At 36.5% G+C, this 243721-nt stretch overlaps 5 protein-coding genes and 1 long non-coding RNA gene across 12 annotated transcripts in view; 2 read left to right on the top strand and 4 right to left on the bottom strand.

Moving 5' to 3' along the window:
• Positions 1–18854, bottom strand: part of KIAA0391 (KIAA0391 ortholog) — a 77077-nt gene extending 58223 nt beyond the window's left edge. For both annotated transcript variants that reach the window (XM_027847431.1, XM_027847430.1), the window contains exon 1: positions 17511–18854. In XM_027847431.1, the coding sequence (XP_027703232.1) occupies positions 17511–18505 (995 nt within the window). In that variant the 5' untranslated portion in view covers positions 18506–18854. The remainder of the gene's footprint in view (positions 1–17510) is intronic.
• Positions 18855–23635: 4781 nt separating this feature from the next.
• PPP2R3C (protein phosphatase 2 regulatory subunit B''gamma) lies at positions 23636–49218 on the top strand. Of its 3 annotated transcripts, XM_027847432.1 has the most exons (13): positions 23639–23724; positions 28770–28897; positions 35749–35853; positions 36116–36228; positions 36987–37084; positions 40006–40076; positions 42192–42324; positions 43138–43193; positions 43281–43356; positions 44064–44200; positions 46595–46732; positions 47482–47541; positions 48930–49218. In XM_027847432.1, exons 1-13 carry the CDS (start codon positions 23679–23681, stop codon positions 49116–49118), a joined length of 1350 nt encoding a protein of 449 aa, XP_027703233.1. In that variant the 5' UTR covers positions 23639–23678; the 3' UTR covers positions 49119–49218. The 3 variants fall into 3 exon arrangements, with proteins under 3 accessions (XP_027703235.1, XP_027703233.1, XP_027703234.1); XM_027847434.1 differs by lacking the exon at positions 28770–28897 and having other exon boundaries at positions 23636–23724; XM_027847433.1 differs by lacking the exon at positions 47482–47541.
• Positions 49219–53397: 4179 nt separating this feature from the next.
• FAM177A1 (family with sequence similarity 177 member A1) lies at positions 53398–101918 on the bottom strand. The gene is given in 8 exon segments (XM_027847449.1): positions 53398–53640; positions 67229–67326; positions 72110–72176; positions 90641–90820; positions 101161–101253; positions 101256–101473; positions 101476–101609; positions 101887–101918. Coding segments are annotated over 8 exon segments (1044 nt in total). The 3' UTR covers positions 53398–53418.
• LOC114032182 lies at positions 79801–83729 on the bottom strand. Its single transcript, XR_003567813.1, has 3 exons — positions 83623–83729; positions 82803–82913; positions 79801–80031 (listed from the first exon to the last, which is right to left on the bottom strand). It is a non-coding gene; the product is annotated as an uncharacterized LOC114032182 (long non-coding RNA).
• Positions 101919–107996: 6078 nt separating the features above from the next.
• On the bottom strand, positions 107997–165481 carry SRP54 (signal recognition particle 54). 3 transcript variants are annotated; one of them, XM_027847426.1, is made up of 16 exons: positions 165396–165481; positions 145688–145784; positions 139008–139099; positions 137570–137654; positions 132874–132978; positions 130433–130499; positions 130294–130351; positions 125769–125919; positions 122191–122339; positions 120929–121029; positions 120515–120601; positions 115295–115368; positions 114934–115042; positions 113760–113930; positions 112949–113044; positions 107997–108519 (listed from the first exon to the last, which is right to left on the bottom strand). In XM_027847426.1, exons 2-16 carry the CDS (start codon positions 145763–145765, stop codon positions 108428–108430), a joined length of 1515 nt encoding a protein of 504 aa, XP_027703227.1. In that variant the 5' UTR covers positions 145766–145784; positions 165396–165481; the 3' UTR covers positions 107997–108427. The 3 variants fall into 3 exon arrangements, with proteins under 3 accessions (XP_027703227.1, XP_027703226.1, XP_027703228.1); XM_027847425.1 differs by lacking the exon at positions 165396–165481 and adding an exon at positions 165059–165273; XM_027847427.1 differs by lacking the exon at positions 165396–165481 and adding an exon at positions 146868–146908.
• Positions 165482–165706: 225 nt separating this feature from the next.
• LOC114032181 lies at positions 165707–213928 on the top strand. 2 transcript variants are annotated; one of them, XM_027847428.1, is made up of 8 exons: positions 165707–165896; positions 173437–173558; positions 176524–176662; positions 186899–187020; positions 189254–189364; positions 193440–193546; positions 211499–211589; positions 213548–213927. In XM_027847428.1, exons 1-8 carry the CDS (start codon positions 165800–165802, stop codon positions 213662–213664), a joined length of 906 nt encoding a protein of 301 aa, XP_027703229.1. In that variant the 5' UTR covers positions 165707–165799; the 3' UTR covers positions 213665–213927. The 2 variants fall into 2 exon arrangements, with proteins under 2 accessions (XP_027703229.1, XP_027703230.1); XM_027847429.1 differs by lacking the exon at positions 165707–165896 and adding an exon at positions 166056–166374 and having other exon boundaries at positions 213548–213928.
• The last annotated feature ends 29793 nt before the right edge of the window (positions 213929–243721 follow it).

Raw genomic sequence — 243721 nt, forward strand, 5'->3', positions numbered from 1 at the left:
ATATAGAGTTAGAAAAAAATAGTAACAAGATTCATTTGGAATAACAAAAGGTCCAGAATATCAAGGGAACTAATGAAAAGAAATGCAGGGGAAGGTGACCTAGCCATTCCAGATCTTAAATTGTATTATAAAGCAGCAATCATCAAAACTGCTTGGTACTGGCTAAGAAATAGAGTGGTAGATCAGTGGAATAGGTTAAGTATGCAAGACACAGTAGTGAATGACTACAGTAATCTATTACTTGATAAGGATAAGAACTCACTCTTGGACAAAAACTGCTGGAAAAACTGGAAAAGAGTATGGCAGAAACTAGGCATAGATTAAAATCTCACACCATATACCAAAATAAAGTCAAAATGGGTTCATGATTTAGATATGTAGGCTGATAATGTAAGCAAACTGGGAGAGCAAGGAATAGTTTATCTATCAGATTTATGGAGAACAGAAGAATTCATGACCAAACAGGAGATAGAGAACATTATGAAAAGCAAAATGGATAACTCTGATTACATTAAATTGAAAAGTTTTTGCACAAAGCCAATGCAACCAAGATTAGAAAGAAAGTAGAAAATTGGGAAAGAATTTTTACAACCAGTCTCTCTGATAAGGGCCTCATTTCTAAAATATATAGAGAATTAAGTCAAATTTATAAGAATACAAGTCATTCCCCAATTGATAAATGGTCAAAGGATATGAACAGGCAGTTCTCAGATGAAGAAATTAAAGCCATCTATAGTCATATGAAAAAATGCTCTAAATCACTATTGATTAGAGAAATGCAAATCAAAACAATTCTGAGCTACCACATCACAACTATCAGATTGGCCAACATGATAATACAGGACAATGATAAATGTTGGAGAAGATGTGGGAAAATTGGAACACTAATGCACTGTTGGTGGAATTGTGAACTGATCCAACCATTCTGAAGAACAATTTGGAACTATAGCCAAAGAGCTATAAAAATGTGCATACTCTTTGACCCAACAATAGCACTTCTAGGGCTATGTCCCAGAGAGATCATACAAATGAGAAAAATGACCCACATGTACAAAAATATTTATAGTAGCTCTTTTTGTGGTGGCAAAGAATTGGAAATTGAGAGGATGCCCATCAATTGGGGAATGATTGAACAAGTTGTGGTATATGAATGTAATGGAATACTAACCTGGAAAGACTTGGATGGTCTGATGCTGAGTAAAATGAGCAGAACCAAGAAAACGTTGTACACAATAACAGCCATGTTGTGCGATGACTAATATTGATAAATTTAACCCTTTTCTGTAATACAAGGATCTAAGACATCTCCAAAGGTCTCACGATGGAAAATGCTATCCACAAAGAAAGAACTATGGAGTTTGAATGCATATCGAAGCATACTATTTGCTATTTTTTCTTGTGTTTTGTTTCTTCTTTCTGGTGGTTCCTCCTATTGGTTCTAATTCTTCCTTACAACATCACTAATGTGAAAATATGTTTAATAGGAATGTATATGTATAGCCTATATCAGACTGCACTCCGTCTTGGGGAGGAAGGTGGAGAAAAATTTAAAACTCAAAAGCTTATGGAAATGATTGTTCATAATTCAAAATAAAGTAATAAAAAAAATAAATTTGTATCAATATTCATTAGGAAAATTGTTCTATAGTTTTTTTCCTCTGCTTTGGCTTCTCCTGATTTAGCTATCAGCACCATATTTGTATCATAAAAGGCATTTGACAGGATTCCTTTGCATGTTTTTCCAAATAGTTTATATAGTACTGGAATTAATTGTTCTTTAAATGTTTGGTAGAATTCACTTCTGAATCCATCTGGTCCTGGAAATTTTTCCTTAGGGAGTTCATTTATGGCTTATTTAATTTCTTTTTCTAAGATAGGGTTATTTAAGTATTCTATTTCCTCTTCTGTTAATCTAGGCAATTTATATTTTTGTAAATATTCATCCATTTCACTTAGATTATCAGATTTATTGGCATATAATTGGGCAAAATGGCCCAATTACTTTAATTTCCTCTTCATTGGTGATGAATTCACCCATTTAATTTTTGATACTGGTGATTTGGTTTTCCTCTTTTTTTTTTTTTTAAATCAAATAAACAATGGTTTACCTATTTTCTTGTTGTTTTTTCCCCATAAAACTGGCCCCTAGTTTTATTAGTTTAATTAGTTCAATGCTTTTCTTACTTTCAATTTTATTCATCTCTCCTTTGATTTTAAGGATTTCATTTTGGTGTTTAATTGAGGATTTTTAATTTGTTCTTAACGAAACAATACTTTTCCAACTATTTAAATGTGACTTTATTTGTATAAAAAGTGTTTTATAATTATATTCATGTAGTTCCTGGGTCTGTTTTGGCAGGCATATTCCCAGGTATTTTGTCCCATCTATAGTTATTTTAAATGGGGTATCTATTACTATCTCTTCCTGCAGGATTTTGTTGGTAATATATAAAAATACTGATGATTTATGTGGGTTTATTTTATATACTACTACTTGGCTAAAATGATTAATTGTTTCAACTAACTTTTTTAGTTGAATCTTGGGTGTTTCTAAATATATCATCACATTGTCAAAAGAGAAAGTTTATTACCTCATTTCCCATTTTAATTCCTTCAATTTTTTTCTTCTAGCATTTCTAAAACAATATTGAATAATACTGGTGATACATTGTGTAGTTTCCCTGTTTATCTCTTTTAATTAAATCTATTTTAGCTTTAACTTTGTCTGAGACCATTTTTGCTACCCCTTACATCAACTGAAGTATAATAAATTCTACTCCAACTCTTTATTTTAATTCTCTTTATAGCTTTCATTTTTAATTATGTTACTCACAAACAATATATTGTCCAATTCTGATTTTTAATCCATTTTATTATTCCATTTCCATTTTATGGGTGAGTTCTTCCCATATCAAAACTATCTGTACTGGCTAAGAAATAGAAAGGTAGATCAATGGAATAGAGTAGACATAGAATACAAAGCAGTTACTGTTGCTGTTTGTCTTTCATTCCAGAAGAGGATCATGACCTCAGGGAGATGAAGCCATGACATGCAAATGAATTAAGTGAGGGAGGGCTGTGCAAAGTCACCAGCCTAATTTTCTCCTCCGAAGCCATCTGGGTCCAGTGGCCAGGTATGGATCAGGCCAACTGGAGATGGCCCAGGATGCAGTGGGGGACCTTGGCCTTTTCAAGCTAATGTCTTTAACATGTCTCAGTTTTACTGAGGCAGTGCCTATTCAGCGATTAAGGGTTAATAACAAAAGAAGCAAAGAATGGTGTCTTAAAAAAAAAAAAAGATTTGGGAGGGGACAGCCCTCAAGGTTTCTGGTCAAAACAGACATAATTGTTATTTACATTCACTCTGAACCAATGCGGGGTGGGGGTGGAGGCCCAAAACAGTGACCAAGCAGGACTTGGTCTGGGACCATAGTGATTTGGGATATTTTAAGAGAAAAAATTAAAACAAAAAAAAATTTCAGCGATTAAAATTTATATTTCCTTTGGGCAGAGCACCCGTTCAGCAGAAATTGGGCAGAGAGCAATTATACTGGCCGCACGCCGACCTTCTGCCAGCCGTATGCCGGTACCCACTCCTTCTATAAGGAGCACACTACCAGAGTCTTACTCACACTCGAGTCTTTGGTCCTCTGCCGGATAACCACACAGAGACGAGCCATCGGGAGGTGCCAACACCAGAGCTTTATTCAGAGGCCAACACAGCAAGCCATCATAGCAAGCCCAAGCAGCAAGGCCAGAGCAACAGGGCAGGATCCAGGAGAGAGCTCGTGTGTGATCTGACCACGCTTGTTCTAAGTACCTACCTAGCCCCTCCTCCCCAGCCCGCTTACTAGCCAATGATTGTAGGGTCAGATACCGGAAGGGGCTGTCTGAGTTTAGCACACCAAGGGGGAGGGAGTGACGTAGGAGGCTAGGACCGGATACGGGGAGGAGGCATCTGGGATTGACGCATAGACAAGAGTACGTGACCTAGGAAGTCAGACTCAGGAGGGGTCTGGGGTCAGTGCTGCACAAAGGGACCCAGGAAGTCAGGAAGGTCACAAGAGGCGTCTGGGGATGACGTTGCATATAGGGAGGGGACTAGGCAAAGGGAACTCAGTCCTCTGCCGTCCCACTCCCACGTGGCACCGCCCCTTGCCTCAGGAGCTCAAGTTCCAGCTACTTCCTTGTACCCAGCTTATCTCATAGCACTGTCCATTGCCTCAGGGCTTCTCCGTATCCAGCCCATCCCAGTTCACCACGACTCTGCCTACCACAGCCCCTGCCTCGACTTCCAAAATACCCAGATCTTACCCTACCCTTGCCACAGCGCCCAACCTGGTAGCTGCCAACATCAGACAGTCCCTCACAAGCAATACCTTAAACCATTTACCAAGACAACGTCAAAATGGATGATCTGGATATAAAGGGAAACATCATAGGAGAACAATTTGTGAATAAACAAAGGATAAAGAGCATTGTGAGGTATCAAATAGATAATTTTGATTGCATTAAATTAAAAAGGCTTTGCATAAACAAATCCAAGATTAGAAGGAAAGCAGGAAATTGGGAAAAACAATTTTTTACAGCAAATTTTTCTGATAATGGCCTCATTTCTCAAAACATAGAGAACTGAGCAGAATCTATAAGAATATGAATCATTCCTCAGTTGATAAATCATTGAAGGATATAAATAGGTAGTTTTCAGATGAAGAAATCAAAGCCATCTAATAGTCACTATGAAAAAAATGCTCTAAAACAATACTTATTAGAAAAATGCAAATTAAAACAACTTCAAGTACCACCTCACAGCTATCTGACTGGTTAATAAGGCAGAAAAGGAAAATGACAAGTGTTGAAGGGGATGTGGAAAAATTGGACAGTAAGGCACTGTTTTCCAAGCTGTGAACTGATCTAACCATTCTGGAGAATAATTTGGAACTATGCCCAAAGGGCTATAAAACTGCATATACCCTTTGACCCAGAATACTACTACTAGCTCTGTAGCCCAAAGAGATCAAAGAAAAAAAGAAAAGGACCTACATGTACAAAAATATTTACAGTAGCTCTTTTCATGGTGACAAAGAATTGGAAATTGAAGGGATGTCCATCAACTGGGAATGACTGAACAAACTGTGGCATATGATTTTGATGGGCTACTATTGTGTTAGGAGAAATGATGCGCAGGATGGTTTCAGAAAAAAATCTGGGAAGACTTTTATGAAACTTACGCAAAGTTAAGTGAGTAGAACCAGGAGAACACTGTATACATTAATAGCAATACTGTAAGATGATTAACTATAAATAACTTTTTTATATTTTAATATTTTATTATTTTTTCCCAATTGCACTTGAAAACAATTCCCAACACTTGCCCTTAAAAATTCTGAGTTCAAAATTCTCTCCATTCCTCTCTCCCTTTTCCACTTCCCTGAGACAGAAAGTAACTTGACATAGGGTATACATGTGCAGTCATGCAAAACATATCTCCATATCAGTCATGTTGTGAAAGAAAACCACAGAAGAAACCCCTCCCAAAAATCCACACCAGGAAAAAAATAAATAAAGTGACAAATAGTATGCTTCCATCTGTTTTCAGACTCCATCACTTCTTTCTCTGGACGTGGATAGCATTTTTCATCATGAGTCCTTTGGAATTGTTTGAGATCACTGTACTGCTGAGAATAGCTAAATCACTCACAGGTGATCATCATACAATATTACTGTTACTGTGTACAATGTTCTCCTGGTTCTGCTCACTTCACTTTGCCTCATTGATCCAAGACAATCCCAAAAGACTTATGATGAAAAATAATGCCATTCACCTTGAGAAAGAACTAATGGTAGTCTAAATGTGAAACAAAGCATCCTTTTTTAATTTATTTTTCTTATGGTTTTATTTTTGGTCTGTGTATTTTTTTTGCAACATTGTTAATATGGAAATATGTTTTGCATATGTATAATCTATATCAAACTGCATGACTTTTTGGGGGAGAAGGAGGAGAGGGTGAGAATTTGAAATTCAAAATTTTTCAAAATGAATGTCAAAAAGTTTTTTATATGTAACTGAAAAAATAAGAGTGAAAAAATTCTTTTCAAAGAAATGAGAAAACATATTAAAACTTTGGGGATACAAACAAAATTGCCCTTATGGGTAAATTTTCATCTCTAAACACTTTTAACAATAAAAGAAAGAGAAGATAAATGAACTGAGCATATAACTAAAAAAATTGGAAAACTAAAAATCAAAAACCCTGACTTAAACACTAAAGTAGAAATCTTGAAAATCAAAGAGATTAAACAAAGTTGAAAGCAAAGAAACTACTAAATTAATAAATAAAGCAAGGAACTTAAAAATGAAAAAAGGTAAATTCACAGCCAATGGAAAAAAAACAAAAGAAATTTCTAGGAGCTATTTTGCCCAACTATATGTCAATATAGCTGACAATCTAAATGAAATGTACGAATATTTTACAAGATATAAAATGCCCAGATTAAAAAAAAAGAAGAAATAGAGGACTTAAATAAATCAGTCTCAGAAAAATAAATTGAACAAGCCACAAATGAATTCCCAAAGGAAAAAAAAAACCCAGGACCAGAAATATTTGCAAATTAATATTTAATTCCAATATTACATAAATTGTTTGAAGAAATAGGAGAAGGGGTCCTATAAAATTCTTTCTGATACAAAAAATTCCCAAAACAAGAACAAAAACATGTTCTTGATACATAAAGCAGGGAGAGTGAAAACTGAAAGAAAACTGCAGACCAATATTCCTAATGAATATTCATACAAAAATTTTAAAATAAAATATTAGCAAGGACACTACAGCAATGTATCACAAAAATTTTTTAGGATTTTATTTGATTTATGTAAAAATGCAGAGCTGGTTCAATATTATGAAAACTATAAACAGAACTGATCATATTAATAACAAGAACAACAAAAATCTTATTTTATCAGTAGATGCAGAAAAAGCTTTTTAACATGATTCAATACTTATTTGTGTTAAAAACAGCAGAAAAAATAGGAATAAATGGATTTTTACATAATGTGGTAAGCAACATCTATCTAAAACCAAAAGCCAAAATTTTCTGTAATGAGGAAAAACTAGTAGCCTCTCTAGTAAGATCATAGGTAAAGCAAGAATGTCCTTTATCACCATTACTATTCAATATGGTGTTAGAAATGCTAGCTATAGAAATAAGACAAGAAAAATAAATTGAGAAATAAGCTTAGTTAACAAACATGATTACTGGTTTTTGTATTGGATAGTTTACTTAAAGAACCAAAGAGTCAACTAAAAAAGTGACTGATAAAATTAACAACTGTAGCAAAGCTGTAAGGTATAAAATAAGTCCTCACAAATCATTAGCATTTCTGTATTATGATGAGAATATGGAATTCCATTGAAAATACCTATAGAAAATATGAAATATGGGGGTCTACCCATTAAGACACACATTGGTACTTTATGAACACAGTTACAAAACACTCTTTGTACAAATGAAGGTAGATCTAAACAACTGGAGAAATATTAATTGTTCATGGGCAGGTCAAGCAATATAATAAAAATAATAATATAACCTAAATACTTATTCCGTGCCATACCAAACTACCAATGGATGACTTTATAGAGCCAGAAAAAATAACAAAATTCATCTAGAGGAACAAAAGTTAAAAATCTCAAGGGAATTAATAATAATAATAAAAAAGAGCTGGTAAACAAAGAGGTCTAGCAGTAGCAGTTCTCAAACTATCCTAGAGAGGAGTAATTATCAAAACAATTTGGTACTAGGTAAGAAATAGAGATGTTGATCAATGGAACAGTTTAGGTACATGGTAAGTACACAGTGGCCTAGTGTTTGGTAAAACCAAAGATCCTAGCTATTGAACTAAGATCTCATTAGCCTTTGGGAAAACCGGCAAGCAACTAAGCAGGAATTAGGTATAAACCAACATCTTATATCATATATTAAGATAAGCTCCAAATGAATACATAACTTAGGATGTAAAGTGTCACATCACAAATAAATTATTAGAGCAAGGAAGAAATTACCTTATCTGATATGGATAGGGAAGAATTCAGGACACAAAATAGAGGTTTGCAGAAGGTAAAATGGACAATAGTGATCACAAAAATATACAAATAAAACAAATGCAACTAAAATTAGAAGAGAAGCAGGTAAATGGGGAAATCTTTGAAATGTTTATTTGATAAACATTTTATTTAGAATTTAAAAGATTCATTTCCCCAAAGTTCAAAGGATACAAATAGGTAGTTTTTGAAGGAAGAAATCCAAACTACTAATGGTCATTATTTTGAAAGAATTTTCAAATCACTAGTAAGTAGAGTATTGAGAAAACTACGTTTAGGTTCCACATCATACCCATCAGGTTGACAAAACTGAAGGAAAAGGAAAATGACGAATACTGGAGGAACTCTGGGAAAACAGGTGTATTGTTAGTGGAGCTGGGAACTGGTCCTGTATTGCTGGAAAATAATTTGGAACTATGTCCCAAAAGCTATTAAAATGTGCATACCCTTTCTCCAGCAACACTATTATTGATCAATACCCCAAAAAGAGAAAATAAAGAGAAAAAAGAATTCATAGATAGAAAAATATTTATTGTGGCTCTGCTTGTAGTCACAAAGAATTGGAAATTGAAGGGGGTCCATCAATTGGGGAATGGCTAAACAAATTATGGTATATGGATATGATGGAATAGTATTGTGCACTAAGAAATGATGAAAGAAATGATTTCAGAGAAGCCTAGGATGATATGTATGAAATGATAAAGAGTGAAGTGAAAAGAACCAGAAGAATAATTTAGATAATCATAAAAGTATTATAAAGACAATCAACTTTGAAAGTCAAATGAACATAATCATCAAATAAAACTCCAGAGGACTTATAATGAAACTGTCTATCTACTTCCTCATGGAGAGGTAGACAGATTCAGTGCAGGCTGATATTTCATATTAGAGGGCCTAAACTACCAGGTGACTAGCTTGAGTCAGGATGAGTCCAAAACATTTTTCCTCCGCAAAACTCTTCATACCTCCTCTTCATGCCCCTTCAACTCAGGTCTTGCCTCTTAATATATGGGGGAAAAAAAAGGGAGGCCATTAGACATAAGCTCCCATTCTCTTTATTTCAAAACTACCTGAAATCATCTCCTATTCCTATGTGGCCTTTCTCCCCATCAACTGGTTCATTCTTTTGTAGGCAGCTAGGTGGCAAATTAGATAAAGTGCTAGGCCTGGAGCAGGGGTGGGGAACCTGTGGCCTTAGGCCACCGGTGGCTCTCTAGGTCCTCAAGTTTGGCCCTTTGACTGAATCCTCACTCTCTCTTACTCCAGGTTCCCCACCCCTGGCCTGGAGTTAGAAAAGACCTAAGGTCAAATTTGACCTCAGACATTTACTAGCCATGTGGCCCTGGGCAAGTCACTTGACCTTTACTTATCTCAGTTTCCTCAACTGTAAAATGAAGATAATAACAGCATGGACCTCACAGGGATTGTTATGAGGATTAAATGAGATAACATATGTAAAGCACCTAGCACAGTGCCTGGCACATAGTTTGTTGTTATTCAGTCGTTTCAGTTGTGTCTGACTCTATGTGACCCCATTTGGGGTCTTCTTAGCAGAGATACTAGAGTGTCTTAGCAAAGATACTAGAGTGGGTTGCCATTTCCTTTTCCAGCTCATTTTACAGACGAGGAAACTGAGGCAAAGAGGGTTAAGTAACTTGCCCAGGGTCACATGGCTAGTAAGTGTGTGCAGCCAGATTTGAACTCAGGGAAATAGAGGCCTGGCACTCTATGCACTGTACCACCTTGCTGCCCTTTGGCACATAGTAGACATTATATAAATGCTTATTTGCTTCCCTTCTTCCAATTCTTCTACCCTTATAAAACCTTCACTAGACCTTACTATCTCCAAGCAATTACTGTCCTATATCTTCCCTCTCTTTCTCTGACAAATTCCTTGAAAAAAATGGCACACGTGTTGTCTCCACTTCCTCTTCTCTAACAGTCAGTCCTAAACTTTTGTAGTCTGGCTTTTGATTTCATCACTAAATTGAAACTGTTGTCTCCAAAGTTTCTAATGGTTTCCTTTCCAAATTTGATGGTCTTTTCTCAGTCCTAATCTTTTTCAACTTATCTGTTTCATTTGACACTGCTGACTGCCCCTTTTCTTCCTGAATACTCTCTTCTCTTTGATTTTTCATGTCACCACTCTCCTATCTGGCTCCTCCTTAATCTCCTGTATTGGCTTATTACCCATAGGTTTTTCACAAGGGTTTGGTCCTGGGCCTTTCCCCCTTCTTCCTCTATATTCTTTCAGCATCCTCCTTAGTTCACACAGATATAACTATCATCTTTATGCAGATGACTCTAGTCTTCTCTTTCAATTTCATTTTTGCATTATCTATCGGATTTCCCAGTGATACCTTAAACTTATTCCCCCTTCCTGTCAAAGGCACCACCATCTTTACCATCTCCTAGGTTTATAACCTGGGTATTATCCTTGATTCCACACTCTCACTCCATATATCCAATCAAATCTTGCTGGTTCAACTTCACAGCATTTCTCTAATCTGATCCTTTCTCTCTATAGTCACAGGGCTATCAACTGGGTTCAGGCCCTCATCCACTCTCACCTAGATTATTCTACTAGCCTCTTAACTGGTTTCCCTGTTTCAATTCTCTCACCGCTCTGGTTTATACTATATGATGTCGCCAAAGGAATTTCTCTTAAAGAAGTATCTAACCATCCCATTCAGCCTCTACTAGTGGTTTCTTATTCTCTCTAGAACAAATACAAAAACCTCTGTTTAGCTTTTAAAGCCTTACAGAACCTGGACATAACTCATCTTTCCAGACTCAATGAACACATTATTCTCACTTCTACCCTCTACAGGTAAACTGGCTTTCTTTCTCTTCCTCAAAGACAGTGCTTCATCTCCTGTGCTTTAGTACTGGCCATGCCCAATGCCTAGAATGTGTAATACTCACCTCTTAAGAAATATTTAGAATGCACTCTTTCTTTCCTTACCCCTACCTTCTCTTCCTTGAACACACAGCTTAAGCACCATGTTCTGCATAAAGAGTTCCCCCTAAGTGCTAGTGGCCTCCCTCCTAAATTACATTGTACTTAACTATTTTGTGCACATTTGTATTTATTATTTATATTTATTCTGTATTTTTATATATACTTGTCTATCTCATTAGAATGTAAGGTCTTTGTGACTAGGGTGTATTTATATTTGCTATATATATTGCTACTGCTTGGCACATTCAGTGCCTGGGACATAGCAGACATTTAATACTTGTTGATTAATTGATTATCATGTGAGAAAATATGTCAGGATGGCTTTATTGTATAAAGATATCCATATATTTATTTTGTCATGAAAACCCTGTGGTAACAATTATACTGCATTGATTAGAGTTGTGTTTTTATACTTTGACTAACACTCAAAAAAACCCCCATTTCACCTGATTCTGCTAGTCCTTCAAAATGTTGTCCTGTATTTTTTCCCTTTTACGGCCAAACTACTAGAACTGATTTCTGCACTTGTTGCCACTATTTCCTTACCAGTTTTCTTCAGTTTTTAATCCCCTGCAACATGGCTGATTCCTACTCCACCCTCTGCTCTCTTGAAGGTTGCCAACAATCTGTCTCTTCTTTTTTTTAAAGTTCATTTTTAAAAATTTACTTTTAGTTTTCAACATTCACTTTCACAATATTTCGAGTTCCAAATTTCTCCCTATCTTATCCCTTTCCCCACCCCAAAATGGCATGCATTCTGAAATACCCGTTCCCCTAATCTGCCCTCCTTTTATCTCTGCCCCCCCCTTCTCTTATCCCCTTCCCCTTCTATTTTCCTGTAGGGCAGGATAGATTTCTATACCCCATTGCCTTTATATCTTATTTCCCAGTTGCATGTGAAAACAATTTTTTTAAACATTTGTTTTTAAAACACTGGGTTCCAAATTTTCTCCCTCTCCACTTACCCTCCTTGAGAAGGTAAGCAATTTAATATAGGTTATACATGTGCAGTCATGCAAAACACTTCCACAGTAGTCATGCTGTAGAAAACTAACTATATTTCCCTTCATCCTATCCTGCCCCCTATTTATTCTATTCTCTCTTTTGACCCCGTCCCTCCTTAGAAGTGTTTGCTTCTGATTACCCCCTCCCCCAATCTGCCCTTCCCTCTATCATCCCCCTGCTCTCCTGTCCCTTTCTCCCACTATTTTCCTGTAGGGCAGGATAGATTTCCATATTCAATTGAGGGTGTATGGTATTCCCTCCTTAAGCCAAATCCAATGAGAATAAGATTCACTCATTCCCTCTTACCTTCCCCCCCCTTCCCCTCCACTATAAAAGCCTTTCCTTGTCTGTTTCATGTGAGATAATTTACCCCATTCTACCTCTCCCTTTCTCCTCCCAGTATAATCCTCTCTCACCCTTTAATTTTATTCTCCAGATATCACCCATTCATCTTCAACTCACCATGTGCCCTCTATCTACCTATCTATCTATCTATCTACATACATACATACATACATATAATTTTTCCCTCCAACTACCCTAATATTGACAAAGGTCTCATGAGTTACAAATATCATCTTTCTATGCAGGAATGTAAACAGCTCAACCTTAATAATTCCCTTATGATTTCTCTTTCCTGTTTACCTCTTCATGTTTCTCTTGAGTCTTGTATTTGAAAGTCAAATTTTCTATTCAGCTCTGGTTTTTTCATCAAGAATGCTTGAAAGTCCTTTATTTCACTGAATGTCCATTTTTCCCCCTGAAGGATTATACTCAGTTTTGCTGGGTAGGTGATTCTTGGTTGTAATCCTAGCTTCTTTGCCCTGTGGAATATCATATTCCAAGCCCTCTGGTCCCTTAATGTAGAAGCTGTTAAATCGTGTGTTATCCTGATTGTGTTTCCACAATACTTGAATTCTTTCTTTCTGGCTGCTTGCAATATTTTCTCCTTGACCTGGGAACTCTGGAATTTGGCTACAATATTCCTAGGAGTTTTCCTTTGGGGATCTCTTTCAGGAGGTGATCAGTGGATTCTTTCCAGTTCTATTTTATTCTCTGGTTCTAGAATATCAGGGCAGTTTTCCTGGATAATTTCTTGAAAGATGATGTCTAGGCTCTTTTTTTGATCGTGGTTTTCAAACAGTCCAATAATTTTTAAGTTATCTCTCCTGGATCTATTTTTCAGGTCAGTTGTTTTTCCAATGAAATATTTCACATTGTCTTCTATTTTTTCATTCTTCTGATTTTGTTTTACAATGTCTTGATTTCTCATAAAGTCACTAGCTTCTAATTGCTCCATCCTAATTTTTAAGAAGTATTTTCTTCAGTGAGCTTTTGGACTTCCTTTTCCATTTGGCCAATTCTGCTTTTTAAGGCATTCTTCTCCTCACTGGCTTTTTGGATGTCTTTTGCCATTTGGGGTAGCTTATTTTTTAAGGTGTTATTTTCTTCAGCATTTTTTGAGATCTCCTTCAGCAAGCTGTTGACTAGTTTTTCATGATTTTGCATCACTCTCATTTGTCTTTCCAGTTTTTCCTCTACTTCTCTTACTTGCTTCTCAAAATCCTTTTTGAGCCCTTCCATTACCTAGAACTGATAGATATTTTTCTTGGAGGCTTTGGATGTAGGACTTTGTTGACTTTGTTGTCTTCTTCTGGTCGTATGTTTTGATCTTCTTTGTCACCAAAATAAGATTCTATAGTCTGAGTTTTTTTTCCCCCTCACTTTCCTCATGATCGCAGCCAATTACTCAAGTTATAAACTCTTTGTTAAGGAAGGGGTCTGCTTCAAATGTGGAGAATGTACTGTCCCAAACTTCAGGGGTTTTGTGCAGCTGTTTTCAGAGATACTTCTAGGGAGCTGTAAGTTTTCAGTTCTCCCAAGGTGGTATGATCAAGGGTGAGCTGTTTACTCCTTTCCTGGCCTTTGCTCTGGTCTATGAGTGACCACAAGCACTCTTTTCTGCCTTGGAACTGTGAGGAGGATTCCCTCTCCACTGCCACTATAAGCTCCACCACACCACACTCCCCCTCGCCCTAGGACCGCCACCCAGAACTGTGATCCAGATCCAACCACAGGCAAAGCAAGAGAATCCTGCCTCAGCACCAGCAAAAGATGCCTGCAATCTCCCTTTGATTAACCACTCGAGATTCCCTCTCAGTCTGTGGGCCAGAAACTCTGAAAGCAGTTGCTGTCCTGGGGCTGCAGCCTGAGCTGGAACTGGGACCACGCTTCTCTCTCACTGCAGTCACAAACTTTTCCTACTGACCTTCTAAGTTGTCTTTGGTGTTTGTGGGTTTAAGTCTGGAAACCACCACAGCTGCCCATGATTCAGTCTGCTGAGGCCCGCTCCAGGTTCTCTAAGGCCTATTTTGCCTGCGTGCCCACCCCGAACCGCGTTCCTCTCCCAACTAGGCAAGATAGACCTTTTTAATTATCCATCCAGGTTGTCTTGGGATGGAAATTTGTTTCACTCTGTCTTTTTGTGGGTTCTGCTGCTGTAGAATTTGTTTAGAGCCATTTTTTTTCCAGGTATTTAGAGAGATTTGGGGGAGAGCTCTAGCAAGCCACTGTTTTCACTCTGCCATCTTGGCTCCGTCCCCGAACAATCTCTTAACTGCCAGATCCAATAGTCTTTTCTCATTTCTCATTCTACTTGATCCCTGTCCCCCACTCTCTATTCTTTATCTACCCATGTAAGCACTCTTTTTCAGTTTCCTTTGCTAGAACATCTGCTATGTGCAGGTGATTCAAAGGCTCCCTACTAGACTCTTGTCTTTCTACTCTCTCCCCTTTTGATCTCATGAGCTCGGATAGGTTCAAGTATCTTCTCTATAGATTTTGGCTATAAAAATCTATAAATCCAGTCATAACTTCTCTCCTGAACTCCAGTCATCTATTACTAACTACCCACTGGACATCTCCAATTTCCTCTCTCACAGGAAGCTAGAATTTGTCATTTTCAAAATCAAATTCATCTAACTGCTCCCCAAATCATTCTTCTAATCACCCAGTTTTAGCACCTTGGAGTCTAACATTCCATCTCTTGTCTCCACGTCTTTGCACAAGTGGTCCCCCATATTTAGAATGTACCCTTTCCTCATCTCTGTCTCATATAATCACTAGCATTTTTCAAAGCTCAATTTAGGTACTGAATGCCACATCAGGCCTTTTCTGATCTTTCTAGATATTAGCACCTTGTCTTTGACATTACCTTGCATTACTGAATATATTCCTCAAGTGTAGGGACTATTTCACTTTTTCTTTATCTCTATATCTCTATATTTTATCACAATGTAAGCAATTAGTCAATCTTTAATCAAAATGAATTGGAGAATTGCCCACAAAGATTAAATTACAGTTCCAAATCTCCTTGAAAGAGAAAATACTAATGATATCTATCTTACAAAGTTATTAAAGTTTTGAGTTATGAAACTCAAATGAGATAATTTATGCATAGTGCTTCTGAAACCTTAAGATAAGAGATGAATGTTAACTATTACTACTATTATTCCCTGACCCTCTCCACATCTTTCTCTGTAGTATTGTGTTGGAAGAAGTTAAACAGAGTTGTCTATACTGAGTTGTCTCATAATCTGAATTTCAAAACTGTCCCAGATCACTCCATTCCAGAGTAATCTCTCCTTTATCAGAAACATTTTTTACTGGTACCAATCGGCAACTGTACATAACAATTAATCCTCTCATACTACCTTATTAATTCTCTCATCCTGTTTAACTTTCATGTGCTTCTTTCCAATAAGCATGTATGTGCCATGAAAAAGAAACTGTCTTACCCTTCTGGTACTCAACCAATATACCTAAGAACTGCTTTGAATGTAGTAAACTCACTTATTATTTGTTACTACTTCAAAGGTCTGCCTCAGGCTACCCTACCCAAATGACAGACAGACAGAGAGACAGACAGACACACACAGAGATATAATTCCCATTTCCTGAGCTAAAACATGGAACATAATTGAAAAATCTACAGAACAGGGGCAGCTTGGTGGTACAGTGGATAGAGCACTGGCCCTGGAATCAGGAGGACCTGAGTTCAAATCCAGCCTCAGACCAGATACTTCACACTTACTAGTTGCGTGACCCTGGGGAAGTCACTTAACCCCATTGCCTAGCAAAAACAAAACAAAACAAAACAAAACAACAAAAAAAGAAAATCTACAGAACAGAGAAGGCAGTGGGATACAATATAAATCCTTCAATCAGGCATCTAAGGACCTCCACAACCTAGTTCTTACGTACTCTTCCAGCTTTAACTCATGCTGGTACATACCATGAAATCTAGTCTAGCCAAACAGAAATATTAGCACCTTTCTAGCCTATTACTAAATTGATCTTCCATCTCCCCTGATTCCCATTCCTTGAATATACTTCCTCTTCATTTCTGAGAATCCTTGAATTACCTCAAGATTCAACTTAGGTACCATCTCCTTTGAAAAGTCTTTAGTGACTCCACCAGTTTGTCCTCTCTCCCTCAATTTAACTTTTATTATACATGGACGCATATTGCATGCAGAGAGTAGAAAGTAGGCACCATGAAGGCAAGGACAGTTATTTTTCTCATTGTACAATCAGAGCCTACCATTATGAATTGCACATAGCAAACAATTATTGAATTAAAAATGATGATTTCTTTTTCAGAAGGAAATAAATTAGATAGTCAGACAAAGTAAACAAAAAAGATATGAACAGATTTTTTAAAAAACATTTTTTTCAAAGGCTCCATCAACAGCCTTTAAAAAGCCTCCTTCATTCCACGCCCTCATCTCCCTTGATGCCTCAACTCTGCACCTTATTAAAGCCAGTAAAAGCAACAGAAAAAAAAAGGGGGGTGAGGACATGCAAAAAAGAGGGGAAGGGAGCCATGAAGATGGGAAAATTCAAGAAAAAATCTCTAGTTGCAGATTCCTAAATGGCTTAACTCTAAATATTCTACTCCTTGTCCAGTTCAAAGCTGTTCCAACAAAACACACTGAAATTATAACACATAATTATGTAACTGTGAAGTGTTGAGAATAAAGATACAATGGTAGGTTATCCTAGCCACTGAAACCTTTGAGGAACCTGAGAAACTCTGGAAAAAGTTCCAGCCAAATTCTACTTTCCTTTCCTCTCACTCACTCCAAGCACCTGAGCTTAAAAATAAATAAAATAAAACAAAAATTAACTACCTTTAAACTCAAAGTTGGATGAACTGGATGAAGACAAAGGAGAAAAAGGTACAAAATAAATACTTTTGTCTCTTATTTGGAAGCTAGAAACTGGCATAGTTTAGGTTTGTTACTATTGCTTAAAACAATTAGGAGATACAAGAAATGTGAAATCTAAATGCTATAGATGATTACAATCAACAACTATCAAAAGCACTACTTAGTCTAGGGTATAAATGTTTCATAAGTATTTTTTTTTAAATCACAACTTACCTCTCAAACCATGCTTTTATACTCTGGGCAAACGGTTCAGTGGGATACATTTGGTTGTGTTTTAGATATAAAAGGATGTCTAAGAGTCTTCCTTCAAATTGATTATTCTTTACACCTTTTGCAAAGTCAAAGAAAGCTTGAAAAGTTTCCCAATTAGGAATTATTCTATGATTAAGCATTTCAAGATACAGATTCCAAGCTAAGTTCACTTCTTGGTGAAGAAGGGCTCCTTTGATACAGTCACCATAATTCTTTTTTGAAGGAGACATGATTTTTTTGATGTCTTTTAACAGGATTAGGGTCTCTCTCCACTGATCTGAATGGATTAATCCCCGGATGAGAAGAGTATAACCTTCAGGTTCTAGAGTTCTGTACCTGGTCTTCATAATTTCATAGACATCAATAACCTCTGTTGTCTGTCTCTGAGAAACACACAAAGTCAAGTACCCAATAAGTAGCTTATATCCCACATTACCATTATTTTTTCTGGCTATCCAAGACAGCAGGGATTTTGCGATATCTATAGAGGAATTATATTTGACCATCTGTGCCATCATCCAATTTTCAAAAATGTCTTTTTGTTCAAAATTTTCCTTTACTTTGTCCCATTCTTCTGAATTCAAAGGTTTTGTTGGGAGTAACACAGGGCTGCTAAAGGGAAAAGAGTGTTGTTGATCTTTCTTATATCCAAGCACCTCTGATTTCTTCTTAGCAGTTCCAGCTGAAAACAAGGGATGAGGAGAAACAGAAGACTCTTGCTTACTTTTATTCTTACCACTCTTACTACTAGATATGGCCTTGGAAATCAGCAATTTAGTTGCTTTGTTATTTTGTAGAAATGGTAAAGTAAGAGAAAAATATCTTTGCTCTTTCTTACTAAAGTGGAAGTAGGAATATAAAACAGAGAATGTTTGGTTCCTGGGACATGATCCCTGATACAGTCTGTTCTTCCAAAGCATCTGCAAACTCCGACAGAAAGACAAAAGGAGAGTCATTATCCAGGATGGAGAGAGAGAGACCCAGGGACTGACTGAACACAAGAAAACGAGGATGTTAAGAGGATCGTGAGGGGATAAAAACAGGTCAATTTTGAGAAGAGAAATGTTCAGTTTCTCAGGTTAAAGTCCTTTCTTTGTAAACAGAACCTAATATTTAACTGCAGGTGAGGGTGATTTCTCTCTAAGCACAAAAAGGCAGTTAGATCCAGTATCTAGGGCAGAGGACTCTGCTTAAAGCTAAGGTTCTTCTAGGTTCTAGAGTTCAGAGGTTCATAGGATTGTAGATTTAGTGCTGCAAGTGGCCTCAGAAGTCATCTAGTCCAACTCCTTCATTTTACAGCTGAGGAAACTGAGGTCCAGAAAGGTTAAATGACTTTCTGAAGGTCACACAATAAGTAGCAGACCACGATTTGAACTTAGGTCTCCAAATAAGAACTATTTCCTCATAAGCCAGTCAGAGAACCTAAAAATAAGAAACACATAGTAGAATATTAGCACCCCATCCAGAATCACAAATGGTATTTAAGCCAGGTAAATGACAGTAATCTTACAAAAGGCTCAAGTCAAGCACTGTAATTATACTCCTCATTTCTCTCTTGGCTGAACTACTTTCAGACTTCTCCACCAGTCCCAGGAAATTCATTACTGTGATAATCACCTTATGAGATCTCATCAACCTTGGAACTCCACCTCACCACTAATCTCAACTTTTGATTGGGGGATGGAGCCATGAATCCCAATCCTCCATTTAAGTAGAGACCTCAGCCCAGGCATCTCTGCATTCCTTATCTTTGGGACTTGTCTGACCAATTTCTCCAGTATGTACCTCCATAGGCCTCCACCCTCCATCCCTGTTTTCAGCTTCCTTTTATGTGTTGTCTTTCCCCATTAGACTGTAAGCTCCTTGAGGGTAGTGATTGTCTTCTTTGAATTTGTATCCCCAGTCCAATGCCTGGCACATAAGTGCTTAAAAAATGTTTATTGTTTATTTAAAGCTGGGGAAGCAATACAAAGTTTAGATAACAGACCTTATTTGAGAGCTTGGAGTTCAGTCTGTTGGGGGAAAAGATACATACAGAAACAATAACTAATGTTCACATAGTGCTGTAAGGTTTGCAAAGCACTTACATATATTACCTCATCTGATCCTTATAATAATCAATGCACTGAAGGAGTGTCACCTAGGGGCCCACTGGGTTGACTTTCAGACTAAAAAAAGCTATCACTTGCTGGAAATATGAGACCAGACAGGGGTTCCCCACAGTCAATCAATCAACCAGTATTTATAAAGTACCTACTACATACCAGGAACTAAGCTAAGTGCTGAAAATACAAAAAGATTTAAATAATTCCTATTTGCAAGGAAATTACATACTAAAAGGTGGGGGAGGGAGGAAAACAACACAAAAAAGGGGAAAGGGAGATAACAAGTACATGTATATGTGTATATAGGATAAATATAAAGGGAATAAACACAAAGTGTAACTACAAGATTGTTTGGGAGAGGGAATACTAGCAGTTGGATAATCAGGAAAGACTTCATAAAAAAGGTGGTTCAGGCTCCACCTTGAAGAGGAAGTATATGAGGTAGCAGTAAAGAGAGAGTACATTCCAGGTATGGGGGAAAGTAAGTACAAAGACAGAGATGGGAGATTGAGTGCTGTGTATGATGAATCGAGTGCCAGTTTGCCTGGATTGCAGAGTGCAAGAAGGGGAGTAATGTCCAATGAGGCTGGAAAGATAAGCTGGGTCAAAGCTGTAAAGGGCTCTGAAAGCTAAACAGAGTTTCTATTTGATCCTAGAGACAATAGAGAGCTAAAGGATTTTACTGGGTAGGAGTGTGATGGTCAAATAGCTTTGGTAGCAGAGTTGGAGGATGCACGGGAGCATTAAAGAGGCAGGGAGACTAGTTAGGAAGGAAGAAAACAAGCATTTAGTAAGTGCTTTACTATGTGCCAGGCACCGTGCAAAACACTTTATAAATATTATCTTATCTGATCCTTATGATAACCCTGCATTATTATCCCAATTTTACAGCTGAGGAAACTGAGACAAACAAAGGTTAAGTGAATTGCCCAGGTTCACACAGTGAGTAAGTATCTGAAGCCAGATCTGAAGTCAGGTCTACCTTACTTCAGGCCCAGTGCTCTATCCTTTGTACCATCTAGCTGTCTCAAGGCAGAAGGCCATTGGAATGAATAGCCTAGGTATGAAGGTATGAGTGGCTGAATTAAGTTAGGGACTGTTTAAGTAGAAAGAGTCAAATATGAGAAATGCTGTAGAGATAGAAATGGCAAGATTTGGCATCTGATTGGATAAATGAAGTGAGGGTGAATTAGAAGTAAAGGTTGTATTAATAACTAATTATTGAATCAGAACCAAGGTTTTTCCCTTTTTCCACTTCCTTATCCTGAAAACAACCACGGTGGGAAATCTTGCTTAAAGATTTACCCAGGCCAAGATCTACTCAAAGACAGTAAAGAGAAATCCGAAGTTTAGGCTAATGGGTGCATTCCTGTTCACTGCATTCATTCAGACAGATTTGGGAAAACACTAATTCTCCCTTCTGTCAGAGTTGATATGGAAACTGATGTCTCTGACCAAGATTTGGGTTATCCAAGTCCCATACCCAAAGACCCTCACTGTAACATGGCCCAGCCTCTCATTGTAATATTCATTCTCTCATTAATTGTTGCTAACTTTAAGGAATATCTACTCTTCCAAGGGCATATAAACTGTGAGCCTACTGCCATAAGCTTTTGGTCTAAGAGAGATGGATAAACAGACAGAGCATTATTAATAGAATAATTAAATTACCCAGAAATTATGCCACGAACTATTTTTTAAATTTTTTTTTAAATTTTTAGGCAATTGGGGTTAAGTGACTTGCCCACGGTCACACAGCTAGTGAGTGTCAAGTGTTTGGTCTGAGGCCGCATTTGAACTCAGGTCCTCCTGACCTCAGGGCTGCTGCTCTATCCACTGCACCATCTAACTGCCCCCCCCTTGAACTTTTTAAATGTTACAATAGCCATAAGAAAGTTTGGAAGAACAGGTTTAGAGGAGGAAGACAATAATGGGTTCTCTTTTGGACACACTGAATTTGAGATGTTTCCAGGATATCCAGTTTGAGATCTAATAAACCTTGGTGATATGAGACAGAAGCTGAGGGAAGAGTTTAGAACTGGAGATAGAGATCTATAAGTCATTTCCTCAGACATGCAAATCTGTTAGGGTTGATGTGGTCACCAGGGGAGAAGAGAGCCTAGGATAAAGCCTTGGGGAACACACACTAAGGGACCGTGATATTGATTATGAACCAGCAAAGACTGAGAAGTGGTTAGACAAGTGGAGGCAAACCAGGTAGCGTCATGAAAATTCACAGAAGAAAGACTATCTGCGAGTGTCAAATGAAGCAGAAAGATGAATACTGAAAAATAGACTATCAGATATAGCAATTAAGGGATCATAAGTAAGTCAAGAAAGTTAAAGTATCTAATGCATGTGTTGCCCAGCTCTGGTCACCAAAACACCCCCAAAACATTGAGACCTGAAGTACAACCAAAGAATGATAAATTTTGTTGTTGTTCTTCAGTTGTGTCCAACTTTTCATGCCCCTATTTGGGGTTTTCTTGACAAAGATATTGGAATGGTCTGCCATTTCCTTCTCCAGCTCATTTTACAGATGAGGAAACAGAGGTAAATAGGGTTAAGTGACTTGCTCAGGTTAATACAGTTAGTGTTTGAGTCCACATTTGAACTCAGGTCTTCCTGACTCTAGGCCGGGTGCTCCATGCACTTCCACATCTAGCTAAAAACTTAAAAAAGTGGCGTCAGAATTTAGGAAAAAGAGGATAGATATTCATTCATCTCATTAAATTCAGTTTTAATCACAGCTGTACCACTTACTGCAAGGTGACCTTGTAGATATCATTTCTCTTTCTTTATCTCCAAAATAAGAGGCTTGGACTAAATCTTTAGGAAGTACATCAGATTTAAAGCTGGAGGGGACTTCAAGGGTCATTTAATTCCAACACACTCCCTCACCCACCACTCCTATTTTACAGATGAGAAAAGAGGCCTAGAAAGGTTAAGGGACTTGCTTACAGTGATACATCAGATCTGGGATATGAACTAGAGTTCCAATATAAATTTATATCTCACAGTGAGAACCTATGTACCCGCTAAAGCACTCTTTCCAAAAGGAAAAGGAAAAAAAAGGCCAAACCACCACAACCCGAGGGGACTTACAATTGTTGACACCATTGGCAGACGAAGAGTGTACGCAGATGGTTACAATTTTCTATTTTCTGGCCAATTAGGTGATTTGTTTTACTTGACTATATGTACTTGTAAAAAGGCCTTTTTCTTAATTTCTTAATGGGCGCTTGGGGAGGGGAGGGAGAAGGGGGAATCTTCGTTTGAAAATAAAATAAAATTTAATTTAAAGAAAAAAAGTCAGAAACGCAGAAACTACCTTTCCCAACATGCCTTGCAATCCAATCTCAGGGCAGATGGGGTAGATCGTGGGAATTGTGGGTCACCAGGACGAAAAGAGAAACGAAAAAAATCAACTGTGTGCCATCAAGCAGCTTCAGACCCTCTTACTCCACTTCCCTAGCGAGCAGAGGCGGATAGCTGAGTCCTTCGCGTCCCCTTTCGTCCCGGCGACCCACAGTTCGCACAACCTACTTCCAACCCCAGAGAAGAGAAACTCACGGTTGAGGGGCAGGCGGCGGCGAAAACACAGCTCCCTTTGCGGAAGTTGCCGTGCGGCACGCACTCATCCCGTGGGACCTCACGTGACGATTATGGAGCTATATAGCACGAAAAAGAAAAGAGACGTCTACTCTTTAGGAGGAAATTGCGATGAGAATAGCTGACGTTCACTGCGTCGGGTTAAGAAAAAATCCATCCGCCTTCTATACTTTCTGCCTTAGAACTTGGGGAATAATGGTCTTCTCCGTTCCCTCCCCGGTCAGGCTTCCGCCCGTACCTAAGATGGACGCCGAGCGTCAACCTCCTTCTCGGCGTCTCCCTCCTTTCCCCGCCCCGCCCCGCCTCCCTGCCAAATGACTACGGTGGCCTGCGTCTGGGGCTCTGGAGACGGAGTGGCTGCGCAACCGTTAATGAAGAGCCACGGTCTGAGGCACCACGCAAGGATACATCTATGGACTGGAGAGAGATGCTTCGCAGACGGTTAGCAGCCCCACATTGTGAGTACGAGAAGTTAGGTGGACAGGGGAAGTCGGGGAGGCGGGGGGCGAGCCTGGCCGGGCCGGCCGAGGCAGCCCTGTTCTGATGGCCCTCGGTTTCCCGGAGCCGCCGGGGAAGGAAGGTGCACGGCTTGGACCCCTCGGCGCCTGCGGGTCGCGGGCTTTGGGGGACAGATTCTTTTTTGGGGAGGACCGGTGCCTCAGCTGCTGGGTGGCCGGGTGCTCGCCAGTGTCAGTAATAGGTGTACCTTGACCTTTTTCTGCCTTTCCACGACCACCTGGATAAAAACCAGTTAATTTCTACCCAGAGTCTTATGTTCCTATCCCAATGTGCCCTTTAAGCACTGCGAGCTTATGCAGAGACAGCCCGGGGAGACGTGCTCCCTTTTTTCAGGGCAGCATCCAAGGCTTGGAATACTTTGGGCACTTTTGTCGGTGCAGCTTTTTAGTACTCCTAAATGCTAGGGCCTGTAGAAAATATTAAACAGACACAGTCACCCAGGTTCACCACCCAAGTTGTCGTCCTTGGCTCCTCACTCTTTCCCTCCCTGCCAAAATCCAGTCATTTTTTAAGTCCTGTCATTTCAACTTTAATAATACTTCTAATACATACCCCTCTTCTCTCTGCTGACACTGCAACCACCCAGGTACAGGCCCTCGTTACCTCAAGTCTAGATTGCAATAGCAATCTTCTCCCTGTCTCAAGTCTCTTCCCTTATCCATTCCATCCTCCACTCAGCTGTCAAATTGATTTTACTAAATGGAAGTCTGACCCTTTTTAAAAAACTCTAAGGACTGCCTATTACTTCCAGTATTAAATTCTAAAGTTTTCTATTTAACTCTTAAAGCCCTTTATTATCTTGCCTTTTCCTACCTTTGTAGTCTTCTTACACCTTTTCTGCCTTTCATGTACTCTGCAATTCAGTGACACTGGCCTTCATAATGTTTCTTGTATATGACACTCCATCTCTCAATTCTTGAGTGTTTTTGTCCCCCTCATGCCTGGAATTCTCTCCCTTCTCTTTACTGCCCCCTGGCTTTCAGTCCTCTGCAATCTTAGTGCCTTCCTTCTGAGACTACTACCTATTTTTCCCGCTTATATATTTTTTGTATATAGTTATTTATATGTTATCTGCTTTGAAATTCCTTAGTGGTCACATATCATAGTCTATACCCTCCCCCCCACCACACTGTACCTCACCAGTTACCCTCTGAGTGTAATTAATTTTTAATATTTGGAAATTATAATATCCCAGGTGTCACTGTCACCTAGCAACACTGGTTTATGAAAGAGATTGGCTTTTGTTTCTGTGGAAAGCTTGGGGTCAAAGGAGTCCTGCAGTTTCCCAAAGGAAGTCCAACTCACTGTTCTCCCCCTTTTCAACTCTGATATGAACCTTCTTGTCCATCAGTTTGCATTTCAGGAATGGGTCTATATATTCAGTCCATCCAAATTCATGTCCTGTCCAGTCGATATTCATAAAGTGTAGGTCAGACCATGTCAGTTTGATCTGTCAAGAAGCTTCAGTGGCATCTGATTGCATTTAGAATAAAATACAATCTCCTCTTTTCTGTTTTATCTACCATGTCTCAGGAATTATTAGGAGAATCTTATCCTGTAAGATCCTATTTGGTGTTCTACTTCATCACCATCTTCTGATTGGAAGGTAGAGCCATGAACTCCAAAATCTCTGTTTAAGGAGGGAACTCAGTTCAGAATCTCGCCTCATTTCTCACATGGCTGTACAACTTTGGAACTTATCTGATTTTTCGGGTACCTTCCACAGCTCCTTCCTCCTCTTGCTTTTCAGTTTCTTTTGACATTTAAGTTCCTTTACAATCTGAATCCAAAACCTACCATTTCAGACTTTCCCATTTTTTTGTTTACCTTGCTATATACATTATGCATGTGTTTTGTTGATTCTGTCAGGTACTAGAAATGTACCTTTTTTTTAAGGCAGTTGGGATTAAGTGACTTGCCCAGGGTCACACAGCTAGTAAGTGTCAAATGTCTGGTCTGAGGTCATATTTGAACTCAGGTCCTCCTGACTCCAGGGCCGGTGCTTTATCCACTGTGTCACCTAGCTGCCCCTGAAATGTACTTTTGTTTTTATTTTATTTTATTTTTTATATATTTTTTATTTTATTTTGATTTATCAACAATCACTTCCATAAGCTTTTGACTTAAAAATTTTTCTCCCCCTTCCTCCCCAAGACGGCAGGCAATCTGATATAGGCTATGCATATACATTCCTATTAAACATAGTTTTACATTAGTAATGTTGTAAGGAAGAATTGGAACCAATAGAAAGAACCACAAGAAAGAGGAAACAAAACAGAAGAAAAAACAGGCCAAATAGTATACTTCAATCTGCATTCAAGCTCCATAGTTCTTTCTTTGGATGTGGCATTTTCCATCATGAGACCTTTGGAGATGTCTTAGATCCTTGCATTTCTGAGAACGGCTAAGTCTGTCAATGTTAGTCATCGTACAACATGGCTGTTGCTGTGTACAACATTCTTCTGGTTCTGCAGCATCAGTCCACACAAGTCTTTTCAGGTTTTTCTGACGTCTGCCTGTTCATCATTTCTTATAGCACAAAAATATTCCATTACATTCATATACCACAACTTACTCAACCACTCCCCAGTTGATGAACATCCCCTCAATTTCCAATTCTTTGCCACCACAAAAAGAGCTGCTATAAATATTTTTGTACATGTGGGTCCTTTTCCCATTTGTATGATCTCTTTTGGGATATAGCCCTAGAAGTGCTAGGGTCAAAGGGTATGCACATTTTTGTAGCCCTTTGGGCATAGTTCCAAATTGCTCTTCAGAATAGTTAGATCATTTCACAACTCCACCAGTCAATGCATTAGTGTTCCAATTTTTCTACATCTTCTCCAACATTTATCATTATCCTGTTTTGTCATGTTGACCAATCTGATAGGTGTGATGTGGTGGCTCAAAGTTGTTTTGATTTGCACGAAATGTACTTTTGATTACTCAAAAGAGATTAACTTAATCCACGTATGAAAAACTAAATGGATGAAAAATACTTGTTTTCTGGACACATAGTGGAAAGGCTACTCTATGGAATTTGTATAACAGTACAGATTCAGAGATAGGACAATGTCTAATGAGCTAGATCCAAAAATGAATTGCAAGAGGAGAGAGAAGTCTAGATTGTATTTAATATTAATAACTGATGTTTATATAGAGCTTTAAGATTTGCAGAATGTTTTATATACATTATCTGATCCTCAAAACAACCTTATTGGTTAGATAATATTAATAGGACCTAGACAAAAAATCTTGGAATGGAGGGAGCTCTGTTTAGACCACAGTTTGATTGAAATGTTTTTTGAATGAAACAAGTAAACCATTGAGATGCTATGTCATCCATGAATGAATGAATAAGGGCTTACCATGTTCAAAGCACTGCGCTTAGTACTGGAGATACAAATAGAAAAGACAGTCAAAGAGCTCACATTCTAATGGGAAGACAGAAAGTTTCAGCAGCAAATCAGATGAGAAAGTCTCATGGTTCTTAGAGTACAATGGCAAAGCATATGGTAACGGCTTTTTTTTTGTTTTAACATCCTTTCCACTGATGAAATGATATCAGTTTCTGATGTTGAACTATCTGATAGTGCCAAGGACTATAGTGGCAAGAACTCTAACCATAGCACCAGTAGGAGCAGTTGCCAGGCTTCCTTCCCCCAGGAGTTAATTCCCAGGATGATGCCTGAGACCATGGGCTTGGAGGCATTGCTATTTCCAGGGCTCGTGGGTTCAGAGTCCTGAGCTGTTTCTATCAGAATCTAAGGGGTGGTTTGACTTGCCTGGCACAAAATACCTCTGGTCTCTCCCTCAAGGTGCCTTGTTCTGTTAGCTAGACTGGCTTATCTGCTCTGTTTGTGTCAGTTGGTTGGCAGTTGGTGGGCATATTGACCCCTTCTCCACAGGAATTATCTCTCCAGATGTTGGCCAGAAGCAGGATTGATGGTTTGGGAGATGCTGCCACTCCTAGAGCTCCTGTATTTATCTGACTATTGGAAGCGGTTGGTCAGCAGTTATTCCTGGTAGTTATAAGGAAGAACGGCCCTTCTCCCCTTTCTCCACATAATGTTAATAATAGCTATCATTTATACAGTGCTTGCTAAGTGCTTTACAGTTATTATCTCATTTGATCCTTGCAACAACCCTGGGAGGTAGGTGCTATTATTCATTTCATTTTACAGTTGAGGAAACTGAGGCAAACAGGTTAAGTTACTTGCCTAGGGTCAAACAACTAATAAATGTCAGAGGTAGGATTTAAATTCAGGTATTTCTGACTCAGGTCTAATAGGCAGTCTATCACTATCCTGGTCTGAGGGGAAATGGTGTTCAAGGTGCTGGGGCTGTGAAGGAGCAAAGAAAGGAAAGGGAGCGAGCATCTATACCTACTATACCTACTATATGACAGGCATTGTTCGGTGCTGTTATTATCTCCATTTTATAATTGAGGAAACTGGGGTTAAGTGACTTGCCCAGGATCACACAGCTAGAAAGTATCTGAAGCTGGATTTGAATTCAATTCTTCTTGACTGCAGGTCCAGAGCTCTATCTAGCCACCTAGCTTCTTGATGATTGGTGGTGATGGTGATTTGACTTGCTTGGCATGTACTGCTTCCTGTTTCTCCTTCTCCATGTCTTGCTGCTTCAGATATGTTGCTTGTTTCTCCTGTGTGTAGCAGTTGGTGGCAATGTCTGGCTTTTTCTCCACAGGAGTTGCTTCCTCAGATGTTACCAGTATGGGCTGCTCTGGAAGCAGGACTAGGGGTCTGGGAGGTGCTGACATTACCAGAGCTTTTGTGTCCTATACATGAATGTCTTTTATCCAAATGACATATTAAAAATTTACTGTCCTACAAAAAGATTTTTTTTCTGGCAGGCTATATAATAAGAAAGGAGAAGGTGCATATGGCACACCAATGACTATATAATATATCTTTCATATTAAATACATCTGTATGTCTGTGTTCATCTCTTCTGTTATCAGCAAGAAAAAGTGAAAAAGAACTTAAAGATGAAGAAATGGATCTGTTTACAAAATACTACACAGAATGGAAAGGAGGTAGAAAAAATGCAAATGCATTCTACAAATCTATTCCACGGTTTTATTACAGGGTAAGTAATAGAGTTAAGTAGCAAAAAAGCCTGGAATCTTTATAAGTGTTATTTAAGTCTTTAATGTACATAGGGTCAGGATATTTTATTTAATATCAGTTAATTGAGGTACATTTAATGTAGTAACTATTTTTGTACTTTTGTTCCCGTAGAACCTATAATTGTCATGAAACAGAATTGAGCATAGAAGATCTGACTTTTTTTTTCAACCCCCTCATTTTATTTGTTAATTAAATTTTCTTTTTTACAATCAGTGAAAATCTGCCTTCTCACTTTTACAAATGTGATAGTCAAGCAAAATAGCTTTCTGCATTGGACATGTTCTCTCTCTCTCTCTCTCTCTCTCTCTCTCTCTCCCCCCCCCTCCCTCCCCCTCCCCCTCCCTCTCCCTCTCCCTCCCTCCCTCTCTTTTTTTCTCTCTTTCTCTCTCTCTCTCTCGCCCGCCCCCCTCTATATGTATTTACAATCTGTTTGTATGTCGACATATGCACTCTGAGAACATCATCTCTCTGTCAGGAGACAGGTAGTGTGCTTCATCATGAGCCCTCTGGGATTTTTGTTGGTCATTGCATTGATCAGAGTTTCCAAGTCTTTTGAAGTTGTTTGTCCTTATAATATTGTTGTTATCATATAAATTTGTTCTGCTCACTTCACCCTGTATCAATTCATATAAGTGTTTCCAGTTTTCTTTTTTCATCCCTTTAGGAGATATTAGTAGTGGTATTTCTGGGTCAAAGGTTATACAAAGTTTAATACCTTTTTGAATACAATTCCAAATTGCTTTCCAGAAAGCTACATCAGTTCACAGCTCTAATGTGCATAAAAGCATTTATTAAGTACCTCCTGTGTGCCAGGGAGTGATAAGTGCCCAGGATATAAAGAAAGGAAAAAAGAAAACCCCACCAGACCCTAAAAAAAAAAAACTGTCCCTGCTCTCAAAGAGCTTACAGTTTAATGGGGAAGGCAACTTGCATGCATTATACAAAGAAGATATATGTAGGATAAATTGGAAATAATCTTAAAAGGAAGGCACTAAGATTAAGGAAGAATGAGAAAGTCTCCTTGCAGTAGGACTGAGACTTGAAGAAAACCAGGAGAGAAGATGAGGAGGTAGAGCATGGGGAATAGTCAATCACAATGACTGGAGTTAGGCAGTGCCTTGTTTGTACTCCGCAAGATGTGTGGCGGTATAAGAAGACAAGGAAAGGTAGGAAGGTTATGAAGACCCTTAAAAGCCAAATATAGGATTTTATATTTGATTCTGGAAGTAATAAGGAGCTACTGGAGCTTATTGAATGAGGAAGTAGGGGTGGCCAATCTGATGGATGTGGGCTAGAACTTCAGAGTTGTTTTAATTTGTATTTCTCTGTTAGTGATTTGGAAAATTTTTTCATATGGCTACTTCTAGCTTGAGTTTCTTTCTCTGAAAGCAAGTTTGATCATTTATCAATTTGGGAATGGCTCCCCAATTTGAATTATTTCCCTAAATATCTTAGAAATAAAACCTTTGTCAGAGAAACTTGCTGTCAAGATATTTTCCCACATACCTGTGGTGCTCATCTAATTTTAACTGCATTAGTTTTCTTATGCAAAAACTTTTTATGTAATCAAAATTTGATCAATTGATAAACATTTATCATGTTTACAGTGTGCTAAACTCTGGGGATACAAAGAGCGGCAAAAGATAGTCTCTGCCTTCAAGGAGCTTGCAATCCAGTGGGGCAGACAACTTGCAAACAAATATATACAAAGCAAGGTACATACAGAATAAATAGGAAATTATTAATAGAGGGAAGGCAGTGGAATTAAGAGGGGCTGGGAAAGACTTTCTAGTAAAAGAAGGGATTTTAGTTAGGAAAAGAAGCCAGGGAGGTCTGTAGGTGGAGTGGAGGAGGGAGGAATGTTCCTGACATGGGAGACAGAGAAAATGATCAGAACTGAGAGATGGAACAACCAGAATGTCAGTGTCTCAGGATCAAAGGAGTTTGTGGCAAGGAGTAAGGTGTAACAAGACTGGAAAAGTACAAGGCAGCTTTGATGAAGGGCTTTGGATGCCAAACAGAGCTTTTGTGTTGGATCCTGAAAACAGGAGGAAGCCACTAGAGTTTATTGAAAAGGAGGGTAAGATGGTCTAACCTGTGCTTCAGACAAGTGGATTGGAGGGGGCAGAGAATTGGAGCAGCAGGGTATTATAATAGTCCAGTCATGAGGAAATGAGTGCCTGCCCTAGCATAGTAGCTAGTCAGAGGAAAGACGGGGGCATATTTGAGAGATGTTGCAAAGGTGAAATTGACAATCCTTAGCAACAGATTGGATATGAAGGGTGAGAGACAGTGAGGAGCCCAGGGTTACTCCTAGGTTGCAAACCTGAGGGACTGGGAGGATAGTGTTGCCCTCTATAGGTCTAACAGGTAATTTTTTTTGTGCTCCTCTGATTTTTTTTTTATGTCCACCCTTCATGTCTTAAGTCATGTGCCCATTTTGTAGCTTGACTTGGTAATGTAGTATAAAATGTTAGTCTGTATCTAGTTTCTACCATTCTTCTTTCCAGTTCAGCTGTTGTCAAATAATGAGTTCTTAGTAATAATAGTGAGTATTAACTGTTCTCTTTGGGGAGTGCAGTTTTCAGTTCAGTGATGAGATTGGAGGTCAGGCTGCAAAGGATTGGGGAATGAATGAGAGAAATGGAAGCAAGGAGTTTAGAAAGCCTTTGTCTGGGAAAGGGAGGAACGATAGAGGATGATAGCTTTAAGGGATGGTGTGATATGGTGAAGGTTTTATTTATTTGTTGTAGGAAGGAAGTAGTAGATAAGGAGATGTTAAAGATGAGAGTGATCCCAGTAGCAGGCATCTTTGGATTTGTTGGACCCTACACCTTTGTGTTTATTTACTTCTGTAAGAAGTTTAATTGTTGTAAGTTTCCATGTAAATTGCCCTAAGTACAGAATTGTCATTTACCTTTCATTTGAGATATATGACTTTCTCATTTCGCAGTGCTAGTCTTGAAATGATTAGTTGTTTAATATAATAAATACATAATATAAAAAATGTTTTATACATGTGATTCCTATGTGACTAGAGAGTCTCTTTTTTTATGCTAAGATACTTTGGGAAAAAATAAGGGACTATACAAATGTTACGAACTTGATTAGCCTGAATATGTGACACCTCTAGATGAGATTAAAGGAAAAAAAACATAAGTGTATTAAAAAAAAAAAAGCTGTCCTCAGATTTGATTCAGGCCATATTAGTGAGAAAAAAGTGTAGCTAATATTTATTATGTAACCACAAAGTTGGAAAGGAACTCAGAAGCTATATGTTCAAGCCATATGTTGGAAAGGTAACAGGATAGAGAGGAGGATCACGAAGGAAGTGCTGAGGAACTGAGAAGAGACATGGCAAACAGGTAGAACAGGAAAAAGAAGGAAGAACCTCACCAATCAAGTTTGCAGCAATCTTTAGATGTCCTGGTGTACACATAAGAAGTTTATGAGATAGCAAACTCCAGTTTTATAGTTTGGAAAATAACATTTTACAGCCCTATTCCTGGCATAGTGCCTGGAACATAAAGAGTACTTATCGATTGAACAATGCTAGCAGAAGCTCTGCAATAAGAGACAGAATTATCAACATTTTCTTGGTTTTTGTCTAACAAGGTCTGTTCTAAATAATCCTCAAAAGGCTATCCTTCAGATATTTGAAGATTGCTATTATATTCTTCCTCAGTCTTCTTTTCCCCAGGCTAAACACACCCTATTTCTTCAACCATCTTCATGTCATAGTCTCTAAGCCCTTCACAAAAGCATCTTGGGTGCCCTTCTCTTTACATACTCCAATTGAGCAGTATCTTTAAATTGTGGTGCCTAGAACTGAACATAGTATTCCAGATAAGATCTAACATGGTCAGAATGCAGTGGGATTATGTCCTCCCTATTCCTGAAAGCTGTATCTCTCTTAATGAAACTTTATTGTTATTATTTATTTTTATATTTTATTTATTTATATTATTTTTATTATATTTATTATTAGCTTTATTTTTGCCTGCCACATCACACTATTGACTCATTCAGCTTGTAGTCCACCAAAATCCTCAGATTTTTTTCAGAACAATTATTATCTATCTTTGCCTTTCTTACCTTGTACTTGTGAAGTTGTTTTATTTAAACCAAGTGCAAGACTTTATCTCTATTGAATCAAGATTCTTTTGGATTCTAACTCTGTCATCCATTGTGTTAGCTATTCCTCCTAGTTCTCTGTCATTTGCAAATATGAAGTGCAAATTATCTATGGTTTAATCTATAAAATGGATAAAAATGTTAAATAACACAAGGCCAAGTATATTTCTCTGGGATAGTCCACTGGAGACTTCTGCCACATTGACATTAAACAGTTAGTAGGTTATCCAACCAGTTCTGAATCTGTATGATTGCACTGTTATCCAATCTGTATCACTCCCATCTTCTTCCTAAGATAGTATGAAATACTATCTCACAAACTTTGGTAAAACTAGGTAAACCTATCTCCAACATCCTCCCATTTACTTAGTTTAGTAATCCTGTGAGAAAAAGAAATGGGCTTAGTCTGGCATAACCTGTTCTTGATGAAGCCATGTTGGCTTTGAATCACTTCTTTTCTTTCTAGAATTTTCCCAGGTATCAGTCAAGATCATCATGTCATACCTTCTATTCCTCCTACCCCCTACCTGGGGCCATTGCTTTATCCTTTACTAAGAAAATAGAGGCTTTTCAGATTACAACTTCAGTCATCCCCTCTTCTATAAACTTCAGTTCTCTCTTTTTTCTTTCTCTCCCTCTCCCCCTCTCCTAGTTTCTTCCCTACACTCTTCAAACATGCCCAGCTTTCCATGATCCTTTAAAAATATTCACTAGATCATAGGATCCCTTCAAGCAATCATATGGTATGTCTTTCTCAGCCAGACTCTTAGAAAAAGCTTTCCAAATTTATTGCTTCCACTTCTCTCTCATTCCATAACTAAACTGAAATTGCTGTCTCCAGAGTTATCTGTGATCTCTTAATTGCCAAATTTGATGCCCTTAACATCCTTTCAATCCTCTTCACAGCATTTGACATTGGTAACAACCCATTCTTCCTGGATTCTCTCTCTCCAGTAGGTTTCCATGATGTAACTGTCTCCTGATTTTTCTCCTATCTGTATGATATTTCTTAAGTTTCCTTTCCTGGCTCTTCATGCATATCATGCTTCCTATCTGTGTATGTACCTTAAAATTGTATTTTTTTAGGCTCTCTTCTTTTAATATTCTCTTACTTGGTGACAGTTTAATTATCTCAATGCAGATTAATCCCAGATCTGTCTATCCAGGCCTAGTCTCTTTCCTGAAGTCCTGTTCCTTATTATCAGCTACCTATTGGACATTTCAAACTGAATAGCTGAGGATTCTCCCAAACTAAAACAAAACTCATTATTTTTTCCTCTCCTGACTCCAACTACGTCTTTTCCAAATGATTTCTTTTGATGATATCATGATTCTCCCAGTCTCCTGGGTTCTCAGGCTCTCAACATCTCTCTTCCTTACCCCACATATCCAGTCATTTGTGAAATATTGCTCTTTCTGTCTCCACAACATCTCTTACATCTGTCAATTACTACCTTAGTTCAGGTCTTCATCAGCTCTCACTTGGATCATTGCATTTGCCTCTTAATTGGTCTTCCTGCCTCAATTCTCTCTTTCTCCAATTTATCCTCTACATAGCTACTTCCTAAACCTCACGTCTAAACACGTCAGTCCCATATTTGGTACATTACAGTACTTTCCAGTTGCCATTAGGATAAAATACATGTTTCTCTGTTTGGTTATTAAAGCCCTTCATAATCTGACCTCCCTTTCCAGACTCCTACATTACTCCACTTATACTCTGCTGTTTAGATAAACTGGCATTCTTGCTGTTCCTCACACATGATACATCTCCTTGTCTGAGTACCTTTGCAGTAGTTGTCCTGGCTTGTAGGGCTGGAGCAGGAAGGGACTTAAGAAATCATTTAATTCAACCCTCTCATTTTACAGGTGAGGAACTGAGGCCCAGGGAAATTAAATGACTTCCCCAAAGTTACACAGGCAGTAAGCATCAAAGTCAAAATTTTAACCCAGGTCCTCTGACTCCAGAGGCAGTGCTCTTTACGTTTTTCTATAGAATTTTCTCATTCTGTCCCTCAACATCATAGAATCTCTTACTTCCTTCAAGACTCAGCTCAAGAATTAATTTTTTTGTGAAGCCTTTGCTGACTTACTCCCTCCACATAAATGCTGATGCCCTCTTTACCTAAAGTACCTTGTATTTATTCTTTATATGCTTATATGTGTAATGTATCTCCCAAGAAGATGTAAGCTCCTTGGCGGGGCAGCAGCTATTTCATTTTGTGTTTGTATTATTATCAGGACCTAGCACCATGCCTGGTACATAGTACTTAATAAATGCTTGATTGAGTTTGGTATAGCTGGCACAAATATTATTTACTTTGAAGATGAGGAAACTGAAGATCATAGAGTTAAGATGGCCTGCCCGTATTTACAGTACTAGAATTCAAATCATCTGATTACAAGTTCAGTATGCTTTCTGTTACATCACACTGGTTCTTCTACATGAACCTAAAGCTGTAATAAGAGCATTCCTCTAGGGGTCCAAAAATAGTATGACAAACTGAAACTAAGAACAATCAAAATATAAGCCAGGAAGAAATCTGATGGTTTTTTTTCTTCTGGCTATTTAATGTATGAAAATGATTGTTTTAGGCCCAAAATAAGCACTTCTAGTCAGTATGCCTGAAATTTATCTGCAAAATTTTTGTTAATTCTTTTCTTTATATGTTTTAGCTACCAGCAGAAGATGAAGTCTTACTACAGAAATTAAGAGAAGAGTCTAGAGCTGTTTTCCTGCAAAGGAAAAGTAGAGAACTGTTAGATAATGAAGAATTGCAGGTGAGAGGAGAAAAAAGAATTACTTTAAATGTTAATAAGTGTATATTGATAGGGCTTAAACCATGAATGTTTGCCTTAGAATCATTGTTTAATGAGATAAAGGGCTAAGGAAGTGCTCTTAAACTAGTGGTGGGAAGATTAAAAAATTAAATATTAAGCCTTTTTTAAAGGGAGTTAACTCATTTTGTCAAAATCTGTGAGGTTTTTTTTTTTGTTGTTGTTTTGTCTTACAATTTATTTGTCCTTCTGTGTCATTTTTAAGAATTTATGGTTTTTACTGGACAAACATCAGACACCACCTATGATCGGGGAGGAAGCAATGATAAATTATGAAAACTTTTTGAAAGTTGGAGAAAAAGCTGGACCAAAGTGCAAGTATGAATTATTTAAATTAGTATTTGTGCTTATGTTAAACATTTCAAACCTTCAGATGAAAAATATTACAAATTGTTAAAAATTAGCTTAAAACTCTCTGATTGAAAAAAAAATTATTAGTCATGGAGTCTTAGAATTTGGGAGCTAGAAGGGACCTTAAAAATGTAGACTGTAATTTCCTGGCTAATACTCAAAGGGTAAAGCAACCCACATTTTGTATGGTTTTAAAATTTTAAATTTCTGAAGAATAAATAGCTCCTTGGCAGTGATGGAGATACTAAAAAGTATAGTTGTGTGCATAAGGTGGGGTGGGAAAAGGGAAGTGGTTTGAAGAAAAGAGCATCAATAAAATAGTTTTTAAAATACAGAGAAGAAATTTATTTGAGTCAGTACATCTTAAAGTACTCTGCAATAGTATGTTGCTAATATACATGAGTAATTTTATTAGTACTGTGTTAAATTTAATGTAATTAAAAAAACAAACAAAAGAACAGAGCAGTTCGTGTTTCGTGCACAATTCTGTTGAGAGAAGGTACTGTGTTTTTTTTTTTTTCCCTGTCTTTCTATCCCCAGAGCCTGGCACAATGCTGTACTTAGCAGGCTCTTAAATGCTTGCTGTTTATTCAATGTTTGTGGATGATTAAATTCATAATAAAAGTATTTTTTAAAAGAAATAAATATTTCCTATGGTTTTTTTAACTTTAATCTCTTAAGTAATTTATGTCATGTTTGCAAATTATTTAATTTCTCTTTCTTAGGCAATTCTTTATGGCAAAAGTCTTTGCTAAGCTTATTCATACAGATCCCTATGGAAGAATCTCTATTATGCAGTTCTTTAATTATGTTATGAGAAAAGGTAGGTATGAGGGTGATATAATACCTTTTTCTCTCTAAGTCATAGAAAAATAATCATATGATTAGATTATGGCTATGTCTTTATTTATTAAACAACAATAACTTCTATTTGCATAGTACTTTAAAGTTTATAAATCCCTCATAAATTTTGTAAAGTAGGTAATACAAGTATCCCCATTTTATAGATTAGAAAATTGAAGCTCACGGAGGTTGAGGGAACATTAGAAAGGACATTTGACTTAGTTAAGAGAGACCTAGGTTCCATCCATTTCTACCTCTTGCATTGACTGATCTTGTGATCATGAGCAAGTCAGTTAAACCACTCAGTGCCTTACTTTCCTCATATAAAAAGCAGCTAAGGTAAGAGCTATAGTACTTAACTTCACAGAGTGGTTGTGAGGAATCTTTGAACAGCTGCCTGACCTTGATGAATTGAGTATGTTGTAGTGGGTATACCTTTTTAGCTGGGGAAAAAGTACTGGAGTGGAGTAGCTGACCATTGAGCTGTAAAATTCTGAAATACTGTGTATTTGTGAATTGAAATAATATCTACAAAGAACTTAGTAAACTCTAAAGTGTAACATAAATATCAGTTAAAATTGGATTTGACCACAACATTACAGCTAGTAAATTGTGAACTTAGGTCTTTTGACTTCAGATTAAGTGCTTTTCATATTGTTTTTTTCTACATTACCGCTTCTAAAATAGCTCCACTATTTAAGCATTTCAAAGTGCCTTAGAAACATATAGTAATTCAGATCAATTTAAGAGGTGGCTTAGTGAAGATGTCTGGGTTTGGAATGAGAAGACCTTGGTTCAAAATCTGCTCTGACCATCTTACCCTTGTAACCTTGTACAAGTCACTTAATCTTTCTGGGCTTCAGTTTCCTCCTCTTTAAAAATGAGGGGATTATACTGGGTGTTATCTAGGTCCCTTCCAGGTCTAAATTTATGATCTTTTTACCTTGACAACATGAGCCATAGAGAGAGCATTTTTCCTCACTTAGGATCATTTATAACTTGAGGAGACTAGCTAAAAAATAATTTAAATACTTTGTTAAGGTAATGACTAAATAGAATAGGTCATGAACATGTGATTAAGAATTTAAATATATAACATTGAGCGTAAAGATGCGAATTGTGCTAAAGAATGAAAAGTTTAATTCATTCTGGCTCCAGAGTTTTAATATGTGGGCATTTTGAAGAGTTTAAAGTTAACCCAGGTTCACAGACTCAGTTTTCCAGGACTTCTTATTCTCCTTTATCCCACAACATGGTTGTCAAATCCTGCTGATTCAACCTTCATAGCATCTCTCAAATACATCTTCCCTTTTTACTTATATGGCCAATACCTTAGTTTAAGTCCACAGTACCTTTCTCTTTTTATTTTATTTATTTATTTTGGCAAGGCAGTTGGGGTTAAGTGACTTGTTCAGGATCACACAGCTAGTAAGTGTCAAGTGTATGAGGCCAGATTTGAACTTGGGTCTTCCTAACTCCAGGGCTGGTGCTCTATCCACTTCACCATCTAGCTGCCCCACCACATTGGCCTTTCACATGGACTGTTTTGATATTTTCCTGTTTGGTCTCTTTGCTTCTAGTCTTTTCCTCCTCCAGTTCATCCTCTGTACTGTTGCCAAATTAATATTTCTAAAGCACTGAACATTTTGCTCCCTTGTTCAAAAATCATCTGTGGCTCCCAGTTTTATCCCAATAGGATAAAATACAAACTCTTTTTCTGGAGGTCCCTTGCCAATCTGGCTCCAGCCTACTTTTCCAGGATTAATGCACATTGTGTCCTTTCTCTCCTTTTGCAGTCCAGCCAAGGTGGCCTACTTAACTTTTCTTGGCAAATGAGCATCTATTTATTTATTTATTTTCTGGGTGAGGCAATTAGGGTTAAGTGACTTGCCCAGGGTCACACAGCTAGTAAGTGTCAAGTGTCTGGTCTGAGACTGGATTTGAACTCAGGTCCTCCTGAATCCAGGGCTGGTGCTCTATCCACTGTGCCACCTAGCTGCCCCAAAACAATCATTTATAAAACACCTACTATGTGCCATGCCCTGTGCTAAGATGCTGGGGATACAAAGAAAGGCAAAAGATAGTCCCTGTTCTCAAGGAGCTCACATTCCAGTTGGGGAGACAACATGCAAACAACTGTGTACAGACAGACTATATGCAGCGTAAATTGGAAATGATCAGTGGAGGGAAGATGCTAGAATTGAGAGGGATAAGGAAAGGCTTCCTGTAGAAGATGGGATTTTAGCTGGGCCTTGAGGGAAGCCAGGAGAAGGGAGAGCATTCTTTGGCATTGGGACTGCCAGTGAAAATGCTTAAGAGTTAGGAGAGCAAGTGATTTGTTTGAGGAACCAAAAAAAAAAAAAAAGGCTAGGAAGCCAGTGTCACTTGATTACAGAGTTAGTGGGCACAATAAGTTCCATCTTCTCACCTCATGTTTGGAATATATTCTCTTCACCTTTTAAGATTCAACTTTATGCTTCCTCCTGCATGAAACCGATTCTGATTTATCCATATATTTATTTTGTACATAGTTGGTATTTTCTTAACTGTCTTTATATTGTTACCCCCTGGTAAAAGGGACTATTTTAATTTTGGCTTTGTATTCATAACAACAGACAGCATATGAACTTAATAAATGCTTGCTGAATGAATGATCTTATTTAGAATTAAAGCAGTTAATGTATTAATTTATAACACCAGCCTGCCATCTGCCTTATGGTTTACTGTTTTGGGCTTTATTTTAGTTGGAAATATCCTGCAGCTAAAAGCCAGTTAATATGTGTGTAAATTGTATTCTTGGGTTTGGAAGTTTGCATCTATTACTAAGCACTTTACATTCATTATGTGTGCTCAAGTTTATTGAAGGATTAATTTCACATATTTCTGAATTTTCTTTTATAGTGTGGCTCCACCAAACAAGAATAGGGCTTAGTTTATATGATGTGGCTGGCCAAGGTTACCTTCGGGAATCAGTAAGTATGTTTACTAACAGCACTCTAAATGTTTTATTTTAAATAAATCTTTAAAAAAGATTTACTTGTCCTTTGCTCCTGCCTAGGGGTAAGGCATAAGTAAAAATTAGGAAATATTATTTAGACATTAAAAATGTTCAGTTCATACTAGCAATAGGTTTTTTTTTTAAATAATAAAAAAAGGAAAAACATGGAAAAAATTTTAAGTATTTCCTATGTGCTAAATACTCTACAGATGTCTGATTTGATCCTCAGAACAACCTTTGGAGGTAGGTGCTATTATTCCCATTTTACAGTTGAGGAAACTGAGGCAGATTAAATGACTTGCCAGGGGCACAGTAAGTACCTGAGGCTAGATTTGAACTCAAATGATCCCGACTCCAGGCCCAGCACTCTATTTGTTGTACCATCTAACTACCTCAATACCTTCTTGTGGAACATAAGTAGTAATTTTAAAAAATTAAAGTTTTGGCAGTCTATTTGCAGTGCTGATGTGTGAAATTTTAAAATATTTTGATAAAATTTTTAGGTGTCTAAAAGATAAAAAAAAGATTAATAATGTGACATTTACTGTCACTATATAGGTTTGCAAATTCAGCCATCAAGAGGCTTATTTATTTTCTTTTGCCACTTGGACTGTGTTTAGTATAAATTGCAACAACTTGGGGGTAGTATTGTTATTTTGTTGTTGTTATGGCCTCAAGTTCTAAACATGAAAATTTCTAGTTAATGTATCAGATTCTTTCAGTCATGTGCTTTTTTTTTTAAAAGAAACCTAGAACTTTATTAATATAGGTAAGCATAAACATTAATTAGTATTATAAATTACTGTTTTAAGAAGATAAGGATTTAGTTTTAAAACATTAAAGTACCTCACTCAATAATCATTTACTATCATCATTTGGGCAAGCATGACTCTTTTCTTAAGCCTTGGATTTGAATAAAGCATATCTTTCAGGTCTTGTTTATACTTGGCTTCAAAATCCCTTGCTTAAGTTTCTTCAAGACTTCAGCCCAGTTGAACAAAAGAAGCTTTTGCTTTTGTTTATCTCTCTCTTTCTCTCCCCTCCCCTCTCGTTCTCTCCCTCTCTTCCTTCCCCTCCTAAAGAGAATTATCTACTTGCTTGTGCTTTATCATAATGTAGGTGTTAACTGTGCTGCAGAGTGTGAGAAATAACTCATTCGGACTCAGGAAGGATGAAATTAAAAGTCCTGTTTATTATGCAGTTGCAAAAGCAGGTGTACTTAGTTACTTTTCTAGCAGTTGTTTCAATTTTATGGAAACAAACATTTTCCTTGTCTCTCAGGAGCCATTAGGGAGGGCCTCAATTCCAGGTTTGTTGCCTGTGCCCTACATTAATCTGTCTTTTAAATCTAAATCTGCTCATGACCCTAGTTTTTTTTAATCGCTGTCACCACCTTTTCTTTCTGGAGTCCTCTAACTTATTTCAATAGACATTTATTAAATATTTACTGGCTGCAAGGACCTTACATTCTAATGGGAGGAGACAACATACACATCAGTAAATAAGTATAAGACAACTTTCGAAGGGAGAGAGCATTATTCAGGAAATGCTTCTTGTGGGAGATGACATCTGAATTGAACTTGAGGGAAGCAAAGGATACTAAGAAATGGAGATGATGAAAAGAGGAGGGAAAGAAGGAGTTGGGGAGAGAGGTGAGGAAGGGGTAGAGAAAGAGAGGGAAGTTGGAGGGGAGTAGATAGAGGGAAAAAGACCGAGTTAGAGAGAGAGCTTTCTCAACTTTAGCTTAGTCCACTTTAAAACCAGGTCTCATTTTATTCCTAATTTTAAGAAGTGGGTCTCTTTGGTCATTTTCTCTAAAGCTCAGAATTAATTACAAATTAGTGCCCTGCAATAAGTAACAAAATTCTTTGCTACACCAGAATATAATATTTTAAACAATTCTTTGCTACCCCAGAATATGATATTTTAAACAATTTAAGTAGTTTCCTCAAAATGGTTGTGAACTTATTTCAGTAATTAAAGAGATCAATGCAGAGGATTTTTATCATGGAAAATTGTGTACCATTGTTTGAATAGGAATCAGGAGTGGGAAGATTGTATATTGAAGATTTTAAAACTTTTTTTTCAGGATTTAGAAAACTACATATTAGAACTTATCCCTACTCTGCCACAGTTAGACGGCCTAGAAAAATCCTTTTACTCCTTTTATGTCTGCACTGCAGTTAGGAAGTTCTTCTTCTTCTTAGATCCTCTGAGAACAGGTAAAAACAAACTTTAGAAATGTTGTGGTAATGTTTGCTTATAAATTGTGATAAGTAGAAATATCATGTCTTGAAAATGTTTCTCTGAAATGCTGCTGTAGGGAGTAAATTTCAAAAGGTAGAAGAGCAGGAATAGCAGCAGTGATTTAGGAGCTGTCTTTGAATACTAACTGCTACTAACTGCCACTGTGAATTTCAATAAGTAACTCAACCTCAGGGCCTCAGTTTTATCATTTGAAAAATGGAATTGGAGATGACCGATTCCTTAGCATATTCTTTTGTGCTCTAAAAAATTCTTTTGCTTTTAAAATAATGTGCTTTGTACTTGGTTATGATGAAGATACTTATCTGTCACACAATTGCTCTAAGTTAGAGTACTACTGAATTTAAATATATCCACTCTATATATTCTCACCCAGTCCCTACTGTGATCAAAATGATCCTATATACATTTGTAAAATAGTTGCCCATAAAGCATAATTATTTTTTCCTCCATAAAGTTAATTATTCCATGCAAGCAGAAATTAGGTTAGCAGTTTTGGTCTCATTAGTAATACCATACCTTACTCAAGTGACTTCACCTCCCCAGACTTGGAAATCCAGTGGGTTATCTATTGCCTCAGAGTTACAGTGATATTTTTATCTCCATGTGGAAAGATTCTGAGGGTCATGTATGAAATGATTTATCCTCTTATAAATCTGTTCTTATTTTAGAAATAAATGAAATATATTCTGGGTTTTTAGAATGTCAGTTCTTTACATGAGTATGTACTGAGATTTAAGATGAAACTAATTGTATTGATATTATTTTAGGAAAGATAAAAATACAAGATATTTTAGCTTGCAGCTTCTTAGATGATTTATTAGAGGTAAGTAAATTATTTTTACAATATTATATTTGTGATTCTAACTTACAGTTATAATATTCTTATTATGTATCTGTCATGTATATTTAGCTTAGGGATGAAGAACTTTCCAAGGAAAGTCAAGAAACAAATTGGTTTTCTGCTCCTTCTGCTTTGCGGGTTTATGGTATGTTGCTAAATTATGCTACAGTTTGTGTAATTCTGAATGACTTACTCTTAATATTGTATCACTTCAATGATTCTGAATGTTCTGGGTTGGAAGGATATCCAAGATTTACTAAAGTACCTTTTTAGCACCAAAAATTGATTAAAAAAAAAAAAACTTTCCAAAATGTGTGACTTTTCAAGTTTCTTAAGTAGGTTATAGTGAATAATCCTAGGAATATAATTTAACTATTTTCTTACTCAGGGTTATTATTAATATGAATTTTTACAATGCTATAACATAATGAAGCCCATGAGAACAATTGAATAGTATAGGGGTTAGCTCAATCCTCCACTGAATTTCTCCAGATCATTGTACTCTTCTAGATGATGTTCATGCTGTCTTCCCATTGGTAATATCAGAACGAACATTATTTATAAAACTTTTAGCCCCTACACCCAAAAACCAAACTACTGTGTTAGTCTAATCAGTCATTCACCAAGCATTTATTAAGCATGTCATGAGCTAGGCACTGATGATATTATGCACTGTATGTCAGTTATTAGTATTGTTACTGTAACTATAACATCATTTGAAAATGTAAAATGTTAAATAATTAAAATAATTACTGATGGCTGTTAATAGAAACATTTACGTTTCTATAATAATGGTTTCTAACCCACTAGTGATACTGGAGCATTTTGTTTGTTTCCATTTCTGTCCTGTAGGCCAATATTTGAATCTTGATAAGGACCACAATGGAATGCTCAGTAAGGAAGAACTCTCCCGATATGGAACAGCAACTATGACCAATGTGTTCTTGGATCGTGTCTTCCAAGAGTGCCTTACTTATGATGGAGAAATGGTACTAGATGAATTTTAATAAGTTCATTTCCAAAAGTTCTTAGCATCCTTTCTCTTAAATCCTAATATCCTGTCAGTCACAGTGATTTCCTGAATATAGCCAATTTTTTTTGGGTACTCAAAATTTCTTTGAGGTTCAGAGCCTTTCATCGTACTGGTTGCTTACTTGTTGTACAGGCTAGGAAATAGCTGTTAACTCAGGTCAGGTAAAAATTTATGACTTAATTATGGAGGCTGTTGGAATAGTTCAGATTAGAGGTAATGAGACCTAGAACTAGAATGATGGCCCCTTGAGTAGAGAAAAAGGGACTGTGAAGAGGAATCAGTAAAACATATTGACTTATTAGCTATGGGGATGGGAATGAGAGAAACTACAGATTTGAGGATGCTTACATGACTGGAAAGATGGAGGTATCTCAACAAAAGTAGAAGAGTTTGGAGGAAGCATAGATTTAGGTGGGGAGATAAAAAATTTGATTTTATATATGTTGAATTTGAGGTTTCTGTGATACATCCAGATAGAAATGTATGGTATTCAGTGGGCAGTGCAGGAGTGGAACTCAGGAAAGAGATGAAGATTAGATGTATAGATTTAGGAGTCATCTCTGCAAGGTTATTGAATCTGGTTAATGAGACCACTAAGACAGAATGTGTTAGAGAATAAGGCGTAGGAAAGAGTAAAACAGGGTTAAAACATGGATGGTAATCCCACAAAAGAAATTCACAAGGAGTGGTCAAACTATTAGAGAATATTGTCACTAAACAGGAGAACATATCCTCGAAGAGAGGTTCTGCCATGTCAGAAGCAGCGGAGAGCTCACGAAAGAGTGAGAAAAGACCATTGATTGGATTTACCTATCAGAATCAGATGTCAGGTGTCAGAGCAGTGAGTGGGGAAATATACAGAAAATGGCTTTTTTAGGAGTTGCACTGTGAAAGAGAGAAGAGATATAGGACAACATAGTTTGAGAGAATGACCATCATTCAGACAAAGAAAATTAAATAGAATAACTCATTTAGTACTCTTGATATTGTTAAATGGTAAGCGGTTGGGACTATGAAGGCTGTGCATTTAGCGCAGTCAAGAGATTTCAGGCATGTTAAAAATGAAAACTCTAATTGTGTAAAAAAAATGAACTCACATTCCTTAGGGCAAGAACTGGAGGGGTCTGAAAAATATTCCAATTTAGTAATAGTTGAGGAACAACATGAACATTTTGCAAAAGCAAGGGAATGAGGCCTTATCTTACAACTGAAATAGCTCTTGGCTAAATAATAGGCTTCAGTGTGGGTGACTGCAAAGGGATGAGGGAAAAGGCAGTGATAGATTTTGCTGTGTAAATCCCACAACCGTAACAATTGACAGTATAGAGTTTATAGTTTACTGATAATTCAGAGTGAATAAACCAAACCAGAGACCTTGGTTGAGTTAGATAGTAATGATAGACTATTTTGACTCCTGTGATTATAAAGGTCTGAATTCTTAATGGTTTGTTTTATTTTTCAAAAACTTTTGCATATAGAATTCTTTATTTAGTTTTGCTTTCACTAAGGAGCTCTCATGTATTTCATCTTCCTTTACCATGCCAAGACAATATTCTAATAATCACTCTTTAAAAAGGAGAATTCAGGTCCTACTATTATATCTGTACTTTTTTGGGGGGCGGGGTGTGGGAAATAAGTACTTGCTGGGATCAGGAAAGGTTTAGTTCTCACCATGGAAAATTTCATAGGTTCTGTATGGTGATTTAGCAGATTGTAAGTTTTCAGACTGTTCAAAGGGATTAATTCAAGTTTTCTGGTGTGTTTTTTCAGCTTGAACACTTCATAATATTCTAAAAACAGCTTACTGTAACAAACTTTCTAGTTATTTTTTTAAAAATTTTTTTATCTTTTTTTTTAAGGCAGTTGGGGTTAAGTGACTTGCCCAGAGTCACACAGCCAGTAAGTGTCAAATGTTTGGTCTGAGGCTGGATTTGAACTCAGGTCCTCCTGATAACAAGGCCAGAGCTCTATCTGCTGCACCACCTAGCTGCCCCTCAGACTTTCTAGTTAGACCAGTCTGATTGGGAAGTTAAGTTCCCCATCAGCTATCCAGTATTGACTAATAATATGTATTCAAAGTTAGAATTAAATGTACAACTATAATAGTTATTATTTCTCACTGACTTTAAAATAATGTTAAAACTCTTAACTTCACTGATTGCAAAATATTTTCAGTGTGAATTCACTTGGGATATCAGTCCTGAATTCAATCACTCTTATATTTATTAAGCACCAGTTATGTGCAAAGCCTTCAGTTAGGCACTGGGTGAGCAAAGACAAACTAAATAGTCTTTGAGGTACTTAAATTCTACTGTGCATCCTACTTTAATATTATTTCCTTTTCTCATAGGATTATAAGACCTATCTAGACTTTGTGCTTGCATTAGAAAACCGAAAAGAACCTGCAGCACTGCAATATATTTTCAAGTTGCTTGATATAGAGAACAGAGGATATCTGAATGTCTTTTCTCTTAATTATTTCTTCAGGGTAAGTCTCTCTTGTAGAGGTGTATCGTGAATATATGTCAGCTTAGATTGTAATTTTATAAATGTTTATAGCAGTACTTGGCTGTTTAACATTTTATGTTTAGTTTAATTTGTTAACCAATGTAATTTTGGTCAAAGTTGTGATTTTTTAAAATTTAAGGTAAAGAATCCATATAAACTGAGGTGGACACTCCAGTCCTGGTGGTGAGTGTCAGCTTTGGTAGACATTGATCAGCCCACATGCCCACACTACTTTTTGTTCTCTAGGCAACCTCCAAATAAAGGAATATGTAGAAATATTGTGATCAGTTGGGATTCATTACTATACAGGACTAAGCCTTGTAACTATCTTTGGATATTAATTAAAGCATTTTTATCACTGATGCTTTTTCAATATGATTTTTCCATTGGTTCTGATTCTCAGTAGTTAGGATATTATTTTCCAGACGCATTAACTATGAGCTCATACATAACCTCTTCAGAGAACCCTTAGCCAGCATTCCATCACAGTCTTTGTGAGCATGAGTACTTTCCCACTTCTGCCATGAGGACCATACTCATTCCACAGCTAGAGTAGTAGACAATATGACCTGTGGAGTGAGTGTTCAGGCATTCTCTTTATATTTTAAAATGAAAGGCACATTGAATCAGATTATACATTATGTTAATTTTTCTTTTTTTTTTTTTAGTCAGGTTAGTTTTTAATTTATATTTTTAAAAATTTTTGCTCATTTATTTCCTCTAATGCAGGCTATTCAGGAATTAATGAAAATCCATGGACAAGATCCTGTTTCATTTCAAGATGTCAAGGTTATTTTTTCTTTTCAATTTATGTAGTGCCAGATTATGAAAGTGAATTGATCATCATATATGAATCCCACAGAAAGAGTAAAAATATTTGAATTGAGGTTAAATTTCATTTGGATAGGATATTTTTAATGGTGTATTTTTTGGAAGCTAAATTGTGTTATGTGGGAGCTGCTCAGACAAGGAATTTTTGCTGTTGGTAATGATAGCAAATATAGATGGATCTGCCTACCATGCTACCAGATTTACTCAGACCTCAGTAGCTTAAGAACTAAGTATCTAAAATAAACTGAGTTTCCCTCTGTTGTATTATCACTTTATTCATCAGATTTTCAGTAACTATCAAAAATAAGTATCTTTTTAATGAAATATGGAGCAAAATCACAGGATACTTTCAACTGACTTTAATGACTGAACTAAAGGGTCTTCTTGTTGTTGGTTCTTATTTTCAGTAATTGATATATTTTTTTTTCCAGAATAATTTAGCTATATGGACTACACAATATTTTCAGAACATTACTTTTCAGAACAGTATTCTCAACAAACCAGATTATTTTCTGGGTCAAAATCTAGTTTAACCACTACAAATTTGAAGTTTTGTTACAAGTACATTAAGATCTGGCAATTTTTTTTTGAAACTGTAGCAGTCCAAAACTAGGGATATGGTTTCATATACCCAAAATTAAAAAGTAATACATTGGACTTGTCTAAATCCAATACCAACCTTTTGTAAGTTTAAGGTTCTACTTTCTTCTATGATGCTGCTGAGATTCTTTAACTGCTTTTGATTTGTAAAAGTTACTGATGTATACTTATGAAGCATATATTTAAATTTTTTGAAAATATAGTGTTACCTTTTACCCCATTTAATCTAAATAATGAAGTTTGATTACCACTTAGGGTTTAGTCCCATGTCTTTCTTATAACTTGTGGAAGGATAAAGCTAATACTTTAATATTAATCTTGTCCTCTTTTCCATTCAGATTAAATGATTGTCATTTGTTGAAAACCATGTTTTGTAATGATCTTTATTGGGTCAAATGTATATTAATTTTTTGGTGAGCTGAGCTTTTAATCTGCTAATGGAATCTCAAACCAAAAAGCTTCACAATTCACTAGTTGCTTTTCTAGTAGACTAGAATTTTGACCTGAAATCTAGTCTTGGCTTTGCTAGTCACTTAACTATAATGGTCCTCAATCATAGGTTTCTTCTCCCTCCTTCCCCAAGTTAACTGGATTATCTGTTAAATGAAGTAAAATAAGCAGAAGAAATCGTGAAGGGCAAAGATGATTTAAAACCCAAAGTAATACCATTTTTTATTTATTAGTCACACAAATTGAGTGAAATTAATCCAGTGGCTGTGTTTTATTGTATCTTTCTACATTTACAGGATGAAATCTTTGACATGGTGAAACCTAAGGATCCTTTGAAAATATCCCTTCAGGATTTAATCAACAGTAATCAAGGAGACACAGTCACTACCATTCTAATTGATCTGAATGGCTTCTGGACTTATGAGAACAGAGAGGCTCTTGTAGCAAATGATAACGAAAACACTGCAGACCTAGAGGACACATGATCTTTAACAAACTCAACTATCTCCTTTGAGACATGCTTGAATGCTGTATGATCATACAAGAATGAATAAATTGTAAGGGTGCAGTTAAAATATTCACGTACCTGTAGAAATTTGCAAGAGCCTGATTTATTGGGATTTTCAGGTTAACTAAATCCGAAACCAGTGGGGTCAAATACTGTTTTTTAGGAGGTAAAATATTATCCGGTTATTTTTAGCACATATATGGCAGACAGTCATGTGTCATGTCATAATGTTTTGCTGACTGTGCAAAATGCCGATTTTTAATTTCTATAATAATTTGTAATGGGTATTCTCATGACAAAATAGGACTTAATAATTTGAAATTTTATATTTGTGAAGTTCAGTTTTACTATAAATCAGTCACATAATGAGAGTTTATACTAACAACTGATAATTAATGGCAATTCATAAAGTATTTTATGTATTGTCATTTGACCCTCATAAAAACCCTGTATGGTATTAGAAAAATTATCCCCAGTTTTACAGATGAGGAAACTGAGGCTCAGAGTAGTTATGTGGCATGCCCAAGACCAATCTGTTAGTGGTAGAGTCTCAGTGTAGATCTTCTAATCCCAAAGCCAAACTCATTTATATTATACTACCTCCTACAAAGGGGCAAATTAATATTCAAGGATTTTTTTTCCATAATTTCAAGTGAAAAAAAAAAACTAAATGAAACTTGTTCTAGCTACTGGTTCCCTATAGTTTCAACGGAAACTACAAATATTTGGATACAAGCTTTATTCGAGATGACTTGGGTTGGGCTTTTTATGTAGCTGAAGGAACCAAGCAATATCTAATATTTATCTTGTTGCTTAATAGAACCACTTGAGTTGTACTTCAGGGATTACTACAAGTGTGTGAGTGGTAACAGCACTATGTTTGTACTCAAAACTTATTAGCTGTGTGGGCAAATCATTTTCCTCTTTTACAAAATAGGGATAATAATGGTTGCAACTAGCATTACCTTACTTCAACAGGGGTTTTTGTTTTTTGAGGCAGAAGCTCTGGGTATGTTTCTGGGCACCACAAAATGGAGTCAATGGATAAGAAGAGATTTCAGATGAGAGAGGAGGTAATTGAAGGGGCATGCTCCCAAAGAGAGTAAATGGGAATGAAATCAAGGGCAGAATTAGGAGATCTAGATTGGAACAGAAGAGAGAATGGGGGAAAACAGTGAGGGTATTGAAGGTTGTTTTTAGGGAAAAGATGGTGAGGCAAAGTTCTTTGCCCAGTAGGGGAAGAGGAGTGGAACAGAGTCTGTAGTGCATCTATATAATAAGCAATAAATACTTTATTCACTCAGAAGTCAGTTTGTGGGGCATGCAATAGTCAGGGAAGTATAAAAAGATTGAGGTACAGCACTGAGCACCCTGTGGAGATTAGAAAAAAATGTTTAGTGGACCAAGTCAGCATAACTGTGAATCTTTCAGGGACTTTAAACAGCAGGATAATCTAGATTTGGGGTTAGAAAAGGGGGAAGGGATTCAAGGGTATGGGACAGTTTAAAATCAAACTGGTTTAAGATTTCAAAGGGAGGAAAATCAGGCCAGAGCATGAGTGAGTGCCTGGGAAAATGGAGCGGAGCATCAAGTTGTAGGGAGAATGGAGAAGAGATTTAGGAGGGAGAGAGAGAAAGATAGGAAAGTGTGGTCAGAGTGGGACTTTGGAGTTTCAGATCATGCAAGTGGAGAATACGTGGATAATACAGCTAAAGGGTATGTGTGTGGCTTATGTGGAGTAAAAGTACAAATTAGGGGAGTTCAGTAAGGCTAATGAACTGAGAAGAGTGTTTGAGGGGACATGGGCATTTAATTGACATCTTTGAGGTAAGGGATGGAAGTAGAGACTGTTAGCCCCCAGAGCTAAACTTTTTCAGAAGGGGGAGGGGATAACCTGGGGGCTACAGATAGCTGCCACCAGGATCTGGATAGGGTTATACATAATTTGAAGAAGGTGATGGTGGTAGGAAGGTCTGGAAGTGGCAGTGAAGAACATAAAAATATTCTGAGTATACTTTTATTTTGTACCAGTTAAGGAAAAGAATGAATGCTTTAAGATTGAAGAGTGATAGAGCACCAATAAGGTATTGTAAAAAAGGAGATGAATTGAATGGGAACAAATGAGAAGCTTCAGATGATCATGTAAAGCAAATAATTTAATGAATTAACAGGTAATCATTTTAACCATTTTATATAATTTGCATGAACTAAGTATTACATATTAAGGCACAGTAAATACAAAGTATTAAGTACACAAAGTTAGGACAAAGGTCTGCCTGATCATGGAAAAGGTAGTACAAAAAGACAGTTCTGGACATTTCAAATCTTGACATTAAAAGCTAACAAATACATAATTTTAAAGTCATAGTTCAGTTGCTAGCTTTAGCCAATGGGGAAACACTTGAGTTATGGTATAAAGTCTAAGTTTAGGGGGTAGGGAAAATGGGAGACGCTAAATGAAACGCAGAAATGACTAAAATGAAACAGGTAGGTTATGTGGTACTTTAGAAGAAATCACTACCCTACAACCAGGACTTCAATGGAAAATTTATTTTTGAAAGAAAGGAACTGTTAAATATAAAGTTAATGCTTCAAGCAGTGAACTATCAACTGGAAGAGAAAGTACCACTTATCTGCTATCAGCATGCTTTTGGAAAATTATTTTGCCTACAATCGAAGCTTTTTAGAGGTTTATAAATTATAAAATGGTAAAAGGCTTGGGGGAAAGGGTTTAGATATCAAATCTTGATTTCTCCATATTTATTCCATTAAAAAAAACCTACTTTAAAAAGATGCAAACTGAGGACAATTTGAAAATAGGGATTAAAAATTTGATTCCTTCTTCAGATTTCTTTTTTAAATTGTAACTCAAGCGTATGCTTTGTGCCAACACATCAGGAAAGAGGGGCAGCTAGGTGGTTGGAGTGGATAGAGTCAGAATCCTCTTCCTGAATTCAAATCTGGCCTCAGACACTACCACTACCTGTGTGACCCTGGGCAGGTCACTTGATTTTGTTTGCCTCAGTTTCCTCAACTGAAAAATGAGCTGGAGAAGGAAATGGTAAACCAGTATCTTTGCCAAGAAAACTCCAAATGGGGTCAAAAAGAGTTGGACACAACTAAAAAGGACCAAACAACAACGAACAGCAGGTTTTCACAGCAGATTTAAGAGATCTACATTAAAGTTGTTTTGAATGTACACACTTACTGAAATCGAAGATTGAATGTTCAGTTAATTTTGTTTAGATATCTTCTTAACAATTATCCCTCCTTTCTGAAAGCTTTGGTCATTTTTTTTTGTGTGTGATCTTAACTGGTTTTTAAATGCAGTCTTCTAAAACATACCACTTGTGTTCTTTCCTACCCTTGTAATGCTTGAAGTTACAAAGACCACCACTTTACCACCATACCCATACTGATTTATGTACATTTGAGCACATTTTCAAAAGTGACGTATGCCCATAAGGTTTGCAAATAACATGGTGGGTGATGGGTATTGATCACTTCATTTTATCTACTAGAAAATGAAGAATGATAAAGGCAAAAAAAAAAGGCAAAAGTAGGAATCTTTCTGAGCAATTTTTATATGCTTTTAATTTGAGCATATGCTCATTGTAAATTATTCAGTTAAAACTGAAAATGAGTCAAAATTTGATTTAGTCCCTAATTCCACTATTAAGAAAAAGTCAAGATTAAGGAGGTTTAAACAAGCTGAAATTACTCTTATCTTAAAAGCTAATTTGGGAAGAATGGAAACGAACAGTTTCACTCTAACCAAAACATTATTTTCCATGACTAATGAATATGAATTTTTCTAAACTAACAAGAAAAAAATGGTTTCCATCTTGTTCTAAGATCAAATTTTAGGTGCTGAGGAAATTCACTCTAATAGTATATAGCCAGAGTTAATATAAACATGGATATAATATTTTAAAAAATCCTGTTTTGTTTCAAAAATTTAGAAATATTAGTTTAATGCACCATACCTTGCCCAGTGTCAGACATAAAATGACATGTTTTCATTCTGACATTTAGACAAAAGATCTTTTACTGCTTATATAGGAGATTTAAGCTTCAGCCTAGTTTTCTTATGCCTGTAGTCTGTTTGAAAGAAAACTGCTGTTTACTAGGATAGACTTTGGATTCTTTAAGAGACACTCTAGAGCTATTGAAGGGTAATTGCCCCTTTCAACAAAATTTTAAATATAAGTAAGTTTACCTTAAGTTTCCTTAAGTTAAAAAAAAAAACCCTGGAGTTTGAATTTTACCAAGTCATTTTATTCTAAGTTACGGCTAACAGGGGTTAGACTTTGTTTATTTTCCATAGTTACTTTACAGTCTCCATCCATTTCAAAATTGAGGTTAACAAAAGAATTTGATGCCACGGCTTCTGGCTGGTCTGTCTGAACAACGGAGTCACTCTGGAGCTGCTTCTGCTGCTCCTGATACTGTTTTTCTGCCTCTTCAGATAATCGATTTTCTTCTTCTTCCTCTTCCTCCTAAAAAGAGATAAAATTAAATGCATGGAAATTTAATGGTGAGATGTTTTCTCTTAACCAAGTAGGTCATGAATAAAAACTGTCACATGGATTAGAAAGAGAAATTACTTCAGCTGTTATCTAGAAAGGTACTTTAGAGCAGGGAATATTTAAGCTGGGCCTTGGAGAATTCATTTAGCAATCCTACATGCAAAGCATTGGGCCAGGCAACATAGACACTACCCTCATGGAATAGTCTTAGTCCAGGGGATATGACACAAACATTCATGTAGTCACATTTGTGTAAGAAAGATAAAAAATGTTATGTGAGGTTAAAGGACCTCCCAAGATTTTAGCTGTGTGACCCTGGGCAAGTCATTCACTTTTCTCAGTTTCCCTCAACCATAAAACATGGATAATAATAGCAACTACCTTCAGGATTGTTGTCAGGATCAAATGAGATAATATTTGTAAAGCGTTTAGCACAGTGCTAGGCACATAGTAATTGATTAATAAATGTTTGTTCCTTTCCTACAAATGGAAATTCCCAGCTTGGTTCAGGGCAAGTTTCAATCCACTCCACAGACTCCCTATTGCTTCTAGTTTCAAATATAAATTTCTGTTTAGCTTTTAAAACTTTTTCACAACCTTGGCCCAACCTCCTTAGACATTATTCCACACTCTTTAATCTGGCCAAACTGGCCTCTGTTTTTCTAACAGAGGACTGTAAATACCTTTCTTCCTCACTTCTGCCTTACAGTATTCCTTTCTTCAAGACAGTCCAAGTACTATCCTACATGAAGCCTTTCTGATTCTCACTTTTGGCTGCTACTGTCCTCCCTCCCAAACTACTTTGTAGTTAACCACTTTCTATTTTTTTGTGATTATTCTGTGTATACTTCTATATATACCTATCTCTCCATGAGCATGTAAGAGAATGACATGAACAAATATGAAAAACAATGTTTGATGGAATCTAGGATGTCTGGAGCATGGTGAATATGAACGGTAGGAGGAGGAGAAATGACTAGAAAGACAGGTTTGTTTCTAGATAGTGAAGAGTACTGAAAGCTAGGCTACGGACACTGGACTTCATCTGGTATGTGAGAGAGTACTAATGATACATGGGAGTAAAATAATCGGACTTATACACAAGGAAGAATAATCTAGCAGTAACTGAAGAGGACACATATGTACTCTAGGACAGCAATATGAAGTAGGAAGGGGACATATTCCAGAGATTATAAAAAGCAATTGATAGCATTTGGTAAATAGCTGGATAAGAGGGGTAAGGGAGAGAAACGAATAATTTGGAGACATTAAAAAAACAAAAAAAACCCCAAAGACCAAGGAATCTTGGGTATAGTGTCCTGTGACAAGTTACATGTCAGGAACTGGAATCAAAGGGGATTCAGTTTTGTAGGGAAAATTCTGAACATACTTTTCTCATGTGAGTGGCAGTAGCAACACTCTTGTAAACAAATGATAATAAAAGACTAGAGCTAGGAAGAAGCTAGGAAAAGACTAGCTAGGAAGAGCTAGTCAGCAGCAATGGCAATACAGAATAAGGAACCATCAATTGTCAGGTTAGGGTGATTTCATAGGAATGAGATTGTAAAATTAAGAATATAGAGATGAGAGAAGGCCAAGGAGAGAACCTAGTGAAACACTTGCCTTAAAGGACAAGAAGTTAAGGAGACTGAAAGAGCAGTTAGAGAAGGAGAAAAAGAACTAGGACCAAATGAAGGGGGGGGTTTGGGGTGCTCCTAGATGCACAGAGGCACCTCAAGGTCACGGGAAAAAGCCCAGATTGCAGCGCAGATCTGCCTGAAAGAATTCGACCCAGATCTTCTTCCAGCCACAGAAAAAGTTTGTTTAAGATAAAGCATATAGGCCAGACTCCAAAGGAACCCAAACATCAGTGATCTAAATGGGAGGTTAAGGTGGTCAGGTGAGGCTCGTAAGGACGAGCAGCATGAGGCAGTCTCAGCCTCTTGGGCATGAAGAAAGCTCAGCATCTGAGTGGGGGCTGGGGGCTAAGGTGGTCAGGCCAGGTGATGCCTGTGAGGACGAGCTGGCATGAGGGTCTCAGCCTCTAGGGGCATGACAAATTCCCAGCGTCTGAATGGGGGCTGGGGTGAAACTTAATACTAGGGGAGGGGTCTAGGAGTGGCCAAGCAGTTTGGAGTGAGGGGAGGCAGGGCCTAGGGAGATCTGGATGGGAGTGGCTAGTAAGCTGGGGTGAACAGAACTCCTGGGTCCTGGACTGCGTGGCGCCTAGCTAGGATTAAGGGTGGCCAGAGGAAGGGGGGGTTGGTTGGGTCTGTTTGGAAGGTAATAAACAATGAGAATAGATAATGAAGGGAGCTGAAAGAGGGGGAAGTTTGCTTTCAAATGGAGATAAAGAGAGAAAACAGAAGCCAGGTTCTTTTTGGGGTCAGGAAGGAAAGTGCATTTCAATAAGCTTAAAAGGTAAGGCTAAGGCTTTCAAAGAGAGAAAAAGAGACAAACAAGAGTCAGGTTCTTTTCAGGGCCAGGGAGGAAAGATGTCAAAGAGAGATAAGTGAGTCTACAAGGAATCTAAAAGTTTTAAGGTTTTTCTGGGAATTGTAAACAAGGAGCCAAATTCCTTTTGAAAAGGGGCAAAATGGAAAAAGGGCAAAGGTAAACCTCTTCACAAATATATCACAGAAATCAAGGGAGGACAGAATATGAATGAGGAGAAAGTGATCAACTTAAATACTACATATGATTGATTGAGAAGTGCTGGGAAAAGGCAAGTCATTTTTGTAGAATGGTGGGGATGTTTGTAAGTCATTAGGTGAATAATTTGTAAGAAGAATTAAATGTAATTTTTTTTGAAGAAGTTTGGTGGAGAGTGCTAAGAATAAATCAATAATAATTTATTAAGCATTTATAGGCACTGTGTGAAGCACTGGGGATAGACAGAAAAATTAAAAAGTCTCTACCTTCAATGTGTGTGTATACATAACCAGTAAATAAAAGGTAAACGGAGTAGATGGAAAGTGTCCCTAATAGAATGTTCAATGGTGTATCAAATGTGTTTTGAGGTTTTTTTTTTTTTTTTGGAAAATGAATGGGAAGGCTTATAGACAGATGGAAAAGAACTAGTGAAAAGAAAGAGATTACTGGTGAAGAGGTTTACCTACCCAGAAAAACCTTAAAACTTTTAGACTCACTTATCTCTCTTTGACATCTTTTCCTCCCCGGCCCCTAAAAAGAACGTGGCTTCAGTATCCTTTACCGGTCCCACAAAACCCTTAAAGTTTTAGAAACTGCCTTATTTCCCTTTAAAAGCCCTTTGAAAGCCCTTTGAAAGCAAACTTCCCCTTCCAGCTCCCTTCATTACCTATTCTCATTGTCTGTGGAAATTCTCACCTGGACCCTTTTCCAAATGGCTCACCTCCCCCCTTCAACTGGGCTTTCCCATTGTTTCACCTTCCTGTCGCCTTTGGCCATTCTCACCCTTAATCCTAGCTAGGTGCCAGTGTTCCCTTTGCCCCAGCTTGCTGCCCACCCCCATCCAGATCTCCCTAGACCCCTCCTCCTGTCACTCCAAACTGCATGGCCCCTCCCCCAGTCTGTACTTAAGACTCACCTTTCCCCCCATTCTGATTCTGAGCTGTTCTCAAGCCTAGAAGCTGAGACCCCTCATGCCCGCCTGTCCTCACGGGCATCACGTGGCCTATCCGCCCCAGCCCCCACTCAGATGCTGGGAATTTCTCATGCCCCTAGAGGATGAGACCCCATGCCCGCTGGTAACAGGTGTCACCTGGCCTGACCACCTTAGCTCCAGCCCCGACTCAGACGCTGAGCTTTCTAGACTGCCTCACCTGACCACCTTAAACCCCATTTAGATCACTGATGTCTGGGTTCCTTTGGAGTCTGGCCTATATGCTATATTTTTAATAAACTTTTTCTCTGGTTGGAAGGAGATCTGAGTTGAATTCATTCAGGCAGATTTGCGCCGTGATTTGGGCTTTTCCCCACGATCTTGGGGTGCCTCTGTGCATCTAAGAGCACCCCAAAAACCCCCACCCTCTTCACTGGAACCATGGGTTCAAGGAACCAAGGTAAGATAATAGGGAGATGAAAATAGGGGGGTATGATACCCATCTTCAAGTATTAGAAAGGCTGCCATATGGAAGAGTATTAGACTTCTACTTGGCCCCAGGAAGCAGAACTTTGGCGCAACAGGTGGAGATTACAAAGAAGCAAAGTTAGGCATAAGATAAGGAACAAAATCCCAATAAACAATTAACCAAAGGTGGAATAGGCTGGCTCTGGAGATGTGGGCTCCTTTACTTTGGAAGTCTTCAAACAAAAACGAAGGTAATCAAAACATTTAATTAAGTACCTGCTAACAATAACAATAGCTAGCATTTAAAGAGTGCTTTAAGACTCTTTAAGTCTTTAAGTTATCTCATTTGATCCTCACAACAGCCCAGTGCAGTAGGTGCTATTATCATCATCTTTTTTTGGTGGTTGTTCAGTACTTTTTCAGTCTTGTCCAACTCTTTGTGACCCCATTTGGGGTTTTCTTGGCAAAGATTTGCAAAAGATAGGCAAACAGTGATTTGCCATTTCCTTCTCTAGTTCATTTTACAGTTACAGAAACTGAGGGTTAAGTGACTTGCCTAAGGTCATACAGCTAGTGTCTGAGACCAGATTTTAACTCAGAGAGATGAGACTTCCTGACCCCAGGCTTGGCACTCTATCCATTGCCCCACTTTGCTGTCCCATCTTCATTTTATACTTTTTTAAAAAAGGAATTGCATTAATCTTTCATTTATATTTTTATGTGATAAGGAGAATTTGGGGGCTCTATGGTGATGTTCCCTAGCAGCCTCTTCTTCTTCTTCTTCTTCTTCTTTTTTTTTTAGGCAATTGGGATTAAGTGACTTGCCCAGGGTCATACGGCTAGTAAGTGTCAAGTGTTTGGTCCGAGGCTGGATTTGAGCTGTCCCCAGCCTCTTCATTATCATCATTTCTCTGACAAGCTATTCTCTCTGCTTCTTGGCACATTTCCTCATGTTTTTGTCTCCTAAGTTCTGCAGGCTGATCAAAATCATTCATGGTGTACATTCAGGTTTGGGGAGGCCAGATAAGGAAATTGAAGAAAATTAGGTTAAGTGATGTGCCCTGGGTGAAAGAGGTAGTAGTAAGCATCTGAAATAGAATTGAATCCTCCTGATTCCAAATCCAACACTTAGCAGCCATTATATTCAAAGACAAAAGTAAAACAGTACCTTTCTTCAAGTGCTTATCAAGGAAAGAAACAATGTAAAATGAAAGAAAGAACGTAAAATACAACAGGCCAACTTGCTACTCCTGCCCTTCAGCCAAAGCCAATAGGCAAGATCAGACCACAGTGAGAACACCGTACCCACTAGCCTTCATTATCAAAGCTCCTCTCATCCATTGATAATGTGTGGAGTCATTCCTGAATGTTAACGATCTCTCTACTTCCTACTCTACCAATTTCTGCTGAGGAACAAACTCCTGCTCTCTAAGCTCTGCAGCTCTTGCTCTCATACCCATCTACCTCACACCTACTGCACTGTCACCATATCTGAGCTGCCCCTTCCACTGGGACCTTTGGAATTCACAATTAAGAGATTTCCCTTGATTTTTTTTTTTTTTTACCTCTTTCATGCTCCTTCCATCTTCTGCATCTCACTGCATTCCTGTTGGTTCCAGAAGGGGAGCTAGAATAAACTTTGTTCTCCATTGCCACTTCCAGACTCTCTCAACAAATATTATTCAGTAGTCTCTCCTTTCCTTTAAAATTCACTCTCTCCAAATTTATTACCCAATGTTATATGCTTGGTGCCTGGCTCAGTCTCCCTTTTTCCACTGTAACTCCGCCCTCATGGACTCCTTCACCATTACCCGAAAATGTTCCACTTTCTTCCATTATCACCCAACCGTAACTCCTATGCCTTACTACCTCTGTTTTAAAGTTACCTCATTGTGACTTTCAACCTTCTACTCTCCAGTACTTGGTTAGGCCACAGCCTAACTTGGCCCTCTTCCTAATCTTGACCTCTTAGTGAACCAGTTCAACTTGAAACTATCCTCCACTCTGGAATCCCTTGCACCCTTGTCTTATACCTTGACAAACTTCAACCCTGGGTTATACCCACCATCTACCTCCTCTGTTCTTCATCACATGCTGCTGAAGTGGAGGATGTCAAATACACAATTATTTGGACTGGGTTCATTACAAATGTGTCCATCCTAATCAGGTCCTCACTGTAGCAATCCTTTTACTCTTTCCACCTTCCACAACAGATGTTTCCAAATTCTGTCTTCCCTCCTTGTGCCTTCCACAACACTCCCTCCCCTCCCCTTCTCAACTGTGGAACTCAAATATTTCACCAAAAAAAAAATGGAAACTCTTCTTCTATGCCTAATCTCACAAACCCTTGAGGGCATCCCCAATTTTCCTCCTTTAGTCTGATGAAGAGGTGACCCTTCTCATCAAGGTCAAACACTCCACATGTGCCTTGGATCCCTCCCTCCACCCTGGCCCCAACCTCTCTAATCTTCAGTCTTTCCCTTCTATTGAATTTTTTCATGCTACCTACAAATTCACAGTCTCCTCTTCCTTAAAAAACCCTGACCATTATACCTGATTGAGATATACCATCCTTTATCTCCTTTTCTTAGTCAAATTCTGAGAGAAAGAGAGAGAAAAAAAAGAAGAGATGAAGAGTTTTGGTGGGGGAAAGGTATAGGAAAAGGAGAAGGAAATGAGAGGAAACAAGAACTCTATAAATGAACATGTTGAATTTAAAGCGTCTCCAGTTTATCTAGTCAGAAATGTTCAACAGACAACTGTGATGCAATAGAGAATTTGGGAGAAAGACTAGGGCAGGATATATAATCTGGGAGTAATCTGCACAGAGGTGATTAAATCCAAGGAATTTAGAGAGGTCACCAATAAAGAAAGTGTAAAGAAGGAAGAGGGCCCAAGACAGCTTTGGGGGAATGTCCACAATTATGGTGTAATATGAAATGATAAGCCAACAACAACAAAAGATCTGAAAAAGAACAAGTAGGAGAACCAGGAGAGAGCAGCATCACTGAAACACAGAAAGGAGAGAGTATCCAATTCAACAAACATTTGTGTACTGGGATTTGTGAAAGAGATACAAAAAAAGGCAAAAACAGTCCCTGCCTTCAAAAACCTCACAATCTAATGACAAAGACAACGTGAAAACAACAATGTACAAACAAGTTACATAAAGGATAATTTGGAGGTAATCTCAGCAGGCACAAGCATTAACAAGGACCAAGAAAGTCTTCCTACAGAAGGTGATATTTTAGCCGAGATTTCAAGGAAGCCAGGAGGTCAAAGGGGACAACCAGTAAAGATGCATAAAATTGGGAGATCGAATGTCATATTTCTTTGAGAAAGTGCAAGGAGGCCAGTGTCATCAGAGGGGAGTAAAGTGTAAGAAGACTGGAAAGGTAAAGCCCCATTATGAAGGGCTCTAAAAGCAAAACAGAGAATTTTATATTTGATCGTGGAGGTGACAGACAGCCACTGGAGTTTACTGAGGAAAAGGGAAGTAATACGGTCAGACCTGCAGTATAAGAAAATCAGACTGGTAGGTAAGAGGAGGATCTAAGAGAAGAAAGCAGTCAGAAATGACAAAGGTGTCAAGAAAGATAAAGACTGAGAAAAGATCATCAGATTTGGCAGTTATTTGGTAATTTCTTTTGTTTGAAGAGGTTGGAAATCAGATTACAGAAGATTTAGAAGAGAGTGAGAGAAGTGGAAGCAATGAGTCGAGACACAGGACAATAGCTTGAGGGGATGGTCTTGAGGGTCTAGAAAATTTATGTAAGGATAGGGAGATTTCAACATTTTTGATAGCAGTAGGGAAGGAACCATAAGATAGGTAAAGATTAACAGTGAGGGTTGGGTGGGAGGGAAGAATGACAGAAAGAATTCTCTTGAAGAAAGCAAGAGAAGGGGGCAGCTAGCTGATGATAGAGCACAGGGCTTGGAGTCAGGAGGACCTGAGTTCAATTGACCAGACTTGACACTTACTAGCTGTGTGACCTTGGGCAACTCACTTAACCCCAACTGCCTCAAAAAAAAAAAGAAAAAAGAAAAGAAAGCAAGGGGAGGGATCCAAAGGAACATGCAGAAGGTTTGGCCTCCTTCCCATGTAGAGGGAAGGAGAAGAATCATCATTAACACAGACTGGAGGAAAGAAGGAAGAAATCAAGCATTTATTAAGTACATACTAAGTGCCTGGCACTGTGCTAAGCACTTTATAATTATCATCTCATTTGATCATCACAGCAACAAGATAATTTTGAGGAGAAAGGATTAACAGTCAGGGGGATCAAGGTAATGTTTGAATGGGGTTGTGAAGGAAACAGAAAAGTATAAGAAGTGGAAGTGAGAAAGGAGTATATTTCAGGCATTAGGGATAGCTAGTGCAGAGAGACAGATGGTGGATGAAATGTCATATAAGAAGAAATGTAATAAAGCTAGTTGTGCATTAAAAGGATTAATCTATTTTAATTTAATTAATAAATCTAGAAAGGTTATGAAGGACTGTATATGCCCAAATGCAGGAGTTTATAATTGATCCTACAGGTATTAGAAAATATTGGAATTTATTAGGTAATATGGTCAGATCTGTACTTTAGAAAAATCATTTTGGCACGGTGTTAACGATGGATTGGAAAGAAAAGAGTTCTGAGGCAGGAAAACTAATTAGGGAGGCTAATGGAGATGAGAGATGATGATGGCCTTTTTGACTGCATGAGTATGAAGAAACAGAAAGATACAATAGATACTGAGTGATAAGATCTGGCAACTGATTGGAAATGGGTAGTGACAGAAAACAAATCATCAAGGATGACACCAAGATTGAGAACTAAAACTAATGGTAATGCTTTCCCTAAAAATAGAAAAATATGAAACTGTGGGACACTGTGGGAAAAAATCATGAGGATATGTTAAATGATAATATGAGGAATTTGGATATGTTGAGCTTGAGATGTCTAAGAAATATCCAGTTCAAAATGTACAAAAGGTTTTTCACAATGTAGTACTGGAGCTTAGATAGGTATTCATTTTCAGTAATTTTCAGAAGGATGTTAGACAAAATAGATCTCTGAGATTCCTTCCAACTCTGTAATTCTGATTGATATTGTAAAGAGTTTAATGCTGAAGTATGAAGTTAAGAAATCTTACAACAAAGTTCCTTGATCTTCTCTTAGTAAAGCAGAAGACAAGGAAATCAATTTTGAGTGTAAAAAGAGGAACTGCTGGTACGTAAAGGGAAAGGAAAAGATTTGGATGAATTATTGTAGGTACTGACATAAGATATCAATAAGAGTTGACTAAAAGGCAATAGGAAGAGCCTAGTTGAGGTTAAACTACATTACATTTATTGTAAATGAAATGAAATTTATTTCATGGATTTCTCCTGAAACATTCACCAATATAGAACCATGTAGTGAAGGGTAAAGAGGGAGAGGGGGCAGGGCAGTTATCCAGGGCTGAGAATAGGCAGATGAAAGGCAGAGCAGAAGAATTTTAGACTAGCAATAACATTTTTAGGGGGGCAGCTAGGTGGCGCAGTGGATTGAGTGCCAGGCCTGGAGTCAGGAACACTGGAATTCAAATCCGGAATCAAAAACTTACTGTGTAACCTTGAGAAAATCACTTAGCTCTGTCTGCTTCGGTTTCCTTATCTGTAAATGAACTGGAGAAGAAAATGGCAAAACAACAACAAAAGCATTGTCCTTATAATACTTCTACAAGGTATGTAGAAAAAAGTACTATGCTTTCAATTTTTATATATTTCAGATATTGTTCAGTTGTTCTGTCATGTTCGATTCCATGAATCCATTTGGGGTTTTCTTGACAAAGACACTGTAGTGGTCCTTCTCCGGTTCATCTTACAAATGAGAAAACCGAGGCAAAAAGGGTTAAGTGACTTGCCCAGGATCACACAACCAGTAAGTGTGTGATGCTGTATCTGAACTCAGGAAGATAAGTCTTCCTGACTCCAGGCCCAGCACTCTATCCACTGAGCCACCTGGCTGCCCCAATTTTATATAGAGAGAAACTTAAACTTAAAGAACCTACTTGCCACAGCAAAAAACACTAGAGCTAAAGACAGATTAGAAGAATAGAAAGGTTCAAATTCTCAATATGGATGAAGAATAAGTTTGTCAGTGAATGACAAAACAGAAGAAATATAAAAGCAGGGATGTAATTATGGCTGAAGAATTCAAAATTTGAGAGGGGGAGCAATTTTAAACAATAATGGGATCGAAGGAGTCCATGTCAACTTCTAGATCTAATAGGAAAAAGACAGAGGTGCTAGGAACACAAAACTCCCTTCTCCTCCCAAAAAAAGCATGCTCTACTCTCAAACTGGTTAAGATAAGAGGTTGTTTGTAAGGTCAGCAACATGAAAACTGCAGTCCCTGAAGATGATAGCAGGGGCGAGGTGGGTAGAAAAGAACTGAAAAAATTAGTTAGTATTTTGAAAAAAGAAAGGTGTGAGAAGGAAGAAAACATCTCATGAGAAAAGAATATCACTCACAAAGGGAAAAGAGAATAAAGCATTTTTAGGAAACGAAAAGTAGTCCAATTTGAATACAGCAGTGTATTATTAAAGAATTAAGTAAGACTAGAGAACATTATGGAAATGCAAAATGGGTAATTTTAATTATTATTAAATTGCAAAGTTTTTGCACAAAGCCAATGCAACCAAGATTAGGAGGGAAGCAGAAAATGGGGAAAGAATTTTTATAATCAGTGTCTCTGATAAAGGCCTCATTTCTAAAATATACAGAGAACTGAGTCAAATTTATAAGAATACAAGTCATTCCCCAATTGATAAATGGTCAAAGAATACGAACAGGCAGTTTTAAGATGTACAAATTAAAGCTATCTATAGTCATATGAAAAAATGCTCTAAATCACTATTGATTAGAGAAATGTAAATCAAAACAACTCTGAGGTACCATTACACCTAAAACAGGAAAACAATGAATGCTAGAGAAGATGTGGGAAAACTGGAACACTAATGCATTGTTGGTGGTGTTGTGAACTGATCCAACCATTCTGGAGAGTAATTTGGAACTATGCCCAAAGGGTTATAAAACTGGGCATACCCTTTGACCCAGCAATACCACTTCTAGGGTTGTATCCCAAAGAGATCATACAAATGGGAAAAGGACCCACATGTACAAAAATATTTATAGCAGCTCTTTTTGTGGTGGCCAAGAATAGGAAACTGAGGGGATGCCTATCAACTGAGGAATGGCTGACCAAGTTCTGGTATATGAATGTAATGAATCCAAACTTCACAGAACAAATTCTCTTAATAAAAGGATTTGTTCTGTAAAACTTGGACTCGGTCAAAAGGCCTAGATACAAAGAACCTAAAAGGCCACATGTGACCTCAAGGCTGCAGATTCCCCACACCTGAGTCCTATCTCATAATTTCTAAACCCTAAGGTGCAATATAAATGTGAGCAGTTATAGGGCGGTTAGCTAGGTGTTGAAGTAGACAGAGAAGTCAGGAAGACCTGAGTTCAAATCTGGACTTAGTTACTTACTAGCTAGGTGACCCCAGGCAATTCACTTAACTTTCTTTGCCTCAGTTTCCTCATCTGTAAAATGAGGTGGAGAAGGAAATGGCAAATCACTCCAGTATCTTGTCAAGAAAACCCCAAATGGGTCATGAAGAGTCAGTCACGACTGAAACTACTGAACAACAAGTTATAGGGCAAGTATAGGTCCAAATCTGAATTTTTATGTAGAAAATTTCTACTTTTATATCAATTAAACTCAAATGTCATAATATATAACAATTATTACCATAAAATCTGTCCTTATCCTAGTGAAATAAAGATAAGTCAAAAAGATTGATATTTTATGGATGAAGATAACAGATGGACCAATCTTAGTATCATTGATTTCCATTCCATTTCCAATGTATTTAAGCACTCTATGGATTTGCAGACATAAACAAGAACTAGGGAAGGAGGAGGAAGAACAGAAGGATATAAAGCTGGTATTTATATAGTGCTTTACGGTTTGCAAAGCCTTGTATATGTTATCTCACTTTTATTTATCAACTTGTTTCCTCAACTGTAAAATGGGGATAATAATAGCACCTATCTCACAGGATTATTGAGAGAATAAAGTTGATAAATGGCTTGCCCAGAGTCACACAATTGGTAAGTGTCTGATGCTGGATTTAAAGTATGGTCTTCCTTAATCCAAGTCCAGCTGTTTATCCCCTGTGTCACCTAGCTGCCTATAAGCTGGATAAGAAGGCCCAGAAAGTTTGCTATCTCCATGATATCATAGATTCAAAGTATTAAAGAATGGAGAAACTGAGTCAGAAAAATTTAAATAACTTGATCATGACTGGATTCACTGCTGGAGCTAGCTTCCCTGACTCTCAATTAAGTGTTCCCTATCTTATAGTATCTCATAAGCAAAACTACTAACTCTTTTGAAATGATAGCATTTTTGTGCTAGTGGTACAGTATTTCAGACTTTCATTGAATAATAAAAATATTCTGATTCCTTCATAAAGTTTATATATAAAGTAAACTAATAACAATTGGCATTAATATAACACTTTAAGGTTTGCAAAGCACTTTGCATTAATTAATTTATTTAAGCCTCACAACAATCCTGTGAGGTAAATATTATAGATATTTTTATCCCTATTTTACAGATGAAGAGAATGAGCTTCAGAGAGGTCAATCAACAAAGTACTTACCATGTACTAGGAACCACGACAGGTGCTAATGATACAAACATAAAAATGAAGCAGTCTCTCCCCTAAAATAGCTTACATTTCATCAGAGGAGACAATATATACACATATAATTATATACAATATAAATACAAAGTAATTGGGAGGGACACTAGCAGCTTGGGAACAGGGATCAGAAAAGGCTTCATATATAAGATGACATTTAAGCTCAGTTTGAAAGAAGCAAGGAATGCAAAAAGCACAGGTGAGGAAAAAGTGCATTCCAGGCTGGGGGGTGGGGGTGTAGAGGAGACAGCCTGTACAAATACGTAGTACCATATGTAAGAAACAGCAAGAAGAAAAGCATAGAGCGTGGCAAAGTCAAGTGACTTGTCTCTGGTTACATAACTAGTAAGTATCAAAGGCAGAATTCAAGGCCATGTCTTTCATTTCAATGACAACGCTCTTCTCTTCTATATTATGCTGCTTCCTTACATGTATATCAGAGAAGGGCAAACTTTAGACCATTCAGAGGCCAGTTCAAGAGAGGAAATGGTGCCTAGTAAGCTTAGAGCTTTATGTAAATATCCTCCAAGCTCCTGTGATGGCTATAAATCACAGAATAGATTCTGAATAGTTCAGAGTGAAATTCTGGTCAAAGCATGAAAACATAGGTCTGGGTCTGAAAAAGAAATCAATAACTTTAGGATAAAGTTCCTAGTGCAAGTGAGATGCCTTTTGGTAAAATATAGGTTAAATAGGTAAGTTAATTTATGTTCATATAAACCTTGGGTAAAAAAAAATATAACCAGTAAAGAGAGACACACCTCTTTCTTCATCCGGTAATATTCATCAATGGCATACTGGTACTTAGGGGTGCTGATACCCAGAAGTGATGCAATCTTCTCTCCAAGAAAGTCACACACTGAGGGTACAAAGTTAAAATAATAAAGAATTCTAAATAAAAACTTGAACTTACAGTACTTAATTTTTAATTCAACAAACATTTACTAATTATTGACTGCACACAGAGTAGCAAATTAGGTGGGAAGAAAAGTAAAAAGCTTAAATAGGACAACTCTACCCACATGGAATTTATTTTCTAATATGAATAACCTTAATACAAGGTAATTGGAAGAGGTAGCACTTGAGTTTTTATTTAGAGGATGGGTAGGGATTCAGTAAGTGGAGGGACGAGGAAGGAATACTAGGTAGGAGAAAATGTTTTTCCAGGGATAACTAGCAATCCATTTTGGCTGCAATGTTCCCTAAGTAATAGGGAACACGTTTGAGCAGAGAAATAGCATGGATCACATGACTTCAAGCTAAAAGAAACCTTTGATCATTTAGCTTAGCACCTTTATTTTATAGATTAGGAGACTAAGGCCCAGGCAAGATTAGATTTATATTTAAGGAAAATTTGTTTGGCAGCAGTGTGAAAGATGGGTGGAATGGGGAGAGTATAGGCAGGAAATTATATTAAGGGGCTGTTGCTATACAGTCTAGTTGGGTGGTAATAAGGACCTATACTAGACTGCTGTCAGTACCAAACAGAAAGGAGGGAGTAGATGGGGATTAAATCCTTAGGACTTTATAACTAGAAATGAGAGGTGGAAGAAGAAATAAAGATAAGAGGAGTTTTGAATATTGGTGACCAGGTAGCACCATTGATTAAGTAAGAAGGAAAAGTAGGTTTAAGGTATGTTGAAGTTGCGATGTTAATGTGACATCCAGGGGGACATGTTGTGGAGGGAGTGGGAAATGTAAACCTCCATGAAGCTTGGGAGAGAGATTACTGCTAGATATTTAGGAGTCATCTGCATGGAAGTGATACTACATGAAGTCATTAGAATGAATGAGATTACTAAGGGAGAAAATATAGTGAGTGTTATAGAAAAGGGCCAGAATAGAACCTTGGAAAAACCTTACCTTAAGGAGTAGCAAGAGGCTGAAGAATCAGTGAAAGAAAAAAAAAAAGGAACAGTTGGGGAAATATGAATAGAACCAGAAGAATGTATTGTCATGGAAGTCAAGAGAAAAGGCAACATCCAAAAGGAAGGGGTAGTCATCAGTTGTCAAATGCAGAGAAATCAAAGAAAGTTTTTCAAAATGATCACTTTTCTAACCTTATCTTGATTTAAATGTAATGTCAATGAAATATAATAGCTGTTAAGCAAGTATAAAGTGAATATAATTTGAATCCAGGAAGAGAAAAACATAATAAGAAGAGCAATAGGGTCAAAATCCAATAAAAAGCAGGTAAGGTTCATAAATGGAATGCCACATGGATATTACAGTACTTTATCAATTCTATAGGCCAATTTAAAAAAAAATACAATAAAACAAGCACTTATTAAATACATTCTATATGCAAGGCAAGAAGGAGGTAGGGAACGCTAACAGCCAAATTAAGTCTGTAGCATATTAAGATCCTTATATGAGGAAAAAGTTATGTTCCTGGCATGGAGACCAGATCATGCAAAGGCTCCAAGATCAAAGATGGATTTCTGTATGTGGGAAGAGTGAGGAGGCCAAGATAGTTAGAATGTAGATTGCTTGAAGGAGAGCTTGATGAAGAGATAGCTTTTTAAAAAAAAAAGTTTGGAAAAAAAGGCTGGAGCCAGACTGTGAAGGGCTTTAAATGCTAAGCTGGGCATTTCTTATTTTACTCTAGTGGAAATGGAAGTCACTGAAGGTTCTTTGGGAGGAGCAGGTTTTAGGAAAATCAGTTGGCCATTGTGTGCATGATGGACTAGAGAGAGAAGAGATCAGAACCAGGGAAACCAATAAATCAATAAACATTTATTAATCACCTACTGTGTGCCAAGCACTGGGCTAGATGCTGGAAATACAAATACAAAAGTGAAAATAGTCTCTGCCCTCAAGAACTTACATTCTACTGAACCAATTAGAAGGAATACTCCAGCTGAGATCAAAAAACAGAAAAATAGATCAACAGGTCAGCCTAGATAAGCAAAAAACAGAAATTATATAGAACAGAAGCCTAGTTTTTGGAAAAACCAAGAGTCTCAGTTAATAAAAGGACTACCTTTTTGATAAGAACTCTTAGGAAAACTGAAAAGTAGGTTGGCAGAAATTAATTTAGACCAAGCACACCATACGCCACTATATATCAAAATGGTTATATGACCTAAATATAATACATCATATCACAAAAACATCAGAAGAGAATACAATCATGTAACTTTCATAATATAGCTAGGGGTAGAATTCTTAAACCAATTAGGGATAGAAGAGATCATAAAAACTAAAATACATAATATTAAAAAGTGTTTAATATAAAGATGGAATCAATAGAGAAATGAAAAAGTAGAAAAATCTTTGCAATCATATATAGCTGAGGAAACTGATATCCAAACTATATAGAAAACTGACAAGAAAACATATCAAGAGACATTCCCCAACAGATAAATGGTTAAAGGATATGAACAGTTTTCAAAATAAGTGCAAACTATAAATTCTCACATAAAAACAAGTTATAAATCACTAAGAGTAAGATAAACATAAACTAAAACAACTCTGAAGTCTTATCTCACACCAAGCTAATTGATGAAGATGACCAAAAAATGGCAATAGTCACTAACGGAGGGGCTATGGGAGGTGAGGAACATGAATGCACTGTTTCTAGAGCTACGAAATAGTTTTGGACGACAGTTTGAAATTATGCAAAGGGATTAAACTTTGCATAATCAACAATCTTACTATTCTATTGGTGAAATGTCCCAAAGATAAAAAACACACACCTACCAGATTGGCTAACATGACAAAACAGAAATATGATAAATGTTGGAGAAGATGTGGGAAAATTGGAACACCAATTTTTTTTTTTGTTGTTTTGTTTTATTGCTTCATTCTCATGGTTCCTCATATTAGTTCTACTTCTTCTTTACATCATGACTAATAGGAAAATATGCTTAATATAAATGTATAAGTAGACCCTATATCAGACTGCATGCTGTCTTGGGGAGGGGGAAGGAAAGGGAGGGGGAGAAAATTTAAAATTCAAAATCTTATGGAAGTGAATGTTGAAAAATAAAAAATAAATTTTTAAGAAAAGAAACAAAAAAAGATACAAAAAAGAAATAAAAAACAGAAACAAAAATCTAATACATATTAAAATATTAATAGTAGCACTCTATGATAGCAAAGAACTGTATAAAAAGTGGGTGCCAATCATTAGGAAATTACTAGAAAGCTATGAGATAATAAATGAAATGGAATATCATTATGTAATAATATGTAATAAGAAATGATGAATAATATAAATTCAGGGAAACATGGGAAGATTTTTTTAAAACATATTCCACATTAGTCATGTTGTGAAAGGAGAATCAGAACAAAAGGGGAAAACCATGAGAAAGAACAAATAAAAGAAAAGGGACAGAAAATAGTATGCTTTGATCTGCATGGAAGACTTTCTTAAATGACACAAAGTAAAATAAGCAATACCAAGAAAGTAATATATACAACCACCAGAATAATATAAATGAAAATATCTGTAAATCAAATTGCATTCTGAATAACTGAAAAATCAATAAAGATCTCAGAGTCAGATAATGAGATATAGGTCCCTCAATCCCCCATTATGGCAGAGAGGTGGGAAGTTACATAATATTATATAAATTTTCAGATACAATCAGTATATTGGGTGTACTTGCTTAATTGTTTTTTCTTTGTCACAAGAAAGGGTTGACAGGTGATATGTTAAGGCAGGGGGCAGCAATAAAACATACCAATGAATCCAAGCAAGAGGCAATAAAGATCTGCATGAGGTTGGTGTCCATGAGTTGAGAGATAAGACAGATGCAAGAAATACTGCAGCCACAGAATTAACAAGATGTGGCAACTGATTAGATGGAGAGAAGTGTGAAAATATGAAGAATGACTCCACTGAGCGAACAGAAGAAAACAAGAGAAGTCTGTAGGAAGGGCAGGTTTAGGGAGTAGGGAAGATGTTGATTTTGAGATGCCTATGGGACCATCTAGGCAGAGATGTCAATCAATCAACAAGCATTTATTAATTGTCTACTATGTTCCAGGTACTGGAGATTCAAAGACAAAATGAAAAAGTCCTTGTCTTCAGAGAATAGTTGACAGTTGATGATGCAGGATTAGAATTCAGGAGACGGATAATGTTGTATGCATAATTTGGGGAGTCATCTTCATAGAGATAGTAACTGAACCTACAAGAGTTAATGAGATTACCAAAATGGAGTTTGGAAAGAAAAGTCAAGAGGGCCCTGAACAGAATCTGATTCTTTCTACAAATATTTGAGATTAAAGAATAAAATATGGATGATGGTTTAGCAAATCAGAATGAAAAGGAACATTTGGAAAGGTAGGAAGAGGACCAAGAGGGTAACAATGTCATGAAAGCCAAGGAAAGAGAAAATATTCAGGAGGAGACAATCAATTATGACAAAAGTAGCTCAGAGGACAAAAAGAATAAGGATTAAGAAAAAGCAAGCAGATTTAACCAGTAAAACATCATTGGAAAATGAGGAAGTGATAGGTGAGACAGAGGTATAGTTTAGCATTTTAAAGCTGTGAAAACAATAGGTAGGAGCTAGAGAAGGGTTGTTTTGATTACATTCCCTTCCTTCCTTCACTCTACCTGTATTGTAGTTTACTAAATCAATGCTGCTATGTCACCTGCTATTCGCAGTACTAAAATTTTAAAGCAATACCTGAAAGTGTTGATGTGGCAGCACGAAGCATGTAAAACCACAAGTAGGGACCCCAGGTAAGTTTTGTCTGCAACAGCAAGAAGTCAAAATAATTTGTAAGAACATTCAACATTGTAACATTTTTACTGTGTATACAGCTGGCAAACCCAAATTAATCATACTTGTTAAGTGGACAGAATATAGAACCACATTGTCTAAAATTTAAGCAAGTTTCTAAAAAGCTTTTTGGAGAGAATTCCAAAGAGAACATTTTACAACTACAAGCACTTGAAAGGAACTCAAAAAATAAACTATTATTTGCACAGCAGAATCCCAAAATGTCAGAGTGGAAAAAAAACTAACCCTTCCTTTAAATTCAGATGGTTTTTTCCCCCCCAAATATACTCCCAATTCAATTATTCAGTGACTGAGTTGAAATTATTTCTTATCTAATTATCTAGACCAGGGCTTCTTTTTTTTTTTTTTGTTAAAGGCAATTGGGGTTAAGTGACTTGCCCAAGGTCACACAGTAATAGTCAAATATTTGGTCTGAGGCCGAATTTGAACTTAGGTCCTCCTGACTTCAGGGCCAGTGCTCTATCCACTGCGCCACCTAGCTGTCCTTCTCGAGACCAGGGCTTCTTCAATTTTTTCCACTGGCAACCCATTCAGAGCTTCTTAAACTGTGGGTTGCGACAATTCCTTCTCAACCATTGTACCTGCCTTTTGGTCATTTCATTGTTTTTAGGTAGCCAGAGAAGCACAAGTTTAGAAATGGAAGGAACCTTGAGAGTTAAATCAAGTCAAATCAACAATCATTTATTAAATGCCTACTATGTGCCAGGCATTGAGCTAAATGCTGAGTTTACAAAGAAAGGAAAAAATAGTTCCTGCTCTCAAAAGGAGCTCACAGTCTAACGGTGGAGATAACATGCAAACAACTATACACAAACAAGGCATTATAGGATAAATTTGAGATAATCTCCAGAGGGAAGGCACAAAACATTACAGAGGACCCAGAAAAACTTTTTGCAGAACATGGAACTTCAGTTAAGACTTGAAGGAAGTCAAGGAAAGGTAGTTGAAACTTCTCACTATATAGATTAGAAAAACTGAGGTCCACATATGGGGGATTTTCTTCTCATCATTGCCTTCTTTGGACTATCAGCCCAGTAATGGAGTCTTTGGTTCAAAAGGTATGAATATTTTAGTCACCTCATTTGCATAACTCCAAACTGTTTTCCAAAATGGCTGTACCATTTCGTAGCTGCACCAACAATGTATTAGTGTACCTATCATTCCACAACACCTCCAGTATTATCATCATTTTTACCTATTTGCAGGGTGTGAAGTGAAACCTCAGGGTTGTTTTTCATTTGTATTTCTCTAATTATTAGTGATTTAGAGTATTCTTTCATGTGGCTGTGAATAAATTCTTTGATCATTTATTGACTGGCAAATTGTTAGTCTTATATATTTTTATTGTTTATAATATCTTGGCTAGCAAAAACTTTAGAGAAATTTGATACAAAGATTTTTACCATTTGATCACTTTTCTTATCCTAGGTACATTTACATTGTCTATGCAGAAGCTTTTCAGTTTCAAGTAATCAAAGTTTTTTTTTTCTTTTGCTTCTATCTAATTCGGTTAAAAATACATCTCTTAACTGTAGCTGTAAGAGGTACACGATCTATTTCTCTTCTAACTTTTTTCTTGCATATTAAATAGTATATTATAATTTATTATTAAATATTGTGGAATATAGTATAAGGTGTTGATTTATGTCTAAGTTTCTGCCAGACTGCTTTCCAGTTTCTATAAAATGGTTTTTTTCATAGGTATCCACTGAGACACCTAGTTGCTAATGTTTGTAACATCAAGGTTTTAAACCTTCATGTCTGGAAAGATGACATTAGCTTCAAGAAAAATAGGGAAGTTGGGAAAAGGGATAGGTTCAGGGAAAAGTACGAGTCCTTTTTTAGATGTGATACCTTCGAGATGTCTACAGGATAACCAGTTCTAAATGTCCACTAGACAGTTGGTAATACAGGACTGGCACTCAGAAGATAGATGAGATAGACATATAGATCTGGGAGTCATATGCATAGAGGTAATTGAATTTATGGGTTCAAATGATTAGATTGTAGGGAGATGAAGAAAGGACCCAGACAGAGAAGCCCATAGTTAAAAGGGAGGGAAAGCACATGTATGCATACACACACATATATACATATCAGAAATATGATGCTGAAAAGCCAGGTCTTTTTTTCAGTAAGTTTGGAGTCACTATAATAACTTTGCAATTTCCTAAAGATGAACCAGCCTGCTCTCCTAGTCAATTTTGGGCTCATCTCACTGTCTATGTACAGTATTTATTTAAGAAAAATATGCTGATGGATGAGCTCTCTACATTAATCAATCTAACTTCACATCAGTATTTGGACATTAGACATTCTTCATCCACTTGGTTTTTCTTCTGAGGATAGTTAGACCAAATTCTTTCAAGTGATTATGAATTTCATTTAGAAGACTCTGCGATATTTCAAACTTTATATAATCAATACATATCTTACACAAACAAGAACATCAAGAGGACTTCACCATCTATGGGAAATTCCTTTTTTTTTTGGGGTAGGCAATGGGGTTAAGTGACTTGCCCAGGGTCACACAGCTAGTAAGTGTTACGTGTCTGAGGCCAGATTTGAACTCAGGTCCTCCTGAATCCAGGGCCAGTGGTCTATCCACTGTGCTACCTAGCTGCCCCAGGAAATTCCTTTTTGACTTGGACTCTGCTCTTCACCCCCATAACAGTGGTAAACACCTATGGCAGACATTTATTTCTGTTTTATGTCTCAACTGATGTTAATAACCATAGGGTTGAGCAAAGTTTTCTCTTATGTAGTTCAAGGAACCTTGTATAACTGTTATGTGTGGGAGAGATGTTGGAAGAGTGATTTTAAGGTAGCACTTCATTCTACTAAATCAACTGCTCTTTTATAATCAACAAATTACAGATAATGGGGGAAACTGTATTCTCTATATCTTTTAGTCAGTTTTGTGATAGTTAAGACTTAGTTTACTATGGAATATTGTTTATTAAAGTCTGTCTTCTAATATACTCATCAAAAATACCTTGATATGTATTTTGATTATCCTCATCAAAAAATTACTGTAAGTGCAAAAGTAGACACAGATAGGTAATTACGGATGTTTTTTCAAGTATCTTTGCCAAATACTGTAATAATGTGCAAGATTTTTCCCCCTATACTTTTGCTACATACCTCTTTTATATACATACATACATACATATATTATATATATATATACACATACACACACACTTTTTTTTTTGGTGAGGCAATCAGTTAAGTGACTTGCCCAGGGTCACACAGCTAGTAAGTTTCAAGTGTCTGAGGTTAGATTTGAACTCATGTCGTCCTGACTCCAAGGCTGGAGCTAGGTGGCACTGAGCCACCTGGCTGCCCCCTCTTTAATATATTTTAAAGTGTCTCTTTCAACATAGCTTAAGATCCCTCAATGCCCTCACAATCTGCCAGCACAGATTATATATATTTGATCTAGTTCAGTTTTTACTTATCTGTTTTCTCCAGTGCCAAATCTATTTCCTCAAGAAGGAAATCAAGGACTGTGATGTTAAAAGAATTCAAACACAGAGGGAGTGGAGGGTTTCCCCATGTCTGATGGTGAGAAAAATTTGTTATAAAAGTGTTCTCCATTTCTTATCCATTAGCTGTTCTTCCTTCCAATGTCATCCTTAAAGAACCATTGGATAACTTGATTTAGTTGGGTGTCTTATTTAAAACTTTTCTTAACATCTAAAGGACTGAAATTTAAAAATAACTCAAAGGACCAAGCCACATCAACTGATGCAGTAATTTTTTTTTCATCCATAAGGCAAAGAGGTAGAGATAATAGGAAGAAAATTTATATTTCAAAGTAAAATTAATTTTCAGTTAACACACCTGGTTTAACACTCCTTCTAGTGTTAAGCTTATTTTCCCTCACATTGCTTTTTGCTGTTATTAGAGACAACGCTACTTGTCACTTTCTACCATTATTTATATGATTTCATAAAAAAAAGTTTATACTCCAAACCAGTGTTGTACTTGGTTGCCATCTTTGTTTTGTGAATATCATTGTTTACTGACTACGGTGATTTTTAGGCTCTTTTGGTCTCATTAAGGCAATTGATTTGTATTAGGTAGACTTCTGATTTGTTATGATTGATGTAAAAGGTCTTTTGTTTAATTGATCTTAATTAATTTAATTAGGTCAAGTCAATAGACCAGCCCAAAAATGCCAGAGGGCTGATGGTAAAACTTGTGATCCAACATCAGAGAAACTAAAGATACAGAATAAGAAATACATTTTCAGACACAATCAATGTGGACATTTGCTTTGCTTGACTATGTGTTTGTTAGAAAGATTTTCTTCTTTTTCCAATGAAGTGGGAGTGAACTGAAGGAAGAAAAACGAGGCTAAGTTTAGGGTAGCCAAAACAAAACAAAACAAAAACAGAGAATCACTGAAGCATTTTTAAATACAAAGAAGAGAACAGAAGGAAGTCTAGAATCACAGGCAAGTAGCACAGCTTTGAAAGTAATATGTTGAATTTATTATATATTTAAAAAGAAAAGCAAGCTCTACATAATAGAGAACCGCAATTTCATGTACCTTTTCTATTCTACTATGTATATAAAAATGCCTATTTTATTTGGTGTCTGTTAAGTTTAATATTAAAAATCAAGCAGATCAGATTGGAGTCATTTTAAACGCACTCCATATCTTTTTTCATTTTGATTTCCTTCAAGTTTTGTATTAGTATCTCCTCTATAAAAAGTTGTCTTACTGTACAGACAGGTATTCAGTTATTCCATATCTATAAAAGTCATATCCTGTGTGGTAAAATACAATCGATTTCAGTTTTTAGATATTAGTATTCACCATATCTAGTGTTTTCTAATTCTTTTCTTGAAAAGTTTTCGTGATATTTAGGCCTGAGGTATCTGTGTAGTAGATAAGACCTTCTCTTCTCTCTCATTCTTTTACTATTGAACCATATGCAGTAGTTATATATCACAACATATTTTCCCCTGTATTCACCTATGCCAACTTTACACTGAAGACTTTAAGGATCAAAGTGTATGTTGATTTAACTGTAGTCTTACAATGATACTCCTGACTTTTTTTTTTTAAACTTCTGCTGCTTCCCACTTTCTCTCCCTGCCCCCACCCAATTGGTCTTCCTTGTAAAATAGCTACAGTCAATCAAAACAAATTAACACTAATCATGTCGGAAAACATATGATTCATTCTACACCTCTAGAAAACCATATCTCTGCTAACAGGCAAGAGGCTTACTTCCTCAGTCTTCAGAAGTCAGGAATAAACATTGCAATAAGAGCTTAACAAGCTCTTCACAGAATTTCTCTACCTCCTCAACATCTGCAACAGAAATACTATGTAAACTATAATTATTTTCACGGTGGTCTTTTGAGAAATACTTATAAGCAATTGTTCCGGGGTGGACATGAATCAGGTCAGCCCCCTAAAGGTTTACAAACAATACTGGGATAAAATGAGACATTCTTAGGTTACTGAACAGTTAAGGAGATATACTTATAGTATATAGTTATAGTATGGTATAGTATAGTATAGTATAATATAGTATAGTATAGTACAGTATAGTATAGTTATAGTAGGTGGATATTCAACAAGGATAGGCATTAAGGACACCTTGGATTGATTCAGCAGTTCAAAGTTTCTTTGCCTGGCCCATTCATGATTAACCAGGTCAGCATTAGAGAAGCCTGGAGTTCCTTGAGATTGTTTTGCCAGACAACTAGGAAGTGATATCAACAGCCTGAACTCATGAGCCAACCAAATCTCAAAAATATTTCAATACCTTTTAGTCTAAATTAAAGTTAGCCTAACTTGTATGAGGACAAGGGTTCTTACCATAGCAATGCAATATAGACTAAATGTCCCATGAAATGATGCTTTTGGTTGCTTCTGGATACACAATACAACCAATTCCTCCAACTCCTTTTATCTCCCTTTCCAAGGAAAACTTGTAAACCCATATTCCACTTAGCTAGTCTAAAAGATGGTCCATGCACTTGCTTCCCTTTTTTTTTTTTTTGCCATTATCACAGTGGTAGCAAAAGGGTAGGGGTCACATAAAACTGAGAAGCATTTCATATTTTTGGCTCATCTATCTGATATTTCATATCAGGCTCATCTTTTGAGTTGTATGACTGTGAAAAAAAATTACCTCTTACTAGCTAAAAGCATTCAGATAAAAAAATGAAAAAACCTCATTCTTCTTAAACTAAAAGGTTTAGAACTTGTAATAAAGTGTTCAGTAGGCAACCTTCTAATGACACTCAGACTATGCTTATTTAACTAGCCAAGAAACTGAGGAATGTCATTATAGGTAGACGGCACTGTTGTTCGATTTTTTTTAGTCATGTCTGATTCTTTCTGCCCCTGTTTGAGGTTTTCTTAACAAAGATAGTGGAAGTAGTTTGCCATTTCCTTCTCCAGCTCATTTTACAGATGACAAAACTGAGGCAAAGTTAAGTGACTTGCCTAGGGTCACAGAGCTAAGTGTCTGAGGCTTGATTTGAACTCAAGAAGATGAGTCCTCCTGATTCCAGGCCCAGAACTCTATCCATTGTGCCACCTAGCTGCCCCAGGCGGGAGGCACAGGTAACTTTTTACAAAGATATTTAAAGTTTTTTGGAACAGAAAGTACTAAGTGGCTTAATTCTATTTAAAATGTATCCTCAGCACTTAGTACAGTGACTGGCACACAGTATACATGTAATGAATATTTATGGAATTACTGAGAAAATGTCACTCACTGAAGAGACAAGGAAATGTACCTTTCTCCTTTGCAGTGGTGTGGGTGTGGAACAAGCAATACACCATCAAACTAAATAGATGTGTTGGTTAGTTTGGCTGAAGTAATGTTTTTTTTTCCCTCTTTCTTTTTTTTATTCCTTGTTACAAGGAATGGTTTGGTGGGGAGGGAGGAGGTATATATTTAGAAAGAAATCAAAGATACCAATAAGAATTTAAAAAATAAGTAAAATTCCACTTATTTAACAAAATTATTTAAGTGATATTAAACCTTAAAGAATTCTAAGAGATGTTTAAAACTGAGCATTATCTTTAAAACAACTAAGAAAGAATAGCAGTATTTTTAGTTAACATATTCCCAACCCCAAAGTCTACATTCAAAACACCATATTTCTAAAAACATTCTGTGTATGTATACTGTTTCAAATTAAACGTAGTTATTTGCAACTCAGAGAGCCCTGAAAAAAATGTGAAGAGATGAATTTAAAATTTAGTAAAAACATTTTAAAATAATTGTTGTAAGGAAGGCAATTCTTTTTAAACATATAAAATGTTACCACTCCACGAGAGGCTCAATGAAATAATATATGTATCTGTATGTACATATGTATGTAAACTTTTCTTGGTAGTAAGCAACTTCTTAATCTGAATTCTGCAAACAAATGGAATTCTGCAAATTACTTAAAGCATGTTCTCCAAGGTAAACCCCAGGTATTTTAACATTTGGTAACAATCACGTAAAGAGTCTGATGATTTTATAAATAGCAGTTCTTGTAAACATCACATAAGTTATGGAAAAAAGGTAAAGGCAAATAAAGTTGTGGAATTTGCATTAAAATTTTTTTATTTATAAAAATTACAATTCATTTTTATTTATAAAACAATTGAGGGTTGGTAAAGCACTTTCTTCAGAATGATCCTATAAAGTGGAATCCTTTGAGAGGTTTGTTCTTGTTTCTTTTTTTCCCATTCCTTTCATCAACAACACAAGCAAAGGAAATAGGAACAGCAGAGGCACATTCTTCTGGTCTAGTATTTCACCATCCTATCAGCTGGGCTGAAAAAATCAAGAAGGTCTTCCTATGGGACATATCAAAAAGTCTCTCAAATGACCATTTTCAAATGGTCTCCCTTCAACAATTCATTATCCTTTTTCTGACCCTTAAGTATAGAAGGTCCCCCCAAACTCTGTCCTGGGCCCTTTTTTTTTCTGTCAAATGCCTTGATAAAACCTAAATAAGCTGTATCTGTAGCTTTACTCATATTGACCATCAACTCTTTAAAAAAAAAAAGCTGTTACCTTATATGATTGGTTCTTTAAAAAAAATTTTTATTTATGCCTTTACAAAAGAAAAACAATCACACAAAAACCAACAGACAAAAATGGCCAGAACTAGCAATGTATGCAACATTCTATTCCCACAGCTCACAACTCACCATTGAGAAAATGTTTCTTCATTTGTTACTCAGGACTAAAACTGGTCATTGCAACTAATCTGAATTTGGCAGTGAGTACTGTTCTTCATCTACACATAGCTAACCATGTCATCTCCTACTAAATAAACTCCATGGGCTCCCTGTCACCTCTAGCAACAAAAGTAAACTCTTGTTTGAACCCAAAGGTTCTTTATAAGCTGGCCCCATCTTAACTTTCCAGACTTATTATGAACATAATATTTGCCTTTGTGCACTCCGCACTGACCATTCCCTGTGCCTAGAATGTTTTCCCTCCTAGCTTCTGCCCTTAAGTGTTCCTAGTCTCCTTCAAGTCTTAACTTGAGCATCACTTTTTTTTAGGAAGAGGCCTTTCCTGGTCCCTCCAGTTGCTTGTGCCTTCCTACTCACGAAGGTGTTTCATATGTGTTTTGCACAAGCTTCTATGTGTCTGGTTTTCTCCTGTTACAGCATAAACTCGTTGAGGACAGGGGTTATTTTGTTTTTGTCTTTCAATTCCTCAGCATCCAACATAGTGCCTGGAGAGAGACCTTGCAAGGAGATGGATACAGAAGCAGGCAAAATCCAGGAAATGGATTAGAGATCCTAACTGAATTCTTTTTGCTCCACTCTTTTCAGGGAGTTCACTACTTGAATGATGTTTTCTACTTTCTGTTCTAAGCCATTTTGTTCTCCTGAAAATTTTTTTCCTCAAGAGCTCTAATTTAATTTTATCTTGCTTCATTTCTTCATATACTCGTAAGAGTCCTGGTGGCCAAGTCAATTATTTTGAGGCTTTACTTGTACTTACAGAGTTCTTTTGGGCTTTTCTAAACTTGCTTTATTTCTTATACAGGAAGATACAGTAGTATTCAGAGTTCTCTTTCATTTACTAACCCCTCCAACCTCGATTCCTGGATTGAGACTTTATACTAGTGCCAGGCTCTGCCCCTTCCACTCTCTCTTTTTTTTTTTAAAGGCAATTGGGGTTAAGTGACTTGCCCAGAGTCACACAGCTACTAAGTGTCAAGTGTTTGGTCTGAGGCCGGATTGAACTAAGGTCCTCCTGACTTCAGGGCTGGTGCTCTATCCACTTCGCCAGCTAGCTGCCGCCTGCTCCTTCCACTCTTAATTGGTATAGGCAAGCCCTGACTGTTCCTGCCCCTACTGTAATACAGATGCTACTTCTTCTGCCACAGACTCACTACAGTTCTGGATGGGGTAGCTGGTTCTTGGCTCTATGCTTCAGCATTGGTTTTGAAAAGGAAACTGGTTTTAGACCTGGGATTAGGCCTCACCCTCTGCTGAAATTCCTGGTTTTTGCCTCTGATTCCTGGTGGCACAATACAGTGCTGGTTTCGGCCTTTTCTCTGCCTCTTCTTCACAGTCACTAAACCAGGAATTGGGCTTGTCCCTAACAGAGGCCCTGAGAAGAGGCTTCAGGCTTTGTGGAGGGTTATGAGGAGCTTCTGCCTCAGCTTCTTATCCTCAATACCTGTACCTTGGCACTGAATACAGAAACCTCATAAATTTTAGGCCTCAAAGTGGGTACTTCTCCCACCCTGCCTCCAGGTTATGAAAGTAGTGTGTTGATGAAAGCTGCCTCTGTCTTTCATAGAGATCCTAACTTAAGGTCTCTGAGAAGGCTCCAAAACATGCATACAAGTCCATGGTGGAGTCCTCTCTATCTCCTGAACAGTGACCTCTCAGGAGCTAACTTTATCTTGCTTTGGGTCTCCCCAAGCCAGAAAAATACAGCTTGCTTCAGGTCCCCTTAGTAAATGCCCTCTAGCCATTCTCTTATGAAGTCCTGGAATGGATGGAGGAACTTTGGTTTTACATATTCATCACTGTCTCATCTGGTATCCTTTTAAAACTTTCCTAGAGAATTTATTAGGGGAGGTGAGTCTACAATCTTTTCCATTATCTTTACCAAAAATCAAGTTATGTTTTTAAAAGCATACTGTAGGCAAATTACCTTTGCTAACAGTGTATAACTTGTTATTTTCCAATATAGTTCTGTGTGTTGGATATTTGACAGTGGTGATTTCTTTCAGTTAATAGGTTGGATTAGATGCAAAGAGATCCCTTCCAAATCTACAATTCTAGATTCTATGAATGTTTTTTTTTTTTTTAATGTTTGTATCCCCAGGGCACATTTGTTGAATTTTAATTCAAGAGAATTATCCAGGACAAAATTTCCTCTATAACTGATTTTACTGACTACCTCTGTTGCCAACTTAGGTGATTTTGTGATAATGTGATTATGTGATTTTGAGGTGATAATCCCTGCCCTGCTAAAAGATGCAGCCTCAGCGAAACACAAATCTCCTAAGGTACCCTGTCAAAATAAGAACAGAAGAGACATAACCAGCCTAAGTATTAATTACTCACCAGTTTCCCAGGCATCTTCTCTATCCTTTTGGGCATTCCCCACCCCAGTAACAATCAGCTCTAGTCTCCACATCCAAACTTCTCACTCTGTCCCCACAATGCCTGGTCCTGCTGAACTCAGAGAAGAACCCAATAAAAACCCACCAGACTTTACTGGTTTTGGTGCCATCCCTTCCACCAAACCCCAGTAGACCTGACCAGTTTTCATTCTCCCTAAATGCCCTTCTTTTTCGAATATGTCCCATCAATAAAGCTGGCTGGTTTGCTTTACTTTTTCTGCCTTGTTGTGTGCTCTATGTTTACCTGTGCTACACTTTGGGATCCCTAATCTTACTGAACCTGTATTAAGACAGGCTGACTTTCTCGTGCTTGTTGTAAACTAGTCTCCCAAAATGACTTCTCTGAAAACAATACACTCATATGTACAAGTTCTAGTATGTTTGATTTGTTGATTATTTGATTTTTTTAAAAAAATTACTTTATAAGTACACCTTAATTTGGTAAAAAACAAAACAAAAACAACTAGTATGACAATCACAATCAGATATGTGATAAACAGGAATGATATTCATACTCAATATAAGCACTCCTTTTCAAAGGAAACTTTTCTCTTCTAACTTGTTCTAGCTTTCTTCCTGCCCTCTCATTTCTTATTTTTGTTTCATCTATATCAAAATACATTCTTAAGATATTATATCCTTCCCTGCACAATGCTACTTTTTCTTTTTTTTTCTCCAATACCTATACTTGTTAAATCAGTATAACTAATACTTAGCATGTCCCTACAAAATATTCTTTGCCCTTGACCCCATTTTCCTACCTCCTTCAAGACCCTGAGCCAGCCATCATCCAGCTTCAATCTCTCTTCCTCTACCTCTCTTCTAGCTTCAATCTTTCCTCCTCTACCTCTCTTCCAGCTTCAATCTCTCCTCTTCTACCTACAAGTGAAATAAATTAAATTTGAGAGGATTCTGGGAAGATGGTAGAGTAGCTCAGAAAATTCCAAGCTCTCCAGATTTCCCCCACAATCAAGATAAAATAATGCCTCAGGGAGAATGGAGATAGGTTAAAAATAAACAAGAATTGGGGCAGAACAGTGGTCCCTCCTGGGACAATTGGAGAAGATCCAAACTTAGTGGTCCCTATGAAACACCTCCAGGCTAGTTTTGCTGAAACAGCAAGTGGCAAGCTCTGGGACTGGCTGTGTTGGGAGATAACCTTGGCTCCAGCCATAGGAACTTTTACCTCCCAGACAGTGTGGGGAGTCAGGCATCTGAGTGGGGGAAGATTGAGGGAACCTTTGCTGATATGGGATGCCAGGCCCAGATGTGCAGCCAAAATGTGGTCCTGGGTAAGAAGGAACCAGGATATGCCCAGTGAGTGAAGAAGCAGTTGGGCAGGGACGCCAGCGGCTGTGGGCACTTAAAAGATGGCGGAGTTCTTGGTTTTGGTTCCAGGTCAGAGGGGAAAACTGAAGGAGAATTTGACGCCAGAGGCACCATTCCCCAAGCCCCAGGACATATCCCAGGTGATTACAATAATAAGCTGCTACTAATAAATTAAAAAAAAAAATGAGCAGGCAAAGGATAAAGGACACAACTATAGAAAGTTACTATGGAAATCAAGAGGACCAGAATTCATCTTTTTTTTGTTTTGTTTTGTTTTTGCTAGACAAGTGACTTATCCAGGGTCACACAGCTAGTGAATGTTATGTGTCCAAGGCCGGATTTGAACTCAGGTCCTCCTGACTCCAAGGCTGGCGCTCTATCCACTTCACCACCTAGCTGCCCCCGGAATTCATCATCAGAAGATGATACTAAAGCAAAAAAGAGCCCCTACTACTCCAAAGAGTAATGTCAAATAGTTACCTGCCCAAAAAGATTCACAGAAGAACTTAAAAAAGACTTTAAAAATCAAATGAGACTGAGGAAAATTTTAAAAAACAAAACAAAACAAAACAAAAAAAACCCCTGACAACAGCAGCAATCCAAGAAAAACAAGAAGATTATGAAAAGAAAGTTAATAACTGGAAAAGGAGATCCAGAATCTTAAGGAAGAAAATGACTCCTTGAAAATTAGAACTGAGCATGGAGAAGCCACTGAATTTATAAGAGACCAAGAAATAATGAAACAAAATATAAATGAAAAAATAGAAGAGAATGTGAAATATCTCATAAGAAAAACAATTGATCTGGAGAACAGATCAAGAAGAAAAAAACATAAGAATAACTGGACTACCTGAAAGCTATGATAAAAAAAAAAAAGTTGATACAACAATACAAGAAATAATTAAAGAAAACTGTCTTGAAGTGTTAGAACAAGAGGGGAAAGTAGAAAAAGAAAAAAAAATTCACCAATCACCACCTCAAAGAGATTCTGTAAGGAAAACCTACAGGAATATCATAGTGAAATTCCGATATCCCCAGCTCAAGGAAAAAATATTACAAGCAACAAGAAAAAAAACAATTCAAACACGGTGGAGCCACAATTAGAATCACCCTAAGACCTAGCAGCAGCAACACTAAAGACTGAAGGTCTTGGAACATTACATACTGAAGAGCAAAAGAACTAGGATTGTGGCTGAAAATATGCCCAGCAAAGTTAAGCATAATCCTGAATAAAGGGAAAAAAGTAGGATATTCAATGAATTGCAAGACTTTCAGGATTTCACTGCAGAAAGACCTGAACTAATTAGAAAATCTGACAGATAACATCCAAGAGAAATATAAGGTACATATGAAAGACTAATTACAAGGGACTCAATAAGGACAGACTGTTTACTTTTTGTATAAGGAAATGTAAAATGTATATGTAAGATTCTAATTAGTAATTAGTTCATAAGAAAGCTTGGAGTAGACATGAGCATGATATGATTCTAAAAAGCAAAGCCATTGAGGGAAAGATAAAAAGAGTAATTTACTTTACACAAATGAGGTGTGAAAGGAAGAACTGACACAGAGGAATTAGACAGAGGAGGAGGACTGGTAGTCCTGGAACCCCATTTTCATGGGGAATGGGTTCAAGAGGGAACAATACATATATATCTAGGAGGGGATAAAAGTCTTCTAAATTCAGAAATAAAAAGCTAAAGGGATGGGGGGGAGGGTAGATTAACAGGAATGGGAGGATAAAGGAGGGATCCTGGAAGGGGGAAGGTTAAGTAATAGGAGGGCAAGGTAGTGGGTAAAGTAAAGGAGTCAGGAGGAACAGGAAATAAGAGATACACACAAGTATAAAAATAAAGATCAGGAGTAGAATTTATTAGGGGAAGAAAAGCGGGGTAGTAATCATGATCTCAGACAAAGTTAAAGCTAAAATAGATTTAATCAAAAGAAAATAATAGGGATACTACACTGTATGTCAGCAATATTAATCAATATTGTTTTAGACTATTTAAAATTACTAGACAGTATAAGGTAGGGCTATTGCTATGGTGTAGGAAATGATGAGTTGGTGGGCTTAGAAAAATATGGAGAGACTCAGACTTATGAAGAAAGAGGTTATCCACCCTCAGAGGAAACAGAAGACAAATACATAAAATACGGTCTTATATAGATGAATACACATGTATACGTCAATATATGGCTATTATTACAGATATTTAAGTACATGTATATGTGTGTATGTGTATATGTATGTATATACATATAAGGGGCTCTTTTTTGCTTTAGTATCATCTTCTGAAGAGTATATATGTGTGTGTATGTTTGTATATATGTATACATGTATGTGTATATTTAAAAAATATATCTACACTTAATTGTAGTCACCTTGGGGGAAGGGAGGAAAAAAAGAACAAAGTAAAAAGTGCACAGCAGAGAACAAAAGAAAACTTACAAGGAAGCAAAGAGAAAGAGAGAGAGAGACAGAGAGAGAGAGAGAGACAGACAGACAGACAGACGGACAGCTCTGAGCACAGTGGGTACTATTTACTATATAGGCTTTCTTGAAATGGAAATTTATTGCTGTATATTTTGAATTCTCTCTTACATTCTGCTATGCACATGGCAATATTTTTTCTTTAATTATTTTGTATTTAAGTTTTAATTATTTAAGTGTATGTTTCTTTTTCTGTTCTTATTGTGTATTTAACTTTTCGTATTTTAGTTAAAAATAATTTTTAAAAAAAGAAAAAGAAAAAAATAAATGTCTAAAGGCTACAATTCTTAAAAAAAAAAAGAAAAGAAAAGAAAGAAATTAAATTCAACAAATATTTATTAAAAGCCTAACATTTTTACAAGGAACTATGCTAGGGACGGTAGATAAAAAGACCAAAATAAAACCTTATTTGCCCTTAGCTTAAAATCTGACGGAGGTTACAAACACTCTTCATTCACATCCTTAAAAATTTTTTAAACTACCTTTTCTCAAGATTCTCTAGAACTTTGCTCCCCTTCATTAATAAACTTTTAGGAAAAAAAATGATCTATACAAAATGACTTCATTTCACTAACACTTTATTCATTCTTTAACCCCCTTACAAATCAGTAGGCTCTTTGAGAAAAGAGACTGTCTTATTTAAACTTTTTACCTCCTTTAACATTACATGCAATAGATTCTTAGTAATTGCTTATTGTATTGTACTGCAACTGGCTTCTTTCATACTAACATAATAGCCAGACACTCTTCAGGATCAGTGGATGCAATGGCTTTTTCCTCTCTACTTACCCTGCTTCACCTCTCTAAGGGCTTTGGTACTGCCAATCACAACTTGTCCTTCCTCATGGTCTATGCCTTACCTCTGATTCTCTCATGTCTCTATACCTAGCTTCTTCCTTTAGTCTCTCAAATGCAGGCATTCCCTTAAAGATGAATTCTTGGCCCTTTTCTCTCTCTTCAGTCCTATAAACTGCCAAAGCTTCAAATGATCACCTCAACACAAATGACTTCCAAATCTATATCTCCATCCAATACTTCTCTCAAACCTCATTTGCAAATGCCCAATGATCACTTCTACGGAGATATCCCATCTAAAAACTGATATGTCTAAAATAAACTTATTTGTCCTTTAAAACCTAACCTATGCCTACCTACCTTATTTCTGTTAACTTCAAAATAATTTTCCCATCACTAAGGAAGGCCTTTTCCCTCTCTCACCCCCATGTTACTAAATCCTATTGGCTCTATTTATAAATAACTTAGGTAAATTCATAAGTCTATTTCATAATTAGGAAGCCTACCTAGGTGAAGCTGCAAGGCACTCTGAGGGAAACCGGGGCAGGCAAATCAAACTACCATCACCACACTTCCTTCAGACTCCAAGGAGATAGCTCAGGACCCTGAACCTAAGGGCGTTAGGAACAGTAGTCCCTCTCAGACCAGACCAGCCCTGAGGTCACATCTGTGGAAGCAACCACACAGTAGATATGCCACCTGGCAACTGCTTCTGCTGATGCTTTTGTAATCATAATTAATAGAGACCCAGAGAAGAAAGTTCTTGCCCCCAGAGGCTTTGGTGCTGTCAAACGGTTCACCATCAGAAACTGGTAAGATTTTATCAGTGGAAATGACATTTTAAAAAATGCATTTTCAGCTTCTCTGCCACTATACCCTCAGGACCATGGGATTTTCCACTTGATCTGAAGCTGAAACCTTCTATATGTGTTGCCTCCCCATTAGAATTCTGAGTTTCATGAGAATAGGGGCTTTATTTTCTATTTATTTCTACAGCACTCTAGTAATTAATAAGTGTTTTTTTCATTCATTCGTTCGTTCAAAATGATTAACAGAAAATAAGTATTCCTAACTCAGGAAGAAAAATTATAAGAATTTTCAGTAGTCTGAAACATCCATAGTTCTTGATTATTAGAGGTGAATAAAATTTCTAGAGAAACTTTAGAGAAACTAGCTTAACTGTATAGTTTACATCTGGAATTGGAAGACACACTAGAGATCATCTACTTTAATGTTTCCCTACCCAAACTACAGAGGACCTGTAAAATAGCGAAAAATCTCTATTTTTGAGTGCACTGCCCTCTGTAGTCCTATCACAGAGGTTCTCTTCACTACTTTTACTTATTTATTTATTTATTTATTTATTTATTTATTTATTTATTTATTTATTTATTTAATTTATTTATTTATTTATTTTTTAGGCAATAGGGGTTAAGTTTCTTGCCCAGGGTCACACAGCTAGTAAGTGTCAAGTGTTTGGTCTGAGGACGGATTTGAACTCTGGTCCTCCTGACTTCAAGGCCGATGTTCTATCCACTTCGCCACCTAGCTGCCCCCTCTTCACTTCAAAGGGTAGGAGTACAGATCTGTTTTTAAGTTTATAAATTTTAAGTACTAAGAATGTTTGGTAGTAAAGGTAAAAATGTCCCACAGATGAGAGCTGGTCCACCATAGCATATATAATTTATTGTTTGGAAATAGCATAGTATAGTTGAAGGTGGGCTGATTTGAAGTCAAATCCATTTTGCCATTTATCAGCTGTGTGACCTCGGGCAAGTCATGTACACTCTAGTCACATGGATTCTCTGGGCCTTCGTTTTCTCATCTGGCTGGACTAGATGGTCTTTATGGACCCTTGCAGCTCTCAATCTATGGTCCAAATGATCCTAAGCGGCCACTTAATTGTGGTAAATTCAGCAATTAATAAAAAGAAAGAAGTCAAGCCTAATTTATCCTGTAACAGTTTCTCTCTCTCTCTTTTTTTTGGTGAGGCAATAGGCGTCAAGTGACTTGACCAGGGTCACATAGCTACTAAGTTTCACGTGTCTGAGCCTGGATTTGAACTCAGGAGGACCCTGGAGTCAGGAGGACTCCAATGCCAGAGCTCTATCTATTGTACAACTAGCTACCCCAATAAAGTAATCTTTTCTTTTTTTGGGGGTGGGGTGGGGTTGGACAAGGCAATAGGGGTTAAGCTGCCCCAGATTCTTTTTTCATATTAATTATTCCTTCATCTCATTTGGAAAAGGCTGAGAGAAGTTCTAGGCTCTTCCTTATAGTACATGACAGTGGAAGAGAGACTTGTTTATTCAGGCTGGTTTATGCTTATTTGGAGAAAGCTTCAGGTGGTACAGTGGATAGAACTGTGGGCCTAGAGTCAGAAAGACCAGCCTCAGATACTACTGGCCTCAATTTCCTCAAATGCAAAACGGGGATAATAATAGCACCTACTTCCCAGCATTACTGAAAGAATCAAATAAAATATTTGTAAAGTGCTTAGCACAATGCCTAGCACATAGTAGGCCCTATGTAAGTGAACTATTTATTCATCATTATTATGTACAAACTTGCAGAGAGACAAAAGGACTGTAAGACCTATTATCTCACATCAAAATATTTATAAACCAAGGAACAGCTTACCATACTTGTTAGCAGAGGGTTTTGTATTACTTGATTTTCCAGTAAGACACTTGAAAAAGAACCTTTGATATTAATATTGCCACTCATAAAGTCTCCACATAATAGGAAGCATATAAAGAAAGGAAGCATACCTTTCAAACAGGTAAGATAACATTAATAACTGACTTTGCAAAATGCTTTATATCCACTTTCTCATTTGAGCCTCATAACAACCTTAAGAACTAAATCAGAGAGGTTTTATTATCTCCATTTTTCAAAGAAGGAAGCCAAAGCTCAGAGAGGTTGCATTACGTTGCCCATGATTGTGTAGTTAAATGTCAGAGCAGGCACTCCAAGTATAGCACTCTATTTACTGTACCAAGCTGCCTCTCAAAATTACATGTACACAGACCTAAGAATATTAATAATGTCATGAACAGTTACAAAATAAATATGAAAATGACTAGTTTTTCTTTCAAAGATCCTTCTACGATATTTATCTGGGCAAAAGACAGGTAATAAAAAAGAAAAAGTAAAAAACCTACCGGATCAATAGTAGGTAAAAGATCTCTTTTCTCCTGACCATCGCTTTCATCTTCATCAGTGCTATATTCTTCCATGGTTTCACCACTGACAAAGTGAATAACTCGTCTTGGAATTTTCTTTTTTTTCCCTATGACACCCAGCTCTACATTTTCAAAGTTTCCATCACAACTCATTTGTACCTGTAACACATTACAGAAAAAAGGTAATTTTGTGTGGGTTTTCTTTTCTCTCCCTCATTTTTGAAACACATGCAAAAAATTTTGCCTAAGAAATTGGAGCCGGAAAGGGCCAAGCTCTCAACCTCCCTGGACACCAGTTTCCTCCTCTGTAAAATTAAGGGACTGAACTAGATGGCTTAAGAGAAAAGACAGTTTGAGCTCTAAATCAATGATTCTATTATCATTTCGCAGACTAAAACCTAGAAAGGTTTTGTGGTTTGCTCAAGGTAACAAAGTCAGTTAGTGTCAGGACCAGTACTGGAAAAGGAAATCAGATCTTCTGACTCTCAGTCTAGGGCTTCTCCCACTCTCCTATTCCTTCTCTCTCAATAACAGGGAAAAAAAAAAAAAGAAAAGAGAAAACCAGAAACTAACTTATTTCAATTGATGATGTAATTTTCATGTTTTTTACAATTAAGAGTAAACAGAATTAAAAAAATAAACTAGAAGGCAATAGGGAAAATATATGAATTTGAGGTCCTACCCAATCACATTCATTAAACACCTACTAAATGCTAGGTGGTAGAGATCCAAAGGTAAGAAGAAAAATAACCCCAGCTTTCAAAGAACTTACTTTCTACTGGGGGTGGGGGGAAGAAAGGAAAGGAGATACAACATGTAAACAAACATATACATGGTAATTTGAGGAGGGAGTGTTCACTACTAGAACACCCCCAGAAGGGAAGTCTAGAGAGGAAAGAAGAGAGAAAGGTAAGACTAAATGTTGTTGCACTATGGAGATGTTGCCATAGTTAGCAGTAGAGGCTATGGACTGGGCCAGTTTCTCTTTCAGATCAGCAGATGGGAATTCACATCATAGCTCAGTTATACTTAATTAATGTGTAATCTTAAGCCACAGGCTCCTCATCTGTAAAATAACAGTTTGGACTTATAACCCATTACCTTATATATGAATGTGCTTAGCAGCACAGATCCAATGGAAGTATACTATATTAAAAAAAATCTTTTTTTGAAAGTTATGCATAAATCTAGTTTTTTAAAAAAATTACTATAAACCATAGTTCTTAAGCTATAAAATGAAATACATTAGGGGAATTTAATAAAGGAAATTTTTTCAAATGCAGAGAAGTTGAGGAGAATGAAAAAATTGCCTCTGAGAAAAGGCGATTGGGGATTTGGCAATTGAAAGATCACTGGTAACTTTAGAGAGCAAAAAAGCACCATTGGACTGAGTTAACTTTGGATTCTCAAGAGTTGCCAAATATCAGGTCTATTCCACTGAGGATGTTTTCTTTTTAATCTCATCAGAATATCCTTGTGGAGCCAGAAATCTCTAAGATAGTGGAGGTCTCCTTCAAGATAGAAATCAGTAAGGCTCACTCTGTTCTTGCCAGGTTGAGGCTCTCTATTTTTACAATTCTTTCTTTTAGCTGCTTCTTTAATTTCAAAGGTTACTTTTTGGAGACATTTACTCAAAATTCACAATTTACCTCCTCCACAATTCCTCCCTTTGATGATTCCTCAGAAATATCAACAAAATTGGCCTACTCAATGCATAGGTTCACAATATAGAAAGTCAGTTAGTTACACAGCAAAATAGGAACCTTAGTTCAAAGAGATTTATGGTGGTGACAAAACAAAAATATGGTGAACAAATCATACAAAATCCAGAACGTTCTTTAAAACATTGACCAAGTAGCAAACAAATGTGACTGCAATAAATCTGGGAGGAATAAAATACAGCCTGAACAACCTTGGTCTTAACCTTTTTTTTTTTTGGTCTTAACTTTCCAAAAGCATTAGGATATTATTATGAGAAAACGGACAATAGACATGACTGTAATCAGGAAGACAAAAACAAATAGGTGACAAATATTAATGTCCATTTAGGCATTAGGTTTCTTCTTGTGGTTAGCTGAGAAACATTTTCCCTCGGAAATTCTAGGTTAAAAGGGTCTGTCCTAGACCACTATTCACAAATTGTCCAATGTTATTTGCTTACACTGGGATGGACTTTTCCATGTTGTTTCTAGGGCAGATTTTCAGAAGTGTTTCTTTCAGTAGTCATGCACTGTCCCTTTGTCCCCTAGGTAATGCTGCTCAAACCTGCTAGTTGAAAAGACAATGTAATTTAGGAGGGCCTGACAAAGCATTGGCCTTCCAGTAACTAGTTCTGTAAAAGTCAGTGCAAACCTTATGGAGTTAACTTTGTAAAATTCAGAGCTACAGGAAGAGTATCAAACCAGTGCACATGCAACTCATGTGAAAGTTGTGTTGTAATATTTACATGTCATTTTTTCTTTTCACCTTGTCCAAGTCCCATAGAGATTATGGATAATACCGTCCACAGGTTAAAAGAATTTTTTTTCTCTTAACACTCACTTTTTTACATTTTGACTTCAAAATTCTTAAAATACCTCCTCAACCCCAAAATAGATCAATTATATGTAAAATCATGCAAAACAGATTTCCATATATGTCATTTTTTAAAAAGGCAAGAAAAACAAAGTAAAATAGTATGCTTCAATCTTCACTCAGAGTTCATCAGTTCTTTCTCCAGTAGGGGGATAGCATTTTTTCATCATAATTCCTTCAGAATTGTCATGGATCATTATATTGATTATGGTAGCTAAGTCTTTCATAGTTGGTCATCTTATTTTTTTTGATGTTGTTCAGCTGTGTACAATACTACATGCTATGGACCACAGCATGCCAGGCCCTTATATCCTCCATTATCTCTTGAAGACTATCCAAGTTCATGTTTATTGTTTACCATTACCATTTAAAATGTTCTCCTGGTTCTGATCATTTCACTTAGCATCAATTCATATACATCTTCCCAGATTTTTCTGAAACCCATCCTGCTCATCATTTCTTACTGCACAGTAATATTCCATCATATCATATCTTGTTTCTTTGCAGACCTGGACCCCAGTTTCTCTCAATAATATTCTAATCCTTTTGGAAAGTTAAGACCGAGGTTGTTCAAGCTATATATTTTATTCCTCCCAGATTTATTGAAGTAACATTTGTTTGCTATTTGCCAATGTTTAAAAGAATGTTCTGGATTCTGTATGATTTGTTCACCATATTTGTGTTTTGTCACCACCATAAACCTCTTTGAACTAAGGTTCCTATTTTGCTGTACAACTGACTTGCTATATTGTGAACCTACACACTGAGTAGGCCAATTTTGTTGATATTTCTGAGGACATATCAAAGGGAAGAACTTGTTCAACCATCACCCAAATGATGGACATTCCCTCAATTTCCAATTATTTGCTACTACAAAAAGAATTGCTATAAATATTTTTGCACATTCATGTCCTTTTACTTTGATCTCCTTAGGATACAGCCTAGTGGTGGTATTGCTGGGTCAAAGAGTATTGCAGATTTATAGCCCTTTGGGCATAGTTCCAGGTTGTTCTGTAAAATGGTTGGACCAGTTCATAACTTCACCAACAATGCATAAATGTTCCTATTTTTCTGTATCTCTTCCAGCATGTTATTTTCTTTTTCTGTCATATTAGCCAATTTGATAGGTGTCAGGTAGTATATCCAAGTTGTTCTAATTCACATTTCTCTAAGTAGTGATTTAGAGCATTTTATATGACTACATCTTTTTATTTAATATTTTATTTTCCCCCAATTACATGTAAAAAAATTAACATTCTTTTAAAAAAATTTTGAGTTCTAGATTTTTCCCCTCTCCTCCCTAAGAAAACAAGCAATTGGATACATAGATTATACATATGCAATGACTATTGATATCTTTGATTTCTTTTTCTGAAAGCTACCTGTTCATATTCTTTACTCTTTATCAACTGGGGAATGGCTCTTATTTTTAACTCAGTTCCTTATAAATTTAAGAAATGAGGCCTTTATCAGAGGACCTTGCTGTAAATTTTTCTCTCTCTAGTTTCCAGCTTTCTTCCAATTTTTGGCTGCACTGGTTTTATTTGTGCAAACCCTTTCTAATTTCATGTAACTGAAATTATCTATTTTATTTCCTATCATCCTCTCTATCTTGTTTGGTCATAAACTTAGATCTGACAGGTAAATTTTTCCATGCTCCCCTAACTCCTGGGCAATGTCTTGGCTCTTCTTCCTACAGTGAAGCAGTTCTGGATGCCTGCTTACTCTGCTGGCCTTGTCTCCTGCTGTGGCTCCGGTACAGCTTGCCCAGTCGCTGCAGTTTCCACTTCTCTGGCCCACCTCCACTCAAGAGACTTCTGGCAATTTTCTTGTGAAGTCCTAGACTGGAAGCAAGAGCTTCCCGTACAGCTACTTGTCTTTGGCTTTATTTATCATTGTTCTGTGTGGTACATTTTTAGACCTGCTCTTCTATGTCCTATTACAATGACATCTTAACTCCAACTCCCAGAATTGCAATTTTTTAATCGACCTAAGAGATTAGAATAGCCTGAAGGTTACAGGATTGAGGAAGGAATCACGGGTTCAATAATCATTTCTATGCAGATATCTTACAAATCTGTACATCCATCTCTCACCTCCCTCCTAAATTCCAATTCCAAGCACCACCAATGAAATTACTGGATACCTTTACTTGGATATCCCATAGACATTTCAAATTCAACATGTTCAAAATTATCATCTCATTATTCCCCCCACAGGATTCACTCTTCTAAGTTCCTTATTATTATCAATGGTACCACCACCATTGATTCCCAACTTAAAGTCATCTTAATTTCATCAATTTTATCTCCACAACACATGTCCACATCTAGCACTCTAGTTAAGGACCTCACTACCTCTTGCCTAAATAACTGCAATAACCTCTAGATTGGTCTTCCTATTACCTGATAACTTCTCCACCCAGAGGGGAGCAATAGCACAAAACTAGGCACATTTCATATGTTAACCGGAGGGAAAACATGTTAAGGAGTAATATGAAGTTGGACTATCAGGAAAATTGTAACCCGGAAGAGCAGGGACCAATTCCGACTCTGACGGGAGGGACAAGAAGGAATTAACTGCATAAAAGGTTTGCTCTGGTTTCTGTCTGTGTGTGTGTGTCTTTCGGGGTACCATACACCTGCTTTTTGCCAGAACCATAAATAAATGCTTCTTTCACTCACTTTGGTTCAGTTTCGTTTCCTGAAGGAGAACAGAACTCTGATGGTTTGCGACTAGGGAAGCAGCAGGCTGTGACAGCTCATCCATACCTCCCTAACACTACTAAGAAGTGTCTGAACCCTGTTTCTAACAAAACTAAGTTTAAATTATTTTTATTTGATCTGAAAAGAACTTTTCAAAGAAACCAGAAGATGCATTTGTGTGAAACCACTTTTTCTAAGGCCTGGTATACCTGTGATTTCACATCTTTTGTCATCTTAAACAACCCTGGATGACATCTTTAGTTACATGAAAAAAAATTAATTATCAGTAAGTATTTATAAAACAACTACTGAGCCAAGTGCCGTGCTAGATGTTGGGGATAAAGTGAAACCAATGAAAAATTCTTACTCACAAGAATGAAAATAAATGTATCACATGGGACTATACATTTAAAAATACATATTTCTTCCTGAACTGAAGCAGTTTCACAAAATAATTTTCTTTTTTGTGGACTTAAACAATATTTGGCTTAATACAGACTTCTGGAAAAGAAAATTTCAGGTGTGAATAATATATTCTGACCAAGAAAGTAAAATCCCAATCAAAAGAAGGCCAAGAGTCAAAGATAAAGACTCTAATGTAAGTAAATTACAAGATGCGATTTCAAAGAACGTTTTGCTCTATATTTAAATATGTTATGAATACACTTTTCTTATTCTTTGAAACCCTACTTTTTAATACTGAAATTTAAACTGCCACAAGATTATATTTGAGTTGTTATTCAAGACTTTCTGTCCAACTGGTTTTTCCTGAAACTATTGTATCATGTATGATATATATGCAATATAACTATTATACATAACATATAATATATATAATTTTACACACACATACACACACACACACACACAAACTGAGCATGTTGGCCTGGTTAGAGGCTCAAATCTAATTTTATTTCCTATCTTGTTTCTGACTCTCTTAACCAGACTGGCATTCAGAGTTTACTTTAAAAGCTATCAGTATCTTGGACTCAATACCATTTTTAGTGAAATTGGATTATGAGATAAATAAGAGAGTCACTTTAGAAGAAGCTAACTCACTCTATATTTTGAAACATATTTTGTCTTTTGTTTTAAAAAGTCATTATCATTTCTAGATATATCCCCCCCCCCGAATTGAACCCTCCCTTTTAACAAAGAAAAATTGCTGAGCAAAAATAACTAATACAGTGACAGGGTTACCAAACTGGGAGCTAAGAGATGCAGGCACCGTAAAAGGAAATGTGCACTGACTCTGCGGTCAAATCCTAGGGAATCAAACCCTGCCTCTGAATGGATGAAAGTCACTTACCTTTTTTTTTTTTTTTTTTCCAAATTCCACATATACATAATATGGGGTTGGGTCTCTTCTAGCTCTAGATCTATGATCCTATGAATAATACAGTTAACTTAAATTTTAGAAATGTCTGATGCTATAATAACAGAAAAGATTAAGAGATGTGGGTAGAGACAGTAAATTTAGGAGAATTAGACCTCAAAGAGTAGTCATTAATTGCTTAATTTCTACATATTCTCTTTAAATTTATTCTGTAATACATGTATACTTGTCTCCCTCTTAGAATGTAAGCTCCTTGCAAGTAGGGACTGTTTTATTCACTGCTTTTGGCACCAGCACCTAAATAGGTGCTTTATAAAGTCTTGTTGATTCATGTCAAGCAGGCAGGTCTCCAGGGGAAACCTCTGTGCTGCTCAACATTTTTTATCAATGACTTAGATAAAGTAATAGATGCCATGTTTATCAGATTTGCAGATGACACAGAGGGGGGAGGAACAAACAACATAATAGATTACGGAGTCTGTATCCAAAAAGTCCTTAATAGACTAGAGCACTGGGTTGAAACTAATGAAATTAAATTCAAATAAATATAAGTATTATGCTTGGGGTTAAAAAAATTGACCTTAAAAGTACATGGTGGAAGAGGCATGGTTAGATAGTTTTTCTTTAATTAAAAAAAAAAAAAGAAAAGAAAAAGATCCAGGAGTTCAATAAGTCAACTGACCTCCAAAATTTAAACAAGTTGTCTGGGACTGTAGGTAGTAGTGAGAGAAGCACAGCTTCCAAGTTCCAGGTTCCACTATATTGTTGATCTCTGGTCAAATTACAACTGGAGTATTGTGCTCAGTTTTGGGCACTTCAGTTTAGCCTGGACACTGATAAGGCAGAGACTGTGGTTCAGTCGTGTTCAATTCTTTGAGACCCTATTTGTTGTTGTTGTTGGGTCTTTGTTTTTTTGGGTTTTTTTTTTGGCAAAGATACTGGAGTGGTTTGCCATTTCCTTCTCCACTTCATTTTGCAGATGAGGAAACTGAGGAAAACAGGGTTAAGCAACTTGCCAGGGTGACAAAGTTAGTATCTGAGGCTATGTAAACTCAGGAAGATGAATCTTCCTGACTCCAGGCCTGGCACTCTATTCACTGTGCCACCTAGCTGCCCCATTAAGGCAGAGATGGTGAAGAGCAATATATGCTACATGAGGTTCAAATGGAGGAAGCAGGAATGTTTAGCCTGGAGAAGAGAAGAATTCTTCTAAGAAGGATATGTAATTGTCTTCAAGTATTTGAAGGGGTGTCACATAGAAGAGTGATTAAACTTTTAGCTACAGAGAGCACAATAAGAAACACTGGGTGAAAATTGAAAAGAGGAAAACTCAAGCTTGCTATCAGGAAAAACTTCCTAACAATGAATAGTATCCAAAAGAAGAATTGGATGGTTGTCTTGGGATTTAGTGGATTTCCCCTAAATGGAGGTCTTCAAACCAACACTGGATGGTCACTTCTAGGGTATTGATGGGCATTTTCTTACATATAGATTGGACTAGATGGCTGTTCAGGTCTCATCTAACTCTAAAATTCCATGATTCTGGAGGAACCAGTATTATGTTACATCAAAGACAGAAAATAACGAAAACAATTTCTAATTTTTTTGGCAATAGAATTCATTTGAAAAGTCTATCACTTAAAAAATAAAAAGCAACTTCTGAATATTTGTCACACAAAAGGCGGTAGCTGCTGTTTCATTCTCAGCCTAATTATATTTCTAGGAGCCATACTTTCACATATAGCCTATGTGTTTATGAACAAATGCCTTTTTTTTTTTTGCTATAAGAGAACATCAGAAGTTAATTACTGAAAAAACCGTCCATCTAAGTAGCAAACTGAAAGTGAATTAGTCCAGACAAACCAGAAAAGCAGAAAGCAAATTCATTTAAAAATTGAAGTGAATCTTATATATTATTAGGTCTTGACAAAAAAAATAACAATTGTGACAATATGGAAAATATAATTAAGTATATAGTAACAAGGACTACAAACAGCTATGCTGAGATTTATCAAGAAAGGTTCTCTTTTTTTTAGCTTAGTGGTTCGAGATGTTAGCACCAAAGTAAACAATGTCTCAGTAGTCAGCAGGCTAGAATGAACTTAAAGAAAAACTCTGATATAAGGAAAAATTTCTAAACAATTAGGTAGTTCAAATGTGGACTGGAGAGTCTTATAAAGTGGTGGATTAGGAAAGATCTTCATTGTAGGTCTTGAAGCAAAGGCTTGATTGACCTTTTTTTAGTTGAGATGTATAAGGATTTTTTTTTAAGGCAATTGGTGTTAAGTGACTTACCCAGGGTCACATGGCTAGTGTCAAGTGTTTGGTATGAGGCCACATTTGAACTCAGGTCCTCCTGACTCCAGGGCTGGTGCTCTATCCACTGCACCACCTAGCTGCCTCAGGATTTCTTTTTCAAGTAAAAATTGGACTAAATGGCCACTAAGATGATTCTCCAAATTCTAAAAATTTCTGAGTCTGAATAATCTATCTTCAACAAAGTAAATTTATACAAACCTACTACCACCGTTCTAACAAGTAAAATATATGGAAATTTTAAAAACAAATTAAAGACATTAATGATAATGATTTCTATTTAAAAAATTATCCTTTCCTTTATAAAAATATGAACACAAGTTCTGTAAAATACTGAGCACATCATTTAAAATAATGGAGTTTAAAACAAACAAACAAACAAACAAACAGTGCCTTTCCAGAAACTCATATTGTACAAAGCAATGTAATACAGGTAACTTCAATTTATTATAGTGGTAAATCAAAGCAGAGGCACTCCCCAGTACCGAGAAAATGAGCAGGTTCAATTAAATAATTCCTATTTCAAAAATGATTCTTCCAATTGTAAAAATATGCACAGATGCATTTTTTTTAATACTTTTAAAAATAACTGCCAAAACGCACACGAGAACAAATCTTTCCTCAGGACGTTAGTGGGCAAAGTATCATGTGGTCCAACTCGGAGTGTCTATAGCCAGGGAAAAATACTCAAAAATCTTCCATAGAAACAGGGAAAGACCTGCAACCAGCACTAGGAGTGGGGATACTCGCTCAACCAACAAAGACCACAACCCAACTATGTTTTACCAGCATTAGTCATAATTAGTTGCTTGAGGGGGAAAAAAAGCCAAACAGCCACCAAAGGTCAGAGGTCATTGGAAGCCAGGTCCGCCTGTTTTCGAGCCCTGAGCTCTAGCCACAGCGACACGCTGTCATTGCGGTCATTTATGTCTTTTGGCTATGACTCATAATTAGCTACAATTTACAAGGAATTTGTAGTTTAGGAAAAAGAAAATAACAAAAACCCCACTAAGTAAACGCAGGCACTAAGGCTTTGAGGCCATCTTCCACCTGGCTTTCAGGAAATTAAGGAGAATGGTTCTCACAGAAAATAGATATGATTCCTTAACTGGGAGGGGAAGAAGGGACAATTTGAGGTTTTTAATAAAAAGGGGTACTTAATCTCAGTACAATTCTCTTCATTTTTTTTTTTTTTTTTTGGTTAGGCAATGGGGTTAAGTGACTTGCCCAGGGTCACACAGCTAATAAGTGTTATGTGTCTAAGGCCGCATTTGAACTCAGGTCCTCCTGAATCCACTGCGCCACCTAGCTGCCCCATACAATTCTCAGCAACTATTCCACTTAGTTATTTCCCTCCTGGTTTGCCTGGGTGAAAGGCCTCTCGGGCTCGGGGACCAGCCCCCTCTCCCACCACAGTCAAAGCAGCCGAGCCGCGGGGAGTCCCGGGGGAAAGGTCGGTCAGAAGCCGAGCACAAGTGGTCGGCCCTCCCCTTCGCACCACAGCCGCGCTTCGGGCGGTGCGACGGGGCCGGCTGCTAGGCCGGGATCCGTCGGCTCGCCCCACCTACCTGTCCTACCGGCTCCCCGAGTCGTGTCGCGGCGGCCGCCGCTCCCAGAGCGGCTTCTCCCCTCGAGGGATCCTTGTTCATAGCGTGACACGAGGCGGCGGCGGCGGCACTCCTGGCGTAGGTGAAATAGACTGTAATTGCAGATAAACCTGCATCCATCCTCCGCCTCCCAGAGCAGTCCGTGCCGGAGCCACAGCCTCTCCAAGAAGCATCAACACCTGCCCGGAGCAGGCGCCCCTGGGGCCCTCATGGGCGTGGCCACAAGCCTGGCAGAACGAGGGCGGAAGCTTCCCTCCCCGGCGTCGCGTCGCCAGGGCCCCGCTTGAGTCCCGCCTCTTCCGGCGCGTGGTACGCTGTGTCCGCCCCGCCTCACGTAACCACTTATACTGGGCGTAATTTTGATAGTGCAGTGGCCCGTGTTTGTAATGTGAATGCCGTCGACGTTCTGCCTAAAACTTTCGTGGGTCGAAGGGACAATTTGAGGTTTTTAATAAAAAGGGGTACTTGCTATTTAGGGGAGCAAAAGGAGAGTTAACTTTTGCTATAAATCCAGTCTCTGTGGGATTTTTAACTGCATGGCATTACTTTTTATTTTTAATTTTTTTTAAAAAGGCTACCGTTTGCAATTAGGCCCCCAATTTAACAACCCGTAGGAAATGCTCCAGTAAGCCTACAACAATGCCTTTTCTGTCGTGCAGAAGGTGGCTGCTGTTTCATTTTCTTTACCTTCTGCCTAACTTTTTCCCCCTAGGAGTCATACTTTTAAGTATGTGTTTGTGAACATTGATTAATTTTTAAAAGCTCTAAGAGAAATTAGATGGAAAATGGCTGAAAAATAGATGTATTTAAATAGCTATTTTGAAGGGAACTTGGTGGGAGAGACAAAGCAGAGAAAGAAAACTGTATTTTTATTAAAAAATATTTTTAAAAAAATAAGTATAGAGACAACAAAATATAAAAATATGTAGTGAGGTTGAATTTATAACAAGAATATATTTAATATAAGGAAAAATATAAACATGATAGACTGTATGAATAACAAAGATAATAAAGATCTCATGATAATAGATTTTGAAAAAACTGAACAAAATTCAACTGTCACATGTTATAACAACACTAAAGCATTGGAGCCTTTTCTTAAGTGGTAAGTAACAGCTTTCTGAAACCAAGAGAGTCCTTTCCAATTAAATTAGTGATATTCATTATTACCATTATTATTTAATATAGTGCTATAAATAGAGGAAAAAACAGGTAAAGTGGAAGTAAATTTTTTTTGGTAGGTGAGAAAATGGTATAAAAATTCTAAGAATCAACTAAAAACTAATTAAAATTTTAGCAAAGTTGCAAGGTATAAAATAAATCATTAGCATTTTTGTATTTTATCAACAAACCCAATAGGAAAAGAGAGAAAAAGAAACACCATTCAAAATAATTACAGACTAAAATAAAACATATGGGAGGCTACTACCAAGACACACTATAAAAACACAAGACAAACTGTACAGAAATAGATCTAAATAATTGGAGAAATATTAGCTGCTCATAATTAGGCTGTCCCAATAAAATAAAAATTGCAATATTACCTAAATCAATTTACAGTGTTGTACTAATTAAACTACCAAAGGACTACTTTATAGAGGTTCTTAACTTTTTTTGTGTGTCACGGACCCCTTGGTGAAGCCTATGGACCCTTTCTCAGAATGTTTTTAAATACATAAAATAAAATACATAGGGTTACAAAAGAAATCAATTACATTGAAATAGTTATCAAAATTAAAAAAAAATTCACAGACCCCAAGTTAAGAATCCCTGATTTGGAGGAATAAAAGATCAAGAATGTCAAAGGAATAATGAAAAGTAGGAAGGGAATACGCATTTATATAGTACCCACTAGGTGCCAGGCAATGTGCTAAGTGCTTTAAAATATCTCATTTGATTCTCATAATAACTCTAACAGGTGCTGTTATTATCCCATTTTATAGTTTTGGAAACTGAAGCAAACAGAGATTAAATGACGCTGAGAGTCACATACTGAATAGGTGGCTGAGGCCAATTTTGACCTCAGATCTAGTACTCTTTCCACTGCACCACCGCCAAGTTGTCTCAACACATAGGAATTATAAAAATACAACAAAACATGCTTTACAGAAATACAGACTTAAATAATTGCAGAAATATTGTATGCTCATGTGTAGGACAGGGGGTCTAAAAGTAATAGATCTCAAAGACGTAATCATCAAAACTATTTGGAAAAGGTTAAAAGAGAAAGATCCCTCAATGGAACAAACAGAATTGAAGGGCAAATAAACCTAGTAGTCTAATAGTTGTCTGATAAACTTTAAAGACCTTAGCTATTGGGGTAACATAGGAAAGTTAGAAAGCAATCTGGCAGAAATTTGGTATACACTAACACCTCCCACCATATGACAAGTTCCAAACAGATATATAACCTAGATATAAAAAGTTACATCATAAACTGGAGGAGCAAGAAATTACCTTTTGGATCTATAGATAAATAGTTTGTGACTAAACAATAGTCTCGCATAAGAGAAACAATTTTGATCATATACATTTTAAAAATTTTTGAATGTCCTCAATGTTCTTAGAGGAGCAAATGTATTAGTATTCAGATAACTAAGTAACAAGCCCAGGGTCATGCAAGCTGTTCTGTTTCAGAGGCACAATTAGACCTCATTTTCCTGACCCCAGTTAACACTTTATTTACTTCCCTATGCTGCCTCTCTTACTATTTCATTTAACGTTCACAGTTTTTGAAAATGTCCTGATTTTCAGAAAAAGGGAAGAGAACAGAATATTTAAAAAGCCTAGAAAAAATTAGTTACATGACAAACAAGATTCAAGGCATAATGTTTAAAATCATTCAACAGTTGTGATTTGGCTAAAATTTTCAACAAGGTGATAGACTAAAGCATAAAGTTACTTTCATTTAGATCAGGGCTTCTTAAAATTGTGACCCTTTTTCGCTGGAGAAATTTTTATATGACCCTGGGTATATAGGTATATAAATCAAATATTTACTGATAATAAATCATAAAGAAATTGATTTTAAAGCAATTCTTTGGTATACATATAATTTTACCATTTATTAAAGACCAAAACAAATTTACATACTAATGAGATATTTGTGCTTGTTTATTTTGAGATAATGAATTAAATCTTGGTGGACTATTTGATATTGTAGGACACAGAACATCTTCAATGTTTTTTTCAGAATTCATCAATATTTTGATTTTATAATCATCAATGCTGAGAACATCACTTCACACAAGCACATAGTACAAAATGGTAGAAATATGTTTAGGGGCATTTCAGAAACTTGGAAATCTGTCCTAATCCCAAGCCAAAATTCATTTAACGATTTTGTATGTACAGTAAAAGACTGCAACTCATAACATACAATAGTCTTGAATCTGAGCCAAGGTGTTTCTGGCAGCATTCCTTGGTGTTGTGTGGTGCAAAGTGTGTATGTTGTGTGTTCAGAACCAAGGTTTCAGTGAAGTTGCTGCAATGCAATGTGGTCAAGTGCTGCAAGAAACCCCTTGGATTCATTACATGTTTGATTCTGAATTAATTTTTGGTCGTTGTGTGTTCAGAAACCTTCTACTGTTGCCAAATTTTTCACGACCCCCACATTCAGAAGCATTGATTTAGAAAGATTGCTGGCACTATATTAACTATAAAAGATATTCAAGCAGATTTAATAATTATAACTGTCTTTAGATATATACAAACTATATATGTTTTCAGATTATATACAAAAACATAAGCAAATGTCTTTAATTAATGGGACATTTAGAGTCTCAATATTGGTTAGAGATAGTTAAATTTTCATTTAAGCATTATGCTATCATCTTTGAGTGTAACAATTTTTTTTTCTAGCTTGACTATATCCCTGTTATTTTGAATTTTAATCTTTTTTATAGATTTTTCTTAGCTAAAATCAAAACCAGTATGTGGCACAGGCTAAGGAAATTAATACTTAAATAATTATTTCTATGAAAAAAAGACTTTTGTATAAGTTCTATTTCCCTAGCAAAGAATGGTATCAGTCAGCATCACATATAATAAAATTTTATTATTGACAACATATTACTGTGAGAATTCCTGCATGGTATCAGATTTAAGTCATTAATTTTCTTTCCTAAAATTAGGAATATCAGTATTATATTAAATCTTGACTTCTGGTCCAGTTAGAAACCTGTGAATTAAACAAGTTGATAGGTAAGGAATCAAGCATATTTAAGATACTATACAGTCAAAGGAAAATTTACTTAAATATTTACAAAGTACTTAACAGTTTTATAGCATTTTCTACTTTCAAATGACATTAGTAGAGAATTGTCAAGTTAACATTGGTTAAAAAAACTCCCACAAACCTCTCAAAGGAACATCAGAGCTTGAGAAGCCTTTTGAAATAATTCCCAAACTTTGAAATAGTTTTCCACCATTTTTTGGTCCCCATATCCTTTGGCTGAAAGGCAACATATTCTAGAGTTTACCATGAATATAAGAAATAAAGAAATTAATTTTTCATAAAGAAAATTTTATTGAATACATACTATTTGAGTAGCATAAAGTTGTCAATGTTTATGAGAACAGAGTAATTAGTGAGATGCTTGATTCTATTTCCTGTAAATCAAAAATTTTATTCTCTGTGGAGACAGATATAAATACATCACATTGTCTCCAGTTTGTTTCTTGCTTTAGATCTTATTGAGTACAAGACTGAGAATCCTACTTAAAAGAGATAAATTATTATTAATGGAATTAAGGCCTTATAAGCATGTTTAGTAAGAATGGGACATGCATGTCCAAGAATATGCCAAAAATGTTATAATTTCCCTAAATGGAAATTAATTTGGAATTTCTAGTTATTTTGGGAATCAGTTAATCTCTTACCTCTTTGCCATATTCTCTCCAATCTACAAATTTTTCTTTACTAACAGTACTACATTTGGAATATTTCAGTAAGATAACATAGTTATCTAGAGAGGCCACAGGAAATAGTGGTTAGAAAGTTGCCATCAAAATCCAGAAAACCTGAGTTCAAATCCCATCTCTGACTCATCCTGTTATGGGACCTGGGCATATGACAAACCCTCTAAGACTATAATTTGCAGATAATGTACCAATGTGGGTGTGTTTCCTCACCCAGGAATTACCTTTGCCAAGGAAATCAAAGGTCTAGTCTCTTTCCTGTACCTTTTGCCCCTTGATAATTTTCATATACCCCATAGTGGTATGGGTAATTCAGGGTAGGATCCCTTGATCTAGTTCAACCCTTCCATTTTACAAAAATTGAGGAAAAACGTGGTCTGTAAGTTAAATGATTTAGACATGATCACAGAGTAAATGATCTGCCCAGGATTCAAAGTTTCATCTCATTCTTAGGGATGCCATAGCTTTTCCCACTACAACTAATGTTCTTTCCTCTGCAAATCTAGTTCTGCACCCCTAGAAATAAAAACAAAAAACTGGAAAAATCTTCATTATGCTCAAAATGGAGAAAAGGAAAATTGGGCAGTTCTCATTAGCCAATGTTTGACAATTGCAAATATATTTTAAGGACAAAAAAAACTTCACAAAAATGCATACAAAGAAAGGGGCAACACACCTTAAATATATTTTATCCAATTAGTTCTTTTCTTTGACTTATTTGTTGTTGAACCTCAGTACATTATTTCTCTTTAAAATATATAGGGTAGACTGACTTTTGAAAGAATCTAATATTTAGTGACATTGCATAGTTGAATTAGACAAAATATACTTCCTTGATGCTTCCATAACAAATTGAGTCTTTGTTGAGGATTAGGTTGCCCTAGTTTGTAGCTCACTAACAAAAATATGTCCAAGATCTCCATGCTTTCAGTAATGAATAAGCAGGGAGGAGTGAGTAGTTACAGTGATACAAAAAAAGGATTTAAAAGTTTTAAAGCATTTTAAGGTTGAATTATTTTTAAAAATATACAGAAGAGAACAGAAGAGAGTTTAGAAAAGTACACAGGCAGTACACTTTTGGGACATTTTAATATATCCTACAAAAAAATTAAGCTGTAAGAGATTCATGGTTTCATACACAATTGTCTTTCTGTTCTTTGTAAATGAAAATGTTCATGTTTGTTAATCTCATGATAATTAAAAAAATTATTAATAGGTAAAGAAGAATTTTTCTGTTGTCTTGTCTTCACAACTGAATTAACCTCAACTGACCAGGCAGCAATTCCACCATGATAACCAAAAAATCAGTCAACTATACTGAATTCTCATAATATTTTGAGGACATATATATATATAATTTCAACATAATATTTCATAAACATTTTCACACTGTAAAGCATGTGTTTTAGCTACTTACCATCAATAACTTTTGTTTAAGCAGTTATTGTAGTTAAAAAAGGAACTGATTAAGGTTTAAAAGTTAGAAGAAATCTTTGTGGTTTACTATCTTCTGTGTAACCTGGTAAGTGGTCATCTAGCCTTTTCTTTTTTTTTAAACTTCCACATCAGAGCTGGCCTTAAAAAGTTAATAGCAGTTGATATTTATGTATACTGCTTTGCGGTTTCATAACAACCAACACCTAACATTTATGCTGTGAAGCAATTTACTAGATAAAGCTCCAGTTTTCTCTGGCAGAATATCTTAATTATAATGTGTTATGTTACATGCAACTTTAGAAATTCATGGTTAAGGCACTAACCATATTTTCCACAAATAGCTGCATTCTTGAGGCATGGTATTAGCTCTACATTTTGCCTTTCCGCATGCCATTTTTGAAAATTAAGGTTTCAAACTACAAAGAAAGTTAACAAACCCCTTTGATTACAACCACTTTAAAGTTTATTTACAGGACTTTTCTTGTGACATCATGTAACAATTGCCTTAGACTGTTTACAAATATAATGGTTACCTTTTGAGACAAATAATTAAAAACGAAGTACTAAATTTTACATCATGATTTGTTTCACTTAACAAGTGAAATTTTGATACAGAAATTAATGAGAGCTGTTTTCTTAAGCAAAAATATGTGATTTCCAGAAAACCCCAGAAACTCAGAAGCCTAAAAAGAAGTCTGAAGAGATCAAACTCCCAAATATTCTTCAACCCCCTCAAAAAAAAGGGGGAAAGAAGAGAAAAGGGAAGGGAGAATACACCTCTTTTGCCTTACAAAAAGGGGAGGGGGAAAAAAATCTGAAATCTCAGCAAAGAGTATCACCAACTGAGTCAGTTTACATTAAGGAATCTTCTTTACATATTATTGAATCCCATCATGCCTTTCATATTTCCAGCAGCTCCTTGTTGAAACTGCCTCATCATTGACTGCAGTCCTGCCATACCTCCTAAAAATAAAGGGAGAGAGAGATCAGTAAAGACAAGCAGAAATAGAAACCAGAGCCAATACTTTTAAGTAAGATACAGAGAATATACAGGAGATATGAAGAGAAATGCCCATATTTCATAAATGTACATTTTCAATAAAATAAAATTATATTTGCAACTGTCTGTGAGTATTTGTGAAAAGTCAAGTCACATGTATTAGAATGATGCTTTAAAAACTTGGGCAGATAGTAACAACTAGAAAGCACAACACTGAAAACCTGTCCAGCACACAAAAATACATTTACTTGTCTCTGCTAGGAATTCATTCACTAGCAACTGCTTAGGTACTTAGACACTCTTGGAACAAGAAGGGCCCTCAGATTAACAGGCATTTAAAAACTTGAATTTAAAAGTTCTCCCTCTGTCTCCTAAACCAATTCTTCATTCTCATAGCCTTTATTCCACTTTATTCCACTCCATCAACCTGCTCGTCTCGCTTCTTTCATATATTGCCTTCTATCCTTGAATCTCTTGCCCACCAATACTATCACCAACAAGAAAACAAGCATTTATTAAATGCCCAATATGTGCCAGGCACTGTGCTAAGTACTGGGGATACAAAAAAAGACCAAAAACAATCTCTGTTCTCAAAGAACTCATATTCTAAGAGTTCCATATCTATGTCCACGAACTCCAAAATTCATTTATATGAACATAATCTTTTATCATTTTCTCTCTTACAACATCTAAGTCTATTCTTTATCCTCACCATGACCTCTAATCCCTTCACCAGCCAGTTTTTTCACAGGCCATAAACCCTGTACTAGGTATACTTTGTTCTCTTCCATATCTTACCTCCCCATAAAATAATTTCAAATCAATATTATCCTCTATACTCAAATCCCTTGTCTCCTTATTTTATTGCTGATCATGCCTTACCAAAGCCTAACTTCAATTATTCCCCTCATCCAGTGTCTTAATTCACATTCATGTGTTACTGAACAGAAAGAAATCACAAAACCTTTGCCTGTATGTTCCTACAGGCATCTTAAAGCTAACAAATCCAAAACAGAACTCCCATACTAAATCTATCCCACCTCAAACTACCCTATTTTTCAGGGCAGTGTCCACTACAAATTTATATTACATAATCTCAACTGGGCCCTCACTGTACCAAGGAAATCTTTTGCCACTTTCCTAATAAATTTGCTTTTTCACTCATCACAGTAGTTATTAAAAACCCTTTTTATCCCTCCTCTATTCTCCTATGGCACCCCCTTCAGCTGAGGTCCTTACCTCATACTTTACTGAAAAAAATGAAAAACAAAAACAAAACCAGATAATTTCTAAAAGCTCTCTCTCTTCTCCACTCTGTATCACATAAAGAGATGAGGTAGCTTTTACCCTGGCCAAGGCAAACCTTATCTTTGTGCACCCTTGATCCCACTGCATCTCATCTTTACCAGAAAATTTACTGGATCCTTCCTTGCTGACTACAATGAATTTATATCTCCTCCATCCTTAAGAACGCTCATTTGATCCTACCATCCCTGCTAGCTATCTCTTCTCTCCAGCTGAACTCCTCAAGAAAGTCTTCTACACTCATTGCCTCTACTCCCTATCTTCTCACTGGATTCTAGTCCCTGATTGCACAGTCACTATCTTAGTTTGGACCTCATTATCTCTCCCCTGATAGACTGCTCTGTGTCTAGTCTCTCTCCATTCCAAACCATCTTCCATATAGCTGCCAAAATAATCCTCTTAAAGGGCCGAGGTTGAGATAGAAGGGAGGGCAGATTGGGAGAAGGGGTACTCAGAAGCAAAACACTTTTGAGGAGGGATAGGGTGAAAGGAGAGAGAGAATAGAATAAAAGGGGGTAGGAGGAATAGGATGGAGGGTACAGGTAGCAATAGCAACTGTAAAAAAAATTTTTTTTTGAAGCTAGTTTCTGATAAAGACCTTATTTCTCTAACATAGAGAACTGTGTCAAATTTATAAAAATAAGAGCCATTCCCCAATTTTGATAAATGATCAAAAGATACGAACATTTTCAGATGAAGTAATCAAAGCTATCTAAAGCCATATGAAAAATTGTAGAAATGCAAATTAAAACAATTCTGAGGTACTACCTCATACTTATTAGATTAGATAACAGGACAGAAAAGATAAATGACAAATGTTGGAGGGGATGTGGGAAAAATGAGACATTAATGCACTGTTGTTGGAGTTGTGAATTGATTAAACCATTATATAGAGCAATTTGGAACTATGCCCAAAGGGCCATAAAACCATGCATACTCTTTGACATGGCAATATCACTATTAGGTCTGTATCCCAAAAGAGATAAAAAACAAAAAGCAAAAGGACCTATATGTACAAAAATATTTATAGCAGATCTTTTCTAGGGGTAAAGAATTAGAAATTGAGGGGAAGCACATCAACTGGGGAACGGCTGAATAAGATGTGGTATATAATTATGATGGAATACTAGTGTACTATAAGAAATGATGAGCAGGATGCTCTCAGAAAAATCTAGAAAGACTTACATGGGTTGATGCAAAGTGAAATGTACTAGGTCCAAAGTAATAGTAATGTTGTAAGATGTTTGGCTGTGAATGACTTGGCTACTCTCAGCAATACAATGATCTATGACAACTCTTAAGGACTTAGGATGAAGAATGCTATCCATCCCCAGAGAAAGAACTAATGGTGTCTGAACACAGATTGAAGCAACTTACCCCCCGCCCCACTTTCTTTACTTTTCTTCAGTATTTTTTTGTCTATGTTTTCTTTCACAACATGATTCTTATGGATATGTTTTACGTGACTGTACATATATAACCTATATGGAACTGCTTGCCTTCTCAATGAGGGTGGATGGGGAGGAAGAAAGGGAGAGAATTTGAAACTCAAAGTTTTAAAAACAAATGTTAAAAAAAAAAACCAAAAACAAAATACTCCTCTTAAGGCACATATCAGACTATGCTACTTTGTTCAAAAATCTCTTCCCTACTGTCTCAAGGATAAAACACAAAACCCTTCAGTTTGGCATTTAAAGGCATACACAAGCCACATCCTACCTAATTTTTTCTTTTAAGGTTCATTTATGTCTTTTGTTTTTTCAACCACAGAAATCTCTTGATCTCTTTCCTCACACTGCTAACTCTGACAACCCTACTTTCCAAAAAAAAAAAAAAGTAAGCAAAACTAACTGACATTGTGACTAAATCTGACAGCACATAACACACACAGTTGTCCACTTCACTACTGAGAGGAGAGAAGGTTATCTGGTCACTGTAATTAATCTAAGTTCAACTGCCTATTAGTGTTGTTTTCAATTACATTATTATAGCATTATACATATTATTCCACTGGTTCAACTTTCTCTCCTCTGCATCAATTCATACAAATCTTTCTATACTTTTCTGAATTCCTTTTATGCAATACTTCCCAGAGTGCATTTATTCCACTATATTTATGTACCACAATTTAGTCAGTCATTCTCAATCAATGGACATCTATTTTCTTTCAGAACTTTGCTACTAGAAAGAATTCTGGCTGCTATGAATATTTTTAAATATATAGGATTTGCTTTGGTTTGTGACTTCTTTCATGTATATACCCAGTAATAGAAATTGCTAGGTCAGAAAGTTTGAACAATGTCATATGTTTTCTCAGACAATTCTAATTTATTTTCCAGAATAGTTACAACAACTAAAAAGTTTTAGCAACAATACATTAATCCCACATACGTTTCCAGATTTACTTTTTATTACTCCTCTTCACTGCATTCTACCTTAAGTTAAAATAGACTGTTAGCTATTTCAAAAACTCATTATTCCATCTATGTCTTTGTCTCCCTATGCCTACAATGCACTCACCCCTAAAAGAATCCTAGCTTCCTTCGAAGCATAGATACCCCTTCATACACAATGCCTTTCTTAATACTTAACCCTCTATTATTAGCACTCTTTCCATCTTATAATAACTTTGTATTATTTTGTAGATACTTTGTATTTATTAACTTGCACTCATGTTGTATTCCTCCCTACTAAAAACCCTGAAGACAGAATTGTTCTAATTTTTGACTTTTTATCTCTAGTACTTAGCAAAGTATTTTGCACACAACAGGTATTTAATTAGTGTATACTAAGTTGAATTAATGTATTTTGGCCATCTCCCAATTCTTCAGATTACGAAGCTAAAGTTATGAGAGGTTAATCAACTTGCCCAATTACAGAGCTGGGTAGTAGCAGAATCTTGGTAGTAAATGAAATCTCCTAATTGATAGTTTAGTATTCTTTCTACTTCCCATGATCTCTCTATATCAGATGCTACTTTTCTGATTAGTGAAGTTATATTAGTTTAACAATGTAAAGTCAAAACGTGTCATCAATGTCAACATTATTAACTTCATGTAGGTAACTGGAAACAGATTTAAAAATTACCCATGTGATGAAGAACTCTTGGATCCATCATTTTGGCCATTTGTTGGTTCAGTTTTGCCATCTGGGATTGGCTTACATTCTTTGACATGTCACCTCCTTAAAAAAGCACAAATATTAAGTGTCTGTCAGTATGTTATATTTCTTTTCAGGATAGACACATTTAGCATTCATCTATATTATGATTCTAAACAACTCCTAATAACTTTTTGCTTAATTGCTTCAGTTGGTATCCCATTTTTTATGTTATTAACCTTAATTCTGCCCTTCTCAGAGGGACAAAGATACACAGTAATCAGCATCATTTTGATAGAACCAATACTAACAGAACTGAATGTCTGCCTATAAGAGCAAAAAATATCAGGAAGTCAAGCCTCACTTTACAAAAACTTAGGAGGAAAAAACAGAAACTAAGAAGAAAAAAAGGGGCGAGAGTAAGAGGAGGATAAAGTAAGCAGGATAATCATGGAAAGTACCTTTGCACATAGATGAGATACTAAAAAACTCTTTTAGATTTCTGACAAAGCAGATAAAATGATTGTGTTTGTTTTCAGAAATAAAGTTATTCTTCTCATCATGATTCTTTTTAATGAAAAATTAACTTCATAACTGCTTCCCATTAACCTGAACTGGAAATCAGACTGTCTTCATAAATCACAGTATATACTGTTTCTAATGGATTGAAAATTCAACTTTTCCATGTTGAAGGCTCATTCTCTCCTGAATTTTAACTTCTGATTTCCTTTCTCTCTTCTAAATTGCCCACCCTTCAAACTGATGATTAAAAATCCAATTATTATGTTATTTTTCTTACCTTTGAAAAGTCCTTTGATACCACCCATCTTTTTCACCATCTGGGCAAACTTAGTATATTGTGTCAAAAGCTCCTGTACATCTCTTGTTGAGACACCTGATCCTCTTGCTACTCTTTGAATTCTGCCTGGTTGCTTACTGAAAACCTTTGCACCATCTGTACTGTCAAGTTCTGCAGAAAAGAGTCATATAATTCTAATGTCTTTCCCTATATATAACAAATATCATCCAGAAAGGAACAAACAGGATTATATTCTTTCACAGAGTTTTTTTCTGAACATGGTAAAATTATTATTTTTTAAATGGCACTACATGCTCTGCCCCATAATTTATTTCTTATTTATTTCTTTTGTCTATATAGCCAACAGGAAAGAGGTAGGTCTTATCTACATATTACATATGACTAGAGTGCCACTAATCAAGTCATTACTATTAAAATAGTCTCTTTCCCTAAGAATTTATCACAATGCTACAAGTACATGTCATGCCAAGAAAACCAGAACAACTCCAATTCTCTGCCTCAGTTTTGACTAATATATAATTCTTAGAAAGGAACTTAAGAACAATTTTAAACCATTTCTTTTTTCCAGTTATTCAATCAACAAGGATTTTGTTAAACACATACTATATACAAGGCACTGTACTAAGCACTAGGGACACAAAGGAAGGCAAAAACAATTCTTGCCCCCAAAGACCTTTCATCCTAATGGGAGAAGTCGCATGTAAATAAATAGGTACCTACAAGATATATGAAGAGTAGATGGAAGGTAATCTTACAGGGGAAGGCTCTAGGAGTTGAGGAGACCAGATAAGGCATTTGGCAGAAGGGGGCAGTAAGAGTGTTGAAGGAAGTCAAGAGTTCTAAGAGGTGGAGGTGAGGAAGGAGAGCATTCTCGATTGGAGGACAGCCAAAGGCACAGAGACAGGAGATGGAATGTAATGTGCATGGGACAGCAAGTAGGCCAGTACGACTGAATTACAAACTATGTGGAAGCAGACTGGAAAGGTAGGAAGGGGACAAGCTGTTTAGAGCTTTAAATGCCAACTAGAATATTTTATACTGATCTGGGAGGTAAGAGGCAAAAACTAGAGTCTACTGAATAAAAGGAGTGACATGATTAGACTTATACTTTTTCAAAGTGAAAATATATACTGCCTATTATTTTCTACCTTACCTTGATCATTCATACTGTCCATTATTGTCATTAGTTTTTTTAGCCTTGCCATTGACTCTTGCTCATTGCCTTTGCTCATAAAATCTGTTCCAAAACCAGGGATCATACCCTAAAATTGAAATATCAATTGCTTTAATCCCATATGACATAAAGCAGAGCAAAACATTTAAATACACATAAGGGTATTTTAATATTACCACATTTGTCTAGCTTAGAATGTTAGCTTTTATTTTGATTTTAAAATAAAATGTCTGACATCCCCATACAACTGTCAAAAGCAGTTACAATAAGGAGGCACAGTGTTAAAAACATTTCTGTGGATCTCAAATAAACAAAGGGAAAGAGTCTTACGATAACTTACCAATATTTGACTGAAAGGGCCCATTTTCATAATGTTTTGGAATTGTTCATACATATCTCTCAATGTAAACTGACCTGAAATAAAAACAAGTCAGGTAAAATAAAGAAATATTTGATAAAAATCTAAACCATAAATATGGATTTTTCTTAAGAACTCAAACTCATAATTCTTTATCCATTTGATTAATATTAAGTTAGATATTGTGCTAGATGCCACAGGAGAAATAATGAGAAAAGGTTCTCTACATCATATGAGCTCACAGGATATGAAATAAGTATAAAGTTATGTGCCAAATAAAACTGTGTGCCATGAGCCTGCCTGCCTGTCATGGGAGAAGATAACACCATGATGATTAAGGGAAGGAAAAGGTCAGAGATATTAGTAAATGAGAAGCAGAGTAAGAATGGGCCTTGGCACCTTGGCATATCTTTAAGTACAGGAATAAGAGAGGCCAGGAAACTAGAAGGAAGAGGGCCAAACCCCTATATCCTGCTTTTTCCACTGACCTCAGGGCCAGGCTTGAAAAATTTAGAATAATCTAAGGGGTAAAGAAACCAACTGCTTACTACCTAATCCCAACCCTTGACAAAAAAAAAAAAAATTCTCTCACTTGTCCTTTACAACCTGAAATACTTTTTTTTTTCCAGCCAGAGAAAAAGTTTATTAGAGATAAATCACACAGACCAGACTCTTAAGGAATCTGAACATTAGTAAGGCCCGTAGGGATGAGCGGGCATGAGAGAGTCCCAGCCCCTTGGGCATGGGAAAGTCTCAGAGCCCGAATGGGGGCCAGGGTGGATCCTACACACACCAAAGTAATTCCGGGTGGCCAGGGGCTGGGAAAAGGGTCAAGAGGAGAACCCCGACTGGAAGGTCCGAGGGACTGAACAGACAACGGGAAAAGACGAGAGGGACCGGAAGGAAGAAGCCCGGAAGGCATCTGCACATGATCAAAAGGTGGGGCTAGGGCTCTCAAAGGGAGATAAGGGGAGTCGATAAGGAATCTAAAAGTTTAAGGGTCTTCTGGGACCCATAGACAAACAGGAGCCATATTCTTTTTAGGGCTAGGGGCGAAGGTGCATCTGAATAAGATTAAAAGGTAGGGCCAAGGCCCTCAAAGGGAGATAAGGAGCTGGGGTCTGTAGAACCAGATTCCCCCTGGGGCAAGGGGCGAAGATATAGGCCTGGGCCTTCCCCCCTCAAACAAATGGGACCCAAATTCTTTTGGTGCAAGGGGTGAAGGTCTTGGCTTCTGAAACTGCTTTCTGCTGGCAAGGGGTGTAGAGCTGTCCCTGCCTCTCTGGGTCCCGTTCGAGGGGTGAAACTTCAAAACCCGGCTGATGCCAGGTTCAGCGGGCTAGAGTCCTCGGGTTGGTATACAGTCTGAGCAGTCATCTGGAAGTTGATGGCTCCGACCTTTCCAGTTGTGGCTGGAGAAGAGTTTGAGATTTTGCAGTTATTCCTGGTCCAGGGAACCATGTGAAGAGGTCTAGAGGCCGGAGGGTGCTGAGGCCCCAAGATTGCAACGCGGGCCCTGTCTGAATGAATTCAACTCAAATCTTCTTCCAGTCAGAGAAAAAGTCTATTAGAGACAAACCACATAGGCCAGACTCTTAAGGAATCTGAACATTAGTAATGCCTGTAGGGATGAGCAGGCATGAGAGAGCCTCAGCCTTTTAGGCATGAGAAAGTCTCAGCCCCTGAAATACTTTTAACAGGTGATAAAGTCTTTCTTTCCATAAATAAACATAAAAGGACTTACAAGCTGGCTTCATTTATTACTTCCTAACAATGAACAAAAAGAAGATATGCAAAAAATTACTTCATATCTTAATATGGCCAGGCATAGATTTACTTTAGCAGAATTTCTGACTGGAAATGGTTCAAGATTATGTATTATGTAAGATGTACCAAGTACATAAGTAGGTTTTTGATAGGTGAATATTGGGACAGTAGCATTTCAGGCAGAGAAGAGAGAATGAACAAAAGCAGAGGCATTAAATCATAGGCTTAGTGTCAAGAGATGATGACTAAACCAGTTCGGCCAATGAGAAAAAGTTCACATAGGACAGTAGGGTAATGAGGCTGGAAAAGTAGATGGGGGCTAGATTACCAGATTATTTTGTAGGCCATTCAAAGTATTAAACAACTGTTAAGCAAGAAGGAGACATGGCCAACAACTTCTTTTGGAATTATTAATCTAACAGGGACACCCAGGAAAGAATGGAAGTGAGACAGAACTATTGCAATAGTGTCTCATGAAGGATTAAGAGTCTGAAATACAATGGCCATAGGAGAAATAGAAAAGTATCAGGTACATAATGTGGAAAAAAGAAATAGTCAAATATGAAGCCAAGGCTTTGTGGATGGGTAACTGGAAGAATAGGAGAACTAATGACAGAAATATGGTAGTCAAGAAGAACAGGCTTTGAAAGTATAAGAAGATAGGTTAAGGCTGGGGAAAAAAAAATCTACACACACACACAGCCCCAAAAGTCTTAAGACTGCACTAAGACTTTTGAGATAGCGAGTGTGTGTGTGTGTATGAGGCATCCTCATAGAAGTAATAATACCACAAGCCTGGAAAGATCTCTGAAGGATGCTCACGATTTAGGAGTAGAAAGACAAAGAGAAGCAAGGTAGGGAGATAAAACCTTCAGTAACTCCCTTCATGGATAACATGAAAACCTGGCATTCTTAACCAGGCGTTTAAAGCCCTCCACAGTCTGATTCTAACCTACCTTTCCACTCTTATTTAACAATACTTCCCATCATACATTCTATCATAAAGCCAAACAAGCCTTCTAGCTCTTCCCTAAATGTGGCATTTGTGTGTATTTTATTCCAAATAAGAATAATACCTATCAGAAATTCTTTCTTAGTCAAGAGACCTTAACCCTGTAAAGCTTAGTTCCTTCTACAAATGCCTTATCTGTGTAAATGGGATACTTACATTCTTCATCTCCTTAGCATAACAGAATGTAAGGTCTTAAAGGTCACCAAACAAAGTACCTTTAAACAATGTCAAATATAGTAAAAAAATCAAGGAAAATCTGACTAGGGCATTCAAGTGATGATTTAGACCTTTTAAGGTCAGCAGTAGTGGAAGCAAAGGCTAAATTGAGAAGTGTTAAATAGTTGAAGAGATAAAAGCAGCTGGCACAGACTTAAGCTACAGTCAGGACATCAGGATTTTTCCCTAGAACCTAGAAGGTTCTTCTCTACTCCCCCCCCCCAAAAAAACCCCTAAAACTGTGTATGTCAAGAGGCAGAGAAAAAGGGAGCCAGAATTTACCTAAAAGTGAAAATTTAAAAAAAAAAAAAGCAAGACCTGTATTCAGCAAGACCTGCTAGGAAACAGATGTTTAATACACAGTTTAATTAAAAAAAAAAGGGTTTAAACAAGTATCTTATGTTAAATGTCACAAAAAGGTCCAAAAATAATAACCGACACAAAAAAAATAGTCTTATCATTAAAATATAGAGGAAAACAAGTGGTAGTATCTTTAACAACTATGACTACAGGGAGAATTGTCACCAAACAACGGATAAAGGTAACCATAAAAAGTAAAACAGACAATTTGATTAGATGAAATTGAAAAGCTTTTGCACAAACAAAATTAATGCATCTATGATAAGAAGGAAAATTGCCAATTGGAGGAAAATCTTTACATCAAATATCTCAAAAAAGTCTGATAGGCAAGACATATTGGAAAATGACACAAATATATAATATCAAGAGTCATATCCTAATAAATAAGTGGTCAAAAGATGGGAACAGTTCTAAAAAGAAGAACTGCAAACCAATAACAATCTTATGAAAAATTATTCTAAATCAGGGCTTCTTAAAACTTTTCCCACTTGTGACCCCTTTTCACCACAGAAATTTTTATGTGACCCCAGGTATAGAGGTATATAAATCAAACATTTACTGATAATAAATCATAAAGAAATTTATTTTAAAACAATTCTTTGGTATACACATAATTTTATCATTTATTAAATATTAAAGCAAATTTGCATATTAATGAGATGGATGTGCTTGTTTATTTTTACATAAAGAATTAAATCTTGGTGAAATATTTGAAACTAATATTTTGGTCATTGCGCATTCAGAAACTTTTTACTGCTGCCAAATTTTTCATGACTCCCACATTCAGTTACAAGACCCTGACCCACAGTTTAAAAAGCTCTGTTCTAAATCATTAACTAGAAAAATTAGGACTAAAATAACTCTCATGTCACATCACATACCCCTCAAACTGGCAAAGAGATCAAAAGATGGAAATAGTGTCACAGGGGGTGAGGAAAGACAAAGACACTAATATACTGTTGGTGGAGGTGTGAAATGGTCCAACCATCCTGGAAAACAATTTGAAATTACATGAGAAAAATGACTTAACTGTTTATATCCTGTGATCCAAAGATCCCACCGTTTGGATCACATCACTAAAAAGTTCAATAGGAAATAGAAAGGGCCTGTATAAATCAAAATCTTCACTGGAGAACTTTTTGTAATGGGCAAAGAATTAGAAACAAAGCAAGTTCCCACACTGGGGAATGGCCAGGTATGCATAATATTATTATATAACATTATATATTATACAATAATATATAATATTATTGATTTACATGTAAGAAACAAAGAACATGAGTAATTCATAGAAACATGGGAAGACTTGTATGAACTGATGCAAAATGAAATAAGTAGGACCAAAAAAAAAAAAGTATGCAATAACTACAATAATGTAAAGAACCAAAAAAATGAAGTCAAATGTTATGAAAGATGAGGAAACAAAAGCACTACTGTACTTTCATTGGAGAAGTTGGAAACTAGGGGTATGAAATGTCTTATATACTGCCAAGCTCAGCTCCAGTGTTGAATGGTTTTATTTAACTGGGGACAGGAAGACAATAACTGTGAATGGTTGTCATATAAAAACAAAAAGCATCAATAATACTTAAAAAATGAAAAGTTATTTTGAGAAATTCAAGGGAAAATTAAATTTTATATTTTTATCTTAAGGAAAATAAATTGCAAATAATTCTTTTAGCTGGAGGAATAAAAACAATTTAGAAGTCCAAACTACCCATAGATTTAAGAATACAAATGACTCCAAAATAATGTTACTTAATATTAATTTTTCATAATAGTACATAGCTCTGTAAAACATTCAATAAACTAGATAAATGTCAAATTAATTTTTGAAACTGGCATACCATGTTTCAACTTTTCTATAAGTGCTTCGTTGTCATCCAACTTCAATTCATTGACTTTATCTATTAGTCCTTCAATATCACCCATACCTAGAAAAACAAAAAACGATATTTAAATTCAGTAAGACGAACACCAGGCTTATTTATTTTCCACAGCACAGAAAGCATTCTTTTAAACTAACAAAAGTAAGGTTTTTAAACTTTCAAAGGGCTTTCACTTCACACTTTTACTGAGAAGTAGCTCAAGTGGCTACTATTATTCCTCATTTTACAGAAGAAAACACTGAAGCAAAGAAATTGAGTAACTTGCTTGAGATCACATATCTATTTAATGTCAAAGTTGGAACTAGAACCTAGGTCTCTTGATGCACAGTTCTGTGCTATTTCCATTATGCTTCTCCCCACCACTGATCATACCAAGAAGTTTGCTGATGAAAGGCTGTGTTTTAAAAGGTTCAAAGTCATCTATATGTTCGCCAGTACCAATGAAAATTATCGGACTTTTTGTGGCAGCAACTCTGCAAAGAAATACAAAATGTAAGACAACCTCAAAAAAGGGAAACGATATTAGAAATTAAACAGTAATCTCTAGTATACTTCTCCTACTAAAAATATACTATTTGATTTGAAGAAAACAAATGAAAGTTATTTATAAAGTCTATAAAAAAAGTTCATGCCCAGCTAAACCATCACATATAATATTAGACCTAATATTTCAGTAATTTGATTGAAAGAAAATATAATCCAGCTGGAAGGCAGCAAATGAATTTCATTTAACATGTAAAACTGTGTCCTTGTTCTGAATACTACAGAAAATTGGAACAGGCCACCTCAACTCAATATTCCAATGAGAGGACTGGCCATGTTCCCTTACATAAAATGTGTAGTGTTTGTGTCATCACATCTCAAAATACTAGATTATAGTGACATACTGAATTCTTGTAAAAGTCTATGCAATGATAAAGACTCATCATAATCCAAATCAGAAGTTAAAAGTTAATTATGATCTTATCACCAAAAGGGGAATAAAAACATTTTACTTATTTACACAGATCATATTTCAATACCTACCAACCCTTTCCCTTTTCTGCATAAATCTAATATCTCTGTCATATTCATTCAATAAAACATGTGGATTCCTAGATATTAACTAATAATAGGAAACTAATATAACATGGTGATGAACTTTTGATATACTTAACAGAATATTGTATTTTCTTAAGAGTATAGAAGAAATTTATGAGGAGTAATATCCCTAAAACACAAAAGTTCCATGTTTGAAAAATAAATGCTGAAGTGACAAAAAACTACAAATGGTTATAATTATTCAAATAATGGTTTTGTGTCATCTAAACTATGGCAACATCGTTATTCTAGTAAGTAAAGTCATAAAGTAAACATGTCAAATGAAGCTTATGTCTCAATTATGGCTTTCCAGTTTATATACAATTTGATTTTAATTATCCCTTAGTGGTGTATATACTAATTTTTCAGAAGGAAGGAAGGGAGGGATGGAGAGAGGGAGGGAAGAAGGAAAGAAGACAATTTTACCTGATTTAAGGCCTAATTTTTTTGAACAAAAATGTAAAAAGTGATGCCTATATCATTTTGAAAACATTTTAAAATTTTAACTTGAAAAAGTTATAAATAACCCTAACATTAGTATTTCCAATACTTACGCACTAAGTGCACCACCACCTTTTGCATGGCCATCGAGTTTCGTCACAATTACAGAGGCTACATCTACTTTATCTTTGAAAGCCTTAGCTTGTGCTTCACAAGCCTGACCAATGGAGGCATCCATTACATAAACAATGTTATCAGGTTGCTAGAACATTTGAATGGAAAAATTACAAATTTTTATTAATCATTTTTCAAATAAAAACATTATAAACAATTTACACAAAAATAATCTTTAACTGAAATAATCAAAACAAAAAACAAACAAAACTATGTATGATACCTGTATGATCAATATGTGATTACCTAGGAAAGGAGTGGGGAACTTGCGGCATTAAGGCCACATGTGGCCTTCTAGGTCCTTAAGTGCAGCCTTTTGATGGAATCAAAATTTTACAGAACAAATCCTTTTATTTTTATTAATACATTTTTGTCTTTTATATTTTTATTTTATTTTTAAAATGAACGCATTTAAAATACCAAAGAATAAAATAAGTTACAATGAAATAATCCTCCCAGATTGACTAGCACAGTTAAAACATTAGTAAGCCATAAGGGCTAAATTGATGGCTGCTATGCTCATTATTTAGTTCTAACTTCCCCTGCTTGACTGGTACCACTACCACACGAGGCTGACTGGTGAGAGTTTACAGGGACTGAGTATGCCAGTCTGTTATCAGCTTTGGCAATGGTGCACTGTGCTTCTATCTGAAGTGGAATTTGTGAATAGTTGCACAGCTTGACAGTGTTTTTTAATTCTGTCTGCCTAATAGCTTATCGTGTCAAAGAAGACCATGAGAATGCTGAAGGAAGAAAACAGATTTTTTAATGAAGACTGGGAATTGCAATATTATCTTGTTTCTGCTAAAGATAAGACGATTTGCTTGCTTTTTTGTGATACTACAATATCAACATTAAGGAAATTCAGTGCTCATCAGCACACATAAGGACCACAGATATTTTAAACTGGAGGGAGAGACGTGAAAGGTTGTACTGCAGAAATTAAAGGATGAAAAACAAAAGCAATGACAATTCTTTAAAGTAGCAATAAGACCTGGAAATAATGCCACAGAAGCAACTTATAAAGTAGCTTATATACTTGGGAAAAAAGGGAAGCCATTCAGTGATGTAGAATTGTGAAAGAATGCATTGTTGAAGTTTTAGGATGCTTTAGGCCCCGATAACATTTCAAAGTACAAGCAACTGCCTCTTTCTTTTTTTTCTTTTTTTTTTGGTTAGGCAATGGGGTTAAGTGACTTGCCCAGGTCACACAGCTAGTAAATGTTATGTGTCTGAGGTCGGATTTGAACTCAGGTTCTCCTGACTCCAGGGCCGGTGCTCTATCCACTGCATCACCTAGCTGCCCCGCAACTGCCTCTTTCAAGGAGAACCATAACTGATCAGCAGCATGAATTAGCCTTCAACTTAACAGAACAACTTCATGAAATACTTCAAAAGGAAAATATATATTATTCAGTTGCTTTGGATGAATCAACTTATACTACTGACTTGGGGTAGGTTTTATACTTCATTTGGGTCGTAACAGAAGATTTTCTTTGCTACAAAGAGTTACTCATTTTAGGCACTTTTGTGAAAAGAACACAGGGAATAGACATCTTCAACAACTTTCAAGATAAATGTTATGAAACTGTACTGATTTTGGTAAATTTAATGAGTTTATGTGCAGGCGGTATACCTTCCATGACAGGAAAACATGAAGGGTATATTGCACAGCTAAAAAAAGTACTAACAGGTCCAAATGCTCTCATTTCTTTTCTTTGTATCTTACATCAGCATAATCTCTGTGCTAAAGCACTGTTTTAAGTGACACTTTGCACCAAGTTATAAGTATTGTTACCTATATTTGTGCAAGTGCAACACAGCATCATCAGTGTCGTAACATGCTGAAGTTGAATCATGAGATAATAAGTGTGGATTTATCGTATGATTCTAAAGTGTGCTGGCTATTAAGGTGACAAGTGTTAACCAAAATTTTATCTCTGTGAGAATAGATAGTTAAATTTTATGAAGAACAGAACCAGCAATGTGAATTATTGAAAGCATATTTCTATAGGAATGCTGCATTTGTGTGATATAATGCCAAATCAAAATGACTTGAATATTCCTTTGCAAGGTAAAACTTAATCTATATATATGTGGCAAAAAAATCCAAGCATTTGGAAAAGAGCTATCTTTTTCCAAAACACTTCTTCAAAAGGAAATTTTAGATGAACATTTTCCCCATTTAATAAAGGTCATTGATAAGCAGGGTGATACATGCGAATCATTTGAAGAATATGTAGCTGTTATAGACCTATTAATTGGAGAATACAATGAAAGGTTCACTGAGTTTGAGAATCATGACATCACACTCAAATTAGCATTTCAGTCTCACCTAGGTGATATCACCAAGGCACCTAAAGAACCACAGATGAAACTAATTGAGTTCTCAGAAGATAAAATTTTAAAGTCATTGCTTCATGCTAAGAAAGATCCAATTGAAATGTGGGAAAATGAAGTAGAACAGCTATACCTTTGGCAACATGCCTGAAAAACGCTTTCTTGCTTTTCAACCACTTATTGCGGTAAATCTACATTCTCCTACCTAACCCAAATTGAAACTCCCGGAAGGACACAAATGACTGCTACCCATCTAGACGATCAACTGAAATTGCAGACCTCCATGCTGCAACCAAATATTCAAATGCTTTCCAACAAAATGTAGACAAAGATATTAAAAGGTTAGTTAACTTTAAAATTAACAAATAGTTTTCATTTTGAAATTATTAAGTACATAGTAGTTAGATTTTGACAAAATAACGTACATTTTAAAGTGTAATAAATTGAAGTTTCTTGAATGCAGCCTTATTTGATTACAGCTAAATATTAATACAGCCTTCCAACACTGACCTAGGACATATTCCCCACATCTATCCCAACTAGATAAAAATATAAGTATGGGCAGATAATGATTCTATGCTCCCATCAGCACCAAACCAAAATAAAGACCACAGTTATGAGACAGTGCCAGTCTCATAATATTGATGCTTAACAAGGTGTTGACTTATGCTAATATACTATATGTAGAAAATAATTCCATAAAATTGGTTTAAGCAAGTGTATTATGTCCATCTCCACGTTCTTAATCATAATTAAAATGCAAAGATCTGTTTTGAAAGGCTTTCAAAATTTACTGATAAGTAAATTCCTCTAACTGTATTTAAATAATTCACAAGTTGCAAAATTAAATATCAAGCCCAAATAGTCAACAACTTAATAAAAAACTGTTCTGGCTATGTCTTTGATTTTCTCATATGTACAAAGGAATAAAAATGCTATGAAGGAGAAAGATAAGAAATGATCACAAGAAGTACATTTATCTCCAAATTATGTATTTGACAGAGTACAAAATGCATGAAAGGATAAGGCTTCACCAAATAGTAAAAGTGTATGCATTAAAAAAATTATCTGAATTCATTTTTACTGAAGACTAGGTAGGTAAAACGCTTGGCATATCATAATCAGTACCACACCATACCACAATAGTAAATTAAATAGCTTAAAGAAAGGGACTTACTATAGCATTAGCTACTTGCAACATTTCTTCAAACAAAGAATCTTCTTGTTTATGACGGCCACTTGTATCAACAATAATAATTTCAAAATTCTCGTTTTTGAATTTTTCCACACCTTCAGAGGCAATGATCACAGGGTCCATTTCTGTATAGCTATTCAACAGGAACAAATGAGACCAAACAAACAAAAATCACTTTCAAACAACAAACTTAAAAATCTTTACCTTGTAAATCATACCTTATAAACTTCAATTCTGGACAAGTTTCCTAATTACAGAATTCTCTTTGGAAGAAACATGATCTAAATTGTTTAAAATTTTGCAATATGATTCTTGAAATCTGTGAGTTGTCCAGTTTTCCAATGATAAGATTTATATTTTTAAATTAAATTTTATTTTATTTTCAGTTTCTGAAATTCTCTTATTACCACATTCCTTCTGCTCCACATTGAGAAAGCAAGAAAAACAAAGTTCATTATAAATATGTATATTCAAACAAAAAAAATTCTAGCATTAGCCATGTCCAAAAAACAACCACAAAAAAAGCCTCAATCTGCACCATGAATCCATCGCCTCTCTAGGCAGGTAGCCTGTGCTTGATACCTGTGACTGTCTGTTTATATATAAACATACACTGACACACACACACACACACACATGAGCTAACATTTCTAAAGCACTTTGAAAACCTTACAACATTATGTAAATAGTAACTTTTTCATGTGTATATGTGTATGATACGCTTCCCTAAAAGGTTTTTGGGGCTCTGTAATACGTTGATTGGATTTGTGATCCCTTCTAAAGAAAAAACAAAACAAAATACAGTTCATCCATACTTCCTCATTCTGTTCTGTCCATGTCCTGTCATAAATCAAAGAGGCTTCACCTAATATACAAAGTGCCTTTTTCTAGACATGGACTGGAAACCAGTGGAATAAGAGGGCTATCAATTATCTCTGATATTGCTATATCAGCATACAACCTTTTTTCTGGTCATACATACATTCCTCTGATGATATTCTTCATTTAAATTCTCCTTCAAAATTCTTTATTGGTTATATGCTGCAGTGTCTACACATCCACCATCTCCATTGCCCTTTTGATAGTTGATACCTTTAATTCTTTAGAGACTGTGATATTCCACCATTTGCAATGATATAGTACCACTGGAAGATTACTGATATTAAGGCTAGTGAAGTTAAAAGATAAGTCTTTCTTTCAGGGAGAGGCTTGACTCATTAAAAACAATGAGAATCCAGTCCTTTCCTCCTGCTGTTCAATTCAGGGCCCAGTTTGCTGTTCATCCAATGTCTGTCTGAGAGAGATAACGATGACCAGTTCTATAGGCTATCTAACTGCATACCAGTATGGACAACAGGTGTTTGTCCAGCTCTTGATTTTTTCCTGTGCAGTTAGGCTGAACTCTTTTGAACAACCATAGGAGGCTCTGTGAAGGTGTGAAGCTTGATGCAATCAAAATAATGTCATAATAATAATAGCTAACATTTATATAGGGCTTACTTACTATGTGTCTAGAACTATGCTAAATGCTTTACAATTATTATCTCATTTCATCCTCACAACAACCCTGCAAGGTATTATCCCCATTATTATTATTATCCTCATTTTACAGATGAGGAATCTGAGAAAAACATAAGTTAAGTGACTTGCCTGGAGTCACACAGCTAGTAAGTGTCTAAAGCTGGATTTGAACTCACATTGTCTTAAGTCTAGGCCCTGTGTTCTATGCACTGCTCCACCTAAAGAAGCATTTTCAAGAATGCACCAATTCCTCCTGCTATTCAAACTTTGTGCTGGATATAATCTATGATGTCAAACAATAGCAGCAAGTACTGATACCTCTTTCTTTTGTGTCTTCCTTGATGCTAATTGCAGGGGTACAGAACAAAGTTCTCGCTGTTACATCTTGCAAGGAATCTTGTATGATTCTGACACATGCATAGGAGGGCAGTCTTTAAGGCTACATTTCGCTCTATCAGATCAAAATTTGTTTTTTACAGTCAACAAAAAATAAACCATGGGATCATGTATTCTTTTTACCTTTCAATCAATTATGAAATTATGGAAGTGGTGGTTTGCTATAGAATATTCTCTGCAACAGTCATTCTGTTCCTTTTTCACATTCATATCCTCAAAGACTTTGTAGAGATGGGAAAGCAGACATGTGAGTCAGAGCTATTTATATTTTCCCAAATGTTTTCTTTTCTGGTAAAAATAAGGGATGTGATTATTCCCCCCATGTGTTTGCACATCTACCTTTCTTTCTGACATCTGGAGAATCAACTGCTGAATACTTGGTCTAGTCTTGCTGCTCTTCCTATCTTTGTTTTTTTTTTAGTATTGTTTCTATTTCCTCATGCAACATGTTGGGGGCTGTAAAAGAGTCTGGAATATGTGTGTACACGCAAACACATACACATAAATATACATACATCCACAAAAAACCTAAAGAAAATAAACATAAGGTAATGGGGGGCGCACAGGTACAAGCAGTTGGGAAAATTATGAAGCTCATATAATGAGCTGAATTTTGAAGGAAACAAGAATTCTATAAGGTGGAAGTTAAGAGGAATACACAATGTCAAAGTTAAAGGACACATCCTTTTTTCCCAGTAACAACTGATAAACTGTTCTGTGAAATATTCTTTGTAAGGAGGTTTATTGGAAAGTGTTGTATAAAAACAAATTACACACATACACACACAAAAAAATAGTTACATTAAAACAAAATTAAGTTTCACTTCCACAGGTTTACTTCCTGAATGAAGTAAACCATCTATATGAAGGCTTAAAATTAATTTGTTAATCCCTCAAATAGAGAACTGCTAAAAAGTGTTTCTAATGCAATTATAATTCTTCTGTTTACTCACTCAGAAAAAATTACTTACAGTATGGTTAAGTGTTGTGCAGAATATCACAGAAGATAAAATCAAGATCTCTACTCTTAAATTTACAATTTAGATGTGGACACAATACATGAAATGTTTCATAGAATTCATTCCTTCAAAAGGCATTGTATTAAAATACAAGCAAGTTCATGAGATCACATATCACAGATTAAGGCCCGGAAAAGAACTTGGAGAGATCCATGAAATTGAAGCCCATTGAGGTTAAGGTTTTATCCAGGCTCAAATCCACAGTAAGTAACAGAGCCAGAATTTGAATGAAGTTCTCTAACTCATAAATCCAGCAATCTTTGCACTATACTACATTAATTTCTTGTGATTAAACAACACAAATTGTATGTAGCATCATAATACTGCTTCCTGATGGAAGCTATCAAATGGTTAAGATTGAAGAATGGAATTGAGAAAGATGACACCTGGATGAACTCAACTAATAATATGCCACCAGAGAAGCACCACATGAATAGCTGAGATAAGTAGATTTGTTTAAGGAAGTGTAAGAGTTTATGATAATAATTCAGGACTGTACTCATTGCCACCAGAAAATACAGCCAGACTCAGTGATTAATATAGATTTTGGAGAGTAGTGTTAGGAAATGTCAGTATATCACTACAGATGTAAAAATTTAGTATTTAGTATTTAGTAGTAAGACATGATCTGGTGGTTAGAATTATACATCAGAAGGTTGCTATCTTTCATGAACTTATTGATGACAACTGAACTAATAAGTCACAGTGAAATATCACTGTACAGAACTGTTGCCCACAATTACCTGAACATAAAAATGACTCACAAATAACATTTTAAAGAAATGTTATTATATCAAATACACAAAACCTCCCAAACTACAGGGAATTAGAAGCTTTCAAGACCTTCCAAGAGGAGATCAAAATCAAGTAGGAGCAGGATGACAGGAACATCATCCCTGCTGAACCATCTGCTACTAATGTTATAGCAAGGATGAACTTAGAGTCTAATATTTTAACTCAAGTATAAAAAGCAGGTATTTTATCCATTGCAATAGTTCACAGAACATTTAAATATAAAAAAATAGCAAGATAACAACTTGTCCCAGCATCATTTGTACCTGAATTCCACTGAACAAAACGAGAACAAGATGAAGAATAAAAACACCATTACCACTAAAGAAATAGAAAGTAAAGGGAGTAATAATTAGCTAGTCCAGGGGTGGAGAACCTTCGGCCTCAAGGCCACATTTGGCCCTCTAGGTCCTCAAGTGCAGCCCTATGACTGAATTCAAACTTCACAGAACAAATCCCCTTAATGAAAGGATTTTTTTCTGTAAAACTTGGACTCAAAGGTTGTACTTGAGGACCTAGAGGGCCACATGTGGCCTTGAGGCCGTAGGCTCCCCACCCCTGAGCTAGCCTCCTAAGACCTGAGCTGGTTCTTAAAGGAAGTTAAAAGAAGGGAGAAAGGTGGCATAGGAAAACATTCTAGGAAGGAACAATATGAGCAAAAGCCTAAGTAAAATGTGTACATGATAACTCAACAGGCTGTTGATGAGGGACAACTTTAACCAGGGACAGGGCTTAATAAGTAGGAAAAAAGTAAACAAAAAACTAAAACAGAAACATACCTTCCATAGAATGGAATTCTTGCTTTGGTAGCATTCTGTTTTAGCTGGTCAAAAGCTCCTATGAGATAAAGAATTAATGAATCTTTTGAAATATGTATATATAATTTATAAAAATTAATTTGAAACGGTGACACATTACCTGCTCTGAATGTGTCTGCACATATCAAACAAGTCTTCCAACCTTTTCTCTGGTAATAATAGGCTAACTGTCAAAAGGAGAGTCAAAACATGTAACTACTATCACCTAGTTTTACATGTTTAAGATTTTTTTTTACATTACATTTTATTTTCTATTATAAAACTAGTAAAGTGAAACCAGTTTAAGGAAACTGCATTTCCTTCCTAAAAATTAATCTTTTTGATTGGTGATCTATGAATACAAGTCATCTCCTAAATAGATTTCACTATCTATTTATATTATTATATTAGAGGCAGCAAGGTGGAACAGTGGATAAAGCAAAAGACTTGGAGTCAGGGAGACTGAAGTTTATATTCTACCTCAGACACTTGCCAACTGTGTGACTCTGGGCAAGTCACTTGATGTCTGCCTGCCTCAGATTCCTCATCCTCATCAATAGGGATAATAATAGCACCTAGCTCTCAGGGTTGTTGTGAGGATCAAATGAGTTGACCTATGTAAAGTGTTTTGCAAACCTTAAATGCTAGCTAGCTATTATTACTACTATCATTGTCTTTCAAAGGATATAAAATGATGTCATAGCTATATATGCATATATTTATAAGACATCCAGATTATCATGGACTTCTTGTTAATTTACAATAGTCAAGGTTCACTTTTAGGCATAAAAGAGATCTGGAGAAAAAGTTAAGGGTTGCTACAAAGTATAAGGAGCTAGAAAATAATACATGCATAAACAGACTGAGAATACCTGAGGTGTCAGGAAGGATATGAAAGGTCTTTGGGTAAAAAGAGAAATCTTTACATTCAATGTTAAAAAGGCAAAATCATGTTTTTATGTTAATAGAGTTGGCATATACATATTACTTTATGCTTACAAAGAACTTTACATTATTTAATTTGATTTTTCATAATGATGCAATATTGTAGGTATTATAATAATACAGAATATTAGAGTTAGTAAGAATAGCTAGCATTTAGTGTTTTAAGGGCTGAAATGCACTTTACACATATTATCTTATTTTAATTTCACAACAACCCCAGGAGGTAGGTGCTATTATTATCCCCATTTCACAGATAAGGAAACTGAGGCAGACATTAGGTGATTTGCCCAGTCATACAGCTAATAAATATCTGAGGTCACACTGAATTCAGATACTCCTGACTCTAGTTCTAGCACTCTGTCCCCACTGTACCATCAAGTTGCCTTTGAGAATTATGATAACCCACATTTATATATGCTTCAATTTTACAAATATTTTCTTCAACAACTCTGTGAATTAGATATAAATATTATATCACCACTTCATAGATATGTAAACAAAGTATGTAAACAAAGTATCAAGGAAGTCAACTGACTCGAACTGATCACACTGCTACTGACAGACATTCAAACCCACTATGTCTTCTAACTCCAAATCCAGTGCTTTTATCCCCCTTCTATATCAAAATTGCCCCTTTAAAGGCAAAAAATGAGGCTAGTTATAGGCAGGACCTCTCATGTTGAAAGTAAAATATTTAAACAAACAAAAAAAAGGGTTTAGTCTGTTCAGACAAGCAAATTGGGAGTCCTATGAGAATAAACGATCCAGAGAGACATTATTGCTGGAGGTCAGGATAATTAAGAAAAAACTCAGCCAAAGATAAGTGAGCAAGTGCACAGAAGACTTCTAGTTTTCATGAAATAATAAATATTTTTTATGTCTAATGCTGATTTGATAGATACTTTAAGAAAACTGGACTTGCAGTAAATGTGAAGTACTTTTTTTTTACATAATGCACCATAATACTTTAAGGATTTGTGATTTTATGGGAGGGGAGAGAAATATCCCTCACTAATAAAGAACATAACCTTTCCAACATCTGAATAGATGGTCTTTAATGAATTGCTTTTTTGGGGGACATCTTTTGATGGCAAGTTTCTCCCAATTTATGTGGCTTTCTCATTGGCTAACAGACACAGAAAGTTAAGATTAAATCTTTCTAGCTTGGTAGTTATCTTCTAAACCTTGTGTTTTATTGGCAAGAAACCAGGGTCAACTCCGCACCAAAATGAGGCCTCAAAGTAGGAGTAACAGCATCAAAACTATTCACTGTACCTATGATTGACCAGTGGTAATTTATATTATTACTCTCCATGCCAACTTTCAAATGTTATTTAAAACAAAAATAGTAATCTTAGGAAAATAATCAAATCTAGATGACCACAATTTAGACAAACACTCCTATATAAAGCAAATCATCTAAGAAACGATGAAATTCTTATTTCCTACACTGTACAGGCTAGAAAAACAGGTTTACCACATGAAGACATATAAGTCAAATAGGTAAATTTGTAGAAATACAAGTTAATAGGTGAAAATAAGGACTGGCTTTTATAAAAAACAATTTTTTAGAACATCTCTCTAGATGGCATTGTAAAAGTATTTGGTACAATTTACCTTGGAACATGTTGTGGTTTTACCACTACCCTGCAACCCAACAAACATAATAACATTCGATTTCCCTTTGGTTGGTGTCCAGGCTTTAACTCCAGGGTCCACAAGCTGCATAAAGAAAATCAGGTTAACACACACTGAAATTAAAAGATTATAAAAGAAGCAAATATGTTACAATTAAGCTTAGATACCCACCCTTTATTTAATTTTCTCAATATGAGTTAATTAGCTTTGAGCTCTTCAAAAGAACTTACTAGCTGACTCAATATAATTATTTCTGAGTTGATAACATAGATTATCACTCTTTTGCTACTTAAGATTATGAGACTAAAAGTTGTTCAAACTATTTTATATTTATATAGCATGTTTTCAGAAGTTTAAGGCTGTAATTATCCAAATAAAAATATCTTTGATATTCAATCAAACAGTAAGTATTAAACATCTACTATGAGCCAGATGATATTCTAGGTAGTGGTGATTCACGTACCAAGAACAAAATAATCTCTACTTGCAAAGAGCTTATATTCTGACAGGGGACACAAGAGTGTGTGTGTGTGTGTGTGTGTGTGCGCGCGTGCACACGTATATAATTACATAAAAGGTAATTAAGAAATGAATAAGTACAAATATATACAAAGTAGTCTGAAAGGATACTAGTAGCTGAGAGGTTCAGGAAAGACTTAATGCAGAAGATGATGCGTGAACTGCAACTTAAAAGAAGAGATTTTATTAAGAAAATGTAAGAAGGGAGTTCATCCCAGGCATGGAGGACAGCTGATAAAAAGTCACAGAGGTGGGAAAGAGAGCTTCCTGTGTGAGGAACAAAAAGAAGGCCGGTTTTGATGGATGGAAGAGTGTTGGAAGAGGAGTAATGTTCAATGAGGCTAAAAAGACGGGCTAGGACAATGTTGTGTAGGACTATAAAAGCTAAAAGAGGAATTTACATATGATCCTAGAGGCAACAGGGACAATAGGGAACCACTAGAATTGATTGAATAGGGGAATGGCCAGATTTGTACTTGAAAATTACTTTGGAAAAAGTGTGTAGGATGAACACAAATGCTAAGAGAATCAGGGTAGTAAGACCAATTAGAAAGCTGCTGTAATAATCTAGGTAAGACTTGATGAGGGTCTGAACTGAGATGGTGGCTATGTGAGGAGAGAGAAGGGATCATATGTGAGATGTGTTTTGAAAATAGATGTGGCAGGATTTGAGTACTGACTGGATATTTGAGTAAAGGAAAGTGAAGAGTCTGTTATGTTGCTGAGATTACAAATGTGGGAGGATAGAAGAATAGTGGTGTCCTTGACATAAATAGGAAAATTTGATATGGGGGGAAAAATTTACTTTCTTTTAGACATGCTGGGTTTGAGATATGCCTAAAACATGTCAAAGTCTGAAATGTCTAAGAAATAGCTAGTAATGTGGGACTGAAAATCTAGAAAGACTAGGGCTAGATATATAATTTTGAAGTCATCTGCATAGAAATGATTAAATCTATGGGAACTGATGAGGTCACAGCTAAGAAGAATAGAAAAGGAAGAGAAAAGGGACTAAGAGAGAATGCTGCAGAGAGGTCAAGAAACATGAAGCCTGAGAAAAGACCTTCAGATTTGGTAATTAATTAAAATTTGGCACCAGTAATTTAGCAATTACTGGTAATCTTGTAGTGAGCAATTTTATTTGAGTGATTAGATCAAAAGCTAGATTGCAAAGGGTTAAGGAGTGAGTAAAAAGAGAGGAAGTAGAATGCAGAAAACTTTCAAGGACTTAAAATATAAAATGATAACTTGAGGGGATGGTTGAGTCAAACCATAATTTTTTTTAAGGGTAGTGGAGACTTGGACATGTTTGAAGGCAGTTTGCAAGGATTTAGTTAATAAGGAAAGATTAAAAATTCACTAAGGAGTGAGGATGAGTGAAGATACAATCTACTGGAGAAGATGGAAGGGGATAGGGTCAAATGTAAATGAAGAGGAGTTGGCCTTGGCAAAGAGAAGGGCTATCTCTTTGACAAAGACAGGAGGAAAAGAAGAGGTTAGCTAAGGAATAGAGTAAACCTATCCAAGTAGACTTTTCTCAGTTCCAGACAAGATAGCTCCTCCCTTCAGTCAGTCACATTAAAGCTCAATGGTTATTGTTATTCTACAATCCATTTTGCTCCAAATCCTATCAATGAGGCATGCTGTTCTCATCAAGTTTCAGCTAATGACTTAATTCCTTACTAATATGCTTCCTAAATTTTGTTTCCCTCACGTATTACTGCTCCCTCTACATTGAAAAATTATTTTCTTATGTACATATATGTTATCTGCTCCCAGAAGAACCTTAGTTCCTTAAGGACGAGGGCTATTTTACTTTATCTTTTCACGTCCAGTGCTTAGCATATAGTAAGTGCTTAGGAAACGATGGATGAATTGAACAACTCAATTCAATCCACATTTATTAAAATCTCACAAAAGCAGATGACAGTAAATAAAATAAAATAGATAATAAAAATAAAAGTCAATAAAAGGCAATCTTTAGTTTTACCCAAGTGTTATTCCACCTTCGCCATGCACACACACGTGACTTAATCAGTGTGGAGAATGCCAAGTATTAGGGATGTTGATCAGCAAAACTAATCTATAACTTCTAACTTAATGAGCTGCCTGGGGAACTACGATGTAAAGTGACTTTATACATGGTCACATACATAGTGTATGACTTAAACCCAGTTCTTCCTCACTTCACCACACTACCTCTTTATGAAAGTTAGTGAGAAAATAAGGTCCAACAACTTACAAAATAAGTTATACTCCAAAAATGTATTTTTAAGTTTGCTGTTTGGAATTAAAAATGCATTTTCTCAAGGAAACACCATTATAGATGGCGATAAAGTTCTAATATGATACACAAAATTTCATTTAACTCATGATGTCTGTGAACTACGACATTAGCCTGAGTCTAGAACCTGTAATTAGGGACCCAAACAGTGGGAGAGAAAAGGAAGAAGAAAAGAATTTCCACCTCTTTTGGATGAGGCAGAGGGTCAACCCTAAGTAAAATTTAGAAATAGGTAGTTTGTCTTTAATATCCTTTAACCAGTACTTTTAAGCAGCTCTCTTCCACAACCTTTTCTCTCCCAAGCCTCCCAGAGTGACTAACTTACTCAGACCCCATTCATTACAGAACTTCTTCTAAGTCTGCCCCACTCTTATCTCCAAAATTCCACTACTATGAATAGCAAGTACTCCAGTATTAACTATCTCCCCAAAAAACTCCCATTACTTTGTATAGGTGATTTCAGGTGGGTGGTAGAAGGAAAGCAATCTAAACTCCAGTGACTCATTATTTTCAGGATATAAAATTCCATTTTATGTTCACAACCTGGCTCCTTCTTACCTTTCCAGTCTTCAGTTTTAAACTTTACTAGGTTCCAGCTATACTGACTTCTTTGTTATTCCTCCCACTCATCATGCCATCTATTTAACCTGTGTTTTTTTTAATAGCTAACCTCAATTCCTGTTATGCTCTTCCTCCTCGTTGCCATCTCCTGGCTTCCTTCAAGCCTCAATTATAATCTCATCTACTGTAAGAACCTTTCCTGGTCTCTCTCAATGCTAGTCTTTCCTTTTGAAATTGCCTAAAATTTACTCCATAAGTATTTTATATGTGTGTAATTGTCTACATATTATCTCCCCCATAGCATTTTAGTTGCTTGAAGACAGGGACTGCTTTTTTGCCTTTCTTTGTATCCCCAGCATTTAGCACAATGTCCAGCACACAGTAGGCAATTAATGAATGCTTACTATTGTATTAACCAGTCTTTATTTATATATGTATAGCCTTCCATGGCATTTACAAATGAATTTCTATTTGGTGGAATTTTATCAGTTTAACAAAATGATAAATTTCAGGCAATGCAAAGAAAAATGTTTTCATTCAGAGAACTAGAGGGAGGGAATCAAGTCCCTCCAAACTGCTCTTGATTTTCTATTCTTCCTCACTTTCAAACTCAGTAATTATTTGAAAACTTCAAGTTCCTTCAGAATAGTTCCCATGGAGCAGCACCATCGATTTGCAAGTATGGATTCTTTTATAAATCTAGGATAGTCCATATAATACAATTTCATTAATTCAGATTTCACTGTCAGAATCTGTCAGAACTAGACAGAGGCTGGGATGAAGTTTTAGTACTCAATGAAAAAAAGGCCTTTGCTAAATTAAATAACTGTAACAAAAATTGAAAAAGGATATTTCTCTAATTAAAAAAAACATTTCTAAATACTTTAGAAATACTCAGTTAGATGTAAAAGCAAGGTCCATATTAAGTAGCATCTATTTAATACCCTCCTGGTTACTCTAGAATACAAAATGTAATAAAAATGGATTTTTTTCTAATATTCTACAATTCAACTGTACCCCATATCAGTCTGAATGAGTGAGATTTTAATGAACAAAATTTGTCTTTAAAGACAACTTCAAGACTTTCTTTTTTATGTTAAGGAGTATGGAGATTCACAATAATCTATAATGTTTCAGGATATTCAATGGCTAAAATGGTCCTTTTAATGAGTGATCCTTTCAAAGCTTTGATGAAAAGTCCTAAATAAATGTTTTATACTATATAAGTATTGTTCCTATTTATAACACTAGTCCAGGTTCAGCCATTTAATCTATGTAGAGAATTACAGTATATATTTAGTATAGTTTTACCTTCACAAGTTCCTTAAATACAGCATGCTGAATCATTTTTCTTTTGTTTAGACCAGATGCCATTTCTTCAAGATCAATAGCAGACCTACACAACAGTGGTATTTGAGGTTTTTTAATAAAAGAAAAAAGAGCATTCCCACCTTCCCCAAAATGTGTTCCCATCAAAGAATGCCAGTGTATTTGAAAACATACTTTTAAAATGTTCAAAAAAATTCAATTTTTTGTATGTATGACTTTCAACTTGAAAATTGGTGATTTACAAGGGATAAGTACTATTACAGAAAATGTACCTATTATTTAGTTGATTTAACTATTAATAATTCCATTTTACTTGCCTGAAGAGTGCTAGACTATGATTTCTTGAAATCCCTTTCTGTTAATAAGAGCTATAATTCTATATCTGAATATATATCAAAAAGTTTTATTAAAAGATATCAGAAGAAAATGGTGTGTCACTATTTTTCATTTTTTTTTGTTGTTGTTGTTGGGCAATGGGGGTTAAGTGACTTGTCCAGGGTCACGCAGCTAGTAAATGTTATGTGTCTGAGGCCAGATTAGAACTCAGGTCCTCCTGAATCCAGGGCTGGTGCTCTATCCACTGTACCACCTAGCTGCCCCTCAAATTTTCTAAACCAAAAAAGTTATAGTATCTGCTCTGGCCTCATTACAATCACTCTTCTAATATGCAAAAGAACCCTGAAAGTTTGTATCTTCAAAATTTTCCATTCAGAGAACAGGATTAAATGCTTTAGATGAGAGAAAAGTACTATATACTAAACCAGTTACTCAAGTCACACATTCTAAACAGTAATGGTTTAATATGAAGAGGAACAGGGAAATTTTGATTAAGGTATAAGGATTCTATGTTTTTTCTGCTCTGCCACAGCCAGATCTACTTTTTAGGGCAATATTATAATTATTGAGAACAGATAGCTTGCTTTACTTCCTTCTTAAACATGTGGGGGGAGATTGAAGGGGGACAGAAGAAGAAAGTTAATGGGATGCTAAACTCACACTCTTCAGTATAGAAGATGCTTAGCTGGATCTTTCACATTGCCTAGAAAAGGTAACATATCCCCAAATTTCTAAGTAAACTCTCAAAAGCTGAATAGTAACAACAAAATTCCATTAAAAAAGGACCTGCCATTTATGTTAGTAGGATGGCAATTTGCAGCTTGCTCTTTAAGTGATTAAAAAAATTTAATAGGGCATATGCATGGTAATATAAGCCTCACAACAACCCTGTGAGGTAGGTAGCATAAGTATTATTATCCTTATTTGACCATCAATATAGAAATATACTTTGGATCCCAGATTTTGAACAAAATACATTTTCCCCTAAATCTCTTTCGCAAATGATGAATTTCTTTAGTTTCTAGGTAATTCAGTTCTACAACACAAACAAGAATCTTATTTTACCTGACTTTATTTAACTTACTTGACATTTTCTCGGAGCTGCTTCACCAACTTAATATTAACATCAGCTTCCAATAAAGCTGTGCAGACTTCTTTTAGCATAGCATTTAAAACCTAAAAAATGAGACCTGCTATTAGAAACCACCAGCATTTCATTTCAATCATGACGATAAAAACAATGATCACAAAATCACTCTAAATTATTAGTTCTTTCTTTTTTTTGTCTTTTGGTGAGGCAATTGGGGTTAAGTGACTTGCCCAGGGTCACACAGCTAGTAAGTGTTATGTGTCTGAGGCCGCATTTGAACTCAGGTCCTCCTGAATCCAGGGCCGGTGCTCTATCCACTGCGCCACCTAGCTGCCCCTTGAATTATTAGTTTATGAAGATAATGCAACATCCTATTTTGTTACAAAGTATAGGAAGATGAAAGAATCAATGCCCCTTAGGATTATTTTAATTTATTGATATATTTTAGCATGATACTTACCAAACTCCCAAATAATGGTTCCCTTCATCCCCACAACAAAGCATATTTCTCTAAGTTTATAAATCGCTGAAAGAGCAATATATCCTTTAACCTCGACGATGCTACAAACACTGTACAAATTATAACTAAAATGTATTTTGTTGCTTCTCAAGGTGAACTTTACTTACATTATTACAGTTACTGTGTATATTGTTTTAGCTGTTTGCTTTATTTTGTATCACTTTATATAAATCCACAAATTTCTTTGAATTCTTCATATTTTTCACTCCTTACAGAGTAGTAAGATTTCATTATAGCCATAAACCATATTTGTTAAGCTATTCTCCTTCCTCAACAATAAAATGTTCCCATCCCCCAATCACTAGGCATATACTTTCTTTTTTTTATAACTTTTTACTCATAAGTACCATTGCAATGAACACTTTTGTATATGAGAGTCTGTTCCTGCCATCAATGACTTCTTTGGGGTATAGTCTCAAAAGTAGGATCTCTGGACCAAAGGGCATAAACAATTTAATAATTTATTTTTTTCTGCACAATTCCAAATTGTTTTGTAGAATGACAGTAATAACCAAAGCTACACCCACCACTAACTGTGTCTTTCTTCTCATAGGCCTCTTCGAACAAGGAGTTTTTCCATCTCTTAACATCTTTCCCAGCTTCATGATTATGAGATAATATTTAAAGGTGACTGAAATTTACACTTCTCTATTAGCAATTTTGAACATTTTTTACTTAAACATTTGATTATTGACAGGTATGTATTTTTTCTTTAGAAAACTGCCCAGATCCTTTATCCTTTCTCTGTTTGGCAGTTTTGTTTCAATTATCTACTGATTTTGGATGTCATTAGTAAAAAAGGTTTCTCCCCCAATCTATATATTTTCTTCCAATTTTAGTGGCACTGTTACATGTGCAAAGGCTTTTTAGTTTTGGATGATCAAGATTGTCTGTTTTGTCTTTTATGATCTTTTCTATTCTAACTTCGGATACAAATTTTTGTCCTATCCATAATGATGAAACATATCCTTGTAAGTTTCTTCAAGTTTTTATGATGGTTTAAAAAAAATTAGATTGCTTATCCATTTAGAATTTATTGTAGGGCAAGATGAAGATCTAAATTTCTTTCTTTTTTTTTGGGGTGGGGTGGGGTGGGGTGGGGTGAGGCGAGGCAGTTGAGGTTAAATGACTTGCCCAGGATCATAGAGGCAGTGTCTGAGGCCAGATTTAAACTCAGATCTTCCTGACTCCACGGCTGGGCCTTTATCCAGTGTGCCACCTAGCTGTCCCCTAAATCTATTTTTCACCAGATTTCTTGCCAGTTTTCCCAGCAGTTCTTGTCAAATAACAAATTCCTTCCCTAGTTATCTTCTTGGGTTTATGAAATACTAGACTACTATTTGCCTGTGTTTCCAGGGATTACTTATTTAGTTTATTCCACTGAATTGCTTAATCCAGTAATAATCCAGCTGCTTTCTTAATCCAGTAGCAAACAGTTTGATAAATAACTGCTTAGTAATAAGAACTGGGATCTAATAGCACCACGCTCTGCCTCTTTCTACTTTTTTTCCATTACATGAATTGACATTGTTGACCTTTTATTACAAATGAATTTTATTACTTTGTCAAATTCTATTTAGTAATTCACTTGATATAATCCTAAATAATTCAGATAGTAACATTTTTTTTTTTACTATATTGGTATCGCCCAGCTACAAACGATTAAATCTTTGTGTGATTATTTGCTTTTTTTAATCTGTAAAGAATTTGTTGCCATTGTATTTATCCAAGTCTCACATGCACCTTCGTAGATTAATTCCCAGATGCTTATGTCTTTTGTTATCTTTTTTTTTTTTTAAACATCATAGTTTTCTTTAGTATCCTTCCCCTTACCTGTTTCAGGGAGCCATCAAATATAACAAATAGTATTTTAGAAGGGCGGGATAGGGAAGGGAAGAAGGAAAGGAAGGAAGAAAGGAAGGAAGAAGGAAAGGAAGGAAGGAAGGAAAAAATTGGCACAACTGATCAATATGAAAAAGTCTAAAAACATGTACAATGTGCTACACCTGTGGGCCTCCCACCTACACAAAGGGATGGGTTGGGGGTATCCTCTCATTACTCTTCTTTTGAGTCATACTTGATCTACACAATTTTGCTATATTCCTTTTCAATTTTTGTGTGTGTGGTTGTTCTTTCCATTTACATTGTTGTAGTCATTGTCTGGTGTAGCTAGGTGGTACAGTAGATACAGCGCTAGGCTTAGAGTCAAGAAGACTCATCTTCCTGAGTCCAAATCTGGCCTCAGACACTTACTAGCTGTGTTACCCTGGGCCAGTCACTTAACTCTGTTTGCCTTAGTTCCCTCACCTATAAATGGGCTAGAGAAGGAAATGGCAAACCACTTCAGTATCTTTGCAAAGAAAACCTCCAAAATGGGGTCACAGAGGTGGATATAACTGAAAATCAACTGAACCAAATGAACAAAAGTCATTATACTTTTTTTGGCTCTGCTTTACTTTATTCTTCACCAATTCATATAGATATTTCAATGCTTCTTTGTATTGATCATATTCATCATTTCTTGCAGCACAGTAATTTTTTTTAAGGCAATTGGGGTTAAGTGACTTGCCCAGGGTCACACAGCTAGTAAGTATCAAGTGTCTGGTCTGAGGCCGGATTTGAACTCAGGTCCTCCTGACTTCAGGGTCGGTACTCTATCCACTGTGCCACCTAGCAGCCCCTGCAGCACAGTAATTTTTAATACCTTCATGTACCACAATTTGTTTAGCCCTTTACCATTCGATGAGCATCTACTTTCTAATTCTTTTCGATCACAAAAGTCCCACTACATTTTTGTGTTTTCTTAAATGGCATTTCTTTTTCCATTTTTTCCTTCTCAGTTTTATTGGAAACATAAAGAAAGGCTGATGATTTTTGTGGATTTACCTTTACTCTGCTACTCTGATTTATCAGTATGAATTTTTTGTCATTGATCCACAATGATAATATAAGTAAAGTCAATATAGAGAATATATAATATAAAGTCAATATTTTCAAACCCTTTTCAAACCTAATATAACCAATCTTGAGTCAAATAGAAATCAATGTTGCTGTCATAAAAGAACAGTAACCCTCCTTATTCTGTTCATTATCAGGAAACTAACTTTTTTCATGGAATGAATTTTTGGAGTCTTCTAAGTACACTATTATACCATCTGCAAAAAGAGATTTATTTGCTTCTTCTTTGCCCAATTTTATCGCTTTAATTTTAATTTCTTTTCTTTTTGCTATATCTAGTACTTTTAGACGAAAGAATAGTGGTAATAGTAAGTAGCCTTGCTTTTCTCCTAATTTTAGTGGAAAAGCATGTCTTGTAGCTATAAAAAATAGTTTTAGATAGGTACTTTTGATCATATTAAGGAAAAGTCCTTTTATTTTTAATTATTATCTTTTAATAAGCTATCAGATAAGACAATCTATTTTGATTACACAATGAATTAACTACCATCATTTCATGACTCAATTTCAATGTAATAGTTTAAAGGGTAAACAAGTTTCAAGTCCTCGGGATTTATAGTTACACATCACATTTTTCAATTAAAAATTCTAATATTATAGAATAGCCCCAGCTAGAGAACTACATAAGAAATGATGTTATATAAAAATTATATAAGAAACATATGGTGTCATATGGGAGTCAGCTACATAACCACTTCTTTGTAACATTAATTACTTTAATGGTTACAGTTACATTTTTTGGAGGAGGGGAAATGATCAACTTTTTTTTTTTTTTTTTAGTATCTGAATGTACTCAACAGGAATAAACTCAAATTTCTTCCTCCCCCCCAAACTGTAGGATTTAGACTGTAGGATTTAGACTTCTAAAGACAGAAAGAAAATGAAGAAATAATTTCTCAGAACAAATTACTTGGTTTTAGAGGAAAATGTTAATATTGAATGTCTTAGTGTAACCATTTAAGAAATCTTTCCATAAACATATCAATGACCAAAAAGGAATTCAGAAAAATTATAAAATTAAATAATGCACTAAAAATTTATACAAATTAAAAATATGCAGCATTCATTTAGATTAATATTTTCAAACCCTTTTATAATCATTACAAAAATAATGCATACAACATGGTAAGACATTAATTAGCCCTTACCATTAGCCCTATCTCCATTTTTCAGATAAGGAAAAATTATCACCAAAAAAATTAGCACTTTATGCAGGAAGTTAGCTAATCTGAAATTAGCTCAATTCTCATGACTAATAAATATGCTTCGATGATTAAGAATGAAGAAATAGGAGATTCCAAATTAGAGTATGGAAAACTTACATTTTTAAGGCCAATGAAGTTTTTTCATTCTAGCACAACAATAAATGTACATTCCCTATTTTTTAACTAAGCATGCTCCTTGAAGGCCTATGAAGTTCTACTCATACTCACAAAGAAAATGCTTTGTGGAAACAGCTTTGCCCTTCTATTCCAGGAATTCCTTCTTTGGGCTATTAAAAAAGAATCTGTCAGGGCAGCTAGGTGGCTCATTGGATAGAACACCAGCCCTGAAGTCAGGAGAAGCTGAGTTCAAATCCAGCCTCAGATCAAACAGTTGACATTTACTGGCTGTGTGACTCTGGGCAAGTCACTTAAACCCAATTGCTTAAAAAAAAAAAAGAAAAAGAAAAAAAAGAGAGAATCTGTGTACCCTAGACCAGGTTTGAAAGTTATGTTTCTTGTATGTTACCATCCATGAGAGGCTTTACCGTTATGTTATACATACAAAAAACCTACATATCACAAAGAATAGAACTTTCTGGTGTACAATATGTGTACTTTTAAAGGTAATACTAAAAAAATACTCTCCAGTATACCTTAGGCAGCCTGCTTTTAGTGTCCAGGCTTTGCTACCTATCAATCAGTGAACAATGTATACCACAGGAGGAAAATTACAGAAGCTGACTACTCAATAGTTATCATACTGTTTCCTATCAAGTATTTCCCTGATGTCAATTTTCCTTGTCATTCACACAAAGAAAATAGAAAGTTTTATAGGGCCAGACAGGCTAAACACTACTAGTTTCATATGTTATCTGCCAATATCCACAGGAAGGAAAAATTAGGAAGCTTATTAATTATTCTTTTATTTATACTTGATTCTAAAAGTTAAATAAGATAAAATAATTATATATGTCTTGAGCAGTAATAACATATTGAAGTATAAAATGAGTCTGGCTCCCTGATGCAAAACTGAATACTTACAAAATTAAAATATACTTGAAAAATTTAACGAATTTCATTTGCTAATAGTTAACTGTAGAATATAGCCAAGGTAGAATGTCAGAAAAACAATTTACTTATTTGCATGGAGTATATACATATATATGCAAAGATTCTTTCCTTTCCTATACATTAGTTATGAATATTCCAATATTCCAAAAGCCAGGAGAGAATACTTTACAATGAAAATAAGGACATTCACAGATCCTGGGTAATACTGGCTTCTAAAAATTAAAAAATAAAATAAAATAAAATAAGGGAACTTATACAGGAAATGAAATGCCATTCTATCACCATGAAGAGAAAAAGGGAGAGATGAGATGACAAGGGACTGAGATTAAAGAATGTTCAAAAGAGCATGTTTTAAAGCTTAATGTGTTATTGAAGGAGGAAATGAGATGTTAAATTTCGGAGGGCCCAGTAGTCAGATCAGAAAGGGTGAGAATAACACTAGATCTAAGTTAATGTCAAAAGGGAATATTACCTACTTTTTTGGTGCCAAAGTTTTAATTAACTATTTCTAGGAAAGAGAGAATAAAAATAAGCTGACAAAATAGTTCTACACACTATAAACTTGGCTTTTGGATTTTGTCTGACAAGTAAATCTCATAAAGATGAGCAGAAGTAGTACCAGTGTTACTGCTCCCACTTCACCTCAGAAGAACAAGTAAGAGTCCAAGTGGTAGCCTAGACCAGAGGGGTCAAACACAGGGCCCACAGGCTGAATGTGACTCACAACACTCCCTGAAGCCAGATTAAAAAGTTATTGGGAAATAATTTAATAAAAATAAAATAAAACATAGATAATGTTAATATGTGGTTTTCTAAGTCAATATGTGGTCCACAGGGATCTTTACTATAGTTTAGTGGCCCCTATTTTCTATTTGAGTTTGACACCACTATATAAATTTTGTGTCATAACAAATACATACCTCTTCATTGATAATGGTGGCATTGCTCAATGATCGTAGTGCTGAGGTTATTTTTCTTCCAAGATCTGCTAACACCATCTTGGCAGTTTAGTACAACCTTAAAAGGTGATATCAAAAAACAAATAAACAAAAACAAAAAACATTAAAAACAAAAACTCAAAGCAGGAAGTATTATAATACAAACAATGTGAATTTGGATTTTCTAGCCAATTTCCAATAATTATAAAAACTGGATTTGGTGAGACAGGTTTTGTCAATTGCAATAGATTTTATTTTAGAAAGGCAGCTGGACTTGGGAGTAAGGAAGCCCTGGGTCCATATACCACCTGAGACATTGTTAGCCATAAGACCCCAGGCAAGTTACTTGTAAAATAGGACTTGATGGTAGTTAAAATCCTTTTTATTTCTAAATCTATGATTCTATGATTTTGAAGACATCACTTGAAGAAGGGAAAAAAAATAAAGCATTAAGGAAATTATTAGTTCCTAATCAAGAATCTCTTTGTTACACTTTGAAAAAAAGAGATATTAAAAAATATGTTCTGGAGCAGAAGATATATTTATCCTATCATACAAAGAAAGTATTCATTCTAGATTTCACTTGCTACTGTTGGAAAAACCACAGTAAAAAAAAATTGGAAAAAGAAGTACATAGTTAACTCCATTATAAAAGAAAAAGATCATCCATAGCATTTATCATTCATGACAATTCTATAGTGAATGCCTTGTTAGCTCATATTCTTTCTGTTACTTCACTCACCATATTGACAATTCTTTATTTACTTTTAGCATGATAGGCAAGGAAGGAAGTTTCAAGGTTGCAGCTCCCACACTGAAGCTTATATAACAAGAAAGGTCTTGTATTTATTTTTTCCCCTGAAGAGTAGAATTCACATTTTTGCTTTCACTTCTAGTCAAATCTTATTTGAATACATACTCAATCTGTTATATTCGATCTCTTTTTAGAAATAGAAAAAAAAATAAGCTACAATTTAGAGCAGTCATTAACATTCTTAGGATCTACAATTAATTCACTTCATTAATGACTGATTGAAGCATTTCCTTACTGGCCTCAGAAAATTCACACAACTTTGGTCCATATTTTTGTAGAAATGAAATGTAGGCTTGCATTTCCTTTCACACTTCAAAAGAACATCCTGAGACATCTACACTCACTTACCCACTTCTATGAAGATCGTATCTGGGCACTTTTCAAAGCGACTGAAACAAAAGTTTGTTTATTTTGTCAGAACCATACCAAGTAGATGAGAAGCCAAGAACTATTTTTCCAGTCTCTTTCAATTCGAATCAAAACTTTCCTTGCTGTCTCTTCCACCATTTTTTTGCAAATGACAGAGCTTCGTGGGTCTGAGAGGTTGAGTAGCAAGTCAAGGAAGAGCAACCAAGAATCTATCTACAATTAGTCTAGTGGAATACTTCTAGCCACTAAGATCAAAGAAATACTGGAAGCTTCATCTTATAATTCTTTTATTTTTTTAAGTTAGTATTTTATTTTCCCGTAATATGTAAAAACAATTTATTTGTTTTTTAAACTGAATTCCAAATTCTTTCCCTCCCCCCTTCATTGAGAAGGTAAGCAATTGAAATAAGTTATACAAGTTACAGGCCTTTTATAACATAGGCAGAGAAGAGGAAGCAGGTAGTAGAGTGGATCAAAACTCAGAATCTTACAATGTTGCTTACAAGAAACACACCTGAAGCAGAGAGAAACACAGAGTAAGGTAAGGGGGCTGTACCAGTATCTATTGTGCTTCAGCTGAAGTAAAACAAAGTAGGGGTAGTAATCCTAATCTCAGACAAAGTCAAAGCAAAAACAGACCTAATTAAAAGAGATAAGGAAGGAAACTATATCTTGCCATAGACAAAGACAATGAAGACATTAAATTAGAAGAGCAAGGAACAGTCTACCTGTCAGATCTATGGGGAGGGGAGGAATTCATGACCAGACAAGAGATAGAGAGCATTATGAAATGTATAATAGATAATTTTTATCATATTAAATTGAAAAGCTTTTGTACAAACAAAATCAATGCAAACAAGATTAGAAGGAAAGCAGAAAGTTGGGAAACAATTTTTACAGCAAGTATCTCTGATAAAGGCCTCCTTTCTCAAATATATAGAGAACTGAGTCTAACTTATGAGAATACAAGCCATTTTCCAATTCAAATAATATGAACACAAGTTTTCAGATAAAGAAAACAAGGCTATCTACAGGCATAAGAAGAAGTGCTCTAAATCCCTTTTGATTAGAGAAATACAAATTAAAACAACTCTGAAATACCACCTCACACCAATCAGACTGGGCTAATATGACAAAAAAGAAAAATGATAAATGTTGGAGAGGATGTGGGAAAATTGGGACACCGATGTTGGTGGAATTGAGAACTGATCCAACCACTCTGGAGAACAATTTACAACTATGCCCAAGGGGCAACCAAAGCAATACCACTACTAGGTCTGTATCCCAAAAAGATCATAAAAAAGTTTTCCCTACATGTGCATATTTATAGCAGCCCTATTCCTGGTGGCAAAATATTGGAAATTGAGGAGATGCCCATCAATTGGGAAAAGCTGAACAAGCTGTGGTATGTGAATGTAATGGAATACTATTGTGCAATAAGAAATGATAAACAGGCACATTTCAGGAAAACCTGGAAATACTTGTACAAATTGATGCAGAGTGAAATGAGCAAAAAAAACCCCCAAAACCAGGGTACACGGTATCAGCAAGAATATGTGATGATCAACTATGAATTACTCAGTTTTGCTCAGCAACACAACGATCCAAGACAAGTACAAAGGACTCATGAAGGAAAATGCTATCCATATCCAGATAAAGAACTGATAGACTCTGAATGCAGACTGAAGCATATTTTTTTTCACTTACTTTATTCTTTCTTATGGGGTTTTTTTCCTTCTGATCTGTTTCTTCCACAACCATGATGAATATGTAAATATGTTTTACATGACAGCATATGTATAAACTGTATCAAACTGCCTACTGTTTTCAGAAGAGTGGAGGGGAGGGAGAAAAATTTGGAACTCAAAATCTTGTAAAAATGAATGCTAACAATTTTCTTGATACGTAAATTGTGGGAAAAATGAAATACTATTTAAAGCAAAAAAACCCCCAAAAACATAAACAAAGAAGAAAGGAGATGGTAGTACAGTTATAATTTCTAGTTAGGAAGATAAGAAAAGGAGAAGGTCACAGGTGTCTCTGGTACTCTGTTTAGTGGAACAATCTCCGTTAAGCCCCATTGTTACTATTGTAAGTCCATATTTTGTTAGTCCTTTGGGTAGTGAGAATTTCTATTTTTCCAATCTGGCTGCACTACTTTGTACTTCATCATGACCAGAGAAACATCACCATCCTTCAAGATCAAACCAGCCTTGGTACTCATACCTCAGCAGTACCCTCTACCTTGGGAACCCTCTGAATAGAAAGTGGTTAAAGAGCTCTTCCCCAAAACTCCATTTAAGGAGCCCCTACCTTCCCAATATGTGTTGGATATGGTTGAAACAACTGTTCCCTACCCCTTTCCTCCTGGCTCTAGGCTAGCCATTTTTTCATTTCCCATATGGCTGCTCTACTATGGAAGTCATCATGCCCCCTACACCACACCCACTCACCCCAGCTCCACTTCCCTTTCCTTATACAACGTTTTCAAATTTCTTTTGTGTTGCCTTGAGAGCAGGGACTGTCTTCTCATATTTGTATCTCAGAACTTAGCACAGTACCAGGTACTTAAAAAATGTGCTTAATAGGTGCTTGGTCAAGAAAATAAATAAGCATCCTATACCTGACATCTACTGCTGTTGAGTTAATCTGAATGGTGCATCTTTTGTCAATTTTAAACTTTTATTATTGTCATCTGCAGTTTCTTCCTCTTCAAATCCTTGCCAACTCACTAAGCATGATCTTTATTGCACTCTCCTCTACTGCACCAGAAAAAACAAGTGCATCAAATGACAATATATAAATATATATATACCTATATATAGATAAATATATTTACTATGTATGTATGTGTATATATACACATCTACATATATCAAATTACTATAACAAAAGTAGTAACACAACATAATTTTATATAAAATTAATAATTACATACACAATTTTATTCTGAATTAAGATTTTTCATCCTACTTCTTGCTGTATGGACAAAAATAAAAAAAGCACTCTGAAAATTGATGTACCTTGGACCTTCAAGCTATTTTTAAATTCTAGTCTTTCAAGGTTAATGGTAACTTAACTAATAGGCATTTAAATGGTCAACTCTTTTCCTTGTTCCTCAGAAATTCTTCCTCAACACACACATACACCTGCCCAAATAGAAAGTGGCCCAGCACGACACCTCTATTGACTTACTTGTTAGCCTCCCTTGCCAGGACCTTCCGGTTTTTTTTTTTTTTTGGTTCTTTGTTTTGTCTGTGAACTTAAGAGGAGGATGCTTCCTCTCCCAAGTCCCAGGTATGTCACTAGTTAACTAAGATTTTGGACCAATTTTTCCGGGCTTAAATTATTAAATGGAAGCTATTATAACATCTATGAAGGTAAACTGTAAGTTGAAAAAAAGATCTTAAAACACCTATAAAAATGAGGTACAAACCCTTTAATTTACAGATGGGGAAGCTGAAAGCCCAAAGAGCAGTGGATTGCCCATGTTCATACAGCAAGTTAGCTGCAAAGCAAACAAAACTAGAAGCCAGGTTCCTTCCTACAGCCTACTGCTTGTCTTACTCCCTCATAAAGGTTTTGTAAGGACAAAATAAACATGAAACATTTTGAAAAGACAAAAATATTTTGATGACAAAATATAATATTCTAAACAGGGACCATGTTATCATTGTTCCATCATCCAAGTACAGTACACGAAAATGAGGCACCAGAGGATAAGGCTTTGACAGTGCTCTGAGGTCTTCTTCCTTGGAGAAAAGTCACAGAGAAAACAACTCTGGCTTCAACCACAAAGACAAATGACATAGGTCTCAGGGTTTAAAAGGGAGAAAAAGTCCTGGCTGGGGAATCAGAAGCCTTGGGGTCTAGCCTTGGTTCTCCTGCAGTTTCCATTACAAAGTCTTATACAAACTAACTATAAATACTTCTAACCAACAAAAATTTAATAGATTATTATTGACCTATGCCCTTACTTATTCTGGCTGCCAGCTACATGCACTATCTATACCTACTAAATCTGAAGATATCTAAGGGTATCTTTGAGTTCTAACACTGCTTCTAAGTTACCCTTTAGAGAAAAAGAAAACAGAACAAAACCTTATTGCTCCTCTAATGAGATAAAAAGTGATTCCATACTAGGCTAATTTTAAAAGGGAAATTGGCAATCAGTGAGCAGTGGACAAGGCCATTATGAAACAAACTTTTGTTCCTTTAGAAACTATGCTTAAGTCTCCTTGTCTTTGTCTGTGGAGATGATTTTTTAAAAAATAAATTCTTGACATCTTTTGATATTACTTCACCTAAATTTTGCATTGTATCTCTTTACCCTCACAGAGAGCCAACCCTTACAACAAAGAAGAAAATAAATTGGACAAAACTAACCTTGGCATATCAAAAAAGTCTGACATTATATGTACTGAACCACACCCATAGTCTCTGCAAATAAAACAGAAGACAATTTTGCCTGTCTCTTCTTTGGGATCAAGCCTGGCCTTCATTGTTTCATACCATTCAATTTTAATTGATGTATTGATAACTCCTTTTTTTTCCTGGTTCGGCTTACTTCATTTTGTACGAGTTTATATGTGTTCCTATGCTATTGTGATCATTTCTTAATACAATATTTCACTACATCATGTACCACAATTTGTTTAGATATTTCTCAACTAATGAACTTCAATTTTATTTCTAGTTCTTTGCTACAACAAAAGTATTACTATTAATACTTCGATGTACTGTATATAAGTGGGACATTTTTTGGTTGCTGACCTCCTGTAGTCATTTTCTTTGTATAATTCCAAATTGTTTTCCAAAATGGTTGGATCAATTCACAGCTTCACCAAATTATTAGTATACTCTCTTCTGCCACAATCTATCCAATACTATCGCCATCTTTTGTCATCTTTGACAGTTTTCAGGGTGAGGGAGTTTAAAACAAAACCTTCAAGTTGTTTTTATTTGAATTTCTCTTCATATCCTTTGACCACTTATCCATTGGGAAACAACCTTTAATGTTAATTTCCTAAATATTGTGGATCTAAGTTGCAGAGAAGGTACTGACCTATATTGGTATGCAGAAGTTCTTCATCCTAGACTTTTACATAACAATGAAATCACAGATCCAATCAGCCTCTATCAGATGCTTATTTTTGATGCAAAGACTTTTTTTTTCCAATTGACTTCTTTACTTCTTATCCTAGTTGTATTAATTTTCTTGTGCAAAAGCTTTTCAATTTCATGTAATCAAAATTATTCTTCTGATTGCCTCTGTCATCTGTTCCGTTAAGAATTCTTCTATGCACTGCTATAAAAAGTTAACTGGATATTTTGATATTATTCTTCTCATTTTTCTTTTATACTTTAACCTTTAATATTCAGGTCACATCCATTTTGAGCTTGTTATGGTCTACAATTATTATCATTTGAGCTTATAATAGTATATTAGTGTCTTCTAAGATGTTGGTCTAAACCTAATTTCCAGTTTTCCTACCAATTATTATCAAATAGTGATGTTTTGTCTCAAGTAATTTATGTTCTTAGCTTTGTTTAGTAAATTTTAAATGAGATTTTTTATTTTGGGAAATCTTTCTGAATCTTTAGCTAGAATTTGCCCTCTTAGGTGAAAGACAAAAAAGTATTCCAGTAGAGTACAAAAAGAATAAGAAAAAATGTAGAGGAAAGAAAGTAAAAAGCACCTCTGGGAGAGAGTGAATAAAATAATCTGGACAAGAAAAGAGGCACTGAAAAAGATACAACAAATACTTTCTATGTACCAGATACTGTGCTGGGAGCTAGGGAATATAAAGACAAAGCAAGCATATACAACTGAATTAATTCCAAATAAGAGGATCACAGACCTAGACTTGAGAAGGGAGCTTATTGGTCCAATCTAACCCCAACATTTTGAAGATGAGGATACTGAGGCCTGGAGAGGTTAACTGACTTGCCCAAAGGTCACACAGTTTAGAAGGATCTACTTACTGTGAAGTTATAATACTTGAAAGAGTGGCTACTTCACAGGAAATGAGTGAAACATTGTTACTTGTCCAACTCTATTACCAAACTATTATTGTTTATGTAACTACTCTGCTTGCAGGGAAATAGTGGAGATAGATTTCTTCCCTAGTTACCCTGTCACAATGCTGTTTGTGACACCACAATTAGCTGTCTTAGAAATAATGTCATAAACAGATCATTCTATATTCTAAAGGAGTTCAACAGTCCTGGGTGGCCTTTCTTTTCATCAGTTACTGTCTTATTCTCACTACTGCAATCGATGTCATCATTTCAGTTGCTACTGCTATATGAATGTCTACCTGTAGAAGGGATACTGTGATGAATCAAATCTATATTATTATTATTGTGGTTAGTCTTATTGTTGTTATTATTATTTTTCTTTTCTTTCTTTCTTTTTTTTTAGGCAATTGGGGTTAAGTGACTTGCCCAGGGTCACATAGCTAGTAAGTGGCAAGTATTTGGTCTGAGGCTGGATTTGAACTCAGGTCCTCCTCCCTTCAGGGCCAGTGCTCTATCCTCTGCACCACCTAGCTGTCCCTTATTGTTGTTATTATTGCTTACTGTATGCTACAAATGCTCCTTTTGGGGAGACCCCTTTCCTCATCTCTTCTGATCAAGTTTACTGCAAGAGACTCCAAATTTGGTCTCTCTGCCTCAAACTTCTCCCTACTCCAGACTATGCTCCACACAGCTGCCAAAGTGATTTCCTAATGAGCAGATCTGACCATGTCACTCCTCTACTTAAACAATCCCACTCACCTCTAGAATAAAACAGAAATTTCTGTTTAGTTTCTTAAATCCCTTTTGAACCTGGATGTAACCTATCATTGCTCCAGCCTTACTGTTTACTATACAATCCAGCCAAATTGACCTTCTCTCTGTTCCTCAAACAAGATGCATCATCTCCCATTTATTTTCATACTCATAGTCTCTCATGCCTGGAAAGCATATTCCCTCCTCTCCTCCACTTCACAGAATCCCATTCCTCCTTCAAGATAAATAGCTCAAGTACCACTATCCTTCTATATGTAGCCTCTCCTGATTTCACTCCAACTGCTAGAGCACACTCTTGAAAGAGAACATTTCAGAGAAACGTGGGAAGAAGTGTATGAATTGATGCAGAGTGAAGTAAGCAGAACCAGGAGAACAATTTATACAATAACAGCAACACTATAAAGACAAACTTTCAAACTCTTACGTACTTTGATCAATGCAATGGACAACTACCATTCTTTTTCTTCTTTTTTTTTGGCTAGGCAATGGGGTTAAGTGACTTGCCCAGGCACAGATAGTAAGTGTTATGTGACTGAGGCTAGATTTGAATTCAGGTCCTTCTGAATCCAGGGCTCTATCCACTACACCACCCAGTTGCTCTGACAACTACCATTCTTAAGACATTTGACAGAGAGGTCAAGATAAAGAATGAAACATATTTTTGGACATGTCCAATATTGCGATGTGTTTTGCTTGATGGCATATCTCTTACAAGGATTTTGTATAAAAGGGTGTGAGGAACAGACAGAAGGACGGTTTGGCTGGAGAGCAGAGTGTGGGAGTGAGAGTAATATCCAATGAAGATGGGAAAAGGAGGTTAGGACAAGACTGTGAAGGCCTTCAAAAGGATAAAAAAAAAAAAAGAAAGGATTTCTATTTTATCCTAGAGACAGGGATCCACTGTAGCTTACTAAATGTGTGATGACATGGTCAAATCTGTGCTTGACGAAAATCAGTTTGGCAGCTGCGTAGTGGACAGGTGGAAGTACAAAAAGACAAGGTAAGGCATCAATTCGGAGAGTGTTCCAGTGATCTAGGTGAGAGGTGATGAGGGATCGAACTAAAGTGGTGGCTGTGTTAATAGACAGAAGGGGAAAAGAAAAGGGGTCAGATGAGAGAGATGTTGTGGAGGTAGAAAAGGCAAAGTCTGAATCCAATGCAAATTCATCTCATCAAATCTAATCCCTACTGGGTCATGAAAGCTGCATGGCATTTTTTTATTTTTTCCAAATTGACTCAGTATTGCCCTTCTCCCAGTGGTTGTTTCAAGCCATCTTCTACATCCTCTCCTCCCTCCTCCCTCTCAGCTGAGCACCTTGCTCCTCCACTTTACAAAGCAAAGAGGTGATTGGCTTTAAGTTCCTTTCCCCTGTTTACCTGAAAACCTCTTAACATCATCCCCCATTCTTTCTTCCTTCCTTTACTCTTTTACATGTCCCATCTCAGACAAATAGGTAGTGGCCCTTCTCTTGTATGAAGCCAACCCTTCTACTTATGCCTTTAATATCTATTACAGGAACTGGCCTCTTTCATCACTTCATCTTCCATCTTTCTTTCTTTCTTTTTTTTTTTTTTTTTGGGTGAGGCAATCAGGGTTAAGGGACTTGCCCAGGGTCACACAGCTAGTAAATGTCAAGTGTCTGAGGCCAGATTTGATCTTCTATCTTTCTTTACATGTTATGTACAAACATAGACAGGTTTCTCTGTGCTCACCCCCACCCCAATCCCTTAAAAACAATTTAAAAAAAAAAACTTTAATTTAACCCTTTCATACCCTGCAGCTATCCTCCCATATCCCTCTTCCCTTTGACAATCAAAGTTTAAGCAAAAGCCACCTTAAAACTCAATGCCTCCAATTTCTTCACCATTCACTTATGTCTAGCTTCCAAACCTCACTCAAATGAAATTATTCTCTTCAAAGTTTCCAAGGTTTATTCCCAGGACAGTGTAAGCACCTTGAAGGTGGGCAGTGTAACATTTTTGTCTGTATCCCCAGTGTCTACCACAGGGTCAATGCTTTAAAAGATGTCTATTGAGCGCTGGCTCTGGAGTCAAAGAAGCTGGGTTCAAATTCTGCTATCATTTTTACTATGTAAACTTGGGTGAATCACTTAACTCCCTTGGGCCGCTAGTTTCCTAGTCTGTAAAATGAAGGAGTTCAAGGAAAACTGTTCAAATTAAAGAGACTCAAGGTGTCTTTCAGCTCTACAACCTTTGGTCCTAAGATTCTATTGAGACTAAAAATCTCCTAATTGCTAAATATGGAAAGATTTTTCTATGACTTAATTTTGCTTAGTCTCTCTTTAGCTTTTGATACTGCATCCTCCTGGATATCCTGTTCTTTCTTGAATTTTGTGTTACTGCTCTCTCCTGGCTACCTTACATGTCCCTGCAATCAGGGGTTCTTATCATGGGGCCTGTGAATTTGTTTAATACTTTTATATCTATTTCGATATAATTGGTTGTTTTTGTAATCCAATGTATTTTGTTTAAAAAACATTACTCTGCTATATCCCAAAGAAATCAAAGGGAAAAGGACCTATATGTACAAAAATTTATAGCAGTTCTTTCTGTGTGTTGGTAAAGAACTAGAAACTGAGGAGATGCCCATGAACAGGGGAATGGCTGAACAAGTTGCAGTATATGATTGTGATAGAATACTATTGTATTATAATAAGTAATGAGCAGGATGGTTTCAGAATAACCTTAGAAGATTTATATGGACTGAGGCAAAGTGCAGTGAGCCGAACCAGGAGAATACTGTACACAGTAACAGCAATATTGTAATGATGATCAAATGTGAAAGACTGAGCTACTCTGATCAATATGATGATCCAAGACAATTCCAAAGGACTCATGATGAAAAATTCTATCTACCTCCAGAGAGAGGGCTAGTGAACTCTGATGGTAGATGAAAGCATACTTTTTTCACTTTTTTTTTGTTTCTTGCTTTTTTATTTCTTTATCTCACTATTTTTTATTTATTTGCAGCATGGCTAATACGGAAATGTTTGGATAACTTCACATGTATAATTGATATCATACTGTGTGCCATATTAAGAGGTGAGAGGGAGAGAATTTGAAATTAAAAAAAAATTTTTTAAATTAATGTTATAAATAAATAATTTAGTGATAATGACAATTTTTAAAAAATTACTCTGAGAAGGCGTCCATAGACTTCAGCAGACTGCCAAAGGGGCCCATGACATAAAAAAAGCTTTAAAATTCCCTGCTATAGATGGCCTGTAGGCTGAAAATGCTTTTTGCTTCTGAGAAAAACAAATTCTTTCTCAAAATTTGGAAGCATATAGGTTAAAAGTTAGAAGGGACTTCAGCACTAATCTAGTCTGACCCCATTTATTTTAAAGATAAAGAAAATAAGTCTCAGCTTATAAATTATCACTCACTGCTGTCTTACTAAAAAAACAAACAAAAACAAACCTCAAATCTTCTGAATAATTCCAGTTTGGTGGTGGTAGTGTTTGGTTCTCTTTGTTTGGGCAAGAGCCACATCTCTCTCCCCAACTCCCCTTTTCCTTCTTCCCTCAACTTAGACCACTGCCTTTCCTACTGATGAGGCTGCACAGGGTAGTAGTGCATAAAGTACTGGACGTGAAACCATAAAGACCTGAGTTCAAATTCTGCCTCAGATACTTGCTAGGTAGGTGACCCTGGGCAAGTCACTTAACCTCTCTCGGCCTCAGGTTCTTCATCTGTAAAACTGGATTAGATGGCTTCTAAGGCTCTTTCTAGACCTAAATCTATAAGCCTGGGAATGGGAGTAGGAGTGGGAACATGACTCTGGGGAATGTGTAAAATACAAAGATGGAGTAGATGATTCATTGAGTCTTTTGTCTCAGTCCCAAAGGTTGAAAAAAATCTAAGAACCACTGTTCCAGATCAAATTATAGAATTAATATGCTACTCATATAATAGAACCATAAAAAACCAGAAAAATTTTGTATTCTCTTCCTCAAAGTACAACAAAACTTACATAACTAGAGAAAAAAAGTCTATATAGAAGGCAGAGCCACGATGGCAGAGTAAAATCAGGAACTCTTGTATGCTCTCTCCCAAACATTCCTACATGGGAAGATGATACTTGTAACTCATAAGAATTTTCTCATTATTAGGGCTGTCAGAAGGAGTATAAAGACAGAGGGCACAGGTGTGAGTGGGATATGAAGGGATGATATCTAAGAAAAAAATAAAATTAAGGGGCGAGAGAGGAATGTATTGGGAGAAAGGGAGAGGTAGAATGGGGTAAATTATCTCACATAAAAGAGGCAAGAAAAAGATTTTACAGTGGAGGGGAAGATGGAGGAGGTAGGGGAGAGTAAGTGAACCTTACTCTCATCAGAATTGGCTCAAAATAACACACTCAATTGGTTATAGAAATCTATCTTACTCTACAGGAAAGTAGGAGGGGGGAAGGGGATAAAGGAAGGGGAGGGTGATAGGAACGGCAGAGTTGGGGAGGGGGTAGTGAGAAGCAATATACTTTTGAGGAGTGACAGAGTGAAATGAGAGAGAGAATAGAATAAACATGGGGGACATAGGATGGAGGAAAATACAGCTAGTAATAGTAACTGTGAAAAAAATTTTTGAAGCAAGTTTCTCTGAGAAAGACCTTATTTCTCAAACATGTAGAGAACTGAATCAAATTTATAAAAATAAGAGCCATTCCCCAAATGATGAAAATATATGAACAGTTCTAACTCACTAATGACTGGAGAAATGCAAATTAAAACAAATTTGAGGTACTACCTCATATCTATTAGGACAGAACAGGCTAATAGGCTAACTGGATAGAAAAAGAAAATGACAAAACATGGAGGAGATGTGGGAAAAATGAAACATTAATGCACTGTTGGTGAAGTTGTGAATGACTTACCTATTCTCAGCAATTACAATAATCCAAGACTATTCTAAAGGATTTGTGATGAAAAATGTTATCCATCCTCAGAGAAAGAACTTATGGTATCTGGATACAGATTGAAGCATACTTTTTTTTAACCTTTATTTATCTTGAGGTTTTTTGTTTTTTTTTTTTGGTTTATGTTTTTTTTCACAACATGACTATTACGGAAATATTTTGCATGACTACACATGTAATAACCTATATTGAACTGCTTGCCTTTTCAATGGGTAGAGGGGTGTGGGGAGGGAGGAAGGGAGAGAATTTGGAACTCAATGTTTTAAAAAAGAATGTTAAAAATTGTTTGTACATGTAACTGGGGGAAAATAAAATACTAAATAAACAAAAACAAAAAAGTCTACATAATTACAAGCCTCTAAAAGGTGAATATAAATAGTAACCTCAACATTATAAAAATGTATCACTGTACAAGAAATTCACGTGCTAACTCTATAGTTCATTCATCTGATAATCATTGGTTGACAAGCATAATTTGGAGCATATGAAAAAAATTTGCTATAACGTGGAAGCCCATTCCCAAATTAGGAATCAACAATATCTAGCTCTAATGGCTAGTAAACAATTTAAGATGTTACTGGCAGGTCTAAGACACAAAAGAATGAAAAAGAAAGTGTTGAAGAATGGAGAAAAATACAGAGGAAAAACAAGCATATATTCATATATTCATGACATCTGTTGCTATTCTATATGTTTATACTTCAGTGGGTGTCAGATTCTATCATTGTGAGTATTTTCTCCAGGGACACTGACTACAACCCATCAACGCCTTGTCATACTGGGGGATTCTTGAATATCCTTCATAAAGAATATACTCAACATGCCAGAGGAATTCCTCTAGACTTGATAGCATTCTATAATTGGTCTGTTGTATGTTGCTCTTGACATATGACTGGCTCATTTCCTTTACTAAATCATACATTTCTTAGATGATAAGCTTTATGTTAGTTCTTGTGTTCGAATCTTCATTGGCAATATGTTACAGTCCTTTTCCTGTCACCATATTTGTCTCCATTCCCCTTTTAAAATGCACACCACTGGCAATTTTGATCCTTTGGTGACTCTGGTGCTCCATGATTTGTAGGCATATAATTTAACAGAAAAATATTGGTGTTTAAAAAAAAAAAGGGCGAGGAAGGGTTTGAGTCAAGGAGTTATCTAGAATGGACCAAATGAACCCCAAAGATCCGAACGCCTATCTGACTGAGATTTGTGTTTCACACAGGCACCTGCCCAAAGTGCAATGAAAAGGCTTTAGAAATTTCTAAGTACAAATTCTGTATCTTATTTTGCAACTGTTGCCACATCTCTATCTTCAACCATGTGCATAATCTATCATATTGCTGATCTTATTTTCTTTATATTTTGGGAAATTTTCATGTGCAAACCCATGTTTAAGACATTTGAATGATAACATAATAGAAATGTTATTTTAAAATTAAAAAAAAAAAAGAAATTTCTAAGTACAGTCCAACCTGCTCCCTTCCTCCTTTACAATTCCAGACTTCGCTCACTGTCCATCTATGGCTCCTATTTAATATACATTGTACTATCACAATATATTGCCTAATCTAACTGTGTGCCACAGTACATACAATATTCGTTTATTTTTCTGTATCGAAAATTCTACCTTCTCCTCAAGCTATTGTCCTATTGCTACCAGACAAACTCCTCGAAAAAAGTGGCTACACTCACACCACTTCTACATTCATGACACTTTCGTATCCAATCTCTTCTCTCTATTCACATAGCCACCATTTAAATTCTGGCCTTTATGTCTTGCCAAGATTATTACAACAGTCTCCTAAGTGTCTCCCCACTCCAATCCATTCTCCACATATTTGACAAAATGATTTTACTTAAGCACAGGTCTGGCCGTGTCATTTCTTTCAGTAAACTCCAGTGGTTACTTTTTTGCTTTTAAAGCTCTTCACAACTTTGCTTTAAGCTCTTTCCTGCCTTACTGTACACTGCTTGCCCTCCTAAATTCTGCAACCTAGTCTTTTCTCTATTCCTCACACTCCATTTCCTATCTTGGTACCATGCTAGAATGCACCCCCTTTCCCCCTAACTCACTGAACCTTTCTCTTCATTCACAATACAGTTCAAGCACCACCTTCTATATGAAGCCTAGAATTACTAGTGTGGGTACCCTTTCCCTTCTTCTATCCAGATCCCCTTTATGTGTTGTTTTCCCTGGTCAGAATGTTAGAATCCTTGAAGGTAGGTGGGGACTATCTTGCTTTCATATGCCCAGAACTTAGCTCAGTGCCTAATAAATGCTTTCCCTGGATTTTCATCACATTGTGCTCTTCTGGTTTTTCTCCTACCTATGTGACCACTCTTGTCTCTGTCTCTTTTGTAAAATCAATATCCACTTTCTAGTTCTCCTGTCTGGGTTTAACCCAGGGCTCGGTCATAGGCCCTCTTCTCTTTCTATGCTCCGTGAGGCTCATCAGTTTCCATGAGTTCAACTACTACCTCAATGGAAATGATTGCCAAATTTACTTAGCCAGCCATCATCTCACTAGGTTCTCGAGCTTGAGCCCCACCTCACCAAAGTCCTTCTGGACAACTTCATCTAGTTGACCTATAGACTTCTCAAATTCAATATATTCAAAACAGAATTCATTATCTTTCCACACGTGGCCTTCTAGGTCCTTGAGTTCAGCCTTTTGACTGAGTCCAAGTTACACAGAATAAATACTTTTATTAAGGGGATTTGTTCTGTGAAGTTTGGATTCGGTCAAAGGCCTGCACTTGATGACCCAGAGGGCCACATGTGGCCTTGTGGCTGAAGGTTCCCTACCCCTAGGAACAGCTAAAAATAGTAGTTATCTTATACAAATGATGTGCAAGAGGAAGAACCAACACAGAGGAATTAGATGGGAGAGGAGGGCTGTTGGTTCTGGAAACCTACTTTCATCAGGAATGGGTTCAAGAGGGAACAATACATATATATCTAAAAGAGCATAAAATTCTTATAAATTTAGAAAGAAATAAAAAGCCAAGGGGATAGGGAAGGGCGAGAGGATAAGGGATCTTTAGAGGAGAGGGTGAGGGAATGGGTCAAGTTGGGGTACAGAAGGGTGTTTAGATTTATGGGAATGGGAGGATAAGGGAGGGATCCTTGGAGGGGGGTAGGTTAAGTAATAGGAGGGCAAGGTATCTGGTAGAAGTAAAATACAGGAGTTAGGAGGAATAGGAAATAGGAGACATGTATAAATATGAAAACAAAGATCAGAAGTAGAATTTGTTAGGGAAAATATATGTTGATGTATGTATGTATATATGTATGTGTGTGTGTTTAGGTTTATGTGTATGTATATATCTATATCCATATATAAATATATTCTTGATTAATTGCAGTCTTGGAGGGAAGGAGGGGAAGGAAGGAGGGAAAAAGAACAAAGTAAAAAGTTCACATTAGCAAACAAAAGAAAACTTACAAGGAAGCAAAGAAAAGATAGACAGCTTTCAACACAACTCACAGCATTATATAGGCTTTCTTGAAATGGAAATTTATTGCTATATATTTTGAATCCTTTTTTACGTTCTGCTGTGTACATGACATTTTCCTTTTCTTATTTTGTATTTAAGTTTCAACATTTAAGTTTATAATATGTTTCTTTTTATTTTCTTATTCTGTATTTAAGTTTTAAACTTAAATACAAAATAAGAAAAGGAAAATGTCAAATAAACATAGGTTAATTTTAGAGGAGGATGTTACTAGCTATTGGGGGAATAAAAAAAATTGGGCTTAAGTTGAGTTTTGAAGGAATCTAAAGGATTACATGTTTTGCATATATCTCCTTCTCTCTAGCCACATGGCTACCACCCTAATTCAGGCCTTTATCACCTCTTGCCTAGACTATGGCAACAGCCTCTGACTCCAGTCACCCTCCTTTGTGATCTATGCTCTCCAAGGTTGTCAAAATTGATATTCTTAAAACAGGAGTCTGAATATAAAATGCCATATTCAAGAATCTTCAGTGGCTCAATGTCCCTAAATTACAGTCACCTGTGTATTATTTTACATACTGCACAAGACTTCCCTATCTGACAAATATTGCTGAAAAAATTAGAAAGTAATTCAGCACAAATTAGGTGGAAATATCTTACATGCCATGTACCACAATAATCCTAAAATGGACACATGCTCTGAATATTAAAGGTCACTACAGAAAAAAAAATGAGGAAGAAAAACAGATAATGGACCTTTGCCAGGTATAGCTAGAGGAAGAATTCTTAATTAAACAAGGGACAAGAGCAATCAAAAAGGATGAAATGGTTTATTTCCAATGTATAAAATTTTAAAGCTTTTGAAAAAGCAAAATTAACATAACCAGGCTAAGAAATTAAGTTGGGGAGTTGGGGAAATAATTTTTGCATCTCTCTCTTTGGTAAAGATTGGATATTTAGGAATCTAATATCAATAAAAAGTATTCCCCAATGGATAACTGTATAAAGGATATGAATGAACAGTTCTCAAAAGAAAAGCAAACTATTAACAACCATATAAAAACTTGCTCAAAATAACTACTAAGACAAATGCAAATCAAAAAAACTCTGAGGTTTCACCTCACATCCAAATTGTCAAGGATGACAAAAGATGGGAAGTCGTTGTAGGAAGGATTGTGGAAAGATGGGCACAGTAATACACTTTTGGTGGAGCTGTGAATTAATACAACTATTCTGAAAAGTAATATGTGAAGAAAGTGACTACAGTGCCATACTTTTTGACCTAGATTCCACTCTGCTCAAGGAGGTCAATGACAAAAAGAAAGGTTCTATCCACATACAACAAAGTGTAGCAGCAGCTTTTGTAGTTTGAAAGAATTAGAAACAAAACAGAAACCCTTCAAATGGGAAATGGCTAAGCAAACTGTGGTATACCAATATAATGGAATATTACTATGCTATAGGAAATGGTGACAATAAAATAGAGAAGCATGGGAAGACTGATGCAAACTGATGCAAAGTGAAGCAGACAGACCAGGAAAGTATTATACACCATGATTACAATAACAAACAATCAAAGCTGAATGATGTGAAATGATAATGACCAAGCTTTGCAGAGGTGGGAAACTATGGGTCCTCCTCTATATGTCAGATTTTTTTATGTGGTTAATTTTGCTGAAATGTTTAATTCTTTTTAAAATTCACTGTTCTAAAAGCCTTATAAGAGCCATCTGGCTCTCTGAAAAGAGAAGAGATATACTGAGAAGTGAGTATGATGTAAAAAATAAAAATTTCTTTAAAAATTGAGTTCTTTCCTATTCTCAACTAATTTCACACAAATTCTCCCTATATTCCATCCAAACTACCCTACTGGCTGCTCACCACATTCCATCTCCTGTCTCTTTTGACTTTGCAGAGGCTGTGCCCTATGCCTGGAATGATCTCCCTTCTCACTTCTGCCTCTTGGAATCCCTTCAAGGCTACAAGAGACCTCTCCCACAGTAGTCAGTATTTCTGAATCTCCCCAAAGTACAGGTCATTTCTACCTATTAAATGTAAGCAATTTATAATGGCAAGATGACTTTTTTTTGTCCTTGTACCCTTAGGGTCCAGACCTAGTAGGTCCTTAATAAATGCTTATTGAATGTTAGAATGATTGTTAATCTCCTTTGAGTGACTGTGAATGAATGAAAAAATTTATTAAGCATTTACTAGTAGCCAGGCACTGGGAATACAAAGACTTTTAAAAAATTAACAGGCTTTGATTTCAAGGACTTTATATTCTAATATGGGAACACAACACAGAAAAGGAAAACATGACCAGGAAAGGAGTTTTGTCCAGGGGAGATGAGAGGAAAGTGATAGCATATTAGCAAGCAGAAGGTGAGATGGCCAAGGTGCATGGTTTGATAGGATGTTAAGTTGAAGAAGGTCTGGTGCCTAGGGCCAGTCATAACCATTGTTTCTGTGAAGAATTTGACAACCTACTGCTCTACACCCAGAATTCCTGTGATTCCAAGTCATTAGTTGCCTAGACCAAAACTCCCTTAACAATCTCCCTTTCCTCATATCTATGCATGTCTGTCCCATTCCTTTGACAATCCTTATGTCACTCTGTATCAGACGTGTCTTCCTCCTCAAAGTTACTATAACATATATTGAAATGTATGCGTGTGTGACACACACACACCCACACAGTTTTCAATACTCCTTGGTTACACTCCTCCCCTCACCCTCTGCAACTGTTTCAGTTTATATCTTTCTACCGCTAATGCCTAGCACAGTACCTGCTAAGTAAGTAGTGAATGCTTAATAAATGCTTGTTGGTTGAATGACTGATTGATACTGAGTTTCAGCTTCAATACTTCCATCCTCCATAGTGTCTCTAATTCAAGCCCAGATTAGTGGATAGTGGGCACCCTTCGTTTCCCTAGGCCTCCCTTAAGTGGTCAGAGGAACGAGGAGAACGATCACTGACCTGGACAGGCAGAACGAACGCCACAGCCTCCGAAGTCGCTCCGCTCCGCCCGGTAATAAGAGGAACGGGCAAAAACGGAACAATGAGCGCCCAACTTTCTGACAGCGAATATGGGAACAAGACCCTCTGCCCCTCTGACTAGACCTCACTCAGGCCGGACCAGCTGGAACCCCAACAAACACCACGGAACCTTCCGGCTAACGAAGAAACGTCATCACTCCCTGTAACACCCCCCCCTTCCGGCAGAAGGTTTACTTCCGCTGCCGGGGCAATACCGCCGTCTCCCTTCTTCGCCCCCTTTTCGGGGCAAGTCATGGAAGACAGCTGGGATGTTTACCTTCCGTGGAGGGATCTGGATCGTTTGCCGAATTCTAAAAATGATGGCGGCCTTTTTCTGGATAAATGGAAGGCTCGCGAAGAGTTCACCGGATCCCAGAAGGGGACAAATAAGCAAACTCCTGAAGCCTCCTGAAAGAAAAAAGAAATATAGAACGGACGGGTTAAGGCCCGTCCTGGGACTACTACTTTGGCACTGGCGGCGGCTGAGGTCTCGGGGCAGAGACTCTGAGGTCTCGGGGAAGCTTAGTTTACAAGCCGTGGGGCGGGGTTCCGGCGGGGCTGGCGAGGCGACTTCCGCCGAACCCGCCCCTTTTCCTGCCGTGTCTCTTCGCCACGCGCGTTCTTCCTTCCTGACCCTCTGCTCCTTCCGACTAAAGGCGAGCTGCGTGGCCGGTTTTTGAGATGGATTTGGGCTCTGCCCAGCGCTCAGTGTTGGAGCTTCTCGGAGCTGTGTCTCCTGGAGACCTTCCTGCGCTTCTAGACTGGATGCGAACCACGCGTAAGGGGACACACTTGAGCGGTTGGGACCGGGGCCTGTTAGCGTCTTGCCGCTTGAAGATCCCCAGATAAAGTTCGCCCCGCGAGGGCCTCGCGGCGCACCTCCTCCTCCTCGGCGCTGGGACATGGGCTGTACTGGCTGTGGCCGGCTCATAGCTGCAGGCCTGAGCCCGAACTCTGGAAATATACTCTGGATTCGGTTTATAGCTTTCCCCGCTTACCTTGGATGAGCCCCCTCGAGCTCTTTGTGCCCCCACTTTCTTTTTTAACTGTATTTAGTTCTGCAAATCCTTAATGTGGTACCTTAATACTTTGTGCAAAATGTGTACTATCAGCATAAAGAAAAGGAACACGGAATAAGTGCAGAGGAGTGGAGGTACTGGTTGGGGAGAGGGTTGGTGGAACAATGTGGAGGATGAGTTGAATGAAAGAGCATGGAAAAGTGTTAGGAGAATTCTGGAGGAGGAAGAAAATCGAAGGTGAGATCACCTTTACCAGTAGAGCTTAAGGAAAGATTCCTATAAAAAGGCCCAAAGTTGGACCGTAACTTGCAGGGAAGAAGGAGGGCTTTCTTTGTTTGGGAGGTTGTGTGCCAAAGATTCAGGCCGAAAAGTTCCTGGCAGATCCAAAAAAGGAATGTATGATCACTAGTCTAGTTTAATGTAGAAGATAGGACAGGACAGATCTTTATGAGTGAAAGAGTTCTCTAGATAGGACTGGAAAAATTGGTTGGAACCTATTTATGTATGTTATTTCAATTTGTCCACGGAAAAACCTGCAGAGTAGATTCTTCTTTACTCCCATTTTACAGATGAGGAACCTGAGGTTAAATGACTGGGGTCACAAGCTAGTAAGACTGGGGAGGGGGATGGTACAACATGAAGAGTGAGTTGAGCAGAGAGTTTGGTGAATGCATGGGCTGGGGCTCCTTTAAAAAAGTAATCCAGAGACTTATCAATCAGTTATCCAGCTTCAATGTGAAGGTTTTATTGATTGATTGGATTGAGGGGGGAAGGGGTGGAGAAAGAGGGATGAATCAAAGAGGACTTCAAGATGTCAATCTGGGAAGATTGGAGTGCCTTTTCTCCTTACCAAGGCTAACCTCTCTACTTGTTCAAACAATCTCATTCCCTCCCATCTTCTCCAACAAATTGCCCTTTCTGTCATCCCCAGTCTTTAACTTATTTTCAGTCTCTCTCAATTTGCTGGCTCATTTCTTACTGCCTACAAGCATACCCACGTCTCACGCATCTTCAAAAAACCCTTATTTGATCCTTCTGTCCCTAACTTTTGACCTATATCTTTTCTGCCCTTTGTAACTAAACTCTTTGAAAAGGCTGTCTAGAATAGGTATCTCTACTTTCTCTTCTCTTACTCTTCTTACCCCTACGATCAGGCCATCAAAAATGCTTTCTACAAAGTTACTAATGTTGCGGAATCCAGTGGCCTTTTCTCAATCTTCATTCTTCTTGACCTCTCCATAGCCTTTGACACTGTTGAGCACTCTTTCCTTTTAGGTTTTTTCGAACAACATTCTCTCCTACTGCTTCTTCGCTGTCTCCTTTGATGAATCCTCTTCTAGATCTAGCCCTCTAACCATAGATGTTCTTCGAGGTTCTATCCTGGGCCCTCTTCTCTCTCTGTACTACTTGACTTGCTGAACCCATCAGCTCCATCTCTATGTTTGTCTGACTCTCATTTTGTTATCTGAAAAATGAATATAAGGCTCTAACGTAGAAATTGTACTTGGATTCAAATTCCAACTCCGGTGCAAGTCTTAGGCAAGTCACTTAATCTTCCTGGGCCTCAGTTCACTTAGGAAGGTTCTTGTATTTAAGAATGATAGAAGAACATGATGAATTTAAAAGTCCAAACAACATTCTGAGGGAAACAGTATAAGAAAACTGCCTAGAAGTTATGAAAAATAGAGAAGTTATGGTTGATAGAATCCACAGATTGCTAACCAAGAAATTAGTCATCAAGAGCAAGGCAGTTTTGTTACTGAATGGTTAGATTTAATATATGCTTAAAAAAAAAAGAAAATCTCTGTCTTTAAGAATTGGAAGAGATATCAGTAAGCCATGGGAGGAAAAGAATAAAAACCCAGGGGCTCTGAAGAGTGACTTAAAGTGTCTAAAGAGCTGTCTTTTAAGGAACTTAAGCCCTGTTTTCCGTTGATCTAATGAATAGATGCCCTGGGGCAATGGTTAGGTTGGGGGTGGGGGGGGTGGGGGTTACTGGGGCTTCATTCCCCTTTTCTCTCCGGCATCCATGGCCTTGAGAGTACTCCTATTTACTGTTGTGTCATTTTGTTGTTTTTTTTTTTAATCTGAATTTAAACAAAAAAAACTCTTGAGGATTTTTCCATATTCAGAGTAGAATGCCAAAAGAGATGTATCTCCTTTTTAAACTTCTCTTTTGAAGCCATAATGCTCCATTTGTTATTGCTTGCCTTAAAAAAATAATTAGGTAGTAAATGAAACTGGTTACTTTAAAAACTGGGCCTGCTTGTTTATTTCTCTTTTGAACCTCTCTCTACTTTGCTTTGTGCATTTGAAAAAATGTTTCAGTACCTTTTTTTGGTTATCACCGCCCCTACCTACCCTTTCTTACCCCAACTCTCTTCTCCCTCACCCAATTAAAACCTGGAAGGTGGGATAGAAACTCTTGTAACAAAGAAGGACAGCCAAACAAAATGAATCCATATAGTGGTCATGACCAAAAATGTATCTCTCTTTGTACACACCGCTGCCAAAGGTCTATCACCTCTTAATCAGGAGGTGGAAAATATATTTCATCAAAATAGGTCTTCTGATGGAGAGGTGCTCTACTTTGATCCAAACTTCTCAAGTCTTTCATAGTTTTCCACCTCTCCACATTTATTATCCTGTACAAATTGCAGTATGGTGAGTGACCCAGTCAATACCCCACCTTACATATAAATTATTCACCTGATTGTGCTTACTTCACTCTATATCAAGTTCTGTCTCCCAATTCTAGAACAGATCATTAAAGCAATGGTTGAAAATTGTCAAGAAAGGGAAGCAGTGGTTCCATCATTTTCTACCTGGCTGCTCACCTGTCCTTCACCATAATCTCAAGAATCTCTTCATTTTACAGGTTTTTTTTTAGGCAATTGGGATTAAGTGACTTGCCCAGGGTCACACAGCTAGTAAGTGTCAAGTGTTTGGTCTGAGGCTAGATTTGAACTCAGGTCCTCCTGACTTCAGGGCTGGTGCTCTATCCACTGTGCCACCTAGCTGCCCCTTCATCCCCCAATTTCAAATCAGCTCAGGAACACTCTCCTCCTTAGTCCCAATGCTCCTTTTCCACCTGCTTCCCTCTGACTGAAGAGGGTGGGGGGTGGTGGGAGTGGCGGCAGGGTGAACTTGGAACTCCTGTCCCTAGGTCCCATGGTTTTGTCATGATCAAGTCATTCCAAATTAACCTTGTTTGCTTTTTGAACAAGTTTGCCAAACTAGTAGACCATAGAAATGCATAGATAGAATTTACTTAGATTTTAGCAAAATAAATGATAAAAGTATCTCGTCCTTTTTGTGGATGCAGTGTATGCAGGATGACAGTTGTGTGATGGCCAGACTTCAAGGGTGAAATTGTTAACACAGGCAGCAGACTGTATGGATGGAGAACTGGACCTGGAGTCAGGGAAAGTCCTTTCACTTCTCTCAGCCTCAGTTTCCTTATCTCTAAAATGGAGATAATAAAATATGCCTCTCAAGGTGCTTGTGAAAATCATGAGATAATTATTATAAACCTAAAACACTGTTTAAATGCTAGATATTTTTATTAGCTGCTATTATTATTAGTGGTTCTATATTAACATTGCAGGAGGTTTCCAGGGGAGTACCGTATGGATCTGTTCATGGCCTTATGCTGTTTTAACATTTTTATAAATGATCTGGATAAAAGCATAGATAGCATACTCAGGATACCAAACTGGGTGGGTTAACTAACATGTTGGATGTCAAAGTCAGATTCCAAAAACATCTTTCCAGTCAAGAGCACTGAGCTGATTCTAATAAGGTGAAATTTTACAGGTATAAATGTAAAGATAGACTTCATTTATTAAATACCTAATCACTTACCAACAGCTGAGAAGATAAAATTTTAGGTAAGGTAATCCTGTGTTCTTATGTAGTTTGCAGGACAGCAGAAACCAAAAAAAGTTGGTAAAAAGCCCTGGAGCATATCTTGTGATGGAAGAAATCTGCTTATTTTTACTCCTGTGTGGGAAGAAAGACGAAACATAATGTGATCCATAAAGGATTGGGCCGCCAAACCCCATTTTGTTACAGGATATACCTGTTGTTTATCTAATCCTGCCTTTTCAGATTGGGTAGTTCACAGTACTTGTTCTCTCATAGTACAATCTGACCCCATCACTCTACTAATAAACAATTCTTTGAGAAGTTACTAGCAATCTCTTAACTGCTAAATCCAATATCCTCAGCCCTCATACTTATGGGAAAAAATTTTTAGTATAGAAATTAGGTCAGGAATCAGACTTCTGAAAGCAGAAATAAATAAGATGAACAACAGTGTATATATAACTTGTTCATTGTTCAGTCATTTCAGTTGTGTCCAACCTTTTGTGACCCTATTTGAAATTTTCTTGGCAAAAATACTGAAGTATTTGATCAGTTCAAGATGCATTGTGAGCTCTGACTCATAAGCTGGAAAAGGCAATTCTTGAGAATTCTAAATTATTAGTATATTCATTGTACATAACATATAGATTAATATAAAAATCACAGTACCCTGAACTCATGATGCCTATGATGATGGGTTTCCTCCCAGACCCTTCCCCCTTCCAAATTTCCCTATTACTGTTGAAAGCACCACTGTCTTTTTTTTTTTTTTTTTTTTTTTTGCTTTTTGGTGAGGCAGTGAGGTTAAGTGACTTGCCCAGGGTCACACAGCTAGTAAGTTTCAAGTATCTGAGGTCAGATTTGAACTCAGGTCCTCTTGACTCCAAGGCTGGAGCTCTATCTACTGTGCCACCTAGCTGCCCCATGAATGCACCACTGTCTTGCCAGTCGCTAAGGTTCACAAGCTAGGCAATATCCTCAACTCCTCATTCTGCTGCCCACTCCACTTTTGTAGTATCTGTTATGTACCACCCCTTCTTTCCGAAGACCTCATGCCTGGACTATTGCAGTAGCCTGCTGGTCCATCTGCCTGCCACAAGTCCCTCCTTATTCCAGTCTATCCTTCAGTGATCTAAATTGGTCTGACTGTCACCCTACTTACTACTCAAACTCCAGTGCTTCCCTGTCACCCCAAGGATCAACTATAAAATCCTCTGATTGTCATTTAAAGCCCTTCATAACCTGCCAACCTCACTTTTCCAGTCTTATACTTTATACCCTACCTGTCTACCCCCACACGGCCCTACCCCCCACTGTGATTTCAGTCCTTCCTGTTTTTAGTGATTGTCTGTAAGCCTGCAATGTTCTTTCTCCTCATCTCCATTTCCTGGCTTCCTTGACTTCCTTGATGTCACAGCTAAATTTTACCCACTACAGGAAGTTCTATGTCCTCAGACTCTCAAACTTGGAGTGGAGGAAGGCAAAGCAGAGTAGGAGCAACGAGGGAAAGAAACTCGGTTAGGGAGGAATGGAAAGCTAATCATACCCCCCAAATTTTAAAATGTCATTGAAATGTGTTCCCATGGTGAAAATAGACAAGATACAGTGAAGGATGGGGGACAGAAACCCACAATGGCTTTCTTTGGTAGTGGGAAGAAGGGCTACCTTAAAAGACAGTCTTCTGTAAGCAATGGTTGTGCTTTCCAGGATTACATTGTAATTCCTGTATGGTATAATAGTTATATGATCCTGGGGAAATCCTTAATTTAGCCTTTCTGTGCCTCAGTTTCCTTATCTGTAAAATGAGGACTTGGACTCAGTGGCCTTTAAGTCCCACTTTGAACTCTAAATGAGTGATCTCAAAGGGAGTATGGAACCTTGGGAAAGATTAATATCCAGGTTGGTTGGAGGAGGATAAAAACCTAGAGGAAGTATATATTAGTAATGTGATGATTATAAGGACTGGATAGGAGCAGGCTGTCCAGACAGTAGAATATTTTTGTATTTCATTCCAGTATGAACTACTTAAAAATATAACACCTGGTTGAATTACGCAGCATAGTAACATTGTTATAAAACTTATGGCAAATAATAATTAACATTTATGTGGAACTTAAGGTTTACAAAACCTTACATATATTAACTCATTTGATCCTCACAACAGCCCTATGAGGTATAGATACTATTTTCCGTATATTACATATGAGAAAACAGGCTGAGAGATTAAATGTCCTGCCCAGTATCACAGTTATTAAATGTCTTAAGTGGGATTTGAACTTAACTCTTCCTAACTTCAGGAGTCTGCTACTCGAGACTGCCTCCTTACATAATTTGTGCCAACTATTTACCTTATTATTTAGTCTGAAAATCTTTAATGAGTTAAGAATGACTCAGAGTAGATAATTTGATGGCATCTGTAGCCTACCTTAAAGCTTGAATGCTGTATTGAAGAGAAAAATAATATTCTCTGTCTAGAAGTAGATTTATTGATGCTCATTCCTGTTTGGGTCATTTTGCTTCTCATAGCTATAACTCAGATACTATTAATTGGCAATAGGAAAACTTTTTGCGTAGGTATGTATGTATTTATCCGCATATGGCTATCCAAACAAAGAGGGGGAGGAGCCCATCTCATTGGCCTAAAGATGTTTCCTATGCCAAATATTTAATTTATATAAGTGGGCACTGGAAGTATGCAGACTGAGCTATGAACTTCATGCAGACTAACCAATAACCACTGAAATAAATGTTCTTAGATACTTCTTTGTCTATGCAACTAGTAGTTAGGCAATAAAAGAGAATTGAGTTGTTCAGCTCTCACTGTTATCCTGAATGATGCAGAGTTCTTTTGGTTGAATGAGCCTGCTGTACACTAAATTTGGAGTGCTGGAAGCATTTATACTTGGGTATGCCTTGTAGTTCCTTACCCTTGGACCCAGAAAGAACCTAGTCATTTGGATTGATAGGGAGTTCTCAGCCATTTGGCAGTTCTCTCTTGTGACTAGACTCTAAATTCTAATGTCTAAATCAAAGGAATTTTGTTACCTGTCCATGAGTTTCATTCTCACTCTATTTAATGGGAGTCTCTTTCTTGCCAGAAAGAAAGTAATAGAAATATCACATCAAGAATACCAAAATGCCTATGGTACTTTGATATTTTAATCTAATAGGCTGAATTAATTTACATATGATGGGGGTAATAGAATTATGTGTAAGTTTTATTTTTTTTTGAGAACTAAAGTAATTTGGAATTTTGTAAAAGGACTTTAAATGGTGTTAGACATAAATCTTTCCTTTTAATACTGCAAGTCAGAAACACTGAAGTAAAAAAGTCTGTAAGTGGTTTTTTTTTCAGATGAAAGATAAAGAACAATAACTGTTAACCCAGTTATGCCTGCAGATTAAAAAATGACATTTCTGCTTCTTTTTTAGGAGATTTTGATGAGTTCATTCATGATAATAATGACATTATATTGAAAAACATTGCAGAAGATCTTCGGAATTGCTTACCCCTAGAAACCATGCTTTCCTCGGAGCAAGTAGCCATTCAAAAAGTAAATTTTTGTTTATGTAAACTGCTACTTAAGGATTCTAGCCAAATTTAAAGTGGTGGGATTGGTTAAATGGTAGCTGTATACTTGGAAGGAAAATGTGTGGTTCCTGTTTTCATTGCGTAGAGCCATAGACTTAGAACTGGAGGGGACTTTGGACATTATCTATCTGGTCCCAAACCCATCATTTTACAGCCCAGGAAGATAAGACCCAAAAAAGTTTAAGTAACTTGCCCTAGTGTTTAAGCCCACTTCCTCTACCTGTAAATTTAATTATCTTTCTATGGCACTATCCTGCTTCTCATTTTTTTGGTATCAACAGATAATAAATTTATTGAGCATTGTCTTTATTGATACAATTTATCTTTCATTCACAGTGCCTCTAAAATAGCTCACTGAGATCACATTCTTTCTTTGATCTGTTTTTGCCCATTCAGTCTTCTCTTCTGCTGTCTTTTAAAGCTACTTCATTTTATCACTTCAGTGACATTCTCCTAGAACTCTCCTGAGTAGATCCATTGCTCTTTTCCTCCCACTTTTATTGCAAATTTTGTTGTCTGCAGTAAACTTATGACTTTCCCTCATTTTTTTCACCATTCCTTAGCATCATTCATTACTGTTTCTCCTTTTGCTCCCGTCTGGAGAAGAAGGCTGAAGAAGAGCCTTTTTCCTTTCCAAGACTAACCCTTCAACAGGTACCCATAATCCCATATTTTTCTGTCGTCTTCAGTAGATTGATTCTGAAGTCATCCCTTTGGCTACTTAACCTTCATTTTCTTCCTTTCTCTAGGTTCCTTCCCTGCTGCATATAAACTCTTCCAAGTCTCCTCCAACTTGAAAATCCTCACTGGATGCTACTACCATCCTTGCCAACTGTCATCTATCTCTGTCTTTCCTTTCTCTGCCAGACTTCTTGAGAAAGCCTTCCTCACTTGATGTCACGACTTCCTGTCCTCTCACTCTCAACCAAATCCACTACAGTCTGGCTTCCAATCTGATCATTCAACTGAAACTGTTCTCACCAAAGTTACCAGTGTTCTCTTAATTTTATCAGCTCTAATGATTTTTTCTCAGTCCTCATCTTTCTTGACCTCTCTGAAATGTTAAGAACTTAGGACTAATTGCTAAGTTCTAAGAAGTGATAAAATCACAGATCTTTCAGTTATTTGAATATATAGTTTACAAAGCACTTTCCTCATAGCAGCCCTATGAAGTAAATAGTGCAAGTATTATTCCAGTTTTACCAATGATAAAATCTGAGGGGGCGGCTAGGTGGCACAGTGGATAGAGCACTGGCCCTGAAGTCAGGAGGACCTGAGTTCAAATCCAGCTTCAGACCAAACATTTGACACTTAATAGCTGTGTGACACTGGGCAAGTCACTTAACCCCAATTGTCTTAAAAAAAAAATCTGAGACCTTGAGAGTTAAAGTGACTTGCCTATGCTCATGTAGTTAATAACTATCAGAGCCAAGATTTAAACTCGATATTAATAACATATTTCTTATTCCTTGCCCTTTAACCTTGTTTTACTTAGGGGAGATAGAGATGGGCATAGAATTCCTTACGTTCTTTTCCTATCTAAGTTGTTTAACAAATTTTGCCACATTTCCTTTTGTACAACACTTACCAAATTAAATGGACCATGGATCACTTTGTGACTTGAAATGCGTTGACGAAAGTCATAAATTCAGGATTCCATACTCAAGATCCTAGGCAATTTGGGTGAAGGGCAGTGACAGGTAATTAGTCACTGCCAGAGTTTTGACTTAGGAGGAGAATGAAAGTAAACCACAAGTTGGAAATCAGGGTCACGGCATATCTCTCTTCAGATTTTCACTAATATATGCTACATAGTAGTTGGCAGGGAAGAGTCATGTGTGGAAAGTTAGAGGGAAATGAGGAAGTTGTATTGAAAGGAGGGAGTAGGGAGAAGTAATGTCTCTTGTCCCAGATTGCAACTTATCCTTAAAGACACTGGATGCTGTGGACGTGGAATAGGAGTCAGATCTGAAGGTACAGTAGTAGTGAGACCTGTAGCTTGATACTTTTTATTAGCACTCTGCCATCTCTTAATATGTCAAGTGCTGAAGGCCAAAACTCTTAGCAGTCAGTCACTAAACATTTATTAAGTGCCTACCATGTGCCAAGCAGTGGGAAATACAAAAAGAGGCAAAAGGCAACTCCTTTCCTCAAGGAAACAGTTAAGAGAGGGAAGGCAATAACCAATAATCATTTTGTACACTTACTATATATTCATTCAGATCAGGCCTTTGAAGGAGTCAAACTAGTAGATAACTTTTTATGAATGAAAGCATTTGATAGGACTAATTTTGGCATGAAATTTCTGTCATTAATTTTACTAGCCTTTAATCATAAAGAGATGAGATGAGGAAAGTACTTTTTATGCTGTATCAGTTACCCAATATTGATAAGGAACAGCTGATTATAGACAAACTTTTAATAATAGGTGAATTTTAATTTTAAGGAAAGGAAATAAGGAAACAAATATTTATTAATTAATCACCTACTATGTGCCAGGCATCGTACTAAATATTTAACAATTCTCCCATTTAATGCTTGTGACATTCCTGGGAGGTAAGTGCTATTATAATTTCCAATTTACGGATGAAGAAACTAAGGCAAATAAGAGTTAAATGACCTGCACAGGGTCACACAGCTAGTGAGATTTAAACTTAGGTCTTCCTGACTCTTGGCTCAGCACTTTATTCACTATGCCATCTAGCTGCCCCTATACCTTTAAGTATTACTAATATAGAAATTAAAATTCGCTAAATTTTTGTTACACATCAAAGCAAAAAGCTGCTTCCTTTTTTGCTTCCTTTGGGAAAGAAAATGGTCAAAGAAAATAGCTGGAAACATGAATAAATATAACTTATCTTTCAAGAATCAGATTACCTTATTTTGCAATTAAAATATATTTCTTTGTTTTTCTAACCACTATTCAGATAAAACAGCAACCTCAGCCCATAATTCACATTGATGCATTCCTTTATGATGATGACTTTATTGATTCCTTGTGTGAGAAAGGGAAAATGAGTAGAAACTACTGCATGGTGTGTGGGTCACACCAGACTGCACCTTTACGTAAGTAGACACTGAAGTACACAAACTATATTGTTATAATGCATGTTCATTTTTCTTATACGCTGTGTGTGTGTGTGTGTGTGTGTGTGTGTACACGTACACCTGGTCCATTTTATGTTTATTTTTTTAAAAAGAAGTATTCGAACTTTACAACATAAAGGCTTCATTTTCAAGCATTGCTTAAATTGGATTTAAAACCAAGGAGAGTGGGGAGGGATGAGAGCAACCTGCTTGATATATAAACAGTATAAGAAAAAAATGGGGAAAAGGGAAAGAGCTAAGGAAGAAACATGAAAAGAGAAATTAATGGCTTAGAAAAAGAAGAGGTACAAAACCTTATTGAAAAAAAAAACTCATTGAAAATTAGAATTGTCCATGTGCAAGGCAACGACTCCATGAGACATTAAGAGAGAATAAAACATTTAAAAAACTGAAAAATTAGAAGAAAATGTGAAATAACGCATGGTAAACACAATTGACTTGGTAAATAGATCAAGGAGAAGTAATTAAAGAAACATTGAGGGACCTGAAAGCCATGAACAAAAAGGCCTGCTCAAGTAACTTAGAACCAGAGGGCAAATTAGAAATTGAAAGAACCCACTAGTTAGCTCCTGCAAAAACAAAATGAAAACTTTCAGGAATATTGTAACCAAAATCCAGAGCTCCCAAGTCAAGGAGAAAATGCTGCAAGAATCCAGAAAAAAAAGAATTCAGGTACCAAGGAGTCAAAGTCAAGATCACACACAATTTGTTCCTCACTACTCTGAAAGTGAAAGTTGTGAAGTACGATATTTCAAAAGTAAAAGATCTAGGCTTACAACCAAAAATAAGTTAACTGGTAAAACTGAGTATAATTCTTTTTGTTGTTGTTTAGTCATTCAAGTCATGTCCAACTCTTCATGACCCCATGGACTGTAGCACACCAGGCCATCTTGTTCTCTACTATCTCTTGAAGTCTGTCCAAGTCATGTTTGTTGTTTCCATGACACTATCCACCTCATCTTATGCCTTTCCCATCTCCTTTTGCCTTCAACCTTTCTCAACATCAGTGTTTTTCAATGAGTCCCATCATTATATTTGGGCAAAGCTTCAGTATTTGACCTTCCAGTGAATAGCCTGAATTAATTTCTTTAAGTAGTGATTGATTTGGTCTTTTTGCTGTCCAAGGAACTCTCAAAAGTCTTCTGCAACATCACCATGCAGAAGTGTTGATTCTTTGACTCTCAGCTTTCCTTATATACCAACTTTTACAGCCATACATTACTACTGGAAAAACCATAACCTTAATTGCAAGTTAGCCTTTGTCTGCAAGTTGAAAGACCTCTGCTTTTTAGTATGCTGTCCAGATTTGCCATAGCTTTTCTTCCAAGGAGCAAGTGTTGCTTAATTTCGTGGCTGCAGTCACCGTCTGCAGTGATCTTTGAGCCAAAAATATAAAATCTGACACTGCTCCCATTTCTTCTCCCTCTGTTTGCTAGGAAGTGATGATCTCAGTATTTTTTATGTTAAGCTTCAGGTCATCTTTTTCACTCTCTTCTTTCACTGTTATTGAGAGTCTTCTCAATTCCTCTTCACTTTCTTGCATCAGAGTAGTATCATCTGCACATCTGAGATTGTTGATATTTTTTCTGGCAAACTTAGTTCCAGCTTTTGATTCATACAGCTTAGCATTTTGCATGATGTACTCTGCCTACAAGTTCAATAAGGTAGCAATATACAGCCTTGTTTCACTGTTTTCCGATCTTAAACCAATCATTTGTTCCATGTTTGCTTCTAACTGTTGTTTCTTGGTCCTCATGTAAGTTCCTCAGGAGACAAGTAAGATGATCTCTTTGAGGACTTGTCATATTTTGATATAATGCACATAGTCAAAGGCTGTATATTGTTTACAATTATTTATACACATTGTATATATGTGTAGTCAGTGAAGTAGAGGTTTTTTTCTGGAACTCCCTTGCAATTCTCCATTATCCAACAAATCTTGGCAATTTGGGCTCTAGTTCCTCTCCTGCTTGTCTGGTAGTTGTTGATTTATGTATTGCTGAAGCCTAGCTTGCAGAATCTTAAGCATAATCTTGCTGAAGTATGAAATGAGTGCAATTGTAAAATTCTGCAGAGGAGGAAATGGGCCTTTAACAAAATTCCTGATGAAAATACTAGAACTGAGTAGAAACTTTGACAAACACAGGAGTCAAGAGAAGCATAAAAGAGTAAACATGAGCAAGCAATTAATTGTAAGGAACTGAACAAGATTAAACTTTATATTATGGAGATGATGATATAGCTAGGGGGCAGTAGATAAAGTACCAGACCCAAAGATAAGAGGACCTGAATTCAAATCCAGACATGAAGTTAAGAAAACTTGAATTCTAATCCATCCTCAGATACTTATTAACTATGTGATCCTGGGCAAGTTACTTAACCCCCGTTTGCCTCATCCTTCTCTGTTAAATGGGGATGATAATAACATCCACCTCCCAAGATTGTTGTGAGGATTGAATGAGATAATAATTGTAAACTGCTTAGCATAGTGCCAGACCCTGGGTGTGTTGGCTATTCTTATACCTATTATATATTTGCTCAGAACTCTTATCATCACCATTGGTCATAGAGGGAGGAACAGAGGGCCTGGGAGTGATTCTAATGATCTCAAAAGAAAAATGAAAAGGAAGGAGAAGAGTGTCAGCTGGCCCAGAACCATTCTAACCTGTGGGTGACCAGAACTGAACAAAGAAGGTTAGAGTCAGGAGAGTCAGGTATCAAAATATTTTCAAAGTGAGGAAAACACTTGCCAAGTGGAAGTCCGCCTTCCTGAGAAGGAGGTGTTATGGTTTATGGAAAGACATGGTTTTTATACATGAAAACCACAAGAAGGCAGGACCCAACACAGTCCTGAGTAAACAGCTCCCATGGTTGGCATTTCTTGGGACAGTTCTTGGGTCCTATAGGAACAGTCTCCAAGATATTAGAATCACTGAGCCTTGTGATCATTCAGCAGGGTACAAAGCTAGAGTTAGCATGGTGGGAACTGGAATGAAGTACTTGGTTCTGTTGACTTACCAGTTCCTAGCATGGGAATTCAGGAATTGTTAACATGTCAGGAGATTTTGATTGGTCACTTTCTGCTGCAGCATGTTGGCTACTTCTGGCTCTGAGGTCCCCTAGGAAATAGGGAAGCTCCAAAAAATATAAATAGTAATCGATTAATATGAAAATCATATCTCTCAGAGAACGCCTGGTGCTGGTCAAAGCAGTATGTTTTGCCAGAGGGTGAAATCATCTGGAGGGTGAGCACAAAGGATTGTTATGCTAAGCTTAAGTAAAATAGGATGAAGGAAAGTACACAATCACAAGTGTGGATGTGAATGGGATGAACTCACCCATAAAATAGAAGAGGTTAGCAGAATGGATTAGAAACCAGAATCCAGCAATGATTATAAGAAACACACTTGAAACAGAAAGATACACGCAATTTAAAACAAAGGAGAGGTAGGAGGGGAAGCCAAATCTGTTATGCTTTATACTAAATTTAAAAAAAGGCAGAGGTAGCAGTTACGATCTTAGATAAAGCAAAAGTAAAAATAGCTCCACTTAAAAGAAATAGGAAAGCTGTGTTTTGCTGAAATGACTATAAATAATGAATTGTCATCAATATTAAAAATATATATGTATCTACCAAGAAAGAGAGCACCTAATTTTTAAAAGAAAATGTAAATGTAAATGTAAATGTAAATAAATTACATTTACTTCAGCTGGCCCAGTCATTTAGAAGTGAACAATAAATAAAATTCTAAGAGTGGGGGAACCTCAATTTACCTCTCACAGACCTAGATAAATCTGACCCAAAAAATAAACAAGAAAGAAGTTATGGACCCTGAATAGCATTTTAGAAAAGTTAAAGATAGCTCTGTGAATTCTGAATAGGAATAAAAAAGAGTATACCTGTTCCTCATCTGTGCAAATCATGTTCACAAAAATTGACTGAATTAAGATGTAAAAACTCACAAAAATGCAGAAATAATAAATGTATCTTTCTTGAACCTTAATACAATAAAAATTACTTTCGATAAAAGGCCTTTGAAGCAAAAATTAAAAATCAATTAGAAACTAAATAGCTTAATCCTAAAGAATGGATGGATGCAAGAACAACTCATAGCAACATTTAATTTTATTACAGGTAACAACACTGAGACAACATACCAAAATTTGTGGGATGTGATGAAAGTAGTACTAAAGGAAATATTTATATCTATTAATATTTTCATCAATAAAAGAAAAAGCAGACCAACAAATTGTACATACAATTAAAAAAACTAGAAAGCCAACAAATCAAAAAGCCCCAATTAAATACTAAAATAGAAGTCCTGAAAATCAAAGGAGAGAGTAACAAAATAAGAGAATTGAAAGTTAAAAATCATATGCTCATAAATAAAACAAAGCTTTTTTTTCTCTCCTTTTTTAAAGTAATAAAGTAGAAAAGCCATCGGCTAATTTGGTCAGCAAAAGAAAAGTCAAATTAATTATATCAGAAATGGAAAAGGTTAATTCACATCCAATGAAGGAGAAATAAAAGCAATTATTAGGAGCTATTTCACCTTACTATATGCCAGTAAATTTGATGATCTAAATTAAATGTATCCACATATATAAAAATATAAGTAGCCCAGATTAACAAAACAGGAAAAGTGGAATAACTGTCTTAGAAAAAGAAATGCTATAAATGAACTCTCAAATTGAAAAATCCCAGAACAATATGGATTTACAAATTTTATCAAATTTTGAAAAAATATGTGAAAAGTTATTCCTATCAGATTCCTTTTATGACACAAATACAGTCTCCGTTTCTTAACCAAGGAGAGTTAAAACAGAAAACTATAGACCAATATCCCTAATGCATATAGATGCAAAAAATTTAAATAAGATATTAGCAAGAAAACTACAACAACATACCACAAAGATCATACACTATAACCAGGCTGAATTTATACCAGGAATGCAGAGCTGGTTCGATATTATGCGAACTATGCTTATAAGCATAGTTGGCTATATCAGTAACAGAAACAACAATCATATGGTTGTATCAGTAGATAAAGAAAAGGATTTTAACAAAATACAACACTTATTATATTGAAAATTCTGCAAAGCATGGGAAGAAATGTAGATTTAGTTAAATGATAAGTAGTATCTATGTAAAGCCAAGAGCAAGCATTATCTATCATGGGGATAAGCTCAAAACTGTTCCATAAGATCAGGGATAAAATAAGGATCATCATTACTCTTCAATACTGTACTCCAAATGCAAGCTTTAGCAATAAGACAAAAATAAATTGAAGAAATAAATATAGGTAAAAATAAACAAAACTCACATTTTGTTGATGATATGGTGGTTTATTTTGACAGCACTAGAAAGTCAGCTAAAAAATTAATTGAAACAGCAACTTGAGCAAAGTTTCAGGATATAAAATAAAACCACATAAATCATCCACATTTCTTTCTAATACCAGCAAAATCCAGCAAGCGGAGGTACCAAAAAAAATTTTGTTTTAAATTAACTGTACATAATATAAAATGCTTGAGTGTCTTGCCAAACCCACACAGAAGCTATATGAAAACAATTACCAAATGCACTTTACATGAATAAAGACATTTTAATAATTGAAGAAATATTACTTATGGGCAGGGCAAGCCAATTTAATGAAAATGAAAGTTCTACTTAAATTGCATATTTAGTGCCATATCAATCAGATATCAAAGAATTACTGAGAGGTAGAAAAAACAATATAATTCATCTGTGGAACAAAATAGCAAGAATATCAAGGAAAACAGTGAAACAAAAATTGAGAATGATTGGGGCCTAGCAATACCAGACATCAAACTTTAGCCCCAAATGTCAAAACAGTTTGGTCCTGGGTAATAAGTAGGTTGATCAGTGGAACAGATAAGATACACAATATCCTGAAACAACCAACACAGTAGCCTACGGAAATCTAAGCTATTGGGGAAGAACTCACTGTTCAATAAAAACTATTGGAAAACTAAAATGTAGTTTGACAGATAGTAGATGTGGAATAACATCTCATACCAAGATAAACTCCAATAGAAATAAAAAGTGACATGTAAATTAGAGATTGTGTGTGATTGTGGTTTGTCCTTCATTCTTGAAGAAGACCATGACATCAGGAAGATGATGCCATGATTTGCAATTGAATTGGATTTGAGTAAGGGAGAGCCTTGCAAAGTCACCAGCCTCTTTCTCAGGAGCCATTTGGGTCCAGTGGCTAGATATAGATCAGGACAACTGGAGATGGCACAGGATGCAGTGGGAGACCTTGGCCTTTTTAAGCTAAGTCTTCCTGAGTTCTCACTTTGAGGCAATGCCCATTCAGAGATTAGGCCTGTTTAAGAAGTGAGTCTGGGGATGGCCCCTTTAATGAAAAAAAAAAAATCAAATTGGGAGAGGAAGACCTTCAGGGCTACTGACGAAAGAAGCAATTATTATTTGTATTCACTTTGAGCCATCTGGGCCTGAAAAATACTATTGATGGCTGATCGGTGAGAGCCACAGTGAATTGAATTTAAGGCATGGACTTTAAGGAAGAAATCTAGCCAGTCAAGCCCAAGATAAGTAGGTAGGTTTCAGCCCTCAAAATTTACCTTCCTTTGAAAAGAATACCCTCAGGTAAGGGCATGTTACCTCGTGGGGGAGGAGGGAGAGAGGAAAAGAGAGGAGAGGAGCATGGAAGAAATTACCAGTAATATCTAGGGATAAGGGAAGAGTTAAAAGGTAAAATGGACAGTTTTGTTTACATTAAATTAAAAAGGTTTACACAAAAGCAATTGCAACTAAAAATTAGAAGAGAAACAGGAAAAAGCCCTTTCCCATTTGATAAATGAGTCAAAGTTTTAAGTAAGTTTTCAGAGGAAGAGATCTAAGCTGTCCATAGCCATGTGGAAAAATGGGCTAACTCGGGGCAGCTAGGTGGTGCAGTGCATAGAGTACTGGCACTAGAGTCAGGAGGACCTGAGTTCAAATGCGGCCTCAGACAACTGACACTAGCTGTGTGACCCTGGGCAGGTCACTTAACCCCAATTGCCTCGCCAAAAAAAAAAAAAAAAGGCAGCTGGGTGGCACAGTGAATAGAGGTCTGGCCTTGGAGTCAGAAGGACCTGAGTTCAAATCTGGCCTCAGACACTTGATACTTAATAGCTGTGTGACCCTGGGCAAGTCACTTAACTCCAATTGCCTCACCAAAAAAAAAAAGTGCTAACTCACTAATAATTAGAGAAATATAAAATAAAATAGCTGAAGTACCACCTCACACCCGTCTAATTGGTGAAGTTGACCAAAAAGAAAAATGACAAAATGTTACAGGGGCAGTGGGAAAAGGGGACATTAAAGCACTGTTGGTGGAACTGTAAATTGGCATAACCATTCTGAAAAGCAATTTGGAACTGTGTCCAAAAAAACTATTAAACTGTTCATACCCTTTTACCTAATAATAGTACTGTTTGGTCTGTACCTCAGAGAGATCAAAGTATGAGAAAAATGAACCCATATGAACAACAAAGATAGAGGCTCTTTTTGTAGTGGGAAAAAAAACTGGAAACTGAGGGAGTTCTCATCATTTTGGAAACAGTAAAATAATTATAAGGATTATCAACTCTGACTTAAGAAACTCTGAGCAATATAATAGCCAACCACAATTCCAAAGGACTCATAATGAAACATGCTGTTTATTTCCAGATAGAAAGCTGATGGACTTAGAATGTAGACTATGTAAATGGAAACATTTTCTCTCTTCTTTTATTTTTTTGGACTTAGCTAAAAGACCATTTGTTTTGCCTGACTGTATAACAGATTTTGTTTGTTTTTCTTACCTCCTCAGTAAGGCAGAGAAGAGGATGAGGGAATAGGAAGGAAGAGAATTAGGTACGAAAATAAAAAGTTTTTTTTAAAAGAAAGGAAACAGGGAAATTGTTTTTAAAATGAAACCTCTTATTGCAGTATAATTAAATGCACAGAGTTGATGTATATTAAGAACTGTTGGTAAAGCTATGGTTCTTACATAATAAGAAGTACTTAGAACTCCAGTTTTGTTCAGCTCACTGATAGCACTTGAGTCATTGATATATGTATTATATTAATAGATAATAGATTTCTCTCTTTTTTTTATAGTAGCGTTATCCCTGAAAAATTCTGTTTATATTGTTTTGGCTTTTTTTCTTAGAAATTAAAATTAAATTGAAATATTAGAATTTCACAGATAACATTATTATCTAATTTGATTAAGCTTCATGTGGCATCTCTCCTATTTGAATGTAAGCTCATTTTGAACAGTTGTTGTTCAGTCATTTTTCAGTCTTGTCTAACTTTCCGTGGCTCAGTTTGGGGTTTTCTTAGCAAAGATGCTGGAGTGGTTTGCCATTTCCTTCTGCAGCTCATTTTACAAATGAGGGAACTAAAGCAAACAAGATTAAGTGATTTGCCCAGGGTCACACGGCAGTAAGTATCTGAGGCTGGATTTGAACTTACAAAGATGAGTCTTCCTGATGCTAAGCCCAGTGCTCTATCCACTGTGCCACCTAGTGGCCCCCTTATTTTGACCAGGGATTGTTGCTCAGTGCCAGGCACATATTGAAGCTTAATAAATTCTTGTTGAATGATTGGTTGGTAGTTCCCAAGATTAGCTGTTAGTTCTTTTAGCTATTATTCTTTTCTGTCAAATTAATTATCTGTAAACAAGAATTATTATATGGTAGGTAACTGCTACTTTATAATTTTTTTTGTATGTCTAATAATCTTTTTGTAATGTATATCATTACCACCACCTTAATTTCTCTGTTTTTTCCCCATATTTTTATATTGAGTTTTCTTAAAGAAGGGCAAACCTTTAATTACTTTTTTAGTGTCACATTTATTATATGATGGGAAGTGATGTTAAATTTGTTCTGTTAAGCTGTTTATTACTTTGAAGTGCTAAATGGGAACAGTATTATTAAAATTTTTGGAACTAGAATCAGAAAATGAATTGATATTTCCCTCTATTGTTTCCAAAATACCATTGATTTTTACTAATTTGAATATTTTAGTACCCTCTTAGATGAAAAGATTATAGAACTGTAGATTTAGAGCTGGAAGAAAACTGAGAAGTCATCCAGTTCAGTACCCTTATTTCACAGAAGGGAAGCTGAGGCCGGGAGAATTTAAGGGTGAGAGGGGAAGGGACAAGAATTTTTTACCCAGTTTGCTTCTACTTCCTGAATTCTAATTCACCATCCATGTGTCTGTGTTTCCATTGAACTGTTTTGAAAAATCCAAAAATACTTTCTTCTCCCAAAATTTGATTAGGAATTAGAGCATTTCAGAATGGTAATTATTAAAACATGCAGAAATTTTGCTGTCTTGTTAGAATTTCAGTATTTAGAATCTCTGAACATGGAAATGGATTGTCATTTAGAAAATATATGTAGTTGGAGAGGATCAGGGATGAGCTTAGAGGTGCTCTTCAGAAAAGGTATACTACTACTACTACTACTAATAATAATAACTGACATTTATATAGTGCTTATTATGTGCCAGGCACTTTGCTAAGCGCTTTGCAATTCTTACCTCATCTGATCCTCACAAAAATCCTGGAAGGTAGATGCTATTATAATCCCTTTTACACAATTGAGGAAACAAAAGTTAAGTGACTTGCCTCAGGTCATACAGCTAGTAAGTGTTTGAGGCTGGATTTGAACTCATTTCTTCCTGACTGCAGGCCTAGTGCTCTATCCACTGTGCCACTTGGCTTTTAGAAAAAGTACTGGATTTGAGGTCAGGAGAAACTTGAATTCCTACCTTCTTCACTTAGTAGTTGTGTGAACATAGATCATTTTTAAGCCTTAGTTTCCTCATCTGTAAAATAGGAAGAATAATCTCTCACTGGACTGTGGTGAGGAATAAATGAAATAACATAATTAATGCATTTTGTAAGCCTTATAGTGCTATAGAAATGTCAGCTATTATTATTAATATTATACCTTCTCCAACAGTGGTTTGGGGGTGAAAGTAATGTGGGAAGTTATCCTGATTTTTTTTTTCTTATTAATCGTCACTTGTAGATACTTAACAGATTAAGAAATATCCTTTATAAATGTAAGTAAAAGAACTGTTCATGCATTATCTTCTTGTATCTGAGTAAATACCTTGCAGTAATACAAAACTTTTGTTTTTATTCTGTTCTGATTCTTCAGGATTTATTTCTCATTCCTTCTCCCCTTTGGAATTGAAGTTCATTTATCAGCATGTGCTTCCGGATCTGTCTGGAAAGGTCTTGATTGATGTTGGTTCCAGACTTGGCCCAGTGCTATTTGTGGTAAAGTCTAGTAAGGGAACTTCTTCAATGTTTGTAAGGTGCATTTTTTTATGCTAACAATTGGCTTTGCCTGATACCATCCAAGGGAATAGATAAATTTAATTTCTTAAACTAACACCAAGTTGAACCAATGAGGTTGTGACATCAAAGGTGTCACAGATAGGTGAGTATTAATATCTCCTATAATAATATTGAGTTTCCTCTTCTTAAGACCAATTCTTATGATCTCTCTTAGAATCATAGATCTTGAGATGGAAAGAACCTCAGAGACCATCTAGTCCTAACACCCTTGTGTTACAATGAGGAAACTGAGGTCTAATGAAATTAAATAGCTTGCCCAAGGTGACACAGATAGAAAGTATCATTTATTCTTACAAATTATAAAAATATTGATGGCATAAAAACCTTAAATATAACTTATACTACATAGCTAGTCTTTTGTAGATTATTAACTTTTGTGCTGTCTTCTTTTTTTCTTACTTTTGCTAATTTGTACTGAGCATTGATCAAAAAAGCTTTGATCTAAGGTTTATTTGTAAAGCTTCTGGTTATACTTGGCTTCCTAAATATCCCTTTAACATCATTTTTTTATTCATTACTTGTGCAATTAAAAAAGTTTTACTAGATAATTGAAATGAGGCTTCCAATTTTCATAAGCATACTTGTTTAAACATATGAACCAGAAGCAGTAGACTCAGATGTATCAATTTATTCAGGTGTCTTTAGAGGAATCAATATCTGCTATAAGTCATAAAAGTTGACTTTTTAATATTGGATTTATTTTTAATGTTAAAGCTTCTACCTGTTAACGTATCATGAAAGCTTCAAGAGAAAATAATAGCCTCTCCAAAATAATGATTTGAGGTTTGTGGATTTTTGTTTTTTAAGGGGAGGTGTTTATGGGATGATGAACATCTGTAAATGGTCATTAGTAATAGTACCTACCTCCTAGAGTTGTATGGATAAAATGAAATAAGATTTGTAAAGCACCATATAAATGTTAGCTATTATTTGGGTTAGGTCAGTAGCAATTATTTCTTCTAAAATGCCTCTTGTTTTTGAGATGCAGCTTCCTTTTCCCACCCTGCCCCTACCTTCTCACTATTCTCTTTCCAATCCACAAAGCTTTTTCACTAACACTACTATTTTTGGAATATTTCAGTAGATATTTATATTCCTTATGCCTTCTTAACAAAGTTTCTTATAACTCCTGGGATTATCTTAGCACAGGTTGAGAACTTCTGATTTAGTGAATTTAGAGAGTCACAGGGACATAGAGATGTTTAAGTTGCCTTTCTGAGATCATAGCTAGTAAATGCCAGGTGTGAGATTTGAACCTAGCTTTTCCCAACTCCAATTCTAGCCCTGTCTCTACTATCCCAGACTTCTTATTTATTATTGTAGAGATTAATTAATGGAAATAAATTTTCTTTTGCCTCACATAGATTTTTCGGTAATTTTGTTGTAATTCAGCTGTGTCTGACTCTTTGTGACCTTGTAGACCTAGTGTTTGTGGGGTTTTCTTGGCAGAAAAAAAAGTGCATATTTAATGGGTAGATTAAAACATATAGTCATTAATTATCCTTATTAAAATAATCTACTTTGTAACTGATATCCAAGTCTTAGGCCTAATTCTTCAAGTCACTCACTACTCTACTCACCCACCTTCCCCTACAATTAGTGTGTGCTCAGTTTGATTAACAGGAAACTAATATAATAGTTGGAGTGGGGATAATTTCATTGTGTTTTGTGATAATTTCATTGTGAATTCATTGGTATAAGGAACTCCTAGGTGAGGCCATTCCCTTTACAAATAAAGCATCTTTTCTATAACTTACAGGCTTAGCATTATCTAAAGTACCAAAAGTTTGCCAAGGATTACATAGTATAGGTCAAAAGCAGGACATGAACCCAGATTTACTGGCTCTGAGTCCAGCTCCCTAATCACTCTGCCATAGTAACTCTGTTCTTAATAGTTATATAACTAAATATAATTAGGATGGTAAATCTTTGCAAAGAAAAGTCACAATACATTCCAAAGTAAAGTATAAAGTTGCTTTTATTATTTGACATTTAGGGTAATCTATATAATCAAAGTTTTCTAGGCTTTATTCATCGTGTTATTCTTGGTAGTTTTTTCTTTCTTTTTCTTTGAAGATAATGTCTTCCTTTCTTCTGAAGCTGGCAAAAGCTAATCTAATTATCATAATTATTACATATGTTTTTATTTTAGGGTTATCTTTATAGTTCAGCATTGCAGCTACATGGAGTGGAAATGAATCAAGATTTTTGCCAGCTGCAAGAAATGATCATTGCCAAATACAAGTTTGCTGATAGGATAAAGGTACTCAATGTTATTTTTAGTTAATAAGCATTTTTTAATCTTTGTGAAAGAGTCCCTACTCTCAAGGATCTTACATTATTTAAGGACACAGCATATACTTGTAATTTGAATAAAAATATTTAGATTAAGTGATATAAAAGATGAAAATACAAGGTATTTTGATGGGGAAGGGGCACCATTAATTGTTTCCTCTTGAGCTGAGCTTTGAAGGCGACTCAGGATTTTAAGGGACAGAGGTAAGGAGTACATTCTCAGTATGGGGAAGAATACTCTATGCAGAGATAGAAATAAGAGATTGACAGCCAAGTATATGAAACAGAAAGAAAGCCTGTTGGCTAAACCAAAGAAGACATGGAATGAGGGAGCAGGGGGACAATACACAAAGGTTTATAAGGTAATTACTACATGCCAGGCTCTGTGCTGAGTTCTTTACCAATATTTATTTGATCCTTACATCAACCTTGGGTGATAGGTACTGTTTCTATTTTATAGTTGAGGAAACTGAGGAAGGTAGAGTTTTAATTAATTGCCCATGGTTACACAGCCAGTAAGTGTCTGAGGCTGAATTTGAACTCAGGTCTTTTTTCTCTGGGCCCGTGGCTCTATCTACTATGTCATCTAACTGCCATCAAATGTAATATATGATAAAGGTGGAAAGGTAGGTTGGAACCGATTTGTGAAGAGCTTTAAATGCCAAAGAAGCATTTGTATGTCCTAATAGTTTTATTTATGTGTGTGTGTGTGTGTGTGTGTGTGTGTGTGTGTGTGTGTATACCTACATATATGTACAATTAATGTACAGCGACAACAAAGAGATAATAGTGAGCCACTGGAGTATATCAAGACTGATGACCAGAGCCCAGCTGCCAGAGAATGGGCCTAAGCAAAATCCAGCCAAAGCATTCTCTTAATGCTTTGATGGGATCCTAGTGCATGAGAAGTTCCTGAGCCTGATAGCTTGTGGGGAAAAACCTCAGACAGACCCTGCAGTAAGGGTTGGTCATCCAGTTGAGTGGCAAGAGGGATCCTTGGGTTTCTTGAAGGAAGGGCCTGGTCTGACTCACTATACTCAAGATCAGAACAGGTTCTGCCTGCACAATTTAGTTGTGGAGGTTAGCCCAAGTGTAGATCACTTAGCCTAGTTACTAAGGTGGATAAGATAAACAAATCCAAGAGAACTCCTTAGTTTGAAAGATGCCCAGGGATAAATCCCAAGGAAAATAGCAACTCCACAACAACTGCCTCAGTTTCTTCTAATGTAAAGTGGAGATAATAATAGCACCTATCTTTGAAGGTTCAATGAGATAATATTTGTGAAACATTTAGCACAGTGTCTGGCATATAGTACATATTTAATAAATGCTTATTTCCTTAAGAAAGAAATGGCTTCTTAAAACCAACACCTTTTAAGAGTCATAAAGAAAGTCATAAAGAAAGGTTAGAATGATATTCCGTGGGTGGTTTTGTTTTATATTAACGGTCTCAGGAGAAAACAAATGGGAAGAAAGTGGGATTAAGTATACTGGGAAAGAAAGGACGTTACTATTAATAGAAGGAAGTTACTATTACAATATAGAGGTGCATTAGATAAAAGGTTTATAATCATGGAAGAATGAGTAGAAGGAAAAGGTATCCCATGAACCTCATTTTCATCTGAACTGAAAAAAAGAAAATTGAACAAAATTATATCTAGAGATTTCAGCATAGAAATGAATTAAACTCAAAAGGGAAATCGAAGGAGTGGAGAAACCTAAGAGGAAGAGTAGGGTAGGTAAGTCTCAAACTCAAGTGTTGGAGTGAGGAACATGAAGTGTTGACATGAAGTGGTTTTAGGGATGGAGTTACTGAAAGAGAAGAGCTACATCTGAGATAAGTTGTTTCATTTATAGAATGAAAGGTTTCAGGCAGATTCCCTCTCTTCTACCACCTTCCTATTTGTAAAGAGATAGATAGGAATAAAGGAAGTTAAAATTACAAGATACAGGATAGAGGAAATATACAATAATCATAACTATGTAATGAACTTAACTATAAAATGAAAAAGATAAAGTAGATCTTAAAACAGAATTCAGTAATATATTGTGAATAATAATAATAATAATGATAGGTGATAGATAAATATAGGTAGCCTTTATATAGCACTTTAAGGTTCATAAAGTACTTTACACATTATCTCATTTGAATCAACAACCTGGGCAGGTAGGTACATGTTATTATCCCCATTTCATATGTGAGGAAACTGGGGCAGCTGGCTGGCACAGTGGATAGATTACCAGCCCTAGAGTCAAGAGGACCTGAGTTCAAATTCGGCCTCAGATACTTGACACTTACTAGTTGTGTGACCCTGGGCAGGTCACTTAACCTCATTGCCTAGCCCAAAAAATATATATATATGTGAGGAAACTGAGGCAGACAGAAGTTAACCGGTGTGACTTGCCCAGGGTCACACAGCTAGTAAGTGTCTAAGGCCGAATTTGAACTCAGGTTTTCCTCACTCCAAGTCGTGTGCCCATTTGAAACACAAAGATTCCAATAGACTTAAAATGTGGGACTTCAGCTGACCCTAAAAAAGTAGGAGTAGCAATCGTGATTTAAGTTAAGGCTGTAGTAAAGATAAATATTTCCTAGATAAGTAGGAAAAATTACATTATGTTCAAAAGCACTGTGGATATTATCAGTACTTAAAATATATGTACCTAATAAAATAATATCTAAATATTTAAAAGAAGTAAATCAAATTAAAATGAGGAATAGTAAAACTATAATAGTAGTGGGGACCTTAATGTACCCCCTTCAGATCTAGACAAATCTTACCAAAAGAGAAACAAGAAAGAATTTAAGGAGCTGAATAGAACTTTAGAAAAATTAGAGATAGCAGATGTATGGCAGTAATCGAATTGGAATAGAAAGGACACAAAGTAAGTGCTTAATGAATGCTTTTTCATTTGTTCAAGCTTGGAAAGGACATGATTAAAAATGACAAAGTAAGTGGCTAAATTATTTTCATATCTTGAGAGTGTTGGGGGTACTTAGTATTTCCATACTTCACTATATAACATGTAACCTGGCACCTCTTAGGCACTTAATAAATACTTGTTGATTGATTCTGAGTACTCTAGCTAGAGGTGCAGATTTCAGCCAAACTACTCGTTTTATGTGTCTCTTGTCTATGTCCTTCCATAAATCCTTCACAGGTTGTCCATTCAGTGTGATCTTTCCTCTGTTTCTTAACAAAAACAGGGCACTAAGTGAGCTGTTCATTTGCTTTACCTCTTGTCTTTATCTTAACAGGTCCACTTCACTTTCTAGCCATAGATCTTTTTGTTGAGCTTGTCTGAACCACTTTGTCCCAGTACATTATTAGTAATATGATGCAATTTATTTGTGCTGATCATATGAGACAGTGCTTTTTTTTAAGTGACCCACAATTTTGATTTTTTTAGGCTGTGAAATTCCATTATGCTTAGCTATCTAACATCATTGAAAGAATAGGTCAATAGACCCATGATCTCACTAATGTGGATACTTTATCCAGTAATGCAAATTGTAATCCATTCATATCTGCCCATCCTAACGGACTGTTTCTATGTCATATCATAATTCTCCCTAGCGGAGCCGTCAACATACTGGAAGTCTTCTAAATCTTTTTTCACATTGTGAGCAATACAAGTGTAGAATGCAGGCCATCTGTTAAACCTCATCTCTTGTGATGTGACTGACCTATCATTTTTTTCCAAGCATACATTCCTTTACTTTCTTGCACATTTCCTCTTTTGTAGTGTGTTGAATCAATATTGTTAATAAAAGTTATAATAACTGATTGAATGTTACATATATACAAATGAAATAAGTTGGTTTGTCAAATTTTCACCAGTTGATATTTTAGCATCTATAGATTTAATCTTCCCATTTATATTAAAGTCACTATGCATTTCCATTTGATTTAGTTAAGATAATGCCCACTTCTATCAGTCCATCAAACTAATGCCTATTGCTATTCCAGTTATTATCTTGTCTGTGATATAGGTTACTGACAGACTTTTTGTTTCTTACATGAACTCATTCTGATCTTCAGGTGCATCATGCAAATATATGTACTCAAGCCTCACTTCTTCAAAATGCTGATGTTGTTATAATGAACAATGTCTTTGAATATTTTCTTGACAGATCAGAACAGGCCAGGTATGCTATATATTTAAAATTCAGTTCTCACAGTATATATAGTTTTCAGTTTACAAAATATCTACATTCTGCATTTCTCTTGGTCTATTACTTTTTTTAAAGATAGCTTGAATTGTGAATATATCTATTTTAATAGAATAATGTGTTATGTAAAAACATACTTTATGTGTATACAACTTTTAATGTGTTACATCTCAGATAGATAAATTAAATGTAGTATTTAAAAGAGATAATGTATTTCAGTGATTTGTGTATATTATTTTGATTTCTGAGAATGGGCTAATTCCCTTCCATTTCCACGTCTGTTTTCTCTGCTATAACTACACACACACATGCACACAGAGAACTTTGTCGAGTCCATAAGAATACAAGTCATTGTATTGATATATGGTCAAAGAATATGAATAGGCAGTTTTCTAATGAAGAAATCAAAACAATTTATAGTCATATGAAAAAATACTTTAAATCTTTATTGATTAATGAATTGCAAATTAAAACAACCTTGAGATATCATTTTACTCCTATCAGATTGGCTAAAATGATTGAAGGGGAAAGTGTCAGATATTAGAGGAGATGTGGAGATGTGGAAAAATTATGAAAAATTCCACTGTTGGTGGAATAGTGAATTGATGCAATCATTTTAGAGAGCAATCTGGAGTTATGCCCAAGGAGTTATTAAACTGCCTGTGCCCTTTGACCCAGCAATACCACTCTTAGATCTATTTCCAAAGATGATTAGGGAAAAAGGAAAAGAACCTACATGTTCTAAAACATTTATAACAGTTCTCTTTGTAGTAGCAAACAACTGGAAATTGCAGGAGTGCCCATCATATGGGTAATGGCTGAACAATTTGTGGTATATGATCATGATGGAATACTACTGTGCTGTAGAAAGTGATGAGAAAACAAGCATAGACTTGCATGATGTAATGGAGAGTGACACGAGCCAAACCAAGAGAATGTTGTATACAGTTAACAGCAATATATTTTAAGAACAACTTTGAACAAATAAGCCATTTTGACTATTATAAATACCCAAATTAATTACAAAGGAAGATACTATCTGCATCGAGAGAAAGAACTGATAAATAGATGTATATATAGAATGATTTTACATATTTGCATATTTGGAGGTAATGTTAACTATCTTTAGGATGGGGGAGAGGAGTAGAGGGAAGAAAAGAAGAGGAAAAAATAACATGGTAACTTTATATTTAAAAGGAATAGCAAGTTGTACATAATAGATTTGCAGTTCATGTGCAAAAAAAAAAAATGGACATCCTAATACTGTTCTTTCTCAGAAAGACAAAGATGAACTCCATGTACGTTTGGAGTTTGCTAGCTGAACAACTGAAACAGATTTTTTTTTTCCCTTAAGACAGTCAGATGCAATCATAATGATACCTTTAACTTTGTTGTAAGATTTCTAAATACTTCAAGAACTAAATGGAAAGAGCTCTTTAGTCACTTGTCTCCTGATTTTATACTTAAGATACTGCGCACTTAACCTGTTTATTGCACTGATGGACATTTTTGATTGTTGGGTTCTTCCCACACAAGTTTACCTGCATTTCTACATATATACATTCCATAGAGCTAAGTTAAGGCTATAATTAGCTACAACCCCACTGAAAAATTTTTTAACACTTTAAAATTATTATTGTTAATAATTTTATGTGTATGTAGCATATAATAAAATATAAATATATTTAGAATTTATATATAATTTAATAATTTTAATTAGTATTTGAAATTATTTTGAATATTTTCTAAAAAGAAAAGCACCCAAAGGTCAGACAGAACCAGGAAAGAAGTGTTTTAATCACATACTAAAAAGAGTACAAAGTCAGAAAGGTTGTTGTAGTCATTGAATTTTCAAGAATGATTTACAAAATATGAAGTATGATTAAGTCTTTGCCTTTTTAAACTTACTGATAGGTAGGCAAGCCATTACATCAGTCTTTAAGAGTAAGAAATTAGTGTTCATGTTATACTGGAAATTGAAAAGAATCAGTTTTTAGAAGAGACTCACTTTACATCTTGAATCAGTGTTGATGAAATTTATAAGGAATATAGCAGTGTCAGTAGTGAGGTCTGCATCATTTTTTAAATTTCTGTGTCATTCTTGTGAGTGTAGAAAGTGAAAAGGTGTGCATAACATAACACAAATTATCAGGGCTCTCACTGCCCCAAGGCAACCTTTTTACACTCTCCTACTCAATTTATTTCCCCACTCCCTATTCTAGCCTATTCTAAACCTCTTCATCTCTTCTGAAGCCTCCCATGGCACTTCTTCTTTTTTTTTTCTTTTCTTTTCTTTCTTTTTTTTTTTTTTTGGCTAGGCAGTGGGGTTAAGTGACTTGCCCAGGGTCACACAGCTAGTAAGTGTTATGTGTCTGCGGCTGGATTTGAACTTGGGTCCTCCTGAATCCAGGGCCGGTGCTCTATCCACTGTGCCACCTACCTGCCCCCATGGCACCTCTTTTTAGCTGTAGCCCTTACCTCATACTTTAAAAAAATTAAGACCGTATGCCAGGGTATTCATCTCCCTTTCTCATTTTATGTCAGTCAGACTTTTTCCTTCATGCCTGTCATAGATGAAGAAATGGCCCTTCTTGCCCGACTCTATCCATTATTCAGTTTCTTTCTTTCAACATGTTTCTACTCCTACCCTTTAAAAAAAACCTTCACTCAACTCTACCATCCCTGCTCTCCATCATTCTGTATCTCTCTTCCCTTTCTAAGCTAAACTTCTTGAAAAAACCATCTACATGTGTTGCTTCAGATTCCTGTCCTTTCATTTGTTTATAAATCTTCAGCAGTCTGGCTTCTGACCTCATAATTAAACTGACATTGCTTTCTCCAGATTCACCAATAATCTTTTAATTACCAAATCTAATGGCCTTTTCTCACTTCTTAGCCTTCTTGACTTTTCTACAACCTGTGACATTTGATCACTCTCTTCTCTTGGTTATTCTCTCCTCTCTATAGGTTTTTGTGGCAACATTCTCTTGATTTTCTTATCTATCTAATCTATTCTTCTGTCTCCTTTATTGGATCTTCATCCAGTTTACTCACATTAACTATGGCTTTCTGTTGGGGCGTATGATGTGTTCAGGGAAGACCAGTACCTCTGGTGCGAAGGCTGCTAAATCCTTTTCAGGACAGTTTTCCACTTTTGGTGTCCACCTGAATCACCCAAATTTCACCTGTGGTTCCAAGAAGCTGTAGCATGCACTGCAGCCACACCCTGGTAAACCATTTTGGCAGATGGGCTAAACCAAGTTAAGGGTAACTGAGGGGTCTCAAACCTATTAGTGAGTTAAGGGAGTGTTTACCCCAAGCATGTGAAGAGCTTGGTTAGACATCAAAGATGCTAAAGTGATCCACTGCGTCCTGAGCCATTGCCACTCATCTTGACTTTTGTCTTGCTACTGGACTTTGATGACTCTGGAAAAGAGAATGAGGCTGCTGACTTTGGGCATCTCTGCCTCACTTAAATCAAATTTGTATTCAAGTCAAAAGACATCACCCATACCATTTTACCATTTTTACCTACCTCTAAGTCCTGTGGTGACAGGCAAGTGACGAAGCAGTTGGTAAGGCTACACTGGGAGCTGTAGTCAGAACCCTGCACACAGGCAGCCCAGGCCATAGGGTCATCATCTCACTGGAAGCAGCAGTGGGATTTGGCAGCCCCTTGGGTCTCTGAGCAGCTCTTTTGAAGGACTGGACCGCTAACCTCCTGGCATGAGGAAGAGGCTAGAAAAGGTGTCCTAAAAATTGTCTGCTTTCTCAAACCTGGCCTGATTACTGTGGCAGGCAGGGATCCCACCTTGCAGTCAAAACACAATAAAATTGTATAAAAACTTCTGCAAAGATGATTCTGCTCACCATTGGGTACATGGAATGTGCACATACTTATAGGCAACACAAAATCCAGTCATCCTGAAAGACAAACAACTCTTGCTGTGAGAGAACTCGGCAAGTATCACATCCAGATAATGGCCCCGAGTGAAACAAGGCTGGCAAATGAAGGACAGCTTACTGAAGCTAGAGCTGGATACACATTTTTCTGGAGTGGCCACAGTGAAGGGGAGCACCGTGAAGCTGGTCTAGGTTTTTGCAATCACAACTATCCTAGTCATTTATCCTGGTCACTACCAAAAGGAGTGAATGACAGGCTTATGACAGTGTGATTGCCATTTGCAGGAAAACAGCACACCACTATCATGAGTGTGTATGTTCCCACTATGATAAACCCTAATGAGGTAAAAAAAAAAATTATATGAAGACCTGGACACCCTCATCATTAATGTGCCAAAAGACAACAAGCTTATAATTCTGGGAGACTTTAGTGCTGGAGTGGGCTCAGACTACCAGGCATGGCAGGGAGTCCTTAGGAGGAATGAAGTTGGAAACATCAACAGCCAAGGTCACTTACTGCTGAAGACTTGCGCATCTCATGACCTTCTCATCACCAGCACTGTCTTCCAGCCACCTAAATGCAATAAAACTTCCTGGATGCACCCTCGAAACAAATGTTGGCATTTAATAGACTATGTAATTGTAAGGAGAAGAGACAGGATGTGAGAGTAATTAAGGCAGTGTGTGGCGGCAGAGTGCTGGACTGATCATAGACTTATCCTCTCCAAGCTAAATATTCGCATTCAACAAAAGCAGTGGCCCCAGGGCAAAATAACTGCCAGAAGAATTAATGTCAACAGATTAGAGAACTTCTCTGAGTGGGAATAGTTTGTTGCTAACTAGGAGGGAGAGATGAGTCAAAACACAGCAATAGTGGAGCAGAAAAGGAGTGGGCAGCTTTCAGAGATTTTGTTGTACAGCACTACATTTGCTCATCTGGGTTAGAATACTCGCAAACATTGATGGAAGTGATGGGGAAATTCAGAAGCCACTAAATGGAAAAAGAGAACTCCACAGGGTTTACCACAGGGTAGTTCATCCATCTCTAATTAGGCAGCATTTAATTCCATTAAAAGTAAATTTAAAAAGAAAAGTAAAGTTAAGCTTAGAGAGATGCAGGCTTCTTGGCTCAGTAAGAAGGCATATGAAATTCAGTTTTATGCTGATAGTAACAATCCAAAGCAATTTACGATGCCCTTAAGGCCATTTATGAGCCAAAGACCTGTGGTGTATCTCAACTATTCAGTGCCGATGAACCCACATTGATTGGCGATAAGAATATGATCCTAGAGAGACAGGCTGAACACTTCCATAGTTTCCTCAACAGACTGTCATCAAGCAATGCTGAAGCCATTGACCATTTACCTCAGATTGAAGTCAATCCTTCCCTAGCTGAAGTTCCAACTGAAGAAGTAGTTTTGAATGCCATTAGGGTCCTTTCATGTGGCAAAGTATCTGGTGCTGATTCTGTTCTAACTAAGATTTACAAGGTCGGGGGATCTCTTGCTCATGCAAAAGCTGACTGAAATTTTCCAGGTTATATGGCAAGAGGAGGTTATCTCTCAGGAGTTCAAGGATGCCTCCATTTCCCAGGTAAAGGAAGTAGATTGTCCTGTGACAATCACGGGAGTAGGAGGAGGTGTCTCTCTCTTAGTCATTGCTGGCAAGATTCTTGCCAGAGTCCTTCTGATCCTTCACCTGTCATCTACCTGAGAGCCAGTGTGGCTTCAGAAAGGGCTGAGGAATGGTTGATATGGTGTTTGCTGCCCAACAACTCTAGGAGAAATGCCAAGAGCAGAACAGAGGTCTGTATACAATGTTTGTAGATCTGATCAAGGGCTTTGATACAGTCAGTCATAAGGGCTTGTGGAAAATTATGTCAAAATTGGGTTACCAGAGAAATTCATCAGTATTGTATGTTAATTTCACGATGTCATGCTTGCCTGGTTTCTGGATAATGAATGATGCCGTTGTGCTTTCCCAGTCACCGGAGGAGTGAAACAAGGCTGTGACCTTGTTCCCATGCTCTTTAGCATGGTATTTTCAGCCATGTTGTCAGATGCCTTGAGGATGAACATGGCATCAAGGTCAGCTACTGCACTGATAGTAAATTCTTCAACTTGAAAAGGCTACAAGCCGAGACCAAAGTAGAGGCTTGAGTGTTGGTGCATGATTTGTTTGCAGGTGATTGTGCACTCAGTGCAGCCTCTGAAGCTGAGATGCAACAAAGTATGGATCGTTTCTCTGCTGCTTGTGCTAATTTTGACCTAACAACACCAAGAAAACACAGGTATTCCATCAGGCAGCACCATACCACTCATACATGGTAGGTTATAGCAAATGGAGAAGTTTTGAATGTGGATAAGTTTGCTTACATTGGCACTTACTAGGGATGTACACATCGATAATGAGGTTGACACATACGTTGCCAGAGCTAGTTCAGTGTTTGAGAGGCTCTGAAGAAAAGTGTGGGAAAGAAAAGGTATTAAACTGAATCCCTGTTTTGCTGACCTCATAGTTGTATGCCTGAGAAACCTAGACAATATACCAGCGCCATGGTAGGAAACTGAATTGCTTCCATTTGAATTGTCTTAGGAAGATTCTGATGATCCCTTGGCAGCATAAGATATCAGACACTGAGGTCCTTTCTCGAGCTAAACTGCCAAGCATTCAGACTTTACCGCAGAGAGTGCAACTATGATGGGTTGGCCACATGGTCCAGTGCCAAATGTACGCTTGCCTAAAAGACTATTTTATGGAGAACTCACACAGGGGAAGCGTTCATACAGCGATCAGAAGAAGTGATGCAAGGACACTCTCAAGATCTCTCTTAAGAACTTTGGAATTGATTGTGTGACAGGGTGTCACTGACACAAGACCTCCTAGCATGGTGTGCCTTCATCAGAGAAGGTGCTGTGCTGTATGAACAAAGCAGAATTGAAGTATCAAAAGAAACAAGAGATGCACAAATTAAGAGAATCCACCTCAGATGGTCACATGGACTATTTGTGCCTTACCTGTGGTAGAGCATTCCCAGCTCATATTGGTCTAATCAGCCACAGTCGGACATGTTGGAACTTGACTCTTAACATAGTGATGTCATTTTGGTCCTCTTTGAGAATGAAGGACAGCAACATGAATGTCTGCCAAAGCTGTGCCTGGGCCTTCTATTTTTTTCACTGTACAATTTCTCTTCAGGATCTCATCAGCTTCCATGGATTCAATTATCATTCCTGTTCAAATGATTCTTAGATCTTATCTATCCATTTCTCTCTTTATCTATCTTTTTTGATCTCCCTGTACTTTTCCTAATGTACAGATCTCTCTCTACTTAGTAAACTCCAGTGGCTCCCTGTTACCTCCAAGACCAAATATAAAATCCTATTGGACATTTAAAATCCTTTATAAGCTGGCGTCTTCCTATCTTTACAGTCTTCTTGTACTTTATTCCCCTCTATATAATTTATGATCTAATAACACTGTCTTTCTTGATCTTCCTTTTATATATCTCCTGACTCCTTGCCTTTTTACTGGCTGTCCTCCGTGCTTGGAATGTTCCCCCTCCTCATATCTGCTTCCCTGACTTTCTTTAAGACTAATTCTAATTCCACCTTCTTCAGGAACCCTATCCAGATTTCTCCCCCAATTTTAGTGCCTTCCCCTTAAGATTATCTTCCCTTTTTTATAAATATATGTATCTTGTATATAGTTACTTGTATGTTGTCTTTCCCATCAGAATATAATCTTCCAGGAAAGGACCAGATTTTTGTCCTTTTGTTTGTATCCCCAGCACTTACAACAGTGTCTGGCACATAGTAAATGTTTAATAAATGCTTGTTCACTGATAAATGTTGACCTTTAGAGACTTGACAATAAAGTCTGAATAGGTTATGAACAGGGATTTTTTTCCTTGGCAATTAATTATTTTTAGTTTTCAACATTCACTTCCATAAGATTTTGAGTTTTAAAATTTCTCCCCCTCCCACTCCTTTCCCCCCTTCCAAGATGGCATGCAATCTGATATAGGCTCTACTTATACATTCATATTAAGTATATTTTCCCATTAGTCATGATGTGAAGAACAGTTAGAACTAATCCCCCAATTTGCCGTCCCCTCTATCATCCTCTTGCTCTCTTGTGCCCTTTCCCCCCTGTTTTCCTGTAGGGTAAGATAGATTTCTATACCCTGTTGAGTGTGTATGTTATTCCTTCCTTAAGCCAAATCCTATGAGAATAAGATTCACTCATTCCCTCTCACCTTCCCCCACTTCCCCTCCACTGTAAAACACTGTAAAAGCAATAAAACAACAAAGGAAAAGGAGAGCAAATAGTATGCTTCCATCTGCATTCAGACTCCATAGTTCTTTCTCTGAATGTGGATAGCATTTTCCATCATGAGTCTTTTGGAGTTGTCTTAGATCCTTGTATTGCTGAGCAGAACCAAGTCTATCAAAGTGAGTCATCCTATAATGTGGCCATTACTGTGTACAATGTTCTCCTGGTTCTGCTCATTTCACTCTGCATCAGTTGATGTAAGTCTTTCCAGGTTTTTTTGAAGTCTGCCTGTTCATCATTTCCTTTTTTTTTTTTTTTTTGATCAGGCAATTGGGGTTAAGTGACTTGACCAGGGTCACACAGCTAGTAAGTGTCATGTGTCTGAGGCTGGATTTGAACTCAGGTCCTCCTGACTCCAAGGCTAGAGCTTATCTGCTACTCCACCTAGCTGTCCCTCAGTTAATCATTTCTTATAGCACAATAGTATTCCATTACATTCATATACTACAACTTGTTCAGCCATTCCCCAATTGATGGGCATCCCCTCAATTTCCAATTCTTTGCCATCACAAAAAGAGCTGCTATAAATATTTTTGTACATGTAGGTCCTTTTCCCATTTTTATGATCTCTTTGAGATACAGCCCTAGAAGTGGTATTGCTGGGTCAAAGGGGATGCACAGTTTTATAGAGCTTTGACTCCAAAATGGTTGGATCATTTCACAGCTCCACCAACAATGCATTAATGTTCCAATATTCCCGCATCTTCTCCATCATTTATCTTTGTCCTGTTTTGTCATGTTAGCCAATCTGATAGGTGTGGTGTGGTACCTCAGTGTTGTTTTGATTTGTACTTCTGTAATCAATAGTGATTTAGAGCATTTTTTTGTATAACTATAGGTAGCTTTAGTTTCTTCTGAAAACCGCCTGTTCATATCCTTTGACCATTTATCATTTGGGGAATGACTTGTGTTCTTATAAATTTGACTCAATCTCTATATATTTTATTATATTTCATTTTATTTTTTTGGATGGTAATGGATTTCCATTTTTTTTTATTTTTTAAAAAAATTTTTAAAATTTATTTATTTTTAGTTTTCAACATTCGCTTCCATAAGATTTTGAGTTCCACATTTTCTCCCCATCTCATCCCTCCCCGCACCCCAAGATGGCATGCATTCTGTATACCCCTTCCTCTAATCTGCCCTCCCTTCTATCTCTCCTCCCTTTTCTTATCCCCTTCCCCTTCTATTTTCCTGTAGGGCAGGAAATTCCTATATAGGGCAGGATTTCTATACCTCATCTCCTGTATTTCTTATTTCCCAGTTGTATGTGAAAACAATTTTTTTAAACATGTGTTTTTAAAACTTTGGGTTCCAAATTTTCTCCCTTCCTCCCTCCCCACGGACTCTCATTGAAAAGGCAAGCAACTCGATACAGGTTATACATGTGTAGTCATGCAGAACACTTCCATAGTAGTCATGTTGTGAAAAACTAAGTATATTTCCCTTAATCCTATCTCGCTCCCCATTTATTCTATTCTCTCTTTTGACCCTGTCCCTCCTCAGAAGTGTTTGCTTCTGATTACCCTCTCCCCCAACCTGCCCTCCCCTCTATCATCCTCTTGCTCTCTTGTGCCCTTTCCCCCCTATTTTCCTGTAGGGTAAGATAGATTTCTATACCCTACTGAGTGTGTATGTTATTCCCTCCTTAAGCCAAATCCTATGAGAATAAGATTCACTCATTCCCTCTCACCTTCCCCCACTTCCCCTCCACTGTAAAAGCCTTTCCTTGTCTGTTTCATGTGAGATAATTTACCCCATTCTACCTCTCCCTTTCTCCTTCTCCCAGTGTAATCCTTTGTTGCCCCTTAATTTTATTCTCCAGATATCACCCCTTCATCTTCAACTCACCCTGTGCCCTCTTATCTATCTATCTATATGTAAATACATACATATAATTTTTTCCCTCCAACTACCATAATACTGACAAAGGTCTCATGAGTTATAAAAACCATCTTTCCATGCCAGAATGTTAATAGTTCAACCTTAATAAGTCTCTTGTGATTTCTCTTTCCTGTTTACCTTTTCATGTTTCACTTGAGTGAAAGTCAAATTTTCTATTCAGCTCTGGTCTTTTCATCAAGAATGCTTGAAAGTCCCTTATTTCACTGAATGATCATTTTTTTCCTGTGAAGGATTATACTCAGTTTTGCTGTGTAGATGATTCTTGGTTGTAATCCTATCTCCTTTGCCCCCTGGAATGTTATATTACTTGCCCCACAGTCCCTTAATGTAAAACCTGCTAAATCTTGTGTTATCCTGATTGTGTTCCCACAATACTTGAAATGTTTCTTTCTGGCTGCTTGCAATATTTTCTCCTTGACCTGGGAACTCTGGAATTTGGCTATAATATTCCTAGGAGTTTTCCTTTGGGGATCTCTTTTAGGAGGAGATCAGTGGATTCTTTCCATTTCAATTTTGCCCTCTGGTTCTAAAATATCAGGGTAGTTTTCCTTGATAATTTCTTGAAAGATGATGTCTAGGCTCTTTTTTTGATCATGACTTTCAGATAGTCCAGTAATTTTTAAATTCTCTCTCCTGAATCTATTTTCCAGGTCAGTTGTTTTTTTAATGAGATATTTCACATTGGTTTCTGTTTTTTCATTCTTTTGGATTTGTTTTACAGTGTCTTGATTTCTCATAAAGTCACTAGCTTCTATTTGCCCCATTCTAATTTTTAAGGGAGTATTTTCTTCAGTAAGCTTTTGGACTTCTTCTTCCATTTGGCCAATTCTGCTTTTTAAGACATTCTTCTCCTCATTGACTTTTTGGACCTCTTTTACCATTTGGGTTAGGCTATTTTTTAAAATGTTCTTTTATTCAGTTATTTTTTTGGGTCTCCTTCAGCAAGCTGTTGACTAGTTTTTCATGATTTTCTTGCATCACTCTCAGTTTTTCCTCTACTTCTCTTACTTGGTTCTCAAAATCCTTTTTGAGCTTTTCCATGGCCTGGGACCAATTCATATTTTTCTTGGAGTCTTTGGATGTAGGAGCTTTAATTTTATTGTCTTCTTCTGGTTGTATGTTTTGCTCTTCTTTGTCACCAAAGAAAGATTCTATGGTCTGACTCTTTTTGTGCTGCTTGCTCATGATCCAAGCCAATTACTTGAGTTTTAAACTCTTTGTTAAGGTAGGGCTCTGCTTCCAGTGTGGAGAATGTACTCCACAAGCTTCAGGGGTTTTGTGCAGCTGTTTTCAGAGATTCTTCTAGGAACCTGTAAATTTTCAGTTCATCCAAGGTGGAATGATCAAGGGCAAGGTGTTTATTCCTTTCCTGGCCTGTGCTCTGGTCTGTGAGTGACCGCAAGCACTCTTTTCTTTCTTGGAACTGTGAGGAGGATTTCCTCTCCACCCCCACTACAAGCTCCTCCTCACTCCAGGACCACCACCCAGAACTGTGACCCAGATTCAAGCACGAGCAAAGCAAGAGAAGCCTGCACCAGCAGAGAGATCCCTGCAGTCCTTCTCTGATCAGCCACTCTATTCCCCCTCAGTGTGTGGGCCAGAAGCTCCAGTGGCACCTGCCACCCTGGGGCTGGGCCCCGGCACTTCTCTCTCACTGCTGACGCAGACTTTTTCCACTGACCTTCTAAGTTGTCTTTGGCGTTCGTGGGTTGAGAAGCCTGGAAACCACCACAATTGTACGTGATTCAGTCCTCTGAGGCCTGCTCCAGGTTTGCTGAGGCCCCTGCCCTGCCTGCGCACCCATGCTGAACTTCGCTTCTCTCCCATCCAGGTGCAATACACCCTTCTGATAACCATCCAGGTTGTTTTGGGCTGTAAATCTGCCTCACTCTGTCCCCTTTTAGGTTCTGCCACTGTAGAACTTGTCCAGAGCCATTTTTTATAGGTATTTGGAGGGGTTTGGAGGAGATCTCAAACAAGTCACCGCTTCCACTCCACCGTCTTAGTTCGGCCCCCCCTATATATTTTAGAAATGAGGCCTTTATCAGAGACACTGGTTGTACAAATTCTTTCCTAGTTTTCTACTTACCTCCTAATCTTGGTTGCCTTGGTTTTGTTCGTGCAAAAACTTTTCAATTTAATGTAATCAAAATTATCTACTTGATTCATGTAAGCATTTAGAGATATAAAACTAGTCTATCTTTCCATGGTCCTTTATTAAATGTAATTTTTATTGTCTCATGATCTGAAAAGGATGCATTTAATATTTCTGCCTTCCTGCATTAGATTTTGAGCTTCTTATGCCCCAGCACATGATCAGTATTTGTTTAGGTTCCACGTACTGGCGAGAAAAAGGTATATTCCTTTCTGTCCCCATTCAGTTTTCTCCATAGATCAATCCTATTTAACTTTTCTAAAATTCTGTTATCTCCTTAACTTCTTTTTTGTTTATTTTGTGGTTAGATTTATTCAGTTCTGAGAGGGGTAGGTTGAGATCCGCCACTAGTATAGTTTTGCTGTCTATTTCTTCCTGTATCTCCCTTAACTTCTCCTTTAAGAATCTGGATGCTATACCACTTGATACATATGTGTTTAGTAATGATATTACTTCATTATCTATGGTACCTTTTACCAGGATGTAGTTTCCTTCCTTATCTCTTTTAATGAGATCTCTTTTTGCTTTTGCTTTGTGTGAGATCAGGATTACTACCCTTGCTTTTTTTAATTTCAGCTGAAGCATAATATATTCTGCTCCAGCCTTTTACCTTTACTCTGTGTTTATTCCTCTACTTCAAATGTGTTTCTTATAAACAACGTATTGTATAATTATGGTTCTTAATCTACTTTACTATCCATTTCTGTTTTATGGGAGAGTTCATCCCATTCTCATTCACAGTTATGATTACTATCTGTGTCTTCCTCTCTGTCTCTCTCTCCCCCTTTCCCCTTCATGCTTTTTTCTCTCCTTTCTCCCTTTCCCTCCTCAATAGAGTTTTACTTTCAACCAGTGCCCTCCCTTCTTTTAGCCCCTTCCTTTTCTTCCATCTTACCCTTTCTACTTCTTTCCTCCCTTCTGTTCACTTCCTCCCTTTTCTTTTCCTTTTACCCTCCTACTTCCTATAGGGTAAGTTGGATTTTGATACCTAACTGATTATGTTAATCCCTCTTTGAACCAAATCTGATGAGAGTAAGATTCAAACAATGCTCATCTCCCTCCCTTCTTTCCCTCTACTGTATTAGGTTTTTATGCCTTTTCATGTGATGTAATTTATCCTTGTCTGCCTCTTCCTTTTTCTAGTACAATCCCTTTTCATCACTTAATTAGATTTTTTACCATCACATCAAAGTCAGCTTATACCCATGCCGTTTGTCTAAGTATACACTCCTTCTAAATGTCATAATAACATTATAGTTCTCAAGAGTTACAATTGTCATCTTCACTTGTAGAGATGTAAACAGTTTGCCCTTATTAATAATGTTATTTTTTTTTTTAATTTTTCTTTCCTGTTTACTTTTTTATGTGTCTCTTGAGTCTTGTATTTGGAGGTCAAATTTTCTGTTGAGTTCTGGTCTTTTCATCAGGAAGGTTTTGGAAGTTCCCTATTTTCACTGAATGTTCAACCTCCTTCCCTAAAAGATTATGCTCTTTTTCTCTGGTACTTGATCCTTGGTTATAATCCAAGCTTCTTTGCCTTCCAAAATATTGTATTCCATGCCCTTTGATCTTTTAATGTAGAAGCTTCAAGGTCCTGCGTAATTCTGACTGTGGTTTCATGATATTTAAATTGTTTCTTTCTTGCTGCTTGTAGTATTTTCTTTTTGATCTGGTAATTTTGGAATTTGGCTACAATATTTCTTGGTGTTTTCAATTTGGAATCTCTTTCAGGAGGTGATCGGTTTGGACACTTTGAATGACTAATTTACCCTCTGGTTTTAGGACCTCAGGGCAGTTTTCTTTGATGCTTTCCTGAAAGATGTCCATTCCCATTTTTTCATCATGGTTTTCAGGTAGACCAGTGATTTTTAAATTGTCTCTCCTGGATTTCTTTTCCAGGTCAGTTGTTTTACCAATGAGGTATTTTACATTTTCTTCTATTTTTTCATTCTTTTGTTTCTGTTTGACTGATTCTTGAGTAACTTTTTTTTTTTTTATTTTTTGGCTAGGCAGTGGGGTTAAGTGACTTGGCCAGGGTCACACAGCTAGTAAGTGTTATGTATCTGAGGCCTGCTTTGAGTTCAGGTCCTCCTGACTCCAGGGCCAGTGCTCTATCCACTGTGCCACGTAGGTGTCCCTGTTTGACTGATTCTTGCTTTCTCAAAGAGTCATTAGCTTCCACTTGTCCCATTCTAATTTTTAAGGAGTTGTTTTCTTCTATTAAATTTTGTATGTCTTTTTCCATTTGGCCCATTTTACTTTTTAAGGTGTTTTCTTCAGTTATTTTTTGTGCCTCCTTTTCCATTTTGTCAGTTCTACTTTTTAAAGACTTGTTTTATATAATTAATTATAATTAAAAATAATTAATTTTTGTTCTTCCTTTTCCAAGCTATTGACTATTTCTTGCATGCCTCTCATTTCTTTTCCCAGTTTCTGGCTTTGCTCTTGATGTAGGGGGTACTGTGCACTTTTGTAGGCAAGTTCTGGCCTAGTTCTGTACTGCTTTCTTGGGGTATCAAGTGTTGTATTATGTCAAGTGTTTGGACAGCTCAGGCTGGGAGCTGATTGCTTGTCCCCCTGGTCCAGTTCTGAGCAACAGTAGATTGCTACTGGACTCAGCCACTGTCAGCTAGCTGAGAAGCTCTACTGATTCCAAGTGATGGAACTACAGGCTCACCTTCGGTTTTGTTCTACCCTGATTATTTCTCTGCAGCTTCGTACTGGGCTGACGGTTGGACTTGATACTTTGCTCTTACCTGGGTGTCTGAGCCTTACTGTGCTGCTTGTATTTAAACTTACTCCCCTCTTGGTATGCAGCCTAGGGCTCAAGACCACCACGGGGGTGGAGGTGGGAGGGTATGGGCCCCTTCTTCGGTCCTTACTGGATGTTTCTTGGAACTAGGTAATAATAAACAAATCTGTAAGTTCCCACCTATCCCTCTTTTGATCCCTAGTATGGATCTGGATCTGGATCTGGGTCCTCCTCTTACCCCCTTCATATCCCCTTCCTGAGCACTGGTGCATGATACATGGCATGCTCTACATGAAACCTGGCTCTAGTTTCCACAGAACTTTCTATTGGACTCCTTATGGCAACTTGGTTTAGAAAAAATGAGTTACTGTGACTTTTCTTGGATTTCCCATCATGATTTGGTTTAGTGCTTTTTCTTTGTCCATTTGGAGGAGTTTTGGGAAGGAAGAAAGGGGAACTGCTCACTGCTACTCCATTTTGGTTCCCTCTTTTTTTTCCCTAAAGTCATTGTTTTATGCTGGTTTCCTGTCTTCAGCTTTGTTGCTGTTCCCTGTGGCTCTTTATGGTGGATTCTGTTATCATTTGCTCATTCTTCCAGCCTACTTCTTGACTGGACTTTATGTTGGAGCTGGGCTCTGCTCCCAGGGCAGATAGGGGAGGGTGGAGGGGATGTCTGAACTGAACTTTTGTTCTCTTGCTCCCTTTTGCTTTCCCAGCTGGGGACCTGCAGTCTCTCTGTACTCCCAAAGTGATGTGATCCAAGGCCTTCTTGATCTCAGATTTGCATATTCCTGAACTGGGTTTGTTTCTGTTGCTTTGTCCCTGGTAGGAAGCTTCAATAGAATGATGCTGGACTCAGCCCTTATCAGTCATCTGGAAAGCTCTGTTGGTTCACTCAGTCAGTAAGCATTTATTAAACACCTACAGTGTGCCAGGCACCATTCTAAAGGATACAAAAAGAGGCAAAAGACTGACCTTGCGCTCAAGTTGCTCATAATCTAATGGGGGAGACAACATAGAAACAAATACATACAAAACAAGCTGTATACAGGATAAAAAAGATAATTAACAGAGGGAAGGCACTGGAATTAAGAGGTATTGAGGAAGACTTCTTGTGGAAGGTGAGGTTTTAGTTGGGACTTAAAGGAAACCAGGAATTTTAGTAGTCAGCAGAGGAGGGAGAATATTCTCGACATGGGGGAAAGCCAGAGAAAATGCCCAAAGCTGAGAGATAAGGTGTCTTGTTTGTGGAACAGCCAGGGGAGCCACTGTCACTGGATTGAAGAGTACATGTCTAGGAGAAAGGTGTAAAAAGATGGAATGATAGGAGGAGAATAGGTTATGAAGGACTTCGAATGCCAAACAGAATATTTTGTATTTGCTCCTGGAGGCTATAGGAAGCCACTTTAGTTTATTGAACAGAGACCTAACTGGAGGATGGATTGGAGTGAGTAGAGATTTGAGTCAGGCAGGCCCCCACCCCATGTTATCGCAGTAGTTTAGTTGTGAGGTGATTAAGGCCTGCACTAGATTGGTGGAAGATTCAGATGAGAGGAGGGGTCATATTCAAGAGATGTTGCAAAGGTGAAAACAACAGGCATGGCGGTGTGAGATAATGAAGAATCCAAGATGACTCCTAGGCTACAAACCTGAGGAACTGGGGGATGGTGTTGACCCCTACAGCAATAGAGAAAATAAGAGGAAGGGAGAGTTTAGGGTGAAAAATACTGAGTTCTGTTTTGGGCGTGTTGACATCCATTTTGAGAGGTCTGAAAGGCAGTTGGAGATGTGAGAGGTCAGCAGAAAAATTAGGGCAGAATAAGTAGTTTGAGAATCATCAGCAGAGGGATGGTAATTAGATCCATGAGAGCTGATAAGATCACCAAGTGAAATGGTAAAGGGAGAAGAGGACTTAGGACAGAACCCTGAGGGACACCTACAGTTGGAAGGTGTGATTTGGATGAGGATCCAGCAAAAGAGACAGAGAAGGAGTGGTTAGGTAGGTGGGAGGAGAACCAGGAGAGAATGGTGTGCTGAAAACCTAGAGAGAATGGAGTTGTCAAGGAGGAGGGAGTGAACAACAGTGTCAGGCTGCAGAGAGGTCAAGGAGCATGAGGATTGAGAAAAGGCTAACTAAGAGATTATTAGTAACTTTGGAGAGAACAGTATTAGAGGAATGATAAGGCCAGAAGCCCGATTGTAAGGGGTTGAGAGGAGAGAAGAGGTATCTGTTATAGATGGCCTTTATGAAAAGTTAAGCTACAAAAGTCAGAAAAGCAAAAACTCCTCTGTTTGGTTTTCAGAGTCCTTCATAACTTTCTCCCCCTCCAAACCTTTCAAATCTTCATTAGTTTTCCCCAGTTTCTGGAATGTTCTTCCTTATCTCTGCTTCCTAGCTTCTCAGGCTTCCTTCCGGTCTTATTTAAGATTCCACCTTCTACAGGAAGCTTTTCCCAAATCCCCTTAATTCTAGTTCCTTTTCTTTGTTGATTATTTCCATTTGTTCTGTATATAGCATAGTTTTTTGCATGTTGTCTCTATTAGACCGTGAGCTCCCAGAGAACAAGGACTATGTTTTGCTTCTATTTGTATCCCTAGCACTTAACACAATGTTTAGCACTTAGAAGATCCTTTAAAAAATGTTTATTGACTATTTCAATAGAAAACATGAATAATAAAGCAAGTAATGTAGTAATAAAGCAAAAATAAGTATTTGTTTTTGAAAGGGTAGATTTAAGGTCTACAGTGAACTTATAAAGTAGTTTAAGTCTTGGTTCCTATATTTTCTGTATTTCTCCTTTGTGTTGTAATATTGTTTTCTAATGATCACTAATCTAATGACCTTTTTATAGAAAAAAATTTTTTTAATGTATTTCAGAGCCTGGGAATATATCAGCCATAATGTGAGGAAAAAAGGAAGCTTATTAGTAACAGTCCCGAGTCTTAAGGAATCTCTCTCAAATCTACAGGTTTGTCAGTATTTTGGTTTTTTAAATCCTAATTGCTCATTTTTTATATAATAATTATTAAAAAATTCTATTTATGTTCAGTCTGAACATGGTGACACATCAGTATAACTTTGTGGTTAAAGTGTTGTCTTGAGTTTGGTATGAATCCCAACCTTAACATAAACTTCTCCACCTAGAGCTTTAGGCTTTCAGTGATAGGAGTTTGAAGTTGACAGCAGTAGTGAATGATATAAAAAATTTAGAATGTCTACAAATCATATTTTTGCATAGTATTACAGAAGGTACAGATTATATGGAATTAAAGCAGACTGGACCCCTGAAGCCTACTTTTAATGCAGCCACTTTTAAATCTTATGTAAACTGTTTAATTTCTTTCTGCCTCAGTTGCACTTGGTATAAAACAAGAAGGATATTTAACAATAGATTCAACTCACAATAATGATATATTGTTCAATTAATATTTATAAAGACCTTTGAGATCCTCAGATTAAAGGCACTCCTGCACCCTGATGCAGAGAACTGTCATCATCATTTGCTTTAGCAATGTCTTCCACCATATATATGCACTGCCAATTTTAATACCTAATTTTTACATTGAAATGAAAACACTGAAGCCATATTAACTATTTGAACCCTTGTGTCATTTTATAATCTATAATCTCTTTATGCTATATGGCCCATACTTATTATTTTTTCAAATTATTTAGCTACAGTGTTTAGCGACAGTGTGGTGTAGGGCAGTGGTGTCAAATTAAAGGAACAAAACCAGAATCAGATTAAAATATAGCTTGGAGGGGCAGCTAGGTGGCGCAGTGGATAGAGCACCGGCTCTGGAGGCAGGAGGACCTGAGTTCAAATTCAGCCTCAGACACATAAAAACTCACTAGCTGTGTGATTCTGGGCAAGTCCCTTAACCTCAATTGCCTCAATTTAAAAAATAAAAAATAAAAAATATAACTTGGAAATGTCTAACAAAACAAAAATATAATACGTTATAGATAAATGTTCTTATGTGGTTTTCTAAGTCACAGTGTGGCCCACAGGGATCCGTTCTATTTGAGTCTGACACCTCTGGGTATTAGGTAGAATTGGCTGATGGCCCTGGGCAAATCACTTAACATCTCAGTGCCTCAGAAAACACTTTAAGACTATAAATTTCAGTGGTAAAGAGAGTTCCTTAACGTGAGCTCCCTATGTAGATGAAATCGAAGTGTCAGGTTAAAATAAAAAACTACCGTACTTAGCGGTGCTATCACTTAGTAAAATAATGACTTCCATCAGAAGTCCGTAAACCTGTGTGGATACATCACCCTAACCTCCCCATCCCCTGGTTAGAAATGACTCAGCAAAACAAACTATTACCTAATTCTCTTTCTTTGCTAGTTAAACAGTTCAATTCAAAAAGAATGCTTTTAGTTCCTACTATCTACAAGGCACTGGGCTATAAGTTGTCACTATGAGGACAAAAAACCAAAATAATTCCTTCACTCAAGGAGCATACGTTCTATTAAGGGTATACAATATGTACACAATAAGTAACAAAAAGTATTTTCAATTCTGAGAATGCTACCAAACTTGGGAACTTGGGAAAGTCCTTGTAGGGCAGACGACTCCTAAGCTGGGGCACATATCATATATATTTAAACCATTCAAATTTAATTTAATGCACTTGGATTTTCTTTTTATTCTGTGTGTTTCCTTTTTTCTTTGTTCTGATCACATGATAGTTCTAAAAATAATCATTTTAATTTAAGTTTATTTCTTAATTGCTAAGTACCTTAATCAGGGTAAGTTCATAAGCTCATTCAAGATATTAATATATGTAAAATCTGATTCTGATATATAATGTGATCTGCTGTTCTCAGTTTCTCTTATTATAAGTTCTTAAAATTCCTAGGAACTAGACTTTTCCCTCCAGTTTTTTATTTATACAGCTTTGTCCTTGTTATTTTTTTTAGGTGGCTATACCTCTGAACCAGTGGGTTGAAGAAGTACAGTTGAACTATGATGTATATACAGAAAAAGACATCGATAGAGAATCGCTGGAACAAATTCATTTGTATAAGATCCTTTAGAATCAAGATTGACTGTTTTATTTTTTAATATGTGTGATACTTTAATTAAAATATTTATTTGCAGTTTGACTTCCTTTAACCTGATTAAAATAGGCAGTTTCTTTAACATCTAATTTTATAGTCAAAGTTAAAATTTGAGAAAATGACTGTTCTAAACTCAAATTCCACAATTTTGTAACACCTAGAACATAATGGTATATCCCAGAAGTCTTAGTGCAGGTTAAGTTTATTTAAGCTCCAATATACTTATTAAAGGTTTAACTGTGTTAAGACAGCATTAGTGACTGCATTATTTTGAAATATCACATATATTTCCAATTAAATTTTAATTAAAAACACTTTAACAATGCACCTCATACAACTAAGTACCAATCAGTGCAATTAATAATGAACCCTGTGTAGTTGCCACCTTCAGATTTTTCAGATTCACACTATATATTTGTTTACAAAATTATAATTTTGAATAAGATTCATTTCTTGACCTAGTGTTACTGTGACATCATTATGTGATCCATGACATATGAAATCAAGAAAGAGTTCTGTGGTTTTCAACCAAAAAAAACACCTTAACTGTTTATGAAACATGTTGGGGTATGGTAGAGCCTGGACTTGTGATTTTTATCAGTGTTGGGAACTCCTAGTGAGGAAATTCTACCAATGGAGATGAAAAAGTATTCAGCAACTTACAGTCAGCGTCAGGGCCACACAGCTATGTCAGTGTCAGGACTTCCAAGACCCCCTCTCTACATAATTGCATACTCATAAAGTATTACATTTAAATTACTTAAAAGGAATTTAGAGAATTAGCTATATTTTGGAACTTACTGGGCTTCTGAAGATTACCTCTCAAATGAGAGAGAATTCTCTAGGTTCTAAAAATAAAAGATCAGAGGGAAAAAAAAGTTGAAATTAGACATCGCATTTAGGATTTTGAACTAGACGCTAATTGGCAGTACTACTTGTTGGGCCCTAAACTCCTATTCCAGCATTGGTGACAGAAGAGTCATAGTAGGTTATTGTTGGAAAAGATCTAAAAGGTCATCTAGTCTAACCCCCCCTTTTGTTTTTTTTAACAGATAAGGAAACTTAGGCCTAGAAAGGTTAAGTAATTTGTCTAAAGTCACATAGTAAATAGCAGAGTCAAAATCTGAACCAAGGTCCTCTGATCTAACACTCTCCACTATACTATACTGCCCTCATTTATGACCAAAAATAGAAGTTTGAACTGTGCTGAAGGAAGGGCTATCAGTTGTCAGCATCCCCAGGCAGTATTATATAGTGATGAAAAAAAGAGACTGTGCAGATTTCTTGGAGTGGTGGAAAGAAACATTTTGATAAAGAGGAAGAAAGACGATGTCCTGGTCTCTGCTGTTAATATAACTTCTAATTTCTAGAGAAATCTTTGGCCTTTGAACAACACTAGTGTTTACCTGGCCACTGCCACTAAAGCAGTGGTAGTGGGATGAACTCCAGGTCTCCATTCTAGGTAGAACAGCAGCTATGGACAGTGCAAAGACAGAGGCCAACTGACAGTTTGGTCACACTAGAGAGTTACTTTACTAGCTTATCTGACAAGTCATTATTCTGCAAATACTTAATAGTGGGCTGTAGCTTGTAGAAGCCATGTTTGTGACATTTTTAGAAATCCTCAGAGATGGAATATAAATGTGGCTATTGGGAATGAAGTTACTGGTACAAGACAGACGTTCAAAGCCTCAATACTGTGATGATAAATGTGCTTTCAAAAAAGAAATCACAGATCTCTTGGTAAAGAGAAATGTTTTCAGCAACAGGAGAACAATAGGGACAGTCTAAAATACTATGAAATATTATGAGTGATAGTCATATAGTCATCAAAATTTCACATGAGTGCTTAACAAAACATTTGAAGGAGACAGGCCCTGCCACCATAAACATGCATATGGCATTACTAACCTTTTTTTACATGTTATTACATTAGGTCTCATTCAAATTGGTATCATTTAAAAGATCACTTTCTTGATTTAAAAAGAAGGCATGGTTTAGGAAAACTAATTCTGATTTCCATCCCCATTAACCACACTGAATTCCATTCCCATGTTTCTACCTACCTACTGGACATCTCTTCCTACATTTCCCACCTAAACCTCAGACTTAATTAGCATGTCCAAAACTGAATTCATCATCTTCCCTCCAAAATTCATTTCTTCTAATTTCCCTATTTTTAATGCCACTATTCTCATCGAAAATCACTTAACACACTTGACTCTGTATACTCCATTCTCTAGTAATTTTTTAAATAAATTTATGTTGGTGTCTTTTATTACATCACCGTAATTTCCCCCATCATCTCTTTTCTTCTCCCATCAAGCTATCCTATATAAACAAATTGTATTTTTAAAGTTAAAAAGGAAAAAAAAAGCATAACCAATGCATAAAGTCTGAAAATATGCAATGTACAATTGTAGACCTCACACCTCTATGAAGATTTTTTTTTTTGGAGCTATGCTTGTTCTTTATGATTTTGCAGCATTCACTTCTTTATTCAACAAGAACCATAGGAATTGCAGCAAAACTCCCATTGTGCAGGAATATAGACTAGACCCATTACAGGCTCTTCTTCAGTGTTGCCTTCATTTCCGAGTTCAGTTATGTTACTTTCCTCTACAGCTAGATAAACAATTTGCATGCAGATGATGTACCCTAACAAATGCAAACTGCAGAAATTTAGGACTTCCTACTGTTTTTGAGGTCACTTCTTGACTTCCTAGATCCTTTTTGTTGTATTGATTTTCACAAGGTTCCTATGAACATTTTGCCATCCAAAAGTTGCTGTTTCTGTGAAGGATTTAGCAAAGCAAATCCATTCTGCCTATTGCATGGAAGAGAAAAATTTTAATTACCTGCAAATGCAAGAAACTTCACAGCCTCTAGCTATTGCAAAGCATGGAATCCAATGAAACAAAACAGGTCCTGTCCTGAGATATTATTGTCCTTTCCACTCTCATTTCTTCCTTCTAAGAAAAGCTTTTCTTTTGGGGCAACTTGAGATAGGCATTGATAGACTAGCAAAATTAGAAAAGGGAATTAAACAACGTAAGTTGTTTCATAGAATTCTTTGGAACATTTAAAACATCACCTGCTTGTTTCACATGATAATGAAAATGCAACATGGAATTCCATGTCTTATACTTGATTCTTCATTTGAAAGAATGTCTTCTGCATTCAACCTGAGTCATGGGAATTGCAGTAAAAGTCCCATTGTGAAGGAATGTTGCAAGGCATTGAAGACATTGTTCATTACGCTAAATCCATTACAGGCTCTTCTTCACTGCTTTCCAATACGGTTTAAATAGGCTGCTTATTGACATCAATGTAAATCACATATGAGTCCAAGGTTGCCTTCATTTCCATGTCAATGAAAGCAGTTCAGTACCTTACTTTCCTCTACAGCTAGAGAAATAGTTTATATGCAGACAGTGTATCCTAACAAATGAACCCAAACTCCACAGAAATGTAGAACCTCCGGCACTTCTTTCAATTTCTAGATCCTGACGATCCTTTTTATCAGTTTCTATTGATGTTTTTTGGTCCAAACGTGGCTATCTCTTTTGGTTGAGAATTTACCAAAGAAAATGTGTTCTGCTAATTCAGGGAAAAGAAAAGTCTTAACTGCACCTGCATATGCATGAACTTCCACATTCTTGAGCTCTTGCAATGCATTGAATCCAATGAAACAAAACAAGTTTGCGAAATTACCGTCCACTCCACTCTCAGTTCTTCCTTCTGAGAAGGGTTTATTTTGAGGCAACTAAAGATAGGCATTGATAGACCAGCAAAAATAGAAAAGAGACAAACATTTTAGGTTAGGCTTCATAAAATTCTTGTTCCCAACACAAGTTTCAAATGCCATCTTAAATGGCAGTGCTCCATTGAATTCAGTGTCTTTTACTTGATTCTACTTTAAGTAGACTTTTCATTAGAAAGAGGACTTTTTCATTCAACAAGAACCATAGGGATTGCAGCAGGAATCCCTTTGTGAAGTAATATTTCAAAATGCTGAATACATTGCTCTTTCCACCATATCCAGCAGGTTTCCAATACAGTTTAATTATGCTGGTTATTTTTTTCTTCAATTAAGTATTTTATTTTTCCCCAGTTACATTTAAAAACAATTTTTAATATTCCTTTTTAAAACTTTGAGTTCTAAATTCTCTCCCTTCCTCCCCACCCCACCCCATTGAGAAGGCAAGCAATTTGATGTAGGTTATACATATGTAGTCATGCAAAATATTTCCATAATAGTCATGCTGTGAAAGAAAACAGACGACAAAAAAACCTCAAGAAAAATAAAGTTTAAAAAAGTATGCTTCAGTTTGTATTCAGACATCATCAGTTCTTTCTCTGGGGATGGATAGAATTTTTCATCTAAAGTCCTGTGTTGTCTTGGATTGTTGTATTGCTGAGAATAGTTACTTCATTCACAGCTGATCATGTTACAATATTGCTGTTACTTTGTACACAGTACATTTCACTTTGCATCAGCCCATGCAAGTCTTTCCAGGCTTTTTTGAGAACATCCTGCTCTGATATTTGTCATAGTACAATAGTATTCCATCATAATCACGTACTACAACTTGTTTAGTCATTCCCTAATTGATTGGCATCCTCTCAACTTCTAATTCTTTATCCCCAGAAAAGAGCTGCTATAAATATTTTTGTACATATACGTCCTTTTCCTTTTTGTTTCTTTATCTCTTTTGGGATACAGACCTAGTAGTGGTATTGGTAGGTCAAAGGGTATGCATGGTTTTATAGCCCTTTGGGCATAGTTCCAAATTGCTCTACAGAATGGTTGAATCAGTTCACAACTCCACCAACAGTGCATTAAAGTCTCATTTTTCCCACTTCCCCCCCAACATTTGTCATTTACCTTTTCTGTCCTTTTAGTCAATCTAATGGGTATGTAGGTAGTGCCTCAGAGTTGTTTAATTTGCATTTTCCCAATCATTAATGAGTTAGAGCTTTTTTAAAAATTATTTTTGATTATTTTATTTGATTATTTCATTTGGAAACTGACCACATCTTTTTGTCATTTTTCATTTGGGTACAATGGCTCTTATTCTTATAAATTTGACTCAGTTCAATATATGTTTGAGAAATGAGGCCTTTATCAGAGAAACTTGCTTCAAATTTTTTTCACAGTTATTATTAACTGTATTTCCCTCCATCCTATTGCCCCCCCATTTATTCTATTCTTTCTCTCCTTTTACCCTGTTTCTTCTCAAAAGTCTTTTGCTTCTGACTACCCTGTCCCCTAATCTACTCTCCCTTCTATAACATCCCCCTTTTCTTATCCCCTTCCCCTCCTGCTTTCTTGAACCATAAATAAGATTTCTATATCCAATTGAGTGTGTATGTGAGCCAACATACATTTGAGTGTGTATACATATGAGTATGTATACTGGCTCTTTGAGCCAATTCTGATGGAAGTAAGGTTTACTCATTCCACCTCACCCCACCTTTCCCTCCACTGTGAAAAGCTATTTCTTGCCTCTTTTATGTGAGGTAATTTGTCCCATTCTACCTCTCCCTTTCTCCTTCCAGTACATTCCTCTCTCATCCCTTAATTTTAATTTTTTAAAGAGATCATCCCTTCATCTTCAACTCACACCTCTGCTCTCTGTCTATATATATTCCTTCTAACTACCCTAAAAATGAGAAAGAAAAATGAGTTACAAATATCATCTTCCCATGTAAGGATGTAAATGTTTAAATTTAAGTCCCTTGTGATTTTCCTTTCCTGTTTACCTTTTTATGCTTCTCTTGAGTCTTGTATTTGAAAGTCAAATTTTTCCTATTTAGCTCTGGTCTTTTCATCAAGAATGCTTGAAAATCCTCTATCTCATTGAATATCCATTTTTTTCCCCTGAAGAATTATACTCAATTTTGCTGGGTAGATGATTCTTGGTTGTAATTTAGGTCCTTTGCCCTCTGGAATATCATATTCCAAGTGCTGTGATGCTAAAGTTGCTAAATCTTATGTTGTCCTAACTGTGGGTCCTCAGTACTTGAATTGTTTCTTTCTGGCTGCTTGTAATATTTTCTCCTTGATCTGGAACTCTGAAATTTAGCTATAATATTCCTGGTAGTTTCCATTTTGGGATCTCTTTCAGGAGATGATCACTGGATTCTTTCATTTTCTATTTTACCTTCTGGTTCAAGGCAGTTTTCTTTGATAATTTCTTAAAAGATGTTGTCTAGTCTCTCTCTCTCTCTCTCTCTCTCTCTCTCTCTCTCTCTCTTTCTCTTATCATGGCTTTCAGGCAGTCCAATAATTTTTAATTTATCTCTCTGGGATCTATTTTCCAGGTCAGTTTGTTTTCCCAATGAGAAATTTCACGTTGTCTTCTATTTTTTTTTCATTCTTTTGGTTTTGTTTTATTGTTTCTTGATTTCTTATAATGTCATTGGCTTCCATTTGCTCCATTCCAATTTTTAAGGAATTATTTTCTTCAGTGAGCTTTTGGACCTCCTTTTCCATTTGACCAATTCTAGTTTTTTAAGGCATTCTTTTCCTCACTGGTTTTTTGGACCTCTTTCCATTTGGCCTGTTCTGTTTTTTAAGGTGTTATTTTCTTCAGTATATTTTTGTGTCTCCTTTCGCAAGTTGTTGACTCATTTTTCCTGATTTTCTTGCATCACTCTCATATCTCTTCCCAATTTTTCCTCTACTTCTCTTACTTGATGTTCAAAATCCTTTTTTGAGCTCTTCCATGGTCTGAGACCAATTCATATTTTTCGTGGAGGCATTGGATGTAAGATCTTTGACTTTATTGTCTTCTGCCAGCAGCTGGCGGATGAGCAGTGCAGAAAAATAAAAGAAAAAATTAAAAGCCGGGCTAGGTGAGTCAAGGGTGATCAGCCACAGGACTGTTTATTTCTAGTAAGGCTTAAACTTTTATACATAAAAGTGAAATGATGATTTACAATATCCAAAGAGCAAGAGCTAACGATACAAAGTTCTCAGAAGATAAGACACCTGGAGAGCATAGCTTCAGGGTGAAGGTTAATTGTCTAGCCTAAACCTTCTTTGTTTACTTGTGACTATTCCCATGAGACTCAGCAAATGTTTACTCAGCAGCAAAGCAAGTCCAGGGTACAGTCATGGACAGATGATCCAGAGAAGGCCTTTGCCTTCACCCGTACCAACCCCCTATAGTTAGAGATTTTCCAGGTAGATTCCGTCCCCAACAGTCTTCTTCTGAGTGTGTGTTTTGATCTTCCTTGTCACCATAGTAACTTTCAATAGTCAAAGGTTTTTTGCTCATTTTCCCCAGCCCATTAGTTGACTTTTAAGTCTTTGTTAAAGTAGGGCTCTGCTTCCAGGGTGGAGGGTGCACTGTCCCAAGCTTCAGAGGTTTTGTGCAGCTGTTTTCAGAGACGCTCCTAGGGACCTGTAAGTTTTCAGTTCTTCCAAGGTGGTATGATCTAAGAAGAGGTATTATTCCTCTCCTGGCCTGTGCTTTGGTCTGTGAGCAACCACAAGCACTCTTTTCTTCTCTGGCACTGTCAGGAGAGTCCCTGCTCCACTCTGGCTGCAAGCTCTACTATGTTAGTGCTCTTCCTCACCCCTGGGACTGGGACCCAGATCTGAGTATAAGCCAAGCAACAGAGTCCTGTCTCAGTGGTAGCAAAAAGACCCTGTAATCTCCTCCTGACCAGTTGTTCAGCCCCCTTAAAGTCTGTGGGCTGAGAGCTCCAGAAGTAGCTGCTGCCACTGCTGATTCCATAGCTACCTAGGCTTCCTCTTTGTTTGCTGTGGCCAGGGCTGTGCTAGTGTGGCCTGTGCTGGACTGCACTCCACTCTCACCCAGGTGCAACAGACCTTTCTTCCTAACCTTCTAATTTGTCGTTGGCATCTGTGTGCTGAGAGGTCTGGAAACCACTGCTGCTACCACCGCTGCTGCCACTGATTCAGTCACCCCAAGGCCTGCTCTGTGTCTGCTGGGGCTTGGTCTGCACTGGCACAGCCTGTGCTGGATTGCGTGCCTCTCTCACCCTGGTATAACAGACCTTTCCTGCCAACCTTCCATGTTGTTTTGGGCTGGAAATTTGTTTTACTCCATCTTTTTGTGGGTTCTGCTGCTCTAGAATTTGTTTAAAATTTTTTTTTATCTTCAGACTTCATTTTAGTTACTAATTTAAAATTACTGTCTGACCAAATATTCTACTTGACTTAGATGAAGAAATTCACCAAACATGTATTAAGTACCTGCTTTGTGCCCAGCCTTGTGTTGGACCCTAAGGATACTGACGGAGTATATGCCTTGGAAACCGCCCCCTGCCCCCAACTTCCCCTGCCACATGGCCTAGGCATTTTCCTGAGGCTGTAATCCTTTCAACTGTCCTTGCTTTGTGGCTCTGACCCAACCCCAATCTCCAATTCTGTTACCTCTAACCCAGCCCAGCCTTCATTGTCTGCACCTTGCACCACCCTAGACTGCCACTCCTCAATTCCATCTAGACCCCTTAGGTGTGGCACACATCCCTGTCATTCACTTGGGGCACTTGGCCCTTCTGGGTCCTTCTCTGTTACCTCCCAGTCACCTCAGACTACTTGGCCACTCCTAGATCACATCTAGATTTTTTCACAGTCATTCTGTATATAAGATCCATCTTGCCTCCATTAATGTGCTCAGACTCCTTAAGAGTCTGGCCCACTTGTATTGGCATCACAAATGCTCAGATTCCTTAAGAGTCTGGCCCACTTCTTTTGGCAATATAATAAACCTTGCTCTGCTCAGATTCTTAAAATCTGGCCTGCTTCTTATTAGCATCACAAATTGCTCAGAATCCTTAAGAGTCTGGCCTGATTGTATTCTCTCTCTCTCTCTCTCTGTGTATGTGTGTGTGTTTATTAATTTATATTTAGTTTTGAATATTCACTTATACAAGATTTTGAATTCCAAATTTTCTCCCCATCTCGTCCCTCCCCCACCCCAAGATATTGTGCATTCTGAATACCCCTTCCCCTAATCTGCCCTCCCTTCTATCTCCCCCTTCCATCCTCTTCCCCTTCTATTTTCCTGTAGGGCAGGATAGATTTCTTATTGTCTGTATATTTTATTTCCCAGTTGCATGTGAAAACAATTTTTAATATTTGTTTTTAAAACTTTGGGTTCCAAATTTTCTCCTTTCCTCCTTCTCCACCACCCTCATTGAGAAGGCAAGAAACTCAATACAGGTCATACATGTGTAGTCATGCAAAACACTTCCATAGTAGTCATTCTGTGGAAAACAAACTATATTTCCCTTCATCGTATCCCATACCCCATTTATTCTATACTCTCTTTTGACCCTGTCCCTTCTCAGAAGTATTTGCTTCTGATTACCCCCTCCCCCAATCTGCCCTCCCCTTTCTCATCCCCCCCACTCTCTTATCCCCTTCCCCCCTATTTTCCTATGGAGTAAGATAGATTTCCATACCCAATTGAGTGTGTATGGTATTCCCTCCTTAAGCCAATCCAATGAGAATAAGATTCACTCATTCCCTCTCACCTTCCCCCACTTCCCCTCCACTGTAAAAACCTTTTCTTGTCTGTTTTATGTGAGATAATTTACCCCATTCTACCTCACCCTTTCTCCTTTTCCCAGTATAATCCTCTGCTTCCCCTTAATTTTATTCTCCAGATATCACCCCTTCATCTTCAACTCATCCTGTGCCCTCTATCTATCTATCTATCTATCTATCTATCTATCTATCTATCTATCTAATTTTTTCCCCTTCAACTACCCTAATAGTGACAAAAGTCTCATGAGTTACAAATATCATCTTTCCATGTAGGAATGGAAACAGTTTAACTTTAATAAGTCCCTTGTGATTTCTTTTTCCTATTTACCTCTTCATGCCTCTCTTGAGTCTTGTATTTGAAAGTCAAATTTTCTATTCAGCTCTGGTCTTTTCATCAAGAATGCTTGAAAGTCTTCTATTTCACTGAATGTTCACTTTTTCCTCTCAAGGATTGTACTCACTTTTGCTGGGTAGGTAATTTTTGGCTGTAATCCTATCTCCTTTGCCCTCCAGAATATCATATTCGAAGCCCTCTGGTCCCTTAATGTAGAAGCTGCTAAATCCTGTGTTATCCTGATTGTGTTTTCACAATACTTGAATTGTTTCTTTCTGGCTGCTTGCAATATTTTCTCCTTGACTTGGGAACTCTGAAATTTGGTTACAATACTCCTAGGAGTTTTCCTTTGGGGATCTCTTTCAGGAGATGATCAGTGGATTCTTTCCATTTCTATTTTACCCTCTGGTTCTAGAATATTAGGGCAGTTTTCCTTGATAATTTCTTGAAAGATGATGTCTAGGCTCTTTTTTTGATCATGGCTTTCAGATAGTCTAATAATTTTTAAATTCTCTCTCCTGGATCTATTTTCCAGGTCTGTTTTTCCAATGAGATATTTCACATTGTCTTCTATATTTTCATTCTTTTGGTTTTGTTTTACAATGTCTTGATTTCTCATGAAGTCACTAGCTTCCATTTGCTCCATTCTAATTTTTAGGGAACCATTTTCTTAAGTGAGCTTTTGAATTTCCTTTTCCATCTGGCCAATTCTGCTTTTTAAGGCATTCTTCTCCTCATTGACTTTTTGGACCTCTTTTACCATTTGGGTTAGGCTATTTTTTAAAATGTTCTTTTATTCAGTTATTTTTTTGGGTCTCCTTCAGCAAGCTGTTGACTAGTTTTTCATGATTTTCTTGCATCACTCTCAGTTTTTCCTCTACTTCTCTTACTTGGTTCTCAAAATCCTTTTTGAGCTTTTCCATGGCCTGGGACCAATTCATATTTTTCTTGGAGTCTTTGGATGTAGGAGCTTTGACTTTGTTGTCTTCTTCTGGTTGTATGTTTTGATCTTCTTTGTCACCAAAGAAAGATTCCATTTTCTGACTTTTTTTTTGCACTATTTGCTCATGCTCCCAGCCAATTACTTAACTTTTAAACTATTTGTTAAAGTAGGGGTCTGCTTCCAGTGTGGAGAATGTACTGTCCCAAGCTTCAGGGGTTTTGTGCAGCTGTTTTCAGAGATACTTCTAGGGACCTGAAGTTTTCTGTTCATCCAAGGTGGAATGATCAAGGGCGAGGTGTTTACTTCTTTCCTGGCCTGTGCTCTCATCTATGAGTGACCACAAGCACTCTTTTCTGCCTTAGAATTGTGAGGAGGATTCCCTTTCCAATGCCACTACAAGCTCCACCATGCAGCACTCCTCCTCGCCCCAGGATTGCTACCCAGAACTGTGATCCAGACCCAAGCACAGGCAAAGCAAGAGAATCCTGCCTCAGCACCAGCAAAGAGATCCCTGCAATCCCCCTCTGATCAGCCACTCAATTCCCCTTCAGTCTGTGGGCTGAGAGCTCTGGAAACAGCCACCACCCTGGGGCTATGCCAGGCTGGGGCTGGGACTGAGCTTTTCTCTCACCGCAGTCATAGACCTTTCCTTCTGACCTTCTAAGTTGTCTTTGGCATTTGTGGGTTGGAAGTCTGGAAACTGCCACAGCTGTCCATGATTCAGTCCTCTGAGGCCTGCTCTGGGTTCACTGAGGCCTGGTCTTTGCCTTCACGCTCACCTGAACTGCATTCCTCTCCCAGCCCAGCATGATAGACCTTTCTACTCAACCATCCAGGTTGTCTTGGGCTGGAAATTTGTTTCACTCTGTCTTTTTGTGGGTTTGTCTGCTCTAGAATTTGTTTAGAGCCATTTTTTACAAGTATTTGGAGGGGTTTGGAGGAGAGCTCAAGCAAGTCACTGCTTTTACTCTACCATCTTGGCTTCATCCCTTGACATTTCTGTTTCTGAGAATTGGTAAAAATGTATTGTTTTTGATCAAGCCTTGACTAAAAGGCAAAGCCAACTTTAAATAGGACAAATGTCTATAGGAGCCTGAAGACATGTGATATAATGAAGAGTAGGAGAGAAAGGAGGAAGATAAAAATGTGCCATGCAAGAGGTCCAAGATTTTTATGGAGTTGCATTGAAAGAATCTTGTTGTTTGTAAAGCTTCTACAATATTGCATGTAACAGGTCTTTCAATGGAAGTCAATAGGCAGAGATTCAAAGATGGAGGACAAGATATTATAAAGAACTGTACTGAATTTAGTAGAAAGGAACAAATTCTGCAGGACCATGGCCTGTTCTCTTGGAAAAGGATTTTGGTGCAATCCCCTTGCTTCAGGTTGCATGCATAAAACCTTCTTTCCAATGAATAGCCCATTCAAAGTGCAATCAAGATTAACTCATTAAATTAAATGGTGTATTACTTTTGCAGAGAGAGAAGTAGGGAAAGGAATGGTATGAAGTCCTATTGATTTCACTGATGTTCCTCCACTATTTGTGGAGGTCTCCCAAAACGTGTCTCTATTAGACTCAAAAGAAGTGTTATTGTATTAAAAGCAAACAAAGTGTGGAAAGGTTGGAAATTTTTCAGTACTTGCTCAGGTTCCCTGAATACAAGGCATTGCAATATGTAGAGACTGTGGATCTTTCAGCATTTGGTAGTAGACTTAAGACATTTCTCTTTCTGAGGGTTGGTAAACATGAATTGCTATTCATCAAGCTTGACTGAAAAGGAAAACCAACTTTGGATAGGACAAATGTCTATAGGAACTTGAAGATATGTGATATAATGAAGAGAAGAAGAAAAAGGAGGAAAAAGAAGAGGTGCCATGCAAGAGTTCCAAGATTTCCGTGGAGTTACATTGAAAGAAACTTGCTGTGTGTAAATCTTTTACAATCTTACACCCAACAGGTATTTCAGTGGAAGTTAATAGGCAGATATTCAAAGACTAAAGACAAGACTTCATAAAGAATACTATTGGATTTAGTAGAAACAAGCAAATTCTGCAGGATCATGGCCTATACTCTTGGAAAAGGACTTTTGTTGCAATCCTCTTGCTTCAGGTTGCATGCAGAAGGCCTTCTTTCCAAGGAATGACCTATACCAAGTAGAATCAAGGCTAACTCATCAAATTAAATGGTGCATTGCCACTTCAGGGAGAGAAGTACATGGCTTCTATAATAATTGTTGAGAAAGGAATGGTATGAAATCCGATTGACTTCACTAATGTTCTTCTACTATTTGTGTAGGTCTCTCAAAGCCTATATCTTTTAGACTCAAAAAAAGCTCTATTGTATTAAAAACAAAGTGTGGAAAGGTTGGGATTTTCTCAGTACTTATTTAGATACCCTAGATTCAATACATTGCAATACATAGAGAATGTGGATCTTTCCACATTTGGTATTAGACTTAAGACATTCCTCATTCTGTCAATTGGTAAAATGAATTATCTTTGATCAAGCTTTTACTGAAAGGCAAAGCTAACATTGGATAACACAAATGTCTATAGAAGAAACATGATATAATGAAGAGAAGAAGAGAAAGGAGGAAGATGAAGATGTGCTATGTAAGAAATCCAAGATTTCTATGGAGTTACAGTTAAAGAAACTTGCTTTCTGTGAAGCTTCAATGATATTATATCCAGCATGTCTTTCATTGGAAGTCAATAGGCAGAAATTTAAAGACCAAGGAAAGATTTCATAAAGAATCCTCTTGGATTTAGTAGAAACAAGCAAATTCTGCAGGATCACAGATTATTCTTTTGGAAAAGAGCTTTTAGTGCAATCCCCTCACTTAAAGTTGCAAGCAGAAGACCTTTTTGTCCAAGGAAAAGGCCATTCCAAGTAGAATCAAGGCAAATTCATTGAATTAAATGATGTATTGCAATTGCAGAGAGAAGTCTATGGCTTTTGCAATATTTGTTGGGAGAGGAATGGTATGAAGCCAAATTGATTTTGCTGATGTTCCTCTACTATGTCTGTGGGTCTCTTGCAGCCTATCTCTATTAGGCTCAAAAAAAAGAGCTATTTTATTAGAAGTAAACAAAGTGTGGAAAGAATGGGAATTCCTCAGCACTTGCTTAGATTCCCTAGATTCAATACATTGCAGTACGTAGAGAATGTGGATCTTTCCACATTTGGTAGTAGACTTAAGACATTCCTCATTCTGTGCATTGGTAAAAATGGATTGTCTTTGATCTAGCCTTGACTGAAAGGCAAAACTAACTTTCAATAGGACAAATGTCTATAGATACTTAAAGATAAGCAACAAAATAAAGAGAAAAGGAGAAAGGAGGGAGATGAAGATGTGCCATGCAAGAGATCTAAGATTTCTATGGAGTTACATTGAAAGAAACTTGCTTTGTGTGAAGCTTCAACAATATTTTACCCAACATGTCTTTCATTGGAAATCAATAGGCAGAGATTCAAAGACCAAGGACAAGATTTCATAAAGAACTCTATGGGATTTTAGTAGAAAGGAGCAAATTCTGCACCACCACAGACTATTCTTTTGGAAAAGGAGTTTTGGTGCAATCACTTTGCTTTAGATTACATTCAGGAGACCTTCTTTCCAAAGAAAAACCCAACCCAAATCAAATCAAGGGTAAGTCAATGAATTAAATGGTGTATCTATTGCCGAGAGAGAAGTAGATGGCTTTTGCAATATTTGTTGAGAAAGAAAAGGTATGAAGCCCTATTGATTTCACTGATGTTCCTCTACTATTTGTGTGGGTCTCCCAAAGCCTGTCTCTAACAGGCTCCCAGGAAAGGCCATTCTACTAAGGACAAACAAAGACTGGAAAGGATGGCAATTCTGCAACATTTGCTTAGATTCCCTGGGTTCAATGCATTGTAATATATAGAGACTGTGGATGTTTCTGCATTTGGTAATAGAATTAAGACATTTTTTGTTCCCAGAATTGGAAAATGGATTTTCTTTCATCAAGCCTTGAATGAAAGGGAAAGCCAACTTTGGATAGGAAAAATGTCTATAGCAACCTGAAGACATGTGATATAATGAAGAAAAGAAGAGAAAGGTGGAAGATGAAGAACTACTTAGGAAGACTGCCAAGATTTCTATGGAATGACATTGAAAAAAACTTGCTATATCTCCAGCTTTATGAAATTTGTACCCAACTTATTTTTCATTGAAGTCTATTGGCCGCTCTTTGAAGACTAAGATTTGAATAACAGGCCTATTTTTTAAAATTCATTTTGATTTATCAACAATCACTTCCATAAGCTTTTGAGTTTTAAATTTTTCTCCCTCTTCCTTCCCACCTCCCTCCCCAAGACGACGTGCAATCTGATATTAAATATTAAACATATTTTCACATTGGTGATATTGTAAGTAAGAATTAGAACCAACAGGAGCAAGCATCAGAAAGAGGAAACAAAACACAACAGAAGAAAAGAAAATAACAAATAGTATGCTTCAATCTGCATTCCAAGTCCATAGTTCTTTCTTTGGATTTGGATAGCATTTTCCATCATGAGGCCTTTGGAGATGTCTTAGATCCTTGCATTGCTGAGAAGGGATAACTATCAATATTAGTCATCACACAATGTGGCTGTTACTGTCTACAATGTTCTCCTGGTTCTACTCACTTCACTCAGCATCAGACCATACAAATCTTTCCAGGTTTTTCTGAAGTCTGCCTGCTCATCATTTCTTATAGCACAATAGTATTCCAATTCATTCATATACCACAACTTGTTTAGCTATTTCCCACTTGATGGGCATCCTCTCAATTTCCAATTCTTTGCCACCACAAAAAGAGCTGCTATAAATATTTTTGCACATGTGGGTCTTTTTCCCATCTGTATGATCTCTTTGGGATACACCCTAGAAGTGCTATTGCTGGGTCAAAGGGTATGCACACTTTTATAGCCCTTTGGGCATAGTTCCAAATTGCTCTCCAAAATGGATGGATCATTTCACAACTCCACCAACAATGCATTAGTGTTCCAATTTTCCCACATCTTCTCCAACATTTATCATTGTCCTATTTTGTCATGTTGGCCAATCTGATAGGTGTGGTGTGGTACCTCAGAGTTGTTTTGATTTGTATTTCTCTAATCAATAGAGATTGAGAGCATTTTTTCATATGATTATAGATGCCTTTAATTTCTTCATCTGAGAACTGCCTGTTCATGTCCTTTGACCATTTATCAATTGCGGAATGACTTGTATTCTTATAAATTGGACTTAATTCTCTATATAGTTTAGAAATGAGGCCCTTATCAGAGAGACTGGTTGTAAAAACTCTCTCCCAATTTTCTGCTTCCCTCCTAACCTTGGTTGCATTGACTTTGATGGTGCAAAAAAACTGTTTGATTTAATGTAGTCAAAATTATCAATCATTATGTCTTCTATCTCTTGTTTGGTTATAAATTCTTCTATTCTCCATAAATTTGATAGGTAAACTATTCCTTGCTCTCCCAATTTGCTTACAATATCAGTCTTTATATCTAAATCATGAACCTATTTTGACTTTATTTTGGTATATGGTGTGAGATTTTGCCCTATGCCTAGTTTCTACCATACTCTTTTCCAGTTTTTTCTGCAGTTTTTGTCAAATAGTGAGTTCTTATCTCTGAAGCTGGGGTCTTTGGGTTTATCAGATAGTAGATTACTATAGTCATTGACTACTGTGTCTTGCATACTTAACCTATTCCACTGATCCACCACTCTATTTCTTAGCCAGTACCAAGCAGTTTTGATGATTGCTACTTTACAATACAATTTAAGATCTGGAATGGCTAGGCCACCTTCCCCTGCATTTCTTTTCATTAGTTCCCTTGATATTCTGGACCTTTTATTATTCCAAATGAGTCTTGTTATTACTTTTTCTAACTCTATAAAATAAATTTTTTGGTAGTTTGATTGGTATGGTATTGAATAAGTAAATTAGCTTAGGTAGAATTGTCATTTTTATTATATTAGCTCGGCCTACCCATGAGCAACTGATGTTTATCCAATTATTTAGATCTGATTTTATTTGTGTGAAAAGTGTTTTGTAATTGTTTCCATATAGTTCCTGAGTTTGTTTCGGTAGGTAGACTCCTAAATATTTTACGATGTCTACAGTAAGTTTAAATGGAATTTCTCTTTCTATCTCTTGCTGTTGGACTTTGTTGGTAATATATAGAAATGCTGATGATTTATGTGGGTTTATTTTATAGCCTGCTACTTTGCTAAAGTTGTTTATTATTTCAAGTAGTTTTTTACTTGATTCTCTAGGATTCTCTAAGTATATCATCCACAAAGAACGATAGCTTTGTTTCTTCTTTGCCTATTCTAATACCTTCAATTTCTTTTTCTTCTTTTATTGCTAAAGCTAATGTTTCCAATATGATATTGAACAACAGTGGTGATAATGGGCATCCTTGTTTCACTCCCAATCTTATTGAAATGCTTCTAGGTTTTCCTCATCACATGTGATGCATGCTGAAGGTTTTAGGTAGATGCCATTTATTATTTTAAGGAAGATACCATTTATTCCCGTAGTCTAGTGTTTTTTAATAGGAATGCGTGTTGTATTTTGTCAAAAGCTTTTTCTGCATCTATTGAGATGATTATGTGGTTTCTGTTAGTTTTGTTGCTGATACGATCAATTATGCTGAATAATTTTCCTAATATTGAACCAGCCCTGCATTCCTGGTATAAATTCTACCTGGTCATAGTGTATTATTTTTGTGATAAGTTGCTATAATCTATTTGCTAATATTTTATTAAATTTTTTTTGCATCTATATTCATTACGGAAATTGGTCTATAATTTTCTTTCTCTTGACTCTTCCTGGTTTAGGTATCAGCACTATATTTGTATCATAAAAAGATTTTGATAAGACTCCTTCTTCACCTATTTTCCTGAATAGTCAACATAGTATTGGAAGTAATTGTTCTTTAAATGTTTGATGGAATTCACATGTAAATCCATCTGACCCTGGAGATTTTTTCCTAGGGAGTTCATCAATGACTTGTTCAATTTCTTTTTCTGAGATGAGGTTATTTAAGTATTTTACTTCCTCTTCTGTTAATCTGGGCAATTTAAATTTTTGTAAATATTTGTCCATTTCACTGAGATTGTCAAATTTATTGGCATACGGTTGGGCAAAATAGTTCCTTACTTATGTTTTAATTTCCTCTTCCTTGGTGGTGGATTTACCTTTTTTCATTTTTGATACTGATAATTTGGTTTCTTTCTTTCTTTTTTTAAATTAAATTAACCAAAGGTTTATCTATTTTATTGTTTTTTTTCATAAAACCAGCTTTTAGTTTTATTTGTTAGTTCAATAGTTTTCTTAATTTCAATTTTATTAATCTCTCCTTGGGTTTTCAGTACTTCTAATTTGGTATTTAATTGAGGATTTTTAATTTTTTCTTTTTTAGTTTTTTTAGTTGTGTGTCCAATTTATTGATCTCTTTTTCTATTTTATTCATGTAAGTATTTAGACATATAAAATTTCCTGTAAGAATTGCTTTCTTTGCATCCCATAAGTTTTGGTATGTTGCCATTTGGCATTATTGTCATTCTCTTGAATGAAGTTATTGATTGTTTCTATGATTTGTTGTTTGACTCTTCATTTTTTTTTTTGATGAGGCAAGTGGTGTTAAGCAACTTGCCCAGGGTCACATAGCTAGTAAGTGTCAAGTGTCTGGTCTGAGACTGGATTTGAACTCAGGTCCTCCTCACTGCAGGGCTGGTGCTCTATCCATTGTGCCACCTAGTTGCCTCAACCCATTCATTTTTTAGGATTAGATTATTTAGTTTATAATTATTTTTTAGTCTATCTTTCCATGGCCCTTTACTACATATAATTTTTATTCCATCATGATCTGAAAAGGATGCATTTAATACTTCTGCCTTTCTGCATTGACTTGTGAGGCTTTTATTCCCTATAATACATGTCCAATTTTTGTGTATGTGCCGTGTACCACCAAGAAAAAAGTGTACTCCTTTTCATCCCCATTCAATTTTCTCCAGAGGTCTACCATACCTAACTTTTCTAATATTCTATTCACCTTCTTAACTTCTTTCTTGTTTATTTTGTGGTTACATTTATCTAGTACAGAGAGGAGGAGGTTGAGGTCCCCCACTAGTATAGTTTTGCTGTCTATTACTTCCTGTAACTCCCTGAACTTCTCCTCTAAGAATTTGGATGTTATACCATTTGTTATAGTATACCATTGGTATACATTAGTATAACATTTGGATGTTATACCATTAGTAATGATATTTCTTCATTGTCTATGGTGCCTTTTAGCAAGATGTAGTTTCCTTCCTTATCTCTTTTGGTAAGATCTATTTTTGTTTTTGCTTTGTCTGAGGTCAGGATTGCTAACTCTGCTTTTTTCACTTCAGCTGAAGCATAATATATTCTAATCCAGTCTTTTATCTTTACCCTGTGTGTCTCCCTGTGTTTTAAATGTGTTTCTTGTAAATAACATATTGTAGGATTATGGTTTTTAATAAATTCTGCTATCTCCTTCTGTTTTATGGGAGAGTTCATCCCATTCACATTCCCAGTTATGATTATTATATGTGTCTTTTTCTCCATCCTATTTCCCCCCTGTTTATGCATTTTTCTCCTTTCTCCCTTTCCCTCTTCACTAATGTTTTGCTTTTGACCACCTCTTCCCTTATTTCTGCCTCCCTTCTAGTCACTCCCTCCTTTTTCTTCCCCTTTACTCTTACTACTTCTTCTGTGACTTCTAAAATGGAAGGGGGCCTTTTCTTTCCCCTTTTCCCTCCTACTGCCAATAGGACAAGTCAGATTTCTATATCTAACTGATTATGTTATTCCTTTCTTGAGCGAAATCTGATGAGAGTAAGGTTCAAACAATGCTCATCTCTCTCCCTTCTTTCCCTCTACTGTAAAAGATTTTTGTGCCTTTTCCTGTAATGTAACTTACCTTTGTCTGCCTCCTCCTTTTCTTTTCTCCCAGTACATTTTCTCCATTAGACCACTTACTTGGATCCATTTAACCCACTCAACTAGGATTGTGCTGCGTTCCAAGTAGAATCAAGGTTAAGCCATTGACTTAAATGGCGTATTGCCATTGTAGAGAGAGAAATAGATGGCTTTTGCAATATTTGTTGGGAAAGGAGTGGTATGAAGCCCTATTGATTTCCATGATGTTCCTCTACTATTTGTGTGGGTCACCTAAAGCCTATCCCTAATAGGCTCCAAGGAAAGATTATTTTACAAAGGGCAAGCAAAAACTGGAAAGGATGGGAATTCCTCAATACTTGCTTAGATTTCCTGAATTCAGTGCATTGTAATAATAGAGACTGTGGATGTTTCTGAATTTGATAGTAGACTTCAGACATTTTTCCTTCCCAGAATTGGAAAAATGGATTCTCTTTGGTCAAGCTTTATGTGAAAGGGAAAGCCAACTTTGGAAAGAGAAAATGTCTATAGGAACCTGAAGACATGGGTTACAATGAAGAAAAGAAGAGAAAGGACAAACATGAAGATGTGCTTTGCAAGAGGTCCAATGTAATGGAATTACATTGAAAGAAACTTGCTATGTTTAAAGCTTTATCAATTTTGTACCCGAATTGTCTTTCATTGAAGTCTACTGAATGAGATTTAAAGATTAAGAAAAAAGATTTGAATAATGGAACTATTAGATTTAGTAGAAAGCTGCAAATTCTTTGGGACCTTGGCCTATTTTTTTTGGAAAAGCACTTTAGTTATAATTCCCTTGTTTTAGTTTTCATGAAGAAATGCTTCTTTTCAAGAAAAAGTTCATTCCAAGTAGAGTCAAGGCTGAGTCATTGAATTAAATGGCATATTGCCATTGTACAGAGAGAAGTAGATGGCTTTTGCAATATTTTTGGGAAAGGAGTGGTATGAAGCCCTATTGATTTCCATGGTGTGGGTGTCCCAAAGCTATGTATAATAGACTCCAAGGAAAGGCTATTCTACTAAGGTCAAACAAAGACTGGAAGGATGGGAATTCCTCAACACTAGCTTAGATTCCCTTGATTCAATGCATTGTAATACACAGAGACTGTGGATGTTTTTCCATTTAGTAGTCAACTTCAGACATTTCTCATTCCCAGAATTGGCAAAATGGATTCTCTTTGATCAAGCCTTGAGTGAAAGGAAAAGCCAACTTTGGATAGGGAAAATGTCTGAAGAAACTTGAAGACATGCAGTGTAATGAAGAAAAGAAGAGAAAGGAGGAAGATGAAGACCTGTCTAGCAAGAGTGCCAAGATTTCTATGGAATTATATTGAACGAAACTTGCTACATTTAAAGCTTTATCAATTTTGTACCCAACTTATCTTTCATGGAAGTCTATTGGCTGAGATTTAAAGACTAAGAAGAAGATTTGAATGACAGGTCTATTAGGTGACACAGTGGATAGAGCACTGGTACTGAAATCAGAAGGACCTGAGCTCAAATACAGCCTCAGACACATAATACTTTAGCTGTGTGACCCTGGGCAAGTCATTTAACCCCATTGCCTAGCCAAAAAAAAATTTTTAAAAGTTGAATGACAGGCCTATTGGATTTAGTAGATTGGTGCAAATTCTGCCAGACATTGGCCTATTCTTTTGGAGAAGGAATTTAGTTACAATACTCTTGCTTTAGGTTTCATTCAAAAGGCCTTCTTTTCAAGGAATAGCCAACACCAAGTAGAATCAAAGCCAAGTCATTGAATTAAATGGCTTATTGCCATTGTAGAGAGGGAAGTAGATGACTCTTGCAATATTTGTTGGGAGAAGAATGGTATGAAGACCTACAGATTTCCTTGATGTTCTTCTACTATTTGTATGGGTCTCTCAAAGCCTATCTCTAATAGACTCAAAGGAAATACTCTTCTAGTAAGGGTAAACAAATATTGGAAAGGATGGGAATTCCTCAGCACTTGCCTGGATTCCTTAGATGCAATGCATTGTAAGATGTAGACACTGTGGATCTTTCTGTATTTGGAAGTAGACATAAGACCTTTCTTTTTCCCAGAATTAGAAAAATGGATTGTCTTTGATGGAGCCTTGAGTGATCAGGAAAGCCAACCTTGGATACAGAAAATATCTATGAGAACCTATAACACACGATAAGTTGAAGAGAAGACGAGAAAAGAGGAAGATGAAAAGATGTCTTACAATAGGACTAAGATTTTTATTGAGTTACACAGAAAGAAACTTCCTATGGTTAAAACTTTATAAATTTAAGACCCATCATGTCTTTCAGTGTTAGTCAATGGTCTAGATTCAATGACTAAGGAGAAGATTTGAATAAAAGACCTATTGGATTCAGTAGAAAGGTGCAAATTCTGTGAGATCTTGGCCTCCTCTTTTGGAAAAGGACTTTGGCTGCCATGTCCTACTTTCTTCTTGCATGCAGAAGGCCTTCTTTCCAAGGAAAAGCACATTACAAGTAAAATCAAGGCTAAGTCATTGAATGAAATGGCGTGTTACCGTTGTAGTGGGAGAAGTAGATGGCTTTTCAAATATTTGTTGAGAAAGGAATGCTATGAAGGCTTACTGGTTTCTTTGATGTTCTTTTGCTATTTGTGTGAGTTATCTCAAAGCCTATGTCTAATAGGCTCAAAGGAAATGCTATACTAGCAAGGGCCAACAAATATTAAAAAAGATGGGAATTTCTCAGCACTTGCTTAGATTCCCTGGATTCAATGCATTGCAATATATAGAGACTGTGGGTCTTTCTGTATTTCGTAGTAGACATAAGACCTTTCTCTTTCCCAAAATTGGAAAAAGGAATTGTCTTTGATGAAGCCTTAAATGATCAGGAAAGCCAACTTTGGATAAGGAAAATATATATGGGAACCTGAAACATGCGATAAACTGAAGAGAAGATGAGAAAGGATGTAGATGAAGATGTGCCTTGCAACAGAGTTAAGATTCCTATTGAGTTACGTAGAAAGAAACTTTCTATGTTCAAAACTTTATCAACTTTGTACTCAACATATGTTTCAAAGGGCTAGATTCAATAACTAAGGAGAGGATTTGAATAAGAGACCTATTGGATTTAGTAGAAAGGTGTAAATTCTGTAAGACCTTGGACCACTCTTTTGGAAAAAGGACTTTGGCTGACATATCATTCCTTCAGGTTTAATGCAGAAGGCTTTCTTTCCAAGGAAAAGCACATTCAAAAGTAAAATCAAGGCTAAGTAATTGAATGAAATGGCATGTTACCATTGTAGTGAAAGAAGTAGATGGCTTTTGCAATATTTTTTGGGAAAGGAATGGTATGAAGGCCTACTGATTTCCTTGATGTTCTTCTCCTATTTGTGTGGGTCTCTCGCAGCCTATGGAAATGCTATTGTAGTAAGGGCAAACAAATATTAGACAGGATGCAATTGCTCAAAACTTGCTTAAATTCCCTGGATTCAATGCATTGCAGTATGTAGAGACTGTCAATCTTTCTACATTTTGTAGTAGAGAGAAGACCTTTCATTTTCCCAAAATTGAAAAAAATGAATTGTCTTTGATGAACTCTTGAGTGAACAGGGAAGCCAACTTTGGACATTCAAAATATGTATAGAACCTGAAACACGCAATAAACAAGAGAAGACTAGAAAAGAAGAAGATGAAGATGTACTTTCTAAGACATGCAAAATTTAAATGGAGTTACATAGAAAGAAACTTGCTATGTTTAAAGCTTTATCAATTTTGTACCCAACTTGTCTTTCAATGGAAGTCAATGTGTTAGATTCAATGACTAAGGAGAAGATTTGAATAAGAGATCTATTGGATTCAGTAGAAAGGTGCAAATTCAGTAAGGCCTTGGCCTATTCTTTTTGAAAATGACTTTGGCTGCCATCTCCTACTTTCTTCTTGCATGCAGGTCTTCTTTCTAAGGAAAATCACATTTGAAGTAGAATCAAGGCTAAATCATTGAATTACAAGTGAGAGAAGTAGAGGGCTTATGCAATAATTGCTAGGAAAGGAATCATATGAAGGCCTAATGATTTCCTGAATGTTCTTCTACTATTTGTGTGGGTCTCTCAAAATCTATCTCTAAGAGGCTCAAAGGAAAGGCTATTATAGTAAGAACAAGCAAATATTGGAAAGGATGGGAATTCCTCAGCACTTACTTATATTCCCTTGATTCAATGCATTATAATAAGTTGAGACTGTGGATCTTTCTGGATTTTGTAGTAGACATAAGGTCTTTCTCTTTCCCAGAAGTTGGAAATTGGATTGTCTTTGATGAAGGTGTGAGGGGTCAGGAAAGCCAACTTTGGATGTGAAACATATCTATGGGAACCTGAAACATGCAATAAACTGAATGGAAGATGAGAAAGTAGTAAGATGAGGAGGTGCCTTGCAATTTATTGGGCTTAGTTTTCCATTGAGTTATATAGAAAGAAACTTGCTATGTTTAAAGATTTATCAGTTTTGTACCCAACATGTCTTTCAAAGGAAGTCAATGGGCTAGATTCAATGACTAAGGAGAAGAATTGAATAAGAGACCTATTGGATTTACTAGAAAGGTGCAAATTCTGTAAGACCTTGGCCTACTCTTTTCGAAAAGGCTGCCATCTCATTCCTTTAGGTTTCATGCAGAAGGCCTTCTTTCCAAGGGAAAGCACATTCCAAGTAGAATCAAGGCTAAGTCATGAAATTAAATGGTGTATCACCATTGTAGTGAGAGAAGTAGATGACTTTTGCATTATTTGTTGTTAAATGAATGGCCTACTGATTTCCTTGATGTTCTTCTACTATATGTATGGGTCTCTCAAAGCTCATGTCTCATAGGCTCAAAGGAAAAGCTATTCTAGTCAGGACCAACAAATAATGGAAAGGATGGGAATTCCTCAGTATTTGCTTAGATTCCTTGCATTAAATGCATTGTAATATGTAGAGACAGTGGATCTTTCTGCATTTCATCATAGAAAGTATGGCCGTTCTCTTTCCCAAAACTGGAAAAAAGAATTATCTTTAATGAAGCCTTAAGTGACTGGCAAAGCCAACTTTGGGTACGTAAATATCTATGGTAACCTGAAACACGTGATCAACTGAAGAGAGGAGGAGAAAGGAAAAAAGATGAATAGATGCCTTGCAATAGGGCTAAGATTTCTATTGAGTTACATAGAAACTTCCTGTGGTTAAAACTTTATCAATTTAGTATACAACATGTCTTCCAATGAAGTAAATAAGCTAGATTCTATGACTAAGGAGAAGATCTGAATAAGAGACCTATTTGATTTAGTAGAAGGTGAAAATTTTGTAAGACCTTGGCCTACTCTTTTGGAAAAGGATGTTGGCTGCCATCTCATTCCTTCAGGTTTCAAGCAGAAGGCCTTCTTTCAAAGGAAAAGCACATTCCAAGTAGAATCAAGGCTATGTCACTGAATTAAGTGGTGTGTCACCATTGTAGTGAGAGAAGTAGATGGCTTTTCAAATACTTGTTGGGAAAAGAATGTAATGAAGGTCTACTGATTTCCTTGATGTTCTTCTAATATTTGTGTGGGTCTCTAAATGACTATGTCTAGTAGGCTCAAAGGAAAAGCTATTCTAGTAAAGGTAAAAAAATAATTGAAAGAATGGGAATTCCTCAGTACTTGCATAAATTCCCTGCATTAAATGCATGCCAATATGTAGAGACTGTAAATCATTCTGCATTTTGTGGTAGGCAAACTTAGAGTTGAAAGGATGGAAATTCCTGAGCAGCTGGTGGCATTTCTTGGATTCTTTGCATTATAATATATAGAGATTGTGAAGCTTTATGCATGTGATGGCAGACCTAAGAAATGTCTCTGTATTAGAATTGGCAGCCTGGATTGCCTTGTTCGAGTCTGTTCTGAAATGGCAAACCTCCCATTAAACAGAAAATTTCCATAGAAACCTTAAAAAACTTAATATAACGCAGGAGTAATAAAGGATGAAGATAAAGACATATTGTGCAAGATATAAAAGATTATTTTGCGGTTAGATGGAAGTAAAACAGTTATGGGCCAAACATTAACAATATTATAGCCAACATATCTTATAAGGAAAGTCAATAGGCCTAGATTAAAGAGTGATAGAACGATGTCAATAAGAGTGAATACATTCATTGTAACTGGGCAAATTTTGAAGGACTTTGGCCTAGGAGATTGAAAAGAGCTTTTCCTTTAATCCCTTTGCTTCACTTTCTATGTATGTAGATTTCTTTCCCAGGAAAATCTCATTGTAAACAAAATTAACTCAATGTCTTTGAAATAATAGTTTCATTTGCATTGCAGAGGAAGAAGATTTCCTTTGGAATGTTTATGGGTAAATGCATAAAATGAAATACTAATGATTTCATTAATGTTATTCTAGTGTTTCATGGCATGGCTCACAGCCTGTCTACTATAGGCTCCATTGTAATGGAATAGTAGTATGGGCAAAATTATAGTGGAAAGGAGTGGAATTTCTTGGCAGTTGTTTGCACTTCTTGGATTCTTTGCATTTTAATACTTAGAGACAGCGAAGCTTTATATATATAACTGTAGACCTAAGAGATGTCTCTGTATTAGAACTGGAAAAATGGAATTGTAACTAAACACTACTATATCCAAAAATAGGATTGAAAGGATGGGATTTTCTCAGGAGTAGTTTACATTTCTTAGATTCTTTGCATTGTAATATGTAGAGACTATGAAGCTTAATGCATGAGATGGAAGACCTAAGAGAAGTTTCTGTATTAGAATGGGCAAAGTGGAATTGTAACTGAATACTTCTAGGGCCAAATATAGGATAAAAAGCATGGAATTTTCTCAACACTGGTTAAAAATTCTAGGATTCTTTGCACTGTGATAAGTAGAGACTGTGAAGCTTTATACATATTATGGTAGAGCTATGAGATGTCTCTACATTAGAACTGGAAAAGTGGCATTGTTAATCAACACTACAATGGCATAACATAGGATAGACAGGATGGGATTTTCCTTGCTGTTGTTTACATGATTCCTTCTATTATAATGTGTAGAGACTGAGAAGCTTTATACATTTGATTGTAGACTGAACAGATATCTCATTATAGGAACTAAAAAAGTGGAATTGTAACATAAGAGTACTATAACAAAACATAGAATTAAAAGGATGGGATTTTCTCAGCAGTGGTTTACAATTCCAGGATTCTTTGTATTGTAATGTGTAGAGACTGTGAAGCTTTATTCATGTGATTGTAAACCTAAGAGAAGTCTCTCTATAAGAACTGTAAAAATGAAATTTTAAGTGAATACTACTATGGCCATACATAGGATGGAAAGGATTTGATTGTCTAAGAAGTTGTTTACATTTCTTGGATTCTTTGCATTGAAATACGTAGAGACTGTGAATCTTAATGCATGAGATGAAAGACTTAAGAGATATCTCTTTAGTAGAACTGGAAAAGTGGAACTGTAGCTGAACACTACTTCAGGCATTCCCATCTTAACTAATATGGGCAAATAAGAGATTGAAAGGATGGAATTTTCACAGCAGTGTTTTGCAATTCTAGGATAATTTTAATTCTAATACATAGACACTATGAAGCTTTACATATATGATGGTAGACCTAAGAGATGTCTCTTTATTAGAAGTGGAAATGTGGAATTGTAAGTGAACACTACTATGGCCATACATAGGATGGGAAGGATGGATTTTCTCAGCGGTCATTTGCTTTTCTTGGATTTTTCATTGTAATATGCAGAGACTGTGAGGTTTAATGCATGAGATAGGAGACCTAAGAGATTTCTTTGTAGTAGAACAGGAAAAATTGAACTGTAACTGAACACTGCTTCGGTCAATCCCATCTTAACAGAACTCTAATATAGACAAACCAAAGTTTGAAAGGATGTACTTTTCACAGCAGTGCTTTACAATTCTTGTGTTCTTTTAATTTTAGTACAAAGAGACTATGAAGCTTTATACATATGATGATAGACCGAAGATGTGTCTCTTTATTAGAAATAGAAGAGTGGAATTGTAAGTGAACACTACCATGCCCATACATAGTATGGAAAGGATTGGATTTACCCAGCAGTTGTTTATGTAATGTAATCATATGTATAAAGCTTCATGGTTTCTATGTACTACAATTAAAATAATTCAAGAATTGTAAAGCACTGCTGAGAAAATTCCATCTTTTGATCCTATATTTGTCCACATTAGTGTTCAGTGAAAATGGGAAAGTCCAGAGTACTGTTGAGCTACATTTCCACTTTTCCACTTCTACTAAAGAGATATCTCAGGTCTTCCATCTCATGCATTAAAGCTACATTGCCACTTTTCCAGTTCTGTTAAGGAGATATCTCTTAGATCTTCCAACTCATGCATTAAGTTTCACAGTCTCTACATATTACAATGCAAAGAATCCAAGAAATGTAAACAACTATTGAGCAAACAGCATCTTCGCAATCTTGTGTATGGCAATGATATTGTTCACTTACCATTCCACTTATTCATTTCTAATAAAGAGACATCTCTTAGTTCAATGATCATTTGTATAAAGCTTCATAGTCTTCATAGTCAATATTAGCATTAAAATTATTCAAGAATTGGAAAGCACTGCTGAGAAAATTCCATCCTCCTATCCTCTATTTGCCCATATTGGTATTCAGTGAAGATGGGAAGGGCCAGAGGACTCTTGAGCCCAATTTCTACTTTTCCAGTTCCATCTCATGCATTAAAGCTGCATTTCCACTTTTCCAGTTCTACTAAAGAGATATCTCAGGTCTTCCATCTCATGCATTAAACTTCACATTCTTTATATATTGCAATGCAAAAACTCCAAGAAATGTAAGCAACTCTTGAGAAAATCGCATCCTTTTCATCGCATGTATAGACATCATATTGTTCACTTACAATTCCACTTTTTCACTTCTAAAAAAGAGACATCTCTTAGTTCAATGATCATATGTTTAAAGGTTCATGTTCCCTAAGTATTACCATTAAAATTATTCTAGAATAGTAAAGAACTGCTCATAAAATTCTATCCTTTGTTCCTCTATTTACCTATTTTAGTGTTCAGTGAAAATGGCGAAGTCCAGTGTACTGATGAGCTACATGTCCACCTTTCCAGTTCTACTGAAGAGATTCCAGGTTTTCCATCTCAAGCATTGAAGCTACATTTCCACTTTTCCAGTTCGACTGAAAAGATATCTTAGGTCTTCCATCTCATGCATTAAGCTTCACCTTCTCTACATACTGCAATGCAAAGAATCCAAGAAATGTAAACAATTGAGAAAATCGCATCCTTTCTATCCTGAGTAGGGCCCTAGTATTGGTCGCTTACAATTCCACTTTTCCTCTTCTATTAAAGAGACATCTCTTAGTTTAATGATTATATTTATAAAGCTTCATAGTTTCTACATGTTACCTTTAAATTATTCTAGAATTATAAAGCACTGTTGAGAAATTTCCATCCTTTTGATCTTATATTTGTCCATATTAGTGTTCAATGAAGATGGGAGAAGCCAAAGTACTGTTGACCTACATTTTCACTTTTCCAGTTCTGCTAAAGAGATATCTCTAAGGTTTTCCATCTGATGCATTAAAGTTCACAGTCTCTACCTATTGCAATGTGACGAATGCTAGAAATGTAAACAACTATTGAGAATATCACATCCTTTTGATCCTATTTAGGCCATAGTATTGTTCACTTCCAATTACATTTTCCACTTCTAGTAGCGACATCTCCTAGTTCCATGGTTATATCTATAAAGCTTCATAATCTCAACACATTACCATTAAAATTATTCTAGAATTGTAAAACACTGCTGAGAAAATTTTATGATTTCAATCCTATATTTGCCCATATTTGTGGTCAATCAAGATGGGAGAGGCTAGAATAGTGTTGAGCTACATTTCCACTTTTCCAGTTCTTCTAAGGAGATATCTCTAAGGTTTTCCATCTCATGTATTAAGTTTCACAGTCCCTACACATTGCAATTCAAAAAATCCTAGTAATGTAAACCACTATTGAGCAAACCAGATCCTTTCTATCCTATTTAGGCCATAATAGTGTTCACTTACATTTCCACTTTTCCACTTCTAGTAATGAGGCATCTCTTAGTCCAATGATTATATCTATAAAGCTTCATAGTTTCCATATATTAGAATTAAAATAATTCAATAATTGTAGAACACTGCTGAGAAAATTTCATCCTTTCATTCCTATGTTTGCCCATATTAGGGTTCAATGAAGATGGGATAGGCCAGAGTAGGGTTGAGCTACATTTCCACT

Source organism: Vombatus ursinus, unplaced genomic scaffold (assembly GCF_900497805.2).
Source record: "Vombatus ursinus unplaced genomic scaffold, bare-nosed wombat genome assembly UNPS02015406.1, whole genome shotgun sequence".
NCBI classification, from domain to species: domain Eukaryota; kingdom Metazoa; phylum Chordata; class Mammalia; order Diprotodontia; family Vombatidae; genus Vombatus; species Vombatus ursinus.

Excerpts from the sequence above, each read along its gene's own strand:
- PPP2R3C (XM_027847432.1), top strand. The coding sequence starts at position 23,679 with ATGGACTGGAGAGAGATGCTTCGCAGACGGTTAGCAGCCCCACATT. Across the intron at positions 28,898-35,748 it reads TTCCACGGTTTTATTACAGG|CTACCAGCAGAAGATGAAGT; the intron begins GTAAGTAATAGA and ends TATATGTTTTAG. Across the intron at positions 35,854-36,115 it reads TAGATAATGAAGAATTGCAG|AATTTATGGTTTTTACTGGA; the intron begins GTGAGAGGAGAA and ends GTCATTTTTAAG.
- LOC114032181 (XM_027847428.1), top strand. The coding sequence starts at position 165,800 with ATGGATTTGGGCTCTGCCCAGCGCTCAGTGTTGGAGCTTCTCGGAGCT. Across the intron at positions 187,021-189,253 it reads TTGGCCCAGTGCTATTTGTG|GGTTATCTTTATAGTTCAGC; the intron begins GTAAAGTCTAGT and ends TTTTTATTTTAG. Across the intron at positions 189,365-193,439 it reads AGTTTGCTGATAGGATAAAG|GTGCATCATGCAAATATATG; the intron begins GTACTCAATGTT and ends TCTGATCTTCAG.
- SRP54 (XM_027847426.1), bottom strand. The coding sequence starts at position 145,765 with ATGGTGTTAGCAGATCTTGGAAGAAAAATAACCTCAGCACTACGATCA. Across the intron at positions 115,369-120,514 it reads TATAGAAAAGTTGAAACATG|GTCAGTTTACATTGAGAGAT; the intron begins GTATGCCAGTTT and ends TTTTTATTTCAG. Across the intron at positions 113,045-113,759 it reads TATCAAAGGACTTTTCAAAG|GAGGTGACATGTCAAAGAAT; the intron begins GTAAGAAAAATA and ends TGCTTTTTTAAG.